Source organism: Mugil cephalus, chromosome 8, assembly GCF_022458985.1.
Source record: "Mugil cephalus isolate CIBA_MC_2020 chromosome 8, CIBA_Mcephalus_1.1, whole genome shotgun sequence".
NCBI lineage: Eukaryota > Metazoa > Chordata > Actinopteri > Mugiliformes > Mugilidae > Mugil > Mugil cephalus.
This window is the reverse complement of record NC_061777.1, coordinates 7,261,803-7,541,197: the sequence shown is the minus strand read 5'-3', so window position 1 is coordinate 7,541,197 and position 279,395 is coordinate 7,261,803. Positions and strand designations below refer to the sequence as shown.

Below are 279,395 nucleotides of genomic sequence, written 5' to 3'. Positions count from 1 at the left end.
AAAAAAAAAAAAAATCAGAGGTGAGGTCAGTGAGTCATTGGAAAACATTCACAACTATATTCACAACTCGACAACTTTTGTTCAGTAACTACTACTCTGACAGTCTGGAAAGTCAGCTAATTTACATCCTGTGTAAATTATTCATTTATTTAACTCTAGAAATAGCAACAGTGTTGCGGCATCTGTGTAATGTGAAGTGTGGGGGTGGGCCGTGAGATGCGTCAGCAGAGGAGAGTCGGAGCCCCGAGGAACGGGCCGACACGGCTCGAGTCAACACACTGGAGGCCAAACGAGAGAAGAAGACAGATGGAAAGAGATCCCATGACAGCACGCAGAGCCGCTCTTCCTTCAAGTTTTAAAACCGTCCGTTTTAACCGAAAGCCTATTTAATTAAAGGGAAAGTGTGCCCGTGGCCGCCTGTAGGTGTATTCTCAACACTGTTTTTGGTTAATATTTCATTGCATACAGATGACCGCAGGGGAAACATCTTGATGTATTTTTGATGAGACCAGATCACCGACTGTCATGGCTACTCCCTGTGGTGACGCAAGTATACTGATCTAATCCCAGAGTTTCAAATTGAAGACGTTTGTGTGTGTGTGTGTGTGTGTGTTTGTGTAAACACACAGCAGAACGGACGTTTCACGCTGGCTCAAGGTCCCAAGGCCTGAAGTAGTACGGCCAAAGAGAGACGAATGTAACTTTAATGCTTGTGTTGACCCACAGATCCTGGAACAAGTGGCATCATTCAAGGCACACGTCTTTTCCTGATATTCCGTCTTTATTTAAGACACATAAACAATTACATGAATAAAAATTACTGCTCAAGAGAAAGAGAGATTTAAACACAAAACATTATGACCACCGACAAGTGATGTAGACAACACTGACAAGGACTTTTGGACCTGGCATTAGAACGGATGTTACTTAAACATGTGCCTCACACCCCGTAACAATGACACTCCTTGAGGGCAGCAGTCGTCCCCAGCAGGATGCAGCCCGACACGGACACACACACACAAAAACTCAGAATTCACTACATCCCAAACTGATGAAGTATCCGTGGGATGATCCACCGAGGCCCATGCCCATTCTCTGATGAGTCACAACTGTTTTGGAAGCACAAGAGACACTTGTTTTAGGACGGTGGTCATAATGTTATGCCTGATTGGTGTACACATGAAATATAGTTACTGACAGTGTGGAATGCAGTGCATGTTGGTGTGTCAGGTCTTTGTTTGTTACATACTGGTCATCATTTGCGTACTGATGACCTTCTAACTGGAAAAACCCTTCATATCTACCAGCAGAAAACACTCCAAGCCTTTTTTGTTGTTGTTGTTTGTGTGTCTCTCCCTACACAAACCACACACAGTGGCTTCATGTGTGCCAGCTCATCACACGTATTAAACTGCAGAGCGTCTTGTGACACATTCGTGCTTCTTGAACTGGTGTGGCCGTGGTTCTCTATGCCAGCCATGTGCTATGCAATAATTAACTCTTCTCTGAACCGTTCCAGCCATTAAATCAGCAGAGACTCAAGTTGAGTAGAAAGGGCTATTTGTCCAAAGGCCAGAGCAGACAGTCAGGCCTATTGATGAGATGCTGGAGCTAATCAGCAATAGTGGCTGCTGTGCCCTAAATAGCAGCGTTGATGTGTTTTTTTTCTTTAAGTGGGAGAAAGGAAACTAGTGCCACACAGAAGTCGGCGCTGCTCCTTGTAGCTGCCGTTCTGAGTTCCTGTGGGATAGTGGCTAAATTCAGCCCTATAAACATTAACTATTTCTATTCCTCAAAGCATTTATTTTCCAATTTCATTTGTAGTCGTGGTACGATTACAAGACGACGTTAGCGTAGCTTAGCTCAAAACGTGGATGTTTATTAGGGCAGGGAGGAACCCCGTCCTGTTAAACTTCTCCTGTGACGGATCGCTGGTCTAATGAGGGCGTGTGTTGCAACCTGCATACATTAAATCTCTGATATCACAATTTACAATGAAGGAGCTGATGTCAAAGCTGCCACATGCATTATCTGATCACACGCGCCCGCAAAAGATGGTGAAGATGATAGACATGCATATTTTTTCCTTTATGACGGTTTATTGCGTTCACCGCTGTGTTAGTCTGATTTCATGTTTCCAAGGATCACACCCACCCACCCTGGATATAGATTGTTCAAAACACTGACGTTTGGTCATCAAACCCGAACTATTAAACCAATAAACAGCTTCTACCTTCAAACTGTCAAGTCCATCACACCTTCAACCCCTTCACAAGGCAATAACCCCCACCTACCCTCAATAGACACATCTGCACAGTTGTTCACTGTTTTTAAATGCTCCTATACTTCACTGTACTAATTACATAATTGATTACATAATTGACTCCTGCTACTTTATGCTTTTATTGTATATACTGTATTTTACTGAGCTTTTTTTTATTGCTTCCGAACCAGAGTGCTGCAGAACTGCATTTTGTTGTTTTTCATCGGACAGTAGAAGCTGTTAAATTCCTTCAGAACGAAATGTCACCCTTTAATTGTTTTCCATTGTGTTCTCACTGCAGTTTGCATGTGGCCAGAGGCCAGCGTTAGGGTCCGCCTCTCCTCCCCACTGTTGCCACTGTTGATCGTTCCTGTTATCTGATGCTCTGGTGACTTAACGGAGCGGTCGAAGATACAGACCTAACCAACGTGGAGCCGCTGTTTACCTGCAAGCTAAAGGCCAGTGGGCAACAAACACACACACACACACACACACACACACACACACACACACACACACACACACATTTGAACATGCAAACAAAAGCATGAGCACACAAGAGGACAAGCAAAACTGGTCCCGACAGTGAGAGTCAGCCCATCTGAATGATATATTTCACTGTATCCAATACAAATACTCTATTAGCATAACAAATCAACGTGTAGAGAAAAAAAAAACCCTCCTCTGTGGCTGCTTTCAAGAAAAGACCCCAAGAACTCACCAAGGGCTTGTCAAGACACACACCGGGGCCAAAACTCTTCCCTTTTCTCTTTCTTTCTGCCTTTTTGTTTCTACTTCTCGATGCCCGCATGCTGTACGCCATTGGTCGGGGCTGCTGAATGGGCCCCAGTGTTCGCCCGCTCCTTATCGTGTGACCTTTGATCTGTTTGGACAGCGTGACCAGCAGAGGCTGCAAGGAGAGTGAGAGCCAAGGCACCAAAGGGAGAGCAGAGAAAAAAAAAAAAAAACTGCACATTTAATCATCATAAAGGCTTCACATAATATTCCAGGATTTGTGTGAAAGGTGTCTATGGTATGTAAAGAGTCTGGGATGTGTTACGTTCATTTTGAACCCTGGAATGACCTCAAAACTTTAGACCATGTGTCATAAATCAAAGCTTGGCCTTGGACTGTCATATGTGAGAGATATGCCACACCTCTACTAGCAGCCTGTACAGTGAGTCTAGGATGCAAACTCACCTCTGACTCTAACATTAACACATTTTTATCCCAAAGCCTTGATTATGTGACAGATTATGCCACCACTTTATGTACTTAGCTCCTCTGTTCTTGCAGATAAAATAGCTTTTTTCAGTCGTTGCCCTCTTAAATCCCTCCCCCTCTCATGTCTTCTCACCATCCTTTCACCTCTTACCTTGTTGGAACCTTTGTTCTTCTCAACCTGTCCGTGGTTTTTCACTCACTGCGCTTACACTGCTTCACACTTAAGATTATGATTCAGATGTATACAAAATATACTAGATAATAAAGTCAGGCTTCCCTAGACAGTAGATGTCTATATTAATATTATTTTTCTCCAGTTTTCTGCAACATTTTAGCATTAAATTAAACGTAACATATTAAATAAATCCGTTTACATGAAAGGCACAATCAGACAACTTTTTTTTTTTAATTTTACCTTTATTTTACCAAGTTAGTCCCACTGAAATCAATGATCTCATTTTCAAAGGAGATCTGGCCAAAACTGCAGCAGCAGCATTAAAAAAGTTACAAACACAACACAACACAACAAATACCTTAAAAGTAATATGAATCCAGTACCGAAAGACCTTGTTACCCAATTCAGTCCTTAAACTTGGTGCAGGCAATAGGACAACATCTTGCGATGTCAAGCTATAGCTACCACCAACTTTCTGAGCAATCAAGGAGCAGACATAATGGAGACATTACGGAGTCTTTGACATAAAGTTTTTACACATTTTATTGGTTGGTGCAAAACTGATGTTTCATGCAGTTGTGTGTTTGTCCAGCAGAGGGCTGAAGCTGCATCAGTCTGAAGGCCCATCAGTTTGGTGAGAATGCATTATGAACAGAGCGGAGGAACTGTGAATGAAATATGCAAGGCTTCTTTGAAATACTTTTCCTCCTTTTTTTGAATCACAGTTTAAGCCTCTTTCCCCCCTCCTGCTAATTATTTCTACACTGAATAAAAACTAAACAACAACACCAAACCTTTGGTGCATTATGACTACTATCAACCTGAAAATGACATTTAGATTTTTTTTTCTTTTTTCTTTTTTGCCTTGATTCATACTTCTGGTTTCCCCACAAGGCTGAATTATATTAATGAAGGACTGTCCATGGCAACCAGTCAACAACAAAAAGCCTCTGCCACTCTCTCTCTCAACCGCCGTGGCCACTGTTGCCACGGAGACCCATTCAGATGCCCGGTGGTGACCTCTGACCTGAGGGGAGGCTGGTGAATGTGGCTGAATGGGGCGGTTGGGCTGGGGCATCTGGGGTATCATCTGGCGCCTAACAAAGCCCCCTCGCCAGCTGGGGAGGAGGGCAGGAGATACAGAGAGAGAGGGAGCCGGAGGAAGGGGCACAGAGGAGAGAGGGGAGTGGAGAGAAAGAGAGAGCACCCTTTTCTTCTTGCCCTCTTCAGAGAGAGTGGCCATTGACACTGTGCATCTCATTAAAAATCTGTGGACCCCCACCTCCCTCTCTCCCCTCCTGTCCTTCTCTCCCTGGTGCACAGGGCCCAGGCAGCTGCCTGTCCTGCTCTGGCCATTCAAGCTCAAGTGCAGTCCACTGCTGGATAGAGAAAAAAAAGGCAGACACAGAGAAGGTTGGGACTTGGAGGGGTGAGGCGGGGGCTTGGGGAGGGGGGTATAGAGGCTTTGGACATATGCCACCACCACTGGGACTTGAGAGACTGCGTGGAGAAAGACATTCCTTTTATATCCTAGAATGCTTTCTTTTCCAATCTGTTGGAATATTTTGACAAGTTCAAACCAAAACGTTACAGAGGAAAACAGTGGCGGTTGTGTGCACGGATTAAAAACTACTCGAATCCTCTTGAAAAGCTGCCTTGCTTCTTTATTAAATAAAATCGATGTCAGATATGGCATGCACTTTGAGTTGGTTATTTTATTTTATTTATTTTCCAGCAACTTTTAAAAGATTTAAGTGACTTCAAGAGTGATCTGATGTCACCGAGGCGCCAGACACGGCCTCATCCATGTGTCGATGGACAGCGGGATAAAAAATGCAGACAGCTGCTGGGTGGCAACACGCGTAATCACAGACAGCAAACAATGACACGCACACACCCGTCAACCTCCCAGAGCCCCTCTGGTGTCCCAACACCCCTGAAGGACATTGTGGATATGCACAGGTCTCTGTGAGGGTCACGGTCATGCAGTGTTTGTGGTGTGTGTGTGTGTGTGTGTGTGCGTGTGTGTGTATGAAGCCAAGAGAGCACAGCAGGGCTTCTGTCAAAACAGAAAATCTGCCATGGGGTGCAAAAGGTGGGGGATCCATAATAAGGCAGAGGAGAAATTACTAATATGAGGGGCGGGGCTTAAACTGGTGGGTGCTATGCTAATGAGATGTTGAGCACCACAGGTATTGGAGAGGGAAGCATAAACAGAGCTGCGATTACTCCAAGGAATATAACGTGCTAAAAGACATGTACATAATGAATCTGTTTGCAAACACAAACATGTGACCGATGTTCAGAAACATTAGTTGAGAGCTGATTGACTGAAAACAGTCAATGTATCACATGTCTGGATCAACTTGTCCCTGCTTTCTGCTCTTCACAACCTAGTTCTGATTCCTAAATTCAAGGGTACAGTGATAGAGGCCCCTGTCCCCCACCCACCGCTTCTCTCTCTGTCATCTCCACTGATGAATGGGGCTTTGCGTGTGGATTTTAATTACTGCTCTGTCGAGGTGGGAATTGGCCATGCATTAAATTGGAATGAGACACATTTTTCCCCTCAGCAGGGGAGGGGGGGAGAGAGATTGGAGGGTAAAAGGAGAAACGGGTTACTGTATATTAATTGAACCATCCAGTGGCAGAAAGTTCTCACATAACTATGCGAGACGGACAGAGAGAGGAGCTCGGCGAGAGGAAGCGCACACTTTCACAGGCAGGAAAGCTGCAAATGTGTTAAAGTTCAACTGCTGGATTTATAAAATGCTCGACAGCGCATATTCAGCATAGAGTTTTTTTTTCAGTTTAAATTACTGAATGAATTCTATGAGTCAAAGGCCAGATGCTTTTTGGTTTTCCTTTGCAAGAATTATATGTAGAAAATCTGCTGTAAGTTAAAGGGGAAGTGAAACGTGCATATGTTGGTCCTTGTACTGTGAACTATAGCCGAAATAAAACCTTTGCTAAAGTCAAATATTAAGAAGTTTCTAAAGTCAAAAATTTAAGAAGTTTATCTTTTCCACCTGGGTTTTCTGCTAGGGAGTCTTAATTTTGAATACGTCACAGGGTTGGTTGAATCCCTTTGAATGTTGTTGGAAATGGACGAGGATGAAACGAAAAGAGCCTGGGGCCTGGTTTAAATCCATTTTGAACTGAGACAGCTCAGAAACTGAGCAGTGGCGCCACTAAGAGTGGAAGAAGTGGTGAAAGCGGTGGTTTGGAGAGAAGAGCGTGTTGACAACACTTCCTGGTGTCATTTTGGATATCCTTCACCGATGCCACTGTAGGACTGTTTAATCCTTGGTCTGTCCTGTATTACCCTACTTTCCACAGGTGAACTTGTTGGAAATGCTTTCACTGAAAGATGTCTGGGTGGAAACACTGCAACGTGCAGCAGGTAAGCCAAGCTAGCTGGAAGCACGTGCTAAAATGTGACATAAAACAAGTCCACGCTACATGTGTCTGACTAAAACAATCTCAGAGGTGGGTCTTCATCTATAATTCACCGTCCATCTTTCTCAAGCTTCTCTCTTCCTCTGTCTACCGCTACGGGAATCGCCAACGCCACGACGTCACGGGCCACAGTACAGCAAGATGGCAGCGCCTATGCATTTTCTCCTTATATGCTAACATTTGTCATTAGTGTTATATATTGTTGATTAGAGCAGAACTCCGTCTATGAAATGCGGTTTACTTGATTGAGTGCCTCATGTCCCCTTTAAGGAAGCGCTGCAGGGCTCCTGCACGGTTGGCAAGGGCATGTGCAGTTATGATGAAGGTCTATCTGTGTCAATTACCTCTGATTAAAAAGGACATCACACAGGTCAAATTCCATTTTGCAGTCTGCCAGTGCAGCTTAGCAGCATCAAAGAAAATTGAGCTTTGAATCCATTCTCACACAGACACACACACACAGTTTGGCTCATATAGCAGGAGTGGTTTTCAGTAGACCAAGGAAAGGAAAGCTACTGAAAGCTCTGGTAGGTAGTCGAGTTTGTGTGTGTGGTTTTTATTATTATTATTTCAGAAATTGAGAAACTGTCATTTTTATTTACCACAAACAGAACATAAACCACCAGGGTCCTGGGTTTATAGTAGAAATGTAAACATTTATGGGCGGGACATAACACTTGCATGGCTGATAAAATGTGAATACCCCTTGGGAACCTACAGGACAAGCTCGGTGTCACAGTATTTTATTGTAGGACTTCAGTGAGACACACAAAGGGAACAAACAGTGTGTACTGGTTAAACATAACCGGGCAACTTTTCTTTTCCTGCCATGTAATAAACAACATCTAGGCTGACAAAAAAGAGTAAATGGTGGATTTGATTTAATGATGCTTATCTTGTTCAGGTAGATTCCACTTTTCTGAAAATTAACGAGTTGTGATGTGATTCATTTTTGCAATTTGTCATTTTTTTGTAATGTATCAGAAGAAAATGTTGATCGTGCCTTTGACCTCATATTTTCACTATGCCTTTACAGTCTCTATCACACTATCTGTATGTTGGTTTGCTAAAGTGATGGCTTTTTAAACACCAGCCGTTGCCTAGCAGCAATTTCCTCCCAACATAAGGATGTTGAAGCCATTTAAATGAACGCTTTGCATACACTTACCATGTCATAATCACAAGCTAATGAGCTCCATTTGAAGGGAGATACGTTCAGTTTTTGACACATCCTTGTCTATCAAGTGCGTTAGTTTATAGGATTATTTATTTTAGCTCCAATAGACCACGGCCTGGTTGTCTGATTGTTGTGAGAAAACAACAGCAAAATGGAGTAACGGTCACATGAACTGGCTTTTGAAGAAAGCTAGGAGACGTCTATCAAATGTTTGCCCATCTAATTATTTCATAGCATGCCCATACTGATAGATATTTCCCACTTGGCTTGAGTATTGGACACTCCAATCTTCAACCAAAGGAAGCGGCTCAGTCCTCTGGTGGACAGTGGATTATGGGGGGGGGGGGGGCGTGAAGGACTCACTGTTGTGTCCTCATATCGAGTCACAAGCGGGATGGATTTTCACGGCCACATTCATCGGAGTACAACGGTGCTCTGTTGTTGTCATGTGTTACAGTCATTAGGTGAAGTTATTAGCCATTTCCTGTGGCTGGTGCTCCCGAAAAAAAAGAAGCGATTTCTACCCTCCATTCATTCTCACTTCTCATGTACACCGTCTGCTGCATCAGCTGACTTGTAATCATTTCGGCACGCAGGACATGTACTCGCATATTAAATTATATTAAATCTGGTGCTGAATGAAAGGGAATGCGCTAAACACATAAAAGCACGCGTGCAAATTCTGGTGCAGCATTAATCACGTGCAAAAGTAAATTAATTAACAGATATTTAAAGAAATTAAAAGAAGGACGTTCATTATAAAGAACTGCGATTAACCAGGCAAGGTTCGATTTTGAAGCTTAACTACATTCAGTTAAGAGTAAGGAAATATAGTGAAATCTGCATCCACGTAGAATTATATAACCCTCTGGAGGGATAGAACGTACTCTGAAGCCTGTGGATGTTGCCTGAAATGAACTTTTCTGTAAATAGCACTGATGTTGTTTAGGTCAAAATTGATAGGGGATGACTTGAGACTAAACGCCTGTCAATATGATCACAGCGGAATGTGAGGCTCTGAAGATCATATCTCACAGAACGTTGCTTTAAAGTTGCCAAAAAATGAGCTGAGTCCTAAACCCAACATTGCCCGTATGGGTTTCGTCAATTATTTACCATTTCGTGATAAGGCCGTGGCCCGAAAGCCTTTGCTTTGACTTGTGCTCAGCTTTTGAAGGGGGAATTTACACGTTCCCTCGTACATGTCCAGCTGACCGCGGTTCCGGGGCAAATGCAGCCATCACATGTTTTGATTGGAGGTTGTAAGGGTCAGCACATGGTCATCTGCAGTCAGCTGACAAACTGAGCCACTCTGTGATAACGGACCAGACGGGCAAAGGACAGGAAAAGCATGACCTGGCAAACAACACATGACCCTGACAAAGATCTTTGTCTGTTTGTCCTTGTTTGTCCTCTTTATTCTCTCAGAATCCCTCCGTCACTCACCTTTGAAGTGAGTCATGCTCCACTCCTCTCAATAAACACTTCAGTCCCCTCTCACTTTGCTGAAGCTGAGCACTGAGGTGCTTTTATTTTTTATTTTTTGGCCTCATGATCTGAAGTTAAGCGTCAGATATTTGTTGCTGTGAGTCACGGATGCCATGCAAAAATAAACACTTACACCTCTTTTTTTGAGATCTAAGTAAGCTACTTCTACATATTTAAAGTTTTCCGACTCGTGTTCCCTCCTCCTCCTCCTCCTCCTTTTCTTGCATTCTTCCTTCCACTTCACCTCCTCTCTTTTCCCCACTTCCACTCTGCGTCACTCCCTCACGCTCACATCTCCTCCTCCTCCTTCGCTTAATGGAGTGTTGGCAAGCGGCCAGGGGAAGCCTTGCTCTGTAGGTCTTCCCTCCTTGGCAGAGCTCCCAGTGTGTGCATGCGTGTGTGTGTGTGTGTGTGTGTGTGTGTGTGTGTGTGTGTGTGTGTGTGTGTGTGTGGCACAGAGCTCTCTCTCATAATCACTGCCATTCAGCACCTCATCGGAGTGTGTCCGTGTTTACATGAGAGGGGTCAGGGAGCAGGCAACGACTCTTTCTCACTCTCTCTGTCTCTTACACATCAAACACACACAAACACGCGCACAAACAGAGGTCAAGGAAGGAACAAATCGCCGGGTGAAAATACGCTCCGTCCGTTGAAAGTGCAGATATTTACTCTAATGTATACCTTGCCTGTGGCAGTTGATTTAGTATTAGTGGCATATTTATTCATATCAATCACAGGCTATGTTGCCGTTATTCAGAGAATCAATTTATGCTCATATATGTAATGATGTAGAACAAGCAATAATTGACGCTGGGCATTGATTGGATAATAAATCGTCTACTTTAAATTATCAGATGACTTGAACTAACTTAACTTTATTTTTTTTTTTTAGGAGATTCTTGCCTTACTCCCTTCTGCTGTGCTGCAAATGTGTTGAGGAAAATTTGGGTTGCTGTTGATATTTTCTTTCTACACAACTGTCCCAGAAAAATGTTGACGCCATAGCTACAATGAAACATTTTGACTGAAGCCATGGCCCGTCGGTCAAACTGACGGCTGCTTGAAAACCTGAAAGATCACACAGGTTTTATAGTTTTAGTGTTACTGTGTTTCCCGACTGGTTGCGTTCTATTATTTTAAGAGGCTGATGGGTAGCTGTTTGCCAGTTTATAATAATGTAGCCCCACATTCCTGGTGTGGTGCTTCCACAGACTCTCTGGGCTGTCACAGTTTTGAATCTTTATTAAACACACAACTTTGTTCCACCATCACACGCGCAAAGGAAAACAGTTACGCCCCTAACTGTCCCACTGTAAACAAAGACAGGTAGGAACTAAAAAGGACTCTTTGTCTCTATCTAAGAAGATCAGATAACTACTGAAATTATACACGTGTAAATGAAGTGCATGCGCTGATAAAGAAATAATTATGTAATAAACTTTGACTGCAAACAATCCTAAAATAATATTGCTTAATATACAACATTACATCATTATGCTAAAGCTATATCATTGACCTTCTGAGACCCAAAGTTTTTTTTGCAATGCATTTTTACAAGATATTTAGGATTAGTAGAACTAAGAAGTACAAAAACTTAGTATCATCTTTAGTATCTAGTCTTTGGAATAGAAAAAAAAGTCCTCATGTGGACGCAGAGATTATTACATTGTGCAACACAATAAAGTCACCAATGTGCAACAAATGTATAAAACTATATAAATTCCTAAATACCTGAAAACAAGATAGCAAACAATGAAGTCCCAACGTCCTCAAACGTGTACTTTCTAATTAACGATGTGAAGCTTGTAACTACTGATAAAATCTGTTAAATGTGCGCGTCATATCAAAATAGAAAAGTTAAAAAGCATAAACAAACAGGTTTCTACCGTAACCCAAAATCATCCACTTATGAGGACAACAGGTCTAAGGCAGAATAAGTAGCCACAAACCCAAAACTTAATGTCCGCAAAAGAGGGCGCAGCATTTCAGGAGGTTAAAATAATCCAAAAAAAAATAATAATAATAATAATAATAACACATGCAATAGGTTACAATAAGATAAAGTTGTGTTAATTGCTGTGATTAATGTCCAGCTACACAACGGTGTGCGGTTTTACAGGTTTATCTCGACTGCAGCAGAGTTCCATGTGTCTAATGTGCACTGTGTCACTGTCTACATGCACCAGTTTTTTTTTTCTTCCAGTGGAAGCATAGTTGTTACAGCTCCAGCTCTCAGCAGGGCAACCTGTACCACAGGTTTGAATGCACAGCGTGACATTGTTCTCATTGACAGGTATAGGGAAGTATTTGCTGTAAAGATTCTCTTGGCATGGAGGAATGTGGCCCGTTTTCTCTCTTGTTCTGTTTTTTTTTCTGTTATTTCTTTCTTTCTCTGTCTCTCTAATAGCTACCCTCTGCGCGTCCCCCCTGAGGGCCATGGGAGCCGTTCCCTTTATATTTGCATGTTAGAAAAGGGTGTGTGTGTGTGTGTGTGTGTGTGTGCGTGTGTGAGCAGTTCAACTGTCTGTGTTTGAATCTCAAATAGCCCTGGGAAACACTAGTCATCGCTGGATGGCAATTCTGCTTCGCGAAGAGGCGAAATAAAACACCTCCAACTGTGGCACTGACTACGCTCGGGGCTGTTCAAACACAATTACCATTTTACAGGGCTAGAGAGTTAATATTCACAGTCCTGGTAAATGACTTTGGTGCATGTTGTTATCAAGTGCGGCAGGCCCGGTGGTGCCTCTGCGCCTGGTTCCTGCCAGCGTGTGTGTTACATTTTTGCGTATGTGTTTGCTCACTTGTCCACGTCAGGCAACATGTGAGTAAGTTTAAAGGTGTTGCTCTGACACCTTTTCTGTGGTGACCTAATTTTTGACATCTTTCTTTTTTTGTTATATTTTGTTTTTATTTGGTATTAAACGACTGGAAATGATCCAAATAAAACAGCCTCTACCGTCCTCAGTCTACTTCTTATACACTGAACTCTTACCCTTCGTCTAAACCCGTGGCCTCAGAGTGTCCAGCTCATGAGCAATCTTCTTAGACCAACTGGGTCATTTGCACGTAATGAGATCAGGGAAGAGTGATCCAATGCTTTGAGCTCAAGATCACATCAACAGCTCTTGTTTATCCGTAAATAAAACATATCTACCATATTTACATCTAATGCATGGCACGGTTCAAATGTGAGTATTCATTTATGAGCATAACAAGATAAAGTATGTCTAGCATAATTAACAGTTAGCAGACACAATGAGACCATTGGCTTGGTTAGTTAAACACGAGGTAAAAAAACACCAGTCCCCCTTATCCTTTAATGTTTTTCAAGAAACAGCAGCCCTGAGCTTAGAGTTGGTTTAGTAATTTTCCAAGGAGATTAGGATGCCTACTGCATGCTTGCAGGGGATTGGGCACACGAGCGCGTACTCCAACAATACCATAAGACAGATTACCTATCCACAGTGGCACAAGGCCGAGCTCAGCTACAGGCGAGAATCACCGCTGATTTATTTCTTTTTCTGTCTTATACTCTCACGAGCAAGCCTGATGCAACTCTCTCCAGATGTTTCCACAAGCAAAAATGACACAAGCACATGCGAGCCCACACAAGGGGGCACGCACTCTCTGCACACGCCGATACCCAAGCACTTGAGCCTGATCATCTGGTGCTGATCTCTTCTGTATGTACAGAGGTCATGCTACATTCAACACTACATGGTATAATCTATGGGAAAAAAAAAAAGAAAAGAAAAATATGAACATGCAACTGTGAGGTTTGTTTTCGGTTGTTTTCATGTCAGAGATTATATGCTACGTTCACTTAAAGAGACATTCAATCCTCGGGTTTCTGCGGTGCATTGTGCAAGTGATTATATCTTACATATCCTACAACTCCAAAACGCCTGTTAGCAACCTGCAGTGAGTGTTTCAATCCTCTGTGAGTGATGCCTGTAGAGAGCGAGGCAAACAGCAGCAGCGAAAGAGGAGAACCTCAGCACTTATTAGAATCAAAGCATCAGTAGCTGCAATGCATGCTGGTCTACTGCACCTGCACTCACTGGAGGATTAAGCAAATGTAAATTCTTCCTTTGTGACTGTTGAATATAGGGAAGGAAACTAAAGAAGAAGAAGATCTATTTTTGTTTGTAGCATTATAGCGCAGATGCTTTCTGCTGTTTTGGTTGCGTTTCACACATTTTTTGGTTGCGTTTCACCCAGCCTCACTGACATAGACGCCGTAACCTGCACCAGTGTGCGTCATTTATACTTGTACGCTAATCAGTCTGTCTCGCTCTGCTAGTCGCTAGCTGGCGCTGTGTCTTTTTTTGCCAGTCGGGTTAATTTCAGTTTTTACTTTCTGATTTTAACGAAGACGTCTCCCACAAATGTCTCCGAACCCCCTCAGTTAACCTTTCCTCGTTCCATCTTTATCGATCCAAAACAATCAATTCGAAAACTGTGGAGAATTAGAAGCAGCCAGAAATACTGAAGCTGAAACAAACTACCAAGAGGAGCAATCACAGTTCTGCATGTCAGCTACAGCGTTAGCGTCTGTGAATGCTCTACGCTTTCTGGTGTCAAACACAGGGGCCTAATCCACCTCTAATTATTTTTATTATTGAACAAAAACTGTTAAAAGCAGTTTAAATCCTGGTTCATGTGTCTTTGGGATTTAAATTCTGGTTAGTTATTACTTCAGCTTTTCTTATTTTTATTTATTTATTTATTTTTAGCATTTGCTCAAATGAGTTAGAGTCTAAAAATATGAAATTATCCTGCATAAATTACAAAATCAGTCTTCAGTGTCCTCTGACAGCTTCATTTCTGTCTATATCAAGCAGCAGCATTAAATTAAATATGACGTTGTTGCCCTCCATCATCCCCAACACTGTTTTTCCTATCAGAGTTACAACGCTTCCTATAAAAGGAATCAAATTGAAGCCTGCTGTTGAATAACACTATATATACAGTACGTGTCGCATAATTGACCATTTAATGAATGGAAAGTGTTTGTACAAGCCAAACACATGGACAAAGGCTCCCGGTGCTGTGTTGAAAGATCTATCTACATGTCCACACACAGCCGGTCTGGCCCAGTCTAAGGGCTCAGAGTCCCAGAGGGCCAGCTAGGGTCTCAGGGCCCCAGTGGTTGAGAATAGCAAGGTGATCTATATTCATTGGCCAGCATCGGAGAGGCCTGCTGTCATGGCCTCCCCACCCCCCCAGTGGCAAACCAAACCAGGGACCGGAGTGCGTACGTGCTCCTCGTGGCACTAATGCAGTTTGACAGAGATGAATGGAGCTGGACCACACGGTTTTCAGCAACGTGGGGTCCAGAGAGCAGAGAGAGGAGAGAGTCATCTGCATAATGCAAGAGGAGAAGGAATGGAGAACGTGTAGGTGTAGGTAAGGACGGAAGAGAGAAGGGGAAAGGAGAAAGGAGAGAGGAGAGAGATAACATGAGGGAAATGAGGGACTAGAGGGGGGGAGGATGCAGGTGCTGGGCCCTGAGTGGAGTGGGGAGGGGGAATGGGTGGTGCAAGCAGCTCTTCATTGGCACTGCATCGGCAGTGGAGGTGAAGATGGAGGAGATTAGGTAAAACAACAGTGATTGCAAGAGAATGACAGTGCTGAAAGATGAGAGATGAAATAAAATAGGAGTAAAGATGTGCCACGAAAGGGAGGAAGGGTGGCAGTGGGTAGGAAAGGTTTTTTCTTTTTTCATAGGAGGAAAAACAGGGGAAAGGGCAAGCATAGAAAATGGTTTGAGAAATGAGGGCTGGTCCCATTAATGTTAATCAAACAGCCCTGACAGATCCTAATGAAGGTTTCATAAGAAAGGTTATTCATGATTTCTCCTCATGCTCACATATCCTCACTAGAGCTGGAGCGGCGAGAGCGAGAGACGGCTCCTCTTCGGAGTTATCCATTACTAAACCAGCTTGTTCAATTATTATTATTAATACTACACATGTCATCATATTCTAAAACAGATAGATAAAATATACAAAGCAAAATCAAATATTCGAGTTGTTAGCTAATAATGAGAGGCTCGTTTCTCCACATGGGCTGTTTAAAATCTGATAAAAGCTGAAACAATAATTAACATTTGTGCAGCTCAGACAACACAGAAAAGAAGTGTGGCCGTTACATATTTGAAAATGTCTTCTGGACAACCTAGCCAATTAAAATTCTTAGCATGCACACAAAACATTGCATTAACCAGGTTTAATGACTTTTGGCTTTGGTTTGGACAGTGACACGCATGGTCGACTACAAGGCTCAGTACGTTTGCTTGGAAAGACAGATTTAACAATTTTTGCAGAACAAGGATTTTGCAGAGTTTAAATTTGTAAGTCTGCATTCATTGCTTTGTTTAAAGATGCGCTCAGACTAAAAGTCAAGCTAAGTTTACAGGCTGTAAAATTGCATGTGTTCCAGTTGGTGCAGATTTACCATGGTATCCTGGAGCGAGGACACCTCTGACCTGAGTTTGGTGAGCTATGAAAACAATGATTCTCGGTGCTAACTCATAAACAAGCAAAATCATTCTTCGTACGGGTGGTAAATACACAACAATTGCTACAAACCCATCTTGAAATTGCTTTTGTTTTATTTCACAGATAGAAAAGTATCATTAGGATGCAGAAGAAGGTAGAAGAGAATAGAAAGGAACAGTTAATGTAGGACCTGTAGTGTACACAACAATGAGTGTATGTCTGTGTGCGGAGTGGGGGGAGGGGATGGGTGGTGGGGAGAGGCCTGACCATTGACCCTTGCGTTTTTTCCAGATATCTGGTAAACCAGCTCTCAGTCATGAGTGCACCCCATGCCTATTGCGGTCATGATAACGATTGTTTAGCAAAGGACGTGCACACACATACAGTGGCCTTTCTGCGTGGCGTCTGAGGTGGCAGCATTGATGTGTTTATGAACCATATGCACCATGCTGGTTCCCATTATGGACCCGGGGCTCTTTCACCTCCCTCCTCGCCCGCTACGATTAACAGCACTCTCCTGTCACACTAATGAACATGCCAGAGAGCAGAGAAAGAAAGAGAGACTGAGCAGGAGCAAAAAAGAAAAAAAAAGATGGAGGCGGGGGGGAGTATAAAAGAGATAGAATAACAGAGAAATTTTCAGATAACTGAAAGGCAGTAAATAAAGGTATGAAGTGATGGGGGTGGGGGAAAAGCTACAGAAAAAAAAGAGAAAAGAAACACATGATCAGAGAGAATGTTAATTTACGCAGTCAGCCATCAGCTCCTGACAAGGCAAAGAGACGACCTGACCTGCTAATCAGATGGGAAAGAGGTCACAAATAAGTGGATGCACCGTAACGGCAGATTCAAACGCAGCGCTGTGAATGGAACGATGATAAAACCGCACATTTCCTCTAGACTACAGCCTAAAGTCTTCATGTCGAATGATTGGCTGATTGATTTGAGTCAGAGCCCAGGGTAAATTTCATTCCTAAGACGCCATCCATCCTGTATCCCTCTGCAGAACAAAGAAGCATTTTTTCCTCCATTTCTGAAGCAGATCACATGAGCAGGCAGCTTAAAAGCGTCAGCGTTGAGATGGTTCGTCAGTAACTTGACGTCTGTTTGTAAAAAAAAGAGCATTAAATTCGACCCTTCTTACTTTGTTTATGTGCTGTTACTGGAGGCCCACAAAGTAAATTAGCCTCTATTGTGTTCTTATCCATCATGACTGAACTACTGTGTATTTTTAACTTGAAAACATGAGGTTGTTTCCTGGGTAAACACGCACTGTTGAGACCTAATGATCAAACTCACCTGGAGACCATTTCCTACTGAAACGTGCAGTCGTTCTAAACAACACATCTGAATTAAAGGGCTGCACAAGTTGCTTTATTTCCTTTCAGACAACCTTGTTCTGCACAGACTGCTCAGTGCCGCGGCCAACCTTGAGCGACAATGATGACAAGATTATTAAATCTGATAGCGCTGCAGATGTTGCACTCCTTTATACCCTGTGTTAAATGAAAGTGAGCCGCGGTATGGCGATAAGGATGACCCCTGTCTATGCCAAACCAGTAAATGCTTATTTGTACAGCAAAACGAATGCATGTACAATGTCACTTTGACAATTAATGTCCATGAATGATGATCAGGAGTAATTCCATCAGGTTGTTAATAAATCATTTACTGCCGCTTCCTTGTATCTGGGCTAGATTAGCGGGGGAAATTCATAAAATGAAGGAGGGGGAGTTGATGGAGGTTGCTGTGGCAACACTAATGATACCCACCCCCACAGCCTATATGTAATGGCTCTTCCTTCGGGATGCTACCGAATGTAATTGCAGGTTGTGCCGAGGTTGGTAGTGCAAACCCTTGTGAGGGCGAAAAACAGCTGTATGCGCTGTTGTGTTTGATAGTTGAACGGGAACATTCCACACTTGATTTGCGACCTTGAGCAAGCCGCTGCAGAATTCTCGCAATGACAGTGCCAAGGCTGTGATTTACACAATTTAATTAACCTGGAACAAAACTACTACAATATCAAAGAAGGGAAACACAAAGCACAAACCCCTCAAGTCTCCTCATCATCACTTTATCAAAGGATCAGTCGGGGGGGAACGCTTCAGCAGACATTTGTCACAATTGTAAAGTTGAGTTTGACATTTGCCTGTTTTCCTGTTATGAAATTACTTATTTGACTTACAATTATAAATAATCAGTAAAAGAAATGTGGTGTGCAAACATGTCATGCTTTTCACACAGTTTCACACAGAACACAAAATCACATAAACATAGAGTTTGAAGCTGTCGTGAGCCATGTAATAATGTAAATGAACTGACAAGGGTTAACAAGTGGGCCTGATAATAACATCATGACAACCTTCATAATATTGTACAGGTCTCCCTTGCACCCCCAAAACAGTTGTTGTTGTTGTTAGTCCGGGTCCGGGGTGGGTTGAAGGGAGGGGCCCCTGTGGATCATCCCACAGACACTTGAACAGTTTGGGATCTAATGATTTAAATGAATGATTGATTTTGAATGCCAGGTCAACACCTAGTTGTTACTAAACTGCTTTTGTGTCTGTATCAGGCTGCATCCAGCTGGGGGTGTCTGGTCTGATCTAGGTGGGAGGTACATGTCTAAGTATCATCCACATGAATATCAGGTCCAAAAGTCTCTGTGTCCAGAAGTTCCAAAAGTTTCCCAGCAAAACATTGCATTGTCACAAGACAGTGGTTTTAATGTTGTGGCTGGAGTGCATTAACCGTTTCTTCAAAACCTTGCATTCAAAGCCAATCGCAGCCACCTTGTCTGGAGTAAATACGTAGCCTCTGCCCCCATGAACAAAAGGCAGGTATAGTGATGCTTAGCTCTCATCCCCGTGGCTGGGATGAGATGACAGACTAGCTCGGGCTGTTGGTGTGGAGAGAGGCTTAGACCTATAGGCTGATTACTGATTACTGCGGTACTGCTGAGTATGCTAAAGCACACAGGCTCAAGGTGGGTTGGGTCACTATGATTAAGGAAAGCAGGGGTGGGTGCTGCGGATTGGAGAGCGAAAGAGGGGACGGAGCCGCTGCGACCCCACCAAGAGAGAGAACTGCTGAGGTGGGCCGACTAAAGCCTCCGCTCGCAGAATCATCTCCCCTTCTCTCCCTGCAAGCTGCCCCGTCTGCGTACTGGAGAAGCTTTCCACAGGAAATGACATCAACACTATATAATGCAACTATACAATGTTTAGAAGCAACTCTTGGGAGATGCTCGTCGCATACAGCTTTGAAAGCGTCCATCACAGATGCAGAGCTTGACCCTCGGAGCGTGTGTGGCTGTGGAGGAAGTCTGGAACAAATCCCGTCAGTGTGTGCAGGGCCGTTGAGGGGACGGGGGTTCAACACACTCATGAAGGAACGGAGGGAAAAAATGTGCTTGGTCGTGGAAAAAATGCTGAGTGTACCTTTAATCTAACCTGCACATGTATGTGTAAAGACCCAGAGTGAAGATTATTAAATCCATTTGTGTGTGTGTGTGTTCATTTGTCCCCTTGAGGAGGCTCGTGATTTTATTGCTTGCCGTCTTATTGCCACAGTGTAACTGTCCATTTGCTGGTGGTGCGGCCATAATGAAGTTGCCTTTTATTGGCTAAGCATCCAAAGTCAAGAGGCCAATTCCCAGCATCAGCACACAGTTTATATGCATAGGTGTCCGTGCGTGTGCGCATGTGTGTGTGCATGAGGCACAGAGAGATAGAATGATCTTTTATATGCTGGTGTATATTTGTAGGGAGATTATGGGCTTGCAGTTACACACTTGTGCAAACAAATGAAATAGCCCATGAAAGGAGTGAAGAGAGAGAAGACATTAATAAAGAAAGTCTTAGTATACTGCAGCGCCTGGAAGCTTTGATTGCTCCAAAAATGCTTTTCAGATGAAAATCTTCTGAAAGAAACATTGCTCCTGGAATTTTTTGTCACTCCATAAATCAGGTTTCATTCATCTCCACTGTTACGTTTGGTGCTTTGATTCACTACAACTGATCCTTTAAGCGGAGGCTGGCTTGGAAAGACTTCACAGCGATAACGTCACGTTAAGTGTTAGAGCAAACTTGGGGGCCATGCAGACTTTGCATTAAGATCCGATCTGGGAGATTTGACTACGAAAAAGACAGGTGTGAACACCCCCAGGCTGGAGATTACGGTGAATATGGAAACTTCCAGGGTTGCGCCTCAGATGATGTCAGGGTTTATTTGCATACAGAGCCCGAAACTGATATCGGATCTGCAGACGCATGTTAATCACAGTTCTGAACACATGTACTCTAAAGCTGGTCACATGCGATTGGAAAGTGGCTGTGACAGACCGTTAATGTTTATTGAAATAATAGACTGCTCTTGTCTTCTTAGCTGCTCCTTACTGTCTGATAAAAAAGAAAACTCAAAGCCATACCAAATGAGAAGAGAGAATGAATGTAACAGATGTATGGCTCCTAGAATTGTGTGAAGTACAATCACATGTCGTGTGAAATATTGCGTTGGCCAAAATAGGCGAGAAGACTGAATAAGAGCCATCAGGGGCCAATCAGAGACCAGTGACATAAAATGGAAAGAAATGCGACAGCAGCTGGGGTCTCATGACCAGCCTCACTGCTACACTAAATCAATCATCATTAATACTGTTGCTATGTAATGTTAATTCCATACATAGCATTACACAGAGCCACACGAGGGAGAAGCTCAAATATTTGCTCTAATCAATTGCACACAGCCCTTCTTATGACTCATTGTGTCATTCACACTTAGTTTGTGCTCATCTGGGGAAAAACGATATTGCTGCGGAAGCACTTATTAACATTAAATGGATACGCTTTCACTCATGTCAAATCTGGGACCAACACACTTGCAGGTTGCAAGCCGCAGCATATTTACCCCTCTGCCTGCCTGCCTGCCTGCCGCGCACACACACACACACACACACACAAGCACACAAACACTGCTGCCAGGCAGGGTGGAATTACCAGAGATGTGCTTCGACTTGCCCAATGACATTCCCCTGAAACCATGGCAACCTCACAAGGTATAGCATGAGCGCGTGTGTGTTTACTTGCCTAAGGTCTCCAGTGCCCATCAGCCTCACACAGTCTGACTGACTGCACCAGCACTCACTGGAGCCACTCCACCTCCTCCAGGAGCTGAATAGGGTCAAGCCTGCATGGCAACAATCTCTTCTTCCTTTGTGGCTCTCTGGGATCCTTAAAAGAAACCAGGAGGGCATAAAGCTCATTCACTGACTCACACACTCTCTCGCTCTCACACACACAAACACATGTATTCTTTTTTTTTTCTTCTTTCCCTTCTTACACACACACATACACTGACATGTACAGCTGCAGAATGTGGTGGTCTCACGGGAGTGGAAGGGTAAGTGCAATGCAACCTCAAACTGACCCTTGGTTGGAACAAGGTGCATTCATTTCGTGCACACCCACGCTCTAACACACGCGCACACACACTAAAAGACTCGGGCACGGCGTTTTCAAAGGCAAATCTGGCATCGCAATCCAACTATTTAACCTTTGAGATAACTGGCGTATACGGTGCCTAGGCGGTGGGCAGTTGAAGGTAGATTCCTGAGTAGGGTTGTCTGTGGGTGAGGACGGCCAAGGGTCAGTTTACACATCACTCACTCTTTCCTTCTCTCACCCTCCTCAATTATTCATACACCATAACATCCTCTCCTGCTCCAAGCCAATCACCGCAAGCCTGAGAATGAGGAGAGGATGCATGGGGGAGGGCGTGGAGAAACTTGGGAGCGGAGAAAGAGCTGATGAGTCCGTGAGCCCTGCAAGAAGCTGCCACTCACTCATCCACCGTGGGCTCCATTATCCCCTGGAAGGTATCAGACACGGAAGTATCTGATTCCACGAGCACAAACCGTAGAGAGCACACACACACACACATGCACGTACACATGTACACTCATTACGCACGGCAGCACCACTCTCTTTAATGCAGGTTCAAGGAAGCCCTCGCTGAACAATACCTCCACAATTGCTGTGTAAGCATTAGCATAGTAATGGTGTCTTGAATACAGGGTCAGGCGCACCTCTTACGTTATTAGACCCAATCCAAGAGAATTCTCTCTAAAAAAATGACCCCTTTCAGCCGTGACTGCCGGCTCATTTGGCGTGTTGATGACATGCCGCTTGCTAACATTCATGCAGCTCATGCAACTATACATGAAGCAGGCTAGCTGCAAATATTCTGATGAAAAAAACATTCAGGCCTCGCTCCTTTAATCAGATCCCTTGATTGGCGAGTGGAAACATTTGCGTGCTGTTTTGCTGTGAATGTTGCGTTCATTCCGTCTCAATTAAAGGTGCCCTGTGGAGTTTCTGACCAATTGTAGGGCTTTAGGGCAACGTTTTTCTTGGTTAAGCTTCAGCTTTAGAAATGCATGTAAATGCGCCAGAGCACTTGACCCGATGCACAGAATAACAAACACCTGAAAGTTAGGCTGAGTTTTTTTTTTTTTTTTTTTTTTTTACGGAGGAATGCAGAACACAGTCTCAAATAGAGAAAAACTTCATGATTATTTTTAGATGCACACTACTCATTAGACTCAATCTATACAAGATAAAAGGTTAAATCTTAATGGCTTTAGTCAGAGTTTCTACTTTGCTATTGTTATAACATTTAATTAGTGTCAGACCAATCAGCCCAGTCAGAGTGCTCTTCTCCCAGGAGAGACTGCCACTGACCCCCTTCCCACAATGCACTCTGGTGGCTTCAGGGCAAAGGGTGTAGTTCTGCACCGCCAGGGAGCTTTCCTCCTACACCCTGTAACACACAGCCTTTACCCTTTATTTAAGTCCACCCTTCTTCACTGTCCGGCTCTTCCTCTATTATGTCTTTGAACACAAAGTGAAGACTCAAAGGGGAATTGAATAAAAAGGTTCAAGAGAGAGCAACAGAGACAATGAACAGTTTTTTTTTTTTAAAAAAAAGCTGAATATATTGTGTTATGGGAATAAAGAGCAGCAGTGCCACAGAGAACCACCGAGAGAAAGGAGCGAGAAAAGAGGAAAGAAAAAGAAGAAAGAAAGAGGAAAAAAGCAGATCAGATTGTGTCTAATTACAGAGTAAGAACTGTAAAAAAAATACAGGAAGGAGAAGGTATTTTCAGTAACTTAATGTATGGAGGAAATAGGAGAGGAAAGGGCGATGGGTTGAGAGATGTTAGTTTGAAGGACACATTATTGACGTGACAAAAAGTAACAACTAAGAGAAAAAATATCTTATTTGTCCACATGATGCTGAAATTTCTCATCACGAGAAAAAAAGAAAGTAAGAAAGAAAAGATGTAAATATGTGACTGTGACAAACAGTTTGAAGACGAAAGTTGATCATGGAGCGCCTCAAAATGAACACGTGACGTGCGTCTGGGCTTTATTTAGCGATGTGCTCGATACTATGTAAAGCCAACGTAAGGGCTTTTGTGTAAAGTATCTCTTTACTCCTGAGAGCGCCGAGTGGAAAAGGAAAGAGAAGGAATTTCTCTGAAACTGACGTGCCTCTTGATCTTCTAACAGAACCAATACTTCCAAGAGTCATTCATGCCACCATCATTATTCCTTTAACATATTCAACCCTGAAATTAGATGCTGTTTTTGTTTCTTTCACATGCTCCCGTTTGATGTTTATATCGACTCAGAAGCACCTGTTATTGGAGAATAAGGGAGGCAATTAAACCGACACAGAAGAGAGGAACATGAAGTATTTCTTTGTAAAAAAAAAATGTATTGTGACTCTGGTGCATTGTTGAAGGATTTGTGTCAGTGGCAATAAATATGCCTCCCTGTAAAACGAACATTTATGTTTCATTCTGTACTGTAATTCTCAACACAAGATTGCGTGTGTGATTTCGCCCCGTGAGATGGGTTTATGCACGCACCCTGACTAACAGTGAAAAAGTCAGCCCGTGAATGATAAAGTAGGAGCAGGTTTTAATTTGCTTGAATTATAATCAAAATAAACACACACACGCGCGTGTGCAGCCACACAGGCGGAGAGATATGGACAAATTATTTCAAAAAGGGGAGGAGATTAGAGAGCAAATGAGTTTTCCCATAAGCCGTGACACTGATTACTCTTTGAGACAAATACCTTTCCCCTCCACTGTTCATGACTAGAACGTGGTGCATGTCTCATTATAAGGGGGCAAGTGATGGAGTAAAAGTGGAGTTCCTCTTCACTGGAGGAAGCAAGGGCAATTATCACTTATTCCTTTGATTTGTATTTCTTTTTATTGGTGGTGTAGTTGATTAAATGTCAAAACAAGCAGTGATTTCCTAAAGATTAAAATTGAATGGTCTTGAATTTTCAATGACATCAAGGTTAAGCAGCAGATCCAGGTAACCTTTTGATGCAGAATAATTATTTATGCAGAATAAGATGTTTATACACTCACTGGCCACTTTATTAGGTACACCTGTTCAATTCCTTGTTAACACAAATAGCTAATCAGCCAATCACATGGCTGCAGTTCAATGAATTTAGGCATGTAGAGGTGATCAAGACAACTTGCTGAAGTTCAAACGGAGCATCCGAATGAGGAAGAAAGGATTTAAGTGATTTTGAACGTAGTATGGTTGTTAGTGCCAGACGGGCTGGTCTGAGTATTTCAGAAACTGCTGATCTACTGGGATTTTCACGCACAGCCATCTCTAGGGTTTACAGAGAATGGTCCAGAAAAGAAAAAATTGTGTGGACGACAATGCACTGTTGATGTGAAAGGTCAGAGGAGAATGGACAGACTGGCTGGAGATGATAGAAAGGCAACAGTAACTCAAATAACCACTGGTTACAACCATGGAATACAGAATACCATCTCTGAATGCACAACATGTCGAATCTTTAAGAAGATGGGATATAGCAGCAGAAGACCACACCGGGTGCATACCTGTCAGCTAAGAACAGGAAACTGAGACTACGGTCCACACAGGCTCATCATAATTGGACAATAGAAGATTGGAAAAACGTTGCCTGGTCTGAGGAGTCTCGATTTCGTCTGCGACGTTCGGATTTCAGGGTTAGAATTTGGTGTAAACAGCATGAAAGCATGGATCCATCCTGCCTTGTATCAACAGTTCAGGCTGGTGGTGGTGATGTAATGATGTGGGGGATATTTTTTCTTGGCCCCTTAGTACAAACTGAGCATGGTTTAAATGCCACAGCCTACCTGAGTATTGTTGCTGACCGTGTCCGTCCCTTTGTGACCACAGTGGACCATCTTCTGACGGCTACTTCCAGCAGGATAATGCACCATGTCACAAAGCTCATATCATCTCAAACTGGTTTCTGGAACATGACAATGAGTTCACTTTACTCTAATGGCCTGTTGAATGTTTCCAGCACCTTGTTGAAAGTATGCAACAAAGAATTAAGGCAGTTATGAAGGCAACAGGTGGTCCAACGTGTTAACTATTAAGAATGTACATGTTTAAGCTGAGATGGGTGGGAAGTCATCAAAGGTGTCAAAATAGTGCAAAGACATCGAAGGCATTAATTAAGACGGATTCAGGGAAAAACAACAGATCACACATTTGGTTTAATAAAGGTGTTAAGAGGAGCTTCCATGTTCTGCAGGCCGTGCTCAAAGAAACTCAAAACTTACAGATGACACAAAAAGTTTAACGTCTTGCTGGTTTTCTCTTGGAGAAAAGCAGAATATCGTCTGACAAAATAGAAGAAGATCCACAAACTGAACAAAACCCCCTCTAAACAGAGCCTGTGCCGTGAAGCAGGTCAGCCGGGCTCTAATTCTTATTTAGTTCAGAAAATGGGATAATGATGATAATGAGTATGATTACTGCAATGGACGTCTTGAAGCACAATAATCTAAACTGTCCATCACAAAGACGGGGGGAAAAAAGAGGTTCTATGCATTTTTTTGTGTGCGCCTGTGTGTTACGGCTTACAGTAGTACTCTGTAAATGAACCAGCATTAGCATGCTCTGAAAGGAGCAGAGCTGGGGTTGAAGGGAGCAGGTGAAAATCTCACTTTGAATCATTTCCCCTCCCGGTCCCTCTCATTGTCCCCGTCCTCACACATGGCAGAGGCAGAAAGAAAGGATCCTATTATTCTGGCCCAAGCCTGTTCTCCTCGTTTATCGTTTAAAGAGGGGGAAGAGAGGGGGAATATTCTGATGGAAAGCAGGGCCTCTGTGGCAGCCTAGCAGTTGTGTGCCAGCTGAAAAGACTCCGCGGGCTGAAGCTGCGGCGGTGCCCACCACCTGCCGAGCTCTTTCTCCTTCATCTCTCCCTCGGTCTCTGCTCTCTTTCTCTGCCTTTCACCATCAAGCACTTGGTGACTCAGCAGTCCAGGTTCAATTCAGGCTGAGGCCTCGTAAAATAAAGGAGGAGAAAAAAAAGAGAGAAAAGATTAATTTCTTGAGTGGCGGAGTGAAAGGAGGGAACAGAAGCAGGCAGATACATAGGTACTGTATTTTGTTTTGCATTAAAAGGGAGACCGAGGTTGCACCTGGCTCAGGATTTTCACGGGTGTTAAAGGTTCATCTAACTCTCCTCCAGAAATCCATCCAATTTCAGAGGTGTAATAACCCGGCAGGCTGCTTCTCATATCTCATACAATTCGCTGGATCTACCCCCGTGTTAAAGCTTCGTGCTCTTGACTTAGCTGCAACACAGACCTTGAATATCCTCCCCGTGCTCCATAAACAGACCCGCTGAATTTAAGATCAGGTATTGATGCTCAGAGTGCGCTGAGTCCCCATCAATACTGATGGGTTATTGATGAAGGAGTGATCCTTGTACCACGCCACCATGAGACCAGTACTGTCAGGAAAACATCTCTGCGTGTGTGATGAAATAATGAGAAAAGGCCAGAGCGAGGTGTTGTCATATATACGTCCATGTGCACACTCAAAAAAAAAGAAGAAGAAAAAAATCAATGAAATTCCACACAAATGGAGATGTATACATCGCCTGCAGCATTGCACTTTTGTGCCAAGACATGTGCCTTCCCAGGAGGACCGGATCCACTGCCCTCTCCCCCGAGGAAGAAGGGGAAGGGAGGAGGGCAGAGTTAACTGCATGGATAGGGGGAACGGCCCCACAGGCGGAGGCAGGGAGATGAAAAGATGCAACTATGAAAAAGAGAAGAAGCGCTGGAACCAGGGGATGAAGAGGACAAGGCTTTGTAGCAAAGGGGAAAGAAGTGAATCAACATTTTCCCCGGCTCTCCTCCCTTCTCCACCAGGAGCATCTTAAAACAGCTGTAGAGAAAACCTGGGCCTCCGAGGCATTAATTCAACACACTGTTAATAATTGATGTGCATCAAAACATTGAAGATATATGCACACATGATCAGAATACATACATTCTACTTGTGGGTGATCCACTCTCTCTTGAGAATGAGTTTTATGAGACTAGTTCGTGGGTAGCTGGTAAATTAATTCACTCATTGCAGCAACTTTGGACCAATGGAGGACGTCTTCATTCAGTTTCTAAATTCATAATCTGCCTGACAAATAATAAATTTGCTTCTGCTTTAAATCTCTTTCAACTTGGCACAGGACAGAACTTTTACCACACAGACAGAGCTCCTTAATTTTTGTAACATCATGTTGTTTTCCCAGTATTTTTCAAACCCACAGATCATGAATATTTCAGTCAATGAAATCCCAAAGCTTCAATAAAGAACAAGAAGAAACGGACAATGTGAAATTTTAAGGATGCACTTATAAATCAGTCCTGGCTTAATCGAGCTATGCCCGAAATTCAATCTGAATCGAATAACTGATGGGAACACGTCCTCCTCCTCCTCCACACTAGGTGGTGACATGTGTCTTGTCAGCAGGTTAATACGGCCCCCTGTCCGGTTGACCTATTACGTCATATAATGAAGAACTGGAGTCATTCATGTGATACACCGGAATTTCAAACATCAACAAGATGGATAATAGTACAGTTTTTTTTTTATTCTTGCACATAATGTGCGTGTTACTCACGGTGCAGATAAAATGGCGCCGTCCCTCAGGTGGTTCTTCTACCAGCATCTTTTTTTGACCTTCTTCTTCTGCTACAGGCTTTCTTGGATGTTGTGTTCACACGTGTCGTCCAGCTAAAGTCTGATTAAGGCGTATACATGGCGGAGAAAAATCCAATTGGATTCCAAAGGAGAAATCCTGATTATAGTCGGAGTAACGTGTTTAAATGCACTTAAGTTGTCCAGTTAAAGTCTGATTAAATTTTTTTTATTTTTTTATTTTTTGCATGTGCATGTTAACATACTGAATGACTTGAATTAATGGTTTCTGGTTATTTTTGAGGCAAGATGAGAAGCTTAATTACCTCATGTGATGTCACATTGTCCTTTTGCACTAATTCTGAAACTAAAAGAAACAGCCAGTTTGCTGGAGGACTGACTGGAGGATCCTTTAAAAGCAAACTGGTTTTGAAACTGGATATGGTCCCATATTTACAGGAAAAACATGTTAGCGTCCTCATACGACATTCAGCTTAAAAAAAGGAGAAAAAAAGAAAAAAAGACAACTCCAAACCACTCCTCACACAGAGTTTGAAACAAAGCCAGAGACCACTGCAAGACTATAGCCCATCTGTCAAATATCAGCATGGAGCCAAGGAGGTCATCTGGCCCTGGAGATAAAGGTGGGCGTGAGATGTATATGTGTGTGTTCGCCGCTTATAACAGACGCTGTCCATCTCCCTCAACCAACTTGGGCAGACCAGGCATCTCTCGTCCACATTCCTCAGATTATGCAGGGCCATCCCAGACGAGCGTAGGCAAGCCTGGACCCACCTGGGCAGACCCTGGTAAATTCCACTCATGCTCGGAGACCCACCGGGATAAGAAAAGCCGGGAAGAAGTGGGGGCATATTTAGGAATCTCTGAAAGCGCGTTTAATTCTACTGAGCTCTGCGAGTGTTTACGAGGAGTCATGAGACTTCACTCTGCGTGAAGTGAATGGCCGCTAGCTGGCAGACACCCCCTCTGGGTCTTTGCTGTGGGTAACGTCCACGCCGTACCCACCCACCCGCCCACCAACCCAGCCCCCACCTCTGCTCTCGCTATTGTGTTTGCTTGGCGCTGATGTTAGCGGAGAGAGGGGCTCGGGTGGGGGGAGGGAAGGGTAGGGCTATCGACACCAGGGCCATTGTTTCTCAGCGACCCCCATTCAGGGTCATTTAGCATGTGACACCTCGAGGGGCACAGCGCATTACTAATGCCACAGACGAGAAACAAATGTGCCAACTCCCCAACACCCTGACCTGAGCCGGCATGATGGCCGATATGAAACACTGTAGCAAGTTGGAGAGGAAATGAGTGAGAGGCGGAGATATTAGGAACAAGAGAGCAGCAGCAGCAGCAGAAGAAGAAACACACATGTAGAGAGCAGGCTGAGGAAAAACACCATCGTGAGGCAGACAAGATGGTTGGAGGAGCTTATCTACATACCCGAGGAGGGTGTGTCAACGAACGAGTATGTGCGATCTATGTAAGTGTGTGCTCAATGTAAGTGATTGGCATGTCGGCCGCCCACAGCCACGGGCATTCCTGCCAGAGAATCGACATGAGAACACAAGAAAAGAGCCACTGGGGTGGGGAAAGGGAGGAAGGGAGGGAGGGGGGGCTGTAAACAGGATGAAAAAAGCCGCTTAAAGAGTGTTTATCACAGCTGGGTTCGTCCTAAATGCTAGAGTTGGAGATGATTGGAGAAACAATTACAGACAGGTGACTGAAAGAATGGCGTGAGTGCAGGGCGATGGGCACAAACATTCCTGGTAGACAGAGCAAGAAAGACGAGTCTGTATAACCTGTAATTCTCATTATATTATTGTTATTAGAGCTTTTTTTTTGAGCTGCACATCATTATACTGTGATGCTTACAGACAGCAGAGTAGCACTGGTTGCCTCTTGTAAGTATCTGTTTTGTAATTTGTGGCGAGGTCTTTCGGTGTCGGAGCAGAACCTACAGTCTCACCGTGGGTTGCCTTTCTCAGCAGGATTTTTGAGTCATTTCCTGTTAGCAAATACTTTTTTTTTGTGGCAACTGGGGCAGTGAAAAGTAACAAATTCAGCCAGCCAAGAGTTATGCAAATGTGAAAGCTAACATTGTGTCAGTCGTGACAAGGCGCACAGGAGCGTTTTCAAGTTCTCAGAAGATAATAACTAACGCTTGGAGGTGCGAATAGACCTTAAAGCTACCGTGTGAGATGCTGGCAATTTTGCCACCGATGGCAAAATTGTGCAATTTTGGCAAGAGGAAACAACACAAGAATCATGACAAAAAGAAGTCACATACAGGAACTGTGAAACCGCATGAAGGTCTAGCAACCTCAATATTTGTAGGAGTCTCTGTTATGAACCACTCTGTAGACAAAAAAAAAGCAAATTTCTTTTTCTTTTTCCCCCCAGATACGTAATGCTGTACTGGAACTTTCTGTAACAGATCATTTCTTCCACTCCCTGTTCCTGAAGCCGTTGGTGCCTATGCGTGCCTTAGATCTGCCATCCTATATATGAAGACTGTAAACCGTTTGTATTCAAACGGGAACAAATGACACGGTGTGTCACTTTGGCATGTCCATAATGCGTTCACGTCAACCCCGAGGCAAACCGCACAAGGTGGCAGTACTTGAAATGAGACAAGAAAGTATGACCTCCCCAGTTGGGAAACATCACCCAGCAGATCCTATCTATGAACAGGTTCACTTACAGCAGCAACAACAACAGAATGAGGGAGAGAGAGCTAAGAAGAGTCAAACACAGTCGTGGTTTTCAATCAAGCTTTTAATGAAAAGATCATAAAATAACAGTTTATTTTTTTTCCTCACTGCTGTACATTAAGACTGCAAGGTTGTGAGTGCTGAGGTCAGCTGTATTACACTTTTATGACACTTTGAGTTTGCGAGCCCCGCCGCTATGCGCGGTGGCGGCTCTGACCTGAATACGAGCTCTCTGAGGAGTGGAGATAAAGAGAGCCCAGCCTGGGTGCTGCCAAAAGCCACAAAAAGGGGGTCAGAGGATCTCACCTTAAATACTGGTGTGCGCATGTTAGGTGGTGTTTGAAGTCTAGACGCTGGCATGTGCGTTAGTGGAGGTCGACGCGCATGCATGTCGGCCAAAAGTGCACCTGGGTGTGTGTGTGTGCACCTTTGCATGTGAAGTGTGTTTGCCAAGGGGAAGGGCTCCTTGTCCTTTAATTATTCATCAGCAAAGACCCTACATATCCATTCCAGAGCCTCTCAGTCCATGGATCCTGATACATTATTGAGAGGTTGTTCCTGAAGAAAACCAGAGAGGAAGCTTGATACACCCACTTCATGGGCAGCTCCACTAATCAACTCTTCAAGTACCATTGTTTTTTTGTTTTTTATTATTTTTTTTTAGCAGCTAATCATGTCTTTCAATGAATGTAGTGCACATCAAGGTGACACCGTGCCTTTATAAATTCATAAACATATGTAAATTAAAAGTTATTAAAACATGCTGCTATAAACTCTATTTAAAAAAAAAAGTAAGGATAATTTGGTTACAGATGGACGGCAAAAAAAAAAAAAACGTATAAATGTAATGGCATGATAGCACATGTCTGTAAACACTGAAAGATTTGAGGTAATTTGGTGTTTTCTGTTTTTGTAAGTCACTACTGCACAATGTCACAGTAAATACAGAAAAAAAAAAGAAAAATGCAGCAGAGAGGAGGATACAGTCCCCCCATGCGCAGTAACGGAGATTACAGAGGGTCAAAGGGCTAAAGCAGGGGTCGGGTGTATCTGAGATAAAGCGAGGGACAATAAAGCTTAGACAGGGTTTAATGGCACTGGAGGCCATTTTAAAACTGGCTTTGGTTTAGTCTGCCGGGGTAAGAAGGACCATCTCGGTCATAACTGGACAGACCAGCCCCCTCTACTACACGTGAACGCCTGCCGAGCGCGGTGGAATTAACAACCGCACAAAATGTAACAATAACACCGAGAAATGTGGAAACTCGAGGACAGTTTCTCGACTGAGCTTCCCGCTTTGTATATGTAATGTATTAAAGCTTCGTTAACACTGCATAATGATATGATATTTTAACAACAACAATGATGAGGTAAGAAGAGAAAGAGTAAAACCGTTGGTTAAAAGCGGAACTGATATGAGAGCGTCCGGGTCGTCCCGGAGCTTTTGAAAAAACATACAAAGTGCACTTAGTAAAGCTATCTCATCCGACGTTTCTAAAAAAAAAAAAAAAAAAAAAAATTAAAAAAATCCTCCAACGTGGAACTAACGGACACTTATAATGCAACTGTGTAAAACAGAACGGCAGAAGGCAAGAAAATGTACTAATGGTGGAGAGGTGAGCACTACTACTGTGGATTATGTGCGTGTTTCTGCTGTGTGAATGTTTTTTTTCTTTCTTTTTTTCTTTCATGTCAGCAGCGTGGCAACACCCAGGGAGAGCAAGCTGGAAACGATACAGTAGCCTCCGCTCTGCACAGGCAGCGACCGCGTCCTGCCTGTGTCCACAGACACACAAACACACACACACGGAGGGGTTAAAGTTCACCTCCCCCCGGTGTGCAGTCATTCAGTGAGAACTCAAGTACATATGGGCTAAAAATAAAAATAAAAAATAAAAATACACCCATTGTGAATGACATGAAATTAAAAACCATACAGACTGCCAGGTGTAACTGAGAAGATAATAAATGCCATAGACCATTTTCATTGAGGTGGAAAAAATAAAAAATCAGTTTTCCCACGGAAAAAAACTTCACAGATTGTGGTTAATGGCTATGTTTTGTGTCTCATTTTTGATTCTCAGCTTGAAATCCTCAAAACAAAAATAAAACTAAAATAAAAAAGGGGTTCCTGCCGCCACCTCGGTCTCACACACTGAGAAAATTCTTTGAAGAGGTGAGGGCAGGCCCGGAAATAAATACATTCATCACTGACAATAGACATTTAATAAAAAAAAAAAAGAAAAAAAAAAATAAGAGAAAAGAACACTGTCAATAAGTGTTTGCACCAACTTTGTTTGAGGCTCGGCCAACCAGAGGTTTGTTCCGCTTTTACCCACAGAACACAAGCAGCTAAAAAAAAAAAAAAAAAAAAAAAAAAAAAAAAATCGTAAAAGCAGAAAAACGACAATAACATTCACAGTTAAGACTACCAGATCAGCCTGTTTACATGCAGTGAACAAATTAAAGCTACATTCTCCAGATAGGTTTCAAGGACCGCCAGCATAAGAGATGCACCACGTTTGACAACTTAAAAAAAAAAAACAACCCAAACCATTCAAGCATCACCCACCCACTCCTACATATGAAGAGACCCAAGCAGCAGAGGTAGTCCTCAAGTGCGTTTGGGTAAACACAGAGACACAACATTGAGCTAAAGACCCTGACTAACAATGCCTTTTGATTAATATGTCAAGGACGCACCACCCGTCCCCCTCCCCTCTTGCTGTCGTCCCGTCAGAAGACAGGCCAGAGGGCAGGGGGGAATGGGGCGCAGGGTCACCCCCAAAGCCAGCTGGCAGGGAAAGGGAAAGAGGTTTTTTGGGGGGTAGGGGGGTGGGGGGGTGGGGGGTGCCCCTGAGCCACACACCCTCCCTTAAATGAATGCAGTAGTTCACCCCATGTTTAATGCTATGCTTTCGTTTTGGCAGCAACCTCTGTGGAAAAGCATCTTTAACAAAAAACAAAAAAACAACAACAAACACACACAAAACCACCTCTCTGACTGACCGAGCCCCGACTGAGGTCTGTAAAACTGTAAAAGTTCATGTAAACAATGTGATAAATACATATGTTTCTTTTTAGAGCCACACATGGTTCCATAATCATTCAAATGTGCTTTGGTTTAAAAAATAGTTTGTGGATTTGGGTATGAGCTTCTTCTTTTTATTTTTTTTTTTTAATTTTATTTTTTTATTATTCTTTTCTTCTTAGTTCTTTGTACAACTTTGCAACTATTTCTGAACATACTGTGTTACGAACTAAAAATGTAGACTTGTTTCGAGCTGCCTCGCCTTTGTCAAGGCTTTTTGTGTTAGTTGAAAAAGTACCCCCCTGTTCGTCTTAAATATGAAACTAGTGTTTTGCTTTTCCCATGATTAAAATACAGAGAAATTGATACAATGCTATATCTTACAAATGTAGCTGAGAGTCTGCATTCACAGATGCAGAACAATCCCTGAAGTATCTGAATAGTAGTAGTAGTAGTACTAGTAGTAGTAGTAATAGTAGTAGTAGTAGTATGGTCACAGTTTGGAGTTTGTAGTTTTTCTTTCTTCGTTATGTCAAATAAGCAAGCATTCAAATGAAGCTGCAAAACCTTTTGCAGAGATGGCTAGAGATCTTGCTGTACAAAAACACCTTTTGCATTACAGACTTTACGCTGTGCTGCAGTAAGTGCTGACAAGTACAATATCGTTTGAAGGCAATGCACTGGGACTCCCTCTTTAACTGGAAGAGGTCACAAGCCACAATGTATCAGGCGATAAATAAGATATTTGTGGGTGGGGAGTGTGAGATTTAAAAAAAAAAAAAAAAAAAAAAAAAAAAAAAAAAAAAAAGTCAGATGTACCATGCAATCACTAAAACAGCAACTGCTTAACAGCAAGACACCAACATCCAACATAACAAAGTAACAACTCTGGGGAGTTCCAGGACGCAGGTACCTTATAACGGTAGTGAAGTTTGTGTAACTGTAGCTGCATCCCTAGGAGAACAAACATTTCACAGACCATAACATGAGGATGAACGAGGAATTACAAAAAAAAAAAATATTAAAGAGACAGTTAAAACAACTTAAAGAGGAATGCCTATACCAAAAACTTGTATTGAAGGTTCATGCTCTGCAGTGAAACTGTTTCGAGTAGATACACTGGACAGGTTTCAGTGAAACCTACAGACAACAGAGGGGCCCATTCCCAAATGATGGTCGCTTATGACGAGTAAAGTTTAAAATAGTTTATAATAATTTAAAATAATTTTGTGTGATAGAATAGGATACAATCAGAAACATAAGGATGCTGCAGGAGACCAAAGAGTTGTCCAGCTGTCCAGTGCATCTCTGCTACTCCCTTCTTATTACAAGCTTTCACAAGTCTGGCTCAAAAACAAAATTTAAAATAAAATAATAATAATAAAAAAAAAAAACAACTAACAAGCAACTTGAACTTCACATTAAAAATCTGATTATAATTCCTATCTTTTTTTTCTTTTTCTTTTTTTTTTTGGTCTGAACAGAACACGTAAAATGTCATCAAGTCCTGTTTTTAAAGTCAGGGAATATAAAGTGATAAGGACTCTGGATACAAATGAAAAGAAACAACAACAACATCAAAAAAAACAAAACAAAAAAAAAAACTTCACCAGTTTCGTCAGGTGGTAAAGTTTACATTATACCGGCCCACCAATCAGCACAAGCTTTCCTTGCAAACCACGAGAAACCTTCGTGACGCTCAAGAGTCATTGGCCAAAGCTCCATCGAAAGAGTGGATCTCTTTGTCAGGACTTAGAATATAATTCATCATTTGTTTTATACAGGAAAAAAAAAAAGAAAAAAAGAGAATCAACAGTGAAATAATTTAGTATGCTATATATCATAAGTACATCTTTTTAAAACTTTGGTTATGAACTTGTCTAGCAATGTTTGTTAGTTAGCTCTGTTCTCCTCCACATTCATAAGATCTTTGGAACACTCTACATCTAAACTAACCAACTAACCACTACTTGCTCCAGGCAGGAAGCTACAGTACTCCTTGAAGAGGGGGCCACAATGAGCTGGGCTCCCAAAAGCTATTTTTTGACAAGTACAAACAACAGCTAAAAACAATAATAGTTGTGTAAAATCTATGAGCATTAAAAACCTGTGTTGAGAGATGGGCAGGTTAAAGCATTAGGTGAAAAGTTATCATAATCTACACACTTTTTACAATTAATTACATAGGAACTAATCAACATAGAGTTTGTAAGAGTAATCAGAGGTAGCGAGGTCACAAGCCTATATAAATAGACTTTTCTTTTTTTTTTTTTCTGAGGGGAGGAAAGCTATACAGACAAAAAAATAAACGTACCCACTGAACACGGAGCTCAGTCTAAAAACACCCTCTCTCCTTATCCCAAGTCGAACCGACCCCACCCGTCCACCCGTCTACCCTCCCCCCGAACCCAAATCTCCCCCCCTTCCCTCCCCCGAACCCAAATCCCCTCCCCTACACAAGAAAAAAACCCAAGACCTTCCAGTTTAAACATTCACTGAAACATTACAAGTTCTTTAAAGTTAAACAAGTACCTCGAGGGGTTCATCTTTCCGACCAGGATACATTCCCCGGAGCACTAGCAGGCAAAACTGAGAACAATAAAAATCTTCTCTACACAAACAGCCCGTAGAGAGAACTTTGAGCGTTTGTCGTCTGTTGTACAATGTCCTCCCAACACGAACCTTCTTTCAGGACTTTCAGTTAAAGCATGGAGATGGTCCCAAACACAGTTACCCCTCCTCTTACATACAGATACCATCACCAACGACGAAGGACATAAAGCTGTCAAGGTAAAAATAATATTTCTGCTGAATTATTGCCAGTATTGTTTGTATGTTTTTGTTTGTTTGTTTTTTTTGGTCAAAATAGCACTGGAGTAGAGAGGGGACTCTTGAGTTAATCTGTTTGAGGAACAATCTGAAAAACTCAATCCTCAAAAGGTAGTAGAGAGGAAGGCTGCTGAGGGGTATGAGGTGAGGGGGCTTGACATTACATCGCTGCCCACATTCACATTTATCAGACCAGAAGTCGTGCCACTCGGTCATGGCTTCGTGACTTTGGCGAGAGACAGGAGTAAATTGTCCCTCTAGAACTCCTGAGAGGTGAACAGACGCCATTTGACATAAATGATGACTTGATCCTTGCATCGACAAGATCCCACCATCACCAAGAGCGCACTGTGGCTAACAGCTACATTATTCACTGCGCCAGGGCATCATAAACTGGAAATAATATGCAGAGCTGTGTGTTTGCTTGTTTCTTTTTGTTTTTTTTCTTGTGTGAATGTGTGCATTTCTTTGCTTTTGAGGTGGGGGGGAAAAAAAAGTAGAGAAATGTTTTTACTATTCCCAGAGTTCTTTGGCTTGATGCATTTCTAAGAGGGTGAGGTGTGCATTCTCAGGTGACTGATGAGGTTGCGCTGCTGGGTAAACTTCCCTCCACATAGCTGGCATTCATAGGGCTTCTCTCCAGAGTGGACACGCATGTGCTCTGTCAGACGGTACTGGCGTGTGAAGCGCATGCCGCACTCTTCGCATGCAAATGGCTTGAGGCCTAGGTGGCTGCGCATGTGGCGTGTCATGGTGCCCCTCTGGGTGAACATTTTGCCACAGATGTTGCAGGGGAAGGGCCTGGTCAGCCAGTGGCTCTTTTCGTGCTGTCTCAGCGTTGCCGGGTCTTTGTAGCTCTTACTGCAGACTGTACACTTGAACGGACGAGTTTCAGAGCCAAAGGTGGAAGGACCTACGGGTGCAGAGAGGTCCTCCGCCTCCTCCTCGTCTTCCTCTTTCACAAAGGTTCCTCCCTCCTCTTTGATATAGAGCTCGTCCTCGGTGTGTGTCTCCACGTGAGCGTTGAGCTGTTCAGAGCTGGGGAAGCCCTTACCACAGGGAATGCACACGTAGAGGTTGTCTCCAAACGCTGGCTCGAATCCTTCCTGCCGGTACACGTAGTTGGCGCTGTGTTGTCCCCCTCCCGTTCCTCCTCCTCCTCCGCCCCCTGCACTCTCCCCATCACTTTGACCACTTTCGTCGCTGTGATCCTGACCGTTCTCTCCTCCTTCTTCCTCATCTTTACATGGGAAGGACTGGTCGGATGCAAAGCTGCTACCACTGCCTCCTCCAATCCCAGAAGAACGGCCGTCTTTCGGACCCACAATCACGCCATTAACCAGGGGCCTGTCGTGATCTTCAGACTTCAACCCTAACGCGTCTTTCTTGGGCCACTCATTTTTGCGAGCACCCTGCCGGGATTTTTTCTGGGGTGGTGGGCCGTCAGGCTGGTTCAGGGTTTCCTCTGAGATTTTGGAAGAGGAATTATGCTCCGTGGTCTCTGAGACACAGGTGTCTGTTCCCGGTAGTGTTGTAGAGGAGTCATCCAGTGAGGCACTGTTGGTTGTGGATACTGAGGCAGATTGAGGGGATTCTTGGGAGTTGCTGTGCGGGCTGAGGGCATCAATGCCCGCAGAGGGAGGACTCTTCTTGGACAGGTCTAACCCAAGGTCTGGCTCCCCAGCACTTGCTCCACTACTTAGGTTACCATTACTACTGCCATTGCCCCCGTTCCCATTCTTCGCAGAGCTGCCGACAAATGTCTCGTCGTCTGAGAGCTTGTCCCGAAGGCCTTCATCTGGCTGTGGTTGGTCGGCATCGGAAGGGGTTGGAGGATAGTGGTTGTTGGAACCAGCGGGGGTAGAGGAGGAGAGGCGCTGGTTGTTGAGGCGTAAGCGGCTTTGGGGACCTGGAGTGGAGGGTTTACCTGGCAGGGGTTTCCCACTACTGCGCTTGAGCTTCTTTCTGCACAGAGCAGCGAGGTCATGGAGCTGGAGGTAGCTGGCTGCGGTTAAGAGGGCACTGAAGTTCTGCTCACTGCTCTGGTCAGATGAGGACATGAGCTTCCCAGTGTAGATGAAGTCCAGAACTTGTCTGAATACAGAGGGGTTTACCATCTCTGTGTCGAGGTTAATGAGGTTATCGTGGAGGACCAAAGATTTGAAGTAGATGCTGCTTGCCGCAAGAATGTTCTTGTGGGCACGGAACAGCGCATTCTCCACCACGATGATAACATCACACAGGAAGCCTTTGGCTCTCTGCTGGTTAAGTTGCAGCAGCAGTTGTTTGGCATGATTTGGCAGTTCCATTTCCTCCTTCCTTCTTTCCTTCTCTCTCACTCTCTCTTCCTACACGAGCACCACCTAAAGCTGAAAGGGAAAAAAAAAAGGAAAAAATGGTCGTCAGCATTACGTGATTAAAAATGTAACTAGTATTAGACAAACTACAGTGTGTACTCACAATAAAGGAATAGTTAAGAGTAAAGAAGATTAGTGGTCTCAAGTGTATGGACACTAGAGTCGACAATATACAGGAAAAAGTAAAAATGCTGACCTAGCAATGTTTTTTTAAACGAAGAATGCAAATCTTTAGCAGCAAAATACAATTCTTGAGAGTTATTTTATCAAAGGCAGTACATTTTTATGAAAAACTGGTCACATTTACATGTACAGTGTTTACATGGGGACACACAACAATTACAATTATGACCACCCCCCGTTTGAAAGAATGTCAAGTTTTTAGGTCTCACAGGGAAATTGGTAAACCGCACTTGTGCATGATTTAGACTAGTACGCAGGGCTACGCAAGGACCTTAACCACTGCCTTTTTGAGACATTTATATCTGTGCGCTCGTCAGTCCGTTGCTCTTTGACAACTCCACCCAAACGCTAGTCGGGGCTATGTCTTTTTTGCATTTTTGTTTCTACTTCCTGCTTCACTTTCAACAATGGCTGAAACTTTTGCTGAAATTTCAACTTAAATTTCGCTGAACGCTAGTCACACAAATTTCCCCAAACTTCAGTTTACCTTACAGATTCATTATTGATTCTTTACCGATCAATTAAAAAAAAAAAAAAAAAAAAAACGCAGAGAAGTAGAAGCATTTGGAAATACTAAAACGGAAACACGCAACACCCAGGCAGACCAATCACAGCTCTTGCCCTCTGCGTCACGTAGTTATATTTCTGCAGGGTGCAGGGTCTGGGTTAATGCAGGAACCTCGGCGTCAATTTAGCGCAGTAGTATAAATTACGCTTTAGTAATCACACGGCACTTTAGAAACTGGAGACCGCTCCCTCCCTCTCATCTTCCTTTTTAAACAAATTGCAACCCCACATGGCTCAAGTTCTAACTGTACGCACTGCCAATGTTCTGGCACAAAAGCCACAGGGGCGGAGAAGAAGAAAGGGTAAAGTAACTACTTTTCTAAGGTGCCTCCTCTCAGCTTCTCCTCCCTATCTCACTGGAGCAACTCTAGTTTCGATGGGGTGCCCTCTTTGGAGTCTCGGCTTGTTCCCGTCTCCATTAGGTCATGGTAATGTCAGCCCTGCCCCATTGTCTTGGGGTGGGGGTCTGTGGCACAGAAAGGCCGCGGGGAGAGATTAGGTGACACCTGAGCAGGTAAAACTACACAGGAACCTGGGCAGAACAGGAGGGGGAGGGTGTGGCTCAAAGACAAGGACAGCACCACTTGATCCCACGGAGAGGCCCTCATTTATGGAATTAGGACAGGTGAATCTCATTCACTGCTAAACTACACGCCGATGACCTACTACTTATAGCAGCACACTAGTGCGACACAGAAAAATTTGTTAAAGAAATAAATAAAACAATGAAAGCAGAGATTTGGAGCAGAAGTAGTTTCCTTTGGTAGTGGCAGCGGGGTCCGTTGCTCATGCTCAACACGTTCTTACGTCTGCGGGCATGCTGGGAAAATGGACACACTTCTTTAATGCCCCCGACCACAGCAGGGTATACCGCATTACAAGGGATTATGCTGTAATGCAGAGAAATGCTTGACTAAAGCCGTAAATACATGTGAAAATGTGCCATTTTAACCCTGTGCCAACCGAAAACTGAAAATCCTTGTTAATAAAACGCAGCGAGGAGGAAGGGAAAGCGTTTCTAAACTGACAGAAAGTACCAAGCCGTCTTATTTCAAACACCTTTGAATGAAAACAACAGCGAGCAACCACTGGATAAAGATAAATCAGCTTGGACAAATTAGGCTCATACTTCATGAATGCATTAGAAGGTCCAACACCTACACTACACAGACTATAGAGAAAATAAACCACTAAAGAGGGAGACGTTAAGGATGGCAATGACAACACACTGTGCTTAAAGAAAAAAAAAGGGAAAAGACAGTCAGTTCGAGGCGATACTGAACATCAAACAAGAACAAGCAGGTATGACTGGTTGGTGTATCAAAGCCCTGTCAGAGAGAGACTTGCTGATACAATCAGCTGAAATGATCATTACTCTGTGGCCCAGGCCTGGGCTTGCCCCCTCTGCTTTGACACCTCTACTCGTGGTCTTCCTCCCATCCCCCATTTTTTTTTTCTTTCCCCCCTCCTGCACACCTCTCCTCTCGATTCTCTTCATCTTCCAACCCTCACCAGCCTCTCGCCGGGCACGCAGACACATCCCAGGAACAGTTTCGCTGTCCCCAATGTGAATCATAATGAGCTCTTCTGGAATGCATAACCCAGATCTGTTAATCGCGGAACATGCTTCAGGGGTCTAATGCACTCAACCCTGCAGGCGGTAATGGAGAAGAGGGCTGCTAGAGAAAGAAGGGCCTCTGCTACGATGCCAGCCAGGAAGCCATATATCATTCAAGTCTCTCTCTTAACATACACACACACCTCTGCAGGCTTTACGGGGGGATTCAAGAGGCTTTTCCAGCAGACCAACATAAAAGGGGGCTGGGCTCACAGTAGAGAAGCCAGCTCAGGAGGAGAGAGAGAGAGAGAGAGAGAGAGAAAAAAAAGAGCCCTCCCCCTCCTCCTTCTCCTCCTCTCATCCCTCGTTCACCCTCTCCTCCCACCCACCCCCCCAACACCCATGCATCTACCCTCTCTCCCCCTGGCCCCTCCAGTGCTGCGCTGTGCTGTGCCGGCTAGATTCCAGGGAGCTGCTAATGGATTACGGCTGATCTATATGCAGCTAGGGTGGGACATGTGTAGGCCCAGCTCCCCTTCCAACGATGCTGCCCAGGAAAACAGGCGTAATACCATCAGGGGACAGATAGACCAGCAACCATCGTGGCAACTCCCGTCTGCGGGAGCTTGGTATTCGCCGCGCTTTGTAGAAACATTTCCAGTGCTGCACCTACGCCGCTGCAGTTGCGCTTTAAACTCAGTCACAGTGCAACAAAAGTGACCCCACAAGAACAGCAACGACCCCGTTTCTGTGACACGTTCGGCGAGCAGAATTTCCTGTATGGTTGGTCATCTAATTTCAGCGAGCGAGGTTTGCACATGGCACGATAGCTGGTCAGGAGGGCTTGAAAGAGACCAGACTTGCTCTGGCCCAAATATGGCACCACATACCAACCACACTCAGCTTGGCTAGGGCAGTAACAGACCAGGGTAGATGGTGCCCTTCAAGCACAGGCAAAGGATCAGCTTACCTTGTCTGCAGTGTTAACCTTTTCAAAAAAGAAAAAGAAAAAAAAAAAAACCTTGCGGCTTAATGATAGAGGGGCAACCTTATTTTAAAAGCACAGCACCCTGCTGCCCTGCTGCTTAGCCTCAACCTTGACGTGTTACAGGAGCCTGCTTATGAGGAGATGAGCAGACAGGGATGTTTACACACAACTGACATGATCAGGATAACGTATCCGGGTGTTGATTTGGGACTGTCATCTAGTGAGTGTCAAAGTGCCCCAAGCAATGGATAAATGTCAGTCTCCTCTAAATTAAACCCGTTATACCAGGTCCCTGGATGATCAGGTTTGACTTCATTTGCTGCAGCCCCGTGTTGCATCCTTTACCCGAGGAGTTTATGAATGAGACAGCGAGTTAGTAAACATTTCAGAGTTAGTGTTCACGCAGCGTAGGTGACTTCGAGAGCAGTGGGCCGCGGCAATAATCTCCCGAACAGAGGGTAGAGACCCGAGGGAGAGGGCAGAGGTGAGGCAAAGTCTTGTGGCGCAATAACAAAACACACCCTGCTCCTGTGAAAGGTCGTCCGCCGACAACCAATAGAAGGCAGAGCTGAGCGGGATTTTAAAAACATATTCAAGCCGGGCTTTATTGCGGGGCTTGCTTTCGAATCGATTTCCTCAAACAATAGACAGTAATGACTTTGTAGAACTGTCACCGCCGACTATCACAATCTGCTTGATGGATAGGTAGCAGAGACAGATAGGTAGGAAAGACTGCAGCAGACAAAATGAGAGGCAATCATGTAGAGGAGCAAAAGGCCTCGCTGTGCGTGCACTGAGAAACGGTGCACTTAAACACACACGCACACCCACACACACACATACACAGAGTATGCTGGTGGGCAGAGAGCGTGGGGGAGGGGTTGGGGGGATGGTACAAAGCCAGTTTGAAATACAAACACCCAGCAGCCACCTCTGAGCCATTTCAACATGGCTGACCATGCAGGACTCGCTCGTGGGTACTGCAGTCACCGGCCCATCGGTTGGAGGGCAGCTCACAACACAAGGAGGAGATTAAATAAAACAGCTGGGCTTTTCAGCTAGAATATCTGCTGCACAGGAGAGTGCTACGGACATGCATCTAAATATATTAATCAAGATTTCAGACCAACACCAACAGGTTAATGCTGCAAGATTCAGCAGGGAAGTGGAGAACACGCAGTAAACCTGCGCAGTATGGAAGCGAACGGCTTATTTTTTCCAGTCTATTGCACAGTTGAGGAAAACAAAACACTTATTTCGGATTCTGTCAGAGGTTGATTGATTACACTCAACTGCCCTTACAGGAGTAATGACGTTTTCTTTCATCCTGCTACACTGATGTTGCATATGAGATACTTTGCCTACCTGAGCTTTGTCACAAACAACAAGAACCTCATTTTAAAAACCGTTACACAAAGAAAAGGTTTCAGATATGTGGTTATGGAAGGAATCCAATTAAAGAGGTAAAAAAATCAAAGTACACAGAGTCAGACACAGAAAGAGTCTGATAATATGAATAAAATTACAGTTTAGTCTAAAATCTTTTTTTTTTGTTTTCTCCAACCGAATTTTCGAAATCAAATCCAGTGGCGCAAAGAGAGCAGGGCTTTTCAATGAATCATGATGATAAGTTTTTTTAGAGACCACTGAGGGTGAAGTAATAAGTGAACCCGCTTGCTGTGGCCTTTGCTTTAAAATTTAAAGAAAAAACCTCGCCTATGCTCCAGCCTCCACAGCAAATGGTTGAATGACTCCGACTCAGAGCATTTGCTGAAATTCTGGACACCGATCGAATTCTGAATATAGTGTTCACAGAAAAGCTGCAGCAAAGATGTGTTACTGCAGCACATCTGTTACTTAAAAAAAGAAAAAAAAATGAATATATATTAATGCAAAGTTGCATTGGCAGGATTGTTGAAGAAAACAACTGAACCGCTGGATCCAAAGGGCTGGTGAACAGGTGCATGAGCACAGTGCTGCCTGGCTGAGGGAGAGTTACAGTATCGCTGCCGCAGTCCAGTTAGAACCCTTCCAATTAAGACTAATTTCTGTCAGGCAGTTCAGCCACGTTGCAGACAAACAAGTCCTACCCGGGGTGCAGTGGAATGAAAAGAGACCCGTTCATTTTATCACAGGAGGGGGCCCAGCGGTTGCCATGTACCCCAGATGTGCCAGGGATGTGATGGAAAGGCTCTGCCTCTCCTCCTCTCTGTTTCTCATACATGCACTACATCCAAACCCACAGATTTACATCTGATTGAACTTTTTTTTTTTTTTTTCCTAGACAACTTTCAGATTTCAGCACTGACAGAACAGGACTGTCAACAGGGACTCAAAACCAGAAGAAGAAGAAAGATTTCCTTCATGTGACGGGAGTGTGACAACTAGCGCGTACAACATAACTCAATAACGGAGAATAAAGGGTTTTGTGGTGTATACGTCATCAGAAAACGAATAAAAGGTTGTGTGGTGTATACGTCATCCACAGGTAATCCTGCAAAGATTATTCCTTCACGGTTGCTACCAGCAGTCCTTCTGCATTTATTATGGTATTGTGGGGTGTGGCATTCAGTTGCCTAAACTGGGCCACAAGCCACACCCTTGTACTTAATAGAAGTACACCACTCCTATTTAATTCAATATTATTTATTAGCACGGTGGAACTGGATGTTGTTATCAAAACGGCACAATAACACGTGAAAACAGAAACAGGAAGGCAAAATATAAGATCTGAGTATGAGATTATTAGCCTATTTATTTTGAGTTTATGAAGCTGAAAATGCAGAGCTACAAGCTTTAATCAAATTTGTTTCTCTGTTTTATAATGTTTGGTTGATGCGTAAATACTTGAAGGCACAAGATTATCTATTTACATTTGGAATTTCAAACGTGATTTTCTTATACTTCCTGGTTTGACAGTAATGTTCCTTATCTCAAATTTGAATCAAATAACCATCATAACCAAATCTTTTCTACGGTCTGATTAGTCCAGGTGACTTAAAGCATGAACTATTTAATATTTAAATAATATCACAAGAATTTAATGTCCAAAGACCTAAAATCAGGTGTACGGATTGCAATTTGTTCTTGATGTATTGTTAAATTACTATCTTATTCGGGGTTTTATTGCTAGAAAGGGAGGATAAAAGTTTACATGAGAGATTAGTTTGACTCTTAATCAACCCAAATCTACTCCTCTTTGTCCTGCCGTGGGTTTTTTACGTATGCATGTTCATTTCTGCTCACTGTCGCCCATGCTGCATTGTGTTTTGCGGCCTATAACAGAGTACCCTCTGGAGAAATTAATCGGAACGAACACTTTCACAGACGCCACCGGCAACGCGGTTTAGCATTTGGTGCCCACGCAAACTGTATCCCAGTGAGCCCCCTCGACAAAAGTGAAGTAATCAACCACTCTGCAAACAGCTCAGCCTATGATTGGTCTGATGAAGTGACCTCTGTCTTGGGAGAGCAAACTTGATGAGATAAAAAGTAGCAGAGCCACATGACCTAGTGCCTAATTCTTTGGCTAAAGACGGCATGTTGGGTGAATAGGGACCCTGTACGGCCAAGGTTTAACAGAGCTGCCACCCCTTCCTCCTCCTCCTCCTCCTCCTCCTCCTCTTCTTCTCCTTCCTCCTCCTCCTCCTCCAGCCTTTAAACACTACATAACCTCCTGGCTATCAGCACTACATTCCACATTCTTCTTCTTGAAGAACAACAACAACCCTGCCCTGAGGTGCTTTATCCGCTGAACAAACCAAACTGCCCTCGAACAGGCAGCACAGAACAGCACGGCACACACAGATCTGTACAGCTACAGCAGCCCAGCGCAATCTATAAGTCCTCGTCCAACATGTCAGCAGAACATATAGCCTAAGTAGCCTTCTTACTGCATTGTGCTGCCCACACATGCCACTGTAAGCCATGATCACACCGTACACAGGATACTGTGTGTGTGTGTTAAGAAGGGGAAGGGACAAGCGAGGCCAGCCAACTGGCCGATCATGAGGATCATGAGGCACACATGCTCCAAAGTAGCCTTCAGGCCAGACTTTGTAGTCCACAATAATCAATGAAACTAGTCACACTGATCAGTTGACTTGATTTGGTCATTTTAATGGTCTAAATTAACTCGCTTGACCATTGCTGATAGACCACGCTCACCTGACAACAGCTACGATAGACTGTGATAATAATGTAATTAAATTAAAATAGGAGAGTGGTTAACACATTACCATTTCTGGTCAGTATTTGCCAGCTAAACACCACAGCCCTCAAAGCTAACTGCTGTTACATATGCCGCACTGTCATCATCAAACAGCCAGGAGCCCTGTTCCTGCTTTAGAGGCTTTGCCAAATTTGGCTATGTTTGTCAAGTGTGAAGCATTAGGATGCACCTCGCCCGGACTTGAAAATCCTGTGCTTTTCAACTCGACAGCTGAAAAGCACAGTTCAGCCAAATTTTGGTTCAGCTGGCAAGAGCAGCGCAACACTCCAGCTGCACTTCAGGCTGGGTGTGACTGGCCTAAACAACATCTTGTAATCTTCATATTATAGGCTACAGCGCCCTGTGACTCTGAGCAGGATAAGGCTGTGAAAACAGATGAATTTATCTTTATGCGGCACTAACGCTGAACTTTTCCAAAAAGTCAATAAATAAAAATTTTGCCCTGGATGCATTTAGCCTTAAGAATAAAAAACTGTCAATGTTGTATGATTAAGCTATGAACAAGCAACATGATGTAGCCGAAGAACAGATGTGTCATTTCACATTTTGTACATGGATCTCCCCGTCCCCAAACAAAGGAGGGCATCTGCATTTTGCTGGGACAACAGCTTTTACTTGTTAGTCAAGACCGACATCTTTAACACTGAAACTAAGAGGAACACTATGAGAGAGACCATTATCACACTGTCACGTTTATAGCTTGGATGCAAGTATCTCTCATGTGTCACTTTTCCTAACTGGCACAAATTCATGCAAAGCAGAACTTAAGTGGAGGTGTTTCAACGCAACTAAAAATTGGACATGCAAAAAAAAAACAGCATGTCAAAAGGAAACACACACATTACCAACATTCCTGTGCCTTATTATCGCCGTGCCCCTTGGTACTTTAACAACACTAATCACCTGAGGAGCCGAGCTCCATTCACACCTGGACACATACACATATACACACGCACGCACACACACACACTGAGTGATTAGCAGTCCGAGTCATTTGTGGTCGGCTTGAATTTAATAATCAAACATTCAACGGAGCTGTTTGCTTTTAATCAGAGCAATCACTTACACCCGGAAATTAACGCCAGGCAGCACAGTTCCAATAAAACACAGCGGTTTTGTGTCACAGTGTAACGTTACACCCTCACTGTAGCCGATCACAAAGATGGTCGATGTACAGCACTAGTCCACCTATAGGCTGTGGAGACTATGCATTATATTCATAGAATCCATGTTTAGTAGAAAACGTTTCAAATAAGAGCTGCGTCTATATATTGTCCTGGGTTTATTTGGAAAAGAGCGCAGCGCAGTGTTTTTTTAATTGAGCCTCAACTGGACCCACGGTGGCTTAACCTGTATATAAACAATGCAGATTACAACTCTGAAATCTCTCACGATTATCAGGTGATTGCGCAAAATAGCGTGCGTAAAACCCACTCAATCGGCCCCGCTTCACGAAACACAAAGTGCCACTGAATGATTTGGGGAAAAAAAAAGTCTGTAACACTGACAGCGATCGATTCAAATCAAACCTTTAGATCACCGCCGCACATCTCTGCAAACAATTCACTCAACATGTCGGGTTAGAAAACAGAAAACGACGCGGAGTGGAGTGAGCGTTTCTCTAAAGCGCAGCGACGAGTCGTTCGTGGATCCTTTCCGTCGATGTGATGTGCTTTGCCAGCCTGGTAATTATTTGGTACACGCTCGTCCTTTGGGGCATCTCTGGTGAGCTAGCGACGCCGAGAAAGACGCCACAGCGCTCGCAAATAGTTTATTTTGCGGTTTCGAGCAGGGCCCCTGAGAAGCCCGAGCAAACGTTGCGGGATTTCTCGGCTTGCCAAGCAAGCTGGTAGATCCAGAATAGGCACCAGCGGAGCCCCTTTTTTGTTGGCACGCCGTGGAAAAAACACCACCGTATCGCCGAAAAGCCCTACGATTCCTGCAGCAGCCGGAGGGGAACAAACCGATCAAAATACCCTCGTCACCCATTTAGAGTCCACCTTAACGAAAAACAATTTCTTTTAAATACCTTATTACATCGGTAGGATCGTTCTCAAGCGTTCTTTACCATCCTCTTGCTCATCTCACAGCCTTCGGGACGCCATGTTGCAAGCTTATGACGTTAGGCTTCCTCACCCCTGACCCACATTTGAATAGGAACCAGCCCAGAGTGCAGCGGAGAAAACATCCCACAGTGGGAGGGTTGGCCACTTTCACAAACCAGGACCCCTGGCAACTTTACCTGCAAGATGGCAGAGAGGGAGAACGAGAAAGACCGAGGGAGGTGTTTGCTGTGTTCAAATAGTGGTTTAGGCCTTGTAAATGTAACAGCACGCCTAAAGCCACGGCTGACTGCAGGTCTGCGCGCAGAATATGTCTGATCTGTCAGTTTATTTTGTGACTTATTAGGGCTTTCCAATTACTCGAACATTTTTTTTAGAGACAAGCCGACATTTTTCTGTTCCAGATTCACTCAAATGCATTAAAACTAGAGACCGCAGAGCTCGAATTGAAGTAAAAATGTGCATAGTTGATTTTTGCCTTAATACTAGTTTGATGAGATCATTTTAATTGATCCAGTATGGCTATAAAAAATTACTGGCCTGATTTATATTATGTATTTTGCCATTTTTTGTAGTGTATACGGTTTTCTGCATTTTTTGCAGTGCACTATATGTTTCTCTGCAGGCTCAGGGGTTCACTTGTGAACTGTTCCATTTCAGCATGTGATGCATGTAATGTACCAGCTGCAATCAACACAGAAAACATCATCAGCCTTGTTCTTCATTTTTATCAGTTGGAGTTTGCAGTTCGAGGCTTCAAGTCTCAGTATCCCAAGATTAATCATATGAGTTTAATTACTTTTTTTATGTATTTTTATTTTCTAGTTGTAGTTTGCTCGGTGTTAATATGAACATTGTGTAGTCGCCTAAGAGACAGACCTCTTAGGCGACTACAGGTGGCCTTTTGTGCAGGACTATAATGTCAGCTATGCACAGATCGTCTGGTAAACTCTCGACCTGGCCTGATGATTTAGAGGTACAACGATAGAGAGGGAGATGGGGAGAGAGGGAGAGGGCCTAGGTTTAGGAATTGGGCACCAGATGTGCGGAAGTGTGGCGGTACGCATTACGCAGGCTCCTCCTCTTTGCAAAGCCAGATCCCTCGGCCAATAGAAAAATACATAACTAGACCTATTGGTTTCACAAACACACCGTTTATTCAGCCTCTGTTAACGACATTTTGATAATCGCACACGCGCAACCACTGCCCACTGGTTACAAATCACTCAGGTTGATCTGGACACCGTGGAAGCGTAGTGTGCAGCGTTTTACGCTTACGGCTCACATTCCACGGATATCGACGTAATGGCGCTGTGCCAAAGTACTCTCCTGACACTGTGTGGTTGCCGCGGAAACTGCATCCTCTGTGGGGAGGCTGGACACGTCGTGTTGCATAATCGCTGTGGTCGGATGTATTGCATGTATGCAACAGAACAAGAATTCAAAGAACACGGCCATATAGATACAAACCTGCACTACACCTTCCAGTTCATTATGTACGGTGTCGTTCCCTGGATCCATCCAGCAACTCTGGGCTGTGAATAATTAAGATAAAACCCCCGTCATGTGTTTTTCGGCATGAGGTCATACACTGGAACTTGGCTTCATAAGTACTGTGTACATGATGAGGCCTTCAGATAAGTTCTGATCTATTACCTACTCAAGAGGCCTCATGCAGGGGCACAGAGTCTCAAAACTACACACTTGCTTGCCATTTCATTAGGTACAGCAGTGGAAATAAATGCATTCTAATAAACAGTCCTGCACTACACCTCATCTTCATGAAAGTCTGGATTTACTTCAAATAAACGAGGAATTGTACCGTGTCGTGCCTTTTGACGACCCCAGTGTAGTCAGAATGTTAAGCCAAATAACAGGGACACTTTAGTATTTAATTCAATCCGGTCTAACAGCACCGCAACCTGCATCCTCCAAACTGACCATGTAGTTTTATTAGCGCATGTATGAAGGACGATTTAGTGCAAGGCTGCTACATTAGAATGCATTCATTTTCATGATATGATCAATGTAACAGGAAAACTGTTGCTGCTGAAAAGCGAGAGAGAGAAAAGCAGCAAGTGAAAATGGCGAGTATTAACATTAGAAATAAGAAAGAAGAGTTGGCACAGCTGAGTTTCTACTGTCGTTGACGACTTAAACGTTTAATTTATTGAAGTATAAAATGATGCAGAACACGCCACATAATCTGTGTTCATGTACACAGATTTCCACTGACAATTTTCCACTTCATTCACTGTGATGTAAACAGATACATTAAATCGTTAGTGTGTGAGTCTAAGATGAAACATCTTCAAGGAAAAAAGAAGAAAAAAAGAAAAAGGTCTCACCGCTTCCTCAACGTTTGTAAATTGACGTTCTTTCAAAATTATAAAATCTTCAGCAGTATTTGAACGGGATTTGTTTAGCAACTCTGACTTCGACCACTTAGAAATGGTTGCGTTTGAGGTCGAGTTGTCCAGGATGCACGCTGCAAAAGAAAGAGGCAGAATGAAAACGAGGTTATTTGGATCAGCTAGTGTTTCCGTGAAAACAAAAAATACTAGGAAGTAAATCACTTTCAAACAAGAGCCAGCACAAATAAACGCACGAAGCGTACAGTGCAATGCGTGTAATGTCGCAATACATTCGTTTCAACGAGTCCTGAAATGAGGTGGATTTGTAAGGGGATTCAGAATATTATCACACAATGATATACTTGGCACACATAATGCATTTTCTGGGATATAGGGAAGAAAAATCAAAATTAAATTCATTTTCTGTCTGTGTTCAATACCAACTATTACAAACTGCTTCTTCTGATAAAACAACGTGTTGACTCTTCAAACATCCTCCTCCCCTCACCTCCTCCCGCTGCAGGGTCTCCACACTTTGGCGAGCAGCGCCTTTTTGAGCGCAGTGCAGCCCCTGATGTACAGGATGGGGGTAAGGACAGCATTGACACGGGGCAAAATGCGTAGCGGGTCGGTGCCTTCGTTCCTGAAGGTATAGCAGGTCGAGCCAATGAAATTACAAGCCATGATGTGACAGAATATGGGAATCCACGTTCCCAAGAAAAACACAGCCACCACCAGAATGAGGTACACAGATGAGCGCTTGTTGTCTCTCTCCTCAGAGGGCGGCTCCCTCTCCAGCTGGATCCTGGCTATGGTGAACAGTCTGACATTCAGCCCTATCATTATAGTCAGAGTGAGTATGTTCCCGACAAACGTACCCATGCTCGTAATTTGTCTGGCCACCCCAAGCGTGACCAGGTTATGCAGAGCCACTATGAAGAAAGCATAGAGCCAGTAGGCTACAATGATCGCCAGTGTCCTGTTTCGGGTCATGCGCTGGGAGTATTTGAAGGGGGACACTATCGCATGGTACCTGTCAGCCTGTGCGGCCAGGATGGCCAAGAACGACAGTCCTAGAAATGTGTGTACGATGTAAAAGGTTCTCGTGGGGGAGTCAAGGGTGTCCCTTACATTGAGAACACCCACATAATAATAAGACACGCCAGTGCAGATGTCGCTGAGGCAAGTGCTCAGCATGTACATGAAGCGGTTCTCACTGCGCAGCGCCTTGCTCAGCAGTATCGAGAGACACACAGACGCGTTAAGGAAAACGATTGCGCTAGCCAGTAAAATGCCGAAAACAATCAACAAGACATTGCCAACGTTAGTGGGGGGCAGCACAAAAGACAGAGTGTGGCTGATGTTACTCATCGGTGCGGAGAAAAACCCGTGTGCGGCGTTCAGGGCTTCATTGAACTGCAAAGACTGGCCGTAACGCAGCTGCAGCTGGACAGCTGCCTGGGCTGACTTCTGGGCTGATTTATGTAGGGAGCATAGGCAAGCTTACAGGGAGACGTCAGTGACTTTAATTCCCATGGACGACAAGTCCACAAGCCCCTGATGCAAACTGAGAGATCAACAACTCATTAAAGTGACTGCATATGGGCCTAGATGTTATTGTGTAATTTGAATAAATGTATTATCATTATAGCATAAAATTTATTAATGCTTCTCACACATTATTTTAATATAAACCACATTAAGACGGCACTTCAGCTGGAAGCTATCAGAAACATTTATTATATGATACCAGCCTCTGAAACAGTTTGTGTAATTCCAGGGCAAAACCAAGACAAGCCCGCTGTGATCAGTGCTTATGCAATGTGCGCAATGCTTTGCAAAGCTGGGGCTTCAGAGGCACAAAAGAATAAAAACATTGTGTCAGTTTTTTATAAGAGAAACACCTTTTTCCCCGGTAAACCATGGATCTTGTGACTAAACCCATCTCTCCCAGTTATTGTCTCTAAACAGAGCTACCGTTATTTATCGTACTTTTATGTTGTGCATAGTTGTTTTGTTTTGGTCCTTTATCCTTTATCAGAAAAAAACCAAACCAACCTCAACCGTGTTTTATGACAAGAAAGTTCATTCTGTCACGGCCTGGCTCAGGGGAGGGACAAAACATCGAGATCACACGTCCCTTAATGAGTAAAAATCTAATTTATTGATGAAACTTGCATCCAAATCACCAATCGAGAGACACACAGACACGTTAAGGAAAGCGATTGCTCTAGCCAGTTAAATGCCGAAAAGAAGCAACAATATCCTGCCCACGTTAGTGGAGGGCAGCACAAAAGATAACAGGTGACATGGGGCGAAAAGCCATATGCAAGCTGCATATTGCCTCCTTTGGTGCAACACTAGTTGAGTGCTCTCCTGCCAGTACACAGTGAAGCCGGCCATAGAAAAGAGGAAAAAAAAGATGATTACTCCCTCTAGTGGCTGCACACTGAATATACTTTAATGTGATGGTATAAAGTGATGTTCTTAAAACGGCAAATGATTATCTAATTCAGTTATAACTACACGCACAGGTCATGAGAAATGCGTAATGGGACAGATGATTAAGTAGAGATTTCTGATCCTACATTGTGACCATAAAAGGGAAGATTTAATCGAGAACAAAAAGCCACAAACTGCAGATATCCTGCCTCTTGCTTTTTTGTCATTTGAAAATATTTGTTGATATAGGTGTGATCTTGAATGAAAGATTTGAACAAATGATTATAACTTCATATAAATCCTCCACCAAGCCTGCAAGAGAGTGGAAACCAAACAACACCTTTGACCTCTTGAGGCCTATTTGGTTCTCTCCATATGTCCGTACCTGCAAACATGTCACCATGCTTATGCTGAAACTCACATCCTCCGGAGATTACTGGAAAACTGACGGGTGGGACCATCCATCTATAAATGCAATCGGTGCTCGTCTTCCGGCGGAGCGTCAGGATGCTCCTCAACTTCACCATCCCTCTGTCGGTGGACTTCAGCACCCCCGAGGACTTCGTCGTCTTCATCTTCCACATCCTGTTCGCCACGAGCGCCGTGCTCGTCGCCGGCTCGGTGGTCGTCACGATATCCTCCACGCGGTCTCTGCGAGGCCAGAACCGTTTCATATTTATGCTGAACACGAGCATCAGTGACACTCTGACCGGCTTCTCGGTTTATTACCTCGGCCTCTTCGACGTGCAAGAGGGCTACCCCTCGAGGAACGGGACGTACTACATCCTACCGTCATTTCTAGGCGTTAATGTGCTGACCTTCCTCTTCGCTCAGTTCGACCGGTACTTCGCTGTGTGTCACCCGTTCTTTTACAACCGCTACGTAGCAAAGTCGGTTGTCGTTTCGATTTGTGCTTTTTGCTGGATCTACACATACACCATCCTCACCGTGCAGAACATGGTGCCCATCTCAAAGGCGGCTCAGATAAACGCGTTCGGTGTCATGACTCTCCAGATTATAGTTCTGATCAAGGTGCTCATGACGATTAAGTTGTACATCATAGCCAGGAATCACCTGGCGAGAGAGGCCCCCAGCGCCGACAGAGACAACAAGAACGAGTCGCTGCGCATCATCGTGTTTGTGGTGATTTGCTTCTTGGCTCTGTGGTGTCCCTCCTTTGTCAATATTATCGTCAGACAGCTGACCAGGAAAGGCCTGAGGTTTAGGAACGAAGCCACCAACTTGTTCGCCACCATGGCGCGCCTCAACGCGCTGGTCACCCCCGCTGTGTACATCTGGGGAAGTCCGGCGCTGCGCCTGGCCGTGTGGAGAACAGTGTGGCGCAGGGTCTGCCCCACACGCAGGCTAAGGTGAGAGACGGGCAAGCAGTTTTCTCCAAAATTTGTTTTTGACTGTAATATTATCTCTCTCTTTTTTTCTTTCAGAATTGGTTTTGCCTGGAAGCTGCCTGCAACGACATCATAAAAGGGACACGTTTGAGATAGATCAGGTGAATGAAGCTAGTCGAAATATTCTTCCTCTATGTGCCATAGACAAAATACAAGAACAATCCTTTCGCTTAAGCCTCCCTCAGAAATTTAATCTGGGAAGGATAAATTGTTTCTCCACATCATCATTTTATCGTTACAATTTATCAGATGCTACAATAAAGGTTAAACGAGTCACGTCCCTGTATCCAATGTTGTAATTATACAACAAAACGTTTTTTCATCTTTTTTTTTTATCTCTTCAGATCTTCAACTTTCAATAAGGCAAACAAACGACTGTCGCTAAGCTATAGGACTTGTAAGGTTCGTTGTAACTGTAGAAGTACATTTTCTATGACGTGAAGCAAAATTTGAGGCACATGTTTAATGATAACGAATCCAGTTCTGTTACGCAATGGCAGCTGCTCGAGTTGATGTGTTCCCGTTATTGTTAAGGTGAAATATTGCTGCTCTGAAATGATCGAAACTACACGCATCTACTTCACAATTCAGCTCAGTCGGATCATGTCAAATTTATACTGTTTATCCATTTGTGTCATGACAATATCAGTTTTCAAATGTACGTTTACGAGCAGCATTCTCACCAGTGAACTCTCAACTGGGGTCTGAACTTATTCTCCACAAAGACAGGGATGTGCACGTTTTTGCAACTGGGTTTGTTATGAACTCGTACAAATGTCTCTGTTTTGTCTAATCATTGTGAGCATTGTGAGCAGCTGTCTTTACGCACGATGGTTGTGGTCGATTCTAATGCCCAAAACCACCAGCTTCACACAAACCTACACAACTTTTATTTTGTTGATATCTCTGTTATCATGAATAAGAGTTAAAAAGATGACCAATGTTTCTTTTGTAGTTCTCGTATTGACAGAGACGTTACAGACCGGACTACATCAAAGTTGAAAATAAAAACAAGTGGCTATAAAGGTATATAAATCAAATGAGCGATGGGTTCTTCACTCATAAAGAGCAAAAATCGCTCCATTGGCGAAATTGACAAAACACAAACATGAATATGACTCTGGCATTTTAAATTCAACTTCTATTTTATTTTACTTATTTTTTATTTGTTTGTTTAGTTTTACCAAAGCTGGCCTGTTATATGCATGAGGTGCCCGATTCTATGTGTATTAAATACATTGTGGGTAGCTATACTGCATATATGGCTCTGTTGTCCTTGAGGGATCAAGCCGCAGTTGTGCTAAAATAAACGTCTATATATATGATAATATGACCATTCGCTGGTTTCCGAGCGGGTGGACTTAACTTTCTTTTATTTTGGCAAAATATTGGGCTAAATACGCAGGCCAAGAACATGGACAGTCTCCAACGGTAGAAAACAAACATTAATTGGGCAACACGCAGTATGTAGGCCACTCTGGTCTGCCCCTATGGCCACAAAATAAACGATGTAAGTTCAGTTTCGTGTCCATTCATAATTTGATAATAATTAATCGTCTGTGTCAGCCGGAAATTGGACAAGCGACAAATTCAGCACCATGGTCAGCGGCGCGTCCAGACGCAGATGGTAAGAGGACACATTTCTACAGTGAAACAATATGAGAACCATGAGGGAAAAAACTCGTCACAAAGGGAAAGAGAGATGGTCGCCTACATCATCGGTCTACAGAGCCAGTGTCTTCCATATATCCCAACATTATCTTTTCAGTCTCTCGAAAAGTCAACATAAGTTGTCCTCTGTTATTGTCGTTGGCATTTTGTATCCGTTTCTGCTCGATGTGCGTGTGGGCTTCCCGTCTAAGAAGGTGCCTTATTCATTTTTTTTTTAGTACCCTACACTACCCTACCCTACTACTTGGGTTAACATCATGACATTTCTATTCGCCCAGTTCGATGTTGTTTTGCCGTGTACCACCGGTTCTTTTATGATCGTTATAGTAACGTAAAGATTATAGTGTGTGCAGACTTGTGTAGCTGGCTGCATGTGTACGGTACACTGTTCAGCAGATGGTGCCTTAGAGTTTCGTCGTAGAGATCGCAGTGTTCAGCAGAATCAGTTTGAAAACATCGACGACTATTAAGCTGCTCAGAGAGTACAAACAATTATAGTTCGTTTCGGTCTTAACCACGGACTATAGATGAAACATAGATATAACTAAGGCCACAGTCACTTCTAGACAATTAAATGAGGACTAGTGAAAGGTAATTCAATGCATTTTCGATGCGCAATGCCGAAAACAAAATAAAGTAATTAGGCTGTAAATTATTCACACAGGGCTGAAATAAAAAGAAAGGCACGGGCCTTTTTTTAGTGCAGACATTTTGTTATTAAAACAATTTCTAAACTGAATGCGACTGATGTTTTGAGGTAACTTATCAAAAAGTGAATAGAAAGTTTCTATAATGTTTTTGGGAAACACCTATTATACGGACTGAGACAGTTCCTAGAGGGCAGAGTTGCAAAAAAGTTTTAAAAGTTATTATAAAATTTAGAAGCCTATGAAATCAGTTCAGTTATTTTTTTATCATAATGTCACACAATCATCGCCCCTTTGAAGCCGAACTTATGAAACAAATCCACAAACCAAAAAACTCAAGTTGCAGAATTCTGATTAAAATAAAAATTTAACAAATTACACCAGGTTCTTTCCAGTTAAACCAACAATACTAACAAAGAACTGACAGTGAACGTGATGTAGTTTTTTTTTTTTATTATTGTTTTTGAATATTTCTGGGGTGTTTTATAGTATTTTGCACCTCACTTATAATAATGCCAGATTATTTTTTACACTGTCCTGTTCATATTTCAATTATAAAATCCACTCACGCTTTTTTCATACTGGCTTCATCTCCGAGAGCTCATGAAAACCAAGTGTGAAGAAGTGTTAGAGCCTTTAAAGTCTAATATTGTAATATTTTGATTTCACCGCCCTCTCATATGTCTGAGTCAGTCAGGAAATAATGTAGCTTTTAAAAGGTTTGCAGGCCTCTTGAAAAGGAGTAAAATTAGACCCTTTTTTTCTGAAATGTAAGCTGAAGTGTCTGTGATTTATCCATTTTTTTAAAATAGCAAAATATTAAAGAAATCCCCTGAAATGTGTATTTTAAAAGACTGACATGTTTTTTTTTAGGACATACAGAAAATAGTTGTTTTCAAAAGGCCACCCTGTGCAGACATGCATCCTGAACAAATACAAATATTGTGCAAAATTCCACATCGTACATAGTATTTTTATGTTCTAACATTCTCTTTGTCCGATATATTTTAAATCTAAAGAACTTTAAACTTTTCTTTTGTGAACAAAATACAATAAATTAATAAGCTTAGTGTTTTTCGTTTTAACCTTTGTTTAAAAGATGAACACTGAAGAGAAAAGCCCTTTTATCAGTCTAATTGAATATATTTTTAAATGAGTTACACTGTATTTTAGCTACCAAGGCCCTGTGCTTTCAAGTTTAGTTTCTCATCATAATGTTATTGGAAAACATAATATATAAAGATTACATTTTTTTAAAAGCGTTTATATCAGTTCAGTTATGTAAATCTTTTAGCATAGTTTTCCCTTTAAATCTTGGATAACAACATCATGAACTGTTGATTTTCATTGGAATACAGTGCAGGCTGCAGGACTCTAATTTAATTTAATCATTTGGCCTTGGTGTCACTTGTGTTTATTTGTACAATAGATACTCCATTTATTTTATATGAAATAACACCACAAACTGATGGTAATGTCCAGGTAAGAATGAGGTATCAGGTACAGTTGAGTAACAGTAAGTGTTTTGTATTTACAAGAAGTGTAAAAATATTAACACAGAAAAATAGTAAAACAGAACAGTAGTAAGAATCTGACTTTCCTGGCTAAGCTGATTACTAAGGCTAGAGTGAAATAAGATTAATACAGAATAATTGTAAGAAACGTTATGTAGTGTAACCTGGATTTGTATTTACATGACTCTTAGATGAGGTTCTCGTGTTGTGAGGATGTGGATGCTGATTCCAGGGTGGGTGTGGTTAACCATGAGCTATCACGTCAGGGTAATCCTGGAGGCCTTTCTGGGATGGCAGGTAGAAAACAGATGACATAGTGCAGTGTAATTTTGTCTTTGACATCACTGTTCAAGGAACATGTTGCCTATAAAAGAAGCATGACTGACTATCCTCTGGCTATTCGCAGGGGCTCGTTAAGCAATTATATAATGACAGTACATCCAAGCCGCACATAAGAAACAATGCTCCAGTCCAACATCACATCTCCAGGAATTCCTCTGTCCGTGGACTTCGACAGCCCCGTCGATTACGTCGTCTTTATTTTCCAGGTTTTGTTCGCTACTACTGCTGTTCTCGTGGCAGGACAAGTAGTGATAGCCATCTTGGCCACAAAGCCGCTGCGCCTCAATAACAGGTTCATTTTCATGCTGAACACGAGTATTTGTGACACGCTGGTTGGCTTTTCGGTGTATTATCTGGGTCTGTTTGACGTTCAGGAGGGGTATCCCTCTAGAAACGGGACTTATAGTATTTTGCCCTCCCTTCTGGGGGTGAACATAATGACATTTCTGTTTGCTCAGTTTGACCGCTATTTCGCCGTCTGTTATCCTTTCATGTACGCGCGTTTCATAACGCGGCGGGTGATCATCACTGCGAATGTCTATTGTTGGTTTCACGTCTATTCTCAGACTTTAGTTGCAATTGCCTTGCCACTTTCCAAAGCGGTGCATCTGTACGTCTCCGGTGTCATCGTCTTACAAGTGATCGTGCTCACCAAAATCGTCATGACCGTCAAACTGTACATTGTTGCCAGGTACCAGCTCGAGAGAGACCCCCCGAGCGCCGAGAAAAAGAACAACAAAGAATCCTTGACAATTATCATATTCGTTGTCATAAGCTTCTTGTGTTTGTGGGGGCCCTCTTTTATTAACATCGTCCTCAGACTTTTGTTTAGACGAGGGCTGAGCTTTAGAAACGAGGCCACCAACCTGTTCGCCATCATGGCTCGTTTCAACGCCGTGTGCACGCCGTCGGTGTACATCTGGGGGAGTCCGGCTCTGAGGAAAGCCATCGTGAGGACAGTTTGGAGCAGAGTGTTTCCAGGATGCAAGAGGAGGTGAGGGCCGCGACAATCTCTCAGTGGTAAATGTGCAACGAGCTGCCGTTAACCCGCTTCTTTCTCAGAGTCGCCTCAGGTTCCGTGGAGAACAACTGTAAAGGAAAGTCGAGATGAAGATTCGCCGGCACATGCCCGGTTGCTACGTTAACCGGGGACTTCTGCAAGGAATTGGTAACAAGAGATTGTACTGACTGCCGAGGAACAGAAATATATTCACACTGTAAAGGTACTATCAAGTAAAAGGAAATTTTAACTGAATTATGTTGTTTTGTTCCATAGAGGCTGGTCCTGACTTTGAGCTCCACTTTACGCGTTTATTAATGTGTTTTAAGTCTTTTAAATCTTTTGTTAGGTGTAAAATCACACCAACCTAAATATAATACTAATTAATATAAACCCTGTCAGTATTACAGTACAGAATGCTGTTTTTATTATTATTGTTATTATTATTATTGTAATTAGTGCGTAAACAGTGGAATCAGGTTGCTGCCATTCATTAAAAAGTGATATAGACTGCAATTTATTCATTTTGAGTTCAGAAATTTTCACAGTACAATTTAATTAAGTCTTTGTTTATAAGATTAACTTTATTAATACGTTAAAAAATGTCTTTTTTCTCAATATGTGGATTTATAAAAAGTCTATAATTAAAATTGTGTGACCCAATGAGAAACCAACCGGGCCCTTCTGAGCTTGCTAATGAATTTTACTCCTCGATGTGTTGTGTTTGAATAGTTCACGATCAATGTACTTTATGTGCAAAACCTTAACATCAAAACATATATGTTCTGATTAATGCAATTAAACAGATTAGCATATTAAGTAAACGCGCCTCTCACTTTGTTGTATGGATGGATTGGAGTCTTCGTTGGAGTTTGAGAGAGACTACAGCACCCTCAAGTGGTGATGTTGGTCAACAATGTGGTCCCTATAAAACCTAGAAACTTTTTCCCTTACATGTCCTCCTTTTATTGGTTTGATGAATTGAATCATGGTCGTGGCTTTTTTTTTTTTTTTATTGACTATTAACAAACAAACAGGTCTAACAGAGAGAGAGAGAGAGAAAGACAAATACAGTCAATTTAGAATCACCAACTAACCTAAAAGCATGTCTCTGAATGGTGGGAGGAAGCCGAAGCTGTGAGGCATTAGTGCTAACCACCACACCACTGCACCATCCTGGGTACAGTTACACCAAGCAACTCAGTCAATTATGAGTCAATCATGATGAAGTAACTGGGCTAATGTGTAAATATGCCTCGTGCAGTTCGTCCCCACAAACTGCAGTAAAAAACAGACAAAAGGTCATTCTGTGCATATGCTCCTCGGAAGCAGGGCCTGCACAGCCTGTAACCACTGAGGGGAAAATGAATGCTTCTGTGTCAGGCTGCATCCTACTTGGGATAGCTGCTGCTATCATGGAGTGTCTATCGCTGTTACCATGGGGTGGGGTCCTGGTTTTCTAGGTCGGTGGGACATGTCTAAGTAACAGGTCCATAAGTTTCCCAGCACAACATTGTATTGTCACAAGATGGTAAATGGTAATTACTTTCTCCGTTCAGTGGTTTTAATGTTGTGGCCGATCGGTTTATCTTGGGCATATTTTGCAACAACGCTGCATGAGATCATATAATCTCAAGAGATCAAAGCCGATGATTCACGGTACTTATAAAAAAATCATGGCTCCGCTTAAGAACCATTAAGACACAAACAATGCTCCCCACCAACATGACAGAGTCTCTGACAGGAGGAGTTCCTCTCTCGGTGGACTTCGACAGTCCTGAGGACTATTTCATCTTTATTTTCCAGCTTCTGTTCGCTACAACTACTGTTGTCGTAGCTGGAACAGTAGTCATTGGTATCTTGGCCACCAAAGCGCTGCGTCTCCAAAACAGATTTATTTTCATGCTGAACACGAGTATTTGTGACACATTGGTTGGCTTTTCGGTGTATTATCTGGGTCTGTTTGACGTTAGGGAGGGGTACCCGTCTAGAAACGGAACTTACGATGTTTTACCTTCACTTCTAGGGGTCAACATTTTGACGTTTTTGTTCGCGCAATTTGACCGCTATTTCGCCGTGTGCCACCCTTACATCTACAGCCGCTTCATAACAAGACAGTTGGTGATAGGCATCAACATCTACTGCTGGGTTTACAACTCTGCTCATTTGCTCGCCAGGAATTTTATTCCAGTTTCCAAAGCGATACAGCTGTACGTCTTCAGTATCGTCTTCTTTCAAGTGATCGTTCTGACAAAAGTGGCCATGACCATCAAACTGTATGTTGTGGCCAGGTACCAGGTCGAGAGAGATCCTCCCAGCGCCGAGAAAGAAAGCAAGAAAGAATCGTTGAAAATTATCATATTTGTAGTCATAAGCTTCCTGCTGTTGTGGTGCCCCTCTTTTGTTAATATCTTCATCAGACTTGTGGTAGGAGGAGGGATGAGTTTTAGGAACGAGGCCACCAACCTTTTCGCCATCATGGCTCGTTTCAACGCCGTGTGCACGCCGTGCGTGTATATCTGGGGGAGTCCGGCTCTGAGAGAGGCCATTAAGAATACATTGTGGGGCAGACTGTGCCCACGATGCAAGAAGAGGTAACAGTAGCAGGCTCTGCACGCATTCAGCTATACAAGCACATCTGTGATGTTTCACTAGTGGTACAATCACTGCTCACGAAAATGATCTGTGACTCTTTCCCTCAGAGTCGGCTCCTGTCATGGGAAGGTACCCCAATAATTCCTGGAAATAACAAGGACCACGAAGACTGCATTGATATAATCTGCATTAACATAATCATCTGTGAGTTTTGTCAGATCAATCCCGCTGCCTTTTTTTTTTTTTTTTTTGTCTCCCTGAATGATTTGACATACAGTCAGAGGTTTTACGCACTGTTTTCTGAAATGCTTTAACAGATCATACGAGATCGTAGGCTTCCTAATGTTTCACCTCAATTAGCTGTTGATGTCGGTGGCAGTGTCAAACAGCTATTTTTATTTATTTTTAAATTTTTTATTCTATACCGCACTAGTGAGAAACTAGTGCTAAACAGAAGTTTATATTCGTTCGCAGCAAATTATTCAGATTAAAACTGAAATGGCCTTCAGTAAATTGTCTCATCTAATGATGTCTGCTCGGCCGACAGATTAAGACGACTACCTGTAATGGTTTAATAAGCATTAGAAAAATTAAAATGCTGTCGTTATTACTGATGTTTTCAGTTCTGTTTGCAGTCATAGTAAAGATGCTTCATTCTTGCCCGCTGCGCTGTCCACGGTGCGTGGTGCTGAAGAGAATATGTATATTTTCAAACATGTTGAGTAAACGGTGCTGTTTTCCTGTTTTCCTGTAGTTGTAAAGCAAAGTAGGTAATTGTAAAGTTTGAACAAAGACTACTTAATATTTCTCCGGGAGCGCTTTAAAAAAAGAAGCTCAACTGAAACGTTTCTCTCGCTTCTGTTTTTGAAGATTATCCTCACGGAATGATGCATCCTAATAATATGTCCAGAACACGAAACTACTTGGAATTTTATCTTATTTCTACACTAATGTTATGGTTCATAATTAGTAAGACCACAGTTACAAATACAGATGGAAATAAATATTCAGACTGGAGGTAAAGCAGTGTTATGGATATCGCTGTTAATTATTGTGTTATGTGATTAGTCTGAGTTTTAGTTTAGTTTTTTTTTATCAAAATAAAAAGTAGATGAAAGTACATTCATCGAAGTTGTTTATTGTGAATAAAACGTTTGCTGAAAAAAGGTATAGAACGGCTGAATTCTATTTTTGTCTTGGGGCCTAACTTCACCGCAGAAATCTTCACGGAGCTGCGACAGCCGACAAAGAGGAAGAAAAGAGACTTGGAATCTGATCTTCTACTTTTAGCTGAGAGAAAATCAATGTTTAGCCTCGTTGTTGTTAATATCAAAGTGCTTTCCATGATACCGACACATAACACTACCTGATGTAAAATAAGAAAGTAATGATAAAAAAAAAGTAAATCATTATGGGCCAAGTATACATACACATCCATGAGATTTATTCTCTGGATTTAATCCATCCACTTGGAGTTGTGGGTGGGCAGCTAGAGGAAGTCTAGGGGGTTATTGGCCTTGTTCAATTGCACATAGGGAAAGAACCATGCAGACTAAATTCCAGTTCTCTAACCACTAGACAATGGTTCTCTGTATTTGTACTACAAAAGAGTGGCAAGCCAAAAGAACAGTATCCACGCTCAATGGCTTAAAGTGGTTCAGACCACGGTCAGCTCCACGCTGCGGTTTATGTGGTTTAATCCAAACAGGTTATGCCCTTATGTGTGTTTGTGTCAGGCTTCATCCTGCCGGGGATGCCTGCTGCCATCACTGAGTGTCACTGCTATGGGCTGGGGGTGTCTGGTCTGATCTAAGTTAGTGTATTGTTTCAAAGGTAAATGTAATTTACATCTCCCGTCAGTGGTTTTAAAGTTGTGGCTGATCCGTGTGGCTTGGGCATATTTTGCAACAACGCTGCAATGGGATAAGCTGATTGTTATTTGATCATAACGTTGCTGCATTAGAAAGGGGAACTACAGCTCAGCACAATCTGAACAAAGGTGTTAGATGTGAGGAAAAATAATTAAATATGTGACATTTCAAAAGGTTAAGTCTCTACACGACTTTTACGCGCGTATTAAGAGATAAACACAACATGAGATCATATAATCTCAAGAGATCAAGGCTGGTTATTCACGGTGCATATAAAATCATGGATCCGCTTAAGACCCATTAAGACACAAACAATGCTCCCGACCAACACGACAAGGTCTCTGACAGGAGGAGTTCCTCTCTCGGTGGACTTCGACAGTCCTGAGGACTATTTCATCTTTATTTTCCAGCTTCTGTTCGCTACAACTACTGTTGTCGTAGCTGGAACAGTAGTCATTGGTATCTTGGCCACCAAAGCGCTGCGTCTCCAAAACAGATTTATTTTCATGCTGAACACGAGTATTTGTGACACACTAGTTGGCTTTTCAGTGTATTATCTGGGTCTGTTTGACGTTCAGGAGGGGTACCCGTCTAGAAACGGAACTTACAACGTTTTACCTTCACTTCTAGGGGTCAACATTTTGACGTTTTTGTTCGCGCAATTTGACCGCTACTTCGCCGTGTGCCACCCTTACATCTACAGCCGCTTCATAACAAGACAGTTGGTGATAGGCATCAACATCTACTGCTGGGTTTACAACTCTGCTCATTTGCTCGCCAGGAATTTTATTCCACTTTCCAAAGCGATACAGATGTACGTCTTCAGCATCGTCTTGTTTCAGCTGATCGTGCTGACAAAAGTGGTCATGACCATCAAACTGTATGTTGTGGCCAGGTACCAGGTCGAGAGAGATCCTCCCAGCGCCGAGAAAGAAAGCAAGAAAGAATCGTTGAAAATTATCATATTCGTTGTCATAAGCTTCCTGGTGTTGTGGTGCCCCTCTTTTGTTAATATCGTCGTTAGATTTTTGATGGGAGGAGGGCTGACTTTTAGGAACGAGGCCACCAACCTTTTCGCCATCATGGCTCGTTTCAACGCCGTGTGCACGCCGTCCGTGTATATCTGGGGGAGTCCGGCTCTGAGAGAAGCCATGAAGAAGACAGTGTGGGGCAGACTGTGCCCACGATGCAAGAAGAGGTAACAGTAGCAGGCTCTGCACGCACGGTTCAATGCATTCACGTGCACACGCACATCTGTGATATTTCTCATTTCCTTTCCTTTAGAGTCGGCTCCTGTAATGGGAAGGTACCCCAATAATTACTGGAAATAACAAGGACCATGAAGACTGCACTGATACAATCTGCATTAACATCTGTGATTTTTGACAGCTCGGTCCCTCTGCCTCTTTCTGTCTCCCTGAACGATTTCGACCAAAACTTGACATAATTGCAAGCGGTTTTACACGTCAGTTAGCTGCTGTTTCGGTGGCAGTGCCAAACAGCTTTTTTTTTTTTTTTTTAAAGTTGTATACCGCCCTAGTCAGAAATGAGTGCTAAACAGAAGTTTATATTGGCAGCAGAGGCCGATGAAACATGATTCAGATTAAAATTGAAATAGCCTTCAGTAAATTGTCCAATCTGATGATGTCTGCTCGGCCGACAGATTAACACGACCACATGTAATGATTTAATAAGCATTAGAAAAAATAAAATGTTATTTTTATTATTGATGTTTCCATTTTTGTTTGCAGTCAGAGTAAAGATGCTCCATTCTTGCCCGCTGCCCTGTCCACGGTGCGTGGTGCTGAAGAGAATAGGTGTATTTTCAAACATGTTGAGTAAACGGTGCTGTTTTCCTGTAGCTGTAAAGTGAGTAACTGTAAAGTTTGAACACATGCTACTTAATATTTCCCCAAGAGCTCGGTCAGCGAAGCGCAACTGAAACGTTTTTCGCGCATCTATTTTTCAAGATTGTCCACATGGAATGATGCATCTTAATAATATGCCCATACCTTGAAACTATTTACAGTTTTATTTACAGTTTTATTGTCGGTTTCTAGCCAGTCACTCGCCTCCTACGCGTCATTCAATCATCTATGAAAATCAATACAAAATGATTTCATGGTTCATTATTAACAAGTCGCTGTGGTTTTTTAAATCAAAATAACATTAAGGTACATTTCGTGAAGATCTTTATCGTGGATGAAACATTTGCTGTAAATGCTGAATGGCTGAATTCTACAAAGAGGCTTTCAAGCTTCCTCACATATAAAAGAAAAAGAACGGACACATTAAACTAACTGATGGAAAATAACAGAAAAAGTAATGAAATGCCTCTGGATTTAATTCATCCACTTGGAGCTGTGGGGAAGTCTATGGAGGGTATTTTCTTTGCTCAAAGGCACGTAGGGAACCAGTCCTACAGTCTAAATTCTACTCCTCAGAAAACAAAAAGCAGTGGTTCAGAACCACGGTCAGCTCCACGCAAGTTATCGTTATTTACTTTCCACAATGTGATGAAAAAAGAAACGTGTATCAAATGCAATTATCTTTTAAATAATAAATCATTACATGGGAAAAGAACAGACAGGGCGTCATTATTATCGGTTTCTAGTCTGTCACTCGCCTCCTACGCGTCATCCAATCATCTACGAAAAAACACTACAACTTTAAAACCACTGGATCTGCATATATGCAGCCAGTGTCGCAATTCAGAGTCTCACATCACGCTCATCTCACCCTCTGAGCGTGGACGTTAACAGTCCGGGGCACTACTTTATTTCTATTTCCACATTTCAACGCCTTGTCCAGGGCGAGCACCGTGGCGGTGGCCGGTTGTGTTGCGTGCGGTGTCACCACCACGCTGCCGATCTTAATACCAACCCGGCTTCTCTTCATGCCCAACACGAGCACATGTGACACCCTGCCCGGCGGCAGTATTTTCTACAAATATCCCTTCACAAAGTGGGTGCGTCCCGTCTAAAAACGTTACCGATTACATTCTGCCTCCTTCCCTCTGGGTTAACACCGCGACGGTTTTATTCCCCCAGTTCGACCGATACGTCACCATGTGCCACCCTTTCTCGCTTCATCAGCATTTCTCTGTTTATCATTAACAGTGTTTGAATTAAATATGACCTTTTCAAGTAACTGCATTATTAATAGGACATCTGAACAAGGAAAAGAATGATGGTATAGTCAAACCCACTCGATAGTTTAAGAGGTAGATGTAGTTAAACTGCTTCCTGTTATTTAGCCTATAGTCCACAGACTAAAAGAAGGTAGTCAAAATAATAGGAACACATTCAAGAACAGCGCAATACAATTCAATAGCACCACAAACCACAACCACCAGCCTCCAGACTGAAAACACAAATGAATCACCAGCTTTCAGTTGTTTTGAACACTAATTGCCGTAATCTTGATGAAGATAAGACTGCTATAGTAATGAACTGGCAAGAGATTGTACTTAAATTTGAAGACATATAATAACAAACATCTAAACATGCACATTTGTATTTATTTATTTTTTAACTAAGCTGACGGCAACATTAGGGTTTTAATTAGGTATAAAACCTGAAAAAAGCACCAAAAGGTTCCACTCAGTTTATAAAGTATACATATCAGCAACACCTGTAGCCTAATTAGCGATTACTACATTTGCCTGTCTGATAAAACAATGTTTGGCTACTTCATTCAAATGTCCCTGAAACCGGTTTACAATACAAACTTAACACTGGCACAGCACTAAGACAGGATCTTAGGATATTAACAGTTTGTTTCGGTTGGCATTAATTCTCTTCGCAAAAGACAGAGTAGAAATGTCTACATGGAAAATACCTGTGATGTAATTCGGGCTGATAAATAGGGGACTGAAGATGGTTTTGGTAAACCTGGAATTCTTTGAAATTGCTCTAAAACTCCAAAGCTGCACAACTTTGAGAAATCAACGGTTGAGAATCATGACTGATGTGGTACTTTTTGGGTCAGTCTAATACACAAATCACATGCTTTATCCATCTTCTTAGTTAGGAATAAATAAATAAACATGATGCAGTAAGGCAGTAAATGCAGACACGATACTAAAATCTTCTATTTTCCAGAGACTGGAAGTGATTTTTCTGATATTGCAGGGCTGCTGTTCACCGCTGCACAAATACAGACTCCTCTTTTGATTGTTGTTGTTGTAATCACTGTTAATAATTATTCTTGCTACCAATGCAATCTTCTCAGTTTTCAACAGACCACTTTGTTCACAAAGAATGTAAAGAATGCAAAATACTGTGGCCAGTTTGTAAATTTTAAGAGAACAAGTAATACAGGATCACCTACACTACCCGTTACTACTCTGAGCTTTACAAGAACTGCACTCCAGGTTACTCTGAGCAGGAAAACACATTTAAACAATTTATGTCATGTCTCTAAAATATAATTAAAGGTTGTGTCTTCTTATATTGAGCAAGGCTGTTTTGTCTCCCTTCTCCTCTTGCTTATATGAACTGATCTAAACACATTCTCCTGGCACGGTGTTGAAAATGTGCATGTGTGCTAAGAAAAGCAGAAGCAGATAAAAAAAAAAATGTACATGTGTTGTGAAGCTGTCTGGATAACTACGAAATGTAATACATGGTATTTGTTTATGCAAAAGTTTCATTTTCCATTTATTAAGAGAATGAATGTCCATTTCTCATCAGGGAGCCGCCCACAGTTAAAGGTTAAAGCAGATAAACAGGAAATTCTACAATTTGACCAGACAGAAGACTCTATTTGTGTTGTACCCATCAAAATTTTCCACTTACTTGACCGAGAGGGTGATCTTATCATGTGTATATGTGTGAGGTTTATTGACTAGTCACCCGGAGTGCGTGAATTTGGTTGACTATGACCACAAATTTCCTTTGAGAGGATGTATTATTACTGTTGACAACGTAAGCACTGATGAGAGATTATTTACTGCGCGAGAAGTGGGTGAAGAGGTGGGTGAGTAATTTCTACCAAAGCGTCCATGGGGGCTGCTTGAATGGGAATGATGCCAGAGCTGAGACATTGACAGGAATTGAAATGACGGCCCAGGGCAGTGATTGTCTCTGAAGAGATCGCCTGATCATCATCCTGTGACACATGGAGGAGGAGCAGCAGTTAATTCTGATGTTAAATTAATGCTTAAATAAAACTGGTCTGAATTATTTTTTTGTCTCCGTCTTACCCATCGCGGCCCAGCAAGAACAGAGCAGGTATGCTCGGTTTGGCAGTGCTTCCATCGGTGACCATATCAAGGTACTGACTGTCATTGTCCTCAGCGTTATCAGCGATCAGAACAGCCTTCCCTCCCGCTTCCTCCACGTGCCGAGCCTTTTGTACGAAGGAGCAACCTCTGGGGTGCCCAAAAAAATACAAAGAGGTGTGAAAAACTATTTCAAGATGTGCTACAAACACAGGTCATAAAAAGGTTTAACGGGCATAATTTCATTTGCAAACTATCTCCGCATATAAGTAACTGTGTAACACCTGAGTGTGAGAAACTATTGTTTGTTCTGTGTCCCCTATGATTCTTAACCTACATTAGTTAATTTCACTAGCACAGTATCCATCTTATTCCGGGAGGTGCTGATGTAGAAACGACTGTGGGTGCTACTTCCGGTGAGACACCAATGAGCCACTGATTTGTCGCGGGTTTCATTTCCCGTAGCGCTTTATTTGAACATTTGACTGTTTTCATTTTTTCTGTGTTTTAAAAGGAATTAGGTGCACTAGGTGCACTAGGTGCATGTGTGAAATGTAGTTTGTATGTGTAAAATGTGGTGTGTTTTTCCCCTTTCTCCTTTCGTTCTTTCTTTCTCTTCTCTTAGCACCGGGCGCTAAGGACGATTGACAGTAGTATCAGTGAACATCAGCAGGAATGATTTCATGTGTGTGGAGGACACAGCACTGTAATATTAGTCAGGCAACATGTAGTATTACCTCTTTCAGAACAGTTGTTCAACTGTTGATGAACAAATTGCTGGTCAGTATTAACCTAAAAATGCCATAATTTCAGCACAGACCTTATTGTTATGCAAGTACATTAGTGCCTCATACCTTTTAAGATTGTTCACTGCCTTATCGTGCGAAGTGACGGCTAAAAATACTACTGTATACTATATTTGACCACTTTTTCATGTCATCCTCCCACTCCTTTTACTCCTTTCCCATTAGTAGGCAGCTGGATTGTAACGTTGTCAAGTTTGAACTGCGACAGCTGGAGTTTCCCATGGTTTAGTCATAGAAAATGGACTTATCCCGCATAGTAAGCATGTAAACAAGTACGGATTCTGGTTCATACTAGAAGTCATGCCCATAATTCACACAAGGGCTCATGGGAGACAGGAATATAAAGGTTGACTGCCTTTATATTAGAGACTCCATGTGACAAGGAGGTGGACAAACCGCTTAATACATTTATGATCCAATAACAAAGCTACTTTTGAGGTTAAGAGTGTTTGACATCAACATCTTGTGTGTGTTATGCAGTGTAGACGCCACGTATGACCCGGCTTAAGAATAGGTTCTAATAAACTGTACTCAGATGTGGATGAATGGGTTCTGACAAAACTTGAACAGAGTTAATGAGAGTGACAATAAATATTGCATTTTTTTTTTTTTTTTAATTATTATTCCTGATGCTTCTCTTGATCTGTGTCCCTAACAATGAAGCATATTACCTTAGTTACCTTAGTTGTAAGCTTTTCTTTCTTATAGCTGAATCTCAGGCTTTAACCTAATTCATTTCCTATCTCTGCGCCGTTTAACTGGTTTGATCCCAGATTTCGCAACTGGTTTGTGTTCACATAGTCTGTGTGCTGAAGCGTGTGCACATACCCCCTCTCCACCAGGATTACTTGTCCCTGAATGTTTTCTGTGTGTTTCATGTCCGAGCAGCCATCAGCAGGGTCCGCGGGGACAAGAAAGATCTCGTCATAAGATGAAGTCTTAGGAATAGAGGAGTGAAGGCGAATTTTAACAGAATGTGAGAGTGATTGCATGCACTGGACACTTGATGAAACAATTCACGGTACTCACGAAAACTCCTCCAAAATCTTTAGCAGGAGCTGCACTGAAGATGTACCCTATTTCCTCGGGACTGATGACCCGGAAATACAGCAGTTCATTAACCCCGAGACCTGAAGACGTGTAGAAAAGAAAACTCACACATAGGCTTTGGTCGATACCGGAAGGGTTTCATTACAGCCACTGCTGGTCAACCACAACGGGGTGACATGAAATGGAAATTCCACGTCTGGACCTAGCAAGTGACCAATAGTCACACGATATAAACCGACTCCTGCGGCTAAACCGCACCATTAGCCAAGTGAATAATGATTTTATTGTGCTCACCTGTCAGGCGGCTGAACTGCATGAAAACACTAAACAGGTATAAAAGTAAAGCTGCCGTCCGAGCCACATTTGCCATGTTCAAGACATTTGTAGGCCTCCACCACGCAACACAGACGCGACTTCAGCGTGGGTTTAAATTAGAGTACGGCGTGGGGTCCATTTCTAGCTGTGCATCTGATACTGAACAACAGACCAACAGGCTGGAAGCCACTTCCGGGTGGCTTTTCTTGCGCATGCGTACAGTGCAAACACGCATTAACGTGACAGGCGGCTGCAGGACTGTGTTTTTCGGCTTTTCTTTCTTTTTTTTCTTTTTTTTTGCGCAGGATTTCATAATCATTAGGTCCATTAAGTACTACTTTTCCAATGACATGATATATATATATATAATTTGGCTAAAAAACTAATGCGTGAAAACATGTTGTGGTTCTTTTAGGAGGTTGTGTACCTGCCTGACTATTACTTGGTGCTGGGCGTCTCTTGACCTCAAGACTTCCGAAACCAGTTGGACCGGTTTAACACAGCAATAGATAAAAATGGTTTGAAATTAACTTCTGCTTTCGTAGTTGTTACCAAGTCAAACCAAAATGTACCATGTACCAGCTAACCAAACCACATGACAAATATAAAGAAGCTTTTAGACTTTATAAGTGTTCACAAGAAAGGGCCAAAACACTTGATGCTTCAGTAATAATGTCCTTTAATTACAAATTGCTTGAATAATTCACAGTATACAAGTTCCACAAAACATTGTGTCGGCAGATATAAATAAAAACATATAATAACAGTATTTTGGCTATTTCATGAACAAAAAACAAATAAACAAACAAAAAACATGTAAGTATTACTGTTTCTGGAGTTTAACTGCAAATATTTGTTTTTCTACTCATAGTGTGTCCCATTAAGCATCGTAACAGTCTCAAACTGAGCCTTCACACTCAATGCTAGGACTCTGAAACCGCATAAATAGAATCTAGTCATTATCCCCTTTCTCATCTATTCCTACACTTTTTCTACTCTGACAAGTCCAAAGTCCAAGTCTAAACATCTTCTGTGAAGAATATGCAGAATAAATACAATACTGTGATACACGTAAAGGTGTCAAATTTTAAACAAATCCCACAAATCCACCTTCCATACGAAGTAGAAAATGCCTAATATTGACTTAACTGAAGGACAATTTTAACCAAAACTAAACATCGAGACCTTCACAAAGGTAGTATTTGTTTGTTGCGTGTTTAGCTGGGAAGGTGAGCAACTGAGGTTAAATCACAAACAAGAGACATTTGGGCTGAGTAAGAGGAAATCCTGTCATGCTTCAGCTTACAGCATGTAGAAATCCCCTATAAAACACCTACCATGTCCAGGATATTATTCTTGAAACTGTCCCAACATATCAATGCTTGATTACTTTGTATATAAACAGCACAAACATTTTTACACCAATCCCAAAATGTCCACAGTCCTAGTGAGCATATTCTTTTTAAAATGTTTTACTCTGCTCAGCATTTTTAGCTCTTTTTCTATTCCTTCTCTTCTTGCAGTTGTACATGTACCCAGGCGGCATCTCTGGACAGCAGTTTTTCTCCGGATTTTTGCAATGGCAAGGGTTCTTTTTCACCTGCAACAAGTTCACGACAGGTTAGGGTCTGAGACGATTATCTGAAAGTTAAACGAGTAACGCTTTAAGCCTTAACAAACTTTGAAATGTAAAAGTCAATTTGCCCTCGCAAGTTCTAGACGTGAATATCCAAACATATTCCTATTATCGTACTTAAGTGTTTAACTTTGGCGATTATAAGACACGTTATTTCACTTCCCTTATTGACAAGCGGTCATCAAGTATGTTCATTTACTTTTCATTTTCAGGAGTATTTTAGTGGGACATCAGTTTGCTTACATTATTAAGGGGATATGAATGGAAAATATTACCAGTCAATGGAACTTTGCTTTACTTCCTTGTTTGCTTTAATAAGCTCCAGAGGGTAATGGCACAAGTTCATTGCTGATGATGCTATTAATGTGTCAAAACTGAAAATATAACACTGTATCTGACAGCTAATGTTGTGTGTGAGTGTGTGTGTGTGGGGGGGGCATAAACATGTTCTACTGTTCTGTAAGCCTCTACCCTCTAAAAGTACAAGCATCTGATTGTGTGTATATAAAACAGCTTTTACTTTTAAAAATACTTCTTCCGTGTTACATGTCATTGTCAAAAAATGAATCTCGGACGTTCATTTATGTGTACGACTTGGTTAAGTATCATTAAACTGCACAGTATGCACCCTCATGTTTCTAATATTAGACAGACAGATAGATAGATAGATAGATAGATAGATAGATAGATAGATAGATAGATAGATAGATAGATAGATAGATAGATAGATAGATAGATAGATAGATAGATAGATACTTTATTTATCCCATAGGATAAATTGAATTTACATTAAATGGAAACTTCTGTTTGTCATCGTCTGTATGCGTGAAATGAGCAACACATAAATGAAGAAGGAGCGTGCACATATGAGGAAGGAAGCACAAAGCTCTTTTAATAGCCATTTGTTTAGCACTGTGGCAAACCACCAAAATACACAGAAACACCAACACAAAGGACAAAAAATAAACACTGTATGAAAGTCTGTCTAAGGTCACTACACTGGCATTCTACCAGTTTGTTTGTTACGTTAACCGTTGATTGTTGCTGAATTGTCGATTATGTAGATATGAACGTCCTTAAAAAGGACAAAAGTACAGAAACCTATGAAACCACATCAGACACCAACTGATACAGTTTCATACTGAATGCTGAATATTCTTGGAAGCTAACAGTGTACAGATGTTTAGTGTCTACATTTTCTCCTCACAAGGACTTGAAACTGGTCAGTAGGGCTACAGTTTCAAATCCTTTACAATTTCTACAGTCTACAATGGTGTTTGCTTTACTTTTTGTGTGTATGAGTTCAAATAAATAATAAATATATATACAAATAGTATAAATAAATAGTTTTACAGTTAGAGTGTGGTCATAAATAAGATGAACAATGAGTGTGTGTTGTACTACAGTTCTGTAAATAAGCTTGGTGAGAGGTGTGTTATCTCCTGGCCATCAGTGTGTGAAATTCCCAAACAGGGACAGGAAAACAATATGAAAAACAGGGAGGGAGGACATGAGAGGACACCGCAGACATGTAAGAACATAGAAAGAGCAAGAGCTGACAGCACTAGGCTCAAATAATTTCAGTAGGTTACATTTTTCCAGGGAGTCCACTGACTCCAGGATGAGAACACCAGTGAGTCTCTGGAGCGGACCCTCAGCTTGCTGATCCTCTTCGGTATCAGGGTCGAGAAAGAACGTCCAGTCTGAAGCCAGACATGAGACACAGAGAGAGAGAGAGACAGAGACACAGAAAGAAACGTTGAGAACGACAAACATTTAGACTTGACTAGATTTTGTGTCTGTGCAAGGCTGCGCATACCTCGCCGTTGTCTTTGTACACGTATTCAATCTCATGCTCCAGGCTGAAGAAGCTGTGAGGGATCGACCAGCTGGACGGGGGGTCAATGGTCACATTCAGGTCGGGCTCCACCACCTGACACCTGGCAATCGTGGGACTGTCTGGTTGAACTGGAGTGGGTGCAACAGTAAAAAAAAATGACCATGTTGATACACAACAAAAGAACTGGAAAAAAGGATTTTGTGAAATGCCTGCAAACAGCTGCCTTCTTTCCCTTTCTTTTACATGTTATTGTTGTGCAGTTACATATACTTCCCGCTTCACTTTAAAGTTGCTTCACTGAGCAAAGTGTCTTGTGAACTTGATGACTAAACTTATTTTATTACAATGTAACCTTTAAAATCAGTGTTGGCCTTTAGCCTTGCCTGTGAACGTTTCAAAAGAGGCTCTTTAAGTGATAATCTTCTAACGAACTCCTTTGAAGTGGCTCAGTTTTACTCAGCTCACCAATGTCTCTGAGATAAAATCTCCTGGTTCTCTTGAGGACTGTCAGGTAGCTGATGGCCTCAGCAGTGAGTTCCAGCATACTGCTTTCCTCAGCATATGGTGAGAGGGTGTGGGACAGCTCAAACTGGAATCCCCCGTCCGGGAGCTGGTCACTGCTGCTGACCCAGTCGCATGACCTCAGCCCTTGGCTGCTACAGAAGCAAACAGACACTGGATGAAAAGGAGTATGAAACTCAAAAAAAGGTGTGGCTTTAAACATTGTGTGCAGCACTTCTGACTTCTTCACTAAAATTTGTCTTTGCTTTTTTTCTTTACCAGTCGCTTCCCAGTCCAAGGCGCACCGCTGTGTACTCTTTTTGGGACCAGACGCAGGTGAAGTTGCAGTCATAGGACTTTGCTCGACAAGTGAGGAGAGAATCTACAGAGATAAATTTGTAATGGAAAAAGATTGGGTATTACAGTATGTGTTAACTTTCTGTATCAGACTAAAAATTGTCTCTGTTAGCGCTGCGCCGACTGTATATAAGCGATGTTAGATTGTCGCTTTGAGACTTTCCTGTCAACAGAACAACAAATAATATAAGAGAAACTCACCAAAGTCTTCATCCAGGTCGTTCTCCAGCAGCACATGGGTGGATGACAACATCTTCTCTCCTCTCCAGCAGCTGTATTCTCCCAACATGGGTGACTCCACATCTGAGATGACCAGTTTTAGACCGTCCTGCATGATGCTGTCCTCAAAACCCGTTTCCTCTACCGGTGTGTCTCCCAACTTCCACGTGACAGGTCCATCGGTCTCTGTATGACAATTCACTGTGACCGAAGCCTCATGGCCCCTTTTTGCCACCACATCTACATGACAGGTAGGAACGCGCATACATGAAAATAAATACATGATCATGTCAGGACTTAGAAACACTTATGAAAAGCTAAAATTTATTATTCCTAGAACATGAATGAGACATACAGTTTTTTGGAAAGTCGCTGAGTCCATGTACTCCTGTGAGGCTGGCGCACAGGAGCCCAAATATCCACAGAGACAGGGTCTTCTGGGGGATTAAAAAGTGATTAATTACCCTGTTATTCGTCAGTATTGCGTATTTCAGTTTCACTTGGCGAAGAAAGCATAAATCTGTTTATGGAACATTTCAGACGTCTAAATGTATTTAATTTAGAAAATGTGTTACAATTCAAAATGACAAGAAGAACAACAGTGGTGATTTTCTCCGGGTTCTATTACTACCAATACACAGTATAATGCCACAACAACTGAACTGAAATGAACTGATTAATCATTAAATAGTGGTACATCATGCATCTAATTCCTTGCTTTGAATCTCAGTAGTTAGTACTTACCATCTGGATGGAGTTATGCTGAAAGTGAGGCTCTGAAAAAAGCGAGAGCAGAAGTTCGTCCGTGTCAATCCTGATGGTTGTATGCTCCGACTACTCACTGAGCATAATTTTATAGGGCTGAGCTGCTTGCATCATCATCGTCATTACTACTGTTTTAACACCTTTGAAGGTGAGACAGAAACTGACCGATATAGCAGTGAGATAAGATCGCTCTGAGAGCATAGGGGCTGCGTATTTCCTCTATACTGTTTTGCATGTTATATTTCATAAACACGTTAACTGTGAGTTTCGAATGCCACGGACTGAGCGATAGAGATAAAAAATGTGTGGGTGTGGACTGAGGTAGGGGGGTTGCCCTCAACTTTCATGGAGAAATACTGCCGCGAAACGCTGCATGTGAAAGGCACCTTTTCTAATTAACATATATGGAATTATACAAACAGGACACACGCACCCACACACAAATAAACAAACACGCACACTTTTCTTATTATTAATCCACTTTTTTAATCACACACAAAAAAACACTGATTGTGGGTTTTTTTTTTTCAGATATTTTTTTGCTTTTTATTTTTGGCTTTGGGAGTGTTAGTCACTCAGCGAAACCAGTTTGAACATATCAACCTGAGCTTTGCGAAATACAACATTCATGTTTTCCTCACAATTTGAGAGGAAATTTATTCCTTAGAAGATTAACACGCGTTTCATGCGGGACAAGAGAGGGACAGATATCAGGACTTTCCCTGCCCATTAGTCATGTAGGGGCAACCCAGTCTCGTTGAGCCAAATGTCAACCATGTCAGAGTCGGATGTTTAGTCTTCATTTGAAAAACACATTTTGTTTTCTCCTCTCACTTACTGACCATTTATCACACGCTTGTGTCATGTGAAGTACCCATTCTGGAGGACAGAGTTAGTATTTGCCATCAATGTTTTCCTTTTTTGCTTTTGCTTGAAAATAGACTGCATCTGCAGTTCTGTGAAACCTGTTGGGTCATGTAAACGGAAATAGACGGGTTGAGATTTCAGTTCCTTAAAGTCTTGATGAGGTTTTTTTTGTGTGCAGTTAGACAGTCTGCCGACATCCTCATATATATATATATATACTAAAAAACTACAATCCTATATTATATCTCCTATGGGGGTAGAAAACGTGTCGTGCGTGTCACAGCCTCGACATATTTTACACCACTGAACTTCCAGTTTGATTCAGTTCAATCCTGTCACTTTTTATTTACCAGTAGTGAAACATCTTAATTGTTATATTAGTTTTAAGTTATACAATGGATTTGAGTCAGCTAACTGACTTTCCTCTAAATAACAGGTAGGAACAAAGTCAAAAAGTCCCAGTCAGTTTGAAGAGTTAATTTCTTATAACTCAAGAATTGAAAACATGTTCACGCATTCAGTTTTTTCTTTCAGTTCACACTCTATCCAGCGCTATGCTGAGCGCAGAGTTCGCTTCAGGTCAGATAACAGAGATGCTACCCCAGGAAGGGGTGAACAACCTCACTGCATATCACTTCAAAAGTGTGTCACTGCATACTGAGAAGTATACACTGAACAGCAGAATTCTCGATTGCCTGTCATGTCAGAGATAGGGTCACAATCGTGTTGATGTAAAAACCACTTCTGCAAATATAACCTTTTGATAATCATAGCTTGTTGTTAACGTTTCCATCAGAGATTTAGTGAATTACACCAACCAGGCACAACATTATGACCGTTTCCTAATACCGTGTACGTCTCCCTTGTGCTCTGACTCATCAGAGAATGGACATGAGCATAACATTGCACTGCTACAATAGACAGACCTCTTCACAGTTTGTAAACAATGTGATGTATTTTGAGGGTCAGGGCTTAACTGGACGCAACAGATCTATGTTAAAGTGGAAAAACTTTCTCTAAACAGAGGACGTGGACTGAGATTTAATTTACCATCTATTTACAATTCGGGTTTGACTTCTGTCCCCGAGAAATTTCAACACCGTTCACACCTTGAGCCTCGTCAGAGCTCTATTCATAGGGTAAGTAGCCTACGCACACAGTTCCCCCCATTCAAGGACAGGTAAGTACCAGTCATTATGGAAATGAGTGACTCCAGTTTCTGGTCAAGCAAGTTTGACCACAGAGTTTTTCCTATTTAAACCTCAATTTCCCTCTAGTTTATCAGAACTGAAGAAGCTACTCGGATGAGTGGCGAAACGTCTTCAAGAAATGCTACAAGTCCAGCTGACCTCATTCAACCCTTGTTTGGGCAACAGATCTCGTTAACTAGCGGTTAGCATTAGCATGAATATGTAACAAGAATCCCCTGAATAAGGGTTAACTTAACATAATTTCAGTCACGATTTAGTCTAACACATGATGTTATCCAGGCTAAACTGATGACGTTTCACATATTAATCTGACCTTTTATGAAGTGTGCCTGTTGTCTCACTCCACTCCCTTATGTTTATCACCAATGCCAAACCAAAGTTGTCTACGACTGCTGGTAGATGATAAAACTTCAAGTTAGTGTTTTTCATTTTTCGGTTTTAGAAGCCGAAAATACAGCAAGACGACATTTTCATGGGTTGTGAAAGTGACAGCGTTCGCCCCACGCTCCACGTTAACATCATGACGTCATAGTGTTGCAGGCCATGAAGGGGTCTCTATGGTCAAGGTTATTTTTCTCTCCTGTCAGTGGTCATAATGTTATGTCTGATCGGCGCACATACAACAAGCGACAATGACCCCCCATTGTAGCAACTAAAGGGTTAATTCAGGTTTCACTATGACACACGGATCTGAAACACTGTTCGAGAAGATGTGCTAAATTTTGATTTAAAAATAAACTTGATATTGACACTTGCTGTCAAGACAACCAACACTGGTCTGCGTTTGAAACACAGTCCTGTTGGTGTGATGGAGCAGACACGTTTTCAGTTGCACAGAAACTGCTGCCATTTACAGTTTTAGAAAGGGTCACATAATATTAAATTGTGTTGGAGTGTCTGTCTGGCTACCTCTGACCTATACTTACTAAACTCATGTGTAGCTTTCCTTAAACAACAAACAGCATTTTACTTTCTCTAGTATATTGGCATGTGTACTACTGGTTAATAATTAGAGAACCAGGATTATGTGTTGGCACAGACTAAACCGCAAGCTTGTGGTTCCCTTTTAAAGATATAATGTAAATTTCCCAATAACCTGTATACTCAAAGTTAAAAGCAACTGAAGAAGCGTAAAAAAAAAAATTCAAATGTAATCTTTATTACAAGATTAATTCCACCCATACATTTTGGATGCGTGGGCATCACAATGCATGACAGGCAGCGTGAGAAAGAGAAAGGGTGTGCACATTCCACTGAATTAAATAAAATTTCACTTGTACTGCAGAACAAGTAACAGCTGGTATTAAAAGTTGATTTTACATCTGTTTGAAGACGCAAAATAACGGATGAGCAAGTTGTTGCGGTGTTGGAGTACAGTGAGTCGAGAGGGGCTCTGAGATGCTTGTTAGTTTGCCTCGTCCTTAGACGCCTCATCGAAGTTTTCAACGAGATCTAAAAGTGGAAACAATGGAAACCGAGGGTTAATGAATTGTGAAAGGTAAACCATTAACATATCAAGATAGTGTCTCAATAAACGACAGATTTGATGAGCGATGGTGATGCATGAAGCCACACGACCAGTCTGTTGCAAGAGTTAATTTGCAAAAAATAGGTATTAATCTAAACCTCCACCAAATCAGCAACTTAAACCCAACTGTGACATTTCTTATCTAATTCTATTTTATTGTTTTAGAAGTAATAAGAAAATATACACTGAAATCCAAAGATATTCTCAATACTGTATGACCTTTTCAAGTTGCACATTAATGTACAACTGTAGCAACTGAGCAACATGCGGTCGGTGCAGGTCACATTAACGGCTGTGTTTGGTCATTAATGACTGAAATAATAAAATTATATACTGCATGCGTGACCCTTGAGAACATACTGGACTAGGTCTGCTGTTAATGCAACATAGTACACAATTAGCAATGTGTTTTAAAAAAATATGTGGGAAACTGTTTACCTGGAACCTCATCATCTTCCTCTTCAACAGCAGCCATGGGGGCTTTGCTCTCTCCAGCTGTGACAGTGGATGGGAGCGGATGACAAATTGTTAACAGAGAGCACACAAAACTACTTATACAAACAGATCAAGATAGAAGTAGTATGCATACCTGGTTTGGGGAGGCTCTCTGCCAGTCTCCTGAGGCTTGTAAGGCTGTCAGCTCCCAACTGGTTTAGGATTCCTGGGAGCATCTCTGTGAGCTGCTTGTTCTCAGCGTGGCCTGTGATTGTGAAGGTGTTGGCGGCCAAGGATGCCTGAACCTTGGGGTTATTGAAGTGGATCACTGTGCCCTGGTTAGTGAACATGTTCACCTGCAATGGAACACAAAAAGGAACAGGTGAGAAAAAAGGAAATGAGAGTCACCCTTTGATAACTGAAGTAAAATTTTGAGCAGATCGTGTTGCTCTTTTAATTTATTTACCTCGAAAATAAATGCAATCTTTATTAACTTTGCGATCTGAATAATTCTACTTATCATTAAAAGATCAATATGTGGTGACTTTACTTTTAACTATTACTTACATTTAGCTTTATGTGTCATGTTATGCTTTCACTATTATTAACAGATAGAACCAGTGTATAACCAAATCAGTGTAATAAACTTACTTATCTACATTTTGCTGTACATTACAGATCTAATCTTCCTTACCTCCTCAATTCCAGAGATGTTGTTGACTCCGAGTTTCTTGAGGGAAAATTGCAGCTTCTTGTCATCTGCTGTGGCTGTTCTGTGCACCACCTTCTTCTTTCTGCGGGCTGAACCCTATAGAAGACACACATTTGCAGTGATTATTAGTTTCCAAACCATTTCGGGATTATGTACTAACAGGGGCAGCAGGGACACACAGGCTTCCCTAAGTCCACTAGCTTCCTCTGGTCCCTCCTGTGGGATTCTTAGCTACCCCTAGGTCAGCCGGAGATATATTTCTTCTGGGTCAGTGGCTAAACTGGACCTCTAAGAGGAGGTTTTCTGCATCCTTATCAGGTGCCTGAACCATCTCTGGTACCTCAGTGTGGAAGAGAAGTGAGTCTTCGCTGAGTTTCTTCTGTGTTTCATATGTAAGATAACGCCACAACTAATATGTCACTTTTACTCACCTTGCCTCCTATGCGGACCTGCGCCTGCAGTTTGTTAAGCTTCTCTTGGTTCATTATTGACTCCTTCATCTGGCATAAGAAACAACACATAAGCATAAGAAAATTAAATTGGTGCACAGAATTTTCAGTCCCTTGGTAAAAAAAAAAAAAAAATCACTTTAGACACAGAACAGGAAAACCAGAGAGTCATCCCATTATCCCATATTGTGACAACACTAATATTTATGGGGAAGCTGAGTCAAAACTGATTTTGTTATGAGTGTAGTTTGTCTAGACCTTCTCATTTCATTTTGCTGTAGAAATGAAACTCAGTGATAGAAATATGCTAATTGTGTCACTGTAAAAAACATTAAGTGTAATCACCTAATGTCTGATTTCAATAGTTCGCAGGAAAAATGAGGTTTGTAGATAAAATGAAAAATCAACCCCAAAACTCCCCAGGTCTCCCCGACACCCCTCCGCCCACCGTATTGCATTTTGACACAGAATGCACAGCTGCCAGATGCCAGAAATAGCTTCTCAAAAGTCTCGACTCGTGTTCTGCTTGTATCGGACAGAGGTGCTCAGCTAAAGTTAGTGGAAACATTCCCCAAAGCTCAGAGGTATCAGTAAGCAATAACTTTACAAGTATACTCTTCCTTACCAATGGCCTCATGGGTGATTTGTCAGTTTCCAAGACTGGGAAGGTTTTTTTTTTTTTTTTAGATAATAAAATCTTTATTGTCCCACCTCGGGCAATTTGGTTTGCAACAGCAGTCGACAACCAAATTCATACCATAAAACAGGACAGTACAATACATAGAAACATAGATATAAGTAATAAATGCCATCAGGTGAGTTATCATGACCATATATGTAATCTACAGCACAAGGACATGCCTCAAGCTTATTTAGAAACCCTACAGCTGAGGGAACAAATCATCTAAGATTTATATTTCATTTGGCCCTCTTAGGGAAGTTATATCTCTTTCCAGACGGCAGAAGTCTAATAATAATTACTACAAAGGATTCATTCATACCCTACTCCATCCAGCTGTACAACAGCTCACTGTAACTGATAACTCTATGTTATTTATGGTAATGGACACTATTGCACCTGACTATCATGCCTATGCACATTAACGTTATTCCATCTTTATTTCTCATATGCTAATACCATACATTTCTTTGCTTATACTACTGTTTTTTTTTTTAACTTCATTTCAGTAGATTTTGTTTTAATCTCATTTTCTTTTTACTTGTGGTTCTCAAGAGTGTTTTATGTGCGACCAAACACTTTCCCCTGTGGATCATTAAAGTCTGTGTAAGTGTAACTCTAAAAAAGGCAATTGAACTACCGGCTAGTTAGCAAACCAAGCTAAACCGCTAGCTTGGGCCTTCTAAAATTGACGTTAGTATTCCAGTACAACGCGATCTGTCGTCGCATCTGAACGCTTGATGTGACACGGGGAATGATCATCCCATGTCAAGGTGAAGTTATATGTGTCCGAGACAGCTAAAATACGTAGACAGACATGAACTGACCTGGGAGTGTGTAAACACGCGGATCACACAGTCGACAGAGGCTCGGAGAAAGGAGGGAACACAGGAAGTGACGCACTCAGATGCCTAACTTACCGGATGTCTACGGTTATTTTTTTTAAATCATATAATTAAACTTTATTTTTACTAAACCCAGTCTTTTTTTTACCTTTACAATGCCAAATAAATGTTTTTTTTTAAACGATTTTAAATATTGATACATGCTTCTTGTACACAGCGCTGTTTCAGACAGACTTCGCCGAAATGGAAATATATTAAATTATTGAAGTTAATTATTTATTGGGACCGTTAGTATCGTAATTTGTCACTGATTTTAAAAAAAACTAACTAACAAAAAAGTCTTTAAATTGAGCACCTTTACAATAAACATAAAAGATATGCCTTTCATAGCGGAAGTAGATACCTTCACAGTCATGGCGTCCTCCTGTGCCCCGAGGAGCAACGTGATCACATTTTAAAATGAACAACTTATTGGTTTATCTGGACAACCAATATCACTATCAACTATTTTTTTCTCATCGTACGTGAAAAAAAGCGTATTTTCTTGCTGGATATCTTAGTTCACAGGTGAGAACCATCAGAGCGCAGTTTAATAGAAAATGCTAGCCGGCTAAAGTGCCGTGTGCTCGCTAAGTTGCGCTGAACTGAACACGTTGGGTCATGATATGTCTAAAACGATGTTTTTGTCCTCAAATCTCTAACATTTAACGTCATGTGTCTAATTGCACGTCGTCTTTAGTTAAGCTCTTAATGTACAATTCAAAACTTCAAGAAAGTGAGCTTGTTAGCTTAGACTAGATTGCATGTTTGTGTGTCATGCTGTTTGTTAAAAAACCTTCAGTGTGTCTAAGTGGATATTTGTTTTTTTGGCATGTTTTTATTATTGTGGATCAAGACGATATTGTCGTATCAGAATTAATTCCTCGTAAGAAACCTAACAGATGTAAAGTTAATGTTATTCCTCTCAGTCTGACAAACTAGTGGTGCTTTGGCCTATTGTTAAAACTTTATGAAAGTGTTAAGATAGACAACAAAATCAAATTAAAATTATACATCTCTGCTTATTTACACATGTCTATCCCTTCCCCAAACTACCAACCAAGAGGTTAATGAACCCAGGTGACACATCTCTAAATGTCCATGTTTTTGTTGTTACAGACAAAGAGCAACACAGACATGGCTTCATTTAAACCTACAAAAATCCAAGTCTATCCAAAGCTTGGAGAGAAAGTCACACAAGACACACAGTACTGGAAAAACTACAAGGTAAATTTCTTTTCTTTATACTGTTTTAATACGCCTGTGAACCACACATGTCTTGTACTATACCCGATATCTGAGCTGCCAAAAATGCGTGTTTAATTTCTTTTTCCCTATCTCGCAGGCTCCAGTCCAGATAAAAGAATTTGGAGCCATCACAAACATAGACTTCTCTCCTGTGCATCCACATAATTTTGCCGTGACAGCATTCACAAGAGTAGGTTGGCTTTTCCTGTATATGTTCAGATAAGTTTCATTCACTCGCTTTTGTCCTTGGTGGCTAATCGAGTATTAAATGTTTTCTACAGATCCACATATACGGGCCGTTCTCCCAGGAGCCCGTCAAGACATTCACGAGGTTTAAGGATACAGCGTACTGTGGCAGGTTCAGGTCCGACGGTCAGCTGCTGGTGGCGGGATGTGAAGACTCTGTTGTCCGGCTGTTTGATGTCAGCGGCAAGGTGGCGCTCAGGATGTTCAAAGGGCACACAAAGTAAGCATCGTACACGTCACTATCTGACAGCGTTTTGGTTGTTCTGTCATAGATGGAAAACTGAGTTAATAATAACAGAAAACCTGTGCCAGTGAGCAGTATCTCTGGATTGTTGAGTGATGATTCCTTGAGTGATCCATCGACTGAATTTCATGATGATCTCAAGAATTCTGACAACACCTGAATCGACTTCCTGTCGAAAAATAAAAAATGGCGTGCCATGTGGATTATTTATTTTAATTTTCTTTTCTCAGGGCTGTGCACGTAACAGACTTCACCACAGAACGTTACCAGATCCTCACGGGTTCAGATGATTACACCTGTCGACTGTGGGACATCCCGAATGCCACCGAGCTCAACAGATACCAAGAACACACAGATTACATTCGCTGCGGTGTCACCAGCAAACTCAACGGCAACCTCTTCTTCACCGGTGAGAAGGAAGATCAACCTCTTTAAATATTGTCTGGACGTGTTTAAGAGAGAATGGGAAGCTAACTCTATACAAGTTTGAACACTCTGTGTACTCAGTAAGACAGATATCACAGTGACTTTTAGTTTAAGGTAGTTAACTGTAAAGTAAGGGATGTTTACCAGAAAGAAAAATTTAGTCTGTTCTCGCGTGACTTACAATTTCTGTTTTTTATCGTAGGATCATATGACCACACACTTAAGCTGTTTGACGCCAGGGTGGATAAGAGTGTGATGACCATGGACCATGGCCAGCCTGTGGAGAGTCTCCTTCTCTACCCCTCAGAGGGACTCCTTGTTTCTGCAGGTAGAAAAGACTGATGATGAATTACGAGAACAAATCCAGAAAATGTGCCAACTTGCTTTTCAAAACAAATGTAAACGATTTGATTTTAATGGAGGGTTGTTTGTCCTTGTTCAGCTTGAAACAAGTTGTTGTAAAAGATGAAAGAAATGTTAAAATTGGGACCAATAATGTTGTCTGCCCGGACGCATCTTGTACAGTTTCTCATATACTCCCCCAAAAAACACTTTCTGATTAAATGACTTTCCATCACCCTTCTTTAGGAGGGCGCTACGTGAAGGTGTGGGACCTGCTAAAAGGAGGTCAGCCCCTGGTGTCGCTTAGGAACCATCACAAAACTGTCACCTCTTTGGCTCTCGGGAGCAACGGACAGAGACTGCTATCAGCTTCTCTGGACAGGTGAGGAAACTACCGGGTGTAGAGTATGCATGTCTGACATGGCAGACAAAGAAAAACCTTATAAGAGTCGAAGGCCAGTAAACACTCGACGGTTCGATATGTAGGTTAGTGAAAGTGCAAGAGTCAACAACAGTCCTGCTCTAAATCAGGTTATGGTATTCAGATTATAATAACAGAGTTGTTGATTTAACTACATGTGTAGCACTCGCACGTATTCCTGTTGTTTTGGCCACCCCTGTTGTCCAATGGGCCGGACTAAATAACAGTTATTTATTTGAGTTGCCTCCTCTCTGACATAAATACCACATAAACTGATTACTATTACAGCCATGTGTATGTGTATGTGTGCCTAAGGTTAAGTGAGTGTATTTCTCAAGAGAGTTATAAATAATAAACGCTCAGTGAATTATTTGTCTATTAACTGTCCTGTTTACTCAGGGCGTCCATTCAAAAGGTGAATGAAACTACTCTCTTTGGCACTGCCCTGTATAAATAAAGGCTGAATGAATGAATGAATGAATCCCATCTAATGAATGGCCTCTGTTTGTCTTTCAGGCACGTTAAGGTGTACAGCACAACCAACTACAAAGTGGTCCACAACTTTGACTACGCTGCTTCCATCCTCAGTCTGGCTCTGGCTGTAAGAAATGCATACTACCATATATAGTGTTAGCATAGTGTATGGGAAGTAAGTCAGTAAGTGAATCAAAAACCCCAACTCTGTCTCTGAAGGTCACCTCCTTCTCTGAGACTGCAAAGTAATAGACTCAGTGTCTGCGGCAGCCAGCAAATATATCCAGTGCTGCCAATCATCTTAGTAAAAAGCAGATGTGAGCTTGGCGTTGGCTTTCAAGAGTGCACAGTGTGCAGCTTCAGACAGCCTAATAATAAAGTATTTATTACTTGACGTTTCCCTTTTAGTCACCACCGCCACAATCTTTGACATTTTTATCTTTTTTCTAAAAACGTGCGCACAACATTAAGGCTGTGAATGTTCCTTTGTCCTCAGCCAAACGACGAGTCTATTGTTGTGGGCATGACCAACAGTATTCTGAGCATCAAACAAAGGAAAAGTCCCGACGAGTCGAAGGACATGGGCGGCCAGCAGAGGCGGCGGCCAACGTATCGTGTTTTTGTAAAAGGGAAGAACTACGTCCCTAAGCAGGTAAATTAAAGTTTAGCATGATGCGGCCCCAGTGTGTATTAAATGAAGACAAACGTATTGTTTCCACATACTTCAATACTTGTATAAGAATGTTTTACTTCTCTCTTCTCTCTTTATTTATTTCTTGATTCTCTCTCTTTTCCAGGACGATTATCTTGTCAGCAAATCGGTGAAGCAACATTTGGCCAAATATGACAAGCAGCTCAAAAAATTTAACGTCTCCAAGGCTTTGGATGCAGCATTGGAGGTATTTATCACAGTCATTTGTAGATTATTAACCAGGTTTAATAAAGTCTCAAGTTCCGTTTAGTTTTTTCCACTTTGCAATATACAACAGCAGCAGACAGCCTCTTTCATGTTTCTGAGTTACATAATGTGCACTAGCACACATGGCCAAATAATGTGCAGTTTGAATGTCATTAATCTACATGTACATGCACTTTTGCTTATAGACGTGGGTAAGACTGAGAAAGCCAGAGGTCACGGTGGCTGTTATAAAGGAGCTGGATCGAAGAGGAACTTTGAACAACGCGCTTGCTGGAAGAGACGAGCAGGGGCTCTCTCATTTGCTGAGCTTCCTCATAGGGTGAGTCGCAGGTGCACTGTTATTGAGCAGCTGTTTGCCGTAGTTATTGAGCAGCTGGATCATGAGCTCCTAGTCAGCATGTGGGGAGTTCCTTGCGACGGTGATCTGAGGAGAGACAGACAATGAACCAGTGACACAATATTGGGGTCTGTGCTGAAACGACTCCGCTCTGCAGCGCCTCCTACTTGCAGCTTTAAGGATCTGCTGTTTAAGTGTCGGTGTCAGATCCACAGGGCACATTCAGGGGTCTTTCACGGTGCATGCCTGCAAAGATATTTCTACATAAAATTCGTAGCTGCCAGTAATTTTTGGATAAAGCACATAGTCTGGCAAGATGGGTCCTGATTTTGTGTCGCAGCTGTTTTCATTGCAGACGAGGAACCAACAGCATATTAGGCAAGGGGTGGTTACGTTTCACCAGTGTAATGTGATTATTAGAGGCTTCTATGGGTTAATTTAAGTCATGCAAATTTGCTACATAATTATTATTTTTTTGGCTTCTCTTCTCCAGGAATTTGGTCGACGTCAGGTTCGCTCCTGTCCTCGTAACCGCTGCAGAGATGATCCTGGACATCTATCAGTCGGTTATCGGACAGTCGCCGGTCGTGGACCGACAGCTGCTCCGTCTGCAGGAGCTCCTGGAGAGGGAGATCGACTACCAGAAGGAACTCCTGGAGGTGCTGGGCATGTTGGACACAATGTTCGCCTCCTCCCTGCCCAGGAAGGAGGTGCCGTGCTCTGGCGTCAGCAGGTCAAATGGCCTGGCTCAGGCGGCGGAAGCCGGCGCATCGAGGCCTGAGCTCCAGGTCACCTGAGACTCGTAGGAAGTCTGCAACTGCTTTAGACTGGGTTAAGAGTACCTTTACAACTCTAAAACCTCTTTTGAAGACATCAGACATACATTTCCTGACGTGGCGGGCTGCTTGTCATAGACTTCACCAAGAAAACATTTTGGAGCCAGTTTAAGTGGCTGATAATCTCACTCTGACCTTTGACCTCAGTGTGAGTTACAAGAGAACATGCATTTACTCTATGGAGAGTACTATCTCTGTGTGGATGTACAGCAACACCTTGATTTTTACTTGGAGTCTTTTCTATTGTAAATGTGAGTGACTGTTTGAACGAGTCCACTGTGATTGTCTGCTTTGTGTTTTCATCATACCTGACACTGTTTTATAAGCAGATTAAATAAAAATAAAAACATTTGTCATATTAAAATCGATAGTAACTGTGTTCAAATAAAATCGGATCGACTTAAATTCTTTGGCACATTTCCCCTTTCGAATAAATCTCTCCACGTGGAGGGGATTTCTCTTCTGCTCTCCTGCTGTTCTGTCGCCTTCCACTGGAGGTCGCTGTAACCCCAAATAAACTTTCACCTGTAAGGAGGAATTTGCATTTGACCAGACGGAAGACACTGACAGAAAGAAAAGGCATCAACAGTGGAAGGAGCGGGTGATGCTGTGTCAGAGGAGGCTGAAGCTCAGACTGCGAACAGCTGAAGGCCGCCTCTCAACTTGCAGCCTCAAATTAACAGCGCGCAAAACGAGGATGAATCCGAAGTAGGAGGAGGGCTTTTATTTTGATCGCTTCAAGGCTGCTGTCAGGGTTTCTCCAGCCGGAGTTTGAGCTCCTGAGAAGGTAGGTGCAAGAGTGATGATGCCTTTTCCGTTACCTGATGACTTTATTTCTGTGTCTGCTCCTTATTAATGTCACTGCTAATATGTCAACACTCTCGGTTTACAAGCAGAGCCTCGTTTATTATGCAGCTAAATGGGTCAGCATTGAAATGCAATCTCCTTGAGTCTTAAAACAAAATAAAGAAAAATGCATGTGATATCCATTAATATTCCACCTGTGATCAACACTTTTGCTGTGTCATAAAGCTAGCTACACTTAGAATACTGGACAATGTTCTCTCCAGTTGTTTTGGTGCATTACTTTTGCAGAATTTAGTTTATTTAAAAGGTGTAACTGTAAATGCAAAACTAAATGTGACTGCACAGGAAACATTTGTTTTATGTTTAGACCTTGCTGTTGTCTCCAGTCCAGGAAGTAGCTACTGATAAAGAACAGATCTGAACCCTGCAGCACTGAAAATTAATCGATTTCCCACCAGCACACACACACACACACACACACACACACACTATTAGACTCCTTACATATCAGGTTTGGTGTTCTGGTACTGTCTCTACACGCCAGGCGGAAAGTACAATCATTAAAATCATTATTCACATACTTAGGATCAAAAGATTATCCTGTCTCATCAGAGGGCCCTCTGACACTGCTTGGCACAGAGAAGGTTCGATAATCTCTTCGGGATCAGGGGGAAAAGCAGAAAAAAAAAACTTAAAAGAAGTAATGAGGAGTCACGTGGCAAAAAAATTCTCAAAATTCTTTTTTTTTTTTTTTTAATGTCTGTTTTTTTCTGCAGTTGCTGTGCAGATGGAGCTGAGCAGGAGGAAAGTACCTCTGTATGTAAGTATGTGCTCCAGTTTGCAACGAGCTTCTTCTATTAATCTCTGGAGTGAGTTATCCCTCTGGAAAATCTCTGCAAATTGAGTTTGGAACGCAATGAGGGATCAGCAGCCTCATTTAGAAAAAAGAAAAAGAAAAAAAAAAGGACGGCACAAAGTGACCACAATGTTGAGTGAAAAAAGCAAGAGATTTTGTATCTGAAAGGATGCGACTGTGTTCTGTTCGTGCATCAGTACGGTATGTGTCATTCATCAGGTTCACTGAAATGACCTCATCTATAATTTTTCTAATAAGACCCTCATGTCAAATCTGAGCTAGGACAACTTCGGACTGTGTGTTTCTTGGAATTAATCATTTCCGGGGCTTTGCTGAGCACTGGATCGCAGTTTCCCTGAAAATAAAAACAACTCATCCATCAGCACAACAGTGACAATAGCAGCCAGTCATTTGTGTACACAACTAGCAAATCAGTAACTCTGTGACTCATTCCCAGCCGTGTTCTTTATTTGTTTTTTTACTCCACCGGAGTAAAAGAATTTGCCTTTCGTTTGATTTGTGAGGTTTTCGGTCGTGGTAAAAAACCTTTGAATTGATCTGCTGTCTGTGATTTAACTGTAGTCAAACAGGGCAGGACTGTGGTCAAATATTTTTTTCGCTGGTTTCACTTTGGGATCCTAACAATGTCCTGTAAGCAAACACTGATGAGAAATAATGCTGCTCCCAAGATCAAAGAGAGAACACATTCAATATATTACTCCCTCTGTTTTCAATCTACTTCAATCCTTTCTGACGTCAGTATCTAAAATTTTCCTTTACTCAGGATCACCTTAACTTTAATGGGGACACACTATTAAACTGTGGCACATGTCCGCAGCTGGAATTGAGCATTCAACAACAAATTTCTAAAAGTAGAGGGCAGATTTTAAAACTGAAGAAAGGAAACTAGAGTTTCAAAGCTTTATTATGCAAGACCTGCAGATTGCAACTAAAGTAAATCCTTAAACCTCCTCGACATTTCAAATATATCCCATAAAGTTGAACCTTTTACAGAACTAGTCTAAAGACACGCCAGCAACTCTGCAGGGCATCGGCCAAAATACTAAGCTTAGCGTGCTAAGATGCTCACGATCGCAATCATTTAACGGGACTGTGAATAACCTTCCAAGTATATTTCACAAATCTGACAAATATTGGACATTAATGTTTGCACCAACACTCGTGGCAGTTCCTCCAAAACCACGTGTCAACCTGCTACTGTCGCTGGAGGGAAACTCAGGAATTCCCAAAAGTCAATTGGAAACGTTGATGGACTGTTTGATGTTCTGGGGATCAGGAATAAAAGTCTGTGTAAAATCGTGTGCCAAACTATTTAGTGGAAGATGGGATGTATTATAGGCTGCTTGGGAGCTCTGGCTTGCTGGTGGTGCTGTATGAAGTGACAGAAGATCAACAGAGCCAATTGAATTAGTCCTCTGTGCAACATGGATGTCTCTGCCAAAATGCATGGAGATATATTTACTAGCAGTGGAGACATTATTCTATAAACCAATAACATAAATCTGTCAGCTTTTTAATCTCTCTATAACTCTACAAAAACAAAGCTTTTTTTTATGATGATATGTCCGTAGTTGTCTTGCTTCTCCTTCCTTCCTCAACGCTCATGCTAGCTAACGTCTGTATATCCAGTACTCCATCTGACTCCAAATGTTCACACGTTCAGTGTGACTGCACGGTACATATAAATGAAATCTCCTTCACTTATTTATTCAGATCATGACAACAATGAAAATATGATTTATCGGCCTGCACTGACACACCTCATTGAACCCTTCACACAAGGTCAATGAAAGTTTTTCAGTGTTGTTCCGATTCGTTCCTCCTCCGGTAGTCCCTACGGCCGAGCCCCGCTATCGTTAGTGGTCGCTGTCTGGCCCATCACGCAGACGTGAGGAGTCTTAATGAGGCAGCAGGACAAAATGTGTGGACATTTTTGATATTTGCGGCAAACCTGATTTCTCTCCGTCAAACAATAGCGCAAGTGAAGCCAGAGGTGGGATTAAGTGAGATGAGGAGGAACGGAGGCAGGATTACTCACAGAGTCTCTGTCTGAGACAGCACAATGAGTAAAGAGAAAAGCCTTTAAGTTCTCTAAAGAAATCAGGTCAGCTGTTGAGGTGACGCAAGGCTAATAGCTCGTCTCCCTAGTGAAAAGAAAGAGAAACTACTTTAAAAAATAAACATTTTTAACCCCCCGAACATTTCACATTAAACCTTCCACATTTTTTGCTGTACGTTTTGTTTTTCTTCAGCCTGTCTCCTCTTCTCCCGCCCCAGTCAGTCATGTTTCCAAGAATAACCCACACAGGGTGTCTTGTGTCCTCAATTCAGCGGTCTATCGAGGCCACTGTAGGTGGACAAATTGATATGTTGTACAATAGATTTCTTCCCCGTGACTGTTGGATGGCGCTACAAGGCGAGCGGCTCAGTAAAACCACACATGAGCGCTGAAAAGCTGTTTTGATCGCTTCATTTTATCTATTTTTTTTATTTATTTTAAGGGGCAGGAGCTAAATTTGGATGTTCAGTTGAATTTCATTACCTCCGTGTTAGATATCTACCCACTGCAGCCACTGATGCACAGTAGTATTAATAATAAAAAAAATCACATTCAGACATCAGCATGGGCAAAAATATGTTCAAGTCTGTACATTTTTTCATACAAATTAAACAAAGAACAAATAAATGTTAAATGCTCTTTGACAAATTGATTATTATCACCTGCTTAAATTCTTTTTCAGCCTGGTTGGGGGTAAGTTTGTCTTGTTTTGCAACAGAAAAAGCTTCTCCGCTGCCAATACCGGCAACAAAAAAGAAATCCTAAAACAACCAAACACTGTGAATACAAAATGTGTATTATAATGGTGTACATGCACCATACAGGATTTTGTCGGTGACTTACTGTATGTGCTAGTTCTTCATAAAAGTTTTCTGGGTTTATAAACCAATAACTGTAAAGACATGTGTTGTCTGCTTACATTTAATAACTTTTGGATTTTTTTTATTTTTATTATTTTTGGATAATTCCAGATTTATATCAGAATGTTTTAAATCACTTTAAGTTGTTATGTTTTTTTATGGTGATAATTAATTCATCACTTTATTATTTTGAAATTAAAACTGGAGCACAGAATTGGCCTCAATCCTCGGCCACTGATGCATCAGTGACCAAGAACGTAATCAGCTCAATCTGGGCCTTTGAAGTAAGGATTTATAGTCCTGAGAGGCGCTATGTTGTCATACCCACATCTTACCCGGCATTTTAAAGGCTACCAGTGATCCCCTAGATCAGCGTGACCGTTCTGCCCCGCTTCGCTTTCTTCTGCCTCAGATGTGAAGTCTAAAGTGTTCTGGCCTGTTGGGATCAGAGCAGGTCTTTGCAGTAGACACTAAGGCATTCCTGTTTTTATTGAGGGGGGATGTTTTATTGTACCCCCAAGAGGAATGCTGTTAGGGGATTTGGTGTATTTTACAGTAGTGTCTTTAAAAATGAGCATGTGTACTTAGGAATTGATATACGCCTGAGTCTCTATCATCTTTCTCTTTTATTCCCCCTGTTGACCGCTCCCACCTGTCTTTTATTCCAGGGAGAGGCCAAGGTATTTGCATTGCTGGACGGTTTAGATCCGGTGCCAGAGGATGCAGAGGTCTATGTTGTTCTGGAGGGATCCACGCTGGTCCATGTCACCAAGGCTCACAGCGACGTCATGCTCTGCTTTATCGTGCCTGGTATGTGCACTGACTCTATATGTGTGTGTGAATAGGCTTAAGTGTTTTGCATTAACCCGCGCATCCTGACAAATGTGTTTTCCACTCCTATCTGTGTGATATACAGATGTACAGAATGGCACAGTTTGTATCTTCGCATACACACACACACACAAGCGCGCGGCCGCACATACAAACACGGTACGCGGTCGATAACTTGAGGTCTGGAAGGGCAAAGCATCTTATCAGCTTCCTCTCGGGAGGGAAACGGCTCCGCGAACAATATATCAACATTACTGAGCCTCAGTGAAGGTTGACACAGAAAACAAGCGGTCCTGCAGAAGAGCTGGACGAAGAAAATACGAGCTCCTTCCCCGACAAAAGAGAAAATGCCTTTGTTACCGCACAGAAATAACATCTGAGAATATTTATTTATCCTTGAGCTGGCCTTTATATCATTTTCTCAGACCTAGACAACCACCAGTTAGCTAATTTCTTTACAGTCTTGAAACGCAGGTAGACACGGGTGATCAAATAACATTTGTGCCAGAGGAAAACAAACAAAAATCTGATTATATATATATATGTGTGTCTGGTGTAAAAATTAGCTTTTATTGTGTCTCTTTAGGACATAACATGGCTGAGGTGGTCTCTGTCCAGGCTTATCTGTGCTCTAAAACCACTCCACTCACCTGGGTGGGCGGGGCTTCTTTAGAGTATGTTCATGATGACGCTCAGGTAAGGAAGGAAATACGATGAGTTCATTTAAGAGTCAGTCAATCACTGACATAAAACATGGTTGTTTTAGAGTGTAAAACATTTTAATTCATCCTGTTTTATTTGTCATTATTCAGTTGTTGAAACACATTTTCTGTTGTCTTGCACTTGCATATTTCTGCTTGATTATTTTTTTTTTCTCAGGACCTTGCAGAGCACCTGGTCATCCACGGACACTGTCTAAGCTCCACAGATCACAAGGAGCTGAGCAGCCTCTTCAACCTGGGCCAGCAGAGCTCTCGCTGGGCTATGGATCGTCGCGTGGCCCTGGCCATGGCCAACTTGGATATCCCCCAAAGCTGGAATGTGCTGGGGAGCCACAGTGGAGACGGTGAGAGCTTACCTTTCAAAGTAGCTGGATTTCTGTCAGATTTGCGAAATCACGTGAGAATTTGTGTAACACGTGTTGGGTTTGCTGAGCCATGTCTTATCCTGCCGGAGGGCACTCGTGCACAGATACACCGATCAGCCACAACATTAAAACCCCCAACGGGAGAAGTAATTAACATTCACCATGTTGTGAGAATTCAGTGTTCTGATGGGACACGTTTGGATTCGTCGGCGTCCGTGAGGGTGTTACTTAGACATGTAGCACCCACTTAGACCAGACCAGACACCCTCACCCCATAGCAAGTCCCCCACTAACGACATCCTGTTGCCAGACACCACAGGACACCCTGAGAAGGCTCATGTCCATTCTTTAATAAGATTTGGAGGCACAAGGGAGACCTACACAATATTAGGATGGTGGTCATAATGTTACGCCAGACTGATATATATATCAGTCAAGGGCACATTGTACTGCATTGGTTTTTAATTACATAAAAATGCGTGTTAAGATTTTGATATCCTAAAATGTTTAAAAACAGCACAAATCAGTTTTCCCAACAACAGATGAATGAAATAAATTGTTGCAGCGCAAACCGTCGGATTCAATTGGATTAAAGGCTACATCTTGTATATTTTTCCCGTCTATTCATGAGCAAACATTCTTGAGAGCGGAGATGCAGTTAACAGACCTCATCACTCAGCACTGTCCTGGAAACCTGAAGCCAGTGCCGTGCAAGGAGGGTGAACTCTTCAACCCCCCCTCCATCCCCCACCCCCCTCCCCCTTCTTCTCAGCCATCATTCCCATTTTCCATGCTCCCTGGGCTGAAATCGGAAGTGAACATGGTCACATGTGTCCCTCTGTTGAATTCATCAAAGCCAATTAAGCAGGCATGTAATGTGGTTATTAGAGCCTTTCCATCTGGACGCAGCCCTTAGGCAGCTCTCAATAAATCTCAGGATGAGTGTGTTTATGTGTGTACATGTGTCCTCTGTCTGCGCTGACCTCCGTGTTTATAGATGCCACCGTCTCTTTGTAAGATTGTGCAGGGCCACCTACACAAATAACAAACTAGATTTAGCCCTAATATAGTTAGGACAGTCTGTTTCATTGCAATGTCTCCTTCTAAAGGTCTGCAGTTAACTTGATAAAACCGCTCATGACATCACTCCGTTTCAGATTTTTTTAGATGACTCAGTTATCAAACCTCAATATTCCCTTTGCTTTCCTTACTTTCGGTTTTCTTAAAGGCACCGGTGAAAAACTAAAAACAAATCCTTATTACTTGCATGGAATCAAGTGTTCTGTGGCGCTGTGTTCTTTCTGAGTCCTGTTAAAAAAAAAAAAAATGTAGCATTAAAATTCTGACATACAGCTGGCGAACGCGTTGGAAAATCTGCAGTAACAAGCTTAACAAGGCCTGTAGCCTGATCTGGTTTTGGATACCGCATATCCTTGGACAAATAGAAAAACTGAAACAGCTGAAGAAGGGCGTATCTGTAAAGTAAATATAAAGCTGGTTACTTCTCTAAACTCAAGTAAATTAAAACTTGTCTTGAGGGTTTTGAAGCGCCGGGGAAAATATAGTTTTTTATCAGTTTGCGGCCCCTAGTCAACGATTTCGACACTAAACTCAGTCACAGACAACACAACTCTGCTAAGTTAACTAATGCTAGAATTTTGTGATGCCAGTGGAAGTTATTTACCTAAAATGTCTCTCCAGCGTAGTCAAGGCTAAGCTATCAGCATCACTTAGCTATTTATATTATTGTTAATGTTCAATTCACTGCCACTCTCTTGCTTTCTTTTCATCCCCTTTTCATTTCTTTGTGGCACAGTTGACACACTTCTCTACTTTACAAGGACTTATTTTTAGGGAGGTCTCCTACTGTCAGTGAAACCTTGCTATTGTCGCTGCTATAGTTTAACATTTGGGGTGCATGCTGCCTGGGCCCACCAAACAGACCACCAAGCTGCACCTCTGTCAACCCCACAGCTTCACCTCCTTCTGTTATAAAGTACTTTAATGCTCAGTTTATGCCTATGTCTACACAGTCTGGATCACTCTGTGAAAGAAACTCCACCCAAACACTAGTTAGTGCATTTTTTTTGTTTGTTTGTTTGTTTGTTTCTAATTCCGCCTTCACTTTCCAATTGTGTTTGTGTCTCCAAACCTCCTCAGTTAATCTTTCCTCACACCGATGGGAATTCCAGCTCTTTTTAGAGAGCCGGTTCTTTTGGTTCAGGCTCACGATAAAGAGCCGGCTCTTTTGGATTTTTTGTCGCTTAAATCATTTTATTAACAAATTATGTGTAGAGTGAAAAGGGAGTTACTAATGGAATTACATTACATCAATTGTTTATTATTGAAATAGCTTTATTTAAATCCTCATTGAACTGCCGCAAGAAATTGTCCTCTGGTGGGTCGTTCGAACCCGGACTCAAGCCTTCTTGCTGTGAGGCATCAGTGCCAACCACCACACCACCAAGTCGCAAAGTTTAAGTTTTTTTCACTCATCTTTCACTCATTTTCCTTACTCTTACAAATGCCAACACCATATAACGAGTGAACTCACTCCCATCGTTCACTTCAAAGAGCCTACTCTTAGGGCCGACTCGTTTGCCACAGATGCATCAATATTTCCTCGATGCGTTCCGTCTTTATGGATCCAAAACAATCAATGTGAAAATTTTAGAGACGGAGAAGTGGCCAGAAATGCTAAAGCAGAAACACGCTACTACCAAGTGGACCAACCACAGCTCTTACACTCTCCATCGCCGTGACGTGTGCTTACATTTCTGGGCGTAGGTTCTGGGCTGTCACCGAAGCCACGGCGCCAAATCGTTGCAGAAGTGTAAACCTCACATAAGGTTCTGCAGCCAAATACGTGTTGACTGCATTCTGCAGTCATATTTGAGTCCACGTTTTTCGTGTTTTGTTGAAAGTCGTTCAATCTTCTGACTTATTTATGGAGTCTTGGACAATAACGCACTTTCAGGTCAGACAAGAAATGTCCGGCCTCTTTATACCAGTGTAACTTGCCTCACGTTGCCTTGAAAACTCAATTATAGAAGCGACTACTGTCGTACTTTTATGAAAGCTGCTGCACACTCGTCTTCTGCTGAGTTTAATATTGCTGTTACCTGCATGTTTTCTTTATAATCGTCAACTACTGAGGTCAAACTCTGATTCTTAGCTTCTGCTCAATGCTGCGATAGTTTGGACAAAAGCCACATAATCATCATGACAAATGACAAAACAACAAAACTGCCTATGCTGCAAGAATAAAATTGAAATGAAAAATTGAACGGCACACATCCAGTGTTAACAGTCTGGAACTGGCAGATGCAGAAATGAGGATCTGCCACCATTTTGTCAAAAGGCTCGTGTTGCGCCGAAGTGGGTCAGTGGAGCAGAGGGAAAGAAAAATCTATTATTGACACTTAAGTTAATTATCACAATCAGATGGTTATCAAGTCAAGATTCTGAACATATTGGTTTCCACTCTGCTACTGCCCTCTGGTCCTCCTCTTCTCTGCTACTTCCCTCTCGCTTTAGATCCTACTGCACACTTCTATCTCTGCAGAATTATCTTTTTTTTTTTAATTTCATCCTTTCATCTCCAGAGCACAGTCCCAGAGAGTCCCCCCTCCACCTGGCCGTTCGGTGGGGTCTGTGCCGCCTTGCGGAGCTGCTGCTTTGCCAGCCGGGCGGGTTGATGGCCATCAGCCTGCCGAACGAGGAGGGGGTCACGCCGCTGCATCTGGCGCAGGCGGCGGGCAACACTGAGCTCCTGGAGCTGCTCTCACAGTAAGATTTCAAACTCCGTCCGGGCACTCACAAATGAATCCATGCTTTGCTGAAACACAATGCTTTCAGTGTAAAACCTTCCCACACACGAAAGTAAGAAAGAATCATTTTAATTTTAAGGAAGGGATTTCCTTAAAATGTAAAAGCAACACAGTTTTACGCCAGGTTAGCATCCCGCACAGCTTGAATACTGTAGAAATACAGCCTGAAGTGCGTTTTATGAACACATAAAATGCCTTTTAGTGTTACCTGTCAAAGTGAGGCTCAGTCGGGATGATAAATCTTTAGTAAAGTTTTATTACTTGGCCTGAGAAACTAGAAAGCCATCACCTGCCCTGAGGCAACAGTAAACATTACAGATGACAGTGCTTGTAGATACCTAGTAATTCAATGTCCTTGTGGTTCAAACAATACGTCTTTACTCACATAATAAAAGCAGTAATCTCTCAGAGGATCAACCCTCATGCCTAATGAGTCTGACTAACCAACCCTCCGGTTGTGCCGCAGTCCTCCCAACCCTCTGGCCACGCCTCCAGCAGGTCTGTCCCAGGTGTGGGCAGACCGGTCCCGCTTGCTGAGGTTCTGTCATGACACCGGGAACCTGACTCTGACCGTCAGACAAAACCTGAGGTGGACCTCGGAGGAGAGCCGGCACGCCGACATCCTGCTTCTCAGAGACCGACTCAGAGATGAGGACTTCCTCAGGGAGGTGAGCAGGAGTTATCAAAAGTATGCGTAGATACCATCTGTAACGTTTACACAGAACTGGTTGTTGAATCAGCAAAATAATCACAGATGTCTGAAGAGGAGCGGTATTGTTTTTCTGTGCTTCAGCTACCTAGAAATACAGCTGTGGATTTAAGTGAGCGATCCAAAACCAAAACTAGTCCCTTCTTAGTTTATTGACATTAGTTTCATGTATTTTTATTTAATTTTTTTTTAATATAACAAAACTTTTGGTCCCTCAGATCAAAGCACTAAGGAGGGAACAAGTGGAGACCGTCTTAGAGAAGGAAGAACTAGTGGACGATCCTGCAGACAACGGTATGATTTGCAATGATTTGCCATTTTACTTGACACAGTTTGTTTGTTATTGATCCTGTGGCTTCTTTCACACGCTCAGCAAAGTTGACTGCCCTCCTCTGGGATGTTAGAGGTACTGCAAGCTTGTGGGAAATAATAAATGAACAAATAAATAAAAGGAGCAGATAAGCTAGAGGGAGAAGTTGTGACTAGAATTTGCAAATTATTTGTTAAATAGATGGTTAGTGAGATATCTGGGAACAGGTTTTACTAGATTGCTATTTATCCTGCCTCACTGATGCATGTCAGTCAATCAGGAAATAGAAAGTAAAGGCCTCAAAGTAAAGTTTTACAGGGAAATATCTTTAAAGGTACAATTTCAGCAGGTACATCTACTGAACAAGTACGCCTGCGATGAGATGAGAAAAGTTTGGGGATCAGAGACTACTGAGTTACAACAATTCATTCTTCGAAGTTTGGATAAATCATCTGCATTCTGTGTCAGTCCATCAAGTAACTGTACATGATGTCTCATTTTGACCAGCTGGGGGTGCTAGAGGAAAGGTCTGGGGAGCTGGTAGGATTTTGGCTTCTGGGAATCATGCCGAATTCCATCCAATAGCATTTGGGACATTTTTGGAGACACCAAAAAGAGCCACACATGATCAGAAATGCACTAGTTAGCCAAATTAAATTACATCAGTGTTACAAAGTATTACATCAGGAGGGAGCTCTCCTTGTGTCTGAAGCTCTTCTCCCTTTGCTGGTGCAACTTTTGAGTGAGCTGGTATCACGGCATCAGACCTCAGCGGCGCTTTCTCATAAATATTGAACGTTCTCTTTTCTGTCCATGTTTTTCTCGTTTTCCCAGCTTCCTTTCTTGTCTCTCTGACTTTCCCTCACAGCTCCTCTATCCCTTTATGGGTCTCAAGGACTTCCTCCTCCTACATTTCCTGCCTTTATATTTTTACATGACCCCGGGCCACTAATGAAGCCACCCAAGCACTAATTTCTGCGTGTCGCTGCCTTGTTGCTGGTGAAGGATCGTACACCGTGCCCTTTGATCTGGGATGCACATGGTAGTTAAATCAATGGAGAGATTAGACGTGGGCCACGCTGTAAAAAAAATCCCCCCTGAGGTTGCGAAGAGAAAACAAAAATAAGACGCTGCATGCCGCTGTTAAAAATGGACGAACATCTGCGCTCGCTTGGGTTTCTTTTGAAGTTTAATGGCTGAATATGAACATATCTTCTCCTTTCTTTCAGCACTGTACCCTGACATAAATGGAGGAAACTCTGCAGTCGAAGAAAATGTAAGTGTTTGATGCAGGACACTTACGCATTTTCTCATAATCATATACATATGTAGACTAAAATATGATTATATTTTACTCATACTGTAACCTAGCACTGGTGTTTAAGCAGCTTAATCTCATTAATTTGTGCTTTGATCTATTTTCTAGAAGTAGGTTTCACTTAAAAATATCCTTTATGTCTCCGTGAACATTTGCACCACCTAGTGGCGAACTGTGCTCATTGCTAGAGCCCGCAGCTCAATGCCTGACGTTGTTTCCTTGTTATTGTTAAGGTGCTAGAGTTGGCACCTTGCACATGCCACTGAATGGCTGACTTTGTGAAAGGTCAAACGTGCGTTTCATGTATTGAGAGGTGTGGCGTGTGCACATGATTCTGGTGATCCAGTAGGGCCTGTTTAATGTGATACAGATGGCTACTAAATTGATCTTTCTCACACACGCTCGTCAGACACTTATGTTTTTGTACTTAGTTCAGCTGCTCGTAGCGCGAAGTTAAAGTCTCCCTGTGTAAACATTAAAGGTTCCCAGTTTCTTCGCGGAGGACTACGGGGAGCCGCTGATGTTTTGCCTGAACGAGGTCGACGAAGAGGACGAGCCATCTGATTCTGGTAAGGACTTCTTTCTGACTTGCCCTCGGAGCAGCTCTCTCACAGAAGCCTGTTTTTAGAGATATGGTTTTAATTTTAGAGCTTGCGGTGCCCCAGCTGTAGATCATGTTCTGTGCAGACTGAAACTGATCATTGTTGTTTTAGGTGGCGTTATGTTCGTAGGACGTCATCCAAGTAACTTCAGATCATTAAGTGAGTCCAGGAGCAGGAAGCATTTCCTTTCCTGAACAGAACTTGGAACTCGAATCTAATGCTTGTGTACGATCCCTGCTGACTATAGAATCACATTTCAACCCTGTTTGGCTCATCTTGCCCCCCCACCCCCCACCCCGCCTCCCGTCTCTCTCCAGTCACATTGTGTTTACAGTTGTGGCACTGGGGAGGGGTCTTTTAACGGGACATGTAGGCTACGCTCCTGCTTCTCACCCTGAGATGTCCCCGCGTCCCGTGCTATGACACGAGAACAGACATGGACCGGGGTTCTGACTAGGTAGCCGGAGGTGGCTTCACTCTGATCTGTTTCTGGACGGAAAGAGAAGGATTTGAGAGGAAGAACATCCTGTGGGTTAATAATTGCTTTATATTGCTGCAGAGCAGACTGATGCCTCAGTGTAAGAATGCTGCGGTTACAAGCTGAGGCTTCGGGCTTTATAACACTTGGCACTGGACATCTGCAATCTTAACGTCCTGTGGCTGGTGTAGTTTTCCATGCTAAATGGTTTAGTCATTTTTTTGTACTCGGTGTGCGTGTTTGCACATGTGTGTCCGCTGGCTTTGCTGGGGATTTTCTCTGAAAGCCCTCTAGATGTCTGCCTCCCCGTGACCTCGTTTGACCCCGTCAAACGCCCTCTGCGGCTCGGGTGAAATAATATCGGTCACCTAAACAGTGTTTTTATTCGAGTTTGCGCTTCAGTGGCGCGTTTAAAAAGAAAGGGCTGCTCAGACTGGAAATGACTCAAGTTTTTTGTGCGTGTCATTATTCCAGGATAACAATGCTTATTTGAGCCTTGAAGAATTCAAATTCCTCTTCAGACATTCCAGAGCCGTCAGACAGCTTTTTTTCTTTTCTTTTCTTTTTTTTTTCTTTTACATTTTTTTTAGAAAAGCAGTGGAGCTTTTGTTGTGATTCCAATGTATTTGCTAACACATGCAACATGGCTGCTTAAGTCGGGCGCTAATGCGTCATCAGATGGACACACAGGACTTGTGCAGCCAGGGCCTCGGCAAGGGATGTGGAATTTTGAACGTAGCCGTCATGTTCCCCTTTGTCTGCTTGATGTCATCCCTCCTCCCCTCCACGTCGAGTTACTGTAACTTCCTTGGCATTACTGTAGTTTCATATACAAACCCGACCTCACTGCCAAAGAAGGATCTAGCGTGTTTATGGTATAATAATCCCATAAGAGAGATGCGGTTGTTCTCTGCAGTTTTTTTTGAAAAAATATTCTTCCTTCTCCCCCGCTTCTGCCCTGCTATTGCCCCCGATATTTAAATACTCCACCCAAAGCACACACTTGCACCCAAATACCTACACACACACACACACATACACATACGTACACACCCCTGCTCCCATCCCTTCCTCCCGGGTCAGCGTTTTAATGTGAGTTTAGTGAACAAACAGCAAAGGCCACTTCACCCCGAGGAGCTCGTCTCTCTGCGTCTGAAGAAAGGAAGGTTGTGTGTGTCTGTGTGTGTGTGTGTGCTCACTTGTGCGTTTGAGAGGAAGAATGCTGTAGGGAAGAGCACTCTAAAGGGGGCAAGGGGTATATAGGGAAGTGAAAAAAAAAAAAAGGGGGTGTTTGTGGCTGAATGGGGGTTGCCAGGGATTTGCTGAATGCAGTTTTCCAGGGGCTCGTTGAGATCCCTGGGGAGAGAAGAGGAGAGCGGAGGAGTGTTAAAATGCCGCGTGTTTGTGCGTAATGAGGGAAAACGAGAGAGAGAGAGAGAGCGCGAGAGAAAGGGATTTATGATATGGATAGTTTGGCTGGGTGACAACAGGCGATAAGTGCAACGCCGGGAGCGCCCAACGAGAGTCTCCGACCCCGACTGAGGGATCTAATTGGCAAACGGAAAAAGGGGATTAAACCCCACACAGACCCCACAAAGGCGGCATTAATTTTCACCAGTACAGTGCCAACACCCTCCGCCCCCCCCCCTCATGCACATGCACGCACAGAAGCTACTTTCTATAGTCGCAGTGTACTTCTTTTTCTTTTTTTTTCTTCTGCCCTCCCTCAATATATTCTGCCTACAAAACCCATCCTTTTTTTTTTTAACCACATTCCTTCGTTTATGTGCGTTTATAAACCGTTGTCAGGCCTCTTTCCGCGGTGGCATTGTCTGATTCGTCTCTTAAACCCACTTTATCATCCCCCTTCGCCCAAACTTTACTCGAAATCTGTGGCAAATGGAGGAGGAGAAGAAGTAGGAGGAAAGAAATAACATGGAAGAAGAAAACAGCAGCAGCAGCAGCAGCAGCAGCAGCAGCTCTCACTGCTGTCTCCATGGTGAGGCTGCTGACCTGGCAGTCTTCCTCCCCAGACACCCACCCGCCCGCTCCCCTCCCTCCCTCCCTCTTCTCCCTCAGCTTGGCTTTGACATGCTAAAATATAGAGAAACAGAGAATGGACTGATTGAGAAGGACTCTCTTCAGATGTTGTGAATATTTGGTCCGAACTGAAGAGCGTGCAGCTCTGTCTGAAGCCTCCCTGCATATCTCCGTAGACAATCATGAACTCACGGGGTTAATGATTTTTCTCCTGCGACCGAGACTCACCTCCGTTAACGCTGTCTGGCCCTTGTGTTTGTCTTCGCTGTTGGCTCTGAAGTCACTCCTCCTATGTTTGACTTCGTCTTTCTCTGTTTCTCCTTCACTCACTCTTTCCGGCCATCGATACCCTCCTCCTCCTCCTCCCTCCCCACCCCCCTTTGCTCCTGTCAGCATGTGTTGATCTCCCCCCCGTTCTTCGCTCTTGTACTGCGTGCGGTGGTTCAGTGAGTCCCAGAAGTTGGCACAGATTTGAGGAGAGTAGTCAGAAAGGCAGGGAAGAGCGGCCGACGGCGTGAAAACTTACAAAGGACCAGAGAGAGAAAGAGAGAGGGAGAGGGAGAAGATAGGGGTTCAGTCCCCGGCTCTGCTGGACAGTTGGTTCAGAGCTGTGGAGGGGGGAAGGGGAGGATTTTAGGGGGAGGGGTGGTTAGTGGGAGGTGGAGGGTGGGGGGGGGGACAGAGGGGAACATGCTGGCTCACTCCTGAAGTGTCAGTGTCTACAGCGGGGCTCTGGAGAAAGGAGAGCGGGTGCTGCAGCTAGTCCGCTGTCGGTTCAGCCGTGCGGGGATGGATGTAATTTGAGGAGCTGCTCGTTCAAGTCATCAAACACCCTCAGCTGCCTGGATGAAGATTTCCTTTAACGCAGAAAAAAACATGGATTCGGACTCAGACTCTCCTTTTAACTACTCCTGGCCTTCGTTTCCCAAGATGAGGATGCGCAGGAAGACGGGGAAAAAAGGTGACACTGCGGCGATTACACAATTCCTCACTTTTACCGTCATAGTTGTCACGAGTGCTGGCTGATTCACTTTTGACTCGACCGAGAAAGTGAAGTAAAGTCCTTGACGTTTGGGATGTGTTTTCATATTTGACAGACGTTTGACGGATTAGCTCTGGCTTCCTACTCACAGATTGTGGAGCAGCTCTGTGTTGGAGAGGGCAAACGCGAGGCTGTAGCTGCCCCCCTTGGCAGACATGCTTCACCACTCACTGTGGAACAATAAAGTTAAAATTAGACTGTTCCCATTACGCAGACTTACTCACGGGCCTCCACTGCAGCGCCGAGTCAGACAGAGTGAGATAACTGCATGTTTGTCAGTGATGTAACCTGATATCTGACAGTGTGTTGGGGAATGTCAGATGTCCACTTGAAGCTGATTGAGTGCTTTGAGTCTTTCGACATCTTTGAGGAGTTGTGCCACATTTTGACTGCCCGGGGTTCAGTGTAAAAGTGAGGCCCGCCGCTCAGTTTGTGCGTTCACGTGCCAATATGAGCTGGAATTCCGTGTTTGTCTCGATGTATTGTGAAATCTGAACCAAACTAAAGTTAATACTGCTGTTTAAACTTGGCGCAGAGCTTTGTTGCTTTGCTGTCGCTGTCATGGGAGAGCTAAAACTTGCTGCTTAAAATAGTGCACAATTAAACCGCAGCTATTAAGCTGTTCTTTGCATGTGTGCGTTGTGTGTTTGCTGGGGAGAGAGAGTAAGAGGGTTCAGACAGCCACAGAGAGAGATCGTGTTCCTGCCAGGGATCTGTCATGGCTCAGCCCCAGCGATCTTTTCCCCATCTTCCACCGTAAATCCCTGCAAGATTATCCATGTTATTGCTTCGTAATTGTGATTGACGCGGGGCGAATTTCACGCTCGCTGCCTCTCCGTGCTCTTCCACCGAAAGAGCACGAACAGAGGCCCTGCTTCAAACCTCCTAAACCGCACTCTTCAAGTGGGTTTCAGACGTTCCTCAGAAGTCAGCTCTGGTGCAACGCAATGCACCTGCGAAGAGAAATGTGATTTCAGGTGTGCGGCGCGGCGAGTTTATTTCTCCTCTTCCTGAGAACTGATCGCTCCTCGCTCCGGCCTGACTTCTTCCTGGATCTCTTGGACTGGGGTGACGCATTAAAATGTAAACACAATGGGAATGTGATGCTTGGAATGGGATGTTTGACCACAGGTGTCAAAACTCGGCGCGGGGCTTGTGGATTTTTGGTTGGACAATTGCTTTAATGGTTTAAACAGCCTGGACGCTTAAGTTAAATAATTACCTACCCCACTTTTTTTTTATAAGGTAATTGTGTAATTACTTTCGACTTGGCCTCTTTTGTCTGCTCTGATTCCTGACTTCTCTCAGCTCGCCTCAAAGTGACAGTTGTTTAGCGTGGTGCTTAAAAAGAACCCTACATCATAAAAGAAGGGGCAGCATGAAGTAAGGTGTTTACACAGTTAGTAATTGTGATGTATTTCATCTCCAGTTTTACGTTCTGCCGCACAGCTTCGAAAACGGAGTGAACCTTGAGAAAGAGGCCTTGTGACAACCCTGCCTTCCCCCCTCTCTCGGTCCTTCCTTCCTCGATCTCTCCCTCCCAGGGGTGTGCATGGGTTGAAGGGTCACTCTCTGTGTTTAACTGCCCTGGTCTGGAAACCTGGCACTGACTGCTGTCTTTGTCTGAGTTTCTGTGGAGTCCCTCTCTTTCCCCTCTCTGCTAATGCTGCTGCTTCTGCTGCTCCAGGCGCTGCTACTGTATAGGGTCGGCTCTCACTCGGGGACATGCTCTGAATATCACATCACTCCAAATATACCGTCTGTGTGAACAAAAAAAAAAGAAAAAGAAAATCCTATATAAATAGCCCCACACACTGCTCTGTGTTTCTTTCAAGTGGCGACCTGCAGACAGCGCCCTCTGTCACGGCGATAAAGACACCGTCTCTGGCAGAAAGATTGATTCCGTGCAGCTCTAACTTGTTAGTAATGCGAGCTCCTTGCTTCTCTGTTATTCCCCCCAGTTAACTAATGTTAAACACAGATTATGCCGCCTGACAGTAATGTTCACTGAGGCAGTGTTTATGGGTCAGAGGTGTGTGAATGATTGAGCCCCTGGCAGCCAGCTGTGGCTTTGGACCTGGCCCAGAACCTGAACTATTAGGCCTGTCTGTCAAGTCCCTGGAGCGGGTTTAAATGAAACGGTATCTGCTTTCAAACGGCACTTTGACCCACATCCAGGATCTGAACCTCTTGGAGGATTTAATGTCGGACTAAAACTAATCCAGTTGTACATACTAGAAGGTGTAACGTGACTTCGCGCAGGTATCGTGGATTTGGATCGAGGTTCGTGTACAGTATAATTTTTTCATGTGGAACTAAGAGGATATAACAACAGAGGAACAGGTTGTAAAATGTTCATGTTTTTGTGTTTGGGACATAATTCAGAACTTTGGAGAATTAGCGTGGAGTGGCCGCTGTGCATCCTGCAGCAGCTCGAATTGATTTAACTCATTTGCAGTTGATGTGGATGTAACAGGGATCATCTGGTGTACTCATCAGTGTCTGCTTGATTCCCTGTTGCCTCTCAAATTTATTGAACTCACTGCCTACAGGAAGCACAGCCAATTGTTGCTCTGATTTATCCTCTGTTGCGAATGTTGGACGTCTCGTCTCCTGCACTGCGGTGCTGGCGGCCTGGAAATGATGGATAAACTATGAATTTGTTTTTAAAGAAGACTGTTGAGTCTCGTTTTTTTTTTTTTTTTTTTTTTAATAACCTCTTGAAGAGTTGAGATGTGCCAAAGACAGTGTTTTTACCAGGCTGCCATTGTTAGAGGCATAACTCTGCGATGTTGAGGCGCGGCTGTCATTAGGGGCAAAATAATATAACCGAGCTAATGAGGCTGCCTCCTCTGGTTAGCCAAGGTTTTCTGTCTTCTCGTCGAACGTTCAGCCGAATGTGAAATCGCTTATTCTGCGCTGCAGCTGGACTTCGCATGCATAACGCGGCTGTAACCTGTGAGCAGCGGAATTAATCCACAGTCAGTTTCTGTGTGCTCATTTAGAAACTCCACTGGAAAACAGAGGGGGAGTTGGTGGATTTGTGAGTAGTTGTTAATTAATTAAAGTTTGGCGATGTAGTTTTGTGTGGCCCAGACATAACTGGCCAGGTGTAACTTGAGGTTTATAACCAGAAATGTTCAAATTTTGTTTTAGAAAATCAAAGGCACACCTGTGAAGATTCAGCGTTCTAGAGTAGAAGTGTAAAAAGCGTCTCACCAGACTGCAGTGTACCTTTGCTCTGATGCAAAAAGATGGAAGGTAAATCAAAATGCCAGTTTTCTGTCTGAACAAAGTCAGACAGAAAACACTGTACGCTGAAGTTACCTGGAAACTGGTCGGTTTTCATGGCTGGAATTCAGTTCCTTTTAAGAATCAAAGTTCATTTTTGACCTCAAAAACAACAGATGGCTGAGCAGTCAGGGTCAGTTAATAGTGTTTCGGATCTTTTGATCATTTCACATGATCTTCCTCAGCAGTTGAAAGTTATTGAGTTTCTCTACTATGCGCAGATTATCAGGTCTTATCAAAGGTCTGCGGCCGTGTGTGCTCCGACTGGGAACATTTAACGTCTTTGTTTACGCGCATATGTTATTTTCTAGCCTGAAATGCATTCTGAGAGATTGTGTTGTGCAGAGGGTGTGCTTCATTGAGAGCAGCGTCCCAGAGGGAGCCGTGCGTGTTTTGAGAGCGGGAGTGTTTTCCCCGTGTTTAACAGCAAAGCCAGTCCTAGCGCTCACAGTGACTCCACTGTGCTGAACGGGTTCCTCTCAATGCTACTGTGTACTCACCGGGAGTTATTTCCACTCGCCCGCCGTATCGAAGGCAGGGTGGGGAAGGAACATGCCTATAGACGTCCACTCAGAGCTCCAGTGCCCGCCCATTCACGTGTGAGCGCAAAGAGCCATTCAGACGGACGCACGCGCTCGTACAGAGACTCTCAGTCCCGAACAATGACATGCAACTGCCCAGGATGTCTATGTCACTTCCCGTGTTTGTGAGAAGTTATTCGGCGTTGCTGTGGAAACCGAATGTAATATTGAAAAATCCCCCCTCTCTTTCCCTGTGGCTCCTTCCCTCTCTGCAGAGAAAAGCCAGTCCATAAGAGAGAGCCAGGCCTCATCCCCGACTCTGGCCGCAGCTGCCAGGCTGTCAGCAATGATACACGGCAAAGACCAAGTGTACGCTAACGCCATGCTGGTGGACCAAGTAAGTTGAGGGGGGGAAACCAGTATTTCTTTCTATGCACTGTAAGTAGATTCAAAACTGGCTTAGAAAGGAATTGGCGATTTAAAATGTTCCTTGGAAGCGGCTGGTGGAACGGTTCCTTCTCAATGCTTTCTCACTTTTCTGTTCCAGGTGGATGGCGCTGACATTAAATACCGTTCTCCAGGAGAGGAAGAGGTCAGCCCCCCGTCCCGCGTTGGCAGCTCTTGCTGGGATTCCTTCTCCATGAGCCCCCCCGATTCAGGGAACTGCTCCCAGAGCCGGTACCCTCCCTCACCCCATAACAGGCAGAGGGGAGTCCAAGGCCCGGGCCTGGAGAATCACAGGGAGCTCTCCCCTCGCATGTCTCCCCCCTGTCCCTTCGCTTCCTCCCCGTCTTTTCCTTCCTCTTCCCTGGCTTCGGCGCTCCGTTTGTTCGAGGGAGCACAAAGGCGACAGGCGTGCTCCCCAGCCTCTCCCGCTACGAGTCGCAGAGGATGCAGCTTGACGGAGTCGAGCCGAGGCCTGAGGTAGGGCGCTTTAGCATGAATTAAGTTAAGTACGAGCTCTTCTCTTTTTTATTAAAGGAACAAGATCCAACTGGCTCATGACTGACTGAGTTTTTAAAAGAGAACAAACTCTGAAATGAGTCTGAGCAGCAGAATATTGAAACCGCACCGACATTAGAAATGTGTCATCTTGCAGAAACGTTCGCGTTCACCTTTAGCAGAACCATTTATTTGACGTCAAGCGCGGTGCTTGTCGTGAGTAAAGGTGTGGAACATGACGGGAAGTCTGAATACAATCGAGTTGTTTGCGTGTTGATGCTGCTGAACATTCCTTCCAGCTTCCTCACCGATGCAGGATCTGGCGAAAAGCTACTAAAAGGCTACGCGGTGCGCAGTTTTTGTCTTTTACGACCGTCCGTTTGTTATTCTGAGGTCATCGGGGCCATTGTCCCTGATATCTGCAAAATAACATACGCTGGTGTTTCAAATCTGCCACTTGCTATTTGCTGGTGAGACTTGTAAGCCAAACAGAAAGATGTGGAAAAAAAACCTATAAGTTTCCTGAAGCAGGATGGTTCAGTCCAACACCATCCTGGCTTATGGCTTAAAAAGTTGGACTGTGAGTGGAGTTGTGGAGACTGAAGGAAACCTGATTGCTAAAGCCGTGACATTTAAAACCACGACAGCCATTCCTGTAATTTCCCATAAGCTGTATTACAATTTAAACAGGTGAGCTATGTAAAAACTAACTCCAATACGGCGGGAGACCAAAACCAGGCTGTAAATGTGTTTATTTGTGGCTCAAAGCTCATTTTTCATCTCAGACATTTCCGCTTTATTTCAGACTTTGCTTTTCCGCCTTTAATCCGAACAAATCAAAATAATGTCCCGTAGCCTGATCTGGCTCACGGCAGTAACCTGATGCGGTGAATTTGCTGCCGCTGGCATTCTTCAAGTCTACCAGATGGTCTTAACACAATGTTGAATAAACAGCTGAATAGTTTAGCGAGCTGATCGTGACCAAGGAGCGTGTGTTTATGTGTGTGTAAACAGCCCTAGTCTAGAGTGTGACAGCGGCGAGGAGGACATACTGGGACATTCCTACCCCTGCACGTCGCGGAAGCAGCAGTCCATCCTGCAGTCCAGCTCGGGAGAGGAGAGGGACTCCTTCGACGCGTCGCCAGATTTTAATCGCACGCTCTCCGACAGCACGCACAAGTCGACCAAGGTACACCTTCGCCTTTGCGTGCGTGGAATCATACACAGATCTAGTATAACATTATGACCACCCACAGGAGAAGTACAACACACAGTGCAACAATACTGGCATTCACTTGGACATGTAGCACCCACCCAAATCAGGCCAGGCACACACACACAAACAGTTTGGGAACAAGTAAAACAAAACAAAACAAAACAAAAAAAAAAACAGGAAATTCACTAGATCCAAACTGATCAAGTATCTGTGGGATGACCCACAGAGGCCCCTCTCCTCAACCTGTAGAACCCAAAGATCCACACTAACATCAGAACCTGATGTCGGTCAGAAGACCCATGTCCATTCTCTGATGAGCTACAACTGTGTTAGAGGCACAAGGGAGACCTACACAATATTAGGAGGGTGGTCATAATGTTATACCTGATCAGTGTGTCCTGACTGCTCTCAGACGTTCTCCTCCTGGTTCATCTTTATTCCAAACAAGGACGAGCTATGAGTATATATTACCAGTTTCAAATTTCCCTCATTTCCACTATGTCCAAAATCTCCAAATGCTTTCATTCACCTAACAGTTTTGTAGCAGGATAATCACAGTAAAAGTGATTGGAAAACGTCACGCGCTGCAACAGACGCAGCCTGCCCTATAGACAATCATTAATCACAATGTCAACAGCTCAATAATGTGGACAGCAGGCACTGATAGGCTGATCTGTGAGCTCTACAGAATTCTGCTGCTCTCCAGTTTTTCCCGTTCCCTGGGCTGGTCATGTAAACTCCAGCTGATGACTGCTCCGTTTGACCCGTTCCCTCCGATTTTTTATTTTTTTTCTCACCCAGAACCCGGAGGAAGCCGAGGTCCGCCTGCGCTCCTACTCCTACTCCTCGCCTAAAGCGAAGCCGTCGCGGCCTCTGCTGAACCGAGACGCGACTGTCACTGATCTGGCGGAAGGTGAGTGAACTTTGCTCCCTTATGCCCCTTTTTTGCCCCGTGACCCCCCGCCCCCCCCAAACTCCCCCTCGGAGCCAGCTGAATGGACAAATGTGCCACATGTGTAACAGGCGAACGGCCGGACAGGTGTCGTAAATCAGCTCAAGTTCTGTGAAGCGTGCGCCGGGTTCAGTGTCAACCCTTTTTTTTGGCACGGCACCATTCGTGAGGGTGTTTGTGAGTAAATGCGCGTGTGCTGCGTTTAAGGCCGTGCTTTGTCTCGTGTAGATGGCGCCTTCAGCAGCAGCGGCCGATCTCTACTTCAGGCTCTGTCTCTTTCTAAATCCCTCTCTCGCCTCAACCAAGTTAGTAAGTACGAGAAACGGCGTCGAGCTGAAACTTTGACACAGCTGGCTGGTCAAAGTAATTCAATCTGTCTTTTTTTTTTTTTTTTGGGTGAACCACGGGCCTGACTGGTGATTATCAAGAGTTGCACAATTTAAGGGCATATCTGAGTTTTTTGTTTTTTTCTTAATTTGAACACTTGAAAATTTGTTTTACTGCACAAATTTGTTTCATATAAAAGAAAAAGAGATGTTTCTCATTGTTGCCCAGATTGTGCGGCTCCGTATCCGTGGTAGGGTTTAATCCTCGGTGTTGAGTAATGGGTTGAAACCATTGTCTCAGTTAAGGGTTTAAACATCAATATTTTGAATTGTTTTGGTGATCAAAAGCAGATTTTCGGCAAAGCTTGATGGTTAATAATCCGAAAGTTATATTGTAAAATAGAAAACAGAAGAGGACTGAGGCTTTGGGGAAGAAGAAGAAAAAAAAACTCTGATATATCATCAAGCATTGTTTCTGCTTTGGAGGTTCTGGTTCTTCCATTTGGGTAAAAAACTTTTCTTTCCCTGTGGGTTTTTTCCATCTTCCTTGTTTTCAGTTTTTTTTTTCAGGGCTTTTGAGACTTTGTTTGTCCCTTCTCTGTAGGTGTTTGCTGGTCACAGACTTTTTCCGAAATCCACAACTTTGCTTCTTGCTCGGTTTTAATCGTGGACGATTGTTTTTTTTGTCTCACTCATTTGCTGTTACTCTACGTTACAGAGCAGAAAGCGTTCAACCTGACCGAGGCGCCCAGAGAAAAGAGGTAAAACCATTGTGTCATCTCATGAGCTCATGCAAGACACGCTCAATTGTGTAGAACTTGCTCAGATGTTCCTCCCTTTTTTTAGGCATCGGTGTTGACCACTGGTTACAGATTGGCATAAAAGGGCCCCACATGTGTTTATATGTGTATGTATGTGTGTGTGTGTGTGTGTCTCCGATGTTAAACCTGTGGTTGGGATCTGAGTGTGCAGGATGTGACATACTTCCTGCTGGATATTTCTCTGATTGCAACCTCAAAATAACCCTGAATAAACAGCACATCTCGAGGCTTTCTTGTACGTCTGACCTCATAAACATCTTGCTCATTTCTAGACCACATCAATGTCAGGGAATCTGCAGTATGCACATATTGTAGTATTTATCCTGGATTTACTGTAGGATTGTGACAATTACTCTGAATTAACATTTGCTTTACAACCCTACCGTGTAATACCTTTTTTTTTCCTATTTAGATTTCATCTCACCATCCACATTCATTATATAGTAAAGTTTCATCTCACTGCCTCATTAATTATCATGTGCTAATTTATTTTGTTTGCTAATAACCATGCATTGCTAACAGAGGAAACATTGTAGACGATCATATTAGACCATTAAATGATAGAATTGGAATAAATCACATTAATAGGACTATGTTCAGCCAGATCACATCATCAGGATCCGTCCAGTATCAAAAAAAGATGTGGATCATGACTCTGCCTTAAGCACTGGCTAATAAATGGTCTACGAATTCAAACGTCAATGCAAACATCCATTTGTAAAACCTCTAGCTGTATTATTTTCGCTCGCAACGCATTGTTAGCCCCAGAATTGATTTGCAGAGTCTAATCTGAGCCACCTCACGAACATCATGAACCTTTTTGGGTTACCGGACAGTCGGCGACACACAACAACCCAGTCTGAGGTGTTTTATATATCCATGCAGGGTTTTGGGTTTCCGTAAGCGGGCCCAGTCAGCAGAGGAAGAGAGCAGCGCATCGCTCCAACACCTCACCCTCACAGAGTTCCTCAAAGAGTATGTTTCCACCAAAATGGCCTTCACAGCCATGCATGCGTGGCTTAACTCATTCTAACCCTGCCATCAAACCATTTCCCAGCTTATGCATTAACAACACAGATTCGTTGCAGCTGTATTTGGATGGATCTGTAGATTGCATTAACACTTTCATGCCATAGTGTCATAGTAAAGGTTTGATGTACTATTGCATGTTTCACTTCTTTATGTTCTGTCATTGTCGCCTTTCACCTAGAATCCCCAGTGTAACCAAGTTGCTGTAAATAGTTGACACGTTATTAATTGCATTTTGCCAAGGTTGTGCTATAAATAGCATCCACTAGAGCCCTTAGTGACTTCCAAGCATGCCAAGCATCTTGTCAAGAGTAATAATCTGTAGACCAGGGGTCCTGGAAGACTGTCTGGACATTCTTTCATTCCAGCATGACACCGTCTGATTACTCAACTCCTTTTAGTCTAATAAAAGCACTAAAATAATGACGACTTTTATAAAGAGTGTGCATGATTGGAATGTTGCAGTCTCGGAAAGGTGATGTGAGCATTTGAGCTGACTGAAATGTTCACGATGAAACAGGATCGAGGACGAGGAGTGGGATAAATACATAATCCCATCAAAGGTCGAGTCAGAGAAGTACAAAGTCAGCCGGACCTTCAGCTTCCTCAAGAACAGGATGTCCAGCACGCGCAGCAAGACCAAGGTGAGGCAAAAGCCATTTCCCTCACATGTGATTAAAATGTGATTGAAAATCCTGATGGTTGAACGTGAAAGGCAAAAAAAAAAAGAGCTCAGTAGAAACATTAACAACCACTTGGACGGGTTGGAATTCCTGATGGTGGGCGATTGTTCTTAGCGCGGGGCCTTTATTTGGCGAAGGAGAGAATTCCCCTCTCTCTTCAGGTCTTAGCAACGGGACACGGTGAAAATATTCTCTTACATAACGGGTAGACTCCCTTCCGCGCAGCATGGGGAACCAAAACACATTCCGTAGTATGCTCTTAATCTGGTGGACACGTGCGCCTGTGTTTAGAACGTGTTTCCACGTATGCGCAGAAGACGCACGAGATACGTCGGAAAAACAAACTCGCGCTCTCGGACTTCCTCGCAAAAAAAAAAAAAGTTTGACAAGAAAATAAACACCGCTCCTTCACACGCATACGCAGAGGAGTACCCCGTAATGCCTCCCTACGGTTAAAGTGCCATAACAGCGGCCGTCCCCCATGGACTCTAACAAAGTAAACAGTAAAAAGTTCGCCGAGAGGCCCCCTTCACCCCGACCATCTTCACTTTAACAGGTGTGCTACGGCATCACGGTCGCATCTAAGCGCCTCTTTGTCCTGCTGCTCGGAGTCATGCTATTTCTGCTTTGGTGGTTTACGCAGTATCGTGGCGTTAACTGCAGTAAATGTTGGCTCAGTCGGTAAAATTAAAATATTTATGACCTGCATTTCAGGTGAAGGGGAAAGAGGTGAAGGAGGGGAAGGAGAAGCCGGGAGCCGCTAATGGACACCAGTTTGTTCCCGTGTCACCATCTGGACCTGCTCTCTGTGTGGCCTGTGATAAGTCTGTTTCTGGGAAGGAGCTTTTGCAGTGCTCCAGTAAGTATTATACTGTCAGTGCTGTTGTTTTATGTCTTGCGGGGGCCACGGTGTTTAGGGTTTGTTTAAATCTCTTTGCACGTGCAGCCTTGATGTTCTGTTTGTCTGAAGTCACATTTATCCCCCTCTCGCGAAGTCAACATTTCTCCTGAAGAGCAGAACAGTTTGACAGGCTTCTGGAAAGCCGAATCCAGATCCAGATATGTTGTTTATCATTAGCTAACTCGTGAAAATTAACTCGGATTTTTCGTCTGCCCCTCGCTTGCAGACTGCTTCCTGAACGTCCACAAAAACTGCCGAGAGTCAGCTGCAGCCTGTGGGAAGGTAACCATCAGCTTCACCTCATTTGATCTCAATCCAGCGAGAGAGAATAATGATTTCAAAGTGGTTTTAAAAGAAAAAAAAAAGTGTGATGGAAAACGCATGCCTGGGATGACTTTGTGCTTGATGGTGGTCATGGATGTCTAACAAATGTCAAAGATGGTATTCTGGGAAATTTAGGATCTAGCAATATTGGAGCTGGCCCTACATTTGGTACTAACAATCTGACTCTTTTGGCTCCCGGTGCTTCATTTTTGAGTATTCCTTTGTCTCGTCCAAACTCTAAATCTTTCAAGGATGATGCACTGTGGGGTTTTCTTGATATACATGCATTTCGTGCACCGTTGATGTCAAGAAAACACTGTGTTCCCAACATTTGTTAAACCGTTTCTTTAGTTATTCCAATGTTTTTTTTAACATGCATCATTTACATCCACGATCCCTGCCGACTGTCAGCCAGCTGAGCCTTAACAAATCATCACCCGTACACTTGCCCATTGGTCTGCACATGCGTGATAGAAGCACGATGGTGACACACTCAAAAAAAAATCCCAATTTTTCTTTAAAGTACGCAATTTAGTAAACTCCGAGCTGAAAATTTGTCACTGTCAAAGTTGTTCCTGTGCCATATGTTCTTCATATTATTTTGTTAAGCTGTCCACTTCCAAAAACACTCACTGTTATGAAGACGGAAATCTAAATATACTGCGGTTCTTGAGAAATGTAAGAATTCAGCGTCGAGCAGCTGTAGCCAGCGATATGACACATGTGCTGCCCACAGATCCTGCTTTGGTTGTGTGGCCATTCCTTTTGTCTCCCCCTGCGTTGGCTCGCTCTCCCAAAGTCCAAATGCCATAAACAGAGAGAGAGAAATAAATCAGTTACTAACGCAGAGCCACGTTGTTATGAAGAAGGTACCACAGGCAGAGTAAATTCCAGGACGCGGTGACAAAGGAACTCCTGGAATGTGTTGATGAGTTGGTGATGTATGAACATAGTTTCTGAAGGGTTACCCTCCATATTTATTTATTCTGTAGTCCGGGGCCGCAGTCATTATATGAAGCAGTAAGATGAGGGGGTTTACAGGTGTTGACTTTAATATGGTTATGTCTTTTCCTAGAAGCCCCAGGAGAGGAATGCGTTGCTGATGAAAAGCAAGACTGTGTCCCTCCCGCAGAGTGAGTGCCCCCCCCAACCACCACCACCAATAATCTCCTCCCTTAGTCTTCCATTCATTTAGTTTTCACCTGTCCTCCCTTTGGCTTCCCCCCTTCCCTTGTCCCTTTTGAAAAAGTTACATTTTAATCTGCCTCTGTGGGGGATCTGTGGATTGTGTCCAAGTGTGTCTTTGTGCATGAGAACTCGTGTTTCTTAGACAGGACCATTTGATTATTAATGTGAAGCTCAGTGTCTTTACCGACTGGTTGATTTGCTGACAAAGGTGTCAAGGTCACTCACAGTCAGCTGATCAGTGCAACATACACCGATCAGCCACAACATTAAAACCACTGACAGGAGAAGTAAAGTAAATAGCTTTCTGATAATCCAGTGTTCTGCTGGGAAACTTCCGGGCCTGGCATTCATGTAGATGTTGCTTAGACATGTAGCACCCACCTAGGCCAGACCTGGCGCCCCCACCCCATAGCAATGACACGCCCTCCCAGCAGGATACAAGCACACACATAGAAACGCTGTGGGAACAACTAAAAAAAAAAAACATGATGAACAGCACAAGGTGTTGACCAGGCCTCCAAATTCACGTAGTAGAGACCACAATGACCCCTCCCCCATAGGAACCAAAGGCCTCCACTAACAACATCCTGATGCCAGAAGACGCCACAGGACGCCCTCAGATGCCCATGTCCATTCTTTAATAAATCATAACTGTTTTGGAGTCAAAAGGGAGAACTGCACAGTATTAGGAAGGTGGTCATAATGTTATGCCCAATGAGTGTATTGTCACAACAATGGGCTGCATGTCCAGTTAAACAGCTTTTTTTCTGATCCAGTTGCAGATAATTGTAGAGAAGGCGTGACTGACTCCTCCTCGTGCTGCTCTCTCTCTCTTGTAGACTCGCCGAAAGACAACCCTCCAGCCGCCACGTACTCTTCTCCATCTTCCTCCTCTTCTTCAATTCCGGCGATGTGCAAAGACAAAAGAGAAACGGGCGCCCCCCTTTCCAAAAGCCTCTCCATCTCTATAGACAGCAGGTAGGGTGGCGATGGCACTGGATAAAGTCTACAAATATTAATAAATTAATTATTAATAAAATGTATTGAATAGTGCCCCTAAATACCAGTGTTCTAAAGCTATAATCTGTTTGAAAACACCTCAATAAATGCAGCCTTAGTTTACCGACATGTGCCCACATGCAAACTTTTCTCTACAGACGGCTGAGTGACACAGACGGTGAATATGCCGCGGCGGCTTGTGCTAACAGCTCGTTGTCTGATGAAGGAACTCCGGTCACAGCGACTCCACCATCCACTGACCCTCCAATCCCCCCACAGGGTGAGGAACAGAGACGTACAGGATTTAGCACACGTGCCAGTTAAAATTCAGAGGTAAATTAAATGTTCGTTATTTGTCTCCTTCCAGACACCGTTGATGCTCCTCTGCTGGGTGACCTGTCACCGGACCTGCTCGGGCTTGACGTAGAGTCGTGGAGTCTCGCCGTGACTCCGGAGTTCTGCCGGCAATACGACAGGCACACAGTCAAACGACAGGATGTCATTTATGGTGAGACAGTGGCGCATAAAACAGCTTTCCACTGTGGTCCACCAAATATTACAGTGTTCTATAATCAACGTTGCCCGCCTCTCCCCTCAGAGCTGATGCAGACAGAGCTACACCACATCCAAACCCTGACGGTCATGTCGGAGGTGTTCAGGAGAGGCATGCTGGAGGAGCTGCAGCTGGACTGGGACTGCGTCGCCCGCATCTTCCCCTGCTTGGATCCTCTGCTCCTCTACCACAGGAACCTTTTCAGAGTGCTGCAGGAACGCAGGCAGGCTGCAACCCAAGTCGAGAATTCAAGAAATTACCTTATCGAGCACATTGGAGACATACTGCTCCAGCAGGTTGGTGAAGACGGACTCGTGCACGTAAACACACGGAGGTGCGCGTCCGTACGTCCGTGCATCTGACTTGTTTGCTTTTTCTTTCTCTGCAGTTCTCAGATGAAAACGCTGAGAAAATGAAGCAGGTGTATGGAGAATTCTGCAGTCACCACATCGAGGCAGTGAACGTCTTCAAAGAGCTGCAGCAACAGAATAAGAAACTGCAAAACTTTGTCAGAGTAAGCTGCTGTTGCTAATAGCGATAATGTCTCAGTTGAGCTGCTGATGTTGTTCTAATTTAGATTTTTTTTTTTTGCTGTTCATAGCAACAGAGCAATAACTCTCTGGTAAGACGGAGAGAGGTCCCAGAGTTCATCCTGCTGGTCACTCAGCGCATCACCAAGTATCCAGTGCTGCTGGAGAGGATATTACAGTACACTCAGGGTACGTCATCTGTGGCCTAAGTGACAGCGTGAATATGTTCAGTGTTCATGTTCTTAGATTACCGTCCAAGCAGCAAAACAAATAAAGAATGAGCCTCAATTGAAACACTCCTTCGCATGAAGGATTATTTGTCTGACCTCTCATCTCATTGAGCTATTGTTTTGGTCGACAGAGGGAAGTCAGGAACACTCTGACCTGTCAAGTGCTTTGGCTCACGTCCGTGACATCATCGCGGCGGTGGACCTCTCTGTAAATAAGTACGAGAGGTGCCAGGAGCTGCAGGAAGTGCTGGCCCGGCTGGAGAACAAGAGCTTTGCCAAGCTGAAGAACGACAAGGTGTTTCGTAAACAGGATCTGCACAGCAAACACAGGACCCTGCAGCACAAAGGGCTGGTCTTCTGGAAGACTGCCACGGGACGTCTCAAAGGTGGGCATGAGATCGTTCGTGGCACCAGACTATTTTTGTTTCGTTTTGGCCAAAAAAAAACAGAACAATCTAGCGTGTCTTCTCTTTTGTTTTCAGATACGTTAGCTCTCCTGCTCACTGACGTTCTGGTTTTCCTACAAGAGAAGGACCAGCGCTTCGTATTTGCTGCTGTGGTACGCCTTTAACAGTCCTCTCAAACGACATCTGGTCCAGCTGTGCATCCATTTCTCCCTGTTATTTAACCCTTCTTCATGGGTTCACTTCTTCAGGACCAGAAGCCTCCAGTAATCCCTCTGCAGAAGCTCATCGTTAGAGAGGTAGCCAATGAAGAGAGAGGGATGTTCCTCATCTCTGCCTCCTCAGTGGGGCCAGAAATGTACGAGGTCCACACCTCCACCAGAGAGGAGAGGAATGCGTGGATGAGGCACATCCGGATGGCTGTAGAGAGGTGAGTCATGTCCGCAGTGTTGTGTGCACTGCTCAGTGTCTGGGCGCATTTTTTTCTGCACTGGTTAATGTGTGCAAATATTTCTTTCACTCATTATCTAACCCACTGGTCTACATGGCAGTTGTCCCGAGGAGGAGGAGGAGGAGGATCGAAATGCTGAGACGGAGGAAGCCAGGCAAGCCGCAGAAGTGAAAGTTCAGAAGATCACCAAGTTCCAAGGTGAGAAGATAAAATAAGCCCCTAACCTCAAACTAAAATGTTTCAGTTTGTTAAAGAGCTTGTGTAGTTTTGAAACACCCCAAACTATTCTCTGACATAAGCTGTGGTGCGTGTTTTGCGTAGAGACGCTCTTGAGTCAGGACCAGCAAATCTGCAACACCCTGGAGGAGAAGCTGCAGCTCTATGCTGAGCTCACAGAGTTAACCCTCCGTTCGCCAGAGCCTGTAGCACACCGCCACCTGCTGGTACAACCCACGCAGTACACCGACGCCGAGGTGCCACAGCCAGCCTCGTCACTGCTGACAGCTGCGCTCAGAGAAGGTATGAAAGCGTCTGTCTGGCCCCAGGTTTAATGACTAATAGTGATGAATGGTTATGAGTAGTGAGTAACCAATGGAAAATCTGTGGGGTAATTTTTTATTTTTTATTTTTTTAAATAACATTGCTTACGTGGAAACACCTTGTCAAACTCTAAGAAAAGATTTCACTTTTGATACAAACAAGCTAGAAGTACAGTTATCGTTTTGGTTGGTGAGACATCTTTCGGAAACCATCATCCTTTTTTTTTTTTTGTGCAGATTAATCATTTGACAAACATGTGTCTTTTGTGCAGCGGAGAACTTGATCAATCTCCTGCAGGCTCGCGACTGCCTCTCTGTTCAGAGTCAGAGCTCCCCTGTCCGAGGACCCGAGTGCTGCAGCTACAACAGCCACGGCAGCAGCATTCAGGAGTCTCCGTCTGAGCGTGAGTTACGGATAAACACCGCACTTCTGCTCCTGTGTGTCTCAAAAGTTCACAAAGCTGCCCACGTACTCCTTCACCTTTAAAGACGTGTGACGTCAGCAGCGCCGCGTAACGCATGCAAGCGTTGACATTTACAATGTGACTTCCCCTTTCCTTTTCCCTACAGCGGATTATCTGAGCACGCTCAGTATGAGCTCCACTTCTCTAGCATCAGACAGTGACTTAGCAGGGTCGGACAACGGGACGTGGAGCTCAGCTGTCGAACTGAGGAGGGGAGACACCAAAGGGACGCTGTTAAAGGTTCAAGCACTTTAAGCCCCTGTTTGTTAACAAATAAATATGCATAACCATTCACCCACTGTAATGACAATAAAAATGTTCTGTAGGTGGCAGAGAGTGTCCAGAGCCTCACTCAGCTCCTCTACAGTCTGCAGGTGAGAACAGCACCTGAATGAGTTAACGTGTGGCTGGAGCAACATAAAATTCTGAATAAGGGTTACACAAATGGATAATAAAAATACCAATACGCACAGGGCTGTGGGTCAGGTTCCAAGTTAAATTTAATCTAATCTTTTCTCACTGGTAATTAGTAAAACAACAAAAAACAGGACAGTCATTTGTCTGAATACCAAACTTTTTTCTTTCTTTTTATTCTCTAAAATACGTTTTGTTACCATAATTTGTCAAATAAATAATAAAAAAAAATGCTTTAAAATTCAAACTGCAAATATGCTAGAGGTCATGTTACAGATATCAAGTTGAATGTGATCGTCTTTCGTGTTTACAGGCTGCCGTGACTCTCCAGGACAGCTGCTGCGAAGTCCACAAACTCCTTCTCCAGGAGGGAGACCGGCCTCAGCTCCGAACCCTGGCTTCCCTCCAGAGCAGCCTGGTATCAGCCACCCTCGTCTTATTTGTGTTTATAGTATGCGTTTTGTTTGAAAGACAAGATGTTAAATGTGGGCCGCCTCTCACACAGGAGCAGGAGAAGCAGAGGAGTATAGATAAGAAGAAAGAGGATGTGGAAAAGAAGGGTCTAGAGAGGAAGAAAGAAGAGGCGGAGGTGCAGAAGCTCCACATGAAACTGAAACAAGAGCAGCAACGCTGGGACAAAGAGTGTCTGGCCAGGGAGAAACAACAGGTGAGCCTCCTGCTGATGTGCCGTCAAATGTGACATGTCATGAGTTCCTATGAAACCGTTTAAATTAAGTCAAAACTAGAAAAGCACTACTATATGAAATACTAGCTCTCTCCACCACAAAAAAAAAAAAACAATCACATTTCAGTCACTTGAAAGGTGACGGAAACGATACTACATGATACTATCTGCAGCTAATGTGGAGTTATTTGTAAGTGTTGTAAGTGTTAACTTCCTTTTTCTTTTGAAAAAGACGTTAGGTCCTGCCAGTAAGTTTGCCTGCTTTAAATAGGTGCAATGATTTCTGCATCCTTGGTTTGTTGTGCCCTTAGATCTTGTGCCTTTGTTCAGCTAAGTGTAAAAGAATGAATAATGCACACATAAACAACTATTAAAAGAGACTCAAAAAAAAAAAAAAAAAAACATACAGAAGGTCAATAACGACACCTGCAAAACCTGAATATTTAAATCTCAGTTCACACCCCAGTGCTGATGTTTAATCTCAGTCGCTTCCTAATGAGAAATGAGGAATTGACGCCTCAAGTTTTCGAATTCTGGTTTCAGAGCGATCAGGAGAGCGTGCTGGAGCAGCGAGAGCAGCAGTGCCTCCTGGAGGCTGAGCGGCTACGGCGCGAGCGCGAAGAGCTGGAGGCCCAGCTGCTGGAGTATCAGCAAAATCTGGACAGGCTGAGGGAGGGCCAGAGGAACGTGGAGAGGGAGAGGGAGAAGATCGAAGCCCAACAGAGGCTGCTCCAGAGCTGGAGACACAACCGCCAGAGCAGCCTGCCTGTGACAATACCGCTGGATGGATACAGGGTAAGAGGCGGGGAGACAAGAAGGTGGTATAAGAGTGGGAGGGATTCAAGGAATAAAACCTGACCATGTCACCTCTGTTGTTTCGGTGTTCCAGTCTGAGGGGTCCAGCCACAGCCGCTCGGGCAGCCTGGACGGCAACAGCTCGGTGTATGAGAACGAGGCAGCCTTGCTCGCCTCCCTCCAACAGAACAGCCTCCACCAGCCCACCACCACCACCACCACCGCCACCACCATCAACAACAACAAGCAGCACCAGCAACTGCTCTCCATGCCGAGGAAGATCCACGACGGCGCTCTGCACAGCTCCGGCTACACTGCCAACCTCGGCCTCAGCGCCAGCCTCTACAACAGCCTCAACACCCTCCTGAGTCAGACGCACAACAAACAGCCTCTGGAACCTCTGGCGTACCCGGGTTACCAAGGCTGTCCCCGGCCCCTGTATGAGTCCAGGGTCACTGCACAGCCACAGAGGACCAACAAGGGTAAGAGCACTTGCTAACTGTGTTTGGAGTGACAGTGCGATTACTGCACCCCGGTATTGTAAGGCGTTACAAAGAAATAACTGTAATATTTTACTCGGTACACATGTCAATGACATGCGTTCCAATGGATTTTAAACACAAAATTTATTCAATTAACGAAGTTGTGGGTTTTTATACAAATACGAAATTAGCAGAGGAGAAAACAAAACAAAAGATTTCTGTATCTCGCAAAATAGCACAAATAATTTAAGGAAACATCAAGCCAGGTGCCAGCTTTCTTTAGGTGTTTGGTTATAATATATAGTAGTTGATTTCAATGTGAATAAGCCTAAATTTACAGTTTCTCTATCACAATATGTATTGCACCATGAGCCATAAGTGCGGCCATTATATTGTACTGTTATTAGCATTAAGCCTAGCTTAATCATTATGCTACTGGATGTGTAAATGAGCTACACTGAATGCAATAAGAAAAACAAAATCCAGTTATTTTTGGTGAAAGTAACTTAAAAGTGCTGCGAACAAGTGACAAGTAATACATTACATTTTTGCCTAACACTGCTCACTACCCATGAAATCATCTATGAACATAATGAAAAGATGTGAAGCTCTTTTCCATCAAAACATGATCTTGGTCTTGAAACTTTCTGCTCCTCTCCTCCCAGCAGACTTCAGCCCGCTGCTGGACAGACAGTCCCCCGGTCCCTGGAGGTCAGAGGTCAGAGGTCACAGACTTTACGAGGAGGACTACTCCTCCTCTCCCTCCCTCACCCCTCTCCTCCCCCCGCAGGCCTACCTCTCCCTGGAGGGACAGAACGGGGAGGAGGCGGGCGAAGAGAACATTGTTTACCTCTGAGGAGCATCACGACCAGATGTACAACTGGACAGACAGATAATATATCCGTCGCTTGTGTATGTGTATATTTGTTTCCATCTGATGGAGTTAAGCTCAATTTTTAAATCAAGCAACTGGCAGGGAGAAGGTATTCGCAGACGACTGTAGAGTACGTGCCTTTATTGGTGTACGCGATGGACCTAGTCATCCTCCTCCTCCACCTCCTCCTCCTGTGTGATCAAACCATTGTGCCTTTTTTTTTTTTTTTTTTGCAAACAAAACCTTTGTAAATCTGCTTTTATACTCACGCTCATCGTGTTTCTACACCTCCTGTATCTGGTTTTAGCATCTGTTGCACTTGTTTGGTGACAGAGATACGAACACTTTGACCCAAAGCACCAGGACAGACGTACTGATGTGATCCCGCCCCTCCTCCCCCTGAGCACTTAAATAGAAAATGAACATATATGAGGAGCCGGTTGAGGCCCAGTGCTTTTTTTTTCTCCAAGTGATCTTTAATAATATTTATAAAGGGTTGTGAACATCTATAAAAAAAAAAAGTGTAATACTGACATTATTGTATGAATATAGAATATATGTATAGTTTTATGGAAAAGCTACCTATGCACACTATGTTTGAAGAGAATCTTATATTCCTATCTTTGTTTTTTTTTTTCTCACTCAAGTGCCAAAAAACAAAAAAATCTTCTGTTATCTGATGCTGTAACTGATTTCTGTAAAGAGTGGGTGTATTTTTCCTGTTTGTGGCTTTTGTCAGATAATTTATTGCATACAAACTGCCTTATGCACTGTTCATGACATTAATAATATTTTTGTTTTAATAAGTGTTGTCTTGTTGTAATCTCTGTAATCATAACTGTGCTGTGACATGTTGTGTATGTGTTTGTGTGTATATATATATATATGACTATATACATAAAAAACTATTGTGGTTACCATCTATTTTTGACGCATTTGTGTTAAAAAAAAAAAAACGTTGCAAGATTAATCTGATATTTGCACACCTCTCATCAATTCCAGTGTGGCATTACGCAATACTGTTATTGAAACTGTGGGCAAGCTCCTCTTCAACGTTGACTCATATCACTTTCAGTTAGTCTGCACAGGCAATGGCTTGTGTTTCACTCTGATCGTTTCTCAGTTGAGAGGATGAATGATTTCAGACTCTCCATCCATACTCTGCTTGGCCTGTGTATAATATTTTCTATGGTTCACGGCGAATGCTACACTGATGCTGGTAAGTCTGATTTATTTGTCTGAGTTTTCTCTCTAGCCACTTCAAAGCACCCCCAGCTATGTCCTTTGACTCTACATGCTGTGCGTTGTGTTGTGTGCCAGGATGTCAACTGCCAAAACCAAGCATCAGTCAGCTGAAGGCACTCGGTGACAAGCGAAGCCTCACAGTGAGCTGGCTGGCAGTTCACAGCGGCTTAGTGGGTGACATTTATGAGATCCAGATCAGCCGCACGGAAAAGCACACCATTATTTATAGTGTGAGTTTTTATGTAGTTAAAAGGAAACATATTCATTCATTTTTTAAAATATTATTAATCCTGCTTTCATCTGGCTGTGATATTATTAGGAATGGCAAACTCTAATAGCACGACCTGCTTTTGTTATTGTAGACAAATGTGAGTGTACCTTCTGTTGATTCATCCGAGTACACGTGGACGTGGGTCTCTGATCTGCCTCTGGAGTGCGTCGATCACTCGGTCAGGATACGAGCTTTCTATAATCACTCTGTCGCAGGTCCTTGGAGCAACTGGAAAACCAACAATGGTGAAAAGCTTTTCTGATTCTTACCAAAAATGCATGAAAGGCGGATGTTTTTGTTGACATTTTTTTGTTTTGTTTTCTCAACAAAAGCGAGTCACTTTACCCTTTTCCTTCCCTTTTGCCGATGTGTAAGTCAACGTTTCTCAACTGTTTCAGCGACAGGTGTTACAAATGCGTGTCGCAAACTACCTGCTACCCGTACCCAAATGTGTCCCATTTTACGGGAAGTACACCTCACCAGAAATACTGCGCACCGCAAGACTGATTCTCCATCTCCGCAATTTTGGAATCGATTGTTTTGGATCGATAAAGACGGAGCACATCGGAGAAAGATTAACTAAGGAGGGTCGGGGACACAAACATTTGTGTGCCTCGTTTTCAGCGGAATCTCGGCAAAAGTTTCGGGTGTCATTGTTGAAAGTTATGGAAGCCCTAAACTGTGACGCATTCATACATACTATGTACCTTCGTTTTCCTGTGATAATGAATTAACCCCTTTAAACTTGAACGTTAAAGCACGTGTTTTCTGAATTACAACCCTCTCATCCTCTCTCCAACAGCAGCGCTGCGTCATATTTACGTAATGGCATAAAAGGGCTGATTTAAAGGGTTTTTTTTTTCTGTTCTCTTGAGGTCCTGGGTTATTTCTCTCATTATCTCGGAAAAACAAAGTTTTGTTTTCTCGAAATCTAGCACAAAACAGACGTCTCCCTATTACCATAGGCTATTATTTTTGCAAACTACATTGTTATTACATATGTATTACATTAGTGTTAAGCCATCCGTCAGTCAGAATGGCAGCTCACTTGTGATGGAACTCTCTCAAATCAAATATATTGAGATCTCGAGAAAACAAAGCTTGTTTTCCCAAGATAACGAGATAAATAACTCCACATCTGGAGAAACAGAGGAAATTAACTCCCCATCACTGGAAAACATGGAGGAAATAACATGGCTGCTTAGGGCGTCCATAGAAAGTGAAGAAGGAAGTAGAAATAAAAATTAACATAACCTAAGCCGGTGTCGGCTGTGTGCATAGGTTGTGGCGGAATATGCCTGGAATGTACCTTCAATGAACCTTCACTCTGTGTCTTGCAGGATCCAAAAAAAACGATCAGCCAATGATATTTCCCTTCGAGCAGGTGCTGATGGAGGGCACCACTGCAACGTTCTGCTGTGTTCCCCCAGCAGGAGTCAACATCACAAGCATAGCATTCAGGAACGAACCATACGCTCTTACGAGCGTTGGAGCCGGTGTCAAGGCTATTACTGTCAACAACTTAAGCATCCCAACAGAAGACAGTATGACAGTGTTCCAAAAAAAAGCGTTATCAGTGTTGCTGCTTGAATGTGTAGCTGCAGACAAGAAGAGTTTTATCTGGAACTATGTCAGCTGTGAGTTTGAATTGTTAGCATTGTTACATTCCTCATTATCGCACCGTTACACCTTTCATATGTGTGTGCGACGGCGGATTTCATATTGTGTGTGTCTGTGCGCACACTGTAGTTCCTCCCCAGAAGCTCACAAACCTCAGCTGCGCAACCACAGACATGAGAACTGTCACCTGCACCTGGGATTCAGGCAGAAAACGAGACCGACACGATCACAACAAGCGAACATACACTCTACACATCGAGTAAGCAGATACACTGTGACGGTGTTCTTCATAAGTATGAACTAGTTCAGCTTCTACCTTCAAAATGATTCTTAATTCTCTTGTGTCTAAACACATGTTACTCTTGTCTTGAGCCTCGTAACCAAACTGTGCAGGTATTTCTTGATCATGTTCAAATTAGTGTGTGGCAACACTATTTCACAGGGCTACAAAAAAAAAAAACCTCTGCTATAGAGTAATCAAGAGATATACACAGATCAGGCATAACATTATGACCACGTCCCTAAGTCTCCTTGTGACTCAACAGTTGTGACTCAACTGAGAATGGACATGGGTTTTCTGGTGGTGTCCTGTGGAGTCTGGTAACAGAGTACTGCTTGTGAGAGGGATCTTTGGGTCTTGTGAGATAAGGTGAGGGGCCTCTGTAGATCAGTTTTTGAATTCGGAGGCCAGGTTTTTTAGATGTTCCTCAAGCGTTTTTGTGTGTGGGGTGCCTGGTCTGGTCTAGGTGGGCGCTACATGTCTAAGTAACATCCACACAAATGCCAGATCCAAGAGTTTGCCCAGCAGACCACTGAATTGTCACAAGACGGTTGACGTTATTTACTTCACCTGGTCATAATGTTATGCCGGATCGTGTATATTATCACGCCACAGAGTTGCAGACTGTCGCGTAGCCACGCAAGTCACGTCCCGTTCTCCTTGTTTTATCGCTGATCTACAGGAACTCAGACCGGGGTCCCGTCAGCTGTGAGGAATCATCTTGTACATTTCCAGCTGTGCCCCAGCTGCAAGAATACAACATCAGCGTGGTGGTGAAGGACATGCTGGGAGAGGAGACGGCGAGCCACAGCTTTAACATCTCTGAAAGAGGTCTGGGGTCACGCAGACATCTAGACAAAACATGGAATATACCGTTTCTTTATACTTCTCATACTTTCCGCTCTTGGCCTGAAGACTGAAGAGTCCAACACATCTACTCCTCATAGTTTATCTGCACAATGTAGTGACGTCTGTGTTAGTGTAGCCACTGCACGATCACTTAAACCTGACCTTGTTTTTTCGTGTGTGTGTGTTACTATTAGTGTTTCCTGTTGTGGAGTGGGAAGCATTGAGAGCTGGGGTGACAGGCGCCAACATGTCCTGGAGTGTTCAGGGGAACTTCACTCGACAGAACCTCCTCTGTCAGACTCACACGGAGCCCGGCAACAACACAGAGGTGGGTTTAAACTGGTCACCTGTCAGTCATTTTAGTGCTTTTGTTTTTAAATTTTTTTGTTTTTTTTTCACCTTCCGTCTGTGTTAACAGTTGAGCTGTAACAGTCTGAGTGGTGTCTGTGAAGTCAAACTGGAACAGCTGCTGCCGAACACCCATTACTCCACCAGGGTACGCTGCTCTCTCAATGGCAGACTCTGGGGAGGATGGTCAGACCCCGTACCCTTCATAACCTGTAAGTGTATCTCACCAGTATACAAAGGGCAGACACACCAAATACAGACCAAGACAAGTCCAAAATGAATGATCAGAAACGGTCAAACTAATGTTGGTCCAAGGTCAAACTTTGAAAACCATTGTACCGGCTATATACTGATTCCCGTACTGGATGATCTGGTACCTTATGTTCCTCAGTACCGTTGGTGAAGCTGGACTTATGGAGGAGAATAGAGCAGCTGTCTGACCCCCACAGTCGTCAAGTTACTCTCTTGTGGAATCCGGTAATTGTTTGTTTTAGCCCAAATAACTGGGCGATTAAAACTCTTCGTCTGGTTTTAGGGAACACTCGACACTATTAACACACACACCTTCCCGCCATTAAATAAACCTTTTATTTATTTATTTTTTACTCAGCACATTGTTGGCACGGCGGCAACATTAAAAATCCCAGGCTACAAAGTTCAGTACACGCAGGAAGGGCGCACAAACTCGACGGAGGTCGGACAGAGCCAGGCGGTGGTCTCCGTCGGCCCAGGAAAGTGTGTCTTCACCGTGAGGGCTGTCCTCCAAAGCGGCTCCTCCGTCCCTGCCCGCATCACCGTCCCACCGGTCGACTACACAGGTGAACAACTCCCCCTGGAATTCAACCATGGCTACATTAGACCTATTCTCTTTGTGATAAAGTAAATAAAGCTTGAAAAATGTTTCGTCCAACAATATTTTGTCCTGTTATTGTCAGGTTCGTGCACCTCTTAGCTGGAGGTCTTTAAAAAAAGAACTTTGTGACCTGAATGATGACTGTTCAGCGTTGCCTGTTGATTACCAGCTTTTGTAAAATAAAGTTTTTGAATCCGCTCCCTACTTTTCTTTGCGCAGAAAAACCCCCAGTACAGAAGCGACTGAGCAGCACCGCAGCCGGCGGTTTCAATCTGTCCTGGCACGAGTCGAGCACCGTCTCCTGTGGCTACACCGTGGAGTGGTGCGATCTGAGAAATGCAGGGCCTTGTACCCTGAAGTGGGTGAATGTGCCAGAGGGAGACAACACATTGGTCCTACCTGCCGGTAAGTTTTAATTTTGTTGTTTTCTTTTCACGTTTAAAATAACGAAAGGGGTTGTTGCAGTTTTGCATTTATTGTCACGTCTTTATTTCGTAGGAGACTTCAAAGCAGGCTGCAGGTATACGTTTAATATTTATGGGTGCACGGAGAATGGACACACGCTGCTGGAGAAGCAGACCGGATACTCAAAAGAGCTCAGTGAGTGTTAATACTGACAATTTAATCCAGTATATACATCCGTATATATATCCATAACAGTTGTGACCCATAAAAGACTGGACATGGACTTTCTGAGGGTGTCCTGTGGTGTCTGGCAACACAATCTTGTTAGTGGGGGCCTTTGGGTTCTGTGACTTAAGGGGTGGGGGGGGGGGCTCTGTGGATCATCCCACTGATACTTGATCAGTTTGGGATCTATGGGGATATATATATATATATATATATACTGTATATACATATATATATATGGGGATATATGTATAATATATGTATTTTATGTGCGGTGACTACTTCTATTTCGTAAATGTAATCCCGAACTCCCTCCATGATAAACACGCTGAGGCTCTGTGGGCTCACATGATCTGTTATGTCTTTTACCGAAGACCCTCCTTTATGAGTCAGGCTGTGTATCCGAGATCTAAATGATCTTTTCCATATTACTGCACAAAACGACCAGTGAGACACACTGTGCGCCGGAGCAGATGTTGTCTGGGGTGCACACTTCTAAACAAAATATTTACCAAGGTGTGGTACAAGACATTTTGACACAGGATGTCTTTATCAGATCCTAAATGAGGACATCCTCTAAATGGCAGACAACTCTGCAGACAACAAATCTTTCCTGTTTGTTGGATATGCAGAGTGGAGGTATTTGTGAAGCCCAGAAAGGACGGTTATGCAAAAGACTGTGCCATGAAGTTTCATTTTGCAAGGAAAACACCCAAATCAGACAGAAAGTCCCGGACACGTTACATCCGAGTGCCCAAGTTGAGCCATCGCATAGTGTGTCTGTTTCTTTAATTCTAATTCATTCGATCTGCCTTCGTTCCTCAGACTCTATACAGTCCCTGAAGCTTGTTCAACCAGTTCAGAGCACTTCCTCTTCTGTGACACTGGAGTGGCTGTACGATGAAGATGACCAGCCGGCCTTCATCACTGGTTATCTGGTCACAGTGCAGGAAGTAGCATCCAACATTGTGCCGGGTCAGGCTGCAGGTGAGTGCAGAGCAAAAGGATTCCAGCACTCTGACTGAAAAAGAAGCTGAGTGTTGTGAGAAATGAATGACTGTCAGATGAAATCTAACCAATCGTTTTAACTTCACGTGTGTTTGATTATCATACGCTCTTCGGTTGAGTGAGGATGCTGCTCAACACAATCAAATAAGACATTTTTTCTTGTTTCCTGCTCATGTCCAGTGGTGTTCAACAAGACTGTGGCAGAGCCCCGGAAAAAGTCTCAGATCATAAAGGGTCTGCAGTCGAACCGAGAGTATGTTTGCTCTGTGAGAGCTCTCACTAAAGAGGGCCCTGGGACGCCGATCATCATAACCCTCAGGACCACAATCAACTGTGAGTTCCGTTACGTCGACTTCTCTTGACTGAATGTGGTTGTTTTTTTCCAATTCCAGTACACGAGCTGGGATTGTAGACAACAGTTCATCTTGTTTTTCCCCCTTGTAGACTCTGCTTATTTGGCCAAGATACTGATCCCCACCGTGTTAGTACTGGGATGCATCATTCTGCTGTGGCCCCAAAGAAATACGTGAGCAGCGTCGCCTTTAAATCTTCAACAGTGATTTGTGAAGTTTCCTTCATGTTTTTGTTCTTGTTTTTTTTTTCTTCAGGCTGAAGAGTGGGCTGAAGGAGATATTTGTTTATCCAGCTGGTATGAACATTAAAACTTTTGAGTTTGACAGCTTCCTTCATGAGGTATGACCAAACCCCTGAGATAGTCAAATCATGCACAGGAAAACAACTAATACAGTATGTACCAACCCAAAGATAGGTTTGCTGCACATATATTTTAGGATAAAGAGCAAATTTCAGGCTAGTGTTGTACGTGCATTCATCTGACTGTAGATAGATAGCACACCATACATGATAACAAAAAACAAATTTAATTAAAAAAAATGGGAGTAATAAAATATTTAATCTTATAATGAAATGCAGCCTGACTGCAACTAATCACAGAAAATGATCCTATTCCTTTAAGTCACTCACCTTCCCCACTACATTTGATTTTGGCGGACTGCATTTATGCAAACAGGTTTTATTTCTCTCACATTCTCACTGCCCCCTCCTCTGTGTCTTTGCGCAGACTGGTCAGAAGCTGCAGTCTCAGGCGGAAGAGGACTGCGTCACCTGCGACATCGAGGTTGTGAATAAGAGGCCACTCCTGAGTGAAGCGCCCACCTCCGGAGGCACCGAGCTCCAGAGCTCCCTGTGCTCTCCTCAGGCCTCTCCTTTGTCCGCGTCGCCTTCCCGTGCACCGATCCAAGCCAGCTACCGCCCGCAGTTAGACCTGCAGCTCTGGGACGAGCGTGCCCTTCCTCAAAGCAGAAGTTTCACGAACAAGAATTATTTATTCGCCATGGCGGACGATTCCTCTGAGCCACAAGGGACGCTCAGCGAAATCAAATCCAGCCTCGAGCCCCCCGTGGGTCCGAATAACTCGTGTAGCGTCATATACGGTTACATCTCCGCTAATACAACATGATCGTGGTGCCTATGTGTTTCTTTTTTTTTCTCCAGCACTTTCTGTATTTATGTCTCATTTTAGCACATTCTGTGTCATTTACTGCAATACTCAGATTTTGTGATAAGCCAAAACCAAAAGGTGAACCTGTAGGTGTTTTCAACAGAATAAGAAAGTTATTTCCAAGAAGGAACTAACTGATGTTATTTACAGGAAGTAACTGATAAGGAAGCCGAATGTCCTCAAGCAAACTGAAAAGGCACACGCCGACAGAGAGGTGTGTATCTTTTATGGACTATTAAAAAAGATTTTAGCTGTAAAACAATGACTTATTAAGCAGAAAGGGATACTATAGAAATGACAGGCATTGCATAAAAACGTTGAGATTGTGCAACATCTGATAAAGACTCTTCATCCTGTGTAGGTGATTAAAGCTACAGGATGAGATATGCCAAACTGCTTCTATGGTGGAAAATGTATTTTTTTCTTTTTCAAACAGGAAGACAAAACTGGTTGCGTTATCACAGAGAAAAGGAAATGTTCAGTGAGTGGTCAGGTATTTTTTCGGAACGTAAATTAATTTATCTGTTATTCTTTCGTCACTGATGGATGTCTGTTTTTACACTCTGACTCAAATATCAAAATATGCAGCAATCTCACTCTTGAACCCGCTCTGCTTGTTGGAACAGGTTACTCAGTAATAACACAATCATCCGCCTCTACACCGACGTTACTCCTACAGTTACGATGTGGCTCATATCAGACGTTTAACTTATCTGATAATGTAGTTTCATGTTAAGTTGAATTTGTGTGTTGCGCTGTCCCCCTGTGCATTTCAGACGGCCCCTCAATCAGTCTGATTTCAGTTAAAAGTCATCTGAGTAATATGTTCTCTGACACACGCAGCTTTTCGGTGAACACAATCAGCTTATCTTAATGATATTTTAAACATCATACGTGTTTTTCTCTGAATAGAAATATAGTCGGGGCCAAAGACTCACACCGATCTTTATATATACGTGTTTCAACTAGTCTGCCATCTGTTGGACACGTGATGTATAATGGAGGGTTCTAGGAAAGGGTTTTCCTCCGTTTTCTAGTTACTGACACGCGGTTATATGTGCATGCGGTCAATGACTTATTAAACTGAAAAAACGCCACATGATTTAGTTCTGCAAATGTCATCTTATCATCATCTATAACTGCTCACTCAGAAAATCGGAAGAAAAACTGAGGCCTGCAGGAGGTCAGGCCTCAGTTTTCTAATTTCTAAGTTTTCTAATGATTTAGACCATAGTCATTCAAAAGGAGGTCTGCGACCCCTAGGGGGTCCGCAGAGGCACTGCAGTTGGGTCGCAAAATCTTTGGTTGATTAGACTTTTTTTTTTAAAATTAAATTTCTACACATACACTTTAACACGAATCCAATATATTTTAGGAAAGAGCGTTAATACTGAATGCACTGGATTTACTGAATTTATAAATGGCGCTAGGCTGAGTTTAATATAGAACACATATAATAGGTAGGGGCTCCCTACTTAAACTCTCCATCAGTTTGGGGGTATTTGGCCTGAAAAACGTTGAAGAGCCCTGATTTAGACTGTTTTAAGTAACATGTAGTGGTCATATCATGGACTCCATTAAGTGCAAAGTGCAAAGTTTCTAGGAAATAATCATCATGGGGGGTGTACCTATATAAGTGCACTGTTGCACCCTTTTGATGGGTAGATTTATATCTCCTGCCTCCTTTGATAATATGAAATATGGGCTGCACCAGCACAGAGTTGTCACAGCAGATATTCACACACCTACGCAGTCAACAACACTCCTCCCCTCCTCCCCCCGTCACCACCACCACCACCACATCTGCATTACTTTTATCAGTATATCAGTAACGTTATGACTTTCATTTCAAACACAACCCCATTTATCGGACAATAATCAATCAACACTTCATTATCTCTGCTGGGAGTAATTCTTTCCATTCAACACTAGTGCCAGTTTTCCACAAAGCCACATACCACATTCATTAGCGGAGTTGGCCTCATTCTGTGTTTTTCGTTTCTTTCCAAAGTTGCAGAACAAGTTTTGAGAACAAACGACAAAAAAAAAAAAAAAAAAAAGTAGTTGGCGCTCTGCTTTGCTGTGGCTGCGGTACAGCCAGTCACATACTTGTGGAAGAGCCCAAGAAGGGCGATGCAACACTCTTCTTTTTCTGCAAGGTGTGACAGTGCAGCCCATGTGCCCTTTATTGCACTTAAAGGCACAGAATGACTGGGCTGAACGTCACCTTTTTGGCATTGTGCATATTGTGTTCGGAGAATTGACATGCAGATTTCCGTCGTTCAGGAAAAACAAAACAAAACAAAAAAAAAAACGGCAGATAGAAAAGATAACTTCTTTAACCTCACGCCTGCGTTTAATCTTTTTGCCCTGTGGAAAAAATATTTTGACTTCCGAAGCTTTACTCGTTCCATGGTGAAGAAGAGTTACGAACACTGCGAGACACAAGGGGAAGAACAGGGATTGTGAGCTGCAGGAAAAGCTTTGCATTTATTAATATTCACTAAATGTAAAAAAAAAAAAAAATAATTAAGTTATTATAGTGTCCAAAAAAAAAAAACAAACAAAAAAAAACATACAGTAGTTACAAAACAGATAAAAGGGAATAACTCTGAGATTTTAAATAAAAACCATAATAAAAATTAGGTTTTCCACATTTAATGCCGTCTTGAGTGGAGGTGCTAGGATCATTGTCACCGGCAGCTTTAGGACGAAAATAAAAAAGGTTGATGAGCATGGACATGGTAGTGACTATATTATATGGACATTCTATGAGAAGTGCTCAAAATGTAGCTGTACATTGGTACTTGTATTTAAAAAAAAAAAAAAAAAAAAAAAAAGATAAATTATCTACATTAAATACACAAACAATACTATAATCTCTCCATCTCTTCAGACAAACATACAGACAGCTTACTGGTCGCTGGGGCGAGCCTTGGCCTGAGTCGCCCCTCAGTAGTGTGCAATTTACAGAAAAAAAAACAAAAAACATAATAAGGCAACACAGTCTGACCTGTCAAACAGTGTCGCACATAGGGGGCAGGAGAGCTGCGGTACATCCACTGAGCCGAGTCAGTTTTTTTTTTTTTTTTTTTTTTTGTGTAGTTTGATCTTTGGATCCATTAAGGGTGATCTCCATCAGAGAGCAAAGTCTGCTCCCAGATTTTATTTGCCCCCGCCTTTAAGATCGGAAATGACTCGCTGAATGATTTCCAGCCTCTTCACACAGAAGTTCCCGGATGTACCCTCACCCTCAGCTTGCTGTGTTTTCTGAAAAGGGACACGGAAAGGAGCGCGTTTGTGACACAATTTACCGTGAGGTGTTTTCGTGATGAGCGGGGACACAAAGTTCAGACATGTGACACAAAAAGGCAGGTGAGCAAATAGCAGTTTACAGGACTGCTGTGTCAACAAAATCAAAGCGAGGCTCCTGTAAAAAATCAAGTTAGAACCTGTGTGTGTGTGTGTGTATGTGTGTGTGTGTGTGTGTGTGTGTGTGTGTGTGTGTGTGTTTTACCGTCGTGGTGGTGACACCATGCACTTCCACAGAACGGCGTAGAGAGCAAGTAAAAAGGTGATGAAAACTGTGGCTGCAATTAAACCTGAAAGTACAAAAACATAAGGCACAAGAACACATAGTTGGTGAATGTTTTTTTTTTGTGCATATCATTCAGTATAATGTAGACTGTTGTTTCAGAATTGCATTACATAAGACTGTCACTTAAGGTATGGATTATGATTTTCTTGTGATTTTACTAAAGTATTTTACTTTGAGTGGACCCCAGGAAGAATAGCTGTTGCCTTAGTTAACAGCTAATGGGGATCTGAATAAACTAAACTAAACCCAGAGCCCAGTGTGATTTAGCGCGATCTGCTGTCTAACTATTTCAGACACGATTTAACAAACCAATTTGAACCGGTTCCTCCACAAAAACTGCGTTCACGCTCCCCATTTTCTTGTAAATCCGCAGCTCTGCAGTCTATTATCCCGCAGACACAACAATACCACGCATGACTGAGGCCTTTAGAACATCACCACCGTTTCCAAATGTCTAGTTTAGCTTCTCTGAACTTAACCCAAAACACAAATAGGTCAAGTTTCCTGAGCAGAAATGAGATGGGAGCTTTAAAAAATGTAAACCTTCTCCATCTCTGACTGACTTTAAGGTTCAGAAACTCACAGAGTTTACTAAAATGTTCTGCTAAAACCTTTTTTTAACTAATAAAATAACAAGTAAGGGGGTGTCATGGGTGCCTCCTTTGGGGGCAGCTCAACAGTTTAGATGCTGTTGGAGTCAAACACTTTCCTTCACATTGATACAGTGGGGGCACTCTGTGCCTTCTCCAAGCAAACAGCGCAAAGGAAACACGAGGGGCCTGAGGTCACTAAAGTGCAGAGGTTCTCTCGTGCAAGGTTCAAATATTACGTAAGATCAGGATTTGAATGAAATCACATGCGCTAAACCTCATTTACAAGATGAGTAATGCTTTTGCATGTGCACAACGACATCCAATCAATCAGGACGAGGTTTGAAAGATCTTGACGTCGGCCTCGGCCAATGCAAAATAACCCAAAAAGCAAACAATGTCTATTGCTTTGCAGTCAGAAAATGCTCCCGGTTTTTGCTTTTTTAAGTCTTGGTCGACTGTCGGAGGCGCAGCTGGATACAACGAAGAATCTAACATTTTCTCACCAGGGATGATTCCATTGGGGGCGACTATAGAGTCCTCTGAGGAGGGATGGGTGACGGCTGCAGTCGAAACTTGAAGGAGAAAAAAGAAACAACACAGACATCTAAGATTGTGTGTGTGTTGGCCAGGTGTACACAATTCAATTATGACACTATACAATACTCAAAATCATCTAAATGTTGCCAATCTCCAAAGTGACAGGCTCATTGATAACATGCAGGAGGGGAAACAGAAATATAAAACGCCTCCTCATGATGAAAAATTCCCAGCCTGCCTCTGCGAACTCCCGGTTTGCACAGTGCGGAGAAACCGCGTCAGAGACGAGGATTCAAATTTGTGGTCATTTTTGAATATTTGAGTTCTGCAGAACACTGCAGCGTGCACTACGGTCACTATTCAACACTTTTCCAGATCTCCTCATCAACGTCTTCTCTGGACTAACTTGGCATGTTTCACCATATGCATGTAGTAGGTTTCCACAAACTGTCCCCTTGACACATAACAGTAATAATTTGCATGTTAGTGAACGATTCGCTTATCAAGTTGGGCAACCTTCTGACTTCACTTGAATTATGACACTACTGAACTACAATGACCATGAATGTCAGACATCTAAAGCATGTCAAATTGGAATTTGCCTGAGGTAGATTCCCCTGTTCCTTCGCATGGTTTGCCTTTTGCAAAGTTAAGGTCTTTCATGTACTTTAGCCTTTTATTTTAGTTTGGACCCCCCTATGTGACTGAAGAAGGTAGATGAGGTAAAGCTCACCGTTTCTCTGCTGATCAATGTGTAAAAGCTGGACTCTGAGATCTGGGTCAACCATCTGAAAATGCAGCCAAACAGAGAGAGAGGACAGGACGCATCCACTTTAAGTCGGGTAACAACTCGTCTTGTGCAGATTGACATCAGACAATAAATTCAATTCGCATTGGTTGAGACAGAAAAAAAGAGATAACAGAGTTCAAGCCACAACAGAGGTCGAGACTCGCTGTAGGAAGTTCAGCAAGGTGGAAAAATCTGAGCGCTCCGGGCAACGTCAGCAACAAAGATAAGGAAATCAAACTTTGCCATACACCCCCAAACCCTTTTACACAACAGGCTGCACGTAGATGCGTTAATGAAAACAATACTGGTCGCAGACTTGGAAACGGCTCCCGAACAGCGCGGTGTCAGGCTTGAACCATCGTCGTCGTCTAGATCTGGATCTCGTGTTTTGACACCTAAAAAAAACAACAAAAGTTTCCAGCTTCTCACCTTCGAGCCGTTCCCAGGATTGTAGAAAGTACTGCTGTCGTGTTTCGTCTCCATCCCCGTTTCTGAGGCTCAGCGGCCGGACTTCATCAGCTCATGTGTCTTCCCCCCTCGATCACAGCTGAGAGAGTCGCGCCTGTCGTGCTGCATTCACGTGCCTCTTTTAGAGTCGTGCGTTGCGCTTCGATAGATAGATTGCGTGATTTTATTTGGAGACAGTAAAGATAAAGCTGATATATATAATTTCTTTTTGGACAAAGTGTTCCTTGTGTTATGCGTTTAGGCACAGACATGCAATATATATATATATATACACACATTTTTTTTGGTGTTACGTAGGTGAGACCACATTCAATAACCAAACACCTTCACCTCAATTGTGATTAAATAAAAAAAATAAAAAAAATAAAAACTGCTTCAAGCTGTTGCCTTATCTTGGATTCTGTTAATATTAACTTAGCATATCCCGCAACAAGTGAAGGGTGCACCAGCTTCTCGTCTGACCTTCCCACAAAAAAGGGCCCCACATCCCAAAAGTGGTGGTTAGAGATAAGGATATTGGAGATAACACTGTTGACGTCCTGTTGCTGTACAGCAAAAACTTTTTTTCCTAATGCCACTCTGACAATTTTCACATTAGAAAGAATAAAGACACGACACACAAGGCAGCGTTTTTCCGTTTATCTAAGTAAGATTACATGTTCTGCAAACAGTGCCCGAACAAGTGAACGCTCCAAGAACAAAATGTTAATACAGACAAAAAAAAAAAAGTTTATTAACAGAAGTCTTTGTTTTAATTTTGCAAACCACATCCAGATCAAAGTGTCCAATGCAGATTGATTCACACACACACACTGGTCAGTAAGACTGGACCTAGAATATAGCTACAGCATAACTCCATAGATCTGACAGGTGATCAAATTCATCCGGACGTTCTTTAAAAGACAAAATTAAACATGTGTCAAAAACAACCCTGGGAGATCTTCACGTGAGTCATGAGAACAGCATAAACAAAGGTCAATTTATTGTTTTCGATGTGAGAGATCTTTCATAAATTTCTCAGTAATTTAATAAAGAGACACACGCCAACAGTTTGCAGATATTGCACAAAAGTTTATACAGTAAAAGCAGAAAAACCGCAAATTCAGGCCACGCGTACGATCCACACAGGCACTCTACGTCAATGCAGCATATCAGCACATCACACATACGCACACACGCACACACATACAGAAGAGAAAGACAGAGAGAGCAGAGAAACATCTAAAATGCACAACTGAAGGCATCTCTTTATCATAAACTCAAAAAAAAAAAAAAAAAAAAAACAGAAATAAATTTCTAACCAATCAGACCTGAATTAAAGAAAACAGCGCTCACAGTAAAACAATGTAATCTAAGGAGTGTCTTACAGCCAAAGTGGGATCTTAATACGTGTCCATTCTCTTTGCAAATGTTACACCCACAGCAACACAATAATAGGCCAGAGGGTGCAACGGCACCTGAGGATGCCCGGAATCACCTCAGTCCCAATAAATGATGGTAAGATGCCAGTGATCCCAGGTCTGAGAGGTCCAGATGAGACCTGGACAGCGGACGTCCGCGCGGGCTTTTAAACGGCCGCTTAAGTGTCGTGTGTGTTAATAAGAGGCCAGAGTTGTGAGAGTGAAAAGCTACAGCACGCACAGGAAATGAGAATGAACATGTGAGCCACGCTGCAATAAGGCTGCGTCTATGGGAAACTTCCTCCGCTTCTCGTTAACTTTAAGCATCACTCAATCAGCCAAAGCGGGAATGTTGAAGATTTAATACTATCAGACAGACAAAAGCAAATAAAAAAAAAAAGGGTTATGTAACTTATGTAACTGTTTAAAAGTCATTGGGAATTCTGTAAGATTTTGATATCAAATGTCCAAGCAGTCGCTGAGCTCCCACTGGATTTTTATTATTTTTTTTTAATTAACCTGTGTGGAGGCTGATGTATGATGATGAGGATGTATAAAGTAAATGCACGTTGCCACCTAGTGGGCATAAAAGGTTAACGCCAGTTTGAAAGAATTGAAGCGCAACCATAACCTGCTGCACAAATATATAAGACTGAGAGATTGTCAGAGTTGCCATGAAGCAAAAGCACAACCATGGTTAATACTCTTGGAAATATTTTACGAGTTATGATCAAAATATTACGTTCGGATTCAATCTGAATAACATTAAATGGTTTGAAGACGGTTTCAACGACACATCACCGATACACAACATCACACCAATTATGTCTTCAAGCTGGTATTGATACACCACACTGATGTTCACCCTTTGAGAGGTTAAAAATAATTCAAATGTTACTTCTTCTTCTGACCAAACCCCATCAGTCCTTCAGCCCCCATCAGTGACAATCTGGAGAGGTCTCACTTTTAGACTGGCCACCCTTTCGCGCTCTCATCCCGGCACCCCAGTTGTGTCCTTGTTGAGAGCCGGTGGCTGGTGCATGATGGGAGTTGTAGGATAAGCAGAAAGGCAGAGAGAGGCGTGTCCACTAGGACGAGGCAGCGGCATCACATGATTTCACAGCATGAGTTCTGTTTCCGTGCCTGCGGGGTTTAACACAAACGCACGTTGTCTTAACAGTGACCAGCGAACAGGCACACAGTCCTGTATTAATACGACGAGTCAGCGGTACTTACAGTCTTGTAGAAGGCTTTGGACTGGTTTCCCAGGTGCTCAGACTTTGCCACAAGATCATCCAGTTTCTCTCCTCTCTCCAACAGACTTTCCATCGTGTTGTGCTAAGAAAGAAACATATATTTAAAACCCTATGACCTGACTTTTGTCAACAAAACTAATGCACTGATAACAGGAACATCATCTGCATGTCAAATAGTGAGGCACAATCAGAAAACCCTTCCCTTCACACCGGCAGTTAGGATTAACGTTTCACATTTTTATTATCATTAAAACCGTGTCTGATAACTGCACAAAATAAATCACGGTGATACGGCTCATTTCTGGAAGGGAAGCAGCACTCGCTCCCTCAGACGCTCCCTCACGCATGTGCTATGAAAACATGGCGGAAGGTACCTGCACGGCACAGGTAACCTTCTAATATGATGAGCCATCTCCATGAACGCCACCTACAACTATAAAGTGAGTGTAAGGTAGGTCGCTGAATGCATCATGTGGGGACTTCGTCATGGTTTATCTGTCAAACTTTCCTACAGTTTGTCAATAGAAGAAAGTAAAGTTTTAAGTGTTACCTAAAGTTACTCCTGTAAAAATACAAGTTAATGACATAACACGTACAGCAGCAGAGCAACATGCAGTAGCTCTGGTCCACTTCGGCCAGAATCATTAAAATAAACAATAAACGAACAGGACGTCCGACAGAGAAAACGTTCCGTGTTAAAAAATAAATTCTAAAGGAAACATTAAAACGTGTTTTGTTTTTACAGGACTAACGTTAATGTGTGTGTGTCTCAGGCAGATAATAATAATAATAAATTTGCTTTTCCATTATTTACAGAGTGGGCGTGCAGTAGGCAAAGCCAGTGATGATATGGCTTCTACATCCTCAAGTTAGTTTTTTCAAAATAGAATTTGGTTAAATGATTTCAGTGTGTGTATAAGTACTTTTTGAACATTTTGAGCACATTTTAACAGAACCATGATAATGATGATAAACGTGATCATTTTGGTCACAATAATCGTGATGTGAAATATTCATATTGTTACATCTCTATTCAGAAGTCATAAAAATGAAGACTTGCCCAACAGTCAGAGAGGAGTGAGGCAATGTTGACACTGGTCTTCACTCATTCCTCCAGTGTGACATTTAAGAACAACTATATACACAGCAGACCTCTGACGTGGCAGGACGAACGTCTTAAGCGCTAGTTTTGAGTTGTTGAAACAGTCCATAGATAATCCTTAACTCTGATAAGAAGCTGCTTTTTGACCTTCACAGTTTAGTACCCTAGCAATATGAGCTGTGCATATCCAGCGTGTGCATTCTGCTATGGTAACAGTTAAAAAGAATAAACAAATCTAATGCTTCTATTTAAGTAAGTAATGTGAAAACACTTTGATTGATTCATTACAGTTTCTAATAAGTGTAGTGATTTACCAAAATGATCTTTGTTTCATCCAGCTCCGCTTGTACTTTGGTCATCGCATCTGCTTCTCTGGGATTCTGAAAAAAAAAATACACATAATAAAACAACCTGCTTTCAGCTACACGAGTACTGCTGTGTACACAATAAACACTGTCAAATAACATAAGAAAATGATCAATTCTGGTAATTATGAAAGCCCCATGGTTAATAGCAATCTTGTTCTTGGTACACAATCATAACCTAGTCACTCTCATTGACTATCAGGATTTTCTGTGGCTGCTTTCACACAAAATTGGGAGCGTTCCTCCCTCAGGTCAGTTCATTAGGTTCTGGTTTGAACACAGCAATCACACTCCATTCAGACGCAAAAAAAAAACTAAGTGCAGTCCGAGAGGATTCCTCGGAGGAGGAGTGAGATCACGCGTCACAGATTAACCAGTATGACCACATTACAACTACACAACCACGTGGTTTATCCAAAGCATCTTTAGAGGAATGTGTACCAGGCAGATGTCTGGCATCAGTGAGCGTTCTCAGCTGTTCACTTTATTTTATAAATAATGGCAATAAATGTCAGTGCCTACACTTGCTGCTGACACTTTAGAGTTTGTTTATTTCCTGAAATACATTTTTTCTGCAAAATTATCACCAATCACAAAACTGTTTGAATGAACTGTGCTGTTTACTCAATTTCCCTGTGAACACAAACCAACACTCAATGCAACATTTCTAACAATATTGTATCAATTACTACTGGAATCAGAACAAAACATAGATGTAAAAGCACCATTTGACAAGTTATCTGGCAAACACATAACACACTGACCTGGTATTTAGAAAGGTGAATGTCCAAGGCTTTGTAGTTTATGGTGTCGGGATTACCGGAGGGCCAGTCTATACTGTCGACCTGCCTGGAGAACTCCTCTAATACCTTAAAAAAAGAGAGAGCAAACTCAACTTAGGACCTGAAACTGCCTTAATAGTGTGTCACACATGTTTGTCAATGGTACCTTGTCGAGCAACGTGAAACAGACTCTCTGTGGGTATTCGGTATCTGCAATGACTACAGCGCTCAAGTTGTCATTCCTCACATACACATGGCACAGGTACTCTGAAAGAAAGCGAAAAATGTTAAGATAAACACAAAAGCATTTCCTGTTCCTCTCCGCAACCTGCTTCTCCCTCCATATTTCTTCATCCTTTTACCTTGTTCTTTGACAGAAGCACGGCTTCCTTGAGATGATCGTTCAACTATCAAGGCACTGGTAAAGGTCATGAACTCCTGGACACTAAACAAAGCCAAACAACATCATTGATAACAGTCAAAGACCGGCTGTTTGCTACGTGTGGGCGTATGTTTTTAAAATGTGTAATGTCCAGTCTACTGCCCTAAAATTAACTGGTTAAAAAAAGCGTAAATGAAATACGCTGACAGTGATCAGACAGGCGCACCTGGAGCGCTGAAAGAAGCTGAAGGAGGACAGGTCGTAGGCCGCTTTGAGGAGGTTGGCTTTGTTGGTTCCTTTGTAGAGGACGCTGAGACTGTAGAGCTTCATGTTGCCTCCGGATCACTTCTCGTCAGTCACGGCGGACACGATCACACAGTCCCGGTGGTCTAATTGAGAATAGATCATAAGCAGAATCACATGAGAGCATTATCCCTTCTCCAGCTTCGCTATCTAACGTTAGCCTCCATGCTAACGGTAACGCAGCTAAACAAACTTGAGTGAAGTAGAGCTAACTTAGCTCACAAGTGAAAGTAGCCGCCTTGTCAATAGTTAGAAGCCGGTTATTATTTAGCTGTACTCGGCTTACGTGAGTCACTTTCTCCGGGCCAATGTTAACCGGCGACGAGTAGCATAAGCTGATAATAACATACACACGGTTTAAAACTTGTATACGTCCCTGTCAACAGCTACTGCGGGCTACAGATGCTACGTGAGGCCTCGGCTAACTTACCAGGGAAAACAGCGGTAAACCGTTAGCTTCTGGTGAAAACAACCCGGTAAACGGTCTTAGTCCAAGTAAAATACAACTGTGTACGCACAGAAGACGCCAAGCGATCGAGCCACAAACTAGTTTGCGGCACTAAACGAGCACTTTTCGAGATGTACTTTTATCATGAGCAGCATTCACCACCACGTCACGGTGCCCACGGTCCGACGGGATATTGGCCCCGGGCGAAACAAGCACGCAGACCGTTCCTCCTACGTGCAAGATAAAATGTTGCACTATGATGGATGAATGGATGGATGGATGGATAGATAGATATATATAGATAGATAAGCAATTTTAAATATATGACAAAGATAGCCCAAGTAAAAACAAAATGTGGCATTTAAATTAAGGTTTTTATTATTAATGTGGGGAAAAAAATCCAAACATTCATGGCCCTGTGTGAAAAAGTACGGTATTTGCCCCCTGTAAAATAAATAAATAAATAAATAAATAAATGGTTTATAATACCTGAGTTCAACCACACTCGGGCCTGATCAAGAAAGCAATCAGGTCGAGAAATCACTTAAATAGGACCTGCCTGACAAAGTGAAGTAAACTAAATGTTTCTCAAAAGCTAGACATCATGCCAAGATCCAAAGAAATTCAGGTGCAAATGACAAAGAAATGAATTGAGATATATCAGTCTGGAAAAGGTTCTGAAGCAATTTACGTAACTATATCCAGTTCAACAAAACATTTAAAAGTTATTGGGAATTCTGTAAGATTTTGATATCAAATGTCCAAGCAGTCGCTGAGCTCCCACTGGATTTTTTATTTATTTATTTATTTTTTTAAATTAACCTATGTGGAGGCTGATATAGGAAAGTAAATGCACGTTGCCACCTAGTGGGCAAAAAAGGTTACATCAGTTTGAAAGAACTGAAGCGCAACCATAACCTGCTGCACAAATATATAAGACTGAGAGATTGTCAGAGTTGCCATAAAACAAAAGCATATAATATTTTACGAGTTATGATCAATCTATTACAATCGGATTAAAATGGTTTGAAGACGGTTTCAACGACACATCACCGATACACAACATCACACCAATTATGTCTTCAAGCTGGTATTGTTACACCACACTGATGTTCACCCTTTGAGAGGTTAAAAATAATTCTTCTGACCAAACCTCATCAGTGACAATCTGGAGAGGTCCCACTTTAAGACTGGCCACCCTTTCTTGCTCTCATCCCAGCGCCCCAGTTGTGTCCTTGTTGAGAGCTGACAATAAACGAACAGGACGTCCGACAGAGAATCAATTCCGTGTTAAAAAAATAAATCCTAAAGGAAACATTAAAACGTGTTTTTTTTTTTTTTTTTTTTTTGCAAGACTAACGTTAATGTGTGTGTGTGTGTGTGTGTGTGTGTGTGTGTGTGTGTGTGTGTGTGTGTGTGTGTGTGTGTGTGTGTCTCAGGTAGATAATAATAATAATAAATTTGCTTTTCCATTATTTACAGAGTGGGTGTGCAGTAGGCAAAGCCAGTGATGATATGGCTACTACATCCTCAAGTTAGTTTTTTCAAAATAGAATTTGGTTAAATGATTTCGGTGTGTGTATAAGTACTTTTTGAACATTTTGAGCACATTTTAACAATACCATGATAATGATGATAAACATGATCATTTTGGTCACAATAATCATGATGTGAAATCTTCATATTGTTACATCTCTATTCAGACGTCATAAAAATGAAGACTTGCCCAACAGTCATGTTCCAAAATTCAGCCCAGTTTCATACTACAATTGGTCAGCTGTGCAGATCTGAGAGAGGAGTGAGGCAATGTTGTCACTGCTGTCACAGCCAGGTCTTCACTCATTCCTCTAGTGTGACATTTAAGAACAACTATATACACAGCAGACCTCTGACGTGGCAGGACGAACGTCTTAAGCGCTAGTTTTGAGTTGTTGAAACAGTCCATAGATAATCCTTAAGTCTGATAAGAAGCTGCCTTTTGACCTTCACAGTTTAGTACCCTAGCAATATGAGCTGTCCATATCCAGCGTGTGCATTCTGCTATGGTAACAGTTAAAAAGAATAAACAAATCTAATTGCGTCTAATTGCGTCACAAAAGACCCCACAACAACATCCAAAGAACTGCAGGCCTGACATTATGCCGACAGTGAAATCTGGTGGTGGTGGTGTGATGGTCTAGGGGGCTACTTCATGACCTGAAAGACTTGCTGTGACAAATGGAACCATAAATTCTGCTGTCTACCAAAATATCCTGAAGAAGAATGTCCAGCCATCTGTTCATGTCCTCAAGCTGAAGTCAACTTAGGTTCTGTACCGAGTCAATAATCCAAAACACGCCAGCAAGTCCATCTCTGAACGGTCGAAGAAAAACAAAATGAAGACTTTGGAGTGGCCAGTAAAAGTCCTGACCTAAATCCTAATGAAATGATGTGGCATGACCTTAAAAAGGAAGCTCCACTAATGTGACTGAATTACACAATTTATCTCAAACATTTGATTGCTTGATTGATGTTGCTAAGGGTGCTTCAACCAGTTATTAGGTTTAGGGGGAAACCACTTTTTCACACAGGGCCATGTAGGTTTTGGTTTTATTTTCCCTTAATAATGAAAACCTTCATTGTAAAACTGCATTTTGTGAGATATCTTTGACTAATATTTCAATTTATTTGACGAGCTGAAACATTTAATTGTAAGAAACATGCAAAGGATGTGGGCCAACACACACTATTGGTTGGTTGGTTGGTTGGTTGGTTGGTTGGTTGGTTGGTAGGGTGGATCATTACACATAGACAGGAGGAATACAGTCAGCAAAAAAGGGTAAAAAGAAAAAAAATATAGTGAGGTACAAATGTATAGCAATATATATATACAAAGTATATATACAAATACAAAGATACAATATAGTAGATTATATATATATTGCAATAAATATGGATATGAAAATAATGTATAATATAACGTACAATAATTCAGTTTTTGAACAATACAAGATATAATGGAAATGCTTAGGATATGTATTTTGTAAGATATATAAGTTATGAAATGTGTCATACTGTATAAAAATATATAGTAGCAGTAGTAGCAGTCGTCCGTTAATTTAATTACACCTGCATCATAAAGGTTTTAGAGCTAGTCCAATCACTGATCAAAGTTCAAACTCCAGATTATCTAATAAAAGTCATAAATATACTTTCCTTCAAAACGTGCCATACAGTATGTGTTTGGTGTAGAGCTCATTTGATTTTTTTTATTATTATAATTTCTCCAAAACACTGTGATTTGCATTCATATTCATTAGTTTAGACATGAATGATGGCTCTGACACATATGACCATGACTTCACATCGGCTGATAGCAGTTTGGTGGCTTTCTTGCAGTTTGCCAGCTGTCTTCTCCACCAAAACATGGCACCCTCAATGGATGTTTTCTCTGGTGATCTTGCTCCATTTAACAATTTCCTCTTGGCCACTTAACTCAGAGTCAGTAAGTGTTTTCCATGTCAGAAGTGCGTCTGTTATTCATCTCCCGGGTAACACACTGAAATCATTTTGGCATGGAAACCCGTGAGTCTTCAGGTGCCTTCTGCTGACAGGTCGGCCGCAGCGGGGGAGAAAAATGATTTCTCTTTCCTGGAACTAGAGTTAAGATAGCAAAGTTTTTAACTCTTTTTTATTTATTTATTTGTTTAAATATTTTTTGTTCTTCCTTTCCTCCTCAAAAATGCAATTATCCTAGCTTGTTGCTTTCACTTGAAAACTCATCATTTTAATTGTTTCTGGCTCATCCGGTGCGAGGACATTTACTGGACTGCAAGGACGAAGACGCACTGATCATTTTATTGCAAGGATGAAGGTCAATCTGTAGTTTTTCGTCCTCACACAAATAAGCTTATTTTTCAATAACATGTGTGCAAGAGTGAAGATGCATCTTCTGCTTTTTTCCTTTGAAATTTCATCTCAATTCTAAAGACTCATCTTGTTCATCTGACCCTGATGATACTGGCGATATGTAAATGTGTTAGACAGTTGATCCAGAGCATGATGTAGATCAAACACCTGGAGTATAGTCATGGTCGGGCGTTTTTTCCTGACAGGATAACGCTATACTTGACACGCGGTGGACTCTGCAAAAAAACAGCAAAACCACAGAAACTGGGGAATCTCCAAGCTCCCTGGAAAAACGGGAGTGAACTTCCAAAGTGGAGCACTGATGGTCGAAAGGATACAAAGGATTTAATCCTCGTTGAGATACGATGGATAAGGTAAATAATCATTACTTTGTCAGTTCTGATTTAGGTCAGAAAAGTCAAGATTATCTGTCTGTCTATCTATCTATGCAAATATCTAGAGATATATAGATATGGTCCTATGGACTTGTGGTATGGATCAATTCAGTTCAGTCGATTCACAGACTTTAAAGCTGAGGCTGATGCCCTGAACGGTTCAGACTAAATCAATATGAAGCATGCTTTCAAACTGTAAGCAAACGCTGAACTCTGCTTATGCACGTGACAAGAAAGTTGAAAGGTTTCCACCTCATTGTGCTCATTTCAGCGAATCAGCTCACGTGCAAAAACTGGGACTCAAATTCCTCGATGCAGAGAGTGTGCTAATAAGCATACAGATTTTTGCATTTCCTTTTCCTGTAATCGAATAACACAGTTGCCCAGCCTTTGAAGTTTACTTTGCGAGACAGCTGGAGAGATCCATCAGGCTGGTCTCTGTGCAAACAGCCCAGCAGGTTAAATTAACTGGATAATCAACTATTGACAAGCACTTGGCATCCATTCAAAAATGGACGCAAGCCGAACACTGTGTGGTTCAGTATTACGAAATGCTTGCAATCTTTTTATATTCTTTATTTTAGATTTCTTGCAAATTCTCCAAGTACTTTAATAAAATGTTGTCAGCTGCAATCAGAAGACTGTTGAAAGTGTGATTTAAATTTGTGTCATTGTATTGTTGGAACAGATTTACAATAACACAGAAAGTCATTGAAATAATTTCTTTCCTTGGAATTTATATTTATTTTCCTCTCACTAATAAAAACATCAATGATTGCTCAAGCAAATGTAAATTCCATGAAATAATCCAAAACACATAAAAGATTGGTAGAATGAAAGAATATCATGAATATAGTTCAAAGTCACCATTTTGATGCTTTTCTACCCTAGTTACTTAACCTCCTGAGACCCCACGTCCTCATATGGGGACATTAGGTTTTAGGTTTGTGGCAGCTTATTCTGCTTCATTTAGACTTTTGTCCTCATAACTAGATACTAGTTGGTGTAAAAACATGGTAGCGGGCATTTCAACGGATTCATTCTGCAGCCGATGTAGTAAACAGTACAGTAGAAAAGGTGCAAATCCTCATCGAATTTTACCTTTTATAGTTTAATATTACAGGCAAATTCTATCAATAGTAACAAGCTATGCTAATTAGCTAATTAGCAAGTACTTGATTGAGGACCTGAAAATTAACATATTTTGTTATATATTGATAACTTTGTTCTAATACCGACTGAAATAATCCCCATGTCCACACATGAGGACATCCCCCCCCCCCCCCCAAAAAAAAAAAAAAAAAAACTAACTACTTCCTGTTCAAAGACAATGCTTAGTTTTTATAGTTCTTAGGTCCCACTAATGCCAAATTAAAGAGAAATGGAGAAATTAAAAATGTAAATCAAACAAAGGCTCAGGTCTCAATTTTTCTCATTCAGCTATTCACTCACACTCACACACCAATGGCATTAGAGATGACATACAAGATGCTCACCTGCCAATCGGGAGTGTCTTGTCAAAGAACACTTCGGCACATGGAAGGGCCGGGGACCAAACCACCAATCCTGCGATCCGTGAACAATCCACTTGAGGCCACACATGTGTTTAGCTGATGGACAAGACATCTAGAATCCATCAATTTGCTGTACTGTCGCACCAGCCACTTTACTCATTATTTCATGTCATGCAGCTGCTTCAAAACTCCTGAAAGATTTAAATTAAGAGCAGTAATCGAGTATTTTATGCAATCACTTGTGTCATTAGGCGAGTGCCCCTATGTGGCGCAGGGAGAAAAGATCGCAGCTACCCCGCAGGCCGAGGGTAGAGCTAATAAAAGCTGTGACCTCTGCTCAGGTAAACTACTACAGCTGATAAGTACAGGAGGCCTTCGCCTTTAGCCTATTATCAGTTTTAGAGGTCAGTCATCCCTTCTGTGGCCAATTTTGGACTCCGTCACTCTTGCATCTGAAATACGACCACTGAGGAAACTTTTTGTATTAAATGTTATTTTACCTAACAAAAAAAAATACACACTTCCTCCTTTTGAGTTTGTTTCTCCAGAGAGGACCACTCACTTATAAAGAACGTGATACATTAAACAAATGTGAATTGTTTTAAAGGTTAGAAATTAACCAATGAAATAGACATGCAGATAAAACAGAATGACACAAGGCAAATAAAAGGCACAGACACAAAAATATTACATCAGCGTCTGAATGAGGGACAGTTTATCCATTAATTGATTAATTAATTAACAGACAACATACATCTAGGATATTTCAATATGTTGTAATGTTACATCATAGCACAGAGGGAGAAGACTCAGTTACCCCACCGATCTAAAAAAAGCTCCAACCTCTGCTCAGGTTCACAGCTGGAGAGCTGGCAAACACACAGAGGCCTTCACCTTCACCGTACTATTCTTAGTGTAACAGGTCATTCATCCCTCGCTGTTGCTAATTTTAGACATGTTTCTAATTCTGTAACCCGCTGAGGTCACCGCTGTCCGACCACCGGGCAACATTTAGCATCGAACGAGGTTGTTCTAATTAAAAAAAAAAAAAAAAAAACTGATGTGTGTCTATCTATCATTATCTTTATGTTCACATTTATTAGATTCGTCATACCGTAAAAGCTCAGTTGGCAGGGTGAGCTCCAGATCACGAGTTACTCATTGCGATATGGAAGTGAATAATAATTAACCAAACTAGATATGATGGTTATAGAGAGATCGTTCATTTAATGTTTTTATATCCCTAATCTATACTGGGCTTACTGGAATTAAAAGCACTAAAAACTTATATCACAAAGAGAGAAATAGGTGGCGAACATAGGTCAATATTTAATACTCTTCTTTTTCATTAGTGAAACTATTTAAAATGCCATCATTAGTTCATCATAGGATAGTGTTAAAAAAGTTTTAAGCACAAGCAAAGAAGCATGATGTATCAGTCACGTTTTATTGCCGAATTAAGAATTTAGTTTGAACCGGGTATTAAATAATTATGTCATAAAAGACAGTATGTATATAACTCGTGACGCTGTGTGAAAGTGCCCCACCGATGAAAGGTTACGTTCAAATTTGCTTCCTTCCAATAAAACCGTAACTTTCGTAACGCTCAAGTAGGTCATGTAGATTTTTGGTTCTTTTGTAACTTGGCACAGAGGCTGCATCCATGTGTGTGTCTGTGCATATTTTATTTGTTTGACCTTTCCCATGCCAGATGGGGTGAGATTCAGAAAGGGGGTGGGTGTTCGGTAACCGGCATGCCCAGCCCACTTCACCTGGGCATAAAAGGAGCTGAGGATCCCATTCAGCAGCACTCACACTTCAGTGACTCTGCACACACACTCGGAGGACGCACTCACCACAATCCTAGAAACACACACACACACACGCCGGTCGTTTTAGTTAAAGCCGCGAAGATGCCTTGTGTCAGCTCTCATCTCGACCAGATGGTGAAGATAGCTTACAGCCCCGTGGTTGATAAACTCCTCATGGTAAGATTTGCTTTTCGCCTGTGGTTATGTAACGGGACTCTTTTTAAATATCGCACTTAGGAGACGTAACTGGTGACTGTATTATGCATCAGCAGCAGCTTCTGAAAACACGTGTTTCGATGTATGGCTCACAAACAAATGCACAATATGGATTGTGCTCATCTTGTGCTCCTCTCTCCTCTGACCGCAGGTGGAGCAGATTCTGTCAGAGTTCAGACTGAACAAAGAAGAGCTGAAAGAAGTAATGAAGAGGATGCAGCGCGAGATGGAGAGAGGACTCCGCTTGGAGACGCATGAAGAGGCCAGTGTGAAAATGCTTCCAACCTACGTCTGCTCCACTCCTGAGGGATCAGGTAGATGACGGTTCTTGGGAGAAAAAAATCTATAAAATTTAAGGTGCGCAGCTTTTCAGACTGATCTCGACGTATGTGCTGTTTTTGCTGCGGCAGAGGTGGGGGACTTCCTGGCTCTGGACCTTGGGGGGACAAACTTCCGAGTGATGCTGGTGAAAGTGGGAGCGGACGAGGAGAGGAGCTGGAAGGTGGAGACAAAGCATCAAATGTACTCCATTCCTGAAGATGCAATGACAGGGACGGCTGAAATGGTGAGCGACTCCAGGATTGTGTTCCTGTTCAACCTCAATAAGTGTTGACTTTTCATTTCATATGTAACTATCCAAAATAATGTTGACTCAGAATTAATATAACTGATGTTTTTGTGGCATCTCCCGTCTCTTCTGCAGCTGTTTGACTACATTGCAGAGTGTATGTCAGATTTTTTGGACAAACACCACATCAAGCACAAGAAGCTTCCTCTGGGTTTTACCTTCTCTTTTCCTGTTCGGCATGAGGACATTGACAAGGTAAGGTGTAAGAATGTGCTGCGATGGCTGTCAATAATCAGCAGACTCAGTGTTCCATTTTATTCACCAGATTTATATAAGGAAGCCATATATCTGTTATGAAAGTGGCTCGTTTTACTTTGACAGGGAATCCTGCTTAACTGGACCAAAGGTTTCAAGGCGTCTGGGGCAGAAGGGAACAATGTTGTGGGTTTACTCAGAGACGCGATCAAGAGACGAGGGGTGAGTGACCACGTGTTCGATTTGTTTTTCTCCCGAACAACACGACGGCGCTTGTATAGAGCGGAGTGACTCTAATTCCTTACAATTTGTCACACAGGACTTTGAGATGGATGTGGTTGCCATGGTGAATGACACAGTAGCCACCATGATTTCCTGCTATTATGAAGATCGCAGCTGTGAAGTGGGGATGATTGTTGGTAAGAAGTTGCACGCACATGCACACACACATAAGCATGCATGCTCATGTGCAGTGATAGAGACCTAAGCATGTGTTTTTGTTTTTGTTTTTTACCAGGTACTGGTTGTAATGCATGCTACATGGAGGAGATGAGGACCGTGGAGCTGGTTGAAGGAGAGGAGGGACGCATGTGCGTGAACACAGAGTGGGGGGCGTTCGGGGACAACGGGGAGCTGGAGGAGTTCAGGCTGGAGTACGACAGAGTGGTGGACGAGAGCTCAATTAACCCCGGACAGCAGCTGTGAGTAACAGAAACAGTTCAGTGCTCAATCAGATTCACGTGTGAGAAAACTCAACGCTGGAAAAACTGTAGAAAAATTCCACACGTCTGCAGAAGCTCCCACTTATTGTCCTCATTTTATTGTCATGACGTTTGGGTCCTTCTTCAGATGAATGAAAAAACATACAGTTCAAGAAAACATGTACAGTTAGGCAAGGAAAATATTTTTATAGGAAAGGTTTAATATCAAAATCTTCATTGCATTCTTTAGGGGCCCAGTGTATATATCCAAAAGAGGTCTCTTTTGAGTAGCAGAGTTGTTTTTTAACCTCCAAACCTGTGTATTTGAGTGTAGAAACGTTATAGAAAAATGTGCAGCCACAGGACTAGAGGCCACCTTGTTTCTGATGTTAATGCAACGTTCTGCAATATGAGTTTTCAAAGGTCTTGCAGTTTTACTGACATATGCAAGACAAACTCAACATTCACCTTAAGTTTGCACATCATCTGGCTTCATTTCACATGCACCGGTGTGCCATTCTAGCCTAAGAGGGGTGGTGTTGTGTGTGAAATCTAGATTTCAAACGTGACGCACACTCGCTCCCTCCCTCACTTACTGTAATTTTCGTAATGAATTAATTATCCTTCTCTGGCAGTACTCACCTGACGCTCAGCTGAGGTCTCTGTGTAGTTGCTAAGCTCCCAGCTGTTTTTCCCCAGGATGTTTGTAAATGGCCAGGGCCCTCATACGTCAGTGGTCAGCCAGCAGGTGGGGGTGTCAAATTAATGATCCCTTTCTGCTGCTTGCCACAGCCCCGGTCAGCCTAATGGCTGTTTACCTTTACCACTGGCAGCACCTTTCACACAGACAACTGCTGAGCCAAGCCTCATTCAGCGCCTTTGGCTTCGATGTGTTATTAGTTTGCTCTCGCGTTTCCTCCCCCTTTCCCGTCAGTGTTTCTTGTTTTAAAGCTTTCCCTCCTTCTTCTTTCGTCCGTGCCTCCTCGCAGGTATGAGAAGCTGATCAGTGGGAAATATATGGGCGAGCTGGTGAGGCTCGTTCTGATGAAGCTGGTGAACGAGAACCTGCTGTTTAACGGCGAAGCCTCAGAGCTGCTGAAGACACGCGGCAGCTTCGAAACCCGCTTCGTCTCGCAGGTGGAGAGGTGAGCATCGGTGAATCCCAACCCAAGAAAGACAAGAAAACATAATAAAATGCATGAAATATTTATGTAAATTCTGCCATTTGCTGCGTTTTCCAGCGACACCGGCGACAGAAAACAAATCTACAACATCCTGTCATCACTGGGAGTCCTGCCCTCGGAGCTGGACTGCGACATTGTGCGCCTGGTCTGTGAGAGCGTTTCTACCCGCTCTGCTCACATGTGCGGCGCAGGGCTGGCCGGGGTGATCAACCAGATGCGGGAGCGACGCAGCCAGGAAACCCTGAAGCTCACGGTGGGGGTGGACGGATCAGTCTACAAGCTGCACCCGTGGTGAGCAGCGTGTTTTAGATATTATGTGACTGGACTGGCCTTTAAAACCCCCCCCCTTAGGACACAGTGTCTTTTTAAACATCTTACTATTGGCAGCAAATGCATTAAATGAGACTCAAGTGGCTGCGACTGCACCACCATTCAGTCAAACAAGGAAAAAACATCATAGGAGATCATGGATAGAGGTTTCCTTCTAGCCTCTTCCAGTACTCTTGGTTTGTCCGTGTGAACACGTTTAGGTACAAGGAGTAAAAAGATTAGTACTTTATAACGCAAAGTTATGGATAAAGCGAAAAAACAAGTGAAGAAATTAAACAGATTCTAACAAGATTTTCCTGTGTCTCAGTTTCCGTGACAGGTTCCACGAGGTGGTCTGGGAGCTCACGCCTCACTGTGAGATCACCTTCATCCAGTCAGAGGAGGGGAGCGGGCGTGGAGCCGCCCTCATCTCCGCGGTGGCCTGCAAGATGGCCGCCTGCATGCTGACACAGTAAAGACAGCCATGCACCGAGTTGTCTCCCGACATGGCGGTGGTGAAAAGGAAGCCTGGACTGTGATTGGAGGACGCTGATGGCATATCATCATCATCATCATCATCATCATCCGCAGCTGTGAAGCTCTGGCCTCTTTTCAGGCTCGAAGGGACGTTTGTCATGCTAAGTGCTCATCGCTGGAAGATGTGAGGACTAGACGGCATCAGACGCCTTGTATTATAGACTGTATTTGACGGTATTAGACCGACTTGTAGCAATGTTTCTAAAGTTTAGGAGCTGGTGGTTTACTGATGGCATGGATTCTCAGTGTGAGATCCATGTTCTTTGTGTGTTTGACTGTTGGTTTTCTGGGCTGGGAACGGAGCATTTCAAGAATGACTGATGTATCATCGGTGATGTTAGGAAACCAGCGCCTGGTTGGCGCCGGTTGATGTACACACATGGATTTTTTGTAAATGCAATGTAAATTAGGACTAAATCAAATGCATTGCTTTTGTTGCATGATTCCCATTTGAGCGAAAGGCAATATTTCTTTGGTTTTTGTATATTTAAATTTGTATGTATAATTAATGTATATGTTAATGTATAACTTATATATGTTAGCCAGTATGGTATAGTTTTTCTTATGTGCATGATGGAATGTGCTTTGGATGTGAATAAACTAAACTGTAAATAAAACTGCTTAATTACACTATTTCACTTCTTCTTTGTAGGAACTGCAATAATCTTATGTGTAAGTGAATATGTACTAATACACCGATCAGCCACAACATTAAAACCACCTACATTAGAACCTTTTACAGAAGTAAAAGACCATCTTGACCATCCTGTGAAAATTCAATGTTCTGCAGGAAAACTTTGGGACCTGCTATTCATGTGGATGTTACTAAGACATGTAGCACCCACCTAGACCAGACCAGGCACCCCCCACTCCACAGTTAAGACACTCCTTGAGGGCACCAGGATACAAACACACAAAAACATTTTGGCTTTGGCTCAGTAGGTAGAGTGGGTTGTCCATGAACCAAAGGGTTAGCGGTTTGATCCCCCCCATTGTGCCATATGCTGAAGTGTGTTTGAGACACTGAATCCCCATTTGCACTGGTACTGGTGTGTGAATGTGTGTGTGCTTGTGTGAGCGAATGGGTGAATGTGTCTCTGACTGTAAAAGCGCTTTGAGTACCTTTGAGTAGGTAGAAAAGCGCTATATAAGAGCAAGACCATTCACTAAATCCATGTTTTGGAGACATATACAATATTAGAAAGGTGGTGATAATGTTATTGCCTGATGTATAATCCATATACAGTTATGGATTATATGGAGACATCTAGTCCCAAATCCTTTCTACAGCAGGACAACAGGCATAAACAGGCATGCAGCATCATAAAAAGTGTCTTCAAGAAGTCAGATGGTTTGATTCCACAGAGACACTTTGTGGAGTCAGTCTAGGATGAAGAGAAGAACAGTGACAAGTTGAAGCTGGAGTACAGCTGCTTGCCAAGTGCCTTAAAAATCTGTATGATGAAGGTGTACAGTCCCATGATCAACTGCAATTTGTATAAAGTTAATAAATAAATAGAAACTATTTATGCCCTTATTTCTGAAAGCATCTTCAATTTAGTCCCTTATTAAATATTAAGTGTATGTATAGAGCAGCCTGTGGGAGGACCTCAGGGCTGCTGAGACTGTTGACCCACCTTTTAAATTTAGCTCTTAACTGAGTGCTCTTTTACTGTTTTTATTATTGCTTAGTCATGCTTTTATTATTTATCTGTCTATTCATGTACCATTTTATGTTTGTTGATTTTACTGCTTTACTGTTTTTAATTGACCTTGATTTTTTTTTTTTTTTTTTTTTTGTAATAGCATATGTTGTCCTTATTGTTTGTTCATCCTAGTATGCTGCGTGTCATGCTTGTGTCGGTGTGTGTGTATGTGTGCGTGTGAATGAGGGTCTGGGGTATGGGAGTGTTGTGGTGTTTGTTTTTAACCTAAAGCACTTTGTGTTGTATTTTAATTTTTTTTATGTATGAAAAGTGCTATATAAATAAAGTTTGATTTGGTTTGTTGGAACATACTGGTTTAAGGTACTCAATGCATGATAAAAACACACAGACACACATTAAACACATCTCTAACAGAATTGGTGATTTGGTTTCTTACTTATTTCACCAACCACAGATGATACATCAGCTGCTTTATGTTTTTGATGGTTCTAATTGCTCATAAGATTTGCATTCACATTTTATTCAAATGAGAAAGGTATGAAATAAAAATTGAAAGTTGGAAAATTCACGGTGCCAGAGCTCAACATTCGCAGTAATCGTACAAATGAAGCATCATTAAAACAAAAGCTTTGACCTCTGAGCAGCAGCTTAAGCCACTGTCGAACATCAGAGGTCACTCCCCCCTACCCACTGTCTCTTTCATATCTCCATTTTCCAGGCCACAGGAATCCTTCACCTCTTATCAGGTCCTTTAAGTGACACACAGACATGGCCGTGTAAGGGAATGCGCTGCCCACCACAGGCTATTATAGGAAGGCAGCAGATAAGATGGGCCACACATAAAACCCACCCCAGCATCACACAACCTCGGCTGGGAGTCCACGTACCATCACTGAGACATGGTAAGTCTGCCTTTTAAAGCTTTTAAAGCTTTCAGTCACTGGTTATTTTGAAGGAAATCTTTAGCAACACACTATTGCGTGTTTTAGAACATTATGTTGTTTTGTATATTTCTGAGTGGCTTTGTGTGAATGCGTCTTCTCAGGCGAGCAAGAAGGCTTCCAACAAGAGACAGAGAGGAGCAAAGTCCTGCTCCAATGTCTTTTCCATGTTCGAGCAGTCCCAGATACAGGAGTTCAAGGAGGTACGGCGGTGTTCGCCTCGACACGGCTCCCTTCATAGCTTAACCCCAGCACAAAAGTTTTTTAATTTTTACATTTTTATAGTCATATTCGATATTGGAGCGACTTAGGAAACAAAAAGCAAGGATGTAAATTGTTGCCAGTTATTTTAGTTTTAAGTTATTGAGATTAGAGTTGAGTTTATTCATTTATTTTAGTATTTTTTTTATTCACAACATCCACATTTTGTTGATTTCAAAGCGAAAAAATAAAAAAATGATAACAAATCAGAATGAATGTTCCTATTTTTATGCTAATTCCAGCTGCAAATAATACGTTTTTAGAAAACAGTCCCTTGCACATTGTTATATAAAAGATCAATGCAGCAAATATTTAATATTTTTGACAATGATAAATTACGAATAATGTTGAACTTTACATTTATTATTCATTAAAAGTGCTTTGCATTCTGTTTCTATATTCACCTTGCAAGAGTGTTTTTTATTGTACACCATTCAAAGTGGAATAACTGCTATTCCCTATCTATCCCTGTCATTTTAATTAAATGTCTATTTTACAATTTATTTCCATGATTATTAACTTTTACTTTTCATCCTGAAGGCATTTGGCTGCATTGACCAAGACAGAGATGGTGTTATCAAGAAACAGGACCTGAGGGAGACCTATGCACAGCTGGGTACGTCCTTTAATTTCCACCTTTCTTTACTGGCTGCATACAGTATGTTTAAACTGATTTATTGGACTTGTGTGTTTGTGTGTTTGTGTGTTTGCGTACCAGGGAAGCTTAATGTCAAAGACGAGGAGCTGGATGAGATGCTGAATGAGGGGAAGGGTCCCATCAACTTTACAGTGTTCCTGACTCTTTTTGGGGAGAAGCTCAACGGTAACTACTTTTAAACTCAAATTTAAATAAATAAATTCATTTTCAACATGGAACTGTCACATGATACATGATGATATTTTTTTTTGTGTTGTTCTCCTCCAGGTACCGATCCTGAAGACACCATACTTGCTGCTTTCAAGCTTTTCGACCCCAATGGGACAGGCTTTGTCAACAAGGACGAGTAAAGAAACATTTTGTTATTATCTCATGCTGTCCATGTTTTCCACATCGGTTTTGACATAATATCTTGTTTGTCCAGATTTAGACGACTACTGATGAACCAGGCCGATAAATTCACACCAGAGGAGGTTTGCTTTATTTATTTATTCAATTTTTTATAAGAACACACTCTGAAATAATTTGCTGAGATAAATTTAATCAGGTAAACTTACACCTTCATGAATGTGCAGGCCGACCAGGCCTTCGCTCTGGCTCCCATTGACCCGACTGGCAACATCGACTACAAGTCGCTCTGCTACATCATCACACATGGAGATGAGAAGGAAGAATCCTAACAGGGACTGTTTGCCTGTGTAGCCACGTCAACTAAACCCATGACTAGTTTCATATTGGCTGCTTGTAGTTTATTGGTAAAACAAATAAAGAGTTGAATAAAGAGAAATTCCTCAAAAGCTTCTTTATTGGTTGAAAATGGGCATTTTTTACTAATGATACTGACTTTTTAGTCTAATTCTGTTTCAGACCATGTGCTTTGGTACCAGAAGAAAAAAAGAAATACCAGAAAGTCTTTCCTCATCTTTCTCCCCAAAATAGTTTTTAAGTAAACTATTTTATGAGTTATTGGGTTGAAAACCAGCTTAGTTTAAAACCAGTCCTGTGCTATAATGTTTTCCCTTCTGTGTATGGAAAAGGCATCAAAAACACATTAAAGATCAAGTAGACCAGTATGTAGAGCAAAGCAAAGTAAAGTCAAACATAGACGTAGTTTTGATTCTTTTGATGTAGGAGTAGATATGAGCGTAATGTGGTCCTCAGGTGAACTAAATATGACCAAACCTGGAACAGAAACAATGACTCACACCTGCAACAGAGGGATTACTGCAAAAGGGCCACTGAAACATAAATATTCTTCTTCCATGATGCTTAACACAGATGGGAAAGTGATAGTGTTGCTGCAATCAATGCTTCTTCTGGACACGAAATTGCAGTTATTTTCATATCCTCTTAAAAAACCCGCTGGTTTTATTAGGCCATAGCCAGGGTCGTGGACACTATCAGCCGACGTCACCCTGGACACACAGAACGTTGGAGCCAGAGCTTCTCTGAGTACGATAACCAGCGCGTTCGATGCGGTGATTTGTTATGGCGCAGCTTTACTGCCTTTTATTGCTGAGAGATGAAAGCAGCTTCCAGGTGGAACAACTACACCCAACACCTTAGAGTCTCTTCATGCAGGCTGCACGCCAGCTCTAGAGAACTAAAAACTCTCCTGCTTCCATAGAGTAAATCACAACAAGTGATTTTGACATTACCCGACACATGAACGTAACACGGGTACCTCTTATACCTCATCGCGGGTCGGGATGAGGTATAACAAACACTGACAAAGACGACAAAACAATGGCGACCTGTTGTCTCAGTGAAGCGAGGCAAAGCTAATGTTACCCATCTGTCAAGTCAAAACAGCCTCCACCTACTGTCGTGCCTTTTTACTGTCTGAGCTCCTTATCTGTGGAAAGCTTCATCAAAATGTTTACCCACACCTGATTACAGCACTACAGTTTTTGTTCATCTGGCGTCCTCTCTGTTATTTGAAAAAAATAAATAAATAAATAAGAAATGTTGAGGCGTTTAGTTTCGTTTTTGAATAACAGAGGTACACCGATCAGCCACAACATTAAAACCAACAACAGGAGAAGTAAATAACGTTGGCCATTTTGTGACAATTCAGTGTTCAGCTGGGAAACTTTTTGGACCTGACATTTGTGTTGATGTTACTTAGACATGGACCACCCACCTAGACCAGACCAGGCAGTCATCCCCAGCAGGATGTACCCCTACGCAGGCCTGCACACAAAAACGGTTTCGGAATAACACATAACAAAAAAAGAAAAGAAAAACAGCACAAGATTTTGACCTGGCCTCCAAATTCACTAGATCCCACGTCCATTCTCTGATGAGTTACAACCGTTTTGGAGGCACAAGGAAGACCTGCACGATATTAGGAAGGTGGTTGCTTGATAGGTGTATGTGTCTATCAGATAAAATGTGTTGGTTTTCCCTGCTGTCAGTAAAAACACAAAAAATTATCATGTTTTTCTTTTTGGTTTTTGCTATATGATCCTAAAGAAACAACACTAAAGCCCATAAATACTTAAATCCCAAATATCTTTGTGTTTTTGATTCAGGTATCTATGTTCACTTCAAGGTTTCTCAGGCCACGGACCATATATATAAATGTGTGTGTGTGTGTGTGTGTGTGTGTGTTCTATATTAAACTCGGCTAGTGCTATTTATGAATATACATTATTATTATTGTTTTGCTTCAATATTAAGCATTTCAAGTGTATTTTATTGCATGTGTAACAGTACGGTGGCCGTGCAACTGTCATAAACATAAACATACCGATATATATCTTGCACTGTTAGCTTCTCTTCTGCTAATATTGCAGCGACTTAATAGGCTCTGGGCCAATTGTGGGGAACCGTGTAATATGCAGCCTCGTGATTGGCTCAGCAGTGATAGGGGCGGGGCCTTCTGTGTACCGGAGGCTTTGATTGACAGGTCTAGTGTGGCGCTCTGTGTGAAACTGTGCGCTGTTAAGACAGTTCCTGTATCGCTGAATGAGTGAAGTGCTGACTGAAAGATAAGATGTTCTGCCTCCATTTATCCCTTTACTAAAATATGATAGATTCATTTTAATGTGCATTTAAAGAAATGTAAATTTGCAGTGGAAAATTGTGGGTAAAAATAATATATATACAGAAAATGTCTAATAAACCAAAGATTTTGCAACCCCCCTGCAGTACCGCTGTGGACCCCCTAGGGGTCGTGGATCTCCTGTTAAAGACCTGTGTACTAAAGAATCTATCTTGTAAACAAAAAAATTCAACACGACTATTCCATCTGTAAAATTTATTAAAAATAAAAGAATGAACCGGGTGTGAGAATAGAAACATTCGTGAATCCAGTTCATCAGACCAGTACCTCGTCTACATAGACACATTTCATCCAGAGCAGTTTTTATGTGGCACTAACACCTGTGTTCAGTGGCAGCAGCAGATATCGTAAGCAGCTGTGAAAACAGTTTACCCTTTTCACATTATGGCTGCTCCTCACAAAGTTCCATATTGCACTCGCCGTCCTGTCTGTCAGTCCCTGACACTTTCCTCCCAAGGTTTTCACAGTGTATGTTTAAGTCCGTATTTCAGTGCTGCATGCCCTGAGAGGTCCAGCTAGAGAGAGAAAACATCGGAGGGAAATGGTCTGCATCCAGTTCATACTCTCCAAATACTAAGGACCTCAGTCACTGTTGCTGCCGCTGTCTTCTCCCACCACCATGTTGCTGTACTTCTTCTGCTCCTGCTCCTTAAATGTCTCCTTCACCTTAGCTCTTTTCAGGCCTCCGTCCCTTCAGACAGACGGACATAGTCAGGACAACATGAGATGGGTGTGAATCGAACCCATCTATGAGCAATCTTTTTTAAAAAAAAAAAAAAAAAAAAAAAAAAAAGCTTACCACTGTAGATCTACCAGCCCCCCCTGGTGAGCGATGGCTGACTTGACCCTGTTGGCAAACTGCACAGCATCTTCTCCTTCCTGACAATTTTGAATAAACAACAAACTTAGTGTACTGTGATGTGTTTACACTACCGGTCAAAAGTTTTAGAACACTCCAGTATTTCTTTCTTTAATTTGAAATGTATGTAGTTTAATGTCTCATTTTACTCTGAAATGAAAGCATAGACCAAATAAACAACTGACATTAAAAGAAATCATGGACTCAATACATAACCCATGGCTGGGCAGTATGACCAAAAATATATATCACCTTTTGTTTTCAAAATTCTGACGGTATCACGATATAACACGGTATTTTTTTTTTTTTTTTCATGCACAATCACATGTTCACAATATTTTCTACTGGTTGAGAGAGGAATTAATGCAGTAGAGTGACTACGGAAGGACCGTTTTACTGTGGTGATGAGTAAATATTGTAGAATAATCCCACACTAGTAGTAAAACAGGTTTGCATGGCCCCGTGTTGGCACTGCCTGCTGATGTGGAAATCTGGGGACATTTACAGCTCGGAGATAAAAAAAAAAAAAAAAAGAATTAAATGTTAACAAAGAAACAGGGATAGTTACAGTTTAATTTACTTTGACATATTTATTCATATTTAAACATATTTAAACAACTATGTCTGTAATGTCAATAGCAGAGCGACCAGCTACCGTAATAGTGCTATTCTGTGGGCAACCTTTTTTTTTCTCATTTATAAAAAGCTAAAATTGGGGAAATTTTTTGGGGACAGCTTTAGCCGGGGGACATGCCATCAAAAACAGGGACTGTCCCCAGAAATCTTTATTTTTGCACAAGCCTTTTCGTTCTGCCGCTTTGTTTCACCACACCTCGCAGTGACGCAGATGCGCCATGTGTGTTTAGAAGCGTTACACTGACAATGGTCAGGTCTGAAACAGCGTTGTTCCAAACGCTGTGTAATCAAATACACTGGTATGCCGGTATATTAAAAATAATGAAAAACCGCCCAGCCCTAATATAAATATATTCTTAACTTTCGACTCATCAAAGTCACCACCTTTGTCTGATTTAACAACTGATTATACAACAAGTAGTACCGACTAAGCAATCTGATTGGTCGATAAGACATTTAGAACGTGCTCAAATCAGCATTACAGCACGGCTGACTCATCGCCAAAAATATTGCTCCACCAAGTCTGTGGCAACATTGTATCCACCTCCATGGCAACACTGTAACTGTCAGAGCTGGAGCAGGAAACGGCTGAAAAATACGCTACAAAATGAATCGGTTTGTTGTTAATTTCGATTTGATTAATTCTACACTTTATTTTGTTGGTAATTGTTGTATAATCCCAATATTACTCTTGAAGGTGTGCTTTAACGTCATCTGAGCACGACGGTGATGCAAGCGCCTCGGTTTGAGCAATTTGGTGATGCTTGCGGCTGATGGCATCACCCTCAGAAAGCAAACCCTCTAGGGTAATATTGCTTAAAACACACTTGTGACATTCTTTCCCACTATACCAGGGGATACGTCTGTTCTAAAACATTTGACCAGTACTGTATGTCATATTGTGAGGACAAAAAGATCCCACAAGGTAAATAGAATAGTGGATAAATAGAATAATGGATGTGCATGTGTGTGAGGACTCGTGGACTGTTCGATCTTTCTGCATGAATGCACTGAAATGCTTCGAGGCGTGTCAAACACACCTGCTGGTGCATGGCTGGAAGGTACCAGACGTTGCAGACGAGGGCCCAACTGGTCATCATCCTGAGCAGGTAACTGACCATGCTGTACTTGGAGCTGTTCCAGAAAGCATCTCCAAACTTTAGGTCATACTAAGAAAAGAAAAATACAGACATGCAGTGAGCAAACAGAATTACATGAATGAGAAATGGACAAAGATGGCTGGACATGAAAGACGTACCTTGATGGCTACTGGGTATATGGTTGCTCCGATTTCAAAACTTCCCTTCTTGAACATCATGACAGACGTGTTGTTGACACAGGTTCCTATAGAAAGCAGACACAGGGAGATTAAAGAGCCACAGTTGTGTGAACTTCTTCCAAACCCACATAAAGTCATGAGCTCATTTGTCACCGTGGCCAGACTGCCACGAGACACTGAGCTAAGAGTCCTTTCTTTGATAGTACAAAGACAGACTTCACCCTGATGTGGATAAAGTAACTTTCTATGCGATCACACTTACCCTCTGGAAATATTAATATGGGAAGCTTTGTCTTGTCATTCACATGATCCTTCAACCTGGAAGCAACACAAAAGGTAAAGAAAACCACTTCATGATTATATAAACACACACATACACACACAGGTCTTTGGAGGGGTATTATCATATTTGAGGGGCTATATCAAACATTTGGAATAAGAGTCTTGGTGAGAAGGGAATACAAGGAGATGCTGGAATCCAAACTGCATGACTCAGAGTTCAGTAACCCAAAACATATCGGCTCTTGTTTGGAAGAGACGCTTTACTGCCAGGAAAATGCCAACCTCTCTCAGAACCAGAACAGCCGCAGAGAGAAAATACAGGCGAGAAAGACAAGCGATGACAAGCCCAGGAAGAAATGTGTTCGAGGGAGGGAGCGGAAAGTTAACCTTTTCGTCACTAGATGGCGATCTTTCATCTCTGCTCTCTCGAACCAGACGTGAGGACAGGACCTCACCATGGCCCTTTGAACGACTCCCATCAGACCTCCGTGGACCTGACCCACCTAGGAAAGACATTTTAGAAAGCCACAAAGAAAACATGATTCATAATTACATACACATATGAATCTAGTTTATGTAAATACATTGAAATGCTGCTCTTTGTGGCCTGCATACCATAGCATAACAGCCGTCATTGCAGAGAATCACAATGTCGATAGGAGAAGTGTGATTGGCTACACAGATCCCTCCTTTTCTGGGTTTATTTTCCCTACAGTAGTGAGGGGAAGACATGAAATTACAAAATGAAAAAAGACGACAAAGTTATCACAGTTTGTCAAAACACTACTCAAAAAGAGGGCTTGTGTACCTGTTGTGATAGCGGATAGTAGCGGAGAGACCCCGAGCACAGATTCTGTAGCACATGACATGGACCCATTCACTGAGCCAGAACTTTATCCTGAAAACAGACATGCACATATTAAGTAAGCAAAACTGAGGAAGTGAAGTCAACAATAGTGAAGGAGTTGTGGTACGCATGCTGACTAATTTTTTAGTCTTTTTTTGTGGTTACCTCCAGTTTGGAAGTAATCCAACTGCAGACGTTCCTATGACCAACCAGCTCAGACCAATGCAGGCTAATGTTATCCTGGAGAAAAAAAGTAACACGTTTAAGCAGCAGTTCCTACTATTTCTGTACTAGAAACAGCATAAAAGCATAAATGCTTTAATTGCATTGTAAACTGATAAGGCATAACATTATGACCGCCTTTCTAATATTGTTCGTCCAAATCAGTTGGAGTATTACAACACAATGTTGTTAGTGGAGGCCTTTGGGCCCTATGGGTTGAGGGGAGGGGCCTCTGTGGATCATCCCACAGATACTTGATCAGAAAGGGATCTAGTAAATTTAAAGGTCAGGTCAACACCTGTGCTGTTCTTTATGTTTTTCTGAGGATTTCCTAAGGTGTTTTTGTGTGGGTGTGTCTGTGTCAGGCGGCATCTTGCTGTCATTCCTGTGGGGTGGGGGTGCCTGGTCTGGTTTAGGTGGGTGGTAGATGTTTAAGTAACATCCACACAAATGCCAGAACCAAAAGTTTCCCGGCAGAACATTAAACTGACACAAGATGGTCAATTTGTTCACTTCTCCTGTCAGTGGTCATAATGTTATGCCTGATCGGAACATGTGCTACATGTAGAGACACACAAGGATTTTAAATTTGAAGTAGTGGGCAGCCATGCAATTTGCTCAGGGTAAACGGTCTGACGGCAAATGAATGAAGCGACGCTCTAAGTGGAGAAACACTAGTTGTTAAAGAGAAAAATGTTCACATTTTCAAAATGTTATCAAGATAAGATCAGCGCATTTTTCAGTGGCCGTCAGGCTCGGCTCAAACATCCTTTCTTTTTTCTTTTTTCAACCACACCAAAGGGCATTTAAGACCCACCCACTGAGGTTTGACCCAACCTTTAATACTGTTTCTACCTGGGAGGGGTGGAGCTGCCTTTGTGTCAGTACAATAGACTTCTCAGCTTTGTGTCTGTCTGGTGTTTGTGTACCTGAGCGGGGCGAGGATGCAGTATCTTATAATGATACCCAGGCCATAGACCAGCGTCAGCCTCAGACTTATGTACTGGAAATCATTGTTGTTGCGGGTCAGCAAGTTCCAGGAAACCAGCTCCTCTGAGGAGAACCGCTGAGTGACCTAAATCAAACCAGCAATTATTACAAATCAATTAACAGAATGCACACAGTACATTTGGTTATTACTAATAAAGTTAACAAACACACACCTCATCCTCTACGATGCTCTCAATTCCTTTCCGGGTGAAATAGAAACAGTCACTGAGTGTAAAATTGCCCCCTACTGGTAGTTTGGGGCAACTGCGTCTGAGATCCTCTAATTCTTTCTCCATTGAGCCATCCTCCCTCTGGATGAGGCCTGACACATTCAGAGAAAGAGAAGGACAGAGTGAACTTGATCGGCTGATACGAACGATTATCTGGGCGGCAATCTGTGAGATTAGATGACCTTGTCGTATCTCTCAGGCTGTGTTAAAAGACTATATTGTTTGATATGGTTTCGCCACAAAGGAAATCAAAGTTCATTCATTAATGCACTTGCACATCCAGACCAGTGATACTGGTACTGATAGAAGCACCAGTACAAGTTACCTGATAACTCAAATTCCCGAAACCCAGCGTGACAAACCCGTATTCAACATTCAGTTTAATCTTTTTGAATGATGTCTAATTTATTAACCACTACTTGTATTAATCTACCACATTAAAAAAAAAAAACACTGACACACTTAGGACTTGCTACAATGGGGCTATGCCACCCAGTGACGTTTGATGCTGATAAAGAGTGGAGTGATAGCCTCCTGCGCGATAGGCAGACTTCCCAGAGCAACGTCACCCCGATCCGCATCATAAATGTTTTCTCGTTGCAGAAGAACTGCAGTGCTGTGGCGCACAATGCGCCAATATAAACAACAGTTCTGTCACACTGTGGGAATTTTTTCTGCACACACACACAAAAAAAACTGCTATTTGTCAATCAATTACTGTTTTAAAACAAGACGTTATCATTGCAACACGCTTGCTCAGACTTGTAATAAAACATGTTATGAAATCAAGTATTGCAGGGAACACACAATGACCCTGGTCTTTCACAATAAAGGATATGACAACAACCAACCTTGAAGAGTACTGTATCCAGCTATCTATCTAATGTAAATGGTCTGCTTACCATTAGATGCAGAGGCTTTGAGTTTTTGCTCATCTGAGCTGGCTTTCTGTATCTTCAGGGTGGCCCACTGTAGACGAGGACATAAAGCAGATATTTGCATATTAATATATTAATGGCAGAGCATTCCTGAATCACAACCATAACACACAACACGTTCTGTACAGCCACCGGGGACATGCAAATCCTGAGAGACAGCACCTCTAAAGTTTTGACCAGTATGGTCATGTAGGTCTCCGAGATGCCCAGAGAGAATCCAAACATGGCTGGAATCATGATGAGGCCAACAATGAGGTACAGCCAAATCTTCAGCGCCCAAAGGGCCCCTGCCCAGAAGTCCTCCATCTCCGCTTTATTCCCTGAGATGAATACAAAAGCAGCCGGGTGGCTCAGATGTAGCGCAGTCCTGTTTGTGGGAAAGGAATGACATGTTTTCTTTCCTGTATTTTCTCATTTTATCCAAATAACACAAATGATAACTATCCATCCTGTGTGGAAATAACTATTTGTCAGCCAGATAACAGCCACAGTGACAAGACCAGAAAGTACTGTGAGAGAAAAGCCGAAAGTCTCCAATTTAATCAGCTGTAGAGACTCAACAGGTCAAACTGCACTTCACACAAACACACACACACAACAGGCACAGAGCAGAAACACTGGCGATCAGTAATCTCATGTATTTCTGCCAATAACAACAAATCCGTGAGTTACCAAACTGTGACAGCGGTCGTCCCGAGTTAGACTGCGAGGTTGCAAAACTTCTGTTAGTATAGCGTAATGTTTTCTGCTATTTTTTCCAGGTGAAACTTACCGGTCAAACTTCAGTCCATGTCCCGTCTTCGTAAGGAGCAACTCTAAGGACTGATCACACAGAACAAACACGCCCATTTACTACTGGAGGAAAGTTCACAGACCAGAGAGGCAACAGCGCCCACCTCTGGTCAGAAGCGAAAAACACGTCTACCCGGGTAAGACGCTTCAAATTTATTTGGACCATTTGGACAGATGATCTATAAACAAACTTCCATAAGTTTTTTTTTTTTTTTTTATGTTGGAAAACACATTTAGCAAAACCATGAAAAAAAAAAAAAAAAGAACTATAAAGGTAGCCAAGAAGTCAAAGGCATGCAAGGTCAAATTATCTAAACAGGAAGCAGAGAAGCATTTTTTAGATGTGTTACATTTGGATTAGTGAGTCAGATGGTATATGATGGGAACAGCTCTAACCAGACTACACAAACCAAAGCATGAAGGGGGGAATGTCTTGTTTCTTATTAAAATGAACTTGCATATACTGATGCAAAGTGTTGATGGGAACTTGTGCCAAATTTGGCAACAAAAGGGGATCATTCGTGAGAAAAATGAACATCAGCAGTTAGTTAATTCTATTCAAATGTCTCTCCCAAAGTACTGGGCTAAGTGAGCATAAGTGGTGCTGTGGAGATTAAAACAACAACAACAACAAACAAACAATCACAATGTTCAGTTTACCGGCTCAAACTCACAGGAAACTTTCACCTGAGCCTTCACAGAAACGTCCCGATTCCTTGTTTAGATACTGTCAATCATTTCTGCGAGCAAGAGAATCACTCTGATGAACGCAAATGGAATTCATCCAAGTGTCTAAATAACTTCTTACGGCTTTGACTGTTTGGTGGGCTACATAACGGAACACAAGCTGGAAAATGAAACAATAACAAAGTAAAAAGGAGCTCAAAAATAATAAAACAAGCTTAGAAATGTGTGCTTGGGATCACAAAATCCCAAGGCCTTAATCAGCGGGAGGAGTTGGCTCAGAACAACATCCCCTGAGACCGTGACTTATCTAGGTCAAAAAGTAAAAAATGGATCTTTTACCACAGAACAGGCAAATTAATAGCACATTTATTATTATTCATTTTGCTGAACTTACTAATGCAACAGTAATATAACTTGTATTCACTAACACTGCCAAAAACTTTATCTTATTTTAATGTTGTATAAAGTAAACATTTTTATCTACAAAAGTGCTGCAACGCTGACCCCAGACCACTGTAAGACTCTTAGCCGCCCAGTAATACTAATGAAATGTCTCAGACGAGTTACTCATCATGATGCAGGGAAGCCTTAATGAGGATCGTGGCCACACTCCCTTTGTGCCGAAGCCTCCATCAACCACCTAAAACTAACAAAAGCTCCCGATTGTTTTCCAGGTTCAGACATTTCACAGTCTGTTGCACATTACTGTAACAGAAGAGTCACAGGGTCAGTTTGGGTAACGTCTGTGGCAACGATAAGAGAGCGATTCATTCTGGGGTTGAATCGGATCCAGGCAGATTTCTGGAAGACGGATTTTCAAAAGAAAACTGGGCCGCGTGCCTCCGTAACATAAGGAAATATGCGTCAGTTCATCTCTAGGATAAACTGTAAAACATGTGATCGCTTTGAGACAGGTGTGAATTAAAAACAGTCGGAACAAAAAGGTTTTGACACCTTTGGCCGCTGTTTAATAAATTAGACAAAGTGCCCAGCCCTGTTAGTTAACACCAGGTAGACATTCCAGACATGCAGTAAACTCGAGAGTCAACAGCGCACCATTTGTCCTCTGTGTTGGGTGGGTAAGTCTCAGCAAGGACGGCCTGGTTACTTCTAAAATAGCTGTTATTTCTGTTAACTGTCAACCAGAGAAAGCTCACTACTTACACTGCATGCTGGTTTTTATTGGTTCCTGGAGGAGGGAAATGTGCCCCATTAGTTTTGTTATTTTTATGGTTCCTCTGGGAGGGGAGGGGTGGATGGGGTTGATTGAGATCGGCTCAAAGCTCAGCCGTCGCAATCAGTGTGGAACCGTGTGCTATCGGTAATTGGTTATTTGTGGATGGCAGATAGTGGAGAGTGGATGTGTTATTTTTAGGAAAGCGGAGACTTCTTCTAGTCCAGAATAGATTCCTCACTCTCAGTCTAAGTGTGTCTCTGAGCCACTCCCACGTTTCCCCAGCAGCTTCACCTGCAACCAGCACTGTAGGCCTTTGACATGCTTTGTTTAAAATAAATAAAAATGAAAACATAAATAATTTAAATCTCCTGCCAAGACTGGAAAAACAACCGCAGAAGATAAGACTGCGGTAGGTCCCCGACCACGTGTCTGCTCTGTGGGGCTGCTTTAGAAACACTGATAAATATATATAGATAGACACCTCTGCCATCAGACACCGCGGATTGTTGTATTTATTGTCTGCCTCTGTGTCTCCCACGGAAACAACGCAGGAGGGAATGTGTAATGTCTCAGTTGCCATTTAGTCACACATAAATCTGCTCCAGGGATAAATATTAGACAACACAGCACTGAGAGGGCTTATGGCCTCCAGAGGATACGTCCCAGAAAAGCTTTTACTCTGAACTCGGTGTGCTGAATGTGAACTGTGGAGGTGTTTGCATCCAGTACATTCAGTGATTTCACTTCAGTCTGGCACACATGAATCTGATTGTATGGTCACAACACAAATGTTCAAAATGTCCACTTTTCTTAGTTTGGGGTTTGTCTTTGGATGTGCGTTTGCACAGGATTAGTCCACCGAATGATTTAATGCTTTTGCATTTCATCCGCAAAGGGGGGAAAAAAAAGAGTAGGCCTGGGATTTTGCTCACGTTTGCAAGTCTGTGCCATCAAACAAGCCTGTGCAATTATATTTATACAGAGAGCTGTGATATTGGTAGCTAAAGTCCGCGTCAGTTTGCACAGACTACTGTTACACAACTGATAATTATCTGGCTAAGGTTGACTCACTCTTATGCATTTTTACATAACTTCCCCATTCATGACATGTTTGAGTGACAGGAAGACCTATTTGATCACATCATCAGGCAGATAAACGTGATTTCAGCACAGTGGACGGACTAATCCTTTAGGTGTGTTTGGTATATTAGAAAACTTTAAAACTTCTAAACAGATTGGTTAAAGCGTCTGGGGAATATTGATCACACATTGTTCAGCCACAAGATTAAAACCACTCATACACATCACACATGCTCCAAATAATCGGCCTCCCTGCTGCCAACCTATCAGCTCAAGTTAGCACTGCAATAACCTGTAAAGCAATAGCACATGGCCCTGGTGAACCCCTCAACCCATATTTCACTCCTCCCCTCGGGTATCCCATACAGACAAAAGCTTGGAAAAAGACACACTTTGCCAAGAACTTCATTACAACATATCTGCCCTGAACAACCTCAGCAGGAGAGGGTTTTTTCACCATCATGTGTCTCGTGCAACTGTTTGTGATGTTTGTGGTATTGTGACTTGTGCTGGGTCTTGCGTGTGATATGTGCTGAATGTCATGTGTGATTTGTGATTTGATTGTCTGAAATCTGATAGGAGAAATGAATGTGACAATGATCATCTTGAGAGAATACAATGTTCTACTGGGAAACTTTTTGAATGTGGCATTCGAGTGGATGTTACTTGGACATGTAGCACCCACACAGGCCAGACCAGGCACCCGCACCCCATAGCAATGACACTCCTTGATGGCAGCAGTCATCCCGAGCAGGATGCAGCCTGACACACACACACACACAAAGACAAGTTAGGAACAATTCAAAAAAACATGAAGAACAGCAGGAGGTGTTGACCTGGCGTCCAAATTCACTAGATCCCAAACTGATCAAACTTTAGGATGAACCACAGAGACCCGTCCCCAACCCATAGGTCCCAAAGATCCTCACTAGCAACATTCACAGGACACCCTCAGAGGGTCCATGTCCATTCTCTGATGAGTCACAACTGTTTTGGATGCACAAGGGAGACCTACAATATTATGTCTGATCTGCGTAAAAGCAAATAATGCAGCATTCAGTTAACTCTAATAAAAGTCTTTTTTCTTTCTTTCTTTCTTTCTTTCTTGTCTCTATTAGGTTGATGCTGAGTTAGTCAGTGCAACAATGCCCCTAGGCTACAACTAAATTCCTCTGCTTCCAAAAAGCCGAATCCATGATGAATGAATAATTAGACCCAGCGTTCATTGGCGCTAATGACGCGTCGCTGCTGAAGACAAGTCCGGACACACACATGCACAGAGCTGGACGTTTATTCAAATAATCTTCTTCTCCTCCTTCTGCAGCGCCCTGCTCCCCCTCGCTCCGGCAAGGAAAGTAGACACTGGTCCCAAGATCACTCCTCCCCTCCTCCTCCTTCCTCCGCAGAGCCGGAGCTTTCTCCCTCTTCAAACCATGATCTGGCTCCCAGTCTTCCACGGCGCATGTTTCCCCTCGGAGCTTGTTCATGTCATGACACAGTGCAGCTCAGGATCGCAGTGGTCCCCTCAGACGCCACTGGAACTCCAATGCCGAGGACTCTTTTCCAGCGCTTTGAGTTTGGTTACGTGAAATATGCGATGTTCGCAGGAGCGCCCCGTTCTTTTTCTGCTGCACTTTGTTTTTATTGTGGCCGCCGGTCGCGAAGATCTCATCGATTACAGCAGGCTCCTCTCGCTCTTTGCAGAGCAAGGTCAGTGTGGTGCTGCTAAAGCTGAAGCCGCACGTCTTTGCACGCTTATTAATACACGCTAGAAAAGCTTGCATGGTGCATCATCACCGGCGTGCACTGACGGTGCAGATCTGTGTATTCATGTTGTGCTTGACTCTCTTCTGCAGGTCACCTGTCCCAGTCAAACTCAGACCTGTCCATTGTCCACCCGGTGAAAACCAGCGCTGATGGAGGGTTCATCTCCCACTCTGTGTCTCACCACTTTAAGGGTGGGAGAGTCAGACGTGACCTCCAGCCCCTTACTCCGGAGGGACAGGTTTACTACAAGATCAACTACAAGGGTCGAGCTTTATTGTTCAATCTGACTGCAAACAGTCAGCTGGTTTCCAATGACTACATCCTGGAGAAGAGGAATGGCAGTGCCAACAGGACTGAGCATGGTTTGTCAGAGGGGAATTCCTGCCACCTCCTTGGCACTGTGGAAGCCCCTGATGTGAGAGGGACTGCTGCCATCAGCACGTGCAAAGGACTGGTAAGAAGTCGCTTTGTTTTATGCAGGCAACAAAGAAAGAAGGTCCATTTTAAGCCTCATTCATCAGAGTGAACAGCTTTCGTGCTGGATAGTTGCTTTGAAAAATTGTCAGGATGTTTTTTTAATACCCTGAAGAGTGGGCATCGCTGTGGGGAAGTTAGTATGTGGTTTAGGCAGTTGGAAGAGAGCAAAGCAAACCTGTTCCATCTGACAGTGGCCTGTCTGTTAGCTCCCTCTTCAAAGACTTCCTGACGCTATTTGCAGAACGAGTGTGCTGCAGACCGGCAGACGGCCACTGCTTCACCGCCAGCCATGAGACCCCCTTTCTCTGTCCTTTGTCTGTCAGATAGTTTCCCTTTTTTCTTTCACCCACACTCATTCATTCTTTCATGCGTTCCCTCATATCTCCATCTGTTCTTGCGGACACTCTTTGCAACCCTTCCCTGGACGTGCGTCGTTACTTTGTTCTATTCTGAGAGAGAGCTTCAGAATTAGGCTGTGGCACATTTTTATAGAGATGAACAAAGAGGTTTGGCAGATGGGGAAAGAGAAGAATATGGCCATCCATTTTGTTCAGTGAACTTAAGCTTTTTTTAACTTACGCAGTAGTGTTTCTAATCAAAAAATACTTCAGCTACAAAGGAGAGAATGCAGCTGGACGGCAGTAATATGAAGTTACAATCTGACATATATAGATAAAAAGAAAAATCATGATCCCATGAAACAACGTGTGCACCATATGACAAGAGAAATGTGTGATGTGTAGATACTACTTCCTCAAAACACACTCTTCATAATCTATGTAAGGTAATAGGAAGTTGGAGGAATTCCAGCCTCGGAAAGATGTGATGTGTCACTTCTTTTAGCCGTGGAGTATGTCTCCGTGTTCGTGTTTGATTGTGACACAGCAGGAATTCCTCTCCTGCAGGGTCTTGCCTCCTGCCTCTCGGTTATGTTTGTGTGGGTTGCACCGTCTCTTCCTGCCAAATCTTGTAAAAGCAGTCCATTTGTTACATGTGTCTCGGAGCAATGAGACTGAAATGACAGCCAGCTCGGCAGTGCCATAATTTATACCTGACCCAGTTTACACTCCTTTAAGTAATCCTCAAAGGGAAAATGCGTTATGTCACTCAAAATTCCACCGCTTATCTACAACATATCTAGGCTTATTCCTTCTAATTCTTCAGTAATGAACGCTCCGGTTTGTCCCTTCTCCCCGACCTACCGGGGAAACCGCTATGATCTATTACACTGATTTTCTGTTCTGGGGAAGAAGGTTTATAGCAGCTATAACCACAGAGAGACCACTAAACAGCAAGACTCAGCCAGACAGATGTGGGAGTGAAATCTTTCCAGCTGCTATGGAGGTCATTTGCCCTGAAGAAACAAAGAGAGAGTGGAGGGATTGCCTCAAGACATAGATTCGTTATATTCGGTTCTTTGTGCAGCACAAAGTAGTAGATGCTAAACAAACAGGAAAAAAACTTTGAATTACACACATACTAAGCATTTGCATGTACTTTAAAGACCTCGGATATGTGTGTCAAAAGAATATTTGGCATGGTGCTAATATACTATTTGTCAAGTTGTCCACAAATTATGATTACAGTTAAACTGTTCTGCTTTCTTGGTAAAGATAATTGCCCTAAGTTGGCTGAATTATTTACAACCTGTCATCTTTAAACTAAGAACAGATTGGAGGAACAAAAAGAAACTGTGCATCTAGTCTTAGATTAATAAAATAATCAATAAAACATCATGAAACAATAGAAAAAAACTTATACCGCAACCAAACATTTTACTATACAGCAAGACTAGGAAAGTCAGTAAATGTTCATATTTCTAAGCTGGAACCAAAGGCAGATTTATTTTACCTGTCTGATTAATAAATGGTTATCAAAGTAAGTTCCAAACTCCCATAAATTACTAATTGTTGCAAATGTACCTGACACACAGGAACATGCATCTACATCCTCTCACTAACACTAACATCCTTCCTCTGGTTGCAAAATCACTGCCGCGGTTGCTCAGGCATATAGATTTTTTTTTCCGGTGAGCTACACAGTATTCACTTTATCTGAAACCAGAGCAACTGCGTGGAGAATACTCTCACTGTTCTTTTCTTTTTCGTGGGAAAACCATCTATTGAAGTAACCCAAAACTTTCTGTGTAGACTCTTTAATCCCCAAGGCGCAGCGCAAGGCAAGAACATACTGGTTCAGACCTATTATATTGGTATTTTCCTCACTTAAATGAATGCTCCTTCGCACTATGCAGATGAAAAGGGGTAATAATGTCTTTGACCTTTGAGGAAGAAATTAGCCCGCAGGCAGAGTGAGCTTTAAAAGGAAAAATAAAACACAACTTAAGTACAGTTGGACCTATAATTGCAGAGAAATAGTTGTTTAAGAATAAATGCACATTTGTTTGCTAGAAAATTGTCGTGATTATTCGTGATTGATTAATCATTTTTGCACTAATGAGCGCCATCAGCCCCCACCTCTCCTTGTGTCCCCCTAATCACTCCTGAGGGTGCAGGCTGTGTAACAGCAGAGACTTTATTTCAGACCTAGTTGGCCAGCACTCCAAAACCGAAGCAGAAGCAGGAAACAAAAGTAAAGCAGTTCCACATGGCTGGTGTATTTAGAACACAGACCTGTGTTGTGGTAACCTCCCCTGGCTCTTGCACCTCACACCCCAAAAAAAGCTTCCTCTTGGTCAGAGGAGGGGAATAATGGAGAATAGGTGGAGAAGGGCAAAGGGTTGGAAGTGGTGAGTGAACTCCAGTTTGAGGTTGTTAAAGTTTGCAGGGTGGTCAGGATTTAGAATAGGTCCGAGGTAATTCCCCACTTTTGCTAAAAGGGCAAACAAAGTCCGAGCTGGAGTCCTTTCAAGCCGTCTTTGTTTGTGGAGCAGCGATCAGTGCTTAGTAATTTAAGGATCAGAAGTAACGCCATAACCACACTGTACAAGCAAAGCCTCGCACGCTGTGTTGCACAGTAGGACTGCTTTTGGTATGCACATTATACATATCATGCAGAGCTATGGTCGGAGTGTTTGGATGGGCCTCTCTGTAGCATTCCTTCCTGGCTGATCTGCACTCCACCACCTGCGTTTGTCAGCTGGGACTCACTGAAAGTTTAGCACTCAAAAATACGTGCAGGAGACGACAGGAAGGCACGACAGCAGACAACAAAACTGTAAAAGAATCGGCCTGAAACTCTACTGTACTATAGGTCTCTGAATGAGACAAATAGTAACATCGAAATCAGCTCAGAGTGTTTCTCTGCACAGGGCCTCTGGGAATATGTCCCGGCTGACCATAGACATATCAGACCGCATGCTTTACAGATGAGTCCACCAGAGTTCTTGGAGCTCTGGCTGAAGGCCACACTCTGAGTCAGGCCTAGAAAACCCTTCCCCAGTATTTCTTTCAAACAAAAATAGCCAAACCTCAAGCATACACAGAGGACTTTTGTTCAGTGGCAATCCCGAACAGCGTAGATGCATCTGGACACTTTCTCTTGTTTCATGAGATTCATATTAACAGGAAGAGTAACACAGTCTTTCCAAAGGGATTCCAGGCTCGTATGGTGCCATGGGATATCCAATCAGAGGTGTGCAGACTGTTGAATGAATGGGCTTGACTTTTTTTGTCTCCAAAGAAACACACGTCAAACTTATCAGGATGACCCAGAAAATCAAGTGGTAGATCCCTGGAACCAGAACGGCCTAATTTTGTTTCCTCCTGCTCCTGAAATATTTAGAAAGAAACAAAGAATTTGACCCAGCAATCAGATTTTAAGAACAGCTGGTGTTGAGGCAGGTAAATCTCCCGGATACGTTTATTTGTGTGCAGTTCATACTGAAGAAAAGCCTCTTTTCTTTGCTGATGAGAGTTTTTGTGGGTTGCTTTAGCAAAAGGAAAGGTTCACCCTGGAACAGTCCAGACATGTTTGGACTGAACTCAATACAAAACCCATACACATACTCACACAGGAACGCACACAGAATCTCTATAATGAAGACAAAGTGCAGCATTCCTAATGCAAGTGTTTATGGGTGCACGTTGGAGATCTTCCCCCCGTGTGTGTTTGCATGCGTATGTACTGAATGCATGCTCTCTTGTCGTTTTATTTGTGTGCAAGGGCGCGTATCTATGTGTGTGTGTGTTCACAAGCGGACGTCGGTGATCAGCAAGTGAATAGCCTGCACCAGTAAGAACATGCATGGCATACTTAGGAAGAAGTCGTTGTGTTGCTGCTGCAGCAGACAGAGAATTTCCCCGAGGGAAAGGAGAAAGGTTCATATTCAGATCTGTTGACTAATGATAGATTCCACCCAGATGGAAATTGCTGTGGAGCAGTCCTTTCATGAGGTTTGGAAAGGGGACGGCTACTTGTGCACCCTTTGCAGTCAGGAGTTACAGACAGAGAGCCATCCTCCTAATACTGGGATGTTGCAGTTTTCAGATTTTGGTGTCTTTTCAATGCACAGGAAATTAAAATTTCTCAGCATTTAATGCATATTTATCAATGTATTTGTCCTCAGAGAGGCTTCTTCTCCCTGCCAGAGGGACATCATTTCATTGAACCTGTCCAGAAATCTTCAGACGATCCTGCGGGGGCTCCAGAGCCTCACGTCATCTATCCAAGAGTTACTGCAGAAAGCCACAGAAGAAAACGCGACGTCGAGTCCAACGACAAACCCAGCGCCTGTGGAGTTCGAGGTATTGTTTGAATTTGTGCATCGTAAGCGTCTTTCTGGCAAAGCCCAAGCCACAATTGCACTGCAAGTGATGTCTTCCATTGTCCACGTTTTAGATGCCCCTCGTGACTCTGTCCAGGTGGAGAGGGAGAGAGAGGAGTGGGAGAGGGAGCAGCAGAACAACGAGGATCCGGTTCAGTCCCGCTCAAAGCGCTCCGTTAGCAGAGAGCGCTGGGTGGAGACCATGGTGGTGGCTGACGCCAAACTCATCGAATACCACGGAAGCGATAATGTGGAGTCCTACATCTTCACCATCATGAACATGGTAAGGCGTCTGAATCATTTTTGTAATAAGTTTTTAGTTTGGTTTTCTTTGTTACAGACATATGCATTATATTCAGTTTTAAATAAATAAATATACTTATGCATATCCCATTGGATTCCCCCCGTTCGTGAGCACCAAACCCACCCACTCGCTGCCTCCCTCTGATCCCAATAACCCTCCTTGGAATAAACAGAGAGAAAATAATTAATTAATTAATTAAATTAAGAGACAAATAGAAATAAAATGAAAAACAGTTGTAAACTTTGCTTACAAACAAACAAGTACATATAAATACATATATGGGCTTTTTCTATCTCATCCTTAAGATATGAACAATGCAGTGTACAAACTGGAAGTTAAAAGGCCTCAACAAGTTCTAAGATATCATTCCAACAGGCTATTGTCTGACATTTAGCTCCATTAGTTTCACAGTGGAAAGTTCCAGTAATAGAATATCTACAAGAAGTTGTTTGCACTGATTGATTGATAGAGAGTGTGGTGATTGCCATCGAAGCGCTAACATTGTTTTTTTACAGCTGTGCTTCCCAGCCAGAGACGCCTTTGGGCTGTGTTTAGATTTAGCCTATCATCATCATTAAGGAGCATCATTAATGGTGGGAATATTTAGGGAATCAGGGAATATTTATCTGCGATGCTTTGGATATTGGAGATTTTACTGCTTCCATTCAATGCCGCTCAGTTATTATTTTGTGTTGACAGGTGGCTGGGATCTTTCACGACGCCAGCATTGGCAATGCCATCCATGTCATCTTAGTGCGGCTCATTCTGCTACAAGGAGAAGAGGTAACACTCATCTGAAGAACGCCTTCCATAAACTTGTATCTGCTTTTATCTGTTTACACTGAAGGTTTAACAAGACAGGCACATACACGTTTGGGAAAGAGCATTTGTTAGAGACTTCCAGATGGTTGGCAACAGTTAAAGCCCAGTGTGCAGTGTGATTTGCATTAGACTTTGCAAGAGATTAATCTTACAAACTGAAAAAACAATTTAAAAAAGGCATATAAGTAATAACCGCAGTGACGGGCTCCAAGAATGTGTCAAATATGCTGTAACCCGGCAAACTTTATTTGCATGAATTAGACTGTGTATCCCTCCAATTTCTTTCCTTGCATCAAAAGGAATCCTGTTGCCTTGTGTGGAAATAAATGGAGGAGAACTCACGCTGCACCCTCGTTTGCTCGACTGACAAAGCTTTATTCAGACATGTTCACAAATTTAAAAGATGCAGAATTACATTCCTGATTCTGCCGTCTGTTGCAGAAAGGGTTGAAGATCGTCCACCATGCAGACACCACTTTGGCCAGTTTCTGTGCTTGGCAGAAGAACCTAAATCCGCAGAGTGACACACACCCGGCTCACCATGACGTGGCCGTGCTCATCACCAGGCGAGTGACACGTGCATGTGGACACGTCAGCAGTTTCAGCATATTAAATCACCGAAACAAGACATTCATTATCCACTCTACTGTTAGAGATGCTGCTCGCAGAGACATAATTTACTCGTCTTTCCCCTGCAGGAAAGACATCTGTGCAGGAATGAACCACCCCTGCGAGACCCTGGGTCTGTCTCATCTGTCTGGGATGTGTCAACCCCACCGCAGCTGCAACATCAATGAGGATTCGGGACTACCTGTCTCCTTCACCGTCGCTCACGAGATGGGCCACAGGTCTTTTTACGTGTGCATGTGTGCATGTGTGGATATGTAACTGTTGTGAAATCCTGAATAATGGGAGATCGGAACAATGGTCAGCGGGACAAAGAAGGCACCTTTTTTCCCATGAGCGGTTACTATAGAGGAAGCCACGGTACATGAACATGTGTGTCATAAAATCTCCTAGCATTAGCTCATCAGCCCATTAGTGGATTGGCTGGGTGCAAAATAATGACTAAGTATACTGTAACCCAACATAAAAACCATAGATATATGAGAAGTTTGTTGTCGTGTGAGTGTAGAGCATCAAAGGGAATAGACAGAGGTGTTGGATTAGAAGTTTGTAGTTTTTGCAAAGGAATTGTTCATTGTCAGCTGGATTTTACTGATAAATAATATGTTTATATTATATGGGAGTTTGGTCCAGCATCAATTTGGGATTAAGAGCTGCTTGCAAGGAACAAAATAAATGTACTTTTCCACTTTCCACTAACGGTGTGCTATGAAAGTGTGTTAATAAATGATAATAAATGGTCGTGCTGACTGTGCTTGAACGCAGCTTTGGGATTCATCACGACGGCCAGGGGAACGACTGCGAGCTGGAGGGGAGGCACCCGTTCATCATGTCCAGACAGCTGATGTACGACAGCTCGCCTCTCACCTGGTCTCCCTGCTCCAAGGAATACATCACACGCTTCCTCGAGTAAGTCTGAATCTGTTAATAAATGAAAAAATAACACGGCTGTATTTGGTTTAAAAAAAAATGTCTGGAACATAGGAGAATATCCAAGATTGTGAAAATGGGAAACATTTCAAACTGCACTAACACCTGGATGCATGTGAAGTGGATATGTGGCGCGTAGAGAGGATCCAAAATCAACTATGTGTTTGGTCACAACCAACAGAAAGCAAAGAACAGGAGAGCAAATATGTCGAACAAGATTCATTCACTCGTAGAAAGAAAATCTGGCAAATGGCAGAAAACGCCGGAGGAGCCAAATAAGAGCAGGAGAGGGTGTCCGCCCTAGCGCGAGCATCTGTTGGTGTTTGCTTTGACTTCCTGATTATTTTCTAGCATGTCGATGCAGACTTTAAGAATTCCTCCCTTGACATAAACGCTTTCACAGCTGCTACGGAGTCAGAGGTCAGAGCTCGTGCTCACTGAACTCTTGCCCCAAGTGACTATCTAAGATTCTAGTTCGCTCTCTTTGGTTTAATACTGGACTTTTTCGGCTTAACTCTGAGCAAAAAAACCCCGCTGAAGTCTTTGTCTGTTACCCTTTTCCTTTTTAATTGTCACCTTGTCACCTGATCTTTGTTCATCTGTTTTAGCCGTGGTTGGGGTTTCTGTCTGGATGATCGTCCTTCCAAGAAGGACCTAACCACCCCACTGGCTCGCCTCGGCATTCGCTATACCACACACCATCAGTGCCAGCTCCAGTACGGACAAAATGCAACCTTCTGCCCAGAGGTTGACGTGAGTGTTTTGCACCAGACAAAGTCAGACATTTTAGAGAAATTAGATCCTTTTTGCATTGTTTATTTTTTTTTTATTATTTCAGAACGTTTGCCAGATCCTCTGGTGTTCAGTGAACGGGTCGTGCCGCTCCAAACTGGACTCACCTATTGATGGTACTCGCTGTGGACCAGAGAAGGTGAAGAAGTCGCATAGGGTGTCCCTGGTGTTAAATGCATAATAATACACTTGTTACTAGAGTTATCTGACGAGTGTATTTTTTATTTTATTCAGTGGTGCATCTCCGGAGAGTGTGTGATTGTGGGGAAACTCCCAGAGACGGTGAACGGAGGCTGGGGGCAGTGGAGCACCTGGTCTTACTGTTCCAGGACGTGTGGAACTGGAGTTCAGTCAGCAGACAGGGAATGCAACAACCCAAAGTAAGAGCAGACTGCACTGTTCTGCAGTTAACGCTTAGTCTTCCATAACAAATAATTGGCTGACGTACACTGTGCCGCTGTTGTTTGAAGGCCAGAGTTTGGGGGCAAGTACTGCACAGGTGAAAGGAAGCGGTATCGCACGTGCAACACGAAGCCCTGTCAGAACCTCAAACCAACCTTCAGAGAGATGCTGTGCAGTGAGTTTGACACTGTGCCTTACCACAACGAGCTCTACCAGTGGGTTCCCGTATCTAATTCATGTAAGTCATCAAAATCCCATGTATAAAATAAAAGATAACACAGATATATTGGTGTAGGTACAGACTGTCAGCTCTTCTTTGCACTTGCAATTCTATATGTAAATCAACAGGGGGCAGCATTTACACTTCAAATCCCCCAGTGAAGCCTTCATCAGAGGCCTGTAATGGAGCATGTCCCTAAAGTTCTGCTGGATTTTAATCACTATTGTTACGAATTACAAAATGCATATAATTTAAGTGTGTTTATGAGAAGATGTTCATTATATAAAGGTTGCGGTGTCACATCCATCCCTAGTAACTCCCTGTGAGCTGCACTGTCGACCAGTTAATGAGTACTTTTCCGAGAAGATGTTTGACACCGTAACGGATGGAACGCCGTGCTTCATGAACAACAAGTCCAGAAACATCTGTGTCAACGGAGTGTGCAAGGTAGTGTGGCTGGGTAAGAGACGAATAGAGACTGGGTGGTTATAGTGGGGCAGTGGGACATGTTGCAGCTTAACTACAGAAAAACAGAGGGAGGAGACTTTCTGTAGAATCTTTTATTATGCTGATGATGTGGGTTTTTTTTTTTTTGGTTGTGTTTTTTTTGTGTGTGTTGTGTGTTTGTAGGCGGTGGGCTGCGACTTTGGCATCGACTCAAACGCGGTGGAGGATCGTTGCGGAGTCTGTTTGGGCGACGGCACGAGCTGCGAGACCGTTTATAAGTCATTCGATGAAGCAGAAGGCTTCGGTGAGCGCAGCACAAAGGGCATGCGAGCATCTGGGAACAAATCAAATTATCTCAACGTGACAAATGATGCAATTACTAAATTTCGGTAACACAAAACAGGCAACCAGTTAATGACGAAGGGCTTTGATCGTCCCCACCGAAAGAGTGTGAAAAAGACAAAAGATCTAATTTCTGCCAGGAGGCGTAAAGTCATTCCAGGACAGTTCATTAACATTACACCATTGTGTTGTTTCTTTGTTGTCATGGCAGCCATCTTGTCCACACTGTGCAGCTGTTTGTCCCGCTGTAGGAGGGTGTGCATGCATATGTGTCTGCAGGCCCCTGTTTGCATTCGTCTAAAGAAACGTGTCTTTGGCTGATTTTACTGTGCTTGGAAAACGCTCACTAAATCAACATACCATGAAGACAGATTAATAGAGCAACAGGCTCTTAAATTAGAAAAAAAAGCTCCTCTCCTTCCCTCCATTCTCCCCTCTTTCTTGCTGTGTGTGTTTTCTCTGCAAAGCATCCTTTCCAGATAACCAGCCCAGATGTGTAAGACTTCAAAAGGCCTAGACCGAGGGCAAACCTCCCCCTCCTTTCACAAACACAGAAACACACACCTTCCCACAAACATCATTAAACTCCAGAGACCCACTCATTGCTGCTTTCGTCCTCCCCCCCATCCAGCCCTCCCCCCTCCCCCCATCCACACACAATAAAAAACAGAGACAGGGCATTGCCCCCCACGCCGAATATGCACACGTACAGTCACACACACACACACACATGCCAGCCACCCCCGCAGACTGAGCCCACCCTCTATTAAAGATCAGAGAGAAACTGTCTGGTAGTCTGGATGTGAGTGTGGCAGCAGCCATGGTGGGCCATCCATTAGTTCGCTGTGACTCTGACTCCCCTCCCGCCTCTCCCAGGGTACGTCGATGTGGGTGTGATACCTGAGGGGGCGCGGGACATCCTGGTAAAGGAAGTGGAGGAGGCAGGTAACTTCCTGGCTCTCAGGAGCGTGGGGTCTGAGGAGTACTTCCTTAACGGCAACTACATCATCCAGTGGAATGGGGAGTATGAGGCCGGCGAGACGACGTTCTTCTATGAACGCAGCGGGAACATGGAGAACCTCACCGCTCCTGGACCCACCAAACATCCAGTGATGCTCCAGGTAGGCCACTCTAGTCTGAACAGTCGTTTAAGGTGATTCAGTATTCAAAATGTATGGAAGAGAAGGATCAGGATTTTAGTGTCTGTGTTGACGCTTCAAACAATCAGGAAATCGGCATCCAATATTCCCAAAGAACTATTACTTGCAAAAAAAACATGTATAAACAGTTGTTTTCTCCAAGACACCCAAAAGATATTTAAAGAAAGACAGCTGGACTAGAATTGCTTGAAGACGTTTTGTCACTCATCTGAGTAGCTTCTTCAGTTCTGAGAGACTGGTTTGAAATAGAGGTTTAAATAGGAAACGCATCAGAAACTTGTTTGAGAAACTTGCAAAGCCATTGTCATCGTGAGCCTCCACTTTCAATGTGTGAATGGTGTGGAAACTTCTTGAAGTCTTCTTTCTTTAAACGCCTTTTGAATTACCATGACCTCTATGACTGAGAACCTTCACAGACAAATTAAGACACCAGATAATAAAACCTCACATTTGCTATGAACTTGGTGGTTGTTCAGTTGCTGTTCCAGGAGAAGAATCCAGGTATTCGGTTCGAGTACACCATCAAGAAGATCAAAGACGCGCAAAATGAAGTCACTGAACCTATTTACTCTTGGAGACACGGGGCATGGACAGACTGCAGCACCACCTGTGGCTTAGGTCGGGCTTTTTTTTGACTATCATACTACAGTTGTAATAGAAGGGATTTTTGCACGTTGACAGGATCACAACTTTCTTCTTTAATTCCGGTTTGTTCGTAGGTGAGCAATACCAGCCTGTGCGCTGTTTTGAGACCGACATGGGCGTCGTGGATGAGTCTCTGTGTGACCCAGAGAGCCGTCCAGAAGACAGACACCGGAAGTGCAAGAACATGGATTGTCCTGCTCGGTGTGTACTCGCAAATGTGCTTCTGTTTTACTCTTTTTTGTTGTTTTCTGTGCATTGGTTGCAACTAGATACTGAGCACATCCAGAGACTTCTATTTCCAGTTTCACTCCTAATCTAGATTTTGCATATACTACAAATATAACTATGTTGCCATATATTGTTTTTTGACTCTACCCCTTCGGTCCTCAGGTGGTGGGTTGGGGGTTGGCAGCATTGCACAGCCACCTGTGGTCCAGAAGGGTTGAAGAAGCGAACGGTTCTCTGTGTCCGCACCGTTTCTGGAGAGGAAAGAGTGCTCCACCCTGTGGAATGCAAGCACCTCCTTAAGCCCAAACCTGTGGTATCGTGCAACAGGGAGGTGCCCTGTGGACAGGAGTGGGCTGTCGGTAGCTGGGAAGACGTAAGCCTCGCTCTGTTATTTTTATTTTCTTCTTCATAGCGTTGTGTTCCAAACCTCAGCCAGACAGATCACGGGCTTCAGAAAAGCATGTCCACTACCTGCCTTTCCTTAAAACCGTCCTTTATTAATGAGTAACTGTCTCCTTTGTGTTTTTTTTTTCTTTCTCTTATTCAGTGCCCCGTCACATGTGGCGGAGGTGTTCGCTCGCGCACAATCACGTGTGCTCTGGCCCCCAAAAAGACCTGTGACCCCTCAACGAAACCTAGGTCTAGATCACTGTGCGCCTTGCAGAGCTGCCCTAACTCAAGCCTTCGCAGACGACCGGGACACCCTCCCAATTACACCCGCATTAACGCACCTAAGCCCCACCCCACTAATCATTATGGTTCAGATACATGGACTCCCACGAGCACAACCTCCACAGCTTCACCTACAACCGCTGTCACTATGGGTAAGAAAACAACCACCCAAGAGACGACGACTGCTTTAGCCCCGACCACGACATCCACCTCAGTCCCCGAAATCATAGACGCTGACGACAATTCGTTCAATGTTGTGGTGAAGAAAAATGGCCATAAGGCGAAGAAAGATTCCTCTACTAAATCCAGTCAAAAGGACAGGAAAGCGAATGGAAAGACAAAGGTGGAAGAGAAGGATGAACTGGAGGAGGGAAGCACTCCGAATGTTTTGATGTACACTCCAGGATACGATTATGTTGTTGAGGACAGGACTGCAGAAGAGGAGAGGATCATCGACCTTGATGTTTTTGCCACAGCTGCATCGCTCCCAGGTCTTTCCAAATCGACCGCACCACATATTCTCATTACACCCACTTCACACACAAGTCCACGTACCGTGCACGTGACCAGAGCACCGACCGCGGTTACCCACCCTACCCCACACACCACTACTGAAACATGGTCAAAGACGACTCACCACAGCCCCCACACCACCTCACGTATCAATCCATACAGTCAGGGGAGACACCGGGTTCCCCTCACCACTCCCGTGTACAGTCCTTCTACCACTGCTGCGTCTCCCCAGTCCACTGCCAAGGTTGTTAAAATGAAGAAGCCCGCGGTGGCATCCAAGAAAAAGAGTTCTGCCTCTGATGCTAAAAAGTCCTCACCTGGACCCAAAAGTAGTCGCTCCAGGAACCCAAACCAGCGACAAGGAAGTTCAAAGAGCGGCTCAACCAGTGACCAGAACAACCTGATGGCTAGAGAGCCGGTTACGATGGATTTATACTGGGTTGTAGGAAATTGGAGCGAGGTGTGTGGAGTAAATCCCTTTTCCAAAGCATGCCATGATTATAAACCTAACTTTAGTTGTAACCATAAAACACTCCTCTATCACCAGTGTTCAACGACATGTGGAATTGGAGCAATATGGAGGACAGTCCAGTGCAGCTCCAACACTGACGAGGACTGTGCCAGCATGAAGAGACCTGAGCCTGCGCGTACATGTCTCCTGCAGCCCTGTGCCACCTGGCAAAGTGGCAGCTGGAGCAAGGTGAGTAACGTTAGATTTCCTCCAGACACTCAATTTGATAATTACACTTATTATTTATTAGTTACTCTTAATACTTAATTGTCTCTTACTTCCAAATTACCAAAGGGACTTGTTTTTCGGTGACAGTCTTCGCATTTCATCTGTTTCTGAGCCGTTTGTTGCATTGTAACGTTGTCCGCAGTGTCCAGATGACTGTGCGTTAGTGGGAAGGAGGTACCGCGAAGTCCAGTGTGTTGATTCCCAGAATCAACGTCCCCTCAGACCTTTCCACTGTCAAAATGTGTCCAGCAGACCTCTTAGCTCCTTGACCTGCCCCAACAAGTCCTGTATGACCTGGAGCATATCACCATGGGGACAGGTAGGAATATTGTCATCAAACTGCCTGATTCTTTAAAACATTTTCATAATCAATCTAACACAAATGGATGTAGGATAATACTTCCAGTGACCATTTTTACCAAGGGTTGCAGTTATTGTTTTGTTCTTCCTCAAGATGTAGCCTTTACACTGATCAGGCATAACATTATGACCATCCGTCAGTCTGTCTTCTTCACATGAGAGATCTAATCTCTCCATCATGTCCCGGGACATGCCCACCTCTAACGGGAGATGTCTGTGAGGCATCCTTACTAGATGCCCGAGCCACCTCAACTCGCTCCTCTATACGTGGAGGAGCAGTAGTTCTACTCTGAGCTCCTCCCGCGTGTCTGAGCTCCTTACCCTACCTCTAAGGCTGAGCCCAGGCAGAGGAAACTCATTTCGGCCGCTTGTATTTGCAATGACCACCGTCCTAATATTGTGTAGGTCTCCCTTGTGCCTCCAAAACAGTTGTGACTCATTAGACAATGGGTATGATTCCTTCTGAGGGTGTCCTGTGGTGTCTGGAAACAGGATCTTCGTAGGGGCCTTTGGGTTGAGGGGAGGGGCCTCTGTGGATCAGCCTGCATACTTGATCAGTTTGGAGTCCAGTGAATTCGGAGGCCAGGTCAACACCTTTGAGTTGTTCCTAAACTGTTTTTGTGTGCGTGCATGTGTCAGGCTGCTGAGGCCTTTCTCTTGGAGTTCTCCTTGTGCCTTTGTGGATTCTCTCTGGGTACCCTGCGATAAACTGGCGACCTGTCCAGGGTGTAACCCGCCTCTCGCCCAATGACAGCTGGGATAGGCTCCAGTCCCCCGCCCCGACGCTCTAGGACAAGTGGTTATAGAAGATGAGAATGGGATTATAAAATTTGTATTTGTATTTGTATTTCTCTTAGTGCTCTGGAAGCTGTGGTGAAGGCATCAGGGAGCGGTTGGTGTACTGTCCCGCACCTCATCGCTGTAGCAGCACACTGAGGCCAAACAACACGGAGATGTGCAGTTTAAGACCCTGTACTCACTGGAAGACTGAAGGCTGGGAGGAGGTCAGTCGCACTGTGACCATTCAAGGAATCTCTTCTCGTTGCTTGAAAAGTTGTTGAAAGTTTTCTTTCTTATCTTCACTGAACGGTTGTGCTGTGTTCGTGTCTGACTTGCAGTGCTCTGTGAGTTGTGGTGGGGGTCAGCAAGAGCGTGCAGTCAACTGTGTAAGTGAGCAGGATTTGGCTGTAATGCCAAACAGCCTCTGCGAGGAGATTTTCAAACCAGATACACTCAGGAAGTGCAATATGCAGGAATGCAAGACAAACGCAGGTTTGTATTCCACAGTCTCTATGTTTGTCTAAGAACACACACATGCAAATTCTGTGATGTTTTGTTTTTTGTTTTGGAAAAGCGTGAAGAATGAAATCTGACTTTACGTGTTATTTCTAACGTAGTATATTTTAATGGAGCTTGTGTTTTCTGTTATGCAGCACCACTTTGCAAGAAGAACACCATGTCATCTCGCTTCTGTGACAAGCTGAAGCTGTTGGGTCGCTGCTCTCTCAGGTCTGTCCAGAAACAGTGCTGTGTCACCTGTGGGCCGTAGCCAGGGCTGAAGACTCCCCCTAAATGCAGTGTAGTTGCATGCAGCAGGGGACACGGCATCCACAGACTGACAAACCAAAGTGCTAATGACCACTTCGACAAATGCAAACAAACCTGGGTCAACCACAAGTTTTTTACCTGCAAGATTTTTTACCAAAACTTTGAGGATGAGCACCCGTTTGGACTGTTACAGATGTTAGCGGTGTTCAGTCACAGCCTGCGAAAATCTACCGTACACTGAATGTTAGTTAAGTGGGAAAAGAAGTCACGCAAAGTATGCAAAGCAAAATTACTAATTAACAGAAAAATAAAGAAATAATCAAAAAGTTCCAATCAGCTGATCTTCCTACACAGTTCTCATAAATGCAGTTACGACACAAGGTACAGTTTACACCTTGAGAAGAAAAATGCACAAAGACACAATGGTGCTTTTAAAACATTATAAAGGTGCTTTTATAATTAAGGTGCTGATAATTTGTCAATCAGCAGTAAAATTGCCTGATATATTTTTTAAGGTAAGACCAGAATGTAAATAAAAATTTTTTTTTGTTAAATTGTACTTATAAATCTAGCTTTTGTTCTGCTTGGAATGTGGTATTTCTTCTCAGAGCTGGCACTGTGTGTTTGCATTATCCTCGGTACAGGTTCCTGCTTCAGTCCTGTTTGTTGCGATAATAATAAATAATAAAATATATATATATATTATATCTGTGGGATTCTGCAGTCAAACCTGCAGTGCTCCTCCTCTGGTGTGAGATCTACCAATGAGAAAGAGGTGTTGCAGGTCATCCCTCTCAGGTCACTCTAAAGATGGCTGCTGTGTTTGTGTGATGTTGCGCAGGCCTTAACGCTGTCGCGCAAAAGGGACGTCACCTCGCCTGACCTGCCTTTTGCGCGCCCCCATCAGTAAATGTGACAGGAAAACATGTCGGTGACAAAACTGCTTTGTAACTGAGATAAGAAATAAATGTTTTTGAATATTTTTTACTGTGCTGGTGTAGAATTAAATTCATTCTTTATGAATGTTTTATGATCCAGAATACAATTTAGGTTTGTATCCTGCAACTTCCTGGTTTAACCTCCTGGGGCCCATGCATTTGTTTGGAATATATCTTAATTTTTTTTAAGTTAATATTAAGATCATTAGGTATTTGGGATTTGGGATTGATACGACCTATGAAATATAAAAAAAAATATGCATCATATTTGAACAGGAAGTATTTTTTAAAAAAATCAAATAAATAAATGTGGACATAGGGATTATTTCACTGTACATTACAATTTCAGTCACCAAAATATAAAACTGTTTATTTTAAAGCAAAAGCAGATTTGAAAATGATGAAATCCCAGTGTCCTCAAACAAGTACCTCTGAATTTGTTAAATTATCATGTCATATCAAACTAGAAAAGTTAATAAGGATAAATAAACAAGTGTATTGAACCTTTGCTACCAGTACAAGTGTCCCCTTGTGGGGACAACAGGTCTAAATGGAGCAGAATAAGCTACCGCAAACCTACAACATCCTGTATGAGGACGCTGGGTCGCCGGAGGTTAAGATAAAACATGTGTAGTTTTCTTTACATGAAGGTTTTCTGCTCTGTGACCTTTCATGTACAAGGTCATTCTTGCCTGAGAGTGCCATATGCTGCTGGATGTGTAACACCTGAATCAGCAGCGCCAGGCTCCGTTTCAGGGATCGGGTTCATCTGGCCCCGATTTCCCAGGCTCCTCTGTGCCAGATAACTTGACACGGACGGACATGGCCCTGCTCCGCGTACCCTGACATTGTCATTCAAGCCAGAGACCAGGAGTTAGTCAGCAGTAATGGAAGGAGTAACACGATACCTTTGGTCAATGTGGAGCATCATGTCCTAAAACCCACCTCCTATATGTGTGTGAGTGTGTGTGTGTGTTATCATGACCAAGCGAATGTCATCCATCCTGCATTACCTAATCACATCTCTCGTTGTGTTACGTCACTGCACGTTGCCAAATTTGAGTTGCATAATGTAAAGACGCAGCCGAGCTCAAAGTCAGGAAATTTGAAAGTTTGGTTGTGTGTGTTCCAGACGTCTTTCTGTGTTTTATTACCGCACTCCGGATTATTTTAAACAGACAGAGAGGAGCAGGACAAAAAACAAAGTCAATGAGCGTGTGATCTGGAGGATTTATTTATTGATTTTGTTTTTCCCCCCTATAAAGAATAGTTTCCTTTAATCAAACTATTACAAAAGCCACTTACCTGTCACGGCTCGCTTTCAGCTGTTTTCAAAACAACATTGTTTTCCAAAAAAAAAAGGGCAAAGTGCTCGTAAAATTACTCCTAACAACTTGTGCAACACAAACTAAGTGTTCTCGAGCCAAACAATTGCGGTTTTTGGATTCGATAGTCGAATGTTTACTTGGTTATTTGTAGATTTTTCCAGAGCCTTCTCTGCCCAGTGCCAACGGTAGCAAGCAGATGTTGCCTGAGAGGCATTATGGTGAGGGGTCAGAGACACCTGATTGGCCATAAAACAATAAGTGATAAATACTAAAGATATGACATTTGTCTGGATCTCATTTTCAAAATACTTATTATTTGTCTGTTTGTGTGTCTGTTTTTTAGAGCTAAAAAATTGTACAGATTCGGGACCATGTACAGTTTGGTATAACAGGCATCAGGTCAATAAGTTTTTACTATTTTGAAGTGTTGGATATCATAATATTAATATGTATAAAATAACCAATAATCCAGAAAATTAAATCGCTGGCTTTGCTGTGATCTTATATTTCAGTGATTCTCAACAGGGGGTCCGTGGACCCCTAGTCGTCCGTTGTGTAATTGGAAGGTCCATAAAAATAAAATATCCTTTGAAAAAGATCATATGACATTTATAGAAATAGGGTCATTTTTTCTCAAACGTGACTGAGACCTTCATCTACCTAAACTACAGAGGGCATTTTCTTCTAAAAGTTACCACATGACGCTGTTAATAAAAACTTAACACGATCTGCACGCGTTTCAAATCATTATGAGGTCCGTACTGTTTCAGTGGGCATACACCATCCATTTCTTAATAATGCTCTTATTGTAGAACATCTGCAGGAAGATGTCAGATGAGACTCATTAATTTGCACGTTTACGTTACCACTTGAAATTAAGTTAATGTTACAAACAAACAAAGAAGAAGGTGATAAGCACAATTACACAAAGAACGCTGACTAACCTTCCTCACCAATCTGCATCTTTGCCTGTGTTAGTCTAATGCAGTGTGATACTACAGCGAAGGTTGTGAAGCGTTATGGTCATTACTACAAATTATACACCATGGTCACCTCATGGTGCCTTGAGGGAGACAGAGGACGGCTCGGTTGATCCAGTGTCTGACCTGTAAATAAATTCCTCTGACCTGGTGAAACTGACACTTAACCGAGAAGGATGATGTAAGTAAGTGCCTCTTCAGGATCAGGAATCTAACATGACAAACATCTATTGATCAGTGTAACGCAGGAAACAGCAACCTCATCTTGTAGGTTACCAGACACCCCTCCACCCCTCCCCCTAAACAAAAAAAAAAAAAAGAAGAAGAAGAAGAAAGAAACAGCCAAGAACACATAAAATATTTACATCTGATGACCAACAGAAAAACGAGGGGTACGTTCAGGGCCAAGAATGTGTTTGCATGCTATCTCCCTGGAACATGAACAAACACATTTCCCAGTGATCTCCGAGAAGCTTTAAAGTACCTTTAAAGGAGAATGTTACTTTAATCTGGCTGCTTACCCCTCAAATCCCAACGTAAACTCAGAGACAAGCAGTGGAACTGGCTTTTTCTTTTTCTTTTTTCTTTCGGAGGAAGAAGTCCAGTCTGGTGGCTTTCATCTGGACCCCATCAGGTTGAATGTCCCCAGGCGGTCAGACTGGCATCCCTGTACCAAGCCTGTTTCTTTATTAAAGCTTCTGCCTCCTCTGACCCAGCACACACAGAGCGGGCCCCAGGGAACACAGACGGAGACACACACATGGTTCCCATAGGTCAGTTTGGTTGTTTGCGAGTTGTGCGTTTGATTCCCTCGTAGACCACATATGGATCTGAGCTTAAGTAACTCGGAGTGAGGTGCTTTTCTTTCGCAAAACATCTGCTTAATGATAGTGTACCAAAAAAGGAGAGGCCTACACGCTCACAGCGAAGCCAGGCAAAATCAGAGACACATGACACGAATAAGGTGAATTTCCACAGTTCAACTCGCTAATGTGTTACAGTGTGCTGAACAGATAGAAGTGAAGATTGCACCATACTCAGCGCTGGATCCACCTGCTGCCACAAGCATCGGGATTAAATAAACTAAGGAACGCAAGCTAAGATGGCATGTAACACATAAACACACAGAGATTCAAGTATGGCATTCTGCTTGCCTTATGCTAAAATAAATGCAAAGTTTTTGACTAATTCAGTCTAATCCAAGAACACAAAAGCCATATAATTGATACAGGACACTGAAGTTTTATAAAAGAACAAATTCCCTTTTTTTTTTTTTTTTTTTTTTTTTTTTTACATGAGCAACAATCCCGGGGAGAGAAAATAAAAACAATGTGGGGATTTTTTTTATCAGTTGCAACTGAAAATAAATGGGCGTTTTGTTCCAGTGATGTTGTCGATAACATCTGATCTCCGCCTTTTCTGACCAGAATAACAGAACATGGTGCATGGGCACACAAAATACAACAGTCAGTATAGATGATTTGAAACCTCCAACAACTTATCAAGTTAAAAGAACTATTTACAACGTGTGCTACTAAAGCTAATCATTCTAAAGCCAAATAATTCGTCTGTCAGACGCTGTTATTTCTATTTACGTCCATTTTGGTCTCGCTCAAGCAAATCAGATTCTTGTGGTTAAATAAAGTTTGGCTTAAGGATACTAAAATGAATACAATAAAACACGGCTACCACTTTATCAGTCGGGGAAAACAAGTATTTGTTGGTATTTTGAAAGCGAAACTCAATTACACGCTAAAAGGAATAAGACCTGACTCTTTCCATGTGTGTCACATTGATTTATTTTACTTTTTGGCCGGTGGAGCTGTGCAAAATCAAATCTCCGCTGATGCGTATAAATTTCCGGCATTTGATATTTTTCATTGGCCTTATTGTAATTATGTTTTTTGTTTTCGAGAATAGCGTAAGAACGCAGCTAGAGCCACAGCCTGTAGGGGAGGATCAGAAGCACATTTGTCCGCTCTATTGTCTCTCGTCTTGAACTTTGAAACGCAATTCGAGGAGATAGATGTATAAAGATACACTAAATGCTAAAGCCGGAGAGCGCGGAGAAAGATGAGTCCGTGTCCAGTCCTCGCAAATCTCACTTATATTGCGTTTAGGAGGAAAAAACACAGGCATGGCAACGTTTACAAAGAATTTGCTCCTTGGCCCGTAAAGAAATCCTGCAAATCTTGTGAGTCTGTCAGCATCATTTCAAGCTCACATCCCTCTGAGGCACCTGGGACATTACTGTCTAAATGCAAAGAACACTTACATGATTTAAGGACATATCTGCACAGTTTCAGGCTGAAAATGTAACACTTGCTGTCAATGTGAATTCATTTTAAATGCAATCCTGGTGTATGAATCTGAATCTTAGTTGTCAGTGAAAGAATCTGTAGGAGTTGTACAGCGCCTGTTAAAAACACTCTAAGTTTTCAGCACTGCAAATAAATCTGTAAGTACTCAAAATTATTGCTGCCGCTATGTTCAATATAAATGATGCCTGCCACTCCGAGCTCTGGGTCCTCCTCACTGAGTCAGGTTATCACGGCGGGAAGGGACACCGCAAAGGAAGTGCTGATAAGTTTGTTTTGTTTGCATCCCCAGATAAAGCCACGTCAAGACCAGAGTTGAGACCAGACCGCCGCTCTGCCGGTGGATTGCTGACAGACATTAAAAGCAGGCACTAAAAAAAACAGGGTCTTAAAGAAAAAGGAAAGCAGGGATGGGGACAGATGCGGACATTAAAGACACGAGGATCAGTGAGAACAGATAAGACGGCCAGCGCTGGATTGTTAAAAATGTCCGTGCAGCAGCCCTCGATGCCTGTTACCCTTTTAATAATCCTCACAAGTTGCTAACGAGCTGCAGCCCATAAACGCACGATCCATGCCTGAACTGCCTCCAGTAACCAGACACTAGGAAGTTCGTGTGAGCGCTGACCATCCTTGCCTCTTTCTTTTTTTTGCACACTCATACGTGCACATGTCGTGCACTGCTGTCTAGCCCACCGTGACACTGTCCATCCCGAGCCTGCGTTGCCATGAGGAGCGAATGATGCATGGCTTGTAAGAGAGTCTCACTGGCCGACGGCCACTCAGACACCTGAGTCACAGAGGAAGGCAGGGGTCTGGTGAGTGAAACCGGAGAGCTCCATGACATTACGGCACTGCAGGAGAGATAACGCGCCACGATAAAGTGCCTTGAGGGGAAAAAAGAGAGGCCTTAGAAAGATGGCCAGCGATAGGCAGGCATCCAGACTTGAACCGGTAACTTAATACGATTTTTATCTGCAGAGATAGAGGAGGATGGCCTCCTGTCAGGATTATCACATCTCAGTGAGTAACAAGTGAGTCCATTACAATTTGTAATACTTATCCCCTTCACACTCGGACGCAAATACCAGAACTAATGTGACATGATTTAAGCGGAGAAAAATACGAGGCTCCATTTTTCTTATCCGCACACCACAAAAACAACAGCCAATGTTTGATTAACCAATAAAGCAATCATCAGTACAATGTGGAGTTGGAAGGGCCGATCCAATACTACCAGACTGCTTCTTCCTGCCCTGCAGCATCTAAACAATCTGCACAGATAAAACCTGTTATCACTAACCCCCCCTCCCTCTCTCTCTCTCAAAACTTAGATGTGCTTGTGTACAGACACACACACACACACACATGCAGACCAGTTACTTGCTGCCATATGTGAGAGGGGAAGTTGACTAAAAGGGAGGGAGGGATCAAATAACTAACAGAGTCGCACAGCTACACACAACACACAGGCATTTTCTGTGATCGCTCTTCAGGTGAGGAATTCTCGAATCGAGGGGTAAAGGAGGCGAAACAGCTCTGACTCAGTGCTTACAGAGAAAGACCTCCCCAGACCGTTACCTCGATGCTGCGCGAAGGTGGAGTCATCTGGGGATAGAGAGAGAGAGAAAGAGAGAGAGAGAGAGAGAGAAAGGGGGAGGGAGGGGGAGAGATGAGGAGAGAGCGAGAGGAGCAGGGCAACCGAAGAGGACAGATGGATTATCTGACATGCGCCTGGATTGACCAACGTTCCTATTTAAGTCTTGAATCCTGTTTTTCCTCCTCAGAGTAAAATCTGAAAATTCTTTCCAGCACATGTGGAGTCTGGTAGTTTTCAAACAGGTAGATGGTGTACAGCACCATTTCTTTTACTCCTTTTTTTTTTTTTTTTTTTTTTTAAATTTCACTGGAACTAAAGATTTTTGCTGTCGGCTTGGATATCGAGAACTTTTGTAACTTTTCAGAGGATTTTTCTTTTTGTTTTGGATTTTTTTAAAAAACAAAATATAATAATTGACAGCCTGGGAATTCAAGGAGCAATCACACTGCAGTCAAGAAGAATAGTTCGAATTTCACAAACTGGAAATGTTTCTTTCTGAAATCCACACTCAGTAACTGCTTTTTATATTTGACCATTCAGACCAAAACAGGCTTGGACAGCAGACTTTCTGATAATCAGCCTTAAACCTTTCAGCGCTGCGGAAGAGAACTCAAACGACTGAGAGTTTCATTTGGGTTCTGCAGGCGTCCCACCGTGCTCACCAAGTCTGGACCGTGGAGGGCTCCCTAACCTGCCCTCCCAGTCTATCCTCGCCCCCAGCAGCATGTCCCAGGCTCTGAGGCTGCCTCCAGTCCTCCTCACAGCACACTACCATGGTCAGATGGGCTGCTGGAGGGAGTAAGGCTGCCTCTGCCTCGTCCCGCTCCAGGGCTGGGTTGGGGGCTCGTTCTGGCTCTCGGGCCAGCTCCAGGCTGAGGTCTTCAACGCTGCGGTCCTCCCTGTCTTTTCCCGTACTGTTTACCCTGGTGGTTTTCTCCTTGTCCTTACCTGGGGCTGCCTGCCTCCGCAGAGACAGACTGAGGCTCACAAACCCAGGATCTATCGGGGTTCCGCTGAACATTTCTGAGACCGAGCCCTTCTCCAGACCCAGGGCCACCGGGGGCCCCGTGGGTCGAACTGGGGGACCACAGGGCAGGCATGTGCGCAGCTACAATCACCTACAGGGGGACATACGGAGGAGGAAGCTGTTCTCTTTCCAGAAGTTTTTTCTGAGGATCGATAAGAATGGAAATGTCAGTGGGACCAAGAGCAAGGACGACCCCCTCAGTAAGTAACTCACTTAGAGAAAAGTGGAAGAAATCAGACCCTTATAATGATGTGAGTCTTTGTGGTGCATGCGGACAGTTAAATGTGACCTTTACCGAAGCTCATTTGGATTAAAACGTGTTTAATTTTAGCCTTTAAGGCTCCTGGTAAGAAATTAAGGATTTTAACTTGCAGACAAAATTCCTGCAGTAGTTTTTGCATTTGTATATTAAAAAAAGCACCTGTTGAGGGACATTATTCATATTTGAAAAGAATAACAGCTCTTAATGTCAATGCAAACATATAAATCAGATTTACTAAAATTTAACAAAAGCTATATATATAGACATATATATATATATATATATATATAAAAAACTAAAAAAGTTTTTGCATTGGTTGAGAGTTTGGAGGAAGTGTCACCAATTCAAGTCGCCTATTTGTTTTAAACCAGACATCCCACTGATATCTCTCCTGTCCAAACACTCAGCACAATGATGGTAGCTCTCGGACATTTTAAAAAGGAGCAGGGGCAGATATCTCGCCCCGCTATCAGGGGGTCTTCACAGCCCAGGGTAAACAGCACAGATAACCACCGCAGACGGACAGGGCATGGTGTAAGGGGTGGGGGCGAGAGGGGGGGCCATGCACATCAGTCTCATTGATGCTTTCAGACTCTTTCCAAACGCTTTCCATGTATCTGTTTCCTCCCTCGCTCACCCTCCCACTCAGATTGCAAATTACACACCCTCTGTCACAGATCAGACGTTTGTTTAGAGCAGTCTGACGTGCTCGCTCGGAGAAACGTGTCTTTAGAATGATTACACGTTGTATGTTTCGGTGTATCAGTCAGGAAAATGGCATCCTCATTAGTCTTCCAGCGTTCCCACCGGGCTACGTGTGTGTGCGCCCATCGGGCCGGCGGGCGCTCACATGCTCTGGTGGGTGTGCGATCATGTAGCAGGCGACACACGTGCTCGCTCATTATCTGCACACGCACACGCGCAGCATATGCATCTCTATCTCGAGTGGATACAGAAGCTTTAATGCTCCTCTTGGGAGACCTAAACTGCACGTTCAGTCAACGCGACTAAAGGGGGGGAAATGGCACAGGACATGTTTGTTTTGACGAGGTCATGACAGAAGCAGCATTATTTCCCGAATATGTTGTATTGCGCTGCATTTACTGTTTCTGTAAGTTGTAAAACTGAGCTGGCACAAAGAAAGTCTGGCACAATTTTTCATATTCATGTTGTGAATTCACCTTAGTGTCTGGGAGATGATTCGCCTCCCTGTCCTCTCTGTTTTTTTTTTTTTTTAAAGGCTAACAAGTTCACATTTTTGGAGGTGTGTTGCCCTTTCAAAAGTTAGCGAGTGAATTATCAATGGGCTGAGCGCACAGGAGGGGAGGGGAGGGAGGGAGAGAGGTGAAAGGGAGATTCTCCAGAGGTACAAGTTCATGAATGACACGGCTGAACATTATTGTGGCCACATCAAAGCGATGCATCTTCAGTATCAATGGTGGTGCCATCAAAAAGCTGTGTCCTGAGGGGGTCTGGGGACACTGTGTGTGTGTGTGGATTATGTGCCCTCGTATCAGGTTCACAAGGTAAAGGATACTACACAACAGCAGCTCCAGTCTTTGCTCCGGCCCCTGGGGCTAGACATGATCCCGGGACTGACATCCTTTGTGGGCCCTCGACGGGTCCCTTGAAGTGACAAAATATCACAGTTTTTGCAAAAAACGGACGGGCATTTTCTGAAAAGACGCTGCAGCACATGAGGCAAGCCGCGTGTAAATTCTCCGGCGCGCTCGCTCCTAATCGCACTTTTATGACACATGTGACATACATCTAAGAGCGGTAATGCATGTGCAGGGTTTGGTTTTTGGGTGCTGCTTGTGGCCCTGCGAGGACCCGGCTCACTGTCTGTTAAAGAGCCGGTATCCAGCCTCCCACAGATTTATGGGGATGCCAGTGCAAAACTGTCCCACATGGCTTTCCAGCCCGCTGGGAGCCTGTGCTGAGGTTACAGGGAAGCATGGGGAAAGGGAGGGAGATTATGTTAAAGTCAGCTAAGTAGCCATCTTCACAGCCAAGCACGTAATTAAAATATCTATGATTCACAGCTGAGTTCTCTTAAATTTATGGACAGATAGCAGGTCCTAGTGGCTGGTGAAATACGGCCGAGTGAGACTCAAAGGCCGGCGGTAAAAGAGTTTGGGCTAATTACCCGTGGCTGCGATGGTGTGAGAGGGTGAGCCTGTCAGGCCTGAGTGTGTTAGTATGTGTTCCTCTGATGTAGGGGCCGCAGCATGTGTGCGAGACACTTCTGGACGCAGAAGGAGGAAGTGTGTGCGGACGGCTAATATGTGCGAACGCGTGTAAGTGTGGATTTTAGTGCACATTCATCTTCTTTAATCAAAGCAGAGGCCTTTTGCGTGGAAAAAATAAAACAGATGGGGCTCTTACACAGGACTGAGGAGGAAGATGCATAGCTTTGCTCAGAGGTAGGGAGAAGGCTGGATCTCCCTCCTGTGTAAATACACTCAGTGTGGTCCTTATCAAGTGTGGTCCTCATCAGGCGCTATTACCATATATCCTGATTTATGCCTCATTCCAAATATTATTTTGTGCACACCAGAACGTCTCCTTCAAGGGCCGGAATAAGAGTGAGAAAGAATAACAATACGGGCTGCAAAGCACAATGCTTTTTGGCATCCCACGGTGGAAAAACCACCCTTTAATTCTCACTGGCATCGTGTGCCTCCATTCCACAACCGGCGCACCATTTACTGCTGTAGCTCCAAACAGAGCGTATCAAATAAGCCACACATTAGGAAAAAGCAACCAGCATGTAAAAGAAAAACTGCTGTCTCCCCACGTAAACAGCTGAAACCTGGCAGACTCACTTCAGGCTACATTTCACATATGGGGCCTGTAAAAGGTGCCCCTTACAAAGCATAGTTGTCACATTAAAAGCGTAATCTTGTAATCAGCTAAATGAAGGGTACATTTTCTGTAATTCCATTTTCTCATACTCGTGGCCGTCAGCTCATTGCTCGTTATTGGTCGCGGGTGAGGAGAGCATTCAGTCATTCAGAGAGGGGCGAATGGAGATTTTGTCGCTTCACAGCCAGGTTGAGTTTGCAAGTTGCGTGCAAGTGCGCATTCACCTGCTACCAACCAAGAGTGTGTGTGTGCGCGCGCTTTCGTGGCTTGTGTGTATATACAACCTGTCTCGCCCCTGCCTCCGGTGGCTGACTTTGATCAGTGATCATTACAGCCTTTCTAATCCTCACTCCACCCCCAGTCTCACTGTCATGGCTCCTCTGTCCTCCTCTGTTCTCCTTCCTTTCATCCCTCCCATGTTTACAGAGCAGCCAGAGACTGCCATAGATTGTCTTACATCCTCACTCCGTACCCGACATCCGATCCCATACAGAAAGCAGCTCCTCTCAGATCTTCAATGGCCGCCGTGTCACAGTCCCCACCACCGCCTTGCAGCTTCAGACCTCACTGCCCCGAGGTGCCGCTGTTTGAACTAGAAACCGATACAGTCAAGTCCTCGCGGACGAGAAGAGAAGCCGCTGTATATTTAAGAGAGGGATTGTTCTTTTTGGGGGGCACACCTGCGTCCTCTGCCGTCCGCTCATGTACGGGGCAGGCAGCCTCCGAGGGCCCCCCAGGCCACTGGAGAGCGGCGCCCCCCACCCCTTCCCGACAGCAGATCAGGGTGCCACACAAACAGTCATCAGACAGGAGGAGTAGCTGCTGCCGATCTGATCAAAGGGTGTCGTCGAGTCCCAGGAGTTCACGCCCCCACGCCGAAGTGTCTGTGTGTGCGTTCACATGTGCGTGCTTATTGGGATGAAATAACGACATCTCACAGGAAGTGGGGAAAGGAAGTCGGGGAGGGTGGCGTGAAATCAAACGTGCCATGGGAACCAGCGGGGTTCACTTACACACACACACACACACACACACATACCGGCATAAGACCAAACAAGTGGGTTCTGTGGTCAAAGGAGACATTAGGAAGTTATATTTCTCCGACCTCTGATACCGAGACCACACAAATAACCACAGCTGTCTGCAGCAAAAACATGCCCTCGTTAACTTAGGTATAAATTATCCCCTCTAATAGCTTATGAGAAACCTGATTTCTTTTTTGTGTGTGTGTGTGTGTGTGTGTGTGTGTGTGTGTGTGTATATAGGGACTTGGTAACCTAAATACCAAAGAAAACATAAACAAGCTAAGACTCTCTGCGGAGTTCATGTATTCATTTTTTTTTTTTTTTTTCTTGCAGCTGGAATCTGTTACACAGGTGTAGGCCGTAAAGTAACTTTACAATATCACAGAAAGGATGAAGTGCTCAAGAATAATAGCAACCATACACAGAATGTTCTAAGTTATTTTACTCTTTATAATGTTTGAAACTACGTGAATTTCTCCCGGTCTGGATAAAGCGGTGGGGTTGTGCAGAAAATGCACAAAATATTTACTCATTCATGACGCTCTCGTGCTTTTTCTCAGTGTTGACACCTATTCTTTTTTTTTCTTTTCTTCAATCTAGGTATTCTGGAAATCACATCAGTGGACGTGGGAGTGGTGGCCATCAAAGGGCTGAACAGCAACCACTATCTGGCTATCAGCAGGAAGGGAGAGCTGTACGGAGCGGTTAGTATCCGAGTCAGAGGTCAATCTGGATGCTCCGAAGAGAGAGATAATGTGAGATTCTTCGGGCCCTTATCAAAGGGGGCCTTATCTTTACCTCTCTGGCCGCTGGCTCAGCTCTGAATCCCAATGCCGGCCAAAGCGCACATGTGAACCTCTAGAAGAGCTGCGCAGTTTTCAAAGTGTGCAGCAGATTCTGCACAAGCACACAAAGCAAAGAATGCGTGCAGATTAAGGAGTCGTAAATAAAAGCGGTTCCGTTGGATATGCACAAGAAAATAATCCCTTTGAGGTTTTAACGCCGAAATATAATACCCGTTTTTGTTTCTTTGTTTTTTTTTTCAGAGCGAGTTTGGCATTGACTGCACCCTGAAGGAGCGCATCGAGGAGAACGGCTACAACACGTACGCGTCGGCCGAGTGGAGGAACAAGAAGCGGCAGATGTTCGTGGGTCTGAATGTCCACGGGAAGCCGATGAGAGGAAAGAAAACCCGCAGGAAGAACACGGCCACCCACTTCCTTCCAATTATGGTGTGAACCGGAGAAATCACCCACATATGCAGCACTGGACAGAGAGGTTTTCAAGGCCCGAGAAGCTGTAAAATAAAGACATTCATTGAGATATCTCTCATTGGAGAATAAAAAGAAAAAAAAGGGCACTAACACTGTCACTCAAAGAAATTGTCTCTGCTCCTGACTTTGATTGGGATTGTGTATTTTATTTGGTGGGGGAAGTTCATATCTGTGGCACCGAATGCAATGCTAATCCCCTTTCTTTTTTGTTTTTTTTCCTGTGCCAAACTGTTTGCAGCTGGAGTATGCGTGTATGTAATGTGGACAACATTGTCTCATGTAATGAACTGTAGTAGATGCAGACGTATCTCAAGATGTTATTTATAATCCATACTCTCCCACAAGACACTTAAAGGGCGAAAGATAGCAAACGGCTAAAGACAAGGGAAATGATCAGTCAGTTTATCAACTAATAGAGGATACAACACATTTAAAGCAAATGTTTGATACTTAACCACTGTGTTTTGACTGAATTGCAATGATTTATTTATTTTGTGAAATATTTAACTGGAGGGGAACACAAGGATTCCTTTGCATTCTTTACTTTTTATAGGAACTCTGTTATGTGAGAATAAAATTACCATTTTCTCCCCTGCAACTCGTTGTGCTCTCTCTTCCTTCGTATGCCAACGGACCGCACGAAAAAATGCAAAGTTTTGGCACAAGTACTGAGAAACCCTGGCAAACGTTCAGGTCATGGTAAGTCTATTCTTATCAGGCTCCCTGAGGTAGGAAGGGACAAAAGGCAGCCATTAATTCCTAGCCAGATATTCCATGTGGCAACCATTGTGCTAATGATTAGTTCCCCAACAAACGAGTAACATACAAGAGCAACCACAACTAAAATGGAGGGGGTGGGGGCAACTTCCATGGTATGGCACTGTAGATGCTGACATCATTTCCTAAGATCACCCCATTACCGTGGAAGCTCCAGCGTTTCCCAGATTGCAGGAGGGCTTTCTTCGTGAAGATAGCCACTAGAGCACCTGCTGATAGCGCCGGCGAACGATACAAAAAACGGTCGCGTTGATCTGCATCGCAGCCTCGGGAGAGGATCTGAACGTGTCTGAATGAGTTGGAGGCGGGTGAAAGAGATATGACCTGTGTCTGACCACCCACTTCCCTCAGCAATCATCTACAAACACACTAATCAATGACAGCTGCCGTGATGCCAGATCAAAAGACCGCAGGAAGGAACATAAACGCCACAAGCTTCCGGGCCTCATGTTCTCTTATCCTGCCTTTAAGAACATCTATCTCTGGACAGGCAAGGAAAAAAATGGGAGAAGAGAGGCAGCGTCGCTGGGTGCGAGGCGGTTGTGGATGTCTTCATTCCCAAATTCATCCCTGTGGTTGGCCTGTGAATTCAGATCGGAAGGAATGAAAACAACAACAAACACGCTGTGAGCTATCCGGAGCCCAGGGAAGAATTTGTATAACGCGATGGTCCTTTAATAGCTGTTTACAGAATCACTGTGACAAGTGATTAATACTGAGGAAGGTCGGAGTGCATTCCACCACGATAGTCGGGGGGCCAATAGCAACATATGGAGTGCTGTTACATGTTCATCTCTGCACCACATGCAGGACTGTCTATTACGTTCTCAAGTAACTGTGCAGCGTGGTGTAAAGTTTGCAACCCCGAGGCTGAGTTTACAAAAACTGTTAATGGTTATTTAAGAAGAACGATTAGGAGGTTCAGCTTAGGATACAATTCCGAATGTGTTTAGATTTTTATTTTAATTTACTAACACTCCTTATTAAAGTGAGCACACACCAGTGTTAATTAAAGCTACACCAAGTACAACCTAGATGGCTTTACCCTCCTTGATTTGTCTTTACTGTCCCGTAAACGTGCAGAAAATGATGCAGACAATAAATAACTGGGGATACGTGATGTGTACCACCGACCCCAACCTCTCCATGCACCCACCCTCTCCCACACACGCGCACCAATCCCACTCATTTGTCATCTTCTGCATTCCCGAGACTTGCGAATGTTTGAACTCCCTCCAAGACACTGGCATGAAGGGAAAAAAAAAAAAAAAAAAAAAAACGGCAATAACACAAAATAGGTGCAGCAATCTTTTATCAGAGTGGGTCTCTGCATTTCTGGCACGGGAATTCTCTGTGGCATAATGTGATCCAGCTTTGGGAAACAAGTGGAAAATGACTGGAGGCCAAAACAACTAATGAATACTTACACTGAGATGTCTGGTGCAACACATGTTTGTAGTGGGCAGCTACTGAGTGAGCTTGAGGAGGGAGGAGGGGGTTGCGCCGGTAAAGAATCTTTTCTGGGATGGATAAATACATGTTTAAAAACAACCTTCGGTGCTAAGGTGAATAGTTTATACCAACATGATGACCAATGGGAGGTCCATCGTGCTGCAGACAGCCACTGCCTCAACCCACAAACAGAGGCGGTAGCAGCGTTGCCGACATGGAGGTCATGTCCTCAGTATTTATTCAAGGAATTCAGTAGTTTCAACTAACTAAACGCGCGTTTACATACAAAGACAATTTTCACACAAACTTTTTGAGGCATTTTTCTCTAAATGATTCTGCGACGGAAAGTAGAAAACTATACTAACTAGATGTCAACTACACGTGAAATACATTGTGCAGTATTCTTAATGTGGTGGGCTCCTCGAAAAAGCATTTGTGAGGTTGTTAATAAAAGAGTGCGTGTACTTCCCTTTCTCACGATTGTGTTTTTCCCTCTATGAATGAACCTACATTACACACGGAAGACGGGACTCCGTTTACAGCAGCAGAGTCAGGTTAGTCTCATTTTGTTTCCAGACAACATTCTACAACGTCATTACATGTTTCTGTAAGGTTGTTATAATACAAAATAATAATTAGATTTAATTAAAATTTGCGTAGTTTTTGTTTCTGCTGAGGGAGCAGTCGGGGAGAAAATACATCTTATATTTAATAATGCATATGAAACAAAATGGGGAATTTGAAGAATATGCTTGTTTTTTAAATTACTGGAAATTCTGCATTTATTGTTTTTATATTAATTACCCGTCAGGCATAACATTATGACCACCTCCCTAATGTTGTGTAGGTCTCCCTCGTGTGGACATGGGTCTTCTGGGTGTGTCCTGTGGTGTCTGGAAACAGACCTTTGGGTCCTATGACTGGAGGGGCCTCTATGATGGATCATTCCACAGACACTTGGTTTAGTTTGGGATGTAGTGAATTTGGAGGCCAGATCAACACCATGTGCTGTTGTTGTTTTTTTCGTTTTATGTTTTTGTGAGTTGTTCCCAAACAACACTTATTTGCGTGTGTGTGTGTCTGCGTCAGGCTGGTGATGGCTGTTGTCACCAAGGAGTGCCATTGCTCTGGGGTGGGGATGCTTGGTCTGGTCTATGTGGGAAGTACATGTCTAAGTAAAAAATGGAAAAATGCCTGGTTAACTGTACATAGTACGCAGACACATTTTTTGCACTGTTGGCACCATTTTGCACAGACATGCATGTTAATGTAGTCTGGTATATATTACCAGTCTTCCATTTGTACTCGCTCTTACTGCTGTTATTACTTAAGTTAATTTTGCTGTTATGTTATGTTGATGCCTGTGTATGTTTCTATTCTATTCTATTCTTCTCCTGTCAGTGGTTTCGAAGTTGTAACTCATTAGTATATATTTCAGACTTTAGCCACTGATGAGACGATGTTATTAGTCGCGGGCCATTCATAGCTGTAGTTCCACTCCATGCCACCGGAGGGCGCCATTTTTTTTTCTTACACCCAACATTAGCATGGATATTCAGTGACAGCAGTTTGTTGTTAAAGGAAGTAGCCCCAAAAAGTTAGTACCGCTGCACACAGCTCTGGCCGATCGAGAAAACATGAAAGAGAGATAGGACGTGTTTTTACTGCGATATACACAACAAATAAACAATCGCGGCCTCGCAGACGTCAAGTAAAGCGACTGGTGCGGGCGAACAAGCATATCCGCGTCCTTCTCCGATGCAGTTTTGAGAGTCGAGGCTGACAACGAGGAGCCATGAACGAGAATTTTGACCGAGCTCCCGGAGGAGGGAGAACCCGCAACCTTGCCCCAGACGTCGGGCTCATGGGTGTTTCCTGGGACGGGGAAAACAGGAGCACGCACTTCAACCAGAGGGAACCGCTGAGGCAGCCGCGTACATCCCCGCCTTTCCCCGAGAACAACAGCAGCACGGCTAACGACATGACTGGTGGAGGTAAGGAGGGGGGGAGGAAGGTAGGGTGAAGAGGTAGGAAGGTAAGGAGGGGGAAGGTGCGTAGGTAAATAAGGAGGGAAGTGGGGAGGTAAGGGGATAAGGAGGGGGGTAAGGGGGAGATAGGGAGGGAGGTGAGGGGTAAGTAGGGGGGTAGGACTGAGGGAAGGATGTAAGAAGGGAGGTAGGACTGAGGGGAGGGAGGGGACGTCAACAACAGCTGAACCCAGCTAGCTAGCCACTTTCAGATTCGATTTCACGTGAATATCACGAACATTTTCAACGAGGGTCGAAAACTGAATCTGAAACTTAAAATGTCCCCACGTGTAAGTGAATGTCACCCACGAGACTTTGCGCTGCTCTCCCTCCGACCTGCTATAAATCTGGATTAGCCATTAGCAGACTAGCTGCTACACACCGCTAACGGAGCTAACCTTAGCATTTGGCCGTTGCTATGCGCTTTGGTTTGGTTTGTTATTTGATGTGAGCTTACGCAGCATCTAAATAAAGATCCCACTCGGATGTCACACAGCTGGAGGGTCTTGTGCCCCAGCCGAGGACGTGTTGTCAGGCTACATTTAAAGCTAACCTAACGTTATGCTAAGTTAGTAACGTGGGGCAATGGGGAAGTACTTTCTCTTATAAGTCTGATCTGAAAAGGGAAGTGGAGTAGCACCGTGCCAAAAACACGTGATTACACGAGTATGAACCTCTTTTACGACCTGTTATTAACTGTATGGATGTAATACGTCTCAAAAAAAAGCTCATCAACACACCAGTCATCACTGTCTGAACAGATGCATATGGGTATATGCGTCTTGCATACGTATTTCCCCCAATTCCTCCATTAGATCGTCATGCACTGCTTCCAGCTGCCACTGCAGTGTGACCTTAAACATTAACTTTATGATTTAGAGACTGGCAGTGTGCATTGTTTTACCTGGAATATTTAGTAGAGACCGACCATCCAGACCTGGGTCTTTTGGCCCAAGGTTAGAACAGCCACTGCACTTTTTAACAAATTACTTGCATTACTGAGTGCCACGCTGCAATATCACACCTGCATGAAAGTTTAAGTATTCGCGACAGCACTTTATTGGGTTCTGTGCAAGTTTAACATTAACTGCTCGTGTTGATTATTTGCACTTTAGACACACTGCAATAAAGTCCTGTGTAATATTGCAGGAGTTAGAAATGTCCTTTCATCCTTCAAACTATGAACCTGCAGTTTATTTTTAGGCAATTGCACATGCTTTGTTTTGCTTCCATACATGCTTGCACTCTGATTCAAAATAGCCCCCCAAATATAAATGAACATGTAAACAAATATAGACTTCAGAAATCCCCCTATCCCGTGGTGTCACACATAGCAAAGCCTCAAAACACCTCTCTTCTTCCAGACTCTCGAAGACAAATCAAACCGCAACAAAGTGCAAATGCCAACAATGTGTCCACCTCCAGAGGCTGTAATGATGTGGATTCTTTGGTGAAGGGATCAACTCTTTCAGCAAGTGCTCCAGAGTTTGTGCCCACTGGAATGAACTCGTATGAAGTAAGATTCTCTGCATTTATTCTACTTTTTTTTGACAGTTTTATTCAGGAAATGTAAAAAGTAAATATATACAACAATGTATTTTACATGTTTTTATTGTATTTTTTTTTTTCCTTATATAGGAACCAGCTTATTATGATGAGAGTGGAATCTATTACAGCGAGTCAACATTGGCTGATATGGTCACAGAGTTCCTTGACCACCTGAGTTCCTCCCCGGGAGCCTTCGAGTTGGATGTTGACTACATATCTGGCATGCTCAATTCCATGGTCACGACCGAAGAGTCGCTGAAGGAGCTGGTGGAACTGATTTTCACACAGGTAGACTCGCATTCAGTCCTCATTTTTGCTTATTTTATTGAATAAATATTGAAAAAATAAGTAAACCAAACTGTCTAAACACATTATATTACTCAAATATGTGTAAATCCTCTCACTAGTATAAGGTGACCTTCTGATTATTCAGCGTTCTTTTCATTGCAGTCTACTGCCATGCCAAACTTCTCTTACACTGGCGCCAGGCTTTGCAACCACTTGTCCCATCACCTCAGTATCAGCCCACCGAGCGGCAACTTTCGTCAGCTTCTCCTTCAAAGGTAATTTTCTTTCTGTTTCCCTGAAATTTGGTGTGTGTTCAAATTTATAAAAGCGACGTTTTCTGCTGTAGATGTCGAATAGAATATGAAAAAAAGGATGCTGCTGTTCGAGGAGACCCAGAGACCCAGAAGAAATTTCACTCCTTCGTGCTGTTTTTAGGAGAACTCTATCTGAATCTGGAGGTAAGAAGCTGCGCTCACTGCCGGGTGTCCTAATGTATATAATGTACAGGTCATTGTCATTACACAATACACATGTTGTCATTTATATTCACACTAGGACACTTGAGTATCATGTTGTTTTTTTGGTTTTCATTTAGATTAAGAGTGTAAAAGGGCCTCCAAATCGAGCAGACGTCCTCCTCAGTGCTCTGAATGAACTGATGAACAGTCTGTTCTCCGCCCCTGTGGATGCAAATCTCATCTGTGCTGTCAAACTTCTTAAGGTAATACAGCGTACAGAAATAAGTATATGATTCTAAAAAATGATTTATATAAAATGAGTTTATCTGAGAAGAAATTAAAATGTGCACTTACAGTTGACAGGATCGGTCCTGGATGACGCATGGAGTGGAAAACCACTCATGGACAAACTAATGCAAAGAATAGAAACTATTCTGCTGGATGCTAAATGCAGCAGGTATGTATATCAGTGTTTTTTGTGTTCAATTGTTCTTTTAAGCTTTAACTTTTGACGAAATAAATAATGAAACCTCAGGAACCTCTGCTTTAAAGCAATGAATTGACCGAAGAGCAGAATGGGTCAGAACTAAAGTCTGTGAGCATCCAGGGTTAAAGTTTCCGGGATATTTCTCCTCAGGGATGTAAGACAGATGCTTCTGAAGCTTCTGGAGCTGAGGTCCAGCGACTGGGGCAGAGTTGGCGGTGCAGCCGCAGCCAGCAACGCCACACCAGACAACGACCCCAACTACTTCATGGTGTGGTCTCATTTGTAGCAACTTCACATTTTCCTTTTATTTTATTTTTAATTCGACTTCATTTAAAAAACGTCTGTGCTTCTGTTTGTCATGATTTTGTTTTCTCCTCCAAGAATGAACCTACATTCTACACAGAAGATGGGACTCCATTTACAGCGGCAGATCCAGGTACGCTACAGCACACAAACTATATCAAGAGAGAAAATACTGAAAACAGCAAAAATATTATATTGTAAAGTGGATCCTATATAACTTTTAATACTGGTTGAATAATGTTGATCTATGTAAGAAGGTTGAACATATATTTGAACTCGTCACAGAGGTTATTCAGGCTTTGTTTTGAATAATCGACAGAGCTATTGATTCGACTGTGTCACTATTGTGGAGGCTGTGGTTTGTGGTATTGAATAGTGTTGTACCAGCACACGTTTCTATTATGTGAACACCCCCATTTTAGTCAGTGGCCTAGGCTAAATCACAGAAACACTTTAATCAACATGAACTGAACATTAAAACCTTCATGAAGATAAGATTAAGTGCAGGAGTGCACAAATTAATCACTGGTATTTTATCTGAATTAATTAGCTTAAACCATGCCATACGTTAGACAGAATTAAGCCTCTCCTTGATGTTTAGGTATTTATAATATTGCAAATAGTGTTGCCAGAGGTAGTTGCCGTACATAAACACAATTTAAGGGCCCTATCCTCGGATTAACAAGCGAGAGACTAGCTATGGTTGAACGAGCTGGAGAGTTATTGACAAGAGAAATCTGCGTTGGTGATGAAGCGGCCAGAGAAACAGAACATGATTTTAGGATTGTTTCGTTGTAGTTAAGTTGTAAAGCACGAATAAACGCTCCCACATCTCCACACAAAGCTGTTGAATGGCCAAATTTGATGTCAGCGCAACCAAAGGGCACCATTCATCTTTGTCTCTGCTCAGTTTATGTGTCACTGAGACAGTGTTGCAACCTGATTGCTCTACAACCCAAAGGTTAAAACCAAAATACACCCTGAACACAGCTCGATGAGAAAATCTAGACGTATGACATTTTATTTGCAGAAACATGCACCTCCACACAGTTAAGGTCATTAATGATCTTTAACACTGATGACCTTTGTCCGTCGTTTTAGAGGACACCTTTAAGCAGCCACGTATTGCAGTCATCTAGAAAGAAGCTACTTTGACTCACCTCATCCTTCCCTCTTCAGCCAGCTCACTTATATGCAGGTGAAAACCAGTCCACTGCCACTTTAAATGTAAATATATTCACGTTGGAGTCTCTCCGCTTTTACAGAATATGCTGAAAAATACCAAGAGATCCTGGACAGGCAGCACTATTTCCACGATATTGATGGAGAAAATGGAAATGAAGAGTAAGTACAGTATTGTAAATATAAAATGAGAGATATATAGTTAAATCACATTTCACAGTCAACTAGTTTGCTTGTTGATTTATTGTTTTTTTTGTTGACAATCAAAAACATAAGCACCAGGTTAACTGCATATTACGGTCTATAGTGAGTAGTAGGTATTTAGTGAAAGTTTGCAGGCTGCTGCAGACTGTTATGTTATACGTTATATAACTGTTTTATTGGGTGTTGTTTTGCCCTGAAAGATCATCTACAAACAATTCATACGCTGCCTGGCCAAAAAGAAAGTTGCCACCAAAACAAAAAAAGGTCACACACTCATATTTTGTTGAACTGCCTTCAGCTTTGATTACATTCACTGTGGCCTTGTTTCAGTAAGCTTCTGCAATGTCACAAGGTTTATTTCCATCCAGTGATCTTGTATTGAGGATGGGAGAGTCTGACCACTGCACAAAGCCTTCTCCTGCATATCCCAAAGATTCTCAGTGGGGTTCAGGTCTGGACTCTGTGGTGGTCAATCCATGTGTGAAAATGATGCCTCGTGCTCCCTGAACCACTCTTTCACAATTTGAGCCTGGTATTGTCATCATAGAATATACCCAAGTCATCAGCGAAGAAAGACTTAATTGATGGAGTAACTTGGTCATTCAGTATATTCAAGTAGTCAGCTGAGCTCATTTTTTGGGCTGATTATGGTGCTGAACCTGGACCTGAGCAACTGCAGCAACCCCAGATCATAGCAATGCCCCCACAGACTTGTGCAGTAGACACCAGGCATGATGGGGGCATCACTTCATCTGCCTCTCTTCTTACCCTGATGCCCCATCACCCTGGAACAGGGTCAGTCTGGACTGTCAGTCTGGATCACATGACCTTCTTCCATTGCAATCTTTATGCTCCCTAGCAAACTGAAGCCTTTTTTCCCAGTTAGCCTCACTGATTAGTGGTTGTCTTAAGGCTACACAGCTGTTCAGTCCCAGTCCCTCGAGTTCCCTTCGCTTTGTACATGTGGAAATGCTAGTCATTTCACTATTAAACACAGCCCTGAGTTCTACTGTAGTTTTTCCTCCACTTGATTTCACCAAACATTCATCGATCAGGATTTTCTTCCGACCACATTTCTTCCTCAAAGACGATGGTTCCCCACCATCCTTCCAGTTTTTAACAATGTGCTGGATAGTTCTTAACCCAGTTTTAGTCATTTCTGCCTCAGTGTCCTTAGATGTTTTCTGCTTGATGCATGCCAATGAGATATTTTCCACCACCATGGGACGTATCATGGTTGTTTAAGTAATGAAAAACTCCTTAATGCATCAGTTGAGGTTAAATAACTTGCTGCCAGCTGAAAGATAATCACACATGCAGTAATTATCCAACAGGAGGCTTGTACATAATTGCTTAGTTAAATCCAGGTGGCACCTTTTTTCTTGGCCAGTGTATTTGCAAATGTACCACAATATTACGCTTATTATATGTATAACTGATGATCAGATCATCCTTTTTTCATCCTCGACACTGCGCTGGCACCTCTTTGGTCATGTGACTGGGTAGTAACTTCACCTCTGGGCCCCACAGCTTGGCAAACGTGTCCGAGTGGCCCACAGTGCAACAGTATTGACCAGGGCCTCATATTCAGTTTAGTCAGCAGTTGGGTGTGAAAGAGGGCTTAACTCTGCCCCCCCCCTCCCTTCTCCATCAGAACTATGTGTGTCTGTGTGTTTTTGTGTGTCAATAACTATCACATATTTAAAAAGTTACACAAACCTTTTCAATATACCTGAAATAAACACCAAACTCACTGTGTTGCGTTCGCAGATATGACGACTTTGAGGACGAGATGGACCCAGAGATAGAAGAAGCTTTTGAGAGTTTTTGTTTAGAATCCGAGAGGAAACGACAACAATGACGCCACACGTCAGACCCTACAGGCACGTGCTGTCTCTTTCCCCCTCTTACCTTGTTAGACCGTCGAAACTAAGGAAACTAGCATCCGACAGGCTCCGTCTTTCATTTCTCTGCAAACAAGAATTTTTAACTAAACAAGCTGTTCATAGTTGCACTTCTGACACCGTTTTTTTTTTTTTTTTTAAAGTCAGCATTGGTTAGAATGGGGACAATCAATGGGATACCTGTCCAAAAATGTTGATGGCTTTTTTTTTTTTTTCCTCTTCATGGAAGTTTTCTATTTGTTCTTTTGAATATCTTCCAAAAATCCATTTACACCTGCAGGCGAAATGCCAAGAGGGAAATAGTGTGCTGTGGATTTTTTTGTGGATTATTATTATTATTACTTTTTTTGGAAAGGGGTATACAGTTAGTCAAGTGTGTGCATAATTTATTAAATACTAATGAATACCCCATGCATAATTTACAATCCAAAAAAAAAAATAAATAATACATATTCTTAGAGATGCATTATCTTACTGTGAAGTTCATGAGTCGGACGGTTGTTTCCTGCATACAGTACATGCATAGCCTTTATCTCCTCTCTTGTGACATCGTCTCCTTTGTCACTTTGCCAATATTAAACACTATATTTAAGGCTATTCACATGTTAATCTGGCTGCAGTTCACTTAAATGGTCAGAGACTCTGTGAAAAGCTGTGCATTGTAGAAAATGTGTTATAGCATTAGCAAAAAAAAAAAAGAAACAAAGTTAATTCGCAAACTGGGTAATTGATTTAGTCTGACATTTTTTTAACTCTACACAATATTTCTTTTAATGAAACTGGTTTAAAATTCAGAGAATGCAGTGGATCTAAAACCGAGTCTATTTCCTGACTGTATTTTCAAATACGTGCACATCTGGCAGGTGAGGGTGGCATGAAGGATGTGCTCTTATCCCGAGACTGGAAGACTGTTTACCAGCAATCCACAGAATGAGCAGACATGTTGTTTTATAGTTTGTAAATATTATTTATAGTTTTGTTTGCCTGCAATAAATTCTTTATAATGTGAGATTATGTTTGCTTTGATTTGTGTGTGACTCACAGAAGTTACTTAATAACGAGGCTAAAACACAAAAAAATCATTAGCTTATGATCAGAGCAACTTAATACAAGAAATACAGTTTGTAATACTTTATATAGGAAGTATATAGGCAGCTTTACAGTGCCTGTATACTTCCTAATGTACTTTTAAGTCAGGTGGAGTGAACAAAACATGCAAATCCCATTTTCTTATAATAATAACCTCCAGTGCAGTCTTTTTTTTTTTTTTTTTTTTTTTTTTTTTTAAAATGGCACAGATGTTCATTTAACAGTAGAAAGCAAATAGTAAATGAACCAATATAATTTAAAAGTAACCTGACCTGCTCTTGCTTCTCTACATATTTCATACAGCCAATGATTTGCAGGCTAGAAACATTCTCTGGACAAACTCTGCCATCGTCTGGTGACTTTGTGTCTGTGCTGCACCGTTCTGATAAATTACTTCACTCTTGTCTTTTTTCGCTCAGAGCTTTGATGGGGCACCGCCGTACTTTCTTACATCGTCTGCTGACACCAGGACAACAGTTCTGCAAATTTCAGAAATGCATATTGTATCTCGAGGATATAATATCCAGACCTGGGCAGTGAACTGGTGCATGAAACGATGAGGCTGATATTTAAATGACCCTGATATTTCTAACAGGCTTAGAAATGAGTATCTTCCTCAAACTGAATTAACTCTGCTTTACAGGTGATGACAACAGGCAATTTTGCAGAATATATTAAAACAACTGCACATTATCCATCACTTGTACGAAATTATCATTATTGTTACAGTTTATGACTAATGTTGTGAAAGTCAATCATCGTTCATTGTCAAGGAACTGCACCAGTTACACAGCGGGACACTTAAGATTCACAATGTTCTTTTACTAAAGGGTTAAACTGACTATTGTTGCACTGTAATAGAAATAACAGCAAACAGTGTCTTTTTTTTCTTTTTTTTTTTTACAATACTTTTACAGTCAGTGAATCAGGAAATACTTACACACATGGTTAAACCTGAGAGGAACTAAACTGTGAACTGACTGAAAGCCAGAGGTTTTCTTGCTTTCTGCCTTAGAGTTAAAATAAAGTCCACCCCTCCTACTGACAACTTTACGTATGAAGCATCATATAACTTAGAGAGGACGCAGACTTCTGCCCTTTCACTGGTTCATGGAGGAATCGTTTACACATCAGAAAGTTGTTATGTGTCTTAAGAAAGGCCGTGAAAATTCTTCGCGGTTGCTTCAGTTGAGAGGAAAATAATGAACGGTCACACAATGGCATTCTTTAAACCTCACTGACACGCCACAGATATTTTCCTCGCTTCAATGTAATTGCTGTTTTGTGCTTTGAAACTCTCTAGGCAAATGTGGATGCTTGAATTGTATAATGATTCTATGGTAATGGGATCGATACTTGAGTTTCAGTTTCTCTGTTGTACGACTGCGGTGAGGCAGCTTCACTGTGTTTGTCTAAATGCTTATAGTTGTAGTTTCTGAACACTTTGCCTGAAAAAAAGAATTTGCTTTCATCTGTTCTTAAGTGATAGTTTTGTGTTGTTTCTGAACAAAAACTTTTATTGTGATAATAACGTATTTGGTATTTATTTATAAACTTTGCCCAATTTTTGGACAGGATTTTAACTGATTAATAGTCAAAAAGGCAAATCATAAAAAAATTAATTCAGATTTAGATTGATGATGCATCCACCTTAATTATTAGTTAGTTTTAGGTCATTTCGGTTCTGATAAATGTAGCTAAATAAAAGATGCTAACGCTAAGAGCTTTACTGAGAAGTAACATTAGCCGTATAATAATGTAGCGTCCGACCTGATGTTAAAAGGATGACGAGGAGTGATCATAAATATTTTATTTACTTCTCTTTTCTTTGACTTTCGGGAGCCAAATATATCTCCGACTGCTTTTGGAATCTGTTGGTTCAGTCAGTCACACAACAGCTCTTCCCCTTTTTTTAAGTTAATTTTATAATTTAGATGCTATTAAAGCCTATGATTCAAACTAATGCTCCTAATCTCCATGTTCAAATGTCACTTTTTGCCACTCAGTGGCCGTAACCACGGAGACTTCACTTGTCACGTTCATACCCTCTATTTCTTGGTATCGGATCGATACCTAATCTAGAGATATCGTTCAGCACTAGAAGGTCAGATATTTACCTTTAAGTTCAGGGCAGGAAGGTTATTTTAGGGCTGGATGTGGCCTTTAAAAATCCACCTTTTCTCCATAAATAGTTAATCAACATCAAGATTCTTGTCTTTAACAGATAAAATCAAAGGTTTCCATACATTTGAGCCAAATACATAAACATATATATATGTGTGTGTATATATATATATATATATATATATATATACATATATATATAATACTTTATTCTAAGTATATGACGTGTCAGATCAGATTAGATCAGATTCAGGTAGCCTTCCATAAGCTTTTTATAATAGGTTGCAGGAATTTTGGGCGCATTCCTCCGAACAGAGCCAGCTTCTTCAGTTCTGCCCAGAAATCTTCTATCGGATTGATGTCAGTGCTTTGCTATGACCATTCCAAAACCCCGACTTTGTTGCGCTTAAGCCACTGTCCCACAGTTTTGGAATTACTGGAGTCATTGTCCATTTGGAAGATTCATTCGCCAAGATGTAACTTCCTGGCTGATGTCTTGACATGTTCCTTGAAAGTATCCGTAGGATCTTTCATCCTTATGATCTTTCATCCTTATGATGCCATCTATTTTCCGAGCTTCACCGTTGGTACGTTAATCTTCAATCTTCCAAGCCTCACCCTTTCTCTTCCAGACATAACAGTCATTATAGCATAACGGATTAAATCTTGTCCCATCACAATAACAGGCATTTTCCCAGAAAGTTGAATCATTTGGCTTCTTCCTTGATGAGCTTCCTTACTTTAAGGTATGTAAGTTGTTTTTACATTAATGTTTTTGTGCATGTTTCTTCTTCTAGTGTCTTCACAAGGTCCTTTGCTGTTATTTTCACGATCATTTGCACTTTCTGTAAAAGTGTGTTCATCTCAAAATGATTTCTACGTGGTTGATTTATTTTGATATAACCATGATGTGTGAAATTGTCATATAGCTAATTATAGGTGAAATAATCTATCTGTAATCAGTTGTTGGAAAAAATACTTGTGTTATATGTATAAAGTAGAAGCATGACCATATAGCAAAAGTATAGTTTTCTAACATGAAATTGATGGAACAGTTAAAAACTTCAACTGTATACTTCAGTATACGTTTACAGTATTTAGTTTTCTATGACTTGCACTGCATTCTTCTTTCATGTATGTCATAAACATACAGTAAATAGCGGCCTCCTGGTAGAGTATGTCAAATAACCACAGGGCACAGTATGAACTGTTAATCAGTCAAAGAAGAAAAGATGTCGGATCTTAACAGAGCTGTCCGTCACATTTTAAAGAGAAATTTGTTTTTAGCTCGTTGCTTCACTTGTGCTTTGTGAGAACAAAAAGACTCGCAGCGAAGCAAATTGTTAGCATCTGACAGTTGTTACAGTTTTCAGATGAAAAGAAAAAAAAGAAGAACAGAACGGCAAACCCACAAGTCTGCATTCAATTTACTGCAAACAAGCATTTGTAGCACTTATCCAGACCAGAAGGGAGGATTATTGCATAAATGTCGTCTTTTCTTATTCAGGAAAATGAATTTGCGTGCGTGTCTGAACCATAAGGCTGTGGAGGAAACAGACTGCGTCCCTGATATCTTAATCTACAAGCTGCCAGTTGGCAACTGATGACAAGCTAAACAAAAACTAAAGAAAGAACCACATTCCTCACTTTCATTTCTTTTTTAGAGCATTACTGGCAAAGCACCTGTAGAAATGTTTCCCCCCCACCAAAAAAAAAAAAATCATATGACAGGTTGAAAACTTCCCACAAAGTCACATCACCACCGTGTGTGTGTGTGTGTGTGTGTGTGTGTGTGTGTGTGTGTGTGTGTGTGTGTGTGTGTGTGTGTGTGTGTGTGTGTGTGTGTGTGTGCGCAGTCATTGACTCGTGAGCCCCTGTGAGCCTGCTGGATGTGACTGTCTGGCTCACAATGCAGCAGGGTGAACCAGGGTCTAAGATTTTCTATTGGTCAGCAGACGGGTGTGAAAGAGGGATTAGGCCTGTGCTACGATCCGCTCACCCAGAACTCAGCGTTCCTGTATCTGGAGTCATGTCTCTGCAGTGTGCTGCAAAAAAATAAATATAAAGCTTTGTAAACTCAGTCGTTTTTGACGTAAAAACGCTAAAACATCGGCGTATTTCTTTCTCGGAAAACTGTAGGAAGTTGGAAACGTTTCTCTTCAATTGGAGGTTTTCATTTTGATATGATACTTTTATATTGTGTTGTTTCTGTGCCTGTGTTGACCATCAAACTTCAAAGTGGACGCATATCTGTAAAAACATGACGCTACGACCCAGCAATACATAGTTGCCTTTATGGGGCTCTGTGGATCATTCTTGAGGTTTGCGGTGGTGTTGTAACGCACAGGGGGAAAATAGCTCGACAAAACCGCGTTGTGCCACCCCACAAACTCAAATCTATTGACCTCGTTTGTGAACACTTTTAATAGTTAATAGAGGAGCGAATAAAAAAAAAAGAAATCACATTTATTATAGTGGAGGGACGGCGCAAATCTCGACCAGTGGCTTCTCAAAAACCTGGAGATAGACACTCAAACTTTGGCAAGATTCATTCAATAATGTGTAATAATGAGCAAACTATATGGATAGATGAAGACTTGGGAGTTATAGATAGTTTCCAAACATCCTGACAAACCGTGGTATGATTCACCCCCCTCCTTAATAGGGACTTTTTCAGTGACTCGCCCACACTGGCACATAATGTAGACGCAGGAAAACAGACCACAGGATCCGCACAGTCGAGATCCTTCCTTAGATTGTTCAGCGGTTCTGAAACCTTTGACACTGTGTTTTAAAAGGTACAAACTAACAGACTGCTCTGTGTGTGTAACAGCAGTGAGTCAGTGATTACACTTTTCACTTGTGTAAAAGGAGGATTTCTTTTCATTTTCATTACAAGTCAAGACATCCCAGCTATGAGAAAAGAAGCTTAGCCTTTTCCAGGAACTGCTCTGTGTCACTGCTACACAAACACTTGATCTTGCTCATTTTCTTTCTTTTTTACTTTAATTCTCAAGGTGCTCCAGATCACTGGATGACTTGTGTGCGAGTCACAAATGCCAAATGCAGAGGAGCTGGCGTGGTTGCTTGGCAGCTGGATAAGGCTGTGCACTGTTTGTTGTAGGATGCCTGAAAATCACTGAATCACATTAAAGGAAACCAGATCCAAACCCCCCAGGAAATTTAACAGGAACTGTAATGCACTGACGTTTAGTGTGATTCATTACTACTTTAATTTATTTTTGTCTCTATTTTGGTGGGGCATTCACTAATCGGGCGTGACATCATGACCACCTTCCTAATATTGTGTAGGCCTCCCCTTGCGTCTCCGCAACAGTTGTACCTCACCAGAGGATGGACATGGGTCTTCTGAGGGTGTCCTGTGGTATCTGGCAACAGGATGTTGTTAGTGGGGGCCCTGTGGATCATCCCACAGATACTTTATCAGTTTGGGATCTGGCCAAGTCGACACCTTGTGCTGTTTTTCATGTTTCTTTTTAATTGTTCCTAAATCGTTTTTGTGCGTGTCTGTTTGTGTGCGATGGCTGCTGTCATCTAGGAGTGTCATTGCTGTGCGGTGGGGGGGGCTTCTCTGGTCTAGGTGGGTGCTACATGCCTGAGTGACATCCCAGCGTCACGGTGAATTGTCACAAGATGATAATAGAGGATAATAGAGGAATCTTTTACATAATATCCTTGCAGTTCCCTTGCAAACCTAACACGTCCTCTTCTTTGCAGGCTCACAGCCTTTAATAAAGTTGCGTGGTTAATAATGTGAAAGCCTTAAGTTTGGCAGCTTCCAGGGTACGCCTAACTTTTATTTGAGATTTGATGTGGCGCGCTGGGAGGGACGGAGATGGAAAATGACGTTCAACTCATCTTTGTTACGAGGCAGTAAGTTCCCTGGCCTCAGCAAGGACTGCAACACAGAAGCACCGTCCAAGATCCTGCTACGCTGCATCCGTCCACGGGCAGGGTGAAGGGTTATAGTCCTCTTACTTCACTGTGTGTGATAAGTTTGATTATCTTAGGCCATAGGTCTTCAACGAGGGGTCTGTGGTGACCCCTAGGAGGCATGGTATGCAGGGGGGCGGGTCACAAAATCTTTGGTTGATTAGACATTTTTATATATATATTTTCCCCCCACAATTTTAAATTTATCTAAATACACATTAACATGAATCCAACATATTTAAGTAGATCAGTGGAGGCAGAAGATGTTATCTTTCAGCCAGTACTTCACTTATAAGTAATAAAGGAGCTGTCTGAACAGCGCACCTTCACTCAGAGCGTTACACCAGCTGAGGCCTGTCGCTTATCGCCCTTATCGCCCTTATCCCTGCCTATTCACTTTTCAATGTGAAATTCAGAAAAATGTTGCAATATAAGCAGAGGAGAAGCTAAGTAAGAAGCCAGTATTATTCAAATAGCTTAATGTTGAATGCAAAATGATGATAATATTGTATATTTATAAATAGCACTAGTTTAATATAGAACACATATAGCATCTCTCATCAGTTTGGGGACCTGAAAAACGTTGAAGCCCCTGTTTTAGACAAATAATCAGGTAACACATTGACCTCCCTTGAATAACACCACACGAACTCGGTCACATGTTTAAATGATCTGCTGTCTCTATCCCTTTTTAAACACAGACTCTGGCTCTGTCCAAGTACAGAAGAGGTAATTAGTAAGTGTAGCAATAACACAGGAATGACACCCACTAACTACTTGACTTAATCATATCGTCGTGCTCGTGTTCGTTTAGCACTGCTCTCAAATGAAGTTAGAGATTTCACAGGAGATGTATGTGGAAGGACCTCGTTTTGACCGAAGAGCCTCGTCTCCTAAATCAAACCTGTGAGGGGAAAGTGATAGAGTAATGCCGGCCTGTCCTGCCTCTGGTCTCCAGAGCTGCTCAGTGCCCAAAAAATCAGACTGGAGCTACTATTGTCAGGCTACGATATCCTTATCCGTGTTAAAGAGCCAGTCGCTTTCCACAGTGCGTCAAAAATCCTTCCTTCATTTGACCTTGTCTCATAGACGACCACATCCTTCAAATTCCACAACCACTCTTGACAAAGCAGCCTTTCTGTTAAACCTCTGTAGCTGAGATGAGCTCATCAGGGATATTTTCTCCTGACTTCCTCTGAACAGACTCTTGACGACAGTCTGAGTCAAACTTCAAGGTGCTGTTAAACTGACCTCTATCTGTGTGTAAGAGAGAAAATTGTTACTGTAACTATCTTGAGTTGCAAAACAAAGTGACATCAGTGGGTGTAATGATCTGTCTGGGGCACTGGGCAACAAGCAGCATCAGCATAAAAATAAAGGAAGTCTTTCCAAATTAGCATTTTGGAATGAAACCACTGATTGAAAGCTAAATCCCTTTCAGTTCTTTCACCACCCTGCCCAAGGTCTTACATCATTGTTCTTCAGTTTATTACTCGTCCAGCACGTCTCCTTATAGACTTTCTATTGTTTGGGCTTCAGTTTATAGGATCTTGATATTTTCTTATTTTAGCGCTCTGGTCACAGCCGTAACCCTCCGCTCCTTGGTGAGCTGTAAAAAGGGACAGTTACAGAGAAGAAGGCTCAAATTGATGATGTTCATTTGACTGATTGATTATTTTTTAATTTGACGGCTGTTGATTTGAGTGCTGTTGCTGGTCCCCTCATGGTGAATCTCTGGAATGACGATTAAAGGAGATTTAAATTAAGCCTGACGGGCGGGGACTTGTTTTGAACGCTGACATTTTCTTTTCTTTTCCACGCATATGTGTCCTTTTGATTTCCTAAAATTCTACACATTTATTTAAGTAATAATAATAATAATAATAATAATAATAATAATAATAATAAAAGAACAAGAGACTTACAACGAAAGGAATCTCATTTTTCTTTTCTTTTTTTTCTCCAGTTTAGTGTTTCCGTCTGCTTCCCACTGGATTTGCGGTCATTTGAGATTACGCCAGACTTTCGGTGGAACTTCACAAGCTGAATTTATTGCTGACTTCACCCTTGGACATTACTTAGTTTGAGCTGTCTGGCAGGTAAGGGGGAAGCACACAAGTCCTTATTTAGAAGCTCTGTCCGGTGCGTCACCGCTGGTGACTCGGAGCTTCTGAGCAACAACTTTTGACAAGTGCGGTGGACTCATTTAACCACTCCATGCAAATGGAATAAAGACGAAGATGGAGTACTTCTGGGGGGATATATTGTTCGCGGTGATCGTCATTAGTAAGTGCCGATTATTTATTTATTTATTCATTTATTTTTTATCCCCATTGGACTTGAACGAAGCCAACACGCCGCCGTCCTCCCAAGAGTGAAAGAATAAAAAGATTCTCGTAAAGTCACGCAGCTGTTTGTTTAATGTCGTTTTCATCAGAAGTATGTCGATAGGTTTGGTCAGACATTGGTTGTGGCTTTGAAGGTACTTGCTAAACTGCTTCATACACTTTCAACGCATTTGTGGCGAACGCTCAAGTTATTTATTAAAGGACTGTAAATGTTTTTATTTTCAACTAGATTCCACACCCCCCTGCAGCTTTTCTCCTCCTGCATTGCCCACAGTTGTTCACACTGGAGAGAAATCTCATTTTTTTTTGTGTGTGTGTGTGTGTGTGTGTTGCTTGCTGTTGCAGCTCTTCAGACTCAGCGAAACGCACGCGTAAATCCTGCCATGGCAGGTTTATAATTTTTCACCCGTCGTGCGCTTCTTCCATACGTATGTGTTTGCAGATTCCCTTTAGAGGAGACTGTAGGTTAAACGGGGATGTCAAGACACGGCGCTTCTGAGCGCATTCTGTGTCCAGTATCTCTGTCCACATTCCTCAGCCTGATGACTGAGGGGAAGCCAGGCCGATCTGCCTGTGTGGACTTGTGCCGTAGATAGTGCAAACAAAGTATTCCACCTGAGGGTACAAATAAAGGGCTGCGCTCGAAGATGAGCGGTTGAGAAACACAATGTTCCGCTGTGTTCCGCGGTGTCTTAACTTAAAAAAAAAGAAGAAGAAGTAGAAGAAAAAGAAAATGTCAGAAGTTCGTGTGTGGTGAAGCCTTTAAGTGGTTTGTCTGTCCTTCATGAGTCAAGTTGAAGTGTACATCATGTAGCCACAGAGCCCACTGACTCAGATGAGGAAGTCAGAAGTTAAGATAAAAACATCCAAGCTTTTTACCCGTAAACATTGTGTGTGTGTGTGTGTGTGTGTGTGTGTGTATACAAATCACAACTGATATTCTTGATAGCAGAGTACAACCGCTCTTACAGGGTTATTACTAGCTGCATATAGAACCATTACGTCGTTTATGTGCCTTAATGCAAACCCCATCTTCCTCCTCCACCAGCCGACAGAATCTGCCAGTCGCAGTCCTTCAACGTCGGCACTGCAGGTGCCAAGATCTTCAGTGGACCAGCGGAAGAAGAGTTTGGCTACACAGTTCAACAAGCGACAAACCACCAAGGCAAATGGTACGAGTTTGACTCATCGCGTAAAGAATTAGGTCGCCGGAAGCAGCAGTGTGGCCTATCCCCAACTGCATATACTGCATTCTACTCTCCAGGTGCTATGGCCTTCACATGTTGTCCATTTAGGCATTTATTCAGTTAATATTGAGCTCTCAAAATAGCAGCAAAGGTGAGCAAGGCAATGACACACCCAGAGTATATATGCAGCCAGAGAGCAGTTTATAATCCAAGAGGTTTGCTCAGAGGTTGTACACTCGAGAAATGATTTACTTCACGTCATTGAGAATTTATCTTGTAGATTTTCCCAAGTTTGCAAAAGCAGCAGGCCTGTTGCTACAAATAAATATAGGCTTCCTTCCTATCAACAACATCCAGGCATTCAGTGGCATGTGAAACAATCCTCCACACTGTTACACAGTCCTTATTGTATGCACTAACAGAGTTTTTCTAAATGATTTACCTGCAGTTCCAACATGATATTTATCATACAGATGTGAGGCCTGGCAGTTCCACTAAACTCCTCCATGTCCTGAGAGGATTTCTGCTTCGGTTTTTATCCACTCATAGCAGCCAATTGATATAGAACAAGTGCTGGTTATTGGAGTGACATTGGTATTTGTGAATTAAAAAAACAACAACAAAAACCCTCTTGTTCGGTTGAATGCTGTAATTCCCTCATGGAAACCTCAGTGCAAACCTGTGTAAGCTCATCAAACGAAAACACGTTCTCTACTTTCTGATTTGTCCGTGCTACTTAAAGCCTCTACGTTGTAGGTCACTCATTTAGTTAAGCATTAACTACACTTGGCTGTGATGTCTTTATGTTGTAAACTTTGACTCACAGAGTAACTCACCGTCTGGAGGAGTGCCCTATCTACGTGACTGGAGCACAGTTATCTGATAGTGTATGAGATGGCAGTGACACATCCCATTTCCTATTTTGTAATTGATAGAAATGGGCCTTATTTCGCTCTGGATTTTTTTTTAATCTCAAGTGACAACTCACACAAAGGCGAGACGCATCTGAATGTTGTTGGCACATGCTCATAACAAGGCCGCACAAATGCACAGACTGTAGTTGTTGTTATGTGAATCATTCACATCTAAATAAAGCTGTAGTAGTGGCACAGATGCGATAATCATTTTTGTCCACAGGATCATAGTTGGTGCTCCTTGGAGTGGTTACAGTCGAAACAGGAAGGGAGATGTTTACAAGTGTCCAGTCTCAGGATCTACAAACAGATGTGACAAGCTCAATCTTGAAGGTAACGTAGCAGTTATGTTGTTTAAGCTCTGAGCTCTAGGCTAAACACTGGGCCATGCACTTAAAATACCCAAACACTGCAGACTGCAACACGCCACACATTAGAGCATGTGACATGTCAAACTTTCTCTGTGTGTAATAAATTCAAATGCAAACAGTGCGATGTATGTACTGAAACATGTAGGAGCATTCATAGTTTACAATAATTGCTTCAGCTGCAGAACATGAACCGTGTCGTAACATTTTGTCTTTGCCACTTTCTCTGCAGATTCTCTTAATATTCCAGATGTTAAAAACATCCCTGACAACATGTGTCTGGGTCTGACTCTTACCAGGATGCCTGAAGTCAGTGGTTTCATGGTACGTTTGTAGTACAGATCATGTATATATTGCTAATCTAGTGACACAGCTTTCACCTGCTATCAGTAAGGGGGAAGTACGCGTATGCTAAAGTGTGGGCTACCAGAGAGTGGTTCAATTGCAATTTAAATTTTAAAATTTGCATTAAAAGGCTTCCAAAGGAAGTGGTTTATGAGTTAATTTACATGGGCTGCAGCAGCAAGAAGGAAAGCAGTGTCGCAGCTTTGTTTTTTTTTTTTTTTTTTTTTTTTTAAATCCACTGAGTGTGGTCACAGGTAACAGTTACTTCCATCCAAAGCAAATCCAACTATTAAACACAGACAACCGTTCTGAGTAGGAGCTTTTAACGTCCACTGAGTCTCTCGTCTCTTCCTCTCTCGTCATCTGATACAGATGTGCGGTCCTCTCTGGGGCCAGCTCTGCGGCGACCAAGACTTCTACCCAGGAATATGTTCAAAACTGACCCCACTCTTCCAACCTCAGTCGGCCTTCTCTCCTGCCGTCCAGAGTAAGAACTATATATGTGATGCACGTAATGGTCTCTAAGTTCATTTCTACCATTCCAAATAGCAAATAATTGTTATCTCATGCATCAATCTGTCGTGTGACAGATGACAGATGTCGTGTGATTTTTCTCACGATAAATTCAAGGTAAACAACACAGCAAAGATTTTGGGTTTATGTGTGGGTATATAATTTCTTGCACCACTCAGTTCCTTGTTGTTGGTGGTTTCTGTAGACCAGCAGCAAGATACCGTGACGTTTTGCAGCTGCTTAACCACATTTTTTTTTTTTTTTTTTTTTTTTTTTAATGCAACATATATGTCAGAGGTGTTGTGAAGTGAAACCAGACGTGGGAAAAAGGTATAATGTGGGTTAATTTTAGGACTGCAAACTTAGCAGCGTAATATTATACATCATGTTCTTTCTGATGGCTGCTGCAGAATGTGGCGGGCCAATGGACATTGTGATTGTTCTGGACGGCTCCAACAGCATTTATCCGTGGGAACCAATGACGGACTTCCTGAAGAAACTAATGCCCTCGCTCGACATTGGGCCCCAAAAAACACAGGTGACGCATACGGGAGGAAATTTACACTGAACGAACACTGAGGATAAACTTAACTGGATTCATTTTTTATGTTATGATGCAGGTCAGCGTCATTCAATATGCTGTTGATCCCAAGTTTGAATTCAGACTGAATGATTATAAAACCAAAGATGAGCTTGTAGCTGCAGCATCTCGAATCACACAGATGTATGGTCAGTTGACAAACACCTTCAAAGCGATCCAGTACGCCAGGTTAGTGTTGGAGGAATACTGTCAATTCTTATCTAATTGCTTTATTCATTTCAGGATTTTCTTATATTACTCTGTGTTATAACTATCTGTTTACAACTGCATAATTATGCCATCGGTTGTATTTTTAACCCATAAGAAATTATTTATTTACCTCTTTGTATTGCTTTGTGATAAAACCTGTTCTCTTCAGTCAGGAGGGTTTCCGTCAAAGTAACGGAGCTCGGCCAGGCGCTGCCAAGGTGATGGTGGTCGTCACTGATGGCGAGTCGCACGACAAGGACTTGAGAGATGCGTACATCGCGGAGTGTGAGAAGTTAGGCATCACCCGCTTCGGTATTGCTGTAAGTGCTGCTTCAGTTGTGTCACACTACGTACCATCAGCCACAGCATTACGACATTATGACCACTGACAGGAGAAGTAAATACCATTGATGATCTTGTGACATTTCAATGTTTTTGCTGGGAAACTTTTGGACCTGGCATTTGTGTGGATGTTACTTAGACACACACCACCCACCTAGACCAGACCAGACACCCCAGCAGGACAACACAGGCACACACACAAAGATGGTTTAGGAACAGCTAAATAAAACATGAAGAACAGCACAAGGTGTTGACCTGGCCTCCAAATTCACTCTGATGCCAGACTGATCGAGTATTGGTGGGATGATCCACAGTCCTCACAAGGCCCATGTGGCCCGCAGGAATGTGGTCATAATGTTATGCCTGATCAGTGTATATGAAGTAATAGTCAGTAGATTACCAATCGAGCCCATTTAATTTAGTTTATAGGGTCAAAATGCTTCCGCAGCATGTAAATGCACAATGCAAAACCTCTGTCTTCCTCTTCTCACAATGAGACTAATTACACAAATATTTGTGTGTACATTCATACAGTTTCAACACAGGATCATCAGCATCCTGTGTTGCCCCCCCACATCCAGTCGCTTTCTTGTTCAGACCGCAATCTTCCTCTAAATGCAGTTTAGTTTCTTTTTCTATCTTTCTTCCATCAGTTGTTATGTCATCCCCTCTCTATCTATGGCAAAAAACCATCTCACAGCCAGTGTGCTAGTAAAGCTGCCACAGAAAACAGATGCTCTGGGGAAGACGGTTGAGCTAAAAAGTGGCATTTACCTGCCTCTTGTTAGCTCAGTCGAGATTGAACTTGTTTTGGCAGAAGCCGAAAGAAAAAAATGTTGGCTTATGTCTAAAAGTCTCGCATTCCAGCTTTACAGATTTTTTACGAGTCTTTTTAAAATGCTGCTCTTTCGCTTGTGGATGCAGGACAATCTGATAAACATAATGGCAACTAGTAGAACAGCTAAGTACAGCTTAGTTTAAAGATTAACTCGTAGATGTAAAGTGCTCCCTTCACATTGTTTTCTCTTTGCAAGCTTAAATGTATTTATTCTCTTTCCTTTTTTTTTCAAGGTCTTGGGTTATTACATCAGAAATAACATCGACACAGAAAACCTAATACAAGAAATCAAATCCATTGCCAGTTCACCCACAGAGAAGTTCTTCTTCAATGTGTCAGAGGAAGCAGCCCTCTCCACCATCGCCGGGACCCTGGGGAGCCGCATCTTCAACATAGAGGGTGCGTTTTGCTTCTTTCCTTGTCCCCTTGTTGCACATGCTGTAATTTACCCAACGCTGGAGTCAGCATGTCTCTGCTAGTTCAAGACTTTGAGGCAGATTTAAAAGAAAAAAGAAAAAAAATGTCTTGCTTTGATTCCTCATCTTCTCGTCTGGTTTTGATCCCGGTGTGTATATGCTGCTCTGTTCCCACAAGGCACTGGAAAGGGGGGTGACAACTTCAAGATGGAAATGTCCCAGGTCGGATTCAGTGCTCACTACTCCAGCCAAAAGGTACAGCACACAGTATAGTGAGTTTTATAGCTCTTTAAACTTGTAAACTGTGGAAAAGCAGGTTTGCATGTTTGGCTTGTCTTTGCATGGATTTCTGTAAAATAATGTCACAAGTTGTGTCTTCCTGTGGGCATGAGTGATAAGAATTGTTCACAGATTGACATGACACAGAAGCTTATTTGATCAGTTTATTTTTGTCTGCACTTAATGTCAAATCTTTACTTGGCAACTCTCTTTCCCAGAGTGCACCCACATGATATAACTCTGTTAAGTACGGCTGCGTTGTTAACTGTTTTCTTGGTCCGTGCTGTTGAAGGATGTGATGATGCTCGGAGCAGTGGGAGCCTACGCTTGGAGCGGTACTGTCGTCCATCAAACAGGGTCGAAAGTGGACATCCTTCCTGTCTCAGCCTTTGAGGGAACACTGCAAGACAGAAACCACAGCTCATTACTGGGTAGGCATCTACTCTTCTCTGAATTTATTTCACCATCATTTTCACAACTCTGCATCTGCATGGCTTAAGCAGGAGTAGTTGTGGTTTTTCTGTTTGCATGGTTGAGCACATCAGATCTACAGTACGTGCAAAAGTGGCCTTCCATTCATATATCTATCTATTTATATAGTGCTTTTCTACGTGTTGGCACGCTTTAACGATTTACCAATTTACTAGTTCACACAAGCTCACACCAGTGGCAACACTTGGGATCAGTTTTTATATTATTGGCTTAATCCAACTCTAATTGGACAACTTAAGGTGGTCGCAGAAGGTAAACACAGCGGAAAGCGCCATCGTATCTTATAAGTAGCGTGATTAAAAACGCTGAACTATTATCCATCTTGTTATTGTTTGAAATTCTGCGTGAACGACTCCAGTTCTTTACTATATGACATAATAGGTCAACTGGGAAGGGAGCCGTATTCACCCGCTGAAAAGACACATATCGCCACCTGGTGTGGAGGAGGAGGGCATGTTACCCGTCAGTGTCATATTTCCTCCACTTTCAGCTCTTTCTGCTAGGCACATAAAATAGACTCAGAAACAATACATGGTCTGTTTGAACATACTTTGTCAATTTTGGTTTAAGATCTTATGCAAGGAGATGTTCCTTTTTACATGTACAGAACCAGTCAAAAGTGAGAGAGTGTATCCAAACTCTTGCCTGGTAGCGCATATTACTGCAGTGACACTTCATTGCAATGTTTGGTTTTATGAAAGATTCACATATTTTTTTGCAGAAATGTATATACACCAATCAGGCATAACATTATGACCAGCTTCTTAATATTGTGTAGGTCTCCCTTGTGCCTCCAAAACAGCTGTGACCCATCAGAGAATGGACATGGGTCTTCTGAGGGTGTCCTGTGATATCTGGAAACAGGATGTTGTTAGTGGGGGCCTTTTGGGTCCTATGAGTTGAGGGGACTCTGTGGATCAGGCTTGTTCCAGCACCTCCCACACACACTTCTAGTGAATTTGGGGGCCGGGTCAACACCTTGTGCTGTCCTTCGTGGTTTTTTGACTTGTTCCTAAACTGTTGTTGCGTGCGTGCCTGTGTCAGGCTGCATCCTGCTGCCATCAAGGAGTGTCATTGCTATGGGGTGGGGGTGTCTGCTCTGGTCTTGGTGGGTGCTACATGTCTAAGGAACAACATCTTGTCACAAGATGCTCAATGTTATTTACTTCTACGTTCAGTGGTTTTAGTGTTGTGACTAATTGGTGTATCAGTGTATATAATTATAATACTTCTAGAAGTAGTAAGTAAAGTAAAATTACACAAGGACATGTCCTGTCAGTGTCCTTTATGCAAAAGTTATTTGTTTCTAGCATTGCATGCAAGCGTGAGTTGGATTTCAATGTTCTAGTTAGACCTTTTCTTGGAACAGTGTTGGCATGTAAGAACTGCTCTGGACCGACATCTCCCTCATCTTTTTGTTGACATTATTGTACATGTTGAGGCAGGATCGCTTGTCTCGTCATTATTTGTTCTAGTACATGGAGCTGAATGAAATCATTTTGTCTCCCGATAAGGCTACACCCAAATTATGCGTGTCCAGCGGTGTAATCAGTCAGATTAAAACAGCTGTAATTATAGCTTTTTGGTAAATGAGGAAGAGTAAAAAGGGATTTCCGTACTTCCTTTCTTGTTCATTAGCGCAGCCTTTGAGCACATATCTAGAATCCTGTCTAAATAATTTTGTTGTCGAATGCATTTCTTGTGCTACTTTCCAGGTTACTCAGTCACCTCACTGAGCGAAGGGTCTACAGAATACTTTGTGGCCGGTGCGCCTCGCTCCAACCACTCTGGCCAAGTTATCGTCTACACCATCAATGCTCAGAAGCAATCTACCATCATAGATTCAGAAAGAGGGAAGCAGGTACTTTACATTCACCCTCCAAGAGCTAACTGAATGCATGAAGTGTGAAGCCTGACAGACACACTCAACCATCCGTGTGGTTGTCGTCCTAGATTGGGTCGTACTTTGGAAGCATCCTGTGCTCCCTGGATGTGGACAAGGATGGGGTGACGGACATCCTTCTGGTTGGTGCACCCATGTACATGAGTGAGCTGAAGAAAGAGCAAGGCAGGGTGTACCTCTTCTCTGTCACTAAGGTAAAAATAAAAAGATTTTCTAGTCATGTTATATGATCCAGATTTCCTGAGTACCTATAAACATAGAGACTAATGATTACTCTGCACGTTGAGCAATTTCAAGGAACGGTAGCGTGATGATTAGCTCCGTGCCTAAAGACTCTTCATCTCCAGGGCATACTCAACGAGCAGGGATTCCTCAACGGTTCACTCCCAACTGAGAACGCACGTTTCGGGATGGCCATCTCCGCCGTGCCTGACCTGGACGTCGACGGTTACAATGATGTTGTAGTCGGAGCGCCGCTAGAGGACAATGGCAAGGGTGCCATTTACATCTATAATGGAGAGAAGAAGACACTTAACAAAGAGTTCTCCCAGGTACAGAGAAACGTTTGTGTTTACAATTTCATTTTGGAAATACATGTTAATATGTATGTGGTGTCCGTGAAGGTTCTCGGTCATCCAGGTCATGCTATATCCAGAAGGTGTTCTACGGCACATTAGGCAAAAACACTGTTTTTTCACCCACTTGCTACTTTGCTTCTTTAACATGTTTTCTATCAAACTAGTTTTAAAAAACGGTCAAAATGCACATTTAGGTGTTTATTTGTCTTTGTCTATGTTGTGCTCCTAAATTCCCTAAAAGTCAGCTTTCTATAAAAGGCTTGCAGCTCTGTCGGCATGTGAAGCTCTTTTTCTCCTGCAGAAGTCTGTCAGGTCCAAATATGGTCATATCCTGAAGTAGAAAGGTGAAAGTAGAAAGGCTCGTCTGAAGCTAAACTCGCACTCTCATTGACTGTTGACAGTATTTTGTGATTTCTTCAGTGATAAAAAGAGACAAAATTCCCTCTGTAAATACCTGCAAATCTAATATGTTAACAAAATGAAAATGTCGTTTTCAGAGAATCCTCGGCTCCAAACTTGATCCTCAGCTGCGTTTCTTTGGAAGGTCTTTAGATAGCGTCAAAGATTTGAACGATGACACGCTCCCTGACATATCAATTGGGGCCTACGGCAAAGTGGTGCAGCTATGGTGAGTTAAGCCAGTCCATCATAAAAGTGGTGTCATTCACTACATTATATTAAGTTTAGCAAGTTCACAATCCCTTTACTTCACAAATGGCCAGGTAGATAATGATCTGATGCGTGTTTTCAGGTCCCGTGGTGTGGCAACTGTCACAGTTACAGCTACTTTCAACCCTGATAGAATCAACATCTTCAACAAGCCCTGTGACATCAATGGACGCAAGCTAACGTGTTTCAACGCCAAGCTCTGTTTCAAAGCTGTGTTCAGACCTAAGAACCCGGTTGGGCCAATTGGTAAATATATAGATTCTTTATACATACACAGCATAACAGTAACGGATTAGATTAACAAGGATGATGATGATGAACTCCTGTTCCACTGCAGACAGTGGACGAGTAGATGATTAAATGATAAAAGCAAGAACAGTTAAATATTTCTGGAAACATTTTGTAAACCTTAAGACAAAATGAGGATGGCTGTTACGACTCCCCAGTCCAACATAATAGAAAATATAAATCATAAAAAGCTGAAGGGCAGAACTAGATTAACAAAATTGGGTGAAGTGGGAAAGCAAACCATACTGTTTCTTAAATTATACACCTAATTTAAGTAGTTTTGCCATTTTCAATAGTAAAACTTTGTGTTGTATTTAGTTTTCCTAATTTATTTATTTTATTTTTGTTTTAGCGTTATCCTACAATTTGACTCTGGACGCAGACTTGCAGGCCTCACGAGTGACGTCAAGAGGACTGTTTAAACAGAACAATGAACGCTTTCTAACGGAAAAGGCAAAAGTATCATCAGAACTATGTCGAGAGTACGAGGTTTATGTTCAGGTAACGGGTGAAGCTCATCTGCTGATCACCTTAATGTGACGACTTGTAGATGTAACGTTCCAGATTCTTTTCAAATAGGACGTCTTTATTGGATGATATGTTGTGTATTCAACAGGAAACTCCGGACTTTGTCAATTCCCTCAGTCTGAAAGTAGAAATTGAGCAAGAAAATGCAGACGTGAACCCTGTCCTTGACATGTTTTCTCCAAACGCCATGGAATTCTTTGTAAGTAACTCATACATGCAGTATATAATTTTTTCCGTTGCTGTCTGGTCCTCAGGAAACTCATCAGATGATTTTGCAAACACATTTTTTAGTGTTTGTACAGTCATTTAAAATGACACAGTGTCATGATTACTGACTTGCGTCGTGCAAGGTCTTGTATTTACACGTTAAGTGATTTCCCAACAGGAAGATTAAAGTTCATCCAGTATAGTAAACATATAATAAGTTTCTTCTGTGTCCTGTTGCTATTATTTGAGAGTAGACATGTTGAAAATGCTGCCTCTGAACAATGCAGCATCCAGCTGAATTTGCTGTCCTTTTATCGTTTCAGATCCCCTTCACAAAAGACTGCGGCTCTGATGAAGTGTGCGTCAGCGATCTGGTGCTGAGCGTGAAGACAGACACAAAGGCTTCCAGGTGAGAACCACTAACTGGGTTGCGTATATTGGTAGGTGCACAACACATATTACAGTTTTTGAAAGAAAGATACGTAGTTGTTGAGTGATAGAACAAGTGTGAGCAAGTCTACTGTGTTTTTTTTTGCTTAAGTGTGACTCATTTCTGCAATACACTGTTATTTTAACGGCACTGGAAACTAATTATCAAAGTTAGCCTGTTATTGTGAGTACTGGGCCCTTAAATTACATGGCAATGCAATTTTCTTATGATTTTGGGTGGTGTTATCATCATATCGCATGAGAACAGTCTTAAAGTCTTAATGAAGTTCCTGCAGCTTTGTGTGTTCAACTAGTTTATAAGACCCAAGAGTGTCGTCCTCTGAACCTTTTAATGCTGTTTATTTAATCGTGCTGAAACAGATTTTTCAGTCGAACACCATAGTACACATTGAACACAGCGTTCATGTTTGCTAAAATAAATCTCTCTAGCAGCCCCAGAAAACTGGACTACTGGCCAGACAACATTACAGTAGCTGCCAGTAGCCTTAAATCAAGTTTAAAATACTTTATCATGCACATACATAAAGCATCTAGTCATCCGTATAGGAGATAATGTGTTAACATTAGTCTAAACCTTGAGTTTTCTATTGTTTCTGTTTCATAAATCAGTATTGCCTTCATTGCAAAAATCTGCACAGATTAGAGCATGTAAAATTTATAGATCAAGCTTGTGAACTTAAAACATTTGCCTGAAACATACTCAATGGATCAACTCACACACAAAAAAATTGTATACGTACTTTTTACTGGTTTTCATTTTTTTTGTATAAAAACAATAGTGTGCAATTTAAGGTGGAGATGCTGTAACTACAATAATGTTTATCCTCTTTAAAGGTCCAGTGTGCAGTGTTTAGTGACACCTAATGGTGAGATTGGAGATTGTAATCAATTTAATAAGCCTCACCTCAACAACAAACATGGGGAAAACTCTCTTTGTCTGTTTTGGGTTGCACATTGCGTTGCAATATTGTTGACTGCCTGGTAGAGGGCTCACTCTCTTTGTAGAAAATACAGAACATACATGAATAAAATACAAAAACATTATGTTTGTTTGTTATATTAGTATTTCTTCCGTGGTTACACACTAATGAAAACGTCATTATGTAAATAATTATTATTTAATTAATTATTATTATTAATTAAGTTAATTAATTCTTATGCCTTTAAGAATAGGAAATACTCATACTATGTACTGTATATGCTCCTACAATCTATGACCTACTCATACTAGTCATGCACATTCAATCATGTGAATGCAGTGGACAGTAATCTGAACTCCTGTGTTGCAGCTCAGCACCCTTTGTGGTCAGCGCTAATAACAGAGAACTGTCATTTGAAGTTGTCGTGAAGAACAAGAAGGAGAATGCATACAACACGCAGGTCCTGGTAGTATACTCCAGCAACCTGTTCTACTCCTCCGTCTTCCCCGCTGTGAGTGAAAAGAAGCCTATTTGAAAGCAGTTGACAGGGTGACGTCACTGTAATTGCACCATTCATTTATTCTTAACTATATGTTTACAGACAGAAGGAGTCAAATGCACCTCAACACAAGCTGAAACGGTAGTTTGCCAAGTCGGATACCCGGTACTAAAAACAAACCAAGAGGTGAGTAGGCTGAAAGAAGAAATCAAATCTACTCTGTGATCTCTTTTCAAGTAACCTTTCTTCTTTGATTTTATTCAGTGCAATAATTAATGCAAAACACTGTGTTATTTCCTTACAGATGAAATTTAACATCAATTTTGAATACAATCTTGATCAGTTGAAAAATCGAGCTGAGGTGACTTTTGAGGCTAAGAGGTACCTTGGATTAAAAATAAAATAAAAGTTAGTTAAGGTGTTAAGATTATTGGCGTGTAATAATAAAGCCCTGTGCTTTGTTTCTTGGTAGTGATGGTAACGAGGAAATACCTGCAGACAATAAAGTGGCCATATCTTTTCCTGTTCAGTATGATGCAGGCGTTGTTTTATCCAGGTGAGTTTACTTTTTGTTACCTTAATATTATATAATATAATATATATTTTAGCCTCACAGTATAAGATGTTCAGTGAAGCGTTAATGATTTACTTCCTTCTTTGCTCCAGGGAGTCAAATATAAACTTTTACGTGGCGGACGCATCCATTCCGGTGGTAACAACAATAAAAACTCTAGATGACATCGGCCCAGAGTTTAACTTCACAGCGAAGGTGCAGTAACTGAGTTCATCTCTTTAATTTTTAATAATTCCTATAATATGTATTTTAAAATGTGACAATCTTTGTCCTGTGTTTAAAGGTTTCTATAGGTAACTTTCCGGTCAGCCTCCTGTATCTGACCATTGCTCTGCCGATGACCACTAAAGGTGGAAATCCTCTCCTCACTGTCACTAATGTGGAGCCGCAAGCAGTGAGTACTCAGTTTCCAAAGATCAACAACTCTTTTACTTCCTAAATCTGAAAGTACAAACCATGTGTAATCAAAACATTAGAAATGTTCAAACAATTCTTTATGTGCATACACCGATCAGCCACAACATTAAAACCACTGGCAGGAGAAGTAAACAACATTGATGATCGTGTGACAATAAAATGACCAGCTGGGAAAACTTTATACCTGAGTTGAAAACTTGTTCAAAAGAAATGACAGAGGTCTTCTCCACCTTCAGGGAGGTTCTGTCATCTGTGACTCCAGCGGTCTAGTCAATCCTCTGAATATCGGCGTGAAGACCCACACGGTGTCCTTCTCCGAGGAGAACCTCAAAGGCGTGGAGAAACTGGTGAGGCGTTTATTTCTGTGCATTTTTTTTTTGTTTTCTGCTCTGTGTTTGTTTTGCTAGGAGATATTTTCTCATGCACTATGTTGGATTCTTAATCCCCAGGTTTAAATGTATATATGTGAAGGCCTAATGAATATTTTTCAATCCAACACATTGTAACAAAGTGCTTTACAGATAACTGTCGATGATTTGAGGAATAATTCATGTTTATGTCTTGTGTAAAGCTACACATATAGAAACTACATATACAACTATTTGGTATATTTAACAAAGACCCTTCATTTCAGTTAAATTTTATTCATATAGTCCTGTATTTAACTCTATAAGAAGTGTAAAAGCTCAGCCTATATAGTTTTAAGGATTGTGTATGGCACAATATTCACATTTTTTCCCCCCATGTGTTTCTTTTTAACCAACAGGACTGCAAGACTGCGAACTGCAAATATATAAAATGCGTCCTCAAAGACACTGAGGTTACGAGCAACTACTTTGTAAAAGTTAAAACCAGGATGTGGAGTGGCACATTTAATTCGGTAATTTCGTCATAGGATCTATCATTTGTGGTTGTTTGGTCTCCTTTTATTGTCATTCTCTCTTTTGTTTTGCTTTACCAATGCCATAACTCATGCTAACGCTTTTTGTGCTCTCATTTGTATAATTTTCCCCAATGGTAGGCCATTTATCAAACCATTGAGCTGTCCACCAGCCTGGATGTGGAGTCATCTAACCCTGATCTGATTATTGTCGGCCTCAAACAGCTACCTGTAAGATCACACCTCTGTGCTTTTGCTTTGGGGTCTCTCTTAAACAAATATGAGGAAGAGAAAATCTTGTCTTTAGACACAGGCAGATGATGTGATGATGTTCTGCTGCCCAGGTGGTGGTGACAGTCAGCAAACCCGGAGAGAAAGGTGATGTTCCAGTTGGAGTGATAGTTGGTAGCGTCGTAGCCGGACTGGTGCTTTTGGCTTTGGCTGTTGGACTGCTGTGGAAGGTGAGGGTTAATCTAATGTTTTAGAGGGACATAATGAAGAGGCGCGTCCTTAAAATGTTTGTAAAAGTATTTCACCTCTTCCACCTCCATCCCTGAGATCTGTGTGTTCATAGAAATGTGCAGCTTCATGTTTTCTTAGAACTCATCACTTATGCAACAGAAAGCAGTATGTTTAAAACATATATTGGACTGTAAAATTGGCAATAAATATTTAAATTCTATTTCCCCTTGTCTGTAAAACTATTTTAACTGGTATCATCACTCTTTACTCTCTAGTTCGGGTTCTTCAAAAGGAAGTACCAGCAGCTACAGAAGGAGGCTGACGACGATGAGGGACAGGGCAACGTGCAAGACAATGAAATGCTGTGAAGTGAAGAGTGAACCCACCATCCCCTCTCTCTCTGTCTCTTTCCCTGCTGGATGTTTCCTGTTGGGATACAGGTACTTCTCGCTACAGCTCAGTCACTGGAAACTTGGGAGCGGTTCAGTCTGTGGATAACTGAAATTCAGTTCCTTTATTTTGCATTTTTAAAAATTTTTAACAAAGGACTATCATAAGTTTTATTTTTTATTTTTAACTTTTGATTGTATATTTACTAAAATGCACTGAGGATTGTTTTTCTTCCCCCCCAGCACTCAATAATAGTTTTTATTTTAGGTCTTGCATTACGGTTATCAGTTTGGGTGCACATGTTGCCATGGGTTTCACTGTAAAGGAATCTTATTTATGCATTATATTTTTATTTCAAAAAAATGAAAAAAGAAAAACAACTGTTTCAATTACAAAAGTCTTATACACACACACACACACACACACACACACGTTCCTGTGTTTCTGTTGTTCAAAGGACTTCCCATAGACACAATGTATTACCTGCCCCTTAACCTAAATCTAACAAGTAAGTGGGTTACCTTTAACCAAACTGTCACTTTATTGTAACATTTACACTACAGCCAATTCTTAACGGGTTTTAAACCCTTAAAAGTGGTGTAGCCCAGAAAAAAACATAGTCCCACAAGAACAGCATGGCCACACAACGTAATAGAAACATGAACACACACACACACAGACACACACACACTGTAGGCAGTCATTCTGTAGCATAATCTGCCTTGGGATCCGTTGTCATTTCTGCTGGCACTCAGGACTTTTTTTTTGCATTAAGACCAATCGGTATCAGTAGCTTATGTGCTCTTAAGAGTGAAATATGTAATTACTCTGTTTTTACTTTGTTTGTACTGTATATAATATGCGATTGAATGGTGACTGTTAGCAGTATGGGTGGAGTAGCTAATTTTATTATTATTGTTGTTGTTATTACTGTTGATATTTGTGGTACTAAGTTTTTTTTTAATTTTTTTTTACCTTAATTAACTTGTCAGGTTTAATCGTATGTGTTGTTATGGGCTGATCATTATTTGTTTTTGATCTGCTGCTTATTTTCTCAGTTGATCAAACGCTTATTTGGTTTCAGACGCCAGGTTTTAAAAAGGAAACCGAGGTGATGTTTTCATATGTTTAATTTCCAGTACAGAACCTGCGTCAGCACTTCATTATTGCCACGTAACACAAAGATTATAACAATTCATAACAGCATAGTCACAGTTTTTAGCTCAAACCATTAAATAAGTTATGACAGTCAATAACTGTCAAGAATAATTTCCTGTTTTGGACAATTTGATTATTTGGTTGAATGACAAATTGTTTTATCTCTAAATTTAGTAACATTATGGTGAAACAGCACAACTCTTTTGGTATACACAGTACATATGTCAGATGGGTCAAGCTAATCCTGTCAGAATATGTATTGGCACATCTTTGCCACAAGATGGCAGCACAATACAGATGTCATGTTCACACATTTTTTTTTTTTTTTTTCCTGCTGATGATTTGGAAAACTCCACACCATTTTCAGTCTGTCAAACCTGTCATATTTTTCTTGTCTCGTGTTAACCTCCTCCTCCACTTCCTCTGCTCTCGTCTCCTCTTTTGCTGAAACACCTAAATAAATCCCAAGCCTCGCCAGGAACCCTACTTGGACCGATTCCTTTAAACCTTCAGCACAATTTAAGTTTTTCCCTCAAACTCAATTAATCTCCCCTCACATTTTATCCCTTATGTTTTCCCAATGTCAGGTTAGTCTGTCCCTCGGCTGTTTTGGAATGTGTTTTTGAATGTTTTCCTTTTCAACCATCCAACACCAGCACCCAGCAGAGTCTTTAGCATTCATTCCCTTGGATCTGGAGAAATGGAATATGCTATTTGTCTCTAATAAGCCGCATATTTTTTCGCGAGCCGGTGCTCGAGCAAACCGCTGCTGGAGGGGATTTATACGAATTTGATAAATGTTTGAACAGCTCTGTTTCACCATCACTCGTGCGCTACAGCGTTGTGAAACAGCCTTTCGACTTTATGTGTATGTGTACAGGGAGCAGTGGGGAAATAGTTGATGAAATGAGATACAGTGAAAGTGTTTCTACACCTTTTTTTTTCTTTTTTTAAATTCAATCCTTTGGGGTTTCCTACTGATGATTGGCAGTTTCATGCAAACAGCTGACCCGTGCCATAACTGGATGATTGCTATCAAACTGCTGTGAGGTTCCTATCATTTGATAATAACAAGTGAAACACATGGTCAAGACAGGCTATTTTAGTAGACCCAACCACGAAACATTTGGCTTGTTTTATACAACATCTTTGTATCAAATTGAAATAAAAGTCATTCCCCTGTGGCACTGTGCAAACAATCAAGTGGTTGTACTATAATCTTAGGCAGTGATTTTTTTCTTATAGCTGCAAACCATTCCAATCAGCGCTAATCGTTTGCTCCTCCATGGGTCTGTTTGAACCAAATTCAGCTCAGAGTCTGGGACGTGGAGTCCTGGTTGTCCCTTTGCTTATGCCATTAATGGCTTCAGGATACCAGCCAACACTTTAAAGTCGATACAGCAAGGCAGAAATGCACTTGCATGTCAGGAAGTGTTTTGGAAACTTTAACTGTTCAAAGCCAGTGATCTCACAAATCAGTCACACTAGACACTGGACGATTCGCCGAACATACAGTAACTCTGCATCAGGTGCGAATTTCTCCTGTTAGTTGAAAGGGAACGCTCGTCTCAAATGGCAAATTTAAAACTCCCGTACAAGTACAACAAACTGTTACTTGGAAGTTTATATAAAACCTCTTAGTTGGCCCTTTTGTTCATTTTATAATCAAAGTTGTTTAAAATTGCTGCGTTCGCTAAATTAGAGACCACCCATCTTGGATTTACTATACGGAACAAGCGGAAAAACGGCGAATATCTATTACGCCATGGTTTATTCTGCTGTTAAAATCATAAATACCTGAGTAAAAGAAAATAACTCCGCAAGTGTGGCCTCAGTTCTTAACAATGAGGCAATAAAAGTGACCTTCAGACAAATCATTTTGTCGCTTAGACAGCTTAATTTGCATTCATCACACAACAACTTATCTGCAGGTGTTTACTCTTTCAAAAGCTGTGGCTGAACTGTCCGGTATTGATCCAGAAACTGTAAAATTTCACAATACTCTGATTACTCTGACCTGAGCTATAAATCATTTTTGAAAAGCTGTTTGTGTAAGGCGACTGCTCATTGAGAAACTACACTAAAACAAGGGCAAAATATACAAAAATTTGTCACCAGAGGATTCAAAATAGCTGATAAGTGCTGAGCTAAGCGTCCAAATATTTGTTTTGGTTCCATATTTCCAGTATTTGGACCATTTTACTAGGTTGCACTGATTGCACCACCCTTGATTTGGAGAATTACACCTGATTGCTGTTGGACCTGAATGCATCACTGGGTCAGGAAAGGGGCATGCCATAAATTAGATTACAAGAACCTCTATTTTGAATGTCATAACACTAGTGGAAAAAAAAAAGTCTGTTACCTAAAAAAGTGAGTTATTTTTGTTGAGTAATGTGTGAGAGGCTGAGGTGACTGGAACACGAATTGGCCCCTGTGATTATTTTTGGCACAGGAAGTTGTTCTGATTATGCTGTTGCGGAAAACCCATTTGTTTCCTGTGTATCTGGCTTAGTATACATTTGCTAAGTGGTGTTTGTATTGAAAGTCCACTAACAATAATGGGAAACGTAAGGCTGACAAATCTACATCACAAAACTAAAAAGGCAGAGGTAATGTTAGGTTACATGATTTTTCTCCCCACATTCTGTAAATAAACGATACTGTGTTTCCCTGGATCTGTTCTGAGGAGGAGATCGGACTGTCTTCTGCCTGGCCGACAGACAATTAACTCCCTGGTGTCTGATTCGCACAGCAGACACTTTGCTCTGGAGAGCTGTAACCAGAATTCCGCTGAAGAGGTCGCGCAAGGACTTCTGAAGGAGTTCAGCCTGTGCGTCTGCGCCTGTGTGCGTGTGTCTGCGGGTGAGTGTATTTCATTCAATGAAACACAACACCCCGCTTCTCTGTCTGAAGCCTCTTCGGAAACAGGTTTGATTATATTTAAAAGCTTGACCCGGGAGAGAAACCCAAACAACTGTCTGTTCTAATATTAGCCGTGCGGCTGCGGACTACTATGTATGAATTCTATTATTGCCCGGGCTCGGATATAGTCCAAAAGGCAACTCGCATCAAAAGATTTGCACTTTTGTCTACAGTTGGTGGAAAAAATATCAGTTACTTCCAAGTAGCCTGGTACCTTTAATTTGAAGGACTTAAAGTATGTTCTGATAAGCCTGTTGGCAATCGGCCTGTTTGATTATACATTAATAAAGGCCTTGATATGGAGTATTAATAGATAATTATTATTATTGTTATTATTATTGTTGTTGTTTTTATATGATTACAGCTTTGGTACATATTTGCTACATATCCAAGTCGTGCGTAAAGCGAGCTGTCCTTGATGTAATGTGATAAAAGAACAAAAGATCATTAAATTGAAATTAATTTAAATTAAAACCAATTTCATATCAGTTTGCCGGTTTGCTCTGTTCTAACATCTTTCTGTTGTTTGACTGCAGCGCTACGTAATCCGGAAATTTGTTGCCATATTACAAATATGTCCATATTCTTCAATCATTGCGGCCGGAGAAAGTTGCTTGTAACGATGTCACCTGATTGGGATTGAAAGAACTTTGGTAAGAAAAAAAAAAAAAATCTCCCCACCCCCACAGAAGAGGAGACCGCCCACCAGAGACAGTCAACCCGAGACCCCTTATAGATTTAAAAAGAGAGGCTGCATTCTCAGACTGACACTTATTCAACACTGCCACCTTAAGCAGATTACTTGTGCGCTGCCTGTGTCAAATACGTGGTTTACTTTGACTCTCCATCATGTTTGGGATGCTGAAACACCACCTTCACCCGGGCATTTTTCTCTTGTTCGTATGGCTTTGCCACCTCATGGAACATCAAAAAGTTCAAGGTAAGTTCCATTAATTTATTTTTATTATTTGCGTTTAAAAAAAAAAAGAAAGAAAGAAAGGAAACTTCGACTGCTGTCAGCCACAGAACACGCGAGTGTCGGATACTTGCTTCCAGCGAGAAACTTTTCAAAGTCAGTTCCTCTTCTTCCCCGCTGACAAAACTCTCTGCACATCAGACTGTGCGTGCGTAAAGCGTATATAAAACAGGTGCCATATGGGACACTCAAAAGTGAGACTATATGGCAAGTTTTGAAGCTCTCGCCAGGCGCACTAAAGCCGCAACGCCGTGCTGTTGGCAGCGTCAGCTTTCCATAATACCTGAGCGCATTTTGATACTTTACTGTGAGCGTTTGGTGTTTCGTGAAGTTTATGGGCGTGTTATTTATATGTTTCTCGCACGCACTCACCAAGCATTGTGTGCAAAATTTGCATTTTTGTTATTTGACTTGTTCAGTTATGACACAAAATGAAATAATGACCACAGGGACCTCTGCCCGCATTACCTTTCTTTCGCGGCTTATATTTCAAACTGACTGGATAGAAATCTATCTCTAATAGAAGAAACACAGCAGATCATGAACACAAAATAGTGGCTCCGTCCGTTGAAACATGCTGCTGTTGTCTGGATCAAAGTATATTTTTTTGTAGCATGTGAACGACAGAAGAATTCTGTTTTAGATTTTAATATCTTTGAAATAAACTTTACACTGTTTGGGTGATATGCAAGTTAGTATGTGGTGAGTACATGTCTGGGATAACGCAGGAGGCGGTGGAGACGGCGATATGCTTAGCCCTGCTACCTAAAATCCGTGGTTTTGTGAAGGAGAGAGATTGGCTGCTATTTAACACTGTCTAGACGCTCCAGTTTCTGTCCAGTATTAACAAGGAGACTCGGGGAATAAAGGACGACCCCCCCTCCAAAGATTCTTCTTTACTTTTTTTGGTTTGCGGCTGCATTGTAAGGGCTGTCAGTCACAGTTGGGACAGGCAAGTGTTAACAGTCTCGCAAAAAAAAAGAAAGAAAAAAAAGAAAAGAAAAAAAATCAGACAAAATACAGCCGGGTGGGCGAAAGGGAGGGAGGGAGGGACCGCCTCGGATAATACGGGCTGAATGTGTCTAGTGCGTCTGGGTCAGCGGTTTTAGACGTCCAACAAGCGGCACTCGAGCTTTTTTTGTTTTCTTGTTTACAGCTGGGAACTGCTGGTTGCAGCAGGGGAAGAACGGGAGATGCCAGGTGCTCTACATGCCGGGGATGAGCAGGGAGGAGTGCTGTAGAAGTGGAAGATTGGGGACGTCCTGGACCGAGGAGGACGTCCCCAATAGCACGCTCTTCAGGTGGATGATCTTCAATGGCGGAGCTCCCAATTGCATACCTTGCAAAGGTGGAGGTGCACTCATTTCCCTTCGTTCTCTCATAATACACACCATAAGAAATAGAATAAACCACACGGTAATCCGATTTGGCATGACCACGTGCGTAAACTACCCATTTAGCGTGCGCACTGTGCGCCAGAATAATTTTACGCACAAGGCCAGACCCTCATCAGCATCATCTAACACAGAACTTTTACTTTAGAAACCTGCGATAACGTGGACTGCGGACCCGGAAAGAGGTGCAAGATGAACAGAAGAAGTAAGCCACGCTGCGTGTGCGCACCAGACTGTTCCAACATCACCTGGAAAGGACCGGTTTGCGGCTCAGATGGAAAGACCTACAAAGACGAATGCGCACTGCTGAAGGCTAAATGCAAAGGCCACCCCGATCTGGACGTGCAGTACCAGGGGAAATGCAAGAGTACGTAAATATAAATATTCAAATTCTGCTCACTTTTGAGACTCAGCGTGTGCAGCGGTTCCTCTTATGTTCCCACTTCTACTTCATGTCTCTTTCTCACTAAATCTTTCAATGCGTTTGTCTCGCCAGAAACGTGCCGTGACGTCTTGTGCCCCGGGAGCTCCACATGCGTCGTGGACCAGACAAATAACGCATATTGTGTGACGTGTAATCGGATTTGCCCCGAGGTCACGTCGCCTGAGCAGTACCTGTGTGGAAACGACGGGATCATCTATGCCAGCGCCTGTCACCTGAGAAGGGCTACCTGTCTCCTCGGCAGGTCTATTGGAGTGGCATATGAGGGAAAATGCATCAGTAAGTCCGCAGCTAGGGACGTGAAAGCGTGAGATTTAACTCCCTTGGAGCGCCTGCAGCCATTGACTTTGAATATTGTCTGAGTGCATTTTCTTCCTGGCCAGCTCTGCAGTAATTCACTGTTCATTTTTGCCAACATTCCAGTGAAGAGGGGGTTTCAGAGAGAGTGTGTGTGTTTGGTAGTTGCTTGTGTTTGCTCAAGAAATGATAGACATCTTATTATTTCCTGATGTTGGCAGCACTATCCCATATGGGAGAGAGGGAAGCAGAGGGGGAGGGAAAAATAGCGCAAAACACCAGAGTGCTGGGGGCCATGAAGACATGCTTTAAGTTTTGAGTCAGATGGATTCTTATCCAGATAACAGTCAGTCATGTGGTGCTATAAATGCTAATTAGAACACTTTATGTTCCCCACCACATCATCCAAAGCTATTCAACAGGATTTAGTTTATATTCTTAGTTCAGGCTCCCAGAAGTCAGTAGTCATTTGATCCTGTTTGAAAAGCATTTGTGATAATCCATCTAATCAAACATTTCTTCCGTGATGATATCCTACTCTCTTCCTCTAGAGGCCAAGTCATGTGAGGACATCCAGTGCAGCGCGGGGAAGAAGTGTCTGTGGGAAGCCCGGTTGGGCCGGGGCCGCTGCTCCGTGTGTGATGAGACCTGTCCGGAGAGCAGGACGGACGAGGCGGTGTGTGCCAGCGACAACACCACATATCCCAGTGAATGTGCCATGAAGCAAGCTGCTTGTTCTATGGGGGTGCTGCTGGAGGTCAAGCACTCGGGATCTTGCAACTGTAAGTAAATAACAAAAGCAAAATACGAAAAAAAAAAAAAGAAACAAAACACCCCCTCCTACTCCAAGCAAAAGACAATATTCCATGTTGCTTTCCCAACAAAAAAACACCCCCGAAAGTGCTCCCCTCCCCAACTTTCCCCCAAGCTCCCACCCCAGCCACATATCCAAGCACAGCTTAAGCAAGCAAGGACTTGGGAACAGAAGAAGTTGCATGACGTTGTCTTTGTCGCTGGCTTTTGTTCTTGTCTTTTTTTTTGTTGTTGTTGTTTTGTTTTTTGTTTTTTGTTTTTGTTTTTTTAAAAAAAACAGTTCTTCTGCAAATCAAGTTAACAGGAAAGGTGAATGAAAAACCTACTTCTATGTCAGAAGACTATAACGGCCTGGGAAATCTCATTAAACTAACTCAAATAACAGAGGAGGCGTATTTTGTTTGCAGTGGAACAATCCAAATATTTAGAGGTAGATGCATTTCTGGTCATGGTAGTGACTTGCAAGGAGCAGGTTGCCTTAAAATCTAATGCAGTATTTTGTTTTAATCATTAATGGTTTATTCTTATGATAGTGGTCATATCTTTACAGCTTGTAAATTCCATGGTCACAGTGCTAATTTCCTGGTACTGGTGTATTTGTTTTTGTATTATTTTTTTTTTCTTTTCGTTTGCTTTTAGCTGTAATCAATCAATTGAAAATGCACTGCCTCTTGTGACAAACACCACTCATGCCAACGCGTCAGTAAGACGCAAATACATTTAACCACGCTCATATGATGTGCATAAGGTGATTGTAACATTGGTGCCATGTTAGCGATAAAGACGAAGGATTTTGACGCGGACGACCGCGTAGGCTACCCGTCTGTAGACCGGTGTGAGGCGTCCATGGACTCACAAATCTGGAGGCGAACCATCAAATTGGACAATAGCCTCGAGGAAGTATCACATTTACATTCCAAGTGCTATTCAAGGAGAACGTCTCCTCGTTAGTTCCTCTGTCCTGACTGACTTAATATGTGCCTAAGGTATGTAACTGAATCCAAGGGACCAACTTTATGATCACCTCATGAGCGAACCATAAATGTGATACAGTGTGCAGGATGCGCTTGTAGAACCACACTCTTTTTACTTTTTCATCTTCTCGTTGGAAGAATTTTTTATTTTTTAAACATCTATCAGCTAAATTTGATCATTCGTGCTGTTTCCAGTGTTGTCTACCACATTTCCTTTTATAAATGACAAATCCATTTGGATTAATGAGGGACTGCCTGTTTTCTTCTTCTTCTTTTTTTTTTGTATTGTCACTTTTGCGCTCGTTTGTGTGCTTCTTTTTTTTATATATATATATATATCTTTATATCCATCCATCTATGTATATAGATGGATAGATAAATAACCGTGTCCAGTGTAAATCTCTTCTGTAAAAAGGAAAAGTAAATACCTCAGAACTGTGTTGATGATCTCTGGCCTGCTTGCTAAGGCCAGGCTGTGAACACAGACTCCTCCCTCCCTGCCTGTACGTTTGAGCCAGAAGCTAAAACAATAATCAGAGAAGAGAACCTAGCAAATCCGAGAACACAAGAGCACTTTGCCGTGTTGCGTGTGTCCGCTTTCAGGAATCTGCTCAAAAGAGACCCGAGCCACTGGAACCGTCACCCCCAGTGCCCCCCCGCCCCCCTATGCCCGCCACCCACCCACCCAGCCTCCCTCCTAACCCTCCATGTGACCCTCCCTCCTCTGCCCGGCTTCCCGTCCATCCCTCCTTTTCCATCCCCACTCTTTTTTCTCATGTTGCAGCCCTGACTTGCTAGATTATATAAATGGTTGTTGTATAATTGGGGGATGCCACGGTAATTGTTGCTGCCACAGACTATCCCTCACACATACAAACACACAGAGGTGCACACACAAACACAATCATATATATACACACACATGAAAAGAAAAAAAAAAGGGAGGCAGTGTGCCAGTGACTTTATTGTGAGCTTTTTTTTTTTTTTTTTGATATTCTGCGCTGTTGTGATCCATATTCATACAACAGCTACCGTATATTCTCCCATATAGCCATTACAGAAGACCAGGAGGAGGATGAGGAAGATGAGGACTCAGACTACATGGCCTATGTCCATTTATCTTCTATACTGGATGGATAGGCTCCCATCGCTAGGGTAAACAGTCCTAGGGCAAGGAATCATGTCCATACTGTACATTATGTGTATGCTTATTTATTTTTTAAAGAAAAAGGAAGTATACATATAGTTCAGTCTGCTAGATGTTTATTTATACTTTTTTTGTGTGTGTTTTATAATTTATACATTTACATTGTCAGGCTATCATCTACCATGATATATTGTGTTACCACTCATTTTCCTATTTTTTTTTTTTGTTGTCGTCCCTTTTACTTTCTTTTTTTTTTATCATGAAGAAATATATTTGTCCAAAGAAAAACAGTGTTATTTATTTGTCATGTTACCGTGTAAGTATAAGTCCTCTACAAGCTGTAAATTGCATTCCCCGAGCTGTAAAAATCTGCTTGTTCCTGTCAAATCTCTATCACAGATGTTTATGTCACACATACGTAAATGCATGTTTAGGCTGTGTGTTTATTTATTGGGAATATATCAATCATTTTATGTACAGATGTGTTTCTGGTTTGTTTACAACTATGATAACTGACCAAAGGGATTCTCTCAATGGTTCTTTTTTTGTTTTTGTTTTGTTAGTTTTTTTTGCAAAAAAAGCATCGTTAAAAAAACAGCAAAAAAACAAGATGCAACACAGCAGTGATGGAATGGAAAAGAAAAAAAAGAGCCATTTGTTTTTCTTTTCTCATGTTTAGATTTTCCTTCGGTTTTTAGCCCTTTAGATGTGTTTTCCACACGGAGACAACAACACATTAGACATAGCATTTGCTTTGTGTCACCACATTAGAGCGGAGGTAAGATTTGGACGATACTTGATTATTTTGGAAACAATGTGCCATTAACATTTGTGAGCTGTCTTCTTGCCAACGTGCTCCATATTGCTCTCACAGAGCTGAGATAGGACTAATGTACTGCAGTACTCTACACTATATATCAAATTTCTTCACTTTCGTTTCGTTTTGTTCTCTCTTTTCTTTTCTCAGAATGCATTTTTATTTTCAAAACATCACAAGAGAAATACAAAATTCTGTTATGAATATATAGTTTTGTATTTTTTATGTAAATGTCATATGTACATACAAAGTTTGATGGTATTTGTACAGATATGAAGAGTGAAACAATAAAAGTTTTTTTCCTTATACTTTTATCTGACTCTGCTGCACTTTATTGGTGAATAGCACATCACTTTATTCAAATATATAAATGCATAAGTGTTTCATTTGAAGGAAAAGATTGCACTAGATCAAATTTAAATAGAGAATACATTACATTATAAGTTTTATACTTAAAGACGAAAACCATTTAACAGTTTAACAGTAGTAGCTGTAGTGTTGTGGGTTTAGACCGATTTTTAAAAGCATTCTGATAAAGTATTAGTGTAATTTATCTGAAAAAGTTTCCACTTCTGAAACAACCTCTTCCATGAAACACAGAGTGAACATAAACACAGACCTATATATTTGAAATCAGACCTTTAAGTACATTAAATAATAGAGCATCAGCCAAACAATTGCTCCAATAAAACTGTGAACACAGTTCAAACATTAATAGATCTTCTCTTCGTTTAAATGCAAGATTAAATATTATCCTTTTGGAAAGATCAGCGAGGATTAATAAATCATTTTGGTTATATTTGAACCACAGCTGAGCCAGATGGCCCCTGAAGTATATAAATCATCTATATCAACATGCAAAACATCAGAAAGTAAAAATAGAGGGGAATATAAGCAGCGGTGGCGCAAATAGACGCTTGATATGTCTGGACATGTCTCTGCGTATGTGACACATCCCCGTAAAGCACAAGTGTCACACATACAGCCTGCCAGAGGGTCTAATCTGGCCTGCAACATGGATTTCTAATAGCATAATTACCTAAGTCGTATCTTTACTTGGCAATAATGACTTAAATAATTAGGCTAACGATTTGCAAATTGCGAAAATTACATAGAAGACTGCAGTTTTTGGATGAACACAACTACCATTCCTAATTTGTTCACTGTGTCAATAAAAGAAGTGGAAAGAACACAACACTGAGACCCAAGGCTAAACATCAGCCAGCAATGTGCCCAAATTGCACGTATTCCTCATAAGAAATTCCCTCTTTTTAAAGGACAGTTTATTGAATGTTTTCCTAATTTACTTGTTCTTCTTTGCACTAAAACAGAGCTACTCAATTAGCGGACCGCAGGCCACATGCGGCTCAGCACCCGTCCCCAAGCGTCCCAGCCTGTGAATGGAACTGAACGGATGCAGAGTGCAAAGTGTTTCACAAGATCTCAGATATTCTTACAGTGTTTCAGCCCAAGAAAGCAATCCCTGGAGCTGAGCAACAGTCGGCCCATTATGCAGTAGTAGTGCCAAATATCGAGTCAAAAATATGTCCTTTTAAACTCTAAAATGTAGAATTAACAATGAAAACTGTCGAACTGTTTGGACAAATACTTATTTTACCATCAAGTATCAAACAACAAACCTATGTGCTTACTTTAATTTAATTGTTTATTTCTATTAACTGTATTGATTTAAAATTTGCTGATACCAGCAATAGGCGCCTAACATGTCTGGCTCGGCTACATTTCTTGATTTTAATATTTGGCCCAATTCAATTTATAACTGAATAGCCCTGCACTAAAACTAAATGAAAAAGTCTGGGGTTGTCGTTACTTATAGATTATTATTCTTTTACCTAACTGGTCCGACCCTCTAGATTTCAAATTGGGCTGTATGTGGCCCCCAAACTAAAATGAGTTTTTACACCCCTGCTGTAAAATGACCCTCCGTCTACCAGTTGTCTCATCCACGCGTTCGTGCTGTTTGTTCCTTCGCGGCCGCCGTACATCATCGTTGACAACAAACATGGCGTCCTCAATGTCACTTCTCGGCTTGGGACGTTTATCTGCGATTAATATGGCTTCTAAAATGTTCCTGAATCCTATCAGGTAATTCCACATTAATTGTTTATTAGTTTTATGTTCGCGCCCGTCACTGTGAGTTGAGATTATTTGAATTATTAAACTCCCTGGTCGACGAAGAGAGGAGGAGGCCGTATGTCTGCATGTCTGCTAATAAGTGGCTGCAGGCTATTCATCGTTAGAGTACTTAAATCAAGAATGTGTTACAGTTTCACACGTTTATCGGGCATGATATGCGTGTTTAGACTCGTAACTATTACCCTGCTTGCTCGTGGGTTATTTAAATTCACTGAGCTGTTGGATAACGTGAATGTCCTTAAAGCTCTTGGCTCGGAAGCTAATTGGCTAATGCTAAGTGAAGCTAGGAATCAGTTTAAGAGCTAACACAATTAAAACGTTGCCTTACAAAACAGCGCCTGCATACAATTACTATTACATGGCGAGACATGGACCTTTATTTAATAACACGGCTAATCAGATAGATTGAGTCTCCACACCTTATTTTAGCACAGCGGTTGACAATGGGGCTCTTGTTGGTGGCTGCAGAGAAGCTAACAACTAGCATCACAATAACAACACTGTCGACACATGTCATTTTAGACATATATGTTAGATTTTGCTTTGGCTATGTTTTCTTTTTCCATATTCTATATATGTAGTGAATATGCACGTAATATTTAGTAACCAAAGCATAACTGCACTAAAATAAATACACGATTTGTGTAATTGTCTGCATCTGCCCTGTGATGCTCCACAATATTTGCCCATAGTGATCTCTAGATTTTAGATTTAGATTCAACATTATTGTCATTACACATGTACATGTACAGAGCAAGGAAATACAGTTTAGCATCTGACCAGAAGTGCATTAAGCAGTAAGTGCATGTAGCATAAATTGTGTGATATATAAGGGTTATGGTACAAGTTGTTTTCATGAAGTCCTATTTAAGCATTTCCATCCTACATTAATGGTAGAGAAGCAAATACATCCAAAAATAGATATCGCCCAAATCATCTTCAGTAAATGAGCTGGTGCTGTTACATTATTATCGGGGCTCCAGCGTAGAGCTGCCAGGTAATTCGTATTAGTTACAGTGATGTGACAGTGAGAACTGTCTTGGATTTTGCAGTAATAAATACTATAATTATTTCCTGGCAAAAAGAACAGTTAAATGAACTCAACACTGTTGAAAAAAGTGCAGTAATTGTTTCTCGCACTAGTTTACAGAGCTGTTGTAAAAGACAGTTTTTACAGATTTTCTTTACAATTTATAAGTGCATCAGCATTAGACATCTGCATTAGGTTTTGAATCGAGGACAGGTTTGCTTTGTGTTGTCAAAAGATTAATGGAGACATCCAAAAAGTCAAATTCGAAATTGGTTTCATGCCCCAAAGGTGATTTAATAAACACTACAGTAATTAGAAAGAAGTGCCTCCAGTTGAGTCAGCTAGTGTTACTCTGGGTTCAAATGGTTACAGGAGTGCTGTGAAGCCTTGCTAGCTTCCATGTTAAATAAACCGACTGTTTAGAGAAGATGCGATGAAGAGCTCTGTGGCCAGACGCAATCTCTTCTCAGGTTTTAACAAAATGCACTGCTGCCCTGTACAGGTGTCCTGCCATTACACTACAAGGGCATTGGCTGTGAATGTGTCCGACTTTCTTGTCCACAAGAAAGTAATAGTAACTATGTGACTGTTGTGTCCTGTCTGGAAGGGAGGAGACCTCATCCTCTTTGTTGACCAAGAAAGGAAATTTCTTTTTGTAAAGAGAAAAATTCACAATTGAGTTTAAGAAACTGTTTCACATGGTCCTCACTTGAAAAGTAATACAAAGTGAAGCTCAAATAAAAATGAAAGTCAGTGAGTTCTTTATTATTTGAACAAACACTTGATTAGTTAAATATGATTAGTGTCCCTGGAAAATTATGTTCTTCGTCAGGGGACACAACAAAATGAATGATGATCATTCATGAAGCTGAGACCAACAAGAAATTGGACTTTTTACTTGGTAATGACTTGAAGCAATAATCTAAATAGGAAAATATTAATTTTCCTTTGTATTAAAGAAACGGTATGCTGAACCATTACTTTTGATCATCTAGCTGCCAGAGTTTGTTGAAGGTTTTCTTTATGCTATTCTTTAGTTTTAATTCAAAAATTGAGTCAAGATACTGCAATGGTGATTCTTAATGCATTTGAAATAAACATAAAATATATGATTATCTGGTCATTACGTGGAATATGTGCTTCCCTGGCTGAGCCGTGATGGCACGTTGCTCTGTTGTGACAGGACACGGCTGCACTTTGACAAAGAGCTACACAGTCCTCGCCTGACAGTTGACCACAGCCAACATTAAGCACGTCCTGTCATTAGGATGAGAACGAGAGTCTGCCAGAGATTCACCAGACAGAACTAATAGGTGGCGGGGGGATTCCCTCCTTGTCCCTTGCTTTTCCCTGTACCCTCGCCTCACCGCTTCCCTCCAAGATAGTCAGTGGTTGCAGAGTGGAACTTGTTTGTGTAATCTACGTCTTTGTCTCTTGTGTGCCTTTGGTATTTTGTGCTGCGTGCGTGTAAATGTCTATCTAATGTTTTTCAGGTCTACCAGCACATCCACATTGAGGCTGGCAGAGAAACCAGGACAAAACACGCAACTTATTACAGTTGATGAGAAATTGGTAAGAATCCCTTCCTGTTCAACGTGACACATGGATTTGTGCTTGTCTGATCCACTGTTTTCCAATTACTCTCCTGGAAAAAGCTGTGAAAAAACTAGCCAAGAATCAGCTTGGTCTAGACAGTTGGCATTTGCGACAATATTATAGTAATTGCAGGTGGGAAATTAGTTTAATAGGACACTTTTTGTTGTTGTTAAAATTCAGATGAGCTTTGATTTCAGTAGAAAAACCCATTTGGTTTATGGGACATTAAATTGTTATTAATTAATACATACTGTACTTTAAATGATTCTGTGTTATTTGCCAGTGATATACAACAAAAAAGTATGTATATTAAAATAGTACAAAAACTGAAGAAATACATATAATAAATAGCCTGTATCAAATAAGATGCAGGCCTATCCAAGTTGAGTTTACATCTGGTGATGAGTTGCAAAGTGTGTGACCAACGTGCGTGCAGAGACGGGTGTAACCCAGTTTTTTTTTCCCTCCACTACAAAGAAGCTTGTAGACAGTATTTTTTCTACTCATCATCGCCGTGCAAGGACAAATTAAGAGCCCCAGCTGTACCTGTTTTTTTGCTTTGACTTTGAGTTATTGTGATTTAACTTGTGGAAATTGAATCAGTATGTGCACATGCACACAGAAAACTAGTGCACAAAGGAAATCAGGCTTTTAATAAATCAGCAAATGTTAGTTAAGTGGTGGAAATGTATTTGGACTTCGAGACCCTGCTTTGATCCTGCATCCCTGCATTCACAGCTCGTTCGTTTGCCGTTATTCACATGCATACACATAGAAAGATTAGACATGGGTTTACTAGAGCTGAACTGACCTGCTGATTCACCAGATAGTTGGCAGAAAATGTGTAAGTCCATTGTTTCAGTCATTTTTCTTGCAGAAATTCCACGCGTTCACAAATGCCACCTCTTCTCTCATCAGAGTTTGCTGCTTTCCACTGTTTCACATCTTTATGATCAATATCTTTGGGTTGTGGACTGTTGGTGAGACATATCGAGCAAATCGTTGCCTAAGGTGTGTCTTGTAGATTATGTATATCTTCTATTTAGAAAATCATTTTGTTGTAGAGTGACTGATAGAGCAGTGCAGCAGTGGTTGCAGTTATAGTAGTTATTGTGTCTTCTCAGCGTATAGGTAGCACAGTGGGACCAAGAAAAATAGTATTTTACGCCTCTATATGCTTTTATTAACATATTGTCAAAGATATTTTCAAATTCTTATTAGTTGCTGCACATCTGGTTACATTGCACATGGCAGAGAAATGTTACTACAAAATCTGCTGTAAAAAAGCAGAGTGTGCAGGCTTAGTTTCTCACATACATGATGCTTGTGACTGTAACTGGATTACTGTGTATGTAAAGGCACCAAACGATAAAATCCCTTTAAAGTCTAGACCTGACGTCTATAGCTTTTTTTTGTGAGCACTCACTCGGACACTAAGCGTAGCTCCGAAAGCACTTTTCAGTTAAAAGCATGCAAGCAAGTTAGAAAAGCTTCGTAAAAAACAAGTTTACAGGTCACTATGTTGCTGTGCGGTCACTGTATGCAGACTCTTTTTCTATAAATGTTGGGGTACAGCTGTATTTGGCTTTATTGCTTATTTTACCAGACAAGGTCTTTGGAGCTTCTTTCATTAAGTGCTGTTTCACAGCCTAAACCGTGATAAGCGTGCATCTGAATTGGTCAAGGTTAGCGACGGACGTGTCTTCTGAAGTTTGTGTTTTATCGTCAAAAGACGTAGGAGATGGAAGATAATGGAGAACGAGGGAGTTTTGGGGGAGAATGTGGGAGTCTGTTGTGGACATGTTTTTTTTGAGGGTGGCGGTGGGGGGAGCGGAGGCAGTGCGGGCAGCGTCGGTGTGCTTTTGTCCCAGACCAAAGCTGGCCATACTGGCAGACAAACCTTTGGCTGGGCGGAGTGTCTGTCTCTGTCCTCTCAGTAGGGGCCACTGAGAGGAACGGCAGAGGAGAGGAAAAAAAAAAGGGCCTCTAAAAAATGGGGAGGGGTGTGAAAGAAAAGAAGCTTGCATGGAAAAAAGTTTGTGAGACACCCTGAGACTCACGAAAAAGACAGTGGCCACTTCAGTGTTGTCGGCCACAGAGGTTCCTTTGTGGCGCGCTGTTGCTGGCGACGGCGGGAAGTACTCTAATGCTCACCCAGACAAGCCAAAAAGAGAGGCCCTCAGCTGTTTACAGTACAGTGGTCTCCGTCTCACATGGAAGAGGGCAACGAGAGCACTCTCCCTTTTGGGCATTCAGCGTATGTCAGCACGCTAGTCATTCATCAAGCTGCCAATAAGTGTGAATTGCTTTCTGGTTAGACCAATCAAACAAAGATCTCGATCCACAGAGAGGTTATGCCGGGTTCACACGCTGTCCCTTCCACACACAGCTACACAACGAGCAGTGGTGTGCTGCGAGCCGTGTGGTGAACATTTCTGAATAACCTCATTTTCGATGAGGTTGCATTTTGAACTGGGCGAGGGATATTTTGAATTGGCTCCAAAAAAAAAAGCTGTCTGAATGTTCTCGTCACGCTCTTATCTTGTCCTTGGTTCTCGTCTGTCCAAAAAATGCAAGCCTTACAGTAACTCCTCTCTGTCTCTGCTGTGTGTTTGGCCATCTCTATTACAGACTAATTTGGGCAGCAAAGGACAAGAATCTCCTGCAGGTCAAAAATTTGGGCTAATTCACTGTAGAGCGCGTTTAATTTAATTTTTGGACATTTTTACAGTAAACTACATGGAGAAACATAATGTTTTCATAATTGATTGACTACAATCAATGTGTTTTCTTATAATAATAGCAATGAGAATTAAAGAACCTTTTCCAACATCTCCTAGTGCCTGCTTCTTAGGTGTAAGGATTTTCTTTTTTTGTTTGTAGTAAGTTTTGCTTTTGTTGGTCAGCTTCCGTTTTTAGGTGCTGTCCCGTTCTTGTGAATGTGATATCTCAGGAAACGCCTTAACTGAAATCCTAACGTCCACCTTGACTCAACGATAACATGATTAGAACTCGGTGGTCAACGTCGCAAACCTCATAGAAATGTGTTTTTTGGCTGTAACTCCGAGAATCTACAGCTAATAACGTAAGAACTTTTAATGTCTTACGGGAACAGGAGTCCAGGGAGCCTCGTGTTCCTCTTCCATGTGACAAAGCTCTTTATCAGTGAAGCATGTCTGTCACTGGAAATCATTCAGTATAATGATACCCACTATTTCACCAGAAGTACATGTAATAGTGTACCTTTTATTAATTCTCCCCACAGACTTCTCCACATATATTATAGAAGTCTGTGCAGACATATATATGAATATATATATATATATACAAGACGACACTTATCATAAAGTTTGAGATTAATTGATCAAGAACATAAAGCTGAAAATAGATTAAATAATTAGAATAAGACTTCTCTGCAGCCATTTATATATTTGTTCTTATTTAAAATGTAAAGTTTCAGAATTTTTCAGAGATAACACCAGATTAAAAAAAAAAATAATAATAAATAAATAAATAAATAAAAAAGGACCTGCGTGATAGAGCTCCAGGGCCTGAAGCGATTCCCCGGAGTGCCCATGCCGACCTGCTTTTGTTTGTAATTACTGTTTGATTAAGCATGCTGGGCAGCTCCCAGGGTCCGGCTGGCTGGCCACTGATACACAGCTTTACACGGAATGTCTGTGACCTCAGTCAATTAGTCAGGCCTTTCGCTTTACTCAGCGGCCCTCTGCAGAAACAAACCGCAGTTATAACCATAACAGCTGCCTCAATATGCAACACAATATCTCCCACTTATGCCTGAGTGTCTGAACGTTTACTCCTGCTTCAGCCGCGGCCAAGTGCGCTCCCTCTCTCCACATAAAGACAACACCATAATCTTAAAGCGCTTGTGAAGCCTTGTTATAGAGTTCTCTAAAGGCACTAGGGTTTTACGAGACAGAGGAGGACAGTTATTAGACAGAGGGGAATTGAAGGGAAAAGCAGGGAGGACAGAGAGAGGAAGAGAGTATTAAATTGGTAGGACCACTTGCCATGTTATGTTTGCTAATGTGAAATCTTTGGTTTCTTGCAAATTTAGAGCACAGGGCTCGCTTGGCAAATGACATCACATCTGGTCAAAAGATGTGGGCTTTTGATTGCGGTGAAAGAGTCGAGGCTGAGGGCCTGTTGTTGGTTGTTTTTAAAGATCTAAATTGAAATCAGGCTGAAAGATCCTGTGTCTGACAGTCGGGATCGGACGTCCCGATAAATAATCATTCAAAGTGTTTTGAGAGTGTCAGAGAACCTTCAAACACTCTAAATACAAACGGATATTATCTCCCATATTGGACGGGACATCTTCGTCAGCGTTGGATGGGACAACAAAGACACTGGATCAAAATAAAAATCCATCTGTCCCAGTTAGGATGCATTTAAAAGCCTCAGTTTAAGAAGTCTGCAGCACAGAGGTGAATATTCTCTAAGCTTGTCTAGTCTCAGACGCACAGCGACCTATGGGGGAGCAGACCACCACCCCCCAAACTCTCCTTTTTCTCTCCCTCCCTCCCATCCTCCTCCTCTCCCACCCTTCCTCCCTCCTTTTTGCACATAGACAACTTAAGTGACTGTTTTGTCTGGTTGTCCTCTCTGATGCACAAAAAAAAAAAAAATCTCTCGGTTTGGAGTAGTGGGTCAGAGGATGTTGGTCTTTGAAGGGTGCCAGACAAGAGGCTTTATTATGTATCATCCGCTAAATAGTATTTCATTCATTAACACTCTCTTCTATAGAGACTAAGCCTCTTCAGAGGACTCCTCAGCTCTGTCAGAGCTGGGTAGTTTTAGGAAGTGTCTAGCTGCTACGTGTGTTTGCAGGTTGCATAGAAAAAAAAGTCTTGCTACTTCTGTTTGCTAAAAACTGAAGCTAAACCTGTTTTAATTAGGGGTGGGAAAATTATCAATATATGGCAATATATCACAGTTTTTTTTCTTCCAATACAATGTTGATTTTGAAAGAAAAGGAAATGGTCGTGTTTTGACCCGATCGTGAATGATTTCTGCACCTCCACCGCTTTTTCTGTACAAGTGCAATAAATTGGAAATGGATAATGTCAATTAATATTGTTTTTTTTTTTGACTCAATTTATCCAATGAATTATCACTGTCTTGTTCTTAAATTTTCTTAGTGAACTATGTAGAATATTGCAATATCGTAATATCGCAATTACGTATCGTAACTCATGTATCGTGATACGTAATGTACCGTGAAGTCCTCGCCAATACTCGCCCTGAGTGTTAATACTATCACAAGTCTGCTATATATAGTTTTTTTTTCTTTCTCTTCAAACTGTTCATTAGTTGTTACCATCTAATTGCCCCTTTTATTTGGAAGCTCAGTGGAGACCTAAAATATTTATAACAGACTAGTGCAAATAATGATTATTGTCATTTATTTATTTATTTGTTTATTTATTTTTGCATTAACTCCAAAATACCATAACAGTAGTGATCAGCTAACTATGTTTGGGTTTAAAAACTAAAATTTCCAATTCATCTTCATCTTCATATAAAAGATCCAGTATCAATTTCTTTTCTTTTTTTAAAAAAAATATGCCATTCCTACATCTACTCACTGTTAGAAACATGACACAAGTTACAGCCCTGAATGCACCTAAATTGGATTTTAAAAAGTATAATTTTAAAAAGTACGACGACACAGAGGAGCTGCACAAAAGCAAAGCCGTGCAGTAGGTGCAGTACTGTGGAAATACCACAAATCTCTGAAACCAATGACGACACTAGTTGTGTGAAAATCAGTTTCACGATGAAACAAAATCATTTTGAAACTGAAATGTCTGTAAATGACTTGATGTGGAACTGAATCAAATCTACATATTCAGTTTACATTTATATATTGACCTTGCACACTTTGCTAGATTAACCACCTCAGACTGAGGTTTCTAATGAAGTTCATTACCTTTTATTAAGTGACATTTGAGATGGAAGTGCGTCTGCATCCAGCGTATTCATAAATGACCCCTCTTCTGTCCCGTCTCTCCGATCCTCACCGGTACGTGTAATGTGAGCTTCAGGATGACCCTCGTGCCAGCTGCGTCTCGTTCCCCAGTGCTGAACCACTCCCACACATAGAGGGCAACATAATATTTGTTTCTATTAGAGATGACCCCTATGTCCTATCAGTAATTGGCACGCTTTTCCTACTTCAAAGACGTCTGAAGGTGGGAGCGGGCGGAGGCTGATGAGTGAGGCTCTCGGTCTGGGCGTGGGCTTGGACAGTGGGGGGTTAAGGGTGACGTGTCTGGGCTTTCAGCACATGCTGACTCAACATGAATCAGCTCGGCCGACCTCGTGACCCCTCTGGCTGCAGAGCTGCGGTTTTGGCATACAGGTGTTCATGCTACGATAGGCTGGACTGTACTTGTGTCGTGGCTGTCGCACACTACGTTTACATGCATGTGGAAAAAAAAAAACAATTATTGCATTAATCCTGCTCTAACTGGACAACTTAAGCACATGTAAACACGGCAACATCAGAGTTCTCCTCATCCGACTAAGACACCCAGATAATGTGTTTGGAAATCGATTTTCACCAGCATGTTTACGCCTTAATCAGGGTTAAACTAGACAACATGTGTGCGCATGCTCCTCAACTGCTGCAGAAGAAGAAGAAGAAGAAGAAGAAGGAGGTAGAAGAACCACCTGAGGGATAGCGCACAGCTTATCTGCACCATAAGTAGCGCGCACATGATATCCGACATTTAAAAAGCTGTATTATCCGCCCTGTTGTTGTTTGAAATGCTGCATGAACGACTTGTTTAGTATATGACAGGACACATATCGCCCCCTAGTGTGGAAGAGGAGGAGGACATGTTCCCGTCCGTTATCCGTTGCATGTAAACTGTGACAAGGACCGTCATTCAGAAAGTCGAATTTTGAACATGGCTCGATTAAACTGTGCATGTAAACGCACCGACAGTCGCCATAGAAATGTGATAGTGACGCAAGAAATGTTTTGTCTGAGGCAGTGATGCACAGGCATCTTTGTTTGTTTGTCTCTCTGTTTACTTGCTGCACTAACAGGAAAACACACTGTGGGCCTCGGTTTAGATTTGTAAGCCCTAACAAGTCTTAAAAATTGGACGTCAGTAACGTGATGTGTTTAGACAATATGAACCTGTACCTGGTCTTTTTCGAGGGGGAAACAGAAAAGCACATAAGTTGCCCCTGGCTGCCAAAAGTTAGACACAGGACAGTGATACGCCTGAAGCAATCACATAACTTGAACCTGTGATATCGCAGATCTTTCGAGAATTCGCTTCCCTCGTAAGGCAGTAAAACTTTGCAGAACACAGAAAACGTCCTTCAGGACTCGGTGTTAATATCATAACTTTATGTTTTCTGTGTCCCACATAGACTCACCTTTCTCTTTCTCATAACTAATAACTTGCTTGTCCAGGATCATTGTAACAACAGATGTGAATTTCCTTTTTTACGGTTTATTTTATGTTCAAAGTAATATATTTTTCTAAATAGGCACAGAGGGAGTATCCGTTGATGGAATGAAAGAGACATGGCTATTAAGTTCACTAAGCGAATGAACAGTAGTGTGTTCGGGAGTCTTTATACCCATTTTTACGTCTTTGTGTATATTTTGCCAAACCACAGGGTGCTCCGACACGAAGCCCTATTCAAAGCTCTCCGTAGTTTCATCACAATCGAATCGACTGCTTAAGCAAATTCATATGATTTGTATTATTTTACTTGAACATTTTTCCAAACATTCATCCCAGAGTGATGTCTGATTTTCATTTTTCGGGGGAAAGTCACTTTTAAGGTAAATTACATTTGCTTTCTTGGCAAATACCTTCCCCTTCTACAGAAATGCATAACATATCACAGAACCTGAGATTTTCTTTCTTTCGGATCTGCAAATGATATCAGAAAGAGTATGGAGAACATATTTTACATCACCGAGCAGGGAAAAAACTGGGTTTAATATTCCTTTGTTTAAACTGTGGGAAATGAACTGGAGGACATTCACCTGCAAATCATCTGAAGCTGACAAGATGTGCTAAACGATACGGGAACAGTGGCGGCTGGAAGAACACTTAGAGGAACAGACATCCACACCACCCCATCAAGTGCTGCCTACATCTCTACTTTTTCAAGAAATTCAATTACGGTTGTTCCGCCGATCGCCGGAAAAGCAAGTGGGCCAATCAGAACTTTGTGGACGGAATGAAAAATATGGACTCCGCCGTTTCTGTGCCAGAGTCGAATACAGATAAATGTTTTGGTCCAATTACAGAAATATAAACTCTTGGATTTGTGTATTTGGACAAGCATTTCTCATCGAGTCAAGGCCAAAACAACTGGCCCTTCTTGAACAAATACAAAAGAAACTCAGAAGATGGCATGAAAAATGCACATTCCTGTCATTTTACTTCTACTTCTACCCTGACCCTAACCCGGCCGCACTCTACTCTGTGATCCTTGCAGCTAAAAGCCTTGTTTGGTGGCGTCTGATAAACCGTCAAACTTATATATCCGTTAACTGGACTTTCAGGAGTGTACAGAAAAAAAAAAATATCCCTTCCTGCAGTTTTTCCAAACTCCGGCACATTGAGATCTCTTTGTTGTTTACGCAGAAATCTTCCATCCCAGGTCCTCCGTTGGGAGTATTAGGGGTACCAGCTTTAAGCATTCTGGTGGGCCCAGCGGCCCCACAGCGACAAGCCCCTATGCTCTTTATTTGGCACGTAGCCTGGAGGTGTCAGAAATATCGACACGCTTTCACGTGACGGAGACTTTGCCAGCCGTTTCCCCCTGTTTCTTAAGCCCGGCATTCTGTCTGCCCAGCCAGGTATTGTAGGGCCCTGTGAAGGCCCTCTGAATAGTGTCAAACTTGATAGTTCTCATTTCGCTTCCTGTACATGGCAGAAGAAAAAGTGCCCACCGTGTGGGTTTTCCTTTTGTGACGGCCCTCTCTAGTCTTCCTGGGAACACACCACATTCCAGCACAATCATTCCCTTTGTGAATCCGGGTATTGTGGGTGAGCCTGTTATGCCGATAACCCTCCCAGCCTTCAGTGTAATGCATGCAAGTGTCATAGGAGTCTAGACTTGTATTTTTTTTTTTTTTTTTAGCCAAATAATGCGCGGAGGGGTTTCAGTGATTTGGCGGCGCTTTTGTTTTGACACATCCTCCCCTCAATCGTGAAGGACCTTTTGTGCTCATCTACGCCCCAAGACGTGGTCCGAGCTCTGCTACATCTGGACAAATTATTGCACCGATTCACCATACGTGGGGCCTCATGTGTCAGTTATGGTTTATGTAACGTACATACGCGTAACCATAGTATGGTCTGCCAGTCCCGAGGGCGCAATTTCTAATGGGTCTCAGAGAGGGATTTCCATGCGTCTAGAGGAGAGCGGAGCGCAGAACGCCGACCTGATTTAGATTTCTTTCTCAGTTTCCAAACCTGTAATAGTTAATTGTTTAAAGTGCTCCTTAATAGCTTTGCCTTTTCTCCCAGGAAGTTTGTCTTACCTCTCACCTCCAGAATCCACATCTATTGAAAATGAAAACCTATATCCTTCAGAAAGTGACATATTCAAACAGTTCTGATTACCTGCTGCAGGCTCCGGGACGTAACAAAGCCTGGCATCTCGTTTTGTTGCTGTTTAACACTGTCTTGTGTGTTATTGTGTCATGAACCATTACCCCCTTTGGGTGAAGAGAACATGTTTTCCTCCTCTTTGTGACAAGAAGGAATTGTTAAGGTTAAGTAGATAGGGCAGCCGGAAATAATTACCAAGCACTTGTGAAGTCCCCTCCGCACCCCTCTCCTCCTTTTGTTCCTCTTTCTCCTTTCACTTTAACAGTCTTTTCAATGTGCAGATCTTGTTTATGATTAAATTCGGTCTGGTCTTGCCTCGCAGCGCGGCCAAGAGACGTCTCACCGAAACAAGCGGCAGTTTTTGGCCGTTTAGACCTTTAATTTACTGGGCGTAAATACCATCGGTAGCTCCTTTGCTAAAAGGGAAGGCGGGCTTTTGTGTGGGGAGTTCATGCAAAATGACCCCCTTTCTACAAATCAACTGGCAGATGACAGACAATGATGAAAATTTGATTCTTTGAAGTTGTAATGGCCATTGAAATGTGTAAAATTCTTGTATTGAAAGGAGAGCTCCCTGGAGAGCCCTCAGTCTTGGGTGGCTGCTGCCTGCGTGCTGGGAGGTTCGTCTGTGTTTTGTCGCTGAATTCCCATTGCTTGTTTGCTAATTCCCTGAAGAATTGGACCAGATTCTCGATAGGAACTTGAAGGGGCTCCAGTCGCTCAGGAATATGCATTTAGTGCGCCGACACAGGACCCTCCTACTGCAATTGTTGCGCTGGCCTACTTGTACATGGTCCAGAATAAATCATGTATAAGGCATTAAAAAGGTGGATATTATATATTTGTCGTTAAGCCTCCTGTATTGTTTTGTTTGCTCTTGTGCAGGGGTGTCAGACTCATCCATAATAACCACAAATGTTTCCCGTTGTTTTAGTGCAAAGAAATAGAACTACACTATGAGAATGTATACATTTACTGAGCTATCCTTTTACAAAACATCTTCTTCTGTGTAATTTTTGCACTTTCCAAACTCATGGGTCAGATTTGACCCTGTAGCGTCTGGTATGTTTGACATATCTAGAGCCTGTAGTGAGTTCAGCTTGGCTCTGTTCCCTAACATCGCAACACAACCAAGACGTTTTTCAAGAGGCTCGAGCATGTTCGTGTGAAACGTCGTAGTGACAAAATACAGACCAGATCCGATTGGTTTTATTGCCACCCTCTGAAGTCGACCGTCTCTGGAGCAGGTTAGCTTAGTGTCGACGCACTGACGATACATTTCAGTCATCTGATCTCAGACCACATTTGAAGTCGGTCTGAGACACTTTTCACCACATTCCTTTGGTAGTGTGAACACACAATGAGTCCTGCGTCACATTAAAAACCACCTGCTCAGCAGGGTTGCTCTCGCATGAGTAGAGTTTTGCCTCATTCTTAAAAAATCAAACAAACCCACAACTGCTATTATAAATTATAAAATGAAAAAGTAAAAAAACAAAATGTGATGATAGCTTTTTAAAATATTCTGTCCTTGTAAATGTGTTCATCAACAATCATCAATTGTAGAATGTGGGTACACAAATAAATAAAACATATTATCATGTGGTTATCGTTATGACCATATTTGTTCAGCCAAAACATTAAAACCACTGACATGAGACGTGAATAACGTTTAACCCTTTGGTGAAAGCACAATGTTATGCAGGAAAACGTTTGGACCAGGCATTTCGATGGATGCTACCAGGCAACTCCACCCCATAATCACGCTCCTTGACAGCAACAAAAAGCAGTTTTCTGTTGTTCTATATATTATCAATTATATTCTACCGAGCTAAGCATTTGGAGACGCTAACGTGGCCGCTAGCAGCTTTTCATAAGGATTTATGATTCCGTTTAACTAAAAAAAGGCCAAAAATGCAAATAATTCGTGCTCAGCCCCGTTAAAGGATTTTATACATTCACGAGCAACACATATAAAAAGAATAATAATAATAAAACACTAAAAGAACGATTCATAGATAGTTGTTCACAGTTGAGAGCTGGCAGAAACAACAATACCGCCAGAAACAATAAAAATGCAACCCAAACTTTTCGTTTTACAATGCTTAATAAAACTTGTTCACTCCTCAGATTTTTCATGTTTTATTGTTCTAGAATTAGAAGATATATTTTTTTGACCTCAACATTTAAAAGGGGAAATAAATCTCTGCAGATTGATGTAAAGTACAAAAACATAAAACATAAGTCAGCTGATTATATAACTAACTTTTATAGCCACCAAACATTTTCCTAACCCCATTTTTTTTTTTTTTTTTTTTTTTTACTTGTATTTGGTTTTACTTTCTGAACACACCTGCATGTTCACTTTCAGATGACCTCACGCAGCACACACGTGCATATTTCTTGCATGAGAAAAGACGTCAGTCACCAACTACATCTTATAACACTGGATTGTTATTATATGCAAACAAATAAAGGGGTCAAATCTTAATTATGGTGCCTCTTTATTATTTAGATTACGGTAAATATAACACGTATAAGGTCACCAGAAAGACTTTTATGGCGTTCACTTATTAACTCTCACAGTTTCTTACAGTTGCTATATTTCACTTCTTATTGTCTCTCAGGACATCACCACTCTGACAGGGGTCCCGGAGGAACACATCAAAACTCGCAAGGTTCACATCTTTGTGCCCACCAAATCAGCCATGCAGTCTGGAGCCAACAGCACCAAAAAGTGGAAGATGGACTTTGACACCAGAGAGCGCTGGGAGAACCCGCTGATGGGCTGGGCCTCAACGTAAGCACAAATCTTTTCTCCGTATTACAGTGATCAATAAGACTCTTTCTTAGGAGCCTCAGCGTAAAGTTGTTAAATTGTGTCACATTTTGCAGCTAACAGTAATGTTTGTCTTCTAGGGCTGATCCTTTATCCAACATGGTGCTCAGCTTCTCTTCTAAGGAAGACGCAATCGCGTTTGCTGAGAAAAACGGTAAAGATTTTCTTTTTAAAGATTTATCTAAAGCTGGAACAAAACGCCTCCACTAATCACAGTCAGTTCAGTTCAGTTGTGACTTTAAAAAGCCGACAGTTTTCAGGCAGTCGGTGAGCTCATAGGTGAGAGAGATCACTCTGAGCGGCTGTTAACAATTATGAAATTAGTGCAAGTTTAAAGGACGCACATAGAACGTTCTTCTACAAATACACAAATATATTCACAACACCACAATCATCGAGAATAAACTAGGAGACGACAGCTCTGTGCGACGGTTGGTAACTTATCCTCGCCGGTCAGCTAACAACAGTTCCCATTTTGAATGACAAATACAAACTACTGCCCCCTGCTGGTCTGAACAGTTGTTTTTTTCACATAGACACAGAACGTACACACTATCAGCCAGAACATTACGACCGAATGATGAGGTTACACACTGGTTATTTTCACCTGTCAGTGGGTGTGATATATGTGGCAGCAAGTGAGTGGATGTGTTAGAAGCAAGAAAAAAGATGACAGGTGGGAGGGTGTAATGTCTAGACGACTGTTGTGGTTCAGGGCTGCCTCAAAATTGCAGCTCTTGTGGAATCTTCCCGTCTGCAGCGAGTGAGTGTCTATCAAAAGTGGTCCAAGGAAGGAAAAGCTGTGAACCAAGCAATGTCGCTAATGCATGCAGCGAGTAAGGGCTGGTCCATAAGCTCCAGTCTAACAGATGAGCCACCGTAGCTAAAAAAAGTTTGTGCTACTTCTAATAGAAAGGTTCTGACAACTTTCTGCACACACATTTTTGTTTTGTATGGGGCTACATAACCATAGACCAGTTAGGGTGTTTGTACTGAATGCCAAAAGTGTCAGAACTGGACTACGTAGTAATGCTAGAAGGTGCCATGTTCTAATGAATTACATTGTCTTTTACGTCATGTGAACAGTCGTGTGTTGCACGTGCTACCAGAACACAACCAGTGTTTTTTTTTTTTTTTTTTGATTCAGGAGGTGGTTTTTATCAATGGTTTCCCATAAGAATATCATATTGCAACAAAACCCTTCATTGTAATCTCCTCCCCAGTTGATGGTTTTAATCTTGTGGCTGATCGGCTGTTGGCTGTAGTAGTCCCTGTGAGCTGTTCAAATTAACACGGTCACGACAAACCACCATCATCCTGAGTTTAGTCAGTAGAGTCAGCAAGACGACTGTAATTGAAGCGAACAATTTAACTGAATGTATTTCTCATGTTTGTGGTTAGGAGCTAAGTGCTGTTGGTGTTCCTGTTGCTCACCACTACTGAGGTCATAACCAGCTTCTGCAGCACTGACTGCATCAGGAAATTATAGGTTTGGTGAATTAAAAAAAAAAAAAAACAAAAGCCACTGGAAACCTGTTGAGATTTGTTTTAAAATGGTGAATGGCATTAGGGTTGGTCAATTTCAAAGACGGTTATTCCAGTGCTCAATGGCTGCAGACGCAAAGACACAGTCACTCCCTCACCTCACTGAACTGCCTTAGTCATGGAACGGATAATATGAATTGCCGTATGGCCCTAAGAGCCCCGGGATGTAGCCCTGTCAGAATATGAGACCCAACCCCAACCCTAACCCTAACCCTACAGAACCATACTGATTCAACATGTTCATCTCCAGGACACTCAGATGATGTGCATGACTAGGACTCTGTCCATCCCTACGTAGAGCCCACCCAAATGATTTGATTGGCAGATTCTTTCCAGAGTACAATCAGTTCCGCTGCAAAAATGTTGTGGGTGGGAGATGTTTGGTTTTCAGGCTCCCCTGTAGCTAGAATAAGGGGCAGATAAGAGAAGGTGATTTAGTAAATTCGTTTTTTTTAGCAGTAACTCTTCTTTTTGTTAATGTTCAGCTTATTCAACCATTAAAACCAGTGCTGTCATCAGGTGGCAGTGAAAAAAAGCACCTGTTAATAATACCTCGTTGCCTCATAACAAACTATAAAACATTAGGAGAATCCATTTGATGGGCCAACGCGGTCATTAGACAGTCGAGCGCAGGCCTGCGTTAGTTCAACCTGGATGATGTGGTTTTCTGTCTAACAGCAGTCAAGTTCACTTCGACTCAAGAGAACTGAACCATCTGGAAAAGTTTGTTGAAACTAAGCAAAGGAAACTGGCTTACTCTGTTTATTGCACCATGAAAGCGATTAGAGCCGTCCTGACTACACACAGCCTGTTGATGTCTACAAAACACCTCATTGAGGTTGGAGCCCGTCCAAAGTGAACATACGTGACGTTCTCACCTCCCCATCGCTTACTCTGATGTTTTCATTTCAGGTTGGAGCTACGACATAACGGAGAAGAGGTCCTCGAAGCCCCGGGTGAAGTCCTACGGCGCAAACTTCTCCTGGGACAAGAGGACCAGGAGGTCCGCTAAGTAAACTGAAGACACCCATCTGCTAGTCGGCTTGACCTCTGTCCCGCGGCGGACCTGTATCATTCTTGTCAATAAATGCAGAATTATATATGTGTAAACCAAACATTTGGGTCATTATCGCTTTTGTTCTTCAAACACTCACCTCATTACTGACTACCTAACGGGGCACACTCGATTAATGAAGCGTTTGTTCTCCGAGTCGAATTGTGCAACAGCAAAAAACAGAAAGGAAAGGGGGACATATTATTACAATTAGAACCTGTTTAAACACGGGGGATAAATATATCTGTAGGCCAAAACCGGGGACATTTTTCCTGTGTGAGTGTTTGTTTCTATCCTGTTACCCAAATTGTTTCAGTGTTTGGAAAGCTGCACAACTGGAATTTAAATAGGAGGTGGAACGGTTTTCTCTTTAAAACATCTGCGCTGTGCAGCGGGGTTACCGCGTCTCTCGTCGGCGTCGTGCCAAACTGTTAACCTCCGCCGCCTTTTAGAGAGACCTGCGACGCTGACCCTGGGTTTTGATTCCTTTTGTTTTTGCAGCCAGACGTATACGTTTTTATGATTACAGAACTGCCAGCCACATTAAACTAGAGCTGCAACTCATTACTTTCACTATCCATTAAACTCAGGGCTATTCTATTGAATCACCGCATTATTGTTTGGTTCTGTATTATGTCACAAAATAGAAAAGAGAAAAATGCCAAAGGCGACGTTTGCAACCAACACACCAGGACCCGGGATATTCTGTTTACCATCAACTACGACAAAGAAAAAGCAGCAAATCCTACAAACGGCATATTTGGTCTAGAACACAGGTCTTCAAAGGGGGGCCGCAAAGTCTTTGGTTGATTATACATTTTGATACATATATATATGCATTAACATGAATCCAACATATTTTAGTAAAGGAATAGCTTAATATTGAATGCAAAATGATTTAATAATGTATATTTATAAAAAGCATTAGGCAGAGTTTGATATAGAGCACATATAGTAGGTAGGGGGGTCCCTAATTAATCTCTCCATCAGTTTGAGGGTCCTTGGCTTGAAAAACGTTGAAGACCTCTGCTCTAACATAACACTTGCTCTGTAGCCTCTAACTGGACCCGGGGAGCTCATGAATACAACGTGGCATGTCGTTTACAAGAAATATTCGGATGGAAATGCTCCATATAAACACCTCAGTCAGCATAAACAGGCCCAGACCGAGTGAAATTTCATTCGGTCACAGGGGCAGAATATTCCTTTTCCCCAAACCGATCAAAACTGATCTGCTGCACCGCGGGGAGAGCTTGTTTTTAATAACAACTCTGAAAGAACGTGTCGTTATCGCACGCGTAGATGTCAGGGAAAATAGAAATATCGAACTGTTTAAAAATGTCCATCAAAAATTCATTGAACCCGGGATGGATTGAACCGTGGAACAAAATGGGAACCGCTGGAAGACCGGCTACGATTAGGCTAACACAACAGCTAAAGCGGATACCTCACATGTAAACAGTTCAATCGGAATGAGAAAAAAGTCTCCATGTAAACCTGGCTAATGAAGCGTTGGCGTAGTTCGATGCCTGGTGTAATGACGGGCGTCAGTATCACTTCATATCGATGGATTCCATTGAAAAAGCAATGATAGTCTGTAGCAGACTACACGACGAACTTGACCAGGTAACCTAATGCAGGAAGTGATCTGTATTCAGTGTTTAGCTTGCATCACATCTGAGACGTTTCTCTACACGCCATTAAACCAGTGATGTCTCCCCGGTAGGATCCGTTCTGCGGAGATCGACAGGAAAAGCCATAACTCCTCTGAAACGTCCAGCTATTCACACTCGACAGCGCACTTTTTTGCCAGCGCTTGTTTATGGTTCTTTGTGTTCGGCAAACAGTGGTGTTGCTTTTGCGCAGAGACCCCCGCGCTGCGTGACTGCACTGATATTCACACACCAATCACGGCCGCCTAATTGCTATAGACCTTCGTTAATTATCCACCGCACTGCAAATCTCTCACAGCCTTGCGCTGGCTATTTGTTTTGTTCTGTCACTCGGCACATCAAACGCGCCGATCTGATATGAGCGTAATGGTCCATCTGAACAGCAGGACATGAATGACAGCATGTGTTGCTTTCCCCCTTTGAAATCCCATCAGAGACGCAGCGGGGAAAAACGCTCTTGGCACAACTTTGTATCATAAAAGTTGAAAGCATTCCACCCGTCTTGGCCTATAAGCACAATAAATTATGTGAAATGAGAATGGCAGCGCAGTGGCATTGTTCGGAACCATCATTGCAACGCAAACATCAACGATGCAATTGCTCTGGTCAGTCCAGCCGTAAACATTGGTTTGGAGCGTTGGGTTGCACACACTGTCCTAATCAGCGTCGTCCAGTGTTGACACTGAGAAAATGTCAGGTTTGCAAGGACGCAGATCAAAATGTATCTCCATTACTCGGTAATAAGACTCTTGTGTAGTCTCTTAATTACATCGGGAGCCATGCAGTTCGGTCGTCAACGCCAGTTTGAAAAGTTCGACAGCGACACCTCTTCCCAGCAGAGTCGTGTCGAGTGTTTCCGCGGATGGTCAACAGACTTCAACTGTGCACATATGGAAATTTATGCAGAGACATCGGTCTCCGTGCACATGTGCGCTCTAATTTTTTTTTTTTTTTTGTCCTTGACATTTTTTTGTCTCGTCCAGGTAAGTTGGGATGAGCAAACGTAAGTCAGTTTTTATATTTGCTGCGCGAACCTGGAGGAAAAGCTCCAACTGGTCGCCATGGCTCACACAGCTGCTCACTATAAATAACGGCCTAGCTCCGCAGTGTCGAAAGCGCACTTGCTGTGTTAAAATGGACTGTGGATCGCACGCTAATAATATGAATAAAAAATAGATAAAAATTACTCCTTGTGTAACCACTTAAGTCAGAACAGACCGGCCGGGAATTTTCGATCAGATTGCGAGGAGTGGCGTAACGAGCCTAACAGGAAAATATCAGCACCTAATTACTAATGTGTCGGTGAAGGTTCTCAGTCATCAGCCATCAGCCGCATAACAATGGAAACTCTTGATCCAATTTCTCTGGGTGGAGTGAATATGTTCGTTCCAGTTTCCAGAAGGGACGGAAAGATCGGGTCGGGAAAGCAGAACTGAGGCGGGCAGCGCCACGGGAAACCTGACTCTATCTTGGTTATCTGTTGAATCTGTTCAGTGTTGTCAAAGTATGGATTAACATTAACAACACACACATATATATATATAAAAGCATGTCTCATCAGATCATTACTGAGCGTCTGATCAGTGATCATCCACCCGTCAGGTTGAAGAAAACGTGTAAACGTAGTCAAACATATTGGGAGCATCCCAGTGGCCTTTCCAACTGGTTTGATTCATTTTAGCCTGGAAGCCAGAACAAGTCCTTATAAATCAAACAATTAACAATGATCAATGAATGTCCCGACTTGGCAGCTCTGATAAGTTGTGGGACCGTCCAGTTCTGATAAAAGTTAAGTGTGGCTGCGCCAAACTAAAAGAAGCCTGCTAGTTACTCAGCGCATATACACAGGATTAAATCAGCCAGTTAATTGACATGTTTTCTAACAGATTCACCCGTAGCGTGCTGATTGCATATGCACGCACCGAGATGATTTGAATTCGCAGAGACAGATATGTGCAACAGCTACAGTGCAGCACCTGCTCATTATACAGTGTTTTATAGTGTTTTCAGTCGCTAACAGTGTCATAATGTTTTATTGTTTTATGGTTTAAGCAATAATTGGCCTCACCAGCTGGAAGATACAATAAAAAAAACCAAAAAAAAATAAAACATGCTGTAGCGAGTGATGCTGAAACAAACCACAGTCTGTGTTACACTCGACCGTGCCTTCAGATTTTATAGCGCTGACAGAGAAACATGGCTCCCAGACGCAAGATATTTTCTCAAAAATTATCTCTCGTTTTAGAGAACGTGATGAACCACGGGGCCCGGAGAGGAAGGACTTCCTGTGGTGGTTCTGTCTACAAATGGAAATCTTAATCCACCTTGAATTGTTTTTATTTACTGCCATGAGAGACTTAAGCTTTCCGTCGTAAAAACACACACACACACACACACAAAAAAAAAAAAAAAAAACGAAAACAACCCACACTCCTCCGCACTGCTGGAAAGCGTACAGGTCATTATTGAGCCCCGGCGTTCTGTCTCGACTCAGCAGCTGGACAGGAGAGCTGGTGTGAAGGCTTTTGGTTTGAACCTTCGCCAAGATGTTATTTGTTAACAGAGTTTTTCCAAACAACACACACACCTTCACTCACGCGAATCCACGCTGTCTGGCCCGCGATGACCTAATGATCGCTGCTTTCTGCTGCGAGCTCCCCAGCACAGGCGGCGAGGCACGCGGCGCAACGCGACTGGTCTGCCGCCAAAGACAAGCTTTCCTCTGTGTGTGTGTGTTTGTATGGCGTCCTGGGGGCCAAACTCTTGTGGAAGAGTAACGCTGTGGGGCCATGTTGTCATTGTTGGCCCATTTTTCTGGACCCTTCAGACCCTGAGGTGTTACGATTCGATTAGGGTAAAGGTTGGGCATTTAGTTGAGATGGGTTTGGTTTAGTGCATTGGTCTTCAATAGGGGGTCTGTGGGGGTACTGCAGGGGGGGTCGCAAAATCTTTGGTTGATTAGACATTTTATATATATATATATATATATATATATATAATTTTCCCCCACAAATTTAAATTTCTTTAAATACACATTAACACGAATCCAACATATTGCATGCCTCTATAATACTGCATGTAAAATAATAATAATAATGATAATGTATATTCATAAATAGCACTAGGCCGTAGGTAGGGGGTTCCTACTTAAGCTCTCCAACAGTTTGGGGTCCTTGTCCTGAAAAAAAGTTGTAGGGTAAGGGGCTAATGAAGCATTATCTCAACGTAGTCCCTTTAAAGGTAGGAGCACGAGTTTGTGTGTTGTTTTCATCACCCTGTGTGGACTTGTGGTCAACCGAGCTGGAGCTCACACGAAGGAACACACACGGACCTGTTTAACTAACGCATGAGTCGCTCTTCATCATCCTCCTCCGCGCTAATTTGTCGTGTCCATTTTTGCAGAAATAAAAAATCAATCTTGCGCCTTTGGAAACAAAGAAACCGACCCTTTTCGTCTTTTGAAGTTTGAAGGCTGGAAAAATGACGTGTGCCGAGAGATACCGGTGAATCTGGCGTACGGTTCACGCCGGAGGAATACCTTTCACTTCATATCTCAAGGCTTTATGAGATCTTTGTGGGCAGCAGTACACCACGATGAGTGGGACTGATTTCTGATTTCTGCATCAAAATGATGATGTTTCTATCTCAACAGGTATTTAATCCATTTAGATTGGCCAGAAACAGGCATTCCTGTCCGCTGATTTGATCCATAAAAAAGCCCCTAATAGATTTTCCAGAAACTTTACGATTTCATTATGGACAGTGCTGCGCAAAAGATATTTCGACACTCATCCATCATGCTGTTATATCAGGGAGGCTCCTTATATCATTCTGCAGCACGATGACGAGCCCAAACGTCGAGCCAGGGTCGTAAAGAACGGTCTTCGGTGACGAGAAGGACGAGGAGTCCTGCTGAAGCAGATGGTACGTCCCCCCGCAGTCGGGATCTCAGAGTTATGGAGTCAGTCTGAGAAGAGACAGAAGACAACGGAGACGGACTAAATCACAGAAGAACTGTGGCAAGGTCGACATGTCTGCCGGGAACCTTGAATAACATGCGCAAGTTTACCCAGGAGGACCGGTGCCGGCCTTAAAGGTGAAGGTGAAGGGAATCATTCAGTTTCATTTTAAAGGCCCGAAACTTTTGCACATTTCTATAAACTACGACATCCACATTATGTACAAGTGGCCTCTTTCCATAGATTTATATTCCACATATTTTAGTCTCTTAAAGTCCAATACATTAGACGTAGGTGGGGCTTCATTATGGTGCCACTTGAAAAAAAAAAAAAAATAAACACTTTCATACTGCGTTTGACCCACAGCAGAAATCTCATTTACATCTGGTATTAGCACAGAATCTGTATCTGGATAACTTATCAGCCAGACCACGTTTGGAGGTGGTCAGGGCTTGCGTCGGGATCGGATCTCAGCCAGGTGTAAAAGCAATTGATGCGGTTCAGAAGCAAAAAATAAATAAATAAATAAACCCAAAGGTCACCTAACCCCGCCTCCTCTAGCTAACTCAAACTAGCTAAAGCTGCATGTAGCACCGTCTCCCTCCCGTCTGCATGAAGGTAAAGCGTAGATATGACCCATGGATTAGGTAGATAGCGTTATAGCATCCAGATTTAGGTCGTGTTTTAATAATTAGGTGTAAAAAGGGGTTTTGGAGCCACCCAGAAAACAATATTTTATTGAAAAATTTTTTAACTTCGTATCGTGCTGTGCAATATGACAACAAACCCGAGGATTTGGAGGCCTGTGATATATATTTTTCCAATCGTGTTACTCACTGATGCAACATTCAATCCAAGGAAAAGGCCAGGCTGTCCCTGTAGCTTCCAGGAGAAGTTACTCAGACGGGAGAAAAGTGAGCATTTGTCGAGGACTATTTCCGGGTGCGGATTAATGCACAGTTGGTGCGCCGGTGAGCGTATTTAGAGCAGGGAGGTATGTTGGATTTAAACATCGTGTACACTGTGATCAGGGAACGTGCCCGGCAAAGCACGTGCAGCTCCTCTACGCGTCTTTAGGCAGGAACGACGTATATCACCACGTCAGCTCCTCTGCGCTTTCGCGTCTCTTACGCCTCAAAACATCAAATATCGCTCTGCCGATCCCATAAAGAAGATATATTCCAGTAGATTAGGTTTCCAGCCATGTGCAAAGACTCTTACCGAAGGCCGGCAGAAGGTATTTGTGGCATGCCGCTCGACTTCAGCGCTGCTCTCTTCAAAGGAGCGCTGTCAGATGGCGCGACAGCCCCCTTTTGCTTCTCGGGTCTCCGGCAGGAGAAAGGTTGGGGTTAGGAAGGCCCTCTCCTGGGACTGAAGGCATCCACACCATAACACACTCATGTTCCGCTATTTATCAGTTGCTGTATTCATCTTTTCTGTTTTCCTATTCACACCGCTATCAGGTTGGACGTGAC

General features: G+C 42.5%; 23 protein-coding genes and 1 long non-coding RNA gene across 33 annotated transcripts; 16 read left to right on the top strand and 8 right to left on the bottom strand.

The window, feature by feature from the left end:
• Positions 1 to 28,150: 28,150 nt before the first annotated feature.
• Positions 28,151 to 34,292, top strand: LOC125012732. Its single transcript, XR_007113316.1, has 2 exons — positions 28,151 to 29,798; positions 30,734 to 34,292. It is a non-coding gene; the product is annotated as an uncharacterized LOC125012732 (long non-coding RNA).
• Positions 34,293 to 36,921: 2,629 nt separating this feature from the next.
• On the bottom strand, positions 36,922 to 48,927 carry hic2 (hypermethylated in cancer 2). Its single transcript, XM_047591008.1, has 2 exons — positions 48,818 to 48,927; positions 36,922 to 39,273 (listed from the first exon to the last, which is right to left on the bottom strand). The coding sequence occupies exon 2, from the start codon at positions 39,211 to 39,213 to the stop codon at positions 37,450 to 37,452; it is 1,764 nt and encodes a 587-aa protein (XP_047446964.1). The 5' UTR covers positions 39,214 to 39,273; positions 48,818 to 48,927; the 3' UTR covers positions 36,922 to 37,449.
• Positions 48,928 to 50,599: 1,672 nt separating this feature from the next.
• On the bottom strand, positions 50,600 to 52,625 carry LOC125012544 (adenosine receptor A2b-like). Its single transcript, XM_047592540.1, has 2 exons — positions 51,714 to 52,625; positions 50,600 to 51,339 (listed from the first exon to the last, which is right to left on the bottom strand). Exons 1-2 carry the CDS (start codon positions 52,574 to 52,576, stop codon positions 51,297 to 51,299), a joined length of 906 nt encoding a protein of 301 aa, XP_047448496.1. The 5' UTR covers positions 52,577 to 52,625; the 3' UTR covers positions 50,600 to 51,296.
• A 1,014-nt stretch (positions 52,626 to 53,639) lies between these two features.
• LOC125012551 (C5a anaphylatoxin chemotactic receptor 1-like) lies at positions 53,640 to 55,383 on the top strand. The gene has a single exon (XM_047592547.1). It carries the CDS (start codon positions 54,119 to 54,121, stop codon positions 55,019 to 55,021), a length of 903 nt encoding a protein of 300 aa, XP_047448503.1. The 5' UTR covers positions 53,640 to 54,118; the 3' UTR covers positions 55,022 to 55,383.
• A 3,785-nt stretch (positions 55,384 to 59,168) lies between these two features.
• Positions 59,169 to 60,778, top strand: LOC125012478 (olfactory receptor 4K17-like). Its single transcript, XM_047592455.1, has 2 exons — positions 59,169 to 60,224; positions 60,293 to 60,778. The coding sequence occupies exons 1-2, from the start codon at positions 59,350 to 59,352 to the stop codon at positions 60,339 to 60,341; spliced, it is 924 nt and encodes a 307-aa protein (XP_047448411.1). The 5' UTR covers positions 59,169 to 59,349; the 3' UTR covers positions 60,342 to 60,778.
• LOC125012481 (trace amine-associated receptor 5-like) lies at positions 60,772 to 62,836 on the top strand. Its single transcript, XM_047592457.1, has one exon. The coding sequence runs from the start codon at positions 61,941 to 61,943 to the stop codon at positions 62,826 to 62,828; it is 888 nt and encodes a 295-aa protein (XP_047448413.1). The 5' UTR covers positions 60,772 to 61,940; the 3' UTR covers positions 62,829 to 62,836.
• Positions 62,837 to 65,005: 2,169 nt separating this feature from the next.
• Positions 65,006 to 69,246, top strand: LOC125012479 (trace amine-associated receptor 5-like). Its single transcript, XM_047592456.1, has one exon. The coding sequence runs from the start codon at positions 65,011 to 65,013 to the stop codon at positions 65,896 to 65,898; it is 888 nt and encodes a 295-aa protein (XP_047448412.1). The 5' UTR covers positions 65,006 to 65,010; the 3' UTR covers positions 65,899 to 69,246.
• Positions 69,247 to 69,328: 82 nt separating this feature from the next.
• On the bottom strand, positions 69,329 to 72,295 carry LOC125012482 (protease-associated domain-containing protein 1-like). The gene is made up of 5 exons (XM_047592458.1): positions 72,071 to 72,295; positions 71,756 to 71,856; positions 71,555 to 71,664; positions 69,903 to 70,070; positions 69,329 to 69,808 (listed from the first exon to the last, which is right to left on the bottom strand). Exons 1-5 carry the CDS (start codon positions 72,144 to 72,146, stop codon positions 69,688 to 69,690), a joined length of 576 nt encoding a protein of 191 aa, XP_047448414.1. The 5' UTR covers positions 72,147 to 72,295; the 3' UTR covers positions 69,329 to 69,687.
• A 458-nt stretch (positions 72,296 to 72,753) lies between these two features.
• si:dkey-88e18.2 (interleukin-12 subunit beta) lies at positions 72,754 to 77,447 on the bottom strand. The gene is made up of 8 exons (XM_047592699.1): positions 77,389 to 77,447; positions 77,000 to 77,081; positions 76,627 to 76,884; positions 76,348 to 76,450; positions 76,033 to 76,223; positions 75,547 to 75,695; positions 75,320 to 75,430; positions 72,754 to 73,691 (listed from the first exon to the last, which is right to left on the bottom strand). Exons 1-8 carry the CDS (start codon positions 77,389 to 77,391, stop codon positions 73,554 to 73,556), a joined length of 1,035 nt encoding a protein of 344 aa, XP_047448655.1. The 5' UTR covers positions 77,392 to 77,447; the 3' UTR covers positions 72,754 to 73,553.
• A 3,178-nt stretch (positions 77,448 to 80,625) lies between these two features.
• On the bottom strand, positions 80,626 to 84,236 carry LOC125012642 (transcription factor BTF3-like). The gene is made up of 6 exons (XM_047592700.1): positions 84,118 to 84,236; positions 82,594 to 82,662; positions 82,145 to 82,258; positions 81,605 to 81,806; positions 81,454 to 81,510; positions 80,626 to 80,939 (listed from the first exon to the last, which is right to left on the bottom strand). The coding sequence occupies exons 2-6, from the start codon at positions 82,660 to 82,662 to the stop codon at positions 80,893 to 80,895; spliced, it is 489 nt and encodes a 162-aa protein (XP_047448656.1). The 5' UTR covers positions 84,118 to 84,236; the 3' UTR covers positions 80,626 to 80,892.
• Positions 84,237 to 84,537: 301 nt separating this feature from the next.
• On the top strand, positions 84,538 to 90,031 carry utp15 (UTP15 small subunit processome component). Its single transcript, XM_047591507.1, has 12 exons — positions 84,538 to 84,702; positions 85,294 to 85,401; positions 85,520 to 85,612; positions 85,704 to 85,888; positions 86,143 to 86,321; positions 86,541 to 86,666; positions 86,927 to 87,062; positions 87,618 to 87,702; positions 88,072 to 88,227; positions 88,373 to 88,474; positions 88,680 to 88,813; positions 89,325 to 90,031. Exons 2-12 carry the CDS (start codon positions 85,312 to 85,314, stop codon positions 89,626 to 89,628), a joined length of 1,590 nt encoding a protein of 529 aa, XP_047447463.1. The 5' UTR covers positions 84,538 to 84,702; positions 85,294 to 85,311; the 3' UTR covers positions 89,629 to 90,031.
• A 242-nt stretch (positions 90,032 to 90,273) lies between these two features.
• LOC125011956 (rho guanine nucleotide exchange factor 28-like) lies at positions 90,274 to 127,055 on the top strand. 6 transcript variants are annotated; one of them, XM_047591500.1, is made up of 40 exons: positions 90,274 to 90,454; positions 91,251 to 91,294; positions 94,939 to 95,080; positions 95,688 to 95,797; positions 95,981 to 96,167; positions 99,794 to 99,977; positions 100,485 to 100,686; positions 100,946 to 101,021; positions 102,267 to 102,313; positions 102,837 to 102,924; positions 110,605 to 110,726; positions 110,877 to 111,253; positions 112,286 to 112,460; positions 113,289 to 113,400; positions 113,668 to 113,748; positions 114,484 to 114,526; positions 115,472 to 115,561; positions 116,136 to 116,259; positions 117,013 to 117,157; positions 117,426 to 117,481; positions 118,599 to 118,656; positions 119,551 to 119,689; positions 119,869 to 119,990; positions 120,078 to 120,218; positions 120,309 to 120,559; positions 120,652 to 120,777; positions 120,865 to 120,982; positions 121,155 to 121,409; positions 121,506 to 121,582; positions 121,679 to 121,857; positions 121,979 to 122,076; positions 122,200 to 122,397; positions 122,690 to 122,821; positions 122,988 to 123,121; positions 123,208 to 123,255; positions 123,609 to 123,713; positions 123,801 to 123,962; positions 124,524 to 124,775; positions 124,870 to 125,257; positions 125,926 to 127,055. In XM_047591500.1, the coding sequence occupies exons 2-40, from the start codon at positions 91,262 to 91,264 to the stop codon at positions 126,111 to 126,113; spliced, it is 5,565 nt and encodes a 1,854-aa protein (XP_047447456.1). In that variant the 5' UTR covers positions 90,274 to 90,454; positions 91,251 to 91,261; the 3' UTR covers positions 126,114 to 127,055. The 6 variants fall into 6 exon arrangements, with proteins under 6 accessions (XP_047447456.1, XP_047447455.1, XP_047447458.1 ...); XM_047591499.1 differs by having other exon boundaries at positions 90,275 to 90,454; positions 125,923 to 127,055; XM_047591502.1 differs by lacking the exon at positions 115,472 to 115,561 and having other exon boundaries at positions 90,275 to 90,454; positions 125,923 to 127,055.
• A 52-nt stretch (positions 127,056 to 127,107) lies between these two features.
• osmr (oncostatin M receptor) lies at positions 127,108 to 135,150 on the top strand. 2 transcript variants are annotated; one of them, XM_047591505.1, is made up of 17 exons: positions 127,108 to 127,350; positions 127,452 to 127,606; positions 127,739 to 127,892; positions 128,988 to 129,284; positions 129,397 to 129,526; positions 130,230 to 130,378; positions 130,591 to 130,724; positions 130,815 to 130,956; positions 131,136 to 131,221; positions 131,355 to 131,562; positions 131,817 to 132,002; positions 132,096 to 132,197; positions 133,053 to 133,214; positions 133,416 to 133,568; positions 133,680 to 133,761; positions 133,844 to 133,928; positions 134,317 to 135,150. In XM_047591505.1, the coding sequence occupies exons 1-17, from the start codon at positions 127,263 to 127,265 to the stop codon at positions 134,713 to 134,715; spliced, it is 2,712 nt and encodes a 903-aa protein (XP_047447461.1). In that variant the 5' UTR covers positions 127,108 to 127,262; the 3' UTR covers positions 134,716 to 135,150. The 2 variants fall into 2 exon arrangements, with proteins under 2 accessions (XP_047447461.1, XP_047447462.1); XM_047591506.1 differs by having other exon boundaries at positions 133,844 to 133,884; positions 134,317 to 134,536.
• A 2,070-nt stretch (positions 135,151 to 137,220) lies between these two features.
• On the bottom strand, positions 137,221 to 140,900 carry sb:cb288. Its single transcript, XM_047591026.1, has 5 exons — positions 140,705 to 140,900; positions 140,219 to 140,273; positions 139,452 to 139,520; positions 138,275 to 138,359; positions 137,221 to 138,027 (listed from the first exon to the last, which is right to left on the bottom strand). The coding sequence occupies exons 1-5, from the start codon at positions 140,756 to 140,758 to the stop codon at positions 137,979 to 137,981; spliced, it is 312 nt and encodes a 103-aa protein (XP_047446982.1). The 5' UTR covers positions 140,759 to 140,900; the 3' UTR covers positions 137,221 to 137,978.
• A 467-nt stretch (positions 140,901 to 141,367) lies between these two features.
• ykt6 (YKT6 v-SNARE homolog (S. cerevisiae)) lies at positions 141,368 to 146,987 on the bottom strand. The gene is made up of 8 exons (XM_047592556.1): positions 146,764 to 146,987; positions 146,257 to 146,419; positions 146,011 to 146,093; positions 145,815 to 145,915; positions 145,631 to 145,735; positions 144,816 to 144,881; positions 143,380 to 143,481; positions 141,368 to 143,286 (listed from the first exon to the last, which is right to left on the bottom strand). Exons 2-8 carry the CDS (start codon positions 146,358 to 146,360, stop codon positions 143,251 to 143,253), a joined length of 597 nt encoding a protein of 198 aa, XP_047448512.1. The 5' UTR covers positions 146,361 to 146,419; positions 146,764 to 146,987; the 3' UTR covers positions 141,368 to 143,250.
• Positions 146,988 to 154,129: 7,142 nt separating this feature from the next.
• Positions 154,130 to 158,789, top strand: gck (glucokinase (hexokinase 4)). Its single transcript, XM_047592216.1, has 10 exons — positions 154,130 to 154,566; positions 154,757 to 154,919; positions 155,016 to 155,170; positions 155,309 to 155,428; positions 155,555 to 155,650; positions 155,748 to 155,847; positions 155,946 to 156,129; positions 157,119 to 157,274; positions 157,371 to 157,604; positions 157,951 to 158,789. The coding sequence occupies exons 1-10, from the start codon at positions 154,333 to 154,335 to the stop codon at positions 158,096 to 158,098; spliced, it is 1,590 nt and encodes a 529-aa protein (XP_047448172.1). The 5' UTR covers positions 154,130 to 154,332; the 3' UTR covers positions 158,099 to 158,789.
• Positions 158,790 to 160,660: 1,871 nt separating this feature from the next.
• Positions 160,661 to 162,488, top strand: myl7 (myosin, light chain 7, regulatory). The gene is made up of 7 exons (XM_047590933.1): positions 160,661 to 160,728; positions 160,872 to 160,970; positions 161,569 to 161,644; positions 161,747 to 161,851; positions 161,954 to 162,032; positions 162,111 to 162,159; positions 162,262 to 162,488. The coding sequence occupies exons 1-7, from the start codon at positions 160,726 to 160,728 to the stop codon at positions 162,364 to 162,366; spliced, it is 516 nt and encodes a 171-aa protein (XP_047446889.1). The 5' UTR covers positions 160,661 to 160,725; the 3' UTR covers positions 162,367 to 162,488.
• Positions 162,489 to 164,933: 2,445 nt separating this feature from the next.
• agpat9l (1-acylglycerol-3-phosphate O-acyltransferase 9, like) lies at positions 164,934 to 171,927 on the bottom strand. Of its 2 annotated transcripts, none has more exons than XM_047592859.1 (14): positions 171,809 to 171,927; positions 171,199 to 171,403; positions 171,001 to 171,067; positions 170,042 to 170,190; positions 169,808 to 169,953; positions 168,822 to 168,896; positions 168,618 to 168,707; positions 168,425 to 168,518; positions 168,197 to 168,312; positions 167,790 to 167,845; positions 167,507 to 167,592; positions 167,289 to 167,417; positions 165,553 to 165,632; positions 164,934 to 165,444 (listed from the first exon to the last, which is right to left on the bottom strand). In XM_047592859.1, the coding sequence occupies exons 1-14, from the start codon at positions 171,883 to 171,885 to the stop codon at positions 165,336 to 165,338; spliced, it is 1,479 nt and encodes a 492-aa protein (XP_047448815.1). In that variant the 5' UTR covers positions 171,886 to 171,927; the 3' UTR covers positions 164,934 to 165,335. The 2 variants fall into 2 exon arrangements, with proteins under 2 accessions (XP_047448815.1, XP_047448816.1); XM_047592860.1 differs by lacking the exon at positions 171,809 to 171,927 and adding an exon at positions 171,709 to 171,790.
• A 4,198-nt stretch (positions 171,928 to 176,125) lies between these two features.
• adamts12 (ADAM metallopeptidase with thrombospondin type 1 motif, 12) lies at positions 176,126 to 193,476 on the top strand. The gene is made up of 24 exons (XM_047592829.1): positions 176,126 to 176,482; positions 176,629 to 176,993; positions 181,545 to 181,722; positions 181,817 to 182,025; positions 182,746 to 182,829; positions 183,310 to 183,434; positions 183,567 to 183,716; positions 184,261 to 184,404; positions 185,034 to 185,178; positions 185,264 to 185,356; positions 185,452 to 185,597; positions 185,688 to 185,857; positions 186,153 to 186,286; positions 186,470 to 186,590; positions 187,505 to 187,749; positions 188,265 to 188,406; positions 188,508 to 188,634; positions 188,824 to 189,034; positions 189,209 to 190,306; positions 190,394 to 190,546; positions 190,728 to 190,904; positions 191,803 to 191,949; positions 192,064 to 192,217; positions 192,379 to 193,476. Exons 1-24 carry the CDS (start codon positions 176,365 to 176,367, stop codon positions 192,492 to 192,494), a joined length of 4,752 nt encoding a protein of 1,583 aa, XP_047448785.1. The 5' UTR covers positions 176,126 to 176,364; the 3' UTR covers positions 192,495 to 193,476.
• Positions 193,477 to 199,559: 6,083 nt separating this feature from the next.
• Positions 199,560 to 206,711, top strand: fgf10b (fibroblast growth factor 10b). Its single transcript, XM_047592286.1, has 3 exons — positions 199,560 to 200,884; positions 205,440 to 205,543; positions 205,886 to 206,711. The coding sequence occupies exons 1-3, from the start codon at positions 200,431 to 200,433 to the stop codon at positions 206,075 to 206,077; spliced, it is 750 nt and encodes a 249-aa protein (XP_047448242.1). The 5' UTR covers positions 199,560 to 200,430; the 3' UTR covers positions 206,078 to 206,711.
• Positions 206,712 to 209,911: 3,200 nt separating this feature from the next.
• Positions 209,912 to 219,314, top strand: paip1 (poly(A) binding protein interacting protein 1). 2 transcript variants are annotated; one of them, XM_047592689.1, is made up of 12 exons: positions 209,912 to 210,336; positions 211,734 to 211,885; positions 212,008 to 212,205; positions 212,368 to 212,480; positions 212,552 to 212,663; positions 212,801 to 212,926; positions 213,020 to 213,120; positions 213,301 to 213,418; positions 213,532 to 213,586; positions 214,719 to 214,797; positions 216,610 to 216,722; positions 218,252 to 219,314. In XM_047592689.1, the coding sequence occupies exons 1-11, from the start codon at positions 210,138 to 210,140 to the stop codon at positions 216,698 to 216,700; spliced, it is 1,344 nt and encodes a 447-aa protein (XP_047448645.1). In that variant the 5' UTR covers positions 209,912 to 210,137; the 3' UTR covers positions 216,701 to 216,722; positions 218,252 to 219,314. The 2 variants fall into 2 exon arrangements, with proteins under 2 accessions (XP_047448645.1, XP_047448644.1); XM_047592688.1 differs by lacking the exon at positions 218,252 to 219,314 and having other exon boundaries at positions 216,610 to 217,752.
• Positions 219,315 to 226,010: 6,696 nt separating this feature from the next.
• itga2.2 (integrin, alpha 2 (CD49B, alpha 2 subunit of VLA-2 receptor), tandem duplicate 2) lies at positions 226,011 to 243,151 on the top strand. Its single transcript, XM_047591792.1, has 30 exons — positions 226,011 to 226,196; positions 227,307 to 227,430; positions 228,583 to 228,692; positions 228,960 to 229,051; positions 229,445 to 229,559; positions 229,996 to 230,123; positions 230,206 to 230,354; positions 230,545 to 230,695; positions 231,789 to 231,954; positions 232,150 to 232,226; positions 232,543 to 232,681; positions 234,458 to 234,603; positions 234,696 to 234,839; positions 234,993 to 235,196; positions 235,721 to 235,851; positions 235,975 to 236,138; positions 236,533 to 236,681; positions 236,797 to 236,907; positions 237,239 to 237,324; positions 238,655 to 238,796; positions 238,887 to 238,970; positions 239,089 to 239,165; positions 239,257 to 239,340; positions 239,451 to 239,553; positions 239,642 to 239,752; positions 240,012 to 240,122; positions 240,542 to 240,655; positions 240,797 to 240,886; positions 241,000 to 241,116; positions 241,393 to 243,151. The coding sequence occupies exons 1-30, from the start codon at positions 226,151 to 226,153 to the stop codon at positions 241,483 to 241,485; spliced, it is 3,558 nt and encodes a 1,185-aa protein (XP_047447748.1). The 5' UTR covers positions 226,011 to 226,150; the 3' UTR covers positions 241,486 to 243,151.
• An 865-nt stretch (positions 243,152 to 244,016) lies between these two features.
• Positions 244,017 to 252,764, top strand: fsta (follistatin a). Of its 2 annotated transcripts, none has more exons than XM_047591793.1 (6): positions 244,017 to 246,530; positions 247,723 to 247,920; positions 248,109 to 248,327; positions 248,457 to 248,681; positions 249,251 to 249,481; positions 251,538 to 252,764. In XM_047591793.1, the coding sequence occupies exons 1-6, from the start codon at positions 246,440 to 246,442 to the stop codon at positions 251,624 to 251,626; spliced, it is 1,053 nt and encodes a 350-aa protein (XP_047447749.1). In that variant the 5' UTR covers positions 244,017 to 246,439; the 3' UTR covers positions 251,627 to 252,764. The 2 variants fall into 2 exon arrangements, with proteins under 2 accessions (XP_047447749.1, XP_047447750.1); XM_047591794.1 differs by having other exon boundaries at positions 245,451 to 246,530; positions 247,723 to 247,914.
• Positions 252,765 to 254,391: 1,627 nt separating this feature from the next.
• On the top strand, positions 254,392 to 272,349 carry ndufs4 (NADH:ubiquinone oxidoreductase subunit S4). Its single transcript, XM_047593155.1, has 5 exons — positions 254,392 to 254,556; positions 257,131 to 257,209; positions 269,478 to 269,650; positions 269,770 to 269,843; positions 272,147 to 272,349. Exons 1-5 carry the CDS (start codon positions 254,474 to 254,476, stop codon positions 272,248 to 272,250), a joined length of 513 nt encoding a protein of 170 aa, XP_047449111.1. The 5' UTR covers positions 254,392 to 254,473; the 3' UTR covers positions 272,251 to 272,349.
• Positions 272,350 to 279,395: the final 7,046 nt, after the last annotated feature.

What these genes read in the sequence shown, in the direction of transcription:
- agpat9l (XM_047592859.1), bottom strand. Translation starts at nt 171,885, where the DNA reads ATGGGCGTGTTTGTTCTGTGTGATCAGTCCTTAGAGTTGCTCCTTACG. An exon ending in CAAAGCCTCTGCATCTAATG is followed by an intron (nt 170,191 to 171,000) that starts GTAAGCAGACCA and finishes TGAATGTGTCAG; the next exon opens with GCCTCATCCAGAGGGAGGAT. An exon ending in TATACCCAGTAGCCATCAAG is followed by an intron (nt 167,418 to 167,506) that starts GTACGTCTTTCA and finishes TTCTTTTCTTAG; the next exon opens with TATGACCTAAAGTTTGGAGA.
- LOC125012482 (XM_047592458.1), bottom strand. Translation starts at nt 72,146, where the DNA reads ATGGCAAATGTGGCTCGGACGGCAGCTTTACTTTTATACCTGTTTAGT. An exon ending in GCAGTTCAGCCGCCTGACAG is followed by an intron (nt 71,857 to 72,070) that starts GTGAGCACAATA and finishes ACACGTCTTCAG; the next exon opens with GTCTCGGGGTTAATGAACTG. An exon ending in AAGATTTTGGAGGAGTTTTC is followed by an intron (nt 71,665 to 71,755) that starts GTGAGTACCGTG and finishes TCTATTCCTAAG; the next exon opens with ACTTCATCTTATGACGAGAT.
- fsta (XM_047591793.1), top strand. Translation starts at nt 246,440, where the DNA reads ATGTTTGGGATGCTGAAACACCACCTTCACCCGGGCATTTTTCTCTTG. An exon ending in GGAACATCAAAAAGTTCAAG is followed by an intron (nt 246,531 to 247,722) that starts GTAAGTTCCATT and finishes TCTTGTTTACAG; the next exon opens with CTGGGAACTGCTGGTTGCAG. An exon ending in GTACCAGGGGAAATGCAAGA is followed by an intron (nt 248,328 to 248,456) that starts GTACGTAAATAT and finishes TTGTCTCGCCAG; the next exon opens with AAACGTGCCGTGACGTCTTG.
- LOC125012642 (XM_047592700.1), bottom strand. Translation starts at nt 82,662, where the DNA reads ATGAAGGAGTCAATAATGAACCAAGAGAAGCTTAACAAACTGCAGGCG. An exon ending in ACATCTCTGGAATTGAGGAG is followed by an intron (nt 81,807 to 82,144) that starts GTAAGGAAGATT and finishes GTTCCATTGCAG; the next exon opens with GTGAACATGTTCACTAACCA. An exon ending in GGAAGATGATGAGGTTCCAG is followed by an intron (nt 80,940 to 81,453) that starts GTAAACAGTTTC and finishes TTCCACTTTTAG; the next exon opens with ATCTCGTTGAAAACTTCGAT.
- adamts12 (XM_047592829.1), top strand. Translation starts at nt 176,365, where the DNA reads ATGCGATGTTCGCAGGAGCGCCCCGTTCTTTTTCTGCTGCACTTTGTT. An exon ending in TCAGCACGTGCAAAGGACTG is followed by an intron (nt 176,994 to 181,544) that starts GTAAGAAGTCGC and finishes ATTTGTCCTCAG; the next exon opens with AGAGGCTTCTTCTCCCTGCC. An exon ending in TTGTAGGAAATTGGAGCGAG is followed by an intron (nt 190,307 to 190,393) that starts GTGTGTGGAGTA and finishes CTCTATCACCAG; the next exon opens with TGTTCAACGACATGTGGAAT.
- hic2 (XM_047591008.1), bottom strand. Translation starts at nt 39,213, where the DNA reads ATGGAACTGCCAAATCATGCCAAACAACTGCTGCTGCAACTTAACCAG.
- LOC125012479 (XM_047592456.1), top strand. Translation starts at nt 65,011, where the DNA reads ATGCTCCCGACCAACACGACAAGGTCTCTGACAGGAGGAGTTCCTCTC.
- LOC125012544 (XM_047592540.1), bottom strand. Translation starts at nt 52,576, where the DNA reads ATGAGTAACATCAGCCACACTCTGTCTTTTGTGCTGCCCCCCACTAAC. An exon ending in AGACCCTGCAGCGGGAGGAG is followed by an intron (nt 51,340 to 51,713) that starts GTGAGGGGAGGA and finishes TTTCTTTTGCAG; the next exon opens with CGTGCATCCTGGACAACTCG.
- ndufs4 (XM_047593155.1), top strand. Translation starts at nt 254,474, where the DNA reads ATGGCGTCCTCAATGTCACTTCTCGGCTTGGGACGTTTATCTGCGATT. An exon ending in TTACAGTTGATGAGAAATTG is followed by an intron (nt 257,210 to 269,477) that starts GTAAGAATCCCT and finishes ATTGTCTCTCAG; the next exon opens with GACATCACCACTCTGACAGG. An exon ending in CTGATGGGCTGGGCCTCAAC is followed by an intron (nt 269,651 to 269,769) that starts GTAAGCACAAAT and finishes TTTGTCTTCTAG; the next exon opens with GGCTGATCCTTTATCCAACA.
- fgf10b (XM_047592286.1), top strand. Translation starts at nt 200,431, where the DNA reads ATGGTCAGATGGGCTGCTGGAGGGAGTAAGGCTGCCTCTGCCTCGTCC. An exon ending in GAGCAAGGACGACCCCCTCA is followed by an intron (nt 200,885 to 205,439) that starts GTAAGTAACTCA and finishes TCTTCAATCTAG; the next exon opens with GTATTCTGGAAATCACATCA. An exon ending in AGGGAGAGCTGTACGGAGCG is followed by an intron (nt 205,544 to 205,885) that starts GTTAGTATCCGA and finishes TTTTTTTTTCAG; the next exon opens with AGCGAGTTTGGCATTGACTG.
- LOC125012478 (XM_047592455.1), top strand. Translation starts at nt 59,350, where the DNA reads ATGCTCCAGTCCAACATCACATCTCCAGGAATTCCTCTGTCCGTGGAC. An exon ending in TTTCCAGGATGCAAGAGGAG is followed by an intron (nt 60,225 to 60,292) that starts GTGAGGGCCGCG and finishes CTTCTTTCTCAG; the next exon opens with AGTCGCCTCAGGTTCCGTGG.
- osmr (XM_047591505.1), top strand. Translation starts at nt 127,263, where the DNA reads ATGAATGATTTCAGACTCTCCATCCATACTCTGCTTGGCCTGTGTATA. An exon ending in TATCTGGAACTATGTCAGCT is followed by an intron (nt 129,285 to 129,396) that starts GTGAGTTTGAAT and finishes CGCACACTGTAG; the next exon opens with TTCCTCCCCAGAAGCTCACA. An exon ending in CGGATACTCAAAAGAGCTCA is followed by an intron (nt 132,198 to 133,052) that starts GTGAGTGTTAAT and finishes TTCGTTCCTCAG; the next exon opens with ACTCTATACAGTCCCTGAAG.
- LOC125011956 (XM_047591499.1), top strand. Translation starts at nt 91,262, where the DNA reads ATGGAGCTGAGCAGGAGGAAAGTACCTCTGTAT. An exon ending in GGACGAGCCATCTGATTCTG is followed by an intron (nt 102,925 to 110,604) that starts GTAAGGACTTCT and finishes CCCTCTCTGCAG; the next exon opens with AGAAAAGCCAGTCCATAAGA. An exon ending in CTTCCCTCCAGAGCAGCCTG is followed by an intron (nt 123,714 to 123,800) that starts GTATCAGCCACC and finishes CCTCTCACACAG; the next exon opens with GAGCAGGAGAAGCAGAGGAG.
- itga2.2 (XM_047591792.1), top strand. Translation starts at nt 226,151, where the DNA reads ATGGAGTACTTCTGGGGGGATATATTGTTCGCGGTGATCGTCATTA. An exon ending in TACTAAAAACAAACCAAGAG is followed by an intron (nt 238,971 to 239,088) that starts GTGAGTAGGCTG and finishes ATTTCCTTACAG; the next exon opens with ATGAAATTTAACATCAATTT. An exon ending in GGAGTGGCACATTTAATTCG is followed by an intron (nt 240,656 to 240,796) that starts GTAATTTCGTCA and finishes CCCCAATGGTAG; the next exon opens with GCCATTTATCAAACCATTGA.
- si:dkey-88e18.2 (XM_047592699.1), bottom strand. An exon ending in CGACCTGGATGAAGACTTTG is followed by an intron (nt 76,451 to 76,626) that starts GTGAGTTTCTCT and finishes TTATCTCTGTAG; the next exon opens with ATTCTCTCCTCACTTGTCGA. An exon ending in TGTACAAAGACAACGGCGAG is followed by an intron (nt 75,431 to 75,546) that starts GTATGCGCAGCC and finishes GTCTGGCTTCAG; the next exon opens with ACTGGACGTTCTTTCTCGAC.
- ykt6 (XM_047592556.1), bottom strand. Translation starts at nt 146,360, where the DNA reads ATGAAGCTCTACAGTCTCAGCGTCCTCTACAAAGGAACCAACAAAGCC. An exon ending in GTTTCACGTTGCTCGACAAG is followed by an intron (nt 145,736 to 145,814) that starts GTACCATTGACA and finishes TCTTTTTTTAAG; the next exon opens with GTATTAGAGGAGTTCTCCAG. An exon ending in ATGAAACAAAGATCATTTTG is followed by an intron (nt 143,482 to 144,815) that starts GTAAATCACTAC and finishes TTTCTTTCTTAG; the next exon opens with CACAACACGATGGAAAGTCT.
- utp15 (XM_047591507.1), top strand. Translation starts at nt 85,312, where the DNA reads ATGGCTTCATTTAAACCTACAAAAATCCAAGTCTATCCAAAGCTTGGA. An exon ending in AGTACTGGAAAAACTACAAG is followed by an intron (nt 85,402 to 85,519) that starts GTAAATTTCTTT and finishes CCTATCTCGCAG; the next exon opens with GCTCCAGTCCAGATAAAAGA. An exon ending in CTATCAGCTTCTCTGGACAG is followed by an intron (nt 87,063 to 87,617) that starts GTGAGGAAACTA and finishes TTTGTCTTTCAG; the next exon opens with GCACGTTAAGGTGTACAGCA.
- LOC125012481 (XM_047592457.1), top strand. Translation starts at nt 61,941, where the DNA reads ATGCTCCCCACCAACATGACAGAGTCTCTGACAGGAGGAGTTCCTCTC.
- sb:cb288 (XM_047591026.1), bottom strand. Translation starts at nt 140,758, where the DNA reads ATGGAGACGAAACACGACAGCAGTACTTTCTACAATCCTGGGAACGGC. An exon ending in CCCCAATGGAATCATCCCTG is followed by an intron (nt 138,360 to 139,451) that starts GTGAGAAAATGT and finishes TTGTACTTTCAG; the next exon opens with GTTTAATTGCAGCCACAGTT. An exon ending in ATGGTGTCACCACCACGACG is followed by an intron (nt 138,028 to 138,274) that starts GTAAAACACACA and finishes GTCCCTTTTCAG; the next exon opens with AAAACACAGCAAGCTGAGGG.
- LOC125012551 (XM_047592547.1), top strand. Translation starts at nt 54,119, where the DNA reads ATGCAATCGGTGCTCGTCTTCCGGCGGAGCGTCAGGATGCTCCTCAAC.
- paip1 (XM_047592689.1), top strand. Translation starts at nt 210,138, where the DNA reads ATGAACGAGAATTTTGACCGAGCTCCCGGAGGAGGGAGAACCCGCAAC. An exon ending in TGGAACTGATTTTCACACAG is followed by an intron (nt 212,206 to 212,367) that starts GTAGACTCGCAT and finishes TTTTCATTGCAG; the next exon opens with TCTACTGCCATGCCAAACTT. An exon ending in GTGCTGTCAAACTTCTTAAG is followed by an intron (nt 212,927 to 213,019) that starts GTAATACAGCGT and finishes GTGCACTTACAG; the next exon opens with TTGACAGGATCGGTCCTGGA.
- myl7 (XM_047590933.1), top strand. An exon ending in GGAGACCTATGCACAGCTGG is followed by an intron (nt 161,645 to 161,746) that starts GTACGTCCTTTA and finishes TTTGCGTACCAG; the next exon opens with GGAAGCTTAATGTCAAAGAC. An exon ending in TTTTGGGGAGAAGCTCAACG is followed by an intron (nt 161,852 to 161,953) that starts GTAACTACTTTT and finishes GTTCTCCTCCAG; the next exon opens with GTACCGATCCTGAAGACACC.
- gck (XM_047592216.1), top strand. Translation starts at nt 154,333, where the DNA reads ATGCCCAGCCCACTTCACCTGGGCATAAAAGGAGCTGAGGATCCCATT. An exon ending in CTCCACTCCTGAGGGATCAG is followed by an intron (nt 154,920 to 155,015) that starts GTAGATGACGGT and finishes TTGCTGCGGCAG; the next exon opens with AGGTGGGGGACTTCCTGGCT. An exon ending in GGCATGAGGACATTGACAAG is followed by an intron (nt 155,429 to 155,554) that starts GTAAGGTGTAAG and finishes TTACTTTGACAG; the next exon opens with GGAATCCTGCTTAACTGGAC.